This window comes from Macaca fascicularis, chromosome 12, assembly GCF_037993035.2.
Source record: "Macaca fascicularis isolate 582-1 chromosome 12, T2T-MFA8v1.1".
Taxonomy (NCBI): domain Eukaryota; kingdom Metazoa; phylum Chordata; class Mammalia; order Primates; family Cercopithecidae; genus Macaca; species Macaca fascicularis.
The window spans coordinates 22,191,517-22,479,874 of NC_088386.1; the positions used below are offsets into that span (position 1 = coordinate 22,191,517).

The 288,358-nt window shown below is 41.7% G+C and overlaps 2 long non-coding RNA genes and 1 pseudogene across 2 annotated transcripts; all 3 read left to right on the forward strand.

Moving 5' to 3' along the window:
* The first annotated feature begins 8,693 nt into the window (after positions 1–8,693).
* On the forward strand, positions 8,694–63,917 carry LOC135966420 (uncharacterized). The gene is made up of 3 exons (XR_010579743.1): positions 8,694–8,842; positions 43,301–43,505; positions 63,587–63,917. It is a non-coding gene; the product is annotated as an uncharacterized lncRNA (long non-coding RNA).
* Positions 63,918–81,890: 17,973 nt separating this feature from the next.
* LOC135966524 (uncharacterized) lies at positions 81,891–182,727 on the forward strand. Its single transcript, XR_010579858.1, has 4 exons — positions 81,891–81,995; positions 104,075–104,130; positions 160,441–160,503; positions 182,301–182,727. It is a non-coding gene; the product is annotated as an uncharacterized lncRNA (long non-coding RNA).
* A 20,767-nt stretch (positions 182,728–203,494) lies between these two features.
* Positions 203,495–206,673, forward strand: LOC102125361 (structural maintenance of chromosomes protein 4-like; annotated as a pseudogene).
* The last annotated feature ends 81,685 nt before the right edge of the window (positions 206,674–288,358 follow it).

Below are 288,358 nucleotides of genomic sequence, written 5' to 3' on the forward strand. Positions count from 1 at the left end.
TGTGGTGATGCTGGGGTATTGGTATTTTTAAAGGCTCCCCAGGCCAGGCGCAGTGGCTCATGCCTGTAATCCTAGCACTTTGGGAGGCCAAGGCGGGTGGATTACCTGAGGTCAGGAGTTCGATACCAGCCTGGCCAATATGGTAAAACCCCATCTCTATTAAAAAAGTACAAAAAAAAAAAAATTAGTTGGGTGTGGTGGTGGGCACCTGTAATCCCAGCCACTCAGGAGGCTGAGGCAGGAGAATCACTTGAACCCAGGAGGCGGTGGTTGCAGTAAGCCGAGATCGCGCCATCACACTCCAACCTGAGTGACAGAGTGAGACTCCATTTCAAAAAATAAAAGCCTCCCCAAAAGTTCCTTGAGAGACTGAATGATGCAGCCATGATTGTGACAACCATGATAACATTTTGAAAAGGTAATCTGGGCTTACATGGAATAATAATTCTAATTTATCTTGAAATACATATTCTGTGAAATAAACAAGGAAATTCGTTCTCCAAGAACTTTTTATTTTGTTTTGTAGTCTCATCCCTCAAATTGCAGAATAATAAAAATACCTGCCCTCCCCACCTAACTCATCAACATCTTCACCTGTATAAACAAATGAACACATGTGTACCTATGAGATCAGTATGTACAACAGAAAGTTTTGTTGCTGTTGCTGCTAGAGAATTGCATTTACGATGGCTATCAATTTTTAACGATGGAGAGTTGCAAGTACGTTGATTGGTAAATTAAACTTGGCCACACATTATTTGAAGCTCCTTTCCTGAAGGGCTGGAGGCCGTTTCCACACTCCTGGAAGTTGGGCTGGGCTCGTGACTTGCTTTGACCAATAGAGTGTGATGAAAGTGATCTGTGACTTCAGAGCTCAGGCTTTAAGGGACTTTGCAGCCTCCATTCTCGTGTTCTTGGAACCCAGCTGCCATGTGTTGAAGCTGCACTATCTTGCTGGAGTGGCCAGAGAGGAGAAGCAAGTTGCTCTCATGGACAGCCCAGCTGTCAGACTCATGAGCAGGGCTGTCTGGGACCGGCCAGTCACCAGCTGACTTGCCAACTGAGATCTGCCAACAGATTGCAAATGCAAAGTCGGCCTGACTGACACCATATGGGGAGGAGATGGGCTGTCTCAGCTGAGCCCAGTCCAAATTATTGACCCCCAAAATTGTGAGCAAATAAATAATAGTCATTTTAAACCACTCCATTTCAAGGGTGGTTTGTTACATAGCAAAAGATCGCTGATACACCTTGCCTGTCTTTTAGGCATTTCTTTAATCATGGGGAAACTTTCAGAAAGTTGAGCAAATACTCATTCATTACTTTCTGGGAGGCCCAGAAGTTAGTGCAATATTTCAAAAGGAATACTTACTGTTTGGATCTATTTATGCTTTGAATAATGGATAGGCATCTGAAGGAGGGAAGGGAGGTGCTGAGGTCTGGGGAGGATTTAGGAATCTCTGGATGGAATTGGATAGTGTTGGCTGAGTGTGGTGGCTCATGCCTGTAATCCCAGCACCTTGGGAGGCCAAGGTGGGAGGGTCCTTTGAGGCCAGGAGTTTAAGACCAGCCTGGGCAACATAGTGAGACCCCGTCTCTATAAATTTTTCTTTTAAAAATTGCTGGGTGTGGTGGCACATGCCTGTAGTTCCAGTGACTCGGAAGGCTGAGGTGGGAAGATTGCTTGAGCCCAGGAGTTCAAAGCTGCAGTGAGCCATGATCACACCACTTCACTCCAGTCTGGGTGATACAGAAAGACCCTGTCTTTTTTTTTTTTTTTTTTTTTAAAGGAAGAATTAGATAGTGCTGTTTAGTCCATTTGGATGACTATAATAAAATACCCTCAGCTGAGTGGCTTATAAACAACACAAATTTATTTCTGATAGTTCTGGAGGCTGGAATGGCCAAGATCAAGACACCAGTGGATGCTGTATCTGGTGAGGGTCAACTTTATGGTTCATAGATGGTGTCTTCTCACTGTGTCCTCATATGGCAGAAAGAGCAAGGGATCGCGCTAAGGCCTCTTCCAAGGGCACTAATCCCATTCACGAAGACTCTTCATGGCCTAATCTCCTCCTAAAGTTCCCATTTACTATTACCATCAATTTGGGAGTCAGGATTTCAATATATAAATTTTAAGGGTACTCAAACATTCAGACATTAGCAAGTAGGATGTTTTTAGCTATAAATAGCAAAATAAACAAGCAAAAGATTTTTGGAAAAAATATGGACACATCTTGCTTAAGAAGTTGGGAAGTAAGTGAATACAGGGTTAGTATAGTAGCTAAAGTTTCTGGGCTGCAACCCTTTTTTGGCCTTCCCACCTCTAGTGAGTCAATGTTTTTTCTCATGGTCTCAAGATGACAGTTGCAGCTCCAACTTGCCTTACAATGACATTCCACCTTCCTAAAGGGGAAAGTGGTGGGAAAGAAGGTTCTACTTCCATGTGGCTCTATTTATAAGAGAAGAAAATTTTTCTAGGAGTTTCTTAGTAGTCTTTTGCTCATGCTTCATTGACCAAAGTGAGATTACTTGGCCACCCTACTGCAAAGGAGGCTGGGAAAGTAGCCATGTGCTCTTTCCAGTCCCTGTTGTGAGAGATGGGCTCTGCCTTAAGCAAAAAAAGGGTAAAGATGGCTGTTAAAAAGCTACACACAGAGGCAGAGCTGGCCTTTGCCCTCTTCCAGAGGACAGGTGCAGAGAGGCGTGAGTGCCTTAGGGTCCCAAGGTCGTGTGGTCAAGCCAGGGGTCTATTTGGGTTGCTTAACAAACATGATATACAGAACACATAAATATGTCCCCAAATTATCCAAGATCTTAGATCTGTGGAAAGTGACTTAAAAAGGCGAAATATTTCAATGTTCTGATGAGACATCAAGACAGATATTTCACAGCCATTTGCCTTTTGTATGAAGTGCTTATGCTGAAGTTACTCTAACCATAACACAGAAACTTTTTGCTGTTATAGTGAATAGACATTGCGCGTTTGCAGAGCCGGCTGACTACATTAGCAGAATGGAAGGTGGTTGTGATGGTCTGAGTGGAAAATTCCCTTAATCCATTGTGTCTTGGTGGCGGGAAGTCAGAGACAAAGGAGCTTTCTCTGTGGATGTTTTAGGAGGTTGAGTCAAAACCAAGATGGTGGCCAAAGTAATTTCTACACCTTAAAGGGTTAGAGAGGAACATAATTCTCTGCATCTTTCAAAGTAATGCCTGCTTCATGCTACCTGTTAATGGAGTTGAGAGCGGATTTGAAGCCTGAGGGAGGCAGGTAATTGTTGCATTCCTCATTTCGATCAGACCCGCTTTAGGCTACCAGGGTGGTAGTGGTCTCCCAGGCTGGCTTGAGACTCGATCTTTTCAAACCAACTCTTCTAATTTGCTTCAGACTATTTCTCTGTTCTTTTAAAAAGTAAGTTGGTAAAGCTTCACAAATCACCTATTAAATTTGAGTTGTTTTGTTTTTTACCTAAGGTAATTTGTTGACTTTTTTCTTTCCTTCTCCTTGTTTTTGCACGGTGGGGAGGTGTGGGGGTGGAGTCTCACTCTGTAGCCCAAGCTGGAGTGCAGTGGTGCGATCTTGCCTCACTGCAACCTCTGCCTCCCGGGTTCAAGCGATTCTCGTGCCTCAGCCTCCTGAGTAGCTGGGATCACAAGCACTAATCTTTTGGATTTACTTGACTCTTTGGACTCTTCTTGACTGCTTTGTATGTGACACTCAGTATCTGGAATTGTTCTAATGGTTTCCCCAGATAGCATGTAGCTAAGGATCCAAATGTCCAGTCCTGTGAGACATTAGCAGCTCACTGAAGTCTGACTGGGAGCTGAAACCTTAACTAGTTTGACCATGCAGTGGCCAATTCAATAGTTTGCTTTAAAAAAAAAAATTCCTTCTTCTTAAAATTTAAGAGATATGGACTAGTTAGAAAGTAAAATATAAATAATTTATAATTGTTATCAGAGATAACTCTCCTTTCCATTTTGGTGAATATCCTAATCTTTGTGGGGGAAATAGTATATGTATATACTATACATATATATGCATAAATATTATATATGTATAATTTCCCCTCAAAAAAATATATGGAAATTTATTATATATACAGTATTTAAAAATGGAATCACATTGAACATACTGTTCTATAATGAATTTTTTATTTCATTTTTTATTTAACGATATCTCATGAACTTTTCCCATGAACATTTTTTCTTGTGAATGTTTATTCCCTAACAAGATTTTTAAATTTATTATGCCATCATGTATTTAATTAATCTTTCATTTTTAGACATTTACATTGCTTTCACTTTTTCTATTATAAGCAATGCTATGATATAAATAGCCATGGGGCTAAATATTCAAATAATCATATTTTAGAGTACATTCTTTACAGTGGAGTCAATTGTTTGCTAATAAACTGCCTCCTGGTACTGACCCAGAAGTGCTATGGGGTGGCATGTGTAGGGTTGTGGCCAGGTACCAGTGGTTTCGGGGCATTTGTTATAGGGTATGCAATGGAGATGCTGGGCACAGGGAGACCACATGAACTCTTCCAATGAGGTCAGTTTGAGAAACTCAACACTTGACAAATAGGGGTTATGTATGTCTCTAAAGCAAATTCTGCCAAATTAATTTCTGTTCAGTGACACAGACCCACTTGGCCTTGGCTTTGGACTGCAGTGACCAGCAGAACAAAGTTATATGGGGTCAAGTATACATTCCCCTCCCCATCCCCAATAGTCTCAAATGCTTGGTTGAAGGAGAAAGAAGAAATTGTGATGGAGCAAGAGCTGGAAGATTTACCGCTCTAAAGATGACTGGGTGATATGGTTTGGCCCTGTGTCCCCACCCAAATCTCATCTTGAATTGTACTCCCATAATTCCCCCATGTTGTGGGAGGGAGCCGGTAGCAGTTAATTGAACCATGGGGGCAGTTTCCCCCATACTGTTCTTATGGTAGTGAATAGTCTCACGAGATCTAATGGTTTGATATGAGGAAACACACTTCGCTTGGTTCTCATTCTCTTCTCTTGTCTGCCACCATGTGAGACGTTCGTTTCACCTTCCACCATGATTGTCAGGTCTCCCCAGCCATGTGGAACTGTGAGTCCAATTAAACCTCTTTCTTTTGTAAATTGCCCAGTCTCAGGTATGTCTTTATCAGCAACATGAAAACAGACTAATACACTGGGTCACATTTTTGCTTACAAGTCTGGCCTCTGTTTTGTGATTTCAGGATTATAATCTAGGATCCATGAATTTAAGAAGTCAGTAACTGATAAAATAAAATAGAAACTCAGCCAAGGTGGTGGTGAATTCTGGTCCTAATTATTACTTTGCTGAAATGTTTATCTTTTGTACCTTCCCAACTTTAACCACTGTTTGCTTTTTTGTGCCCCTTTCTCTGTCATATGTTCTAATATAATATATAATTTTGCTGGATAAACACTAGGGGCATTTGATAGAAATGGATAAAATTAAGTTAATAATTAGCCTAGTTCTCTGACTACAAGTATGGGTGTGGGAGTTAATAGTAACTTTTAAATTTCTCTTTATACTTTTTCAAATCATATATATGTATTTGAAATGTGCACTCCCTCCACCCCTCCTTCTCCTTTTTTTTTTTTTTTTTTTTTGAGCTCTCAGGAGGATTTAAGGTGATGTGAGGTAATGACAGGCTTGAAAACTCCCAAACCAAACCGGCCTGCTGTGGGTCCCACTTTGCTGTCTTCTGGTTGGAGGGTCTTGGGTTAGTTATTTAATTCCTCTAATCTTCAGCTTCTTTATCTTAAAATAAGTATTTCATTAGTTTCTTTAATATGTGAAACGGACTCTGGTTAATTTAAGCAAGAAAAAGATTTACAGGAATGATACTGGGAAGCTCATGAAATGGAAGAAAGAGCTGAAGAATGGAATCTTTGTAAGGGCTGAGTCAGGGATTCTATCCAGGGAGAGCAGACTACAAATGTCCTAGGCCCTGACCTGTCTCCAGCCCCTGGAGGAGGAACCTCATTGGCTGGCATTGAGTCAGCACATCCTCCTCTGTCCTCTCCTCTCCCTAGAGGGGTGTTACTGGGCAGTTTGATTGGCAGTTCCACTAGAGTCACATGAAATACAGAAAGGACACTTACTTAACACCAAGGAGACTATTATCAGAGGAAGGCATATACGAAACTCAGAATAACACCTCAGAGCTCTTAGGAAGATCTGGATACTACACCTAAGGTACCTTAACAAACAACAGCTATTGTGGTCATTATTTCTATCAGAAGTTAAGCCCAAGGTTACCCATTAGGTTAGTATGAGAGTAAGAAGAGAAATGAAGTGTTTTTTTTTTTTTTTTTTTCTTTTGAGGTCAGTGCATTCTCTTCACACAACATTTTACTAAGAAGTAGATTGTGCCCCTTCTCAGGCAGACTGAATCAGAATCTCTTTGGAGAGGGTCCCGGGACTCCCCCTCTTTAACAAGGAACCCAGGCGAACTTTGTGCACACTAGTTTTGAGACCCAGAGCCGTTACTGAGTAGGTGGGAGAATTTGACTACCTGCTGAGATAGCATTTTCAAAGGTGAGATTTTTCTCTACCACTGTAGTTACAGAGAGCCTGTGTTTTGCTTGAAGGAGTAAAACAACCTAATCAGACAGATTGGTCTATAAGCTGTGATTCACAACACTGGCTGCACATGAGAATCACCTGGGGGGCATTGACAACATACTGGTACCTGGGATCCATCATGAAGAGCCCCAGTGTGACTGTTTCCCACCAGCAACCAGATGTTTTCAATGTGCTCCCAGGGTGGGAACTATGGAGAGACGCTTTTCAAGACAGTCGGGAAGCCCAGTGGCCTTGCCCTTCTGGGAAATGACTAAGGATGCTGTGGTTTCAAAGCATGTGCACGTCAATGACCTTGTTTGATCCTAGGGCAGATGGGGGCATGTAGTGATCTCCTGCTCCTGATTTTACAGATGCAGAAACTGACTGCTCCGAAAGATTCATTGACGGCAGAGCCGAGAAAAGACAGTGTGAGAACCGTTCTTCCAGCCTGAGGCTCATATTTCCGTCCTCTTCCCTCTCAGAGACTGGGGGAGCATCCATATTTTCCAAACTTTCTTTCCATTACAGGTTCAAGGAAACCTAAACATGAGCCCCTACACCCCTCACCAGAGAGCTTATGTGAGAATTCTTACTCTTCAGGGCCTTCAGCCACTTTCTGGGAGGTCTTCTAAGTCATTTCTGTCCCTCATGCGTTGATTTAGCCACCAGTGTCCTGAGTGTTGTGCCTTCCGGGAATAAAGGGAGTGAGGGCAGCAAGTGTAACGACACTGTCCCTGCCAGCATCCTGCCGGCTGGGCTCATCTTCTGAAGGAACATTCCCGAAGGAGCTGTGAACTCTGCTGCAAACGGAGCCTGCCTTAGAGTTCTCTTCCTTCCACGCAACATCAGACCAAGCGCTAAGCACAGTCAATATTCCATGATTAGACACAGTGAGAATCTTCTCACCCTCTGACCTCTCCCGCATCTGCCTTCTCGTGACCACCTTTTAAAGCTTATTTTTTCATTAAAAAACTAATATATAGTCACCAAAGGACACACAGAAGTACAGAAAATGAGAAATAGGAAAAAACCACGTGATTATAAGTATTTATTACAAACACTATGTATCTACTAAACTTATCTTCTGTTATCTGTATAACAGTCAGCCCTTCACATGAGGAGCTTCAGAGCCTGAGTTCTTACCCCGCTCCACCTTCCCTTCCATAGCCACCAGGAAAGCACAAGGCCCTGCTAAGGCGTGAGGTACTTCCTTCCGGACTTCTTTCCTGTTTTCCACCTGTGCAAACTGTTTGGGTGAGGGAAAAAGGACAAGATGGAGGAAGGTGAACAAGAAGGCACAATCCATGTTGCTTCCTGGTTCTTCCTCACCAACTTTCCCGCGCCCGGGAATGCTGGGATGATGCAGATCAACCGAGCATGTGCCAGGTGACGCCAATCCGAAGAGATCGAAACTTACCCGGCCACGCCTATGGAGACGTCCCTATCATGCCCTTATCCCGCCCACTGCCCCCCCCTTCCAGTACCAGTGCATAAAAGTCCGCCGTTGGCGGGAACTGGCATGACTTCTTTGGCCCCCGCATTCGTGGACTGGAAAACCTCACCCCAGAGTGCCGGCGCGACTTCCCTGGCCCTTTCCCGCAGACCAGTGAACCTGGCTCAAGAGCGCGTGCATATTTGCAAATAAAAGGGCTGCCACTTTCTTCGCTCGTTTTGGCCTTCATTGATATTTAGTCTTTGCGTCTATTAATAATAGTAATAGAGAAAACACAAACCTCTTGTTCCCTGAAGGAGGGAAGCATTGGATATTTCTGGGTCTTTGCTCTGCTAGGCTTGGCATGAAGAGTAATTCCCCGTTCTGCCCATTGGCTCTGCTATCAAGGCACAGCCCAAAGATAACCTCTCTGTTATGGGCTGAATTATGTCTCCTCCAAAATTTAGGTGTTGGAACTTAATGGTCAATATGATGATATTGAGAGGTGGGGTCTTTAAGCGGTAATTAGGCCAGGTTGGGGGGGGGGGGGTCTTTAAGCTGTAATTAGACCAGGTGGGGGTGTTTAAGAGGTAATTAGGTCATGATGACTTCTCTCCTCGTGAATGGGATTAGGTGCCCTTATAAAAGGGCATGGTGGAGGGAGCTGGTCCTTTTTGTCCGTCTTCTGACATGTAAGGAAGTAGCATTCCTCTGGAGGACGCAGCATTCAAGCTGCCATCTTGGAAGCAGAGACTGGATCCTTACCAGTCAAGCAACGTTCCAGGGCCTTGATCTTGGACTTCCCAGCCTTCATAACTGTAAGAAAACAAATTTCTGTTCTTTATAAGTGTCTCTGTCTTAGATATTTTGTCATAATGGCATAATTGGACTAAGATAGGGCCTTTGAAGAGTTAAGTTAAAATAATGCTGTTAGGTTGGGTGCTAATACAATCTGACCGGTGTCCTTTTAAGAAGAGGAAATTTGGACACACACACATATCAGGGATGTGCCTGCACAGATGATAGGCTATGTGAGAACACACCAAGAAGGTGTTATCAGCAAACCAAGGAGAGAGGTCTCAGAAGAAACCAAACCTACTGACACCTTGACTTCGGACTTCTAAACCTCCAGAAGTCTCAGAAAATAAACGTCTGTTGTTTAAGCCGCCGAGTCTGTCATGGCAGCCTGGGCAAACTGATACACCCTCTGGATGCTTCTAACACCGGCCCTGCTCCTGTGCAGAGGTGATACCTTTTCCTTGGTGCACTCAGCTTGTCCCCTTTATTTCACAGTTTTCCCATTTGTCACCCCCTCTTTGTAATAAGCTCTTTGAGGGCCAGGCCTGACTCATTTCTGCATTCTCAGCATCTATCACAGCACTGAGTGTATGCCACACTTGGGAAAACATATTTGAATGAGTGAGGGAATGAATGAATGAGCAACAGACTGCTTTAAGCTCTTGCCTGGTATCCTGGCTCCTACAAGGGGTGCAACAGCTGCTTGTGGGTAGGTGGACTCATGCATGTGGCAGACGTTCAGGGAAGCATTCAGGGACTCCAGACATGGAGAGAGGTCGGGCAGATGGGCAGGACGCAGGGATGATGGTCCAGCTCCCCACCCACCGCACCCCCTCCTGCTGACTCACATGCCTTGGAGCAGTCCTGTGCTTCACAGCCTGCCAGCCTAGCCCCCGGCTCCCAGCCCTCCCTTCTGCCTCCACCAACCACTTAATCACATGCAGAAGATGTAAATTCCCTGAGGCCCTGTTGTGTGGTCCTCTCTTCAAAGGCTGTCTCCCACCCCACTTTCTGGAAGTCCCTTTGGAGGGTCTGACAGACGGTCTTCCTTTCCCACCCCTCCAGCTGGACAGGCTCAGGGAACAGAAGGAGTTTTCTGGGAACAGACTGGGGAGGAGGAGCCAGGAACATTGACAAAGGCACAAGTTGGGGCTTTCTGTGCTCTGAGCTTGCTGTCCAAGCAGGGATCTTTGCTGCCCCCGTAGTGGTCCACGGGCAACAGTGAAAGCAAAGAGATTGCTCATGGTGTAGTGTTTGCCTGGCCCACCCTGGGATTCAGGCCTGTTGGTGGACAGCCTCTTTGAATAGGAAACCCTCTGAAGGAAACAGTTCTAAGTGAGAAAGAAGCCAGGCAAACAAGCCTGGCCCAGGATCAAAGCTATGGGCCTTAGAGGGTGGGCTCAGCTTGAAGACAGGCTGCATCTATCTACTGGGTCAATGCCATGAGCAGGGCTGCAGGGACCAGGCCAGGCTTAGCATGATACAGGGAGAGGGCAGCATCCCCTACTTCCAGAATCTGGCCCTTGGGCACACTGGGGGCTCCTGCAGCGCTGAGAGGTCTCAAACTGCAGTGGCAGGATGTGTTGGCTGGCAGAGCCGGATGTGCTCCAGGGAAGGCGGGAGGTTGCCTGGGAGCCAGGACCGACTTCTCCAGCAGGCACAGTGTCTGGAGCCCATGACACTTGTGGGGCCCATAATAATGCCTCACTTTCTTTCAAAATCAGGAAGGAAACCAAACCTACAACCTGAACTTTTAAGGCACAGAATGTCTCATATCATTCTATTTATATGAAATATCCAAGTTAGGCAAATGCAAAGAGACAAAGTAGCTTAATGTCTGCCAGGTGCTGGGAGAAGAGAGGTGTGAGGAGTGACTCCTAAGAGGCTCAGGGTATCTTTCTGGAGGGATGAAAATGTCTGGAATTTGTGGTGAGGGTTGCACAACCTTGTGAATACACTAAAACCCCAGAATTGCACACTTCAAAAGGGTCAATTTTGTGTGGTGTGTCTTTTCTCAGTAAAGCTGTTACTTGTGAAAGACGAGATTCATGGACAGAGGAAAACAGAGCAACAGTACAATATGCAATCTTTAGCCCAATGAACAAGAAATGTATTTAAACGAACACAAAGATGAGATGGTTAGACAAAATTAAAACTGGGAAAAAGTGTTCATCTGGTGTACAAACTGTTGGTGGCTCTCTGGAATGCTCAGCTAAAGGGAATTTAAGTCTCCATGAGTCTTTTTTAGACTCAAAAAGAACAAGCTGTGTGATCAATTAGTGATGCCTGCCCTGGGCACAGGAGAGGAAGGAGGAGGTACAGGTGGCAAGTATTTGCCATCCTTGACTGGATGATCTCTGTGGTCCCTCCCCCAAATCAAGCTCCCTCATCTGAGTCACTCTGACATGGAGCGGGTGGGGAGATGTGGGCCGCAGGGAGTGGGGTTAGAAGAGGAGGGAGGATGGAATAAGGCAGAGGCCTTTTTATATCCGACAGATGAGACAGAGAACTCTCCTTGGAGAAGAGGCAGCGGAGCCAGCTATTTAGAACAACCCTTCCTGGCGCAGACACTCATTAAAATACGTGCATCGCTAGCACGCTTCTTTTTCCAGTGGGGCTTAGCAATTAAGATCCTCCGTCGCTTCTCAGTGTGTAAAGAGACTCGCTCTGGGCAGCAAAGAAAAATACATTTGTCATTGGAATGACAGCCACAACTGCCAAAGCCATTTTTATTGGTGGCAGTGGAGCTGGCCTTATGCCTTCTGGGAAAAATAATGAATATTAGAGGTTCTGTTTACAAATATGCACCTTTCACTCGTTTCTCTCATGGCTCAGCAATTTTTCAACAGGACAGGTTTCCTGGAAACACTACACGGCCAAAAGATGATAAAATGTGGTATCCAGAGAGATGCCTGGGGCTCTGTTTAACTGGGTAATTGGGTGTAGACTTGGAAAGGTCAACCTCCCGCAGCCAAATTGCCCCAGGTGTTGTTCTAGAAGGAGACTCTGGTTAAGTAATCAGGTCTAAAGGTGTTCCTCCTTTCACCTGCTTCCCAAGGAGCCACCTTTTACAAACCCCCTACCAACCTTAATTCAAGCAAATCTTGAGCTCACTTATCTGCACAAACCTTTCCAGAAAGAGCCCAATGTATGAGAATCATTTCCCCCATCCCTTTGCTGTTTGAAACTCAAACTGCTTTCTCTCCCGGACTCACTAATATAGTTAAACCCTCAAACTGCTAATGAGATCAAAGTGATCAGCTGTCAGTTCCCAAGTGAAATTGATCAGCAATTGTCTCAGGCTAAGGAAAGAAAATGCTTCCCATGACAGCCTGCAGACTTCTCTGATCCTATTTGTGCTCCTTTTTATCATCTATGAAATTTATTTTAGGGGCTCTTGCCCCTACAGGATTATCTGTAGAGCCTCATGGCAGGTGCTGTCCACATGTCCACTTTAGAAAGCCCAGAGCAACTATTATCAAAAACTGAGCTCAGGGATGAAGGCACAACATTCAGAGTTTGTTGCAGCTGTGATTTGTTTAAGAACTAAATACTCCTGGCTAGGTGCAGTAGCTCACACCTGTAATTCCAGCACTTTGGGAGGCTGAGGCAGGCGGATCATTTGAGGTAGGCAGATCACCTGAGGTCAGGAGTTTCAGACTAGCCTGGCCAACATGTTGAAACCCCATCTCTATAAAAATACAAAAATTAGCTGGGTGTGGTGGCATGTACATGTAGTCCCTGCTTCTCAGGAGACTGAGGCAGGAGAATCACTTGAATCTTTTTTTTTTTTTTTGAGACAGTCTCATTCTGTCACCCAAGCTAGAGTGCAGCAGTAGCACTATCTTGGCTAACTGCAAACTTAGCCTCCCGATTCAAGTGATCCTCGTGCCTCAGCCTCCCAAGTAGCTGGGATTACAGGTATGTGCCATCACACCTGGCTAATTTTTGTATTTTTACTAGAGATGGGTTTTCACCATCTTGGCCAAGCTGGTCTCGAACTCCTGGTCTCAAGTGATCCACCTGCTTGGGTCTCCCGAAGTGCTGGGATTACAGGTGTGAGCCATGGGGCCCAGCCAAAACTAACCATTTTAAAGCATGCAATTTAATGGCATTTAGTTCATTCAGAATGTTGCTCAGCCATCATCTCTCTAGTTCCAAAACATTTTCCTCACTTCCAAAAAAGATCTTGTCCCCATGAAATAGTCACTCCACATTCCTTTCATTCCTTTCACTGAGCATCAGGTTTCCAAGGTTCATCCACATTTCAGAACTTTATTCCTTTTTGAACTAAACAATACTCCATGGTAAGGACCTACCACATTTTGTTTATCCATCCATCTGGTGATGGACATTAGACTGTCCACTTTTTAGCTGGTAGAAGGAATGCTCCTGTGAACATTTGTGTAGAAGTTTCTATCTGGACATTTTTCATTTTTCTTGGACAGATACCTAGGGGTGGAATTTCTGAGTCCTATGGTGACTCTAAGTTTAACTTTTTGAGAAACTGCTGCTATTTTCCAAAGGGGCTTCACCATTTTCCATTGTCACCAGCAGTATATGAGGGTTTGACATCCACATCCTCTCAACGCTTATTGTCTGTCTTTTTATTGCAGCCATCTTAGTGGGTGCGAAGTGGCAGTCCTCTCATTTTAAGAATGAATAAGCTGAGGGCAGAGAGGAGCTGTGACCTGTTTAGCATCATGTGTCAGAGTTAGGCTCTGTAACTCCCAATGTGATGCATGTTCCCATCAGAACAGGCATCCTTTCTCAACATTAAGAGAGGAGCAAAGGCAGAGCAGTAAGTGAGGCTGCAGTGAAGCCAGGCTTCCCTCACCAGCTATTATGATAGAACTCGAGCGCTCACCATGAGTGGAGGGCAGCAGCAGTGGGCCTCGCAGGAGGGGGTTCCCACCACCCCGGGGGCAGTCTGGCTGGGGTTTTCCCAGGCCCTTGCAGGCCTCACTTTACTTTCTAAACTTTCCTTTGATGGCAGAGAGCTTCAGCAGTGACATAAATTGACTTTACCTACACGTGATTGAGAACATATTCAAAGCTAGTCATAGTTTTACACATTGGAGGTAAAATAAGACAGGAGGTAAATATGATGGGGCTGAAATTCAACATACAAACGTATAGTCTCAATATGATTCTGTCAAGTGTTGACAACAGAGTAGAGGTAGGGCACAAAGGGAGCACAGATAAGGGGCTCCAACCCAGTCTGGAAAAGGGGAGCAGGAGCTGAAGGTTGAAGGCCTTAGAGTGATGGTGGGAAACGTAGCAGGCCTACTGTGCAGACAGGTGGGTGAGGTATACAAGCAACTTCTCAGGGAAGGGAGGCAATGGCTTGAAAGTCAAGTAGCAAGTCTAACAGCCCAAGGCTGCGGTGCCTTGGTGGGTCTCGACAGAGCTTTGCACAGCTGAAAAAGCATTCCCAGCAGTGGGCCTATCAGCTTCGTTTGTCCCGGGCCTAAAAGCAACCCAGCACATAGAATGCAAGCTGAGGATTTTTGGACAAGTGCTGAGAGGTGGAGTGAGAAAGGCGAGCATGGACTAGCTGAGAAAATAACCCTCACAGCCACAAATCAAGCTCTGTGCTTGAATGTGTACTTTTTGGAAAGTATGAGGTATCAGGCTGGCTTTGTTGGTAACTCCTCCCCCACATGCAGCATGACTATTTTTCAGTTATGAAGGAAATATTATATCCCAAACAGCCCTACCAATAAAGCCTATTTTGATTCATCTTTTCCATCTTGGTTTGCATAACGCACCTTTTTTTTTTTTTTTTTTTAACATCAGTGTGGTTTCTGCCCAGGTAGGCCTCAGCAAATGTGTGAAATAGCTGAGGTTTCCTCAGACCATGTAAAGCTACTGTAACTCCACCTCCTCCTGATAGACTGGAGAGTGATATATACAGGTGTAATGTGCCCTAGGTGCTGTTACTGTAAAGTTGAATACATTTCTAATTTTAGACTTTGGTTTTAAACTCTTGACTCTTGCCAGTTGTGTTTCCAGTGCTTTGTGCTGGTAGAGATATCTACCGAGTTCACTTTGAGGGTCTTTTATATGAAAATACAAGAGATCTGTTGACTAGTGACCGTGGCATGCAAACATGAATGTTTGCAGTAAATTTCAGCTGATATTCAAAGTTATAATTTCTAGTGTAAGAATTCTGGCAGGCTCTAGAATTTATACCTAGGAACATGTAGGAATGGTAATTTTTGAGTCATAAGAGGGTGAGAGAGTAGGAACCTGTCTAAAGCTTTTAACATAAATTGGTTAGATTATATATTACCGATTGATGAAGAAATATTTCTTCAGACATTTAGTCACATTTTAAATAAGTGAGGAGATGGTAATTGTTCATATCACAGAATGTTATCATTTTTAAAAATTGGGATTGCTAGGTGGGTGCCCCAGGTCTCTAAACTAGTGGTCCCTAACCATTTTGGCACCAGGGACCAGTATCATGGAAGAAAGTTTTTCCACAGACCCGGCAGTAGCAGGGGATAGTTTCAGGATGATTACATCTAGGGTGCTCTTTCTCTTTTTTTTTTTTTTTTTTTGAAACAGGGTCTTACTCTGTCACCCAGGCTGGAGTGCAGCCAATCTCGAGATTACACCAACCTCAGCTCACTGCAACCTCTGCTTCCCAGGTTCAAGCCATTCTTCCACCTCAGCCTCCCACATAGCTGGGACCACAGGCATGCACCACCATGCCCAGCGAATTTTTGTATTTTTAGTAGAGACGGGGTTTCACCCCGTTGGCCAGGTTGGTCTCAAACTCCTGACCTCAAGTGTTCCTCCTGCCATGGCCTCCCAAAGTGCTGGGATTATAGGCGTGAGCCACTGTGCCTGGCCTGTGTAAATGAAATAATTATACAACTCACTATAAGTGGGAGCCCTGAGCTTGTTTTCTTGCAACTAGATGGTCCTATCTAGGGGTGATGGGAGACAATGACAGATCATCAGGCCTTAGACTCTCATGAGGAAGGTACAACCTAGATCCCTCGCGTGTGCAGCTTTGAGCTCCTATGAGACTCTAATGCTGCCAGTGATCTGACAGGAGGCAGGGCTCAGGCAGTGATGCTCGCTCACTGGCCATTCACCTCCTCCTGTGTGGCCTGGTTCCTAACAGGTCACGAACTGGTACTGATTTGTGGCCTGGGGTTTGAAAACCCCTGCTCTAAACCATCCATAGCACCACAGTTGTGGAAGAAGAAACGTTCTTTCTCCTTTAGAGAGTGAATATGGCTTTCTTCTGGATTGGAAGTAAGGTCTACTCTCTAGCCCATTAGAATATGGACATACAGTATGAACCCTGTCTTCCTCTTTTTTCTTCCACGGTTTGTGGAAGGGTTCTAGAGAGGGCACAGGCATCTTCGTTTCTCTCTTATTGGTGCTGAGTCCTGGGCAGCATCTGGCAAAACCCGGAGGGAGGGCTGAGAGAAGCCTGAGGGATATGGTAGGTCAGGAAGAATTTCCAGGGCTGCACTTTTGGGGGACTCCTGGAGTGAGGGTGAGAAGTGAGGGAGTTTTGGAATTTGATGTCTCACCTTCCCTTCTTCCTTCTCTCTCTCCATCCATTTCTTCCCTCAACAACTTTTTAAACAAGCACCTACTACATGTCAGAGTCTATGCTATTAATGTGTGAAAGATGTGTGAACCAGGGTTCCCATGCTCCCAGAGCCTGTGGTGGACGCAGTGGGGGATGTGACATGTGGTCTGGGGGAGAGTATGCAGAGGATGTCTCACCCATTGATTTCAGGCCATGTGGGCGGTTTATGGGTGACGTCTTCCCAAGAGCCCTGCAGTGGCTCACACTGCTCACTTTCCTGCGATTTAGCTGGCTCCACTAATACCTGCTCGCGCTGCCAAATTCAGCTGGAACATCACTTCCTGACACCAGATATAGACTGCAGTACTCCTAATGCCCTGTTTGTCTCTGCCTCCTGCTTCCAGGTGGAGACGTCCTTGAAGCCTGAGACCATGGTTTACTCAGCGGGTATTCCACTGCTCAGGACAAAGAAGATGCTCAGCAGTGGTGCTTGAGTGAATGAATGAATGAACCTCAGGACTTGTATTTTGTTTCTCAAGCACTACTTGTTGAGGTCATCTTCTTCCCTGCCTACAGGCTCCTGAGCTACCACACAGCCACCTAATTTAGCCAGGGGCACTATGGAGAGGGCCTGGAAACCTGGTTACACGAGTGTCTGGCCTATTAGTTCTCTAAGGCTGCTGTACCAAGTTATCACAAACTTAGTGGCTTAAAGCAGCACAAATGTATTATCTTATAATGCTGGAGGTCAGATGGAGGACACAGGGTTTGAGCTAGCAGGGATGCATTCTTCAGACTCTAGGGGAGAACCTGTTTCCATGACTTTTCTAGTTTCTTAGGGCCACCCACATTCCTTGCTCCCAGCCATTTCTTCCTGTTGCTTCTACCAGCAACAATGGCTTGAGTCCTTCTTATACCATCATCTCTCTAGTTTTCTGTCTTCTGCATGCCTTTTCCACTTATAAAGACCCTGTGATTCCATTGGGACTACTAATCCAGGATAATCTCCTATGTCAAGGTCATCTAAGCAACCTCAACTCCATCTGCAACTTTAATTCTCCTTTGCCGTGTAACCTGTCATGTTCACAGATTCTGGGGAGTAGGTCATGGACATCTTTGGAGAAGTCCATTGTTCTGCTTACCACTGCATGTGATACATTTCAAATCCCAGATAGGGAATCTCTTGGTTACCTTCCCATAATTCTTTTCCATTCCTGTGAATAACTGAGAGTTAACTGCTGTAAGACTTGCCATTCAAGTCAAAGACCAGTGTTTGATCCAGAAAGAACCAGGTAGGTGCTGTGGGTGAGCACCTTCCTCGACAAATGGGGGTGAAAGTAAATGAGTCATGTAAGGTGCTGGCTTCTCTTTGGTTCTGAATCATGACTACAAAGATGTACTTGACCACAGATGAACCAATCCTGGGGTCGAGATGACTGTTAATAACCTTGTGCCAGGAGCTGTTTTGCATATATCATCTCAATCACCACTATCACTACTATCACTACAGGTTAAGTATTATTGTCCCCATGGTTCAGGTAAGGAAACTGAAGTTGAGCCAAATTAAGTCACTTGTTCCAGGTCATGCGATAAGTGGCACAGCTGAGTTTAGAGCGGGGGCTTATCTGATTTCACTCAATTTATGGTCAGCTCCATGAATCCATTTCTCTTAAAAGTCCTCCTGAGGCCAGGTGTGGTGGCTCATGCCTATAATCCCAGCGCTTTGGGAGACTGAGGTGTGTGAATCACCTGAGGTCAGGAGTTTAAGATCAGCCCGGCCAACATGGTGAAACCCTGTCTCTACTAAAAATACAAAATTAGCCCGGTGTGGTTAATTTTTGCTCAAACCACTGTGCTCAAACCCTGTGTCCTCCATCTGACCTCCAGCATTATAAGATTACATGCCTGTAATCCCAGCTACTTGGGAGACTGAGGCAGGAGAATCACTTGAACCCAGGAGGTGGAGGTTGCAGTGAGCTGAGACTGTGCCACTACACTCTAGGCTGGGTGACAGAGTGAGCCTCCATCTGAGGGGAGAGGCTGTGCACTGGAATTACCTGGTAGGCTTTTAAATAATACCAATGACCTGCTGCAAATCAGTTGCAACTGAATCTCTGGGGGTGGGGCTTGGTTGTCTGCATTTTTTGTTAGTTTCCCTAATTATTGTAAACTGTGGTTGAGGTTAAGAGGTGCTGCCTTAGGAAATACTGTGTTCCCTTCAGAACCAGCTTTGTAAGAGCACTTTGTGCTCATAACCTCGGAGTCCCCAGAACTGCCCCCACCGTGTTCTGTGGCTAGGGAGGAAAAGTCCAGCCAGCTGGTTTCTCTCACTCTTTTGCGACTGCGTGGCCCCCTCCACACTTCTTGGCAGACTTCTTGCTGAAGTTCTGTGGGAGCCTCTCCAACTGCCCTTCACCACTTTCTTGACTTAGCCGCTGCAGGTGGGTGCCTTTGCCTGGGTGTCTCGGTCTCCCTAAGTGAACAGGGAAGCAGAGAAACAGCTCCACAGAGTGCAGGAATAATATGTTGCACTTCAGAGGATAAAAGTACTTGATTTCCACTCTCTTCCTCCCCTTCCCCTCATTGATTTTATGTTGAAATGAGTTCTCAGTACCAGCAGAAAATACTAGTTTGCAAAGACAGTGATTTAAGTGTCTCTCCAGACTTCTTGTTGGTTTAGTAAATCCACATAACACTTTAGAGTAGAAATAACTTGAATGCTTGCCCAGAATGGCAGACATGTGCTATTGGCAGAAAGAGCAGTCAACTGGGGTAGAGGGAAGCGGAGGTTTAGCCGTGTTTCTGTGACAAGTTTGCTGTATGGAGTCAGGAAGGTAATTAAAACCTCTATGCCTTCCACAGAAAACAGACTCCAGGAGTGTGGTGGGGGACGTTAGGGGATTCCTTACCTTTCTAGACCACGTGTGTTTTAACATATTAAAAGTTCTTATTGGTGAAATACTTCAAGAATAGAGATTAGAGGAAATAATATAATGCCTATATATCCATTGCAAAATTTAGATATTGGTTATTACCTTGCCAAATTCATTTTAGATTTCTTTTAAAAAAGAGAAAAATACATTGATGCTTACCAACCTACTGTCCCTTTCTTTTTCTTTTTTCCCCTCCTTCCTCCAACATGACCATTTACTTGACCTTGATATGTTATTCTCATGCAAGCTTTTCTGTTTTTGCTACTTGTTTGTGTATCCACAGATGATCATACTTTAATTTTGTATTTTCAGATTAACCATACATTTTTTCTTCTGTTTCTGATTTGAAAATGTTTTTCTATCCCAAATTCAAAAAAGATATTTTCCCATGTTGTATTTTAAAGAGGTTTCAGTTTTGCTTCTCATATTGAAGTCTTTAACCCATTCAGAATAAATACTTGTAGAGGATTGCTGGATGCCAGGAATTGGAGGCTGTGGTTGTATCACTGCACTCCTGCTTGGGCAACAGAGTGAGACCCTGTCTCTAATAAATACATAAAATCGAATCCATATTTGTAAAGTTGTGCAGGAGGAACAATTTTTTTTTTTGAGACGGAGTCTCGCTCTGTCATCCAGGCTGAAGGGCAGTGCCGCAATCTCGGTTCACTGCAAGCTCCGCCTCCATGATTCACGCCATTCTCCTGCCTCAGCCTCCCGAGAGAGCTGGGACTACAGGTGCCGACCACCACGCCTGGCTAACGTTTTGTATTTTTAGTAGAGACGGGTTTCACCGTGTTAGCCAGGATACTCTCGATCTCCTGACCGCATGATCCACCCTCCTCGGCCTCCCAAAGTGCTGGGATTACAGGTGTGAACCACCGAGCCCGGCCAGGAGGAACAATTTTTTCCCCATTATTTCAATAGTTCATTCTTCCTCTACTGATTTGTAACATCACCTCTATTCCATGTCTGGTTTTTGTATAAGTATATCTTTTTTATGCTCTGAATTCAGTTCTATTGGTCTAAGTGTCTATTCCTACAACAATACCACATGAATTTAATTACTGTGACCTCATAAGTTTTTCAATTAATTTTAAATTGAGGTATAATTTGCATACCATAAAATTCACCCCATTAGAGTGTAAAATTCGGTATATTTGCAAAGCTGTACAACCATCATCACTATTTAATTGCAGCACATTTTTATCACCCCCAAAAGAAACCCTGTACCCATACCAGTCACTCCTCCTTCCGCCTCCCCCTAGCTTCTGGCAACCACTAATCTACTTTCTGTCTCTATGTACCTGCCAATTCTAGTCATTTCATGTGAATGGAATCATACAATATATGGTCTTTTGTGTTTAGCCTCTTAGCATTTTTCAAGTTTCATCCATGTTGTAGATTATATCAATACTATATTCTATTTTATGACTATATCATATTCCATTATATAGATATATGCCACATTTTATCTATTCATCATTGATGGGCATTTGGATTGTCTCTACTTTTTGGCTATTACCAATAAGCCACTATGTACATTCCTGTATCAGTATTAGTGTAAACACATGTTTTTATTTCTTTAGGATATATACCTGGGAGTACAATTACTGGATCAAATGGCAACTCTATGTTCAGCATTTTGAGAAAACATCAAACTATTTTTCAAGGTGGCCTACTGATAATGTATGAGGGTTCCACTTTCTCTGCATCCTTACCAATACTTGTCCGTGTTTTTCATTATAGTATCCTAGTGGATGTAAAGTCATATTGCATTGTGGTTTTGACTTGTATTCCCTCCTGACTAATGATGTTGGGTGTCTTTTCATGTGCTTCTTGTCCATTTGCATACCTTCTTTGGAGGATGGCTATTTAAATCCCTTGTCTCATTGTATGTTTTGATGGTTCATACATATGGTTCCTTCCTTTTCTTCAAAATAGTTTTGGCTGCTTCTGATCCTTCACTCTTTCATATAAAATTTATGAATGAACTTATCTCACACAAAAATTCATTGGGATTTACAATGGAACCTGAGTGTGTAATTATTTTGGGAAAGTTAATTTCTGCAAATGTCTGTAAACATGGTAAATATTGTTGGTTTCCCGTTTTAGTACCAGCTCTGGAATGCCTACCACCAAATTATTACATGAGAGGGAAAGAGACTAATAGTTTAAACAAACATGGTTATATGGGTCTCTGTTATACTCAGTGAAATCCATATCCCAAATAATAATACATTATCTATTTATTTAAATTCATTAAATACACTCTTCAATTAAAAATTATTTTGTCCATAAAGACTTTCACATCATTTGTTAGATGTATTTTTATGTTCTTTACATTTTTTGTTGTGATTGTTACATGTATCTTTTTCAAAACCACATGCTCTCTGTGATAATATATAAGGACATTATTAACTTTGTATACCAGCAACTCTACTAAATTTTCTCATGACTTCTATCAGTTTGTCTATAGATGTTTTTGACGTTTTTGTGTTGATTAGCGTATCTGGGGATTCTGACCTTTTTTCTCTTTCAATTCTTATATCTTAAAATGTCTTTTTCGTGCCTTTCTGCATTGACTAACATTGACAATACAAGCTTCTATAGAAGTAATGATAGCTGGCATCTATATATTTTTTCTTATTTTAAAGAACAAAACGATTTTCTCACCATTGATTGTTAAGTTTGCTGTTTTGTTTGTTTGAGATGGAGTCTCATTCTGTCTCCCAGGCTGGAGTGCAGTGGTGCAATCTCGGCTTACTGCAACCTCCACCTCCTGGGTTCAAGCGATTCTCCTGCCTCAACCTCCCAAGTAACTGGGACTATAGGCATGCACCACCATGCCTAGCTAATTTTTGTATTTTTAGTAGAGATGGAGCTTCACTATATAGGCCAGGGTGACCTCAAACTCCTGACCTCGTGATCCACCTACCTCAGCCTCCCAAAGTGCTGGGATTGCAGGTGTGAGCCACCACATCTGGCTTTGTTTTCGATAGGTATGCTTCATCTGTTAAAAATCTCTTTCTATTAATTTTCTGGAGGTGACATTAGTAAGATGGTGAAATAGGAGGTCCCTGGCTCTAGTCCCCTTCACAGAAATGGCCATTAGCAACTAAATATCTAAAGGAAATATTAACAGAACTGAAAGGAAAAGCAGCAATACAATAATAGCAGAAGATGTTAATATTCCACTCTCATCAATAGATAAATCATCCAGACAGAAAATCAGTAAGCAAACAGCAGACTTGATCAACACTGTAGACCAAATGGACACATCAGACATATACATAACATATCAGCAACAGCAGCAGTACAGACCATCTTCTCAAGCACATATGGAACATTCTGCAGAATATATTATATGTTAGGTAACTGAACAAGCCTTAAATTCAAGAAGTATGTATATTTTTCAACCATAATGGTCTGAAAATATAAATCAACCACAGAAGGAAAGCTGAAAAATTCACAAATACATAGAAATTAAACAACACACTCCTGAACAATGGGTCAAATAATAAAGGGGAAAGTTTTAAAAAATATTGAGATAAAGTAAATGGAAACACAATAAACCAAATATCATGAGATGCAGTTATAAAGCAGTTCTAAAGAGACTGTTTATAGCAATAAGTGCCTACATGAAGAAAAAGACCTAAAATAACCTAACTTTACATCTCAGGAATCAGAACAAGAACAAACTAAGCCCAAAGTTGGCAAGAAGGAAATAATAAAGATCAAAGCAGAAATAAGTGAAATAGGAACTAGAAAACAATTTAAAAAATGAAACCAAGATTTGGATTTTTTAAAAAAGATAAACAAATTGACAAACCTTTAGCTAGATTAACCATGAAAAAGAAGTCTCAAGTTGTAAATGCAAAAGAAGATAGTACAACTGATATTACAACAATACGGAGGGTCTATTAATAGTTATATACCAACAAATTGGATAATCTAGAAAAACAGATAAATTCCTAGAAACATGTAATCTACCAAGACTGAATCATGAAAAATAAAAAATATAGACACCAATAACAAGTAAGGATATTGAATCAGTAATCAAAAATCTATCAACAAAGAAAAGTCCAGGACCACATGGCTTCATGGACAAATTCTGTCAAACACTTAAGAATTAATGCCAACCCTTCTTAAACTCTTTAAAAAAATTGAAGTGGAAGGCACACTTCTAAACTCATTCTATGAGAACAGTATTACCTTAAGACAAAAGCCAAAGAAGGACACCAGAACATTACAGGCAAACATCCTTGATAAAGAAAAGGATGTAAAAAATCTTCAACAAAATATTAGCAAATCAAATTCAATGGCACATTAAAGGGATAATACCATGATCAAGTGGAATTTATTCCTGGTATGCAAGGATGTTGTAACACATATGAATCAATAAATGTGATATACCACATTCACAGAATGAAGAATAAAAATCATGATCCCCTCAATAGATGCAGAAAAAGTATTCAACACCTTTTCACCATATAAACTGTCTGTAAATTGGGTATAGATAGAATGTACTTCAGCATAACAAAGGCCATATATAACAAGTCTACAGCTAATATTAAAAGGTGAAAAGCCGAAAAGTTCTCTCCTAAGATCAGGAACCAAAAGGTTCTTCCTCTCATTTATATTCAACATAGTAGTGGAAGCCCTGGTCAGAGCAATTAGGCAAGAAAAGGATATGAAAGAAATTCAAAACAGAAAAAAAGTAAAAGTGCCTGTTTGCTGATGACATGATCTTATAAATATTAACCGTAAAAGAACTAATAAATCAGTAAATTTGTAGGTTGTAAAATCAACATATATTAAACCAGTCGCATTTCTATACACTAACAATTAATGATCTGAGTAAGAAATTAAGAAAACAATCCCATTTATAATAGCATCAAAACTAACAAAATACTTAGGATTAAATTTAACCAAGTCAGTGAAAGATCTGTACATTAGAAATTATATGACATTGATGAAAGAAATTGAAAAAAACCACAAATGGAAAGATATCCTATGTTCATCAATTAGAAGAATTAATATTGTTAAAATGTCCATACTAGCTAAAGTGATTTATAGATTCAATGCAAACCCTATCAAAATTCCAATAACATCTTCTACAGAAACAGAAAAAAAAAAAAATCCTAAAATTTGTGTGGAACTACAAAAGACCTTAAATAGCCAAAGCAGTCTTAAGAGAGAAGAACAAAGCTGGAGGCATTGCACTTCCTAATCTCAAGCTGTATTATAAAACAATAGTAATCAAAACAGTACGGCAGTGGCATAAAAACAGACAGAGGCCAGTGGAAAAGAAGAGAGAGTCCAGAAATAAACTCAAACATATATAGTCTAACATTTGACAAGGGTGCTAATAATACATGATAGGGAAAGGGCCGTCTCTTCAATAAGTGGTATTGGGAAAACTGGATGGAATTGGACCTCTGTCTTATACCACTTACATAAAGTAACTCAGAATGAATTACACATTAAATGTAATACTTAGTAAAACTCCTAGGAGAAAACAGGAAAAAAGCTTCTTGACATTGGGATTGGGCTTGGCAAAGATTTTTTTTTTTTTTTTTTTTTTTAATACAACACTAAAAGCACAGGCAACAAAAATGAAAACAAAGAAGTGGGACTACGGGAAACTAAAGTGTCTGGATAGCAACAAACCAATGGAAAACACAAAAGCAAAAAACCAACAAAATGAAAGGTAACATATAAGAGAAAATATAAGGAAACCATATATCTGGAAAGAGGTCAACATACTAAATATGTAAGAAGCCCACACAACTCAATAGCAAGGAAACCAAATAATCCAATTAAAAACTTAACAAAATACCTAAATAAATAAACGTATTTCCAACGAAGACATACAAATAACCAGCAGGTATCTGAAAAGGTGCTCACCATCACTAATCAACAGAGAAATGCAAAGCAAAACCACCATGAGATATCACCTCATACCTTCTAAGATGGCTATTATCAAAAAGATAAGTGTTTGTGAGAATGAGGAGAAAGGGAACCGCTTGTGCACTGTTGGTGGGCATCCAAATTGATTCAGCCATTATGGAAAATGGTATGGAAGTTCCTCGAGAAATTAAAAATAGAACTACCATACAATCTAGCAATTCCACTTTTGGATATACATCCAAAGGAAACAAAATAAGACCTCTCAAAAAGATACCTGTACTCCCATGTTTATTAGTTACAGTAATCAAGACATAGAAACAATCTAACTATCCATGAATGGATGAACAGATAAAGAGAATATGGTACATGTACAATGCAATATTCAGCCTTAAAGAGGGAAATTCTTCCGTTTGTGACAACATGCATGAGCTTGACGGCATTACTGTAAGTGAAATAAGACAAAGGCAGATACTGCATGATTAGACTTACATGTGGAATCTAAAAAGATTGAACTCATAGAAACAGACTGGTAGTTGTCAGGGGGTAGAGAAAGGGGAGAAGGAAATGGGGAGATGTCTGACAAAAGATACAAACTTTCAGTTATACGATGAAAAAATTCTGGGGATCTAAGGCGTAGCATGATGACTATGGTTAATAATACTATAGTGTATACTTAAAAGTTGCTGAGAGATCTTAAGTGTTTTCACTATATACAAAAATGTAACTATGTGAAGTAATGGATGTGTTAACTTGATTGTGATCATTTCACAATGTATACTTATATCAAAACATCATAATGTACTTCTTAAATATATACAATTTTATTCGTGAAGTATACCTCAGTAACGCTGGAAAGAAAAATTCAAGAATGAGAGTTTAATTTCATCAAATGCTTTTTTTTTGCTTCTATATATTTTTCTTTAAAAATGTATTATTGTACAGATTATATGAATAGATTTCCTAACAATAAACCTTTCTAGGATAAAACCTACAGTCAGGATTTTTTGGCACATTGCTTAACTTCTTTTGTGAATAGTTTATGAAGTTTTTGTGTGTTCCTGTGTTTCTGAGATTGGCCTACGGTTTTTGATTTTTATGCCATCCTGTCTGGTTTTGGTATCAAGGATATATTGCTCTCATAAAATGAGTGGGGAGCATTTCCTCTTTTTCTGTTCTTTGAAGCAATTTGAATGACATTGAAAATATGTATTTTTTATGTTTCTTAAAATGTACCCATGGAATAATTTGTTTGGGTTTTTTGATTAGTATATTTGTGTGTGTGTGTGTGCACGTGAGCCTCTCTGCTTGTATGTGAATACATTTTAAAGTACTGTTTCACTTCCTTTACTGATGATAGTTCCGTCTAAATTTCATACATATTCTTGGATAGTTTTGATAACATTTTTCTAGAATATTGTACCTTTTCTGGAATGTTGTACTTTCAATCTAAATGTTCAAATGTTTATGGTATTGTTATTCATAGTATCGTCCTATGATTTCTGAAAATCTCCACTGCATTTGAAGTTAGGTTCTTTCTTATATTTCTTCATTGGTGGTGGTGTGTGTGTATAATTTTTAAATCGATCTTAATCAATCTTTGTCAGAAGTTTGTCAAATTTACTTCGCTTTTTTCCAAATAAATGCTTTTGGTTTTATTGACATTTTCTGTTTCTCTTTTATTATTAATTTCTCTACTCATCTTTATAATTTTGTCTGTTCATTTTTTGATGGGTGGGGGGTTTACTTTGTTCTTCTTTTCTCAACTTTTTGAGTTGGATACTTAGGTCACTAATTCTCGGACTTTCTTCAGTTATATACACATTCTATACAATTTCCTCTAAGTGATGCCTATGCTCTATTACCTGAAGTTTGACATATGCTATTTTTATTTTCAATGCAAATTATTTTCTAATAATCATTAAAATGTATTTATTGACTCCTAAATTATTTCCAAACACATGGGAGTCTGGAGGGTTACCTTTTTTGTTGTAGATGTTAATTTTTATTGCATTATGATCAACATGGTTATGTGATATTTGTTGTTTGACATTTGTTAAGTTGACTGAATTGTAATACTGCGTATTCTCTAATTCTTAGGTACAGGGATTTTGATATATCTATTAGATCAACCGTGTTAATCATGGTCGTCTATAGGCTGTCTGTTATTGTATTTTCCTACAGCTTTCTTTTTATTTATTAGATACTTAATTATTTTAACCATTACCAAGTTTCAGTTTGTAATTCTATTACCTCAAGTTGTTGAGAGTCTAATCTTGCATTTATAGTGTATTCTACCTTTTGTCTATGGTAGATTTCTCCTAGATTTCACTGGCCTAGGACAAATTTTTATACTAATCTCTCAATGAGGAGTTCCTAGAAAAGGTGAGTAAATTTGAGCCTCATGTCTTCTGGGGATTTCTGATTCCCAAGGGAGACATTTTTGCTCATCTAGAACACAGGCAGAGACAGATTAAGATTTCTTGTTTATCTGTGCTGACAGATTTTGTTCTGGTCTGTCTTTTCTGAGAGAGTATCAATTTTTGAGAGTTCCAACTTGAGGATTCTCAATTCCAACTCTCCTCCTTGCATTGGGCCCAATGTCTTGTCTCTTACACTTTTAAAAGTCAAGTCGTCATATTACTTCCCTTCTGGTAATTATATTATCAACTCCTAAGTTGCCACTCTGGCCTTATGCTTCTCTTTGGCACCCGGAAATTTCTACTTTCTTTTTCTTGTGAGCCTAATTATATATTTAAAATATTTTTAAAATTATATTTTGTCAAGAATTCTTGGTTTTGGGAGCAAGAACTTTCGCAGTTGTCGTTGGTTGTCATCTTAGTGTTCCATATTTCAGGAACTGGAATTCATCCTTAGAGTCTTTTCATTGTGAAAGAGAAATGTTTCAGGACATCACAAGGCAAACACCTGTCAAAATGTTTCTACTGTTCATTTTCTACTGAATTCAACATCTCAACAGTATTTAGATGGGTGCTTCATTGCTGTCAACCAGACTGAGCCAGAATTGTTCCTGGGTTGGTGCTTGGGAGAAGACCCCGATGGGGGCTAGCAGCCTATAGGGGGTCCACTGGAGGGAAACTGAGCTGTGGTTCTCATACATGGAAGAGACATAATTTCTTCTTCTTCCTTCTTCCTTCTTCTTCTTCCTTCTTCCTTCTTCTTCTTCCTCTTCCTCTTCTTCTTACTCCTCCTCCTCCTCCTCCTTCGAGTTTCGCTCTTGTCACCCAGGCTGGAGTGCCATGGCACGGTCTAGGTTCACAGTAACCTCTGCCTCCTGGGTTCAAGAGACTCTCCTGCCTCAGCCTCCTGAGTAACTGGGATTAAAGGCGCCTGCCACCATGCCTTGCTATTTTTGTAATTTTAGTAGAGATGCAGCTTCACCATGTTGGCCAGGCTGGTCTTGAACTCCTGACCTCAGGTGATTCACCTGCCTTGGCCTCCCGAAGTGCTGGGATTACAGGCATGAGCCATTGTGCCTGGCCTATCACCTTCTTAAAACCTCTTTCCCTGGGCAAAAATAGCAGGCCCATGGTGAAATTTACTTGGATTTTTTTTTTTTTTTCCTGGAGAAGTCCTCTTTGATTTCTGCTTATGGGGAGACCCTGTTATAAGATTTTTCTTTGCTTATTCCAGAAACAAAGGACTCTCCCTGATCAAAAGAAAAAACAAGCAGAATTTCCAAATGGAGCGCCTCCAGGAGAGGATTTTTCTATGTTATTCATTCTCCCTCTGTGCAAATACACAGATATATTATGGGGAAATATACAGAGGCCTTAGTAGGCGTTCCTTTCTTAAGAAAAATGGTCACATTGATTAAAACTCTATTCCCATATAAAGGAGCAATTATTACACAGCAATGCCAGGAGGTGCAGGCCCCATTTCTTTGTGACCTGCCCATAGTAGCCAGGAGTAATAATGCAGCCAGAAGAACTATAATTTCAGTGTCTTCTAAGTGCCAAGCCATGGTGCTGGGAATACAGAGATAGAGGAATCTTGTGGTCTTTACCCTGGAGGAGCTCACAGGCAAGTGGTGTGTAGAAGCCACTAGAGAATTAGGAATGATAATAATCTGTAAAAGAATGTTGAGGAATTGAACTTCATCACAATTAAAAACTTTTATTCTTTAAAATACACTGCTAAGAGAATAAAAAGACAAACCACAGACTGGGAGAAAATATTTGTAAACTACATATCTCATAAAGGACTTGGGTCAAAAATATATAAAGAACACTCAAAACTTAATAAAAAACAAATACCCAATTAAAAAATAGGCAAAAGATTTGAAGAGTCATTTCACCAAAAAAGATACATAGATGGCTAATAAGCACATAAAAAGATGTTCAACATTTATCACTAGGAAAATGCAACTTAAAACCACTATAAAATATCACCACCAATCTATTTGAATGGCTAAAATTAAAAAGATCGATCATATCAAGAGTTCGCTAGGATGTGGAGAAACTGCAGCCCTCATGCATTGTTGGTGGCAATGTAAAGAGGAAGAATCACTTTGTAAAACAGTTTGGCAGTTTCTTAAAAAATTAAGCATGCTCGTATCATATATCCACCCATTTCACTCCTAGATATGTGCCCAAGAGAAAAGGAAATGTATAACCACAAAGAGACTTGTACATGAATATTCATAGATGCTTTATTTGTAATAGCTGCAAACTGGAGACAGCCCAAATGTCCACCAACAGGAGAATGAATAAACCAAATGGGGCCCATCCATACACCAGAATACCCCACTTGACAATAAAAAAGGATTGAACTATTGACACACACACAGATGGGTGAATGTCAAAATAATTATGCTGAATATGAAAGAAGACAGACCAAAAGAGTACGTGCTACATGACTTCATTAAATACAAATCTACAAAATCCAACCTAATCTAGAATGAGGGAAAGCAGATGAGATATATGGGGATGTCATTGAGGGAGGTGAGGGGAAGCATTACAAAGAGTCATACATAAACTTTCAGGGGGATGGATTGTTGACTATCTTGATTGTGGTGATGGTTTCATGGGTGTCTACCTATGTGAAAACTTAGCAAATTGTTCAGTTAAAGCATGGGCAGTTTGCTGCGGGCCAATGATACTTCAAGAAGACTGCTTAAAAATAGGGTGATAGCGCGTTAGAAAAGGCATGTTCAAACTGCCATCAGTAGACAGTACATGGGAGTGTCTCTTGACTCAAACTAACCAGGGGTCAGGGAGTGGGGAGGACAGATCTGAGATTTGAAATTTGAATGCAGGTTATTCAAGGAAAAAGAGTGAGGAAGGGTAGGAGGGGTGGAGGTCTCTCCTTGCTGGGGCCATAACAAATGCCAAGGTCCAAGCGTGTCAGAGTGTGGTGTGTTCAGAGACCTGCCAGTGGCATGGTAAGGTGGAAACATGGGATACTCATGAGCAGGAGAGAAGAGAAGAGGGAAGGAGAAGAGAGAAGAGGGGAGAGGCAGGAAATGACTCTCTCAGATCTCTTTCCATCTTTGGGTTTATGAAATTCTCATTATATGTCACTTACTTGTGTCACCAACTTGTCCAGGCATGCCCAGCCCTGCATACAAAATGAGATCAGAACTCCATTTATGTACAAATGACAACGCTACCACTCTCTCACTCCCTTCCTGCCCACAGTATCTCCTAGTTATTTGGCAAAATCCCTGAATGGGGCCTCATATGTTCAGGAAACAGTTTGCCGTGTTCTTTTCTTCCTTCTCAGTTCGTGCTTTTTGCTGTCTACTGCCCGAGCAGCTGATTGACAGAGCTGCAATGATTTTCCTGTTCAAAGTGCTCACTGGGAGTACTCCAGGGTTCATGCCAAGCTGCATGAAATGCCGGCTGTGCCCAAAGCTTCCAGTTTCAGGTACCAGAGCATGGAGACAATCTTGTCACAGATCTGCATTGTATTAGGCTAGCTAAGCCAGAATTATCCTTTGGAGAATTCCCTTTTCTCTGTAGGTCCAGGATAGCATTGCTCACAAGAGCTATTTTGCATGAGATTTGTAACACGGGAGTAAAGCAGCCGTAGTGTGTTTTCACTCTGCTGATCAGTGCAGGCATCCTGGCAGCCTGCCCACGTTTGTCACTGATCAGCTGTCTGGTTGGGGTGACTCTCACCAATCTCCTGCTTCTTCGAGTCCTTGGCCAGGTGTGTGTGCAGCTTTGTGGTGAAGGGGCTGGCATCCTGTAGCTCTGCCAGGCAACGCATGGAGGCTGGAGGTAATAGACAGATGCAAGTCCCACTTCATCCTTGTGGGCTTCAGTTTGTCCTTGCTCTTGTCGACAGCCAGCTTTCCTTTGTGACTGCCAATCCAGCTGACCTACAGCAACTTCAAGGTCAACACTAGATGCATAGGGACCAGGCTGCACACAAGAGTCTCACCTCCCGCAGTATAATAAATCCCTTATTTTATATCACTCACAGTGGTTCCTCTTCTCTGAACCCTGACTGATTCAGGTCTCCCGCTCACCTTTGTGCCACCTGGACCTAGGAGCAGCTCTGTTTCCCTAAAACATTTGTAAAAGCTTCTCATGAAAGCCAAGTCTCCGAAGTCTGACAACCACCCTTCCACACAGAGACTTAAACCCCGGGGCTGGTCGTGGGGAGGTGCCAGGACAAACCTTGCAATTTACTCACTTTTCCCAACACCACCCCGACCAAATGCCTTCCTCCTTTTTCAGTTAATAAAAACAAAAGCTCGCTGCACTTCCACGGGTGTGAACAGATGTTCTGTGTGGGAGTGAGTGCTGGTCCCCACCAGCTGCCTCAGGGCCCTGCTGCCCCCACAGCCCCCAGTGCCCTCCGAGACGTGATTAACTCCTCCCTGAGTCTTTGATTCTTCCGTTCAAAGAGTTCTGGCAACTTGACCCTTTGCTCATATGTCTTTGTTTTCACTCATTTCCTTTCCCTGCTGCTTTGCCAGGACTCTGGGATGGATTGCAAGGCCTTGGTGAGGATCTGTCTGACTGGAGGAGTGCACAGCGACAGACAGGAATATTGTGGCCTTTGTCTGCCATGCAATCCCATATCTGGTAAATGTGATTTACAAGGCCCACAGAAAATGAGAAAGTGCTTTTTATTATTGTTTTAGGACGAGATCTTTGCTCTGCCACCCAGGCTGGAGTGCAGTGGCATGATCATAGCTCACTACAGCCTCAACCTCCTGGACTCAAGCAATCCTCCTGCCTCAGCCTTCTGAGTAGCTAGGACTACAGGTGTGCCACTACTACATCTGGCCAAAAAAAAAAAAAAAAAAAAAAAAAAAAAAAAAAAAAAATTTAAATGAAGGGTCTCACTCTGTTGCCTAAGCTGGTGCTGATCTTGAACTCTTGGCCTCAAGCCATCTTCCTGGCTGAGCCTCCCAAAACATTGGGATTACAGGCATGAGAGCCACAAAGCCCAACAGGATGAACTAGTAATAGAGGACTTAAGTGTGAATCTGCCTGTATGAGTCTCTCAGACTGTGGTAAATCTCTTGCTGTCCCTTCTCTGTAAAGAAGAGCCTGGAGAGTTTCAAGATTTCCCGCCTACTGCTCCCATGGGACTTTCTGAATATGGTGAGAAAGTGTCCTGAGGTCTGAAAAGCAGTGTTCCCTAGTGCAGCTGTTTCTAAACCTCATCGGAACCCCCTCAGTTGGGTTACTATTCCTACACATTTGTTAGAAACCAACACCACTTTCTAGTTCTGCCACCTCCTTTCCAAAATTTTAAATCAGTAGGTGAAGGTGACATGGCATCTGTACTTCAAAAACCAAAATAAGACTGTGGGCGATTCTGTTGATCAGATGAATGTAGAAACAACTGGTCTAGTGAACAGTAGATGAAGAAAAGGACCTTACAAAGTTTAGGGGTTCTGTCTATAAGGCCAAGGAAAATAGAAGCAATTATTCAGATAATCTCAGCACAAAACCACAGTTTCATTGGAATTGCGGGAATCATGAGTAACTCTTTCTGAGATATTTGGGTGGAAAGTGTGTGGATGGAGCCCAAATCTTATGTATTTAAATTCAGATCAAGCCTCTAGGAAAGATGACAGTAGTGGGAGATTGAGCAGAGAGGGAGAATGGCATTTTCTGAATTGTCATTGCGCCACCATACCTTCTGGATGTGTTGGCAGCCCCTTCATTTCACAGATGCTTATTGCTAGTAAGTACTCTTGTAGCACACAAACTGAGTCACCACAATTGACATGGGAAAATGATGCTTGCTATTTATTTATAATACAACATGTTTTGACTAATGATTACAGAATATATTTTGAGACAACTTTCCACTTTGCTTAGGATATAAAATTTTTAATGCATCTTTCAATGGATATCTATTTTTAGGTCACCATTAGTTGCCTTGTACTAAGATGTCCACATATTCACAGATATATGGGGAGGCCCACAGATTTATTATTCTGCTCCATTGTCTTGTTGGTACCATATGACCAGTTAGCCTCATGTTTCCTAATTTGAGTGTGGGAAATGTCTTTAGAGACTAAATGGAATGCATGTAATCTTGTTTAGGGTCATTGTTCCTGGGTCTGAGTTTACTAGATGGAGAATTTCTTCAATGCCAGGTTTCCCAGGAGGAAAATGAGCCTATTTTAGTTCCATCAAATGCATCAGTTCACTGCTCTGGGTATCATCTGAAGAGCAAGGGGAGTTTGGGGGCCAGTATTGCATTTCATGTGAATTCTGGCTGAGTGCTGCCATCTTGTGGCTGGGCAAACCCTAAAGGCTACCAGTGACCTTGGAGCAACCTTACAAAAAGAAACCAGACATCGAGAACCCGTGTTCTCTACCTGCTTGGAAGAAAAAAAATTGACCATGAATCCCTAATAACAGTGCCATCCCTCCTTTCCTAGCTCTTGAATAAATAACTGCTCTCTTATTAAGACAGAGTCCTCTCTGTTTCTTTAAAGAGAAATAAATCCATTCTTGTTCTGGTTTTAGTAATTTTTGGACCAGCCTTTAGATAATCTTTTGAGCCAAGTTTTGAGAAGTTTGGAGAGGTAAGGCCTTAAAAATATGTATAGTATCCAAGGCCAGGAAAGAGGCAGAAAGTGGAGGCAGGTACTTCTGCCTCTGGGGCAGTGGCTTTCTAAGTGAGGTGTGCCAGCAGCATCCGCATCACCTGGAAACTTGTTAAAAATGCACGTTCTTGGCTCCCAGCCAGACCTGCTGAGTCAGAAACTCTAGAGGTGGAGCCCAGAAATATGTATTTTAAGATGATTCAGATGCACATTCAAGTTAGCAAACCCCTGTCTTGGGGGATAGAAGCCAACCCCAGGCAAATGTGAAGCGAAGACGCCAAGGTCCATTCTGTGCTCCATTATACTCATTGCTATTCTGTTCCCTTTTCCTGTGTTAGGAACTCAGTAAACCATACGTATTTACTGTATGAATACTATTGGTAAGCCACTGTATGGGGTGACATGGGGGGTTGGTCTGAGGAAGGGCCTGAGAATTTGCATTTCTAACAGTTTCTCAGGTGATGCTCCTGCTGCTGCTCCAGGAACCGTGTTTTGGGAACCCAGTGTTAGAGATAAGAGCAGCAGGCCCAGATGCCCATGTGGTTTTCAGATGGAGAGTGCAGTTCAGGCTTTTTGGGGGAATCCACGTGGCTATGAGCCTGCTTCTCAACCCTGCCTGCCTCCTACCAAGGGCACTGGGAGACATGTTTGTTTGAAGTGAACTCTAGTCCATTATAAAGAGATTAAAATCACATGCTGTGATTTTACCACCCAAAGATTAGGCAATTCAAAAGCCGGAGCAGACATGTGATGATTAAAAGGCCTTGCAGAAAATTGTCAATAGCTTTGGAGATTTCATCCGTACATTAAAAGACCCGTTTCGTGTTCTATTGGATCAATATGGCCTGAATGTTAGCACATTCACTTCTTGTTCAATTTGCCATTTAAAAGTTTGGTTAGTCCAATGACTCTAAACAATTCCAATGCAAAGAATAAATAAGCAGAACAGCAAATCAAATGATTTGTGGACACAATTATGTAGTAAGAACTCCAGAGCTGGAAGCAGAACTCTAATCATAGATTAGAATACAAATGTTTGCTTGTACATCATATGCAGGCCCTACTATCTGCTGAATATAAATGGCTCCCTGATGGAACTTCTAGCCTGCGTCGGGTGGGAAGGTGAGAGCTGGGTTTTGCTTTGCAAAATCTTAAGTCTCACCGAGAGAATCAGGGAGGCAGACAATTGTAGTGGCAAATACTCAAAGCTTTGGAGTCAGGAAGTTATTTATTCTCTGGCTCTTGTTTTTATTATGTATTTTTTTTTTTTTTTTTTTGAGACACGGTCTTGCTGTGTCACCCATGCTAGAGTGAGTGGTGTGATCACAGCTCACTGCAGCCTTGACTTCCCGGGCTCCAGTAATCCTCCCACCCCAGCCTCCCAAGTAGCTGGGACTGCAAATGCACACCACCACATCTGGCTAATTTTTGTATTTTTTTTGTAAAGATGAGGTTTTGCCATGTTTCCCAGGCTGATCTCGAACTCCTGGCCTCAAGTGATCCGCCTGCCTCGGCCCCTCAAAGTGCTGGTGTTACAGGCATGAGCCGCTGTGCCCAGCCTGGATCTCATTTTTTAAAATCTGTAAATCTGGGACAATGCAACCTACTGCATGGGGTGGTTTTAGGGGTCAAGTGAAAATGGCAGGCAAGGCACAGAGTAGATGCTCGATATATAGCAGTTTTTTGTTGTTGTTGTTTGTTTGTTTGTTTTTGAGATGGAGTTTTGCTCTTGTTGCCCAGGTTGGAGTGCAGTGGCATGATCTCGGCTCACCACAGCCTCTGCATCCCAGGTTCAAGCGATTCTCCTGCCTCAGCCTCCCGAGTAGCTGGGATTATAAGCATGCACCACCATGCATGGCTAATTTTTGCATTTTTAGTAAAGACAGGGTTTCTCCATATTGGTCAGGCTGGTCTCGAACTCCTGACCTCAGGTAATCCTCCCGTCTCGGCCTCCCAAAGTGCTGTGATTACGGGCATGAGCTACCGTGTCTGCCCCCCTGTGGCAGCTATTCTTAAGCCTCCAGCTTCAGAGGGCTGGGGCCAGGAGAGGTTAAGAGGTGAACATCCATATTTACAGCCTTCATGTTTGGGGCCTTCTTCTCCCTCCTAAGGTTGTTCTGTGTTAAAATGCAAGTACATGCGCCCCTGATGGGGTGACTCCCAGGCTATAACATTTTTACTGCAGAATTGACAGATTTGGCTGAAATAAGATGTGCTTGAATTGTAAAGGATGCCCCATATTTGGGGTAGGTGGTGCGCTAGTCACAGTCAATGTGCTTGTCAGATGCATCCCCCTAGAAAACCAGCTGAGTTTGGTGTGAAGATAATTGGGAGGAGGAGAGTTTGGGCTCAGGGAGGAAAGGCCTGGTGGGGGGCCTGCTGTGGATGGGAAAGCAAGAAAGAAGGGGCGTGGAGAAAAGTAGGGAGGCAGGTGTGAGGGTGCTAGAGGCTGAATTTGTTACTTCCTGAAGTTGGGTCCCTCTGGGTGAAATGCCTTTCAGTGACCAGGGGCCACTGTCCCACCATGTGGCTCCATTGCTCAAGCAGCATCCAGTGGAATAAGTGAGAATCTGGGAGCAGAAAAAAATCATCCAGCAGCCATGTGATGAGTATGTAGGGGAGAGTTGAGGCTATGTGGTCAGCTTCAGTCTCGAGTTAGAATCAGATCTGTGACTTCAGGCAGAGTGGCCTTGAGCTGGTTATGCAACTAATTTGTGACTTAGGCCTTCTGGTAAACTGGGCTTCATAATATACTTGTCTCACAGGGCTGGTGTGAGGATCGGCAGGAGTCATGTGAGCACTTCGCAGAGTCCAGCAAGCACTAAAATAGCAACTAGTGTCATGACAAAGCGTTACGCTCTGGATGCCCTTGACTGGGCTTTTAGCTGTGTGACCTGCAAAGTCACCTGCTCTTTCTGAGACTCAGTTGCTTCAACCCTTTAAACACAGAAACAAGCACAGCAGACCACAGGGCAGGTATGGATCTGAATGGGTACAGACAAAGTCATTCATTGCAGGACCGAGTAGGAGGCAGGGTGCTAGGATTGGTGGGTTTAGGGAGGTCTGGGAGGGCACTGGACCTCAAGAGAAGTTTGTTTGGAAAGAAATGGGTCTTCCGTTTTGACTGAGAGGAAATGGGGAGGGGATGTGGTGCAGCATCAAAGGCAGGGTCTGCTGATGAAACTTGGTGGTGGTGTTTCTCAAACAGAAATAGGCCATTCTCACCCTCTGTGACACTCAGACTTCAGAGTTTCGGCCTGGGTGGTGTTTGCACCTGTCGCTGATGACCTCACTTGACTTTGAGTTAAGCTGCCCAGGCAGCCACAGCAACTGTGCCCTGGAAGGCAGCCCCGCCATCAGACAGACCTGTTTTTCACATATTCCTGATTTTCATGTAGTAGTTCACTGAACATTTACTGCACACCTACTATATGCTAGGGGAGAGGGATTCAGCAGTGAATAAAACAGTGGCAGGTCTTGTTCTCAAAGACTTTTCAGTCTTGCCGGAGATAGAGGCAATAGAGAAATAATAGCCTACGTGCATGTATAATTAAGATTTTTGCTGTGAAGTTAAAGTTCAGAATGCTATGAGATTGTACAATGGGGCAAAACCTAATTTAGATTGGGAGACCAGCAGGATAAATGAAACGGGAATGGAGTTCAGATGAGAGACGAAATAACACCGGACTGAAGTGGAGACATGCTTTCTTTTTTCCTCAAATACCTCCCTTCACATGCAGGCATAGACCACTGGAAAAGTAGTTGCCCTGCTTCCTGATATTCCTGTCCTCTAAATACACACACTTGGTGCATCCCCTCCATTCATTTCCACCCCCGTCAATCATTCTTGCCTGTATAAATTTCAACTTTAGGCACAGCCCTGGCCTCACTTCTTCTATAAATCCTGCTTCACTCTTTGGTTCTCCAAGTTCTCGCTTCCTTTAGGCTTTTTTTTTTTTTTTCAGGGTGGTCTGGACTGCTCTTTCAACCTGATTCCATTTGCCCATGTGGCATGTTGTTTTGTTAATCCCATGGCCATATGTACGCTGGCATGTCTATAGTACATTTGTGCAAACGGATGACACGTATTTCCTCAACCAGAATACTGAGGAGGTCATGCAAATGAGCCATGATAGATCTTATCCTTCAGCCTGCCTCCCTTGAATGAGTTAAAACTGAGACACAGAGAAGTTAAAGGGGTCCTGGATGAGAGTCTCGGATTATGATCATGTCTTGTGATTTTATCCTTATATCTCTTCAGGGCATTTGTTCCAGAGTCAGAATGCAATAGGTGTTTTCTCTTTGTTTATTCCTCGAGTTGGTCCATGTTCTTCCATTACTCATTTCAAGCAGTAGCTGTAGCGTCTGGTATTATTTAGCTCCTTTGTGTGACTTGATTATCTTATCTGTCAAATGGGTATAGTAATTCAAATTAACAAGCATTTATTCAATACTTACTGTATGTCAAGGACTTTGCAAAGCTTTGGTGGTGGGGGTGGGTGCTGCTATAAGCCTGTTAAGATAGATCTGTGCTCTTGCCTTAAGGAAACACACAGTGGTAGAACTTGGTAAAGGAATAATTACACCACAGCAAAAACGTCTATAATAAAGGAATATGCAACATATGGGAACACGGAACAGAGTATTGCCTGGGATAAGTGGAAAAGCTCATTAACACCTTCTCTACTTACCTTAAGTTTGCATTATGAGATTCTAATGAGATCTTGCAGTGAAAGTGTGATGAAAAATGGAAAGGATTGTGCATGAAAACTACTAACCAAATGGATGGCATTGTGATATGGGAGACTTTGGAGAGAGGTGAAAGAAGAAAGTGGTGGCTGCGACAAGAGGGTTGGACAGCATCTGTTCTGATGAACCAGTAAGTTTTACACAGATAAAATTCAGATGCATGGCTATAGACCATTTGAGCTACTGCTGCCCCAGCTTTAAGACTTTGGCCACAGGAATTACATTACATTAACATAGGTGAAATCTCTGTGACCTGGAGTATTTGTCACCAGTATCCTCCCATTGGAAGAAGATGATTGGGAAGACTGGAGTTAGATGAGTGGATGGAATTCTAGTGGGAGTGGGCCTTTGGAATGGGAAGCCCGTAGCTGTGACCATCTTGTCAGAACTAGGAGCCCTGACGGGCTGGTGAGAGTCACATTTCTCCCCTTGTCTCCTGCGCCTGTAATCATGGAGATCTGAATAGTGTGTTGTTTTGAAATAAGTGGTTTGCAAACATGAGCAGCTGTCATAATAATGAAAGCACAACATTCAGAAAATTACTCTTCGGTTAGGATTGACAATAGTTTGGGTCAAAGGACATTGCCCAAAGCAAAATAATTATGTGTGGTGCAAGTCTGACATCATCCCGGGAGGCATTCTTTAAAAACCAAAAACAAAAAACCCATTTGTGTACCTCCCTTGACTCTTGGTTCTGCCCCATCTCCAGAGCCACATCCAACCTGGCCCTGAGAGTAGGAGAGAAAAGTGACAACAGGGCACTCTCTGCTGGTGAGGCAGACCCACTACAGCTCATTGCCGGAGTCGCTGCCTCCGAGCGAGTAAATCTCAGGACATCTATAAGAACTGTTTTTCACGTCCCAAGATGTGGAGGGACATCTTCTGCTTGTTGAGAAAACATTCTGAGGAGCTTGCTGGGCTCTGTGGCAATAAAACAGGCAAGTACCGTGTAGCCTTCCATAAATGGCTCATTATTGGAGTGAAAATGAAGCAAGAATAGCCCCAGTGTAAATCACTGTGACAAACGAATAACTAAACCAGCACGAAGGCTCTCTGTCTTATACAACTGTCTCTCCTCCTCCTCTGCTTCCTCCACTTAGCTAACATTAACCAGCAAGGGGTATTCTTTCTTTGAAGTTGAATCTATGTTACACTTTGGAAACAGCAGTAATTGTGGTACCCCCAAACCATTAGTGGGGTCTCCTCTTTGTGGCTCTGTGAGCCTTCAGGAAGTATAGATGGAAAGAGGAAGGCTAGAAAGGACATAATTCAAATAACCTGTTGTCCTCTCACCCTAGGAGGGATGCCTTTGCTACTGACCAATACACAGATGTTGCAGTGGCTGTTAGCATTAAGTCCCTATGCGACAAAGGGCTGTGATCTGAGTCCATGACTAGAACTGTCCTCTGCTCAATTTTATGGCAGTACTGCATGATACCTTAACTGTAATAAAAATGAAGGGAGGTCCACACGAACAAGAACACCTCACTGCTGCCTGGATTTATTTATCTTTGATTAAAGCCGACTTGAGATACTCAAAGGCAGCTGGAGATGGCTCCATTGGAAATTCAGCAGGACAGAATTTCCTAGCCTGTGCCTGGACATCCTTGCTTACCTATAGGATCATCTTGGGCCAATCATTTGCCTATGTCATGATGCAAAATACCAGGTTAGAAAATGGAGTATCTGGCACCCCCCATTTTGCAAATAACAGGAGCAGGCCTGTGATTACTACAGAAGTTCAAAGCAATGAGTACTGGATGGATCACAGGTTGAGACTGTGGTGGGAGGGTTTTGCATGCGTGTGCTTTAGCTACTAGATTCTTTTCACCTAGTGATTCCCTCAAAACCATTCTCTGGTTATGGCAAAGAATGTATAGTGGCCAATAGTGCATTACTCTCACATAAGGTCTGCTGCCACCACCCCTATATCCTTTGAGCAACTTTGGGTGAGCTGGAGAGAAGGACAGGGAAGAAGGAATAGAACTATTTCTGATGGTGGAGTCTCTCTGCAGGAAAAACATGCTCAGGCAGTTCCTGGGCCCCAGAGGATGCAGAATCTGGCACCACCTTACTTTAAGCAGAGCGTACAGTATATTTTTCTTCATAGATAGCCTGTAAAACTCAGCCACTAGCCTTATTTTGCTCAGGGCTAGTGACTCATTTGGGGCAGTGAAATGGGAGTGAATCTCACGGACAGATGGTGACCTCGTGTTCGGAGGACACCCTAGAGGGAATCAATCAGACCAGCATTTTTCACTTTTTTTTTTTTTTTTGCAACTAATCCAATGCATGTATTTTGAACATTTAAGTAAATTGCATAGTGCACACTTTTAACTAAAACATGCAAACCCAATGTCAGTAGTTATCACATCATCACAAGCAACTTTTGTAACCAATTCAGTCTTCCTTTCTTTCTTTCTTTCTTTCCTTCTTTCTTTCTTTTCTTTCTTTCTTTTCTTTTTCTTTCTTTCTTCCTTCCTTCCTTCCCCCCTTCCCTCCTTCCTTCTCTTCCCTTCTCTTTCCTTCTTTCTCTTTCTTCCTTTCCTTCCTTCCCTCCCTCCTTCCCTCCCTCCCTTCCTTCCTTTCTTCCTTCCTCTCTTTCTCTCTCTTTCCCTCTTTCAGAGTCTCGCTACGTTGCCCAGTCTGGAGTAAAGTGGCACAATCTCAGCTCACTGCAACCTCCACCTCCTGGGTTCAAGTGATTCTCATGCCTCAGCCTCCTGAGTAGCTGTGACTACAGGCGTGTGGCACTACACCTGGCTAATTTTTGTATTTTTGGTAGAGATGGGGTTTTGCCATGTTGGCCAAGCTGGTCTGGAACTCCTGGCCTCAAGTGATCTGCCCACCTTGGCCTCCCAAAGTGCTGGGATTACAGGTACGAGCTACTGCGTCTGGCCCAACCTGATTTTTAATATTTTAATGTTCAGATAGCTCCTGCCCAATAGATACTGCAAATCAACATGTGAGAATACTTGTTTATAACTTAAAGATTTCCTGAAACCATCAACGGGAAACTTAAGGACATGACCTGTCAGGAGCATACTGATCCTCAAGGGGATTTTCCCACTGCTCAAGTGATTCTCCTGCCTTGGCCTCCCACAGTGCTGGGATTACAGGGGTGAGTCACTACACCTGGCCCCAATTGCTCTTTTGAGGAACATTCTATCACCATCAAGAATTTTCCCCATAAATCCTCAGGAAAATCACTTATTGAAAATGTTCCTTGGTCAGTGCCCATCTCTTGGTCAATGTCCATGAATGGGTGGGGGACTTGGGCAGGTTACATTGACCAAGTTGGCATATGCATAACCTGTCCTAGATACTTGATTATGTCTAGGCATTAGACCACTAGGTAAAGTTGCTAGGCTGCTCCAAATGACACAGCTACCTTTGGCTCTCCCATAGAGATCTCCCTGTTGTGTCGGTTACTCATGTTGAGAGTTCTGAATGCTGCCATTCAGCGGGGCACCTGGTCTACACCCAGACTAACTCATGGGACTTATTCGATGGAGAACTGTAAAATTGTCTGCTATGATCAGCAATCAAAGTTGTTTTTCTGATGTCAAAATTTTAAGTCAACAGAACATTCAAAATTGCTCCTCTAAGTTTGTAAGAGACTAGGTCCAGAATGAGAGTCCAGGGCTGAATGTACAGGTGATCTGACACCAACTCATCTAAGAAAGCCCAAGGTTTCAGCTCTGAAGGGTGAAGCACAGATTTGTCACCTCGCCAAACCTCTGCTCTTACTTGGACATATCATTGGTTCATTTAACAAATAAGTGTTGTTGGTGGTGGGCAACTGTAATCCCAGCTACTTGGGAGGCTGAGGCAGGAGAATCACTTGAACCTGGGAGGCGGAGGTTGCAGTGAGCTGAGATTGCACCACTGCATTCCAGCCTGGTGACAGGTAAGACTCTGTCTCAGAATGAATGAATAAATAAATAAATGTTGAGCACCTACTACATGTCAGACAGTGGGAATGCAAGAGTTATTTATCTTCTCAGATATTTTGTTTTAAATGTTTATTAAAGTAATGGAGGTAGTCCAGAAGAACTTGGGATGGGAAGCTGCAGTCTCTTGCCTTGTCAGTACCCCTCCCTAGCCCCTGCTTCAACCTGTTTATGATTTAATTCTTCTGGTGGTTATCTCCGTACAATATGTTCTATTTCTTGGTTTATGAATGTTAGATAGTATTTTTAACTCCCACTATGAAAAATGAGAATTTAACCCATTTATACTATGTTCACCTAACCTCACCTCTCTTCTCTCTCCTTTCCTTCAGTCTTTGATGATGATGATTGAATCAGAATGTTGAATATGCACCCCTCCCCCAGACTGCCATCACTGGAAGCTGCAAAGTTGAAAACAACAGGTGGCAGTGACAGATATCCTCACATTCTAAAGAGAGGCGCCAGACTCTCTACATGCAGGACTTGCTAAAAGAACATCCCCGTGGAATCCAGCCCATTACCACTTCCACGTGATAGGTGAGAGAAGGGACGAGTTGGGGAGAGATGGGAGAGTAAGAATTTCTTTTGGAGTGGGAGTTATTGGGTTCTTCCTACCTACCTTAAACCAAGAGAGAAGGGTCTTTAAGATTGCCTCTCAGGAAAATGGTGGTCTTTGCCAGAAGGAGATTGGCGCATGTTTCTCCTTTAGGTACCACATCCCTGGGATGTCTTTTTCATGAATGATGCTTGTGGTTTTCTCTGAGGTCTTGGATTCTGGATCTATGATTCCTATTTCACCTTTCTTTTGTAAGATGACAACTGATTTAGACTCCTTGCCTGAGATGTACACAGTAACCTGATTTCTCATCCATAATATGGAACCATAGCTGCCAGTACATGTATCACGTCCCCTGACGACCTTTGCTTTATAAGTTTAGGTAGGCTATGCCAGATCTCTGGGGATGAGGGGTACCAGGCTTTTCCTCAACCCCAATAACTCATTCTCAAATTCTTCTCCAATCAAAATGATATCCCCTTTTCCTCTGTCACTCCCTCACCCTTACTAAGCCATGCTTACTAGTCTCTCCACTGTTGATTCTTTCCCCAGTCCAAGGAAGGCCAAGAACATTTTCTCTCTGGTTCCAATTTGATCAGTAGTTGGTAGTGGGTGCCATAACATTATGAAGAATTAGATTTTTATAGGGGACACACTATGGCTATTCCCCACATCCACTCCAGTCCAGATGGATGAGTCTATCATCTCCTTCCTTGGGGCAGTGACTAACTGAGAAAAGGGCAACCAACCTGACTCTGAACACTGAGTTGTGAGGAGAAGCCTGCTGGTGGTTTCTGGGAAAGGTCAGTTTTCTCCTCTAGGTAGGGAAAGATGATCTCTCTGGACTTTGTCGTCCTGGATATGATTTCTGCTGTAGCCATCTTTCAGTCAGGTTAAAGATGAAGCCAATTTTGAGGATGAAACAAGAGACAGATGGAGAGAAACTAGGCCCTTGATGACTTAATTTAGCCCCCAAATCAACAAACCCTAAAGTTCACTCTTCTTCTGACCTTCCTAAATTCCTGTTACGTGAGACAATGCATTTCCATATTGTTTAACCCAGTTTGAGTCAAGGTTTCTGTTATGTGCAGCTGAAGTCAAACTAACGGATATAATTTCCCAAGTCATGTCTGGAATTGGTGTGAAAGGGTGCTATGATCCATTAGCTATGTCTGTCAAAGGTGGGGATTTCAACCTTTGCCAGCCTGTGCTCTTTAGCTCCTTATTTGCATCTTGCACAGGGGTTCTTTACGGGGTTTGTTTTGCTTTCATTACTACCCAGATTAGTACTTTTAATGTGCAGACAGTGGTTATAACATAAAATACCCTTATTTGTATGTCTCAGTCTGTGCTTCAGTTTCCTGAGCTGCCCAACCCATTCTGCACCTCATTTCTTCTGTTCTTTTTTACTCCCCTGGTTACTAAAGTGTTGTTTATTCCATTCTTATGACTTTCTCACTTGCCTGATGTTGAGATTTAAAAATTCACCTGGAGACAGATCAGGAACACAGCACACTGCAGCCTGCTTGAAGCATCACCCATCAGATGGGTGGTGCTGACGATATCTTATATGAGGCTGATCTGGCTGCTGTACCTGTGACCCCATCAATTGCTAGGGCTGAGCTGGCTGATCCAAAGGGCTAGCATCTCCTTCATCTGATCCTCACTGAGCTGTGGACAACCCTCTAAAAGCTGAATGCTCTGTTAAAAAGGATGCCCTTCCCAGACTGAAAGAGCTGTTCTTCAAAGGTATTCAGGTGCTATGCTGATGATGTGAAGAAACACAGCTTTTGGCTCTTCTGCTGACATTGTTCTGTGAGCTTTTCTTAATTTCTGGAGTGCTGAATGCATTATCTAGGTCTATAAACAAGAATAATAAAAGGAAACAATGGGGCTGCCATTTCCCAGCTCTCATCTTTTGTTTTTTTTTTAACTTGGAAACAAGCCGCAGGGTCTGAAATCCAGTGTTCCTTGTAAATTCTGCTGAGAATAAAAATGGACAGTGCACACAGGTGTGGCTTGTGGAAGAGTTCATGGAACCCTCAGCAGTAGACTTTTTTTTCTGTTTGCTAATTGACTAAAAAATATGTATGTATTGCAAAGCTCATGTATTGATCAAGAGAAGAGTGAAAAGGATAGCTTCTCTAATTAAAACCGATCGGAGCTGTGAAAGTTTAATTAATTGGATGCATGTCACTTCATTTCCATGTTATGTTGTGCACAGTGCTCTGTTTTCATAATTACCGCGTTGTGTCGGGGTGGCGGGTGTCTCTCTAATTAACAGTCTGAGGGAAACGTGATGTATGGTCCTGCTGAGCAGACAGAGTGGGTGGAAAGAGAAGACCCAGCCAGAATCCACCGACTCTGTCCCTGTGGCCTGATTCTCAACCATTTCCATCACCCTTTGTTCAGTAAATGAGGTTGTGGTGGATCTTCCCAGAGACTGCTGTTTGTTTGTTTCTCAGGTTTCTCCATCAGGAGACAGGGAGGCTGGATGACACTTTCAGGGATTGAAAGGTGAAATTCCCAGTGGTTGAGAACCATTCCAACAGCTTTCTTTTACAACCCCCAATATTCACTGCGTTCACTCCTCACTTGGCAACCAACACTTGCCCACCTAGCCACAACAGACCTTTACTGAGTGTCTGCTCCGTGCAATGTATGGTGATGGGTGGGCTGACTTTGAGTTCAGATTGCAGTTCCTTACTAGACATGCAGCCTTGGGAAACTTTCCTGAGTTCTTTGTGCCCCAGTCTTCTAATTTTTAACATAGGAATACTAAGACCTTCCTAGTAAAGATGCTGGGCAAATTACATGAAATAACAAATAGTGTGCTTAGTGCACAGTTTTATCACCCTGGATTTATTAAATAATCCTTTCATTTCCCTGTGTAGTTATTTAAAAAAAAATACTGAGTTGAATGATCCTATTGTAGACTGTAACTCCTAACTGGCCTCACTTCCGTGACCACCCTCTTAAATCCATACTCCACTTTGGAAATAGGATTCTTTTTTCTAAAATGAAAATTGATTATATGAATGCCTCGGTGAGGCACTTGCCTGGATGATGTTTCACCTCTGTAGCACGGGAATTCTACCCCCTGCACCAGCTGGCCCCTGTGGCCACACCTCCACTAGCCCTTCTTTTCACAGCCTTCCCAGAGCTGCCCAAACCCACAAATCTCCCTCACACCTGAGCATAACATGCATTTCTCTCTTCTGCCCAGAAGACACCTTTTCTCCTAAAAGCAAAAGTCCCACAAATTATTTTCATATTCAGCTCAAATACCTTTTCAATGAAATTATCTGTGCTCCTGCCCTATCCCCTCCACCCCGCTTCCCCTGCCCCAGCACTGTTTTCTTGTTTGGAGTCTCTTCCTGTCTAGACAGGAAGTTCCTATAGGCAGGGACAGGAAGTCTTTATAGGTAGGGCTGTGTCTCTGTTGTTTTTGGGTCTCAGTGCCTGGCAAGCATATGGGATGAAGCAGCCTTTTAATAAATGATTGTTGAATGATGGATAGAAAGAACAAAAGTTGTCTTCATATGGAACTCCTATTAAATATCTGACTTCCCACAAGACTTTTGGCTCCATACGGGCAGGAAACACATCTGTCTTGTTCCGTATTGTCATGTCCCTGTTTGCCCGGTACATAGTAGGTACTCCGTAAAGAAAACTGGCACATCATGTGGTCTGTATGCTTTATAGGTTTGTTGTGAGGGCAAATTGATAATGAATATAAAAGGTTTAAAGTTTAAAAAGGTTGGAAAAATACTGTAAGGTTGTTTAATAGAACAATAATGTCAACAAAAAGAGTCAAGCCCTGTAAAATATTTGAAGATATTTATTCTGAGCCAAATGTGAGTTACTATGGCCCATGACACAGCCCTCAGGGGACTCCAAGAATATGTGCCCAAGGTGGTCACGGGGCAGCTTGGTTTTATACATTTTAGGGAAACATGAGACATCAATCAAATACATTTAAGATACACATTGGAGCCCTGCGCAGTGGCTCACGCCTGTAATCCCAGCACTTTGGGAGGCCCAGGCGGGCGGATCACAAGGTCAGGAGATCAAGACCAGCCTGGCTAACACGGTGAGACTCCGTCTTTACTAAAAATACAAAAAATTAGCCGGGTGAGGTGGTCGGTGCTGGTAGTCCCAGCTACTTAGGAGGTTGAGGCAGGAGAATGGCATATATGTGTGTGTGTATATATATATATATATATGTATATATATATCTCCACACATTGGTTCAGTCCAGAAAGGCAGGACAAGGTCGGGGGGATGCTTCTAGGTTATAGGTAGATTTAAAAATTTGCTTTCAGCAATTGGCTGAAAAAGTTCTTATCAGTAGAAAGGAATGTCTGGGTTATAAGGGATTGTGGAGACCAAAGTTGTATCATGCAAATGAAGCCTCCAGGTAGCAGGCTTCAGAGAGAAAAGATAACAAATATTTCTTATAAGACTTGAGGTCTCTGTTGATGTTTACTGCTAGTCAACTTTTCCTGAATTCCAAAAGGGAGGAGGGCATAATGAGGTGTGTCTGACTCTCCCTTCCTGTCATGGCCTGAACCAGTGAAACAGTCTTTCAGGTTAACTTGAGAGTGCCCAGACCAAGAGGAAGGAGTCTATTCAGATGACTATGGGGCTGGGTGGGGGTTGCTTAGAATTTTATTTTTGGTTTACAATAATTGCTAATGACATTTGGAAGGCGTGCTCTTTCTGTTTTGGAGTAGATCTCCTGAGTGTCAGTGACCTCTGAGTCCTTTTGCATGTTGTCATTACAACTGGGTGTGGTGTCTCTCCATAGAGAGGCTGCCCTCATAACCTTCAGAGAGGAATTCGGAAGCCTTTGTCAGCAATACTGCAACTGAGTCTCAACCTGTCCCTTTTTAAAAATTCGAGAACTCTCTGGATTTCCTAATATACTATTCTCCTACCTCAGTGACATGCACAATAAATAATGCATTCTGGAAATTTTAGAAAATCATTTTATTTCCAGACACTTGTCTGGAGTCAATCAATATTTATACTTATTCAAGGTTTTTTTTTAATTATTAAGAAAAGTTTTTTTTTTCTTCCTATGCTTGTTTGACCTTGTGTCAAATAACATCTTTTCTCCAGTGTAAAACCTCCAAAACAATGCCCAGCCATGAAGATTGTCAGCCACACCCCTTCTCACTAATGAGGAACTGCTGAGGGAAATAAGCCCTGATCCCATGTTTCATTTTGACTAGCTCTTCACACTTGACTCTAGTTCAGGAAATTGGACTACGGACTAGTCCAATTCCAGTGCAATTCTATCAGCAACATTTTTAGTACTGGGAGTGGGAGTTTATAAAAACCCAAGATGATTAAAAATAAGTTTGGCTTGAAATAACTAACTTGTTTCAGTGACCCCCTTTCTCCACACCAAAATTTAATATTAATTAAAACAATTCAGACCCTGCACCATTGGGTCTGAATGACACCAGGATACATCCCAGGTGTATCTTGATTCTGACAGAAAAGCACTGAAGGCTGACCTTGAGTTTGTCTGGGTGTGGAGTGTGGGGGTGAAGGCCCTGGAGTGTGAAGGTCTGGGTTCTAGGCTGCTTCTGCTGTTGGTTGGCCCTGTGACAGCGGCAGTCACTCAATTTTTCCGTGTTTCCGTTTCCTTGTCAGTCAAATGAAGATCCTGGCTCTGTAATTCTGGGTCGGTCTGCAGACAGCTAGTCCACAAGGATAATGACTGTATTCCTCCTTGTACCAGCACTGTGCTGGGTGCCAAGGACGTAACAATGAAGGAGACTCGCTGCCCCCAAGGTTCCAATGCAAGACATGTGTGTGCTTGGCTCTCAGTCTCCAAGCAGGGTGTGCTACAGTGATGGGTTTGGGGCCTAGGTCACCAGGTCAACCTTTACCTCCACACTGCATGAGTTTCCCTTTGCCTGGGCTCTTTCCCGTCAACTGACCTTACCCCAATGCAGATTGTAGGAGAACTTCTGAAAGCATTGGCTCTTGAAAGGTGAGGAAGCAAGCAGAGCTTAGCTCTCCGTCCTCCCTGAGAGGCCTTGACACTCCTTTTCTGCCTGGGACAGTGTTGGTTCCCTAGGGGCCACATGGGGAGGAAGTGGAAGCCAGTGCCTCAAAGAGCCCAGGCAATGTGGGCCTCCTCAAGTTATGGAACTAAGATAATGTGCTGTGCCCACTTAGAAAAGCAGCTTTTCTTGCTGAAAAAAAAAAAAAAATTCTGCTTTGCCTAATTAAAAATAAGTTTGGGTTGAAATAACTAATTTGATAGTTAGGTTAGTTAGTTAGCTGCTTCCTAACAGCAGTTAGGAAGTCCTCAAAGCACATTGGAGGAACAAAAAGTACAGGGGGTTGGGGGCAGAGAGGCTGGGAGGCCACATTCAGACACCGTCTATTACCCTAAGATAGTGGTTTTCAAATGTTATTGAGCACCAGGGCTTGTTCAAACAAAAACTAATTGTTTCTGATGCGATAGGTCCGGGCATAGCCTGAGAATGTGCCTTTCCCAGCTGATGCTGATTCTGCTTTGTGAATAGCTGTGCTAAGGGGAGCGGCTTGAAGGGATTGTGATCTTAATGTGTGAAATATTGTAACAACTAACATTTTCCATGGAATATTAATAAGCCATGACAAAAACCGTGGGTATGTATTGACTACAATAGAAAATTCTATGCCAGTGAGACTTTAGAATGGTGTTTGCCAAGTGTGATTTGCAAACCACCTTCATCAGAGTCACAGAGGGCCTTGCTACTCAAAATGTGGTTCCCAGACCAGCAACATGGACGTCAGCTGCATGTGTTAGAAATGCAGAATCTCAGGCCCCACTCCACACCTACTGTACCAGAACAGTGATTTTAACAAGATTTCTGTGTGGTTTCTAAGTTACAGGTTGAGAAGCATTGCTCCAGCGGTTTTTCAGATGTGTTTCCAGAAGTGGGTGTCTTTCAGGTTTGGGTTGGGGAGGTGAAATATATGATTGTTATAATCCAGAATCATTGCACACTAGCTCAGCCTAGATGTTAGCCTGGGTGTGACCCTGGGTGGGCAATGGCTCAAGCCTTCATAGAGCATCCATTCCTGGAAACAAATCCTACAGGAAGGTAGGGTGTTTCAATGTGCGTGTCATCTATTTTGACTGTATTTTTGAAGACCGATATGCAGTTGTTCTTCCTTAGCTTCTATGTGGCAGATAAAGCTTGTCATTTCTGGGAATAAGAGATCATGGCTAAAGTGGAGGAACAGGAAGAGGAGGAAGCACTCCATTCCAGGCTGCTTCTGCCATTGGTTGGTCCTGTGATACGGGAAGTCTCAATTTTTACATGTTTCAGTTTCTTTGTCAGTCAAATGGCTCTGTGAATTCTGGGTCAGCTAGTCCATATGAATAATGACTGTATTCCTCCATTATGTACAGCCTAATCAGAATTCTGTGTCTCATATTTCTTAGGGTATTGGGGGTGAATGAAATAAAAAAATGGCAGGGTCTTTGTGCACAAAACATCACTAATAGTATTTTTCCAGATGGTTTTATTTAAAACATTTAAACATTTAAAAGTGGTTTTATTGAGATAAATTCAAATACTACACAATTCATTGTTTAAAGTGTAGAGTTCAATTGTATTTACTATCTTCACAAAGTTGTGCAACCATCACCACAATCTAAGCTTGGAACATTTTTATCACCCTTGCCCCCTCAAAAAAAAAAAAAAAAAAAAAAAAAAAAAAAAAAAAAAAAAAAAAAAAAACCCTACCCACCATCACTCTCCTCCAACCAGCCCTGGGCAGTCACTGGTCTACTTTCTGTCTTTATAGATTTGCCTGTTCTGGATATTTCATATAAATAGAATCACACAATGTGGCCTTTTGTGACTGACTTCTTTCACTTAACGTACTATTTTCAAAGTTCATCCATGTTGTAGCCTGTATCAGTACTTCATTTTTTAAATGTGTGCTTTTTGATTCACCATCACTTGGTTCTTCTCTTTCATCATGATTCGTTCTTAGGCTCTTCCCTGTGGTAGTAAGAGATGCCTATAGCAGGTGCAGATCTTGCATTTTTTCAGCTTCATCTCTCATGGAAGAGCATGAAAATTCCTTATTCTAAAGTCTCGTTGTGACTTGTTAGGCCTGATCATGTCATATGTTCAACCCTGGACCAATCTCTGTAGCCAAATCTCCTAGAGTGGAGATTTGATGCACTGGTTGACCTGGATGTATTGTTTTTTGTTTTTTTTTTAAAATTATACTTTAAGTTCTAGGGTATATGTGCATAACGTGCAGGTCTGTTACATATGTATACTTGTGCCATGTTGGTGTGCTACACCCATCAACTCGTCAGCACCCATCAACTCGTCATTTACATCAGGTATAACTCCCAGAGCAATCCCTCCCCCATCCCCCCTCACCGTGATAGGCCCCAGTGTGTGATATTCCCCTTCCCGAGTCCAGGTGATCTCATTGTTCATTTCCCACCTATGAGTGAGAACATGCGGTGTTTGGGTTTCTGTTCTTGCAATAGTTTGCTGAGAATGATGGTTTCCAGCTGCATCCATGTCCCTACAAAGGACACAAACTCATCCTTTTTTATGGCTGTATAGTATTCCATGGTGTATATGTGCCACATTTTCTTAATCCAGTCTGTCACTGATGGACATTTGGGTTGCTTCCAAGTCTTTGCTATTGTGAATAGTGCCGCAATAAACATACATGTGCATGTGTCTTTATAGCAGCATGATTTATAATCCTTTGGGTATATACCCAATAATGGGATGGCTGGGTCATATGGTACTTCTAGTTCTAGATCCTTGAGGAATCACCATACTGTTTTCCATAATGGTTGACCTAGTTTACAATCCCACCAACAGTGTAAAAGTGTTCCTATTTCTCCACATCCTCTCCAGCACCTGTTGTTTCCTGACTTTTTAATGATCGCCATTCTAACTGGTGTGAGATGGTATCTCATTGTGGTTTTGATTTGCATTTCTCTGATGGCCAGTGATGATGAGCATTTTTTCATGTGTCTGTTGGCTGTATGAATGTCCTCTTTTGAGAAATGTCTATTCATATCCTTTGCCCACTTTTTGATGGAGTTGTTTGTTTTTTTCTTATAAATTTGTTTGAGTTCTTTGTAGGTTCTGGATATTAGCCCTTTGATGAGTAGATTGCAAAAATTTTCTCCCATTCTGTAGGTTGCCTGTTCACTCTGATGGTAGTTTCTTTTGCTGTGCAGAAGCTCTTTAGTTTAATTAGATCTCATTTGTGAATTTTGGCTTTTGTTGCCATTGCTTTTGGTGTTTTAGACATGAAGTCCTTGCCCATGCCTATGTCCTGAATGGTATTACCTAGGTTTTCTTCTAGGATTTTTATGGTATTAGGTCTAACATTTAAGTCTCTAATCCATCTTGAATTAATTTTCGTATAAAGAGTAAGGAAAGGATCCAGTTTAAGCTTTCTACTTATGGCTAGCCAATTATCCCAGCACCATTTATTAAATAGGGAATCCTTTCCCCATTTCTTGTTTTTCTCAGGTTTATCAAAGATCAGATGGCTGTAGATGTGTGGTATTATTTCTGAGGACTCTGTTCTGTTCCATTGCTCTATATCTCTGTTTTGGTACCAGTACCATGCTGTTTTGGTTACTGTAGCCTTGTAGTATAGTTTGAAGTCAGGAAGCGTGATGCCTCCAGCTTTGTTCTTTTGGCTTAGGATTTTCTTGGAGATGCAGGCTCTTTTTTGGTTCCATATGAACTTTAAAGCAGTTTTTTCCAATTCTGTGAAGAAACTCATTGGTAGCTTGATGGGGATGGCATTGAATCTATAAATTACCTTGGGCAGTATGGCCATTTTCACGATATTGATTCTTCCTATCCATGAGCATGGTATGTTCTTCCATTTGTTTATGTCCTCTTTTATTTCACTGAGCAGTGGTTTGTAGTTCTCCTTGAAGAGGTCCTTTACATCCCTTGTAAGTTGGATTCCTAGGTATTTTATTCTCTTTGAAGCAATTGTGAATGGAAGTTCATTCATGATTTGGCTCTCTGTTTGTCTGTTACTGGTGTATAAGAATGCTTGTGATTTTTGCACATTAATTTTGTATCCTGAGACTTTGCTGAAGTTGCTTATCAGCTTAAGGAGATTTTTGGCTGAGACAATGGGGTTTTCTAAATATACAATCATGTCATCTGCAAAGAGGGACAATTTGACTTCTTCTTTTCCTAACTGAATACCCTTTATTTCTTTCTCTTGCTTGATTGCCCTAGCCAGAACTTCCAACACTATGTTGAATAAGAGTGGTGAGAGAGGGCATCCCTGTCTTGTGCCAGTTTTCAAAGGGAATTTTTCCAGTTTTTGCCCATTCAGTATGATATTGGCTGTGGGTTTGTCATAAATAGCTCTTATTATTTTGAGATCCGTTCCATCAATACTGAATTTATTGAGGGTTTTTAGCATGAAGGGCTGTTGAATTTTGTCAAAGGCCTTTTCTGCATCTATTGAGATAATCATGTGGTTTTTGTCTTTGGTTATGTTTATATGCTGGATTACGTTTATTGATTTGCGAATGTTGAACCAGCCTTGCATCCCAGGGATGAAGCCAACTTGATCATGGTGGATAAGCTTTTTGATGTGCTGCTGGATCCGGTTTGCCAGTATTTTATTGAGGATTTTTTCATTGATGTTCATCAGGGATATTGGTCTAAAATTCTCTTTTTTTGTTGTGTCTCTGCCAGGCTTTGGTATCAGGATGATGTTGGCCTCATAAAATGAGTGAGGGAGGATTCCCTCTTTCTCTATTGATTGGAATAGTTTCAGAAGGAATGGTACCATCTCCTCCTTGTACCTCTGGTAGAATTCAGCTGTGAATCCATCTGGTCCTGGACTTTTTTTGGTTGGTAGGCTATTAATTATTGCCTCAATTTCAGAGCCTGCTATTGGTCTATTCAGGGCTTCAGCTTCTTCCTGGTTTAGTCTTGGGAGAGTGTAAGTGTCCAGGAAATTATCCATTTCTTCTAGATTTTCTAGTTTATTTGCGTAGAGGTGTTTATAGTATTCTCTGATGGTAGTTTGTATTTCTGTGGGGTCGGTGGTGATATCCCCTTTATCATTTTTTTATTGTGTCTATTTGATTCTTCTCTCTTTTCTTCTTTATTAGTCTTGCTAGCGGGCTATCAATTTTGTTGATCTTTTCAAAAAACCAGCTCCTGGATTCATTGATTTTTTGTGTCTCTATCTCCTTCAGTTCTGCTCTGATCTTAGTTATTTCTTGCCTTCTGCTAGCTTTTGAATGTGTTTGCTCTTGCTTCTCTATTTCTTTTAATTGTGATGTTAGAGTGTCAATTTTAGATCTTTCCAGCTTTCTCTTGTGGGCATTTAGTTCTATAAATTTCCCTCTACACACTGCTTTAATTGTGTCCCAGAGATTCTGGTATGTTGTATCTTTGTTCTCATTGGTTTCAAAGAACATCTTTATTTCTGCCTTCATTTCGTTATGTACCCAGTAGTCATTCAGGAGCAGGTTATTCAGTTTCCATGTAGTTGAGCGGTTTTGATTGAGTTTCTTAGTCCTGAGTTCTAGTTTGATTGCACTGTGGTCTGAGAGACAGTTTGTTATAATTTCTGTTCTTGTACATTTGCTGAGGAGTGCTTTACTTCCAATTATGTGTTCAATTTTAGAATAAGTGTGATGTGGTGCTGAGAAGAATGTCTATTCTGTTGATTTGGGGTGGAGAGTTCTATAGATGTCTATTAGGTCTGCTTGCTGCAGAGATGAGTTCAATTCCTGGATATCCTTGTTAACTTTCTGTCTCGTTGATCTGTCTAATGTTGACAGTGGGGTGTTGAAGTTTCCCATTATTATTGTATGGGAGTCTAAGTCTCTCTGTAAGTCTCTAAGGACTTGCTTTATGAATCTGGGTGCTCCTGTATTGGGTGCATATATATTTAGGATAGTTAGCTCTTCCCGTTGAATTGATCCCTTTACCATTATGTAATGGCCTTCTTTGTCTCTTTTGATCTTTGATGGTTTGAAGTCTTTTATCAGAGACTAGTATGGCAACCCCTGCTTTTTTTTGTTCTCCATTTGCTTGGTAGATCTTCCTCCATCCCTTTATTTTGAGCCTATGTATGTCTCTGCATGTGAGATGGGTCTCCTGAATACAGCAGACTGATGGGTCTTGACTCTTTATCCAGTTTGCCAGTCTGTGTCTTCTAATTGGACCATTTAGTCCATTTCCATTTAAGGTTAATATTGTTATGTGTGAACTTGATCCTGCCATTATGATATTAACTGGTTATTCTGCTCATTAGTTGATGCAGTTTCTTCCTAGCCTCGATGGTCTTTACATTTTGGCATGTTTTTGCAATGGCTGGTACTGATTGTTCCTTTCCATGTTTAGTGCTTCCTTCAGGGTCTCTTGTAAGGCAGGCCTGGTGGTGACAAAATCTCTAAGCATTTGCTTATCTGTAAAGGATTTTATTTCTCCTTCACTTATGAAACTTAGTTTGGCTGGATATGAAATTCTGGGTTGAAAATTATTTTCTTTAAGAATGTTGAATATTGGCCCCCACTCTCTTCTGGCTTGTAGAGTTTCTGCCGAGAGATCTGCTGTTAGTCTGATGGGCTTCCCTTTGTGGGTAACCCGACCTTTCTCTCTGGCTGCCCTTAAGATTTTTTCCTTCATTTCAACTTTGGTGAATCTGGCAATTATGTGTCTTGGAGTTGCTCTTCTCGAGGAGTATCTTTGTGGCATTCTCTGTATTTCCTGAATTTGAATATTGGCCTGCCCTTCTAGGTTGGGGAAGTTCTCCTGGATGATATCCTGAAGAATGTTTTCCAACTTGGTTCCATTTTCCCCCTCACTTTCAGGCACCCCAATCAGACGTAGATTTGGTCTTTTTACATAATCCCATACTTCTTGCAGGCTTTGTTCATTTCTTTTTCTTCTTTTTTGTTTAGGTTTCTCTTCTCACTTCATTTCATTCATTTGATCCTCAATCACTGATACTCTTTCTTCCAGTTGATCGAGTCGGTTACTGAAGCTTTTGCATTTGTCACGTATTTCTCGTGTCATGGTTTTCATCTCTGTCTGTTCGTTTATGGCCTTCTCTGCATTAATTATTCTGGTTATCAATTCTTCCACTCTTTTTTCAAGATTTTTAGTTTCTTTGTGCTGGGTACATAATTCCTCCTTTATCTCTGAGAAGTTTGATGGACTGAAGCCTTCTTCTCTCATCTCGTCAAAGTCATTCTCCGTCCAGCTTTGATCTGTTGCTGGCGATGAGCTGCGTTCCTTTGGAGGGGGAGATGCGCTCTTATTTTTTGAATTTCCAGCTTTTCTGCCCTGCTTTTTCCCCATCTTTGTGTCTCCCAGTTAGGCTACTTGGGGATCAGGGACCCACTTGAGGAGGCAGTCTGTCTGTTGTCAGATCTCAAACTCCATGCTGGGAGAAGCACTACTCTCTTAAAAGCTGTTAGACAGGGACGTTTAAGTCTGCAGAAGTTTCTGCTGCCTTTTGTTCAGCTATGCCCTGCCCCTAGAATTGAAGTCTACAGAGGCAGACAGGCCTCCTTGAGCTGCGGTGGGCTTCACCCAGTTTGAGTTTCCTGGCTGCTTTGTTTACCTACTCAAGTCTCAGCAATGGCAGATGAATGGGACACTCCAAACCAGGCGTGGGGTATAATCTCCTGGTGTGCCGTTTGCTAAGGCCTTTGGAAAAACACAATATTAGGGTGGGAGTGTCCCAATTTTCTTTTCTTTTCTTTTTTTTTTTTTTTTTTGAGACTGAGTCTCGCTGTGTCACCCAGGCTGGAGTGCTGTGGCCGGATCTCAGCTCACTGCAAGCTCCGCCTCCCGGGTTCACGCCATTCTCCTGCCTCAGCCTCCCGAGTAGCTGGGACCACAGGCGCCTGCCACTGCGCCCGGCTAGTTTTTTTTGTATTTTTTTTTTTAGTAGAGACGGGGTTTCACCGTGTTAGCCAGGATGGTCTCGATCTCCTGACCTTGTGATCCGCCCGTCTGGGCCTCCCAAAGTGCTCGGATTACAGGCTTGAGCCACCGCGCCCGGCTGAGTGTCCCAATTTTCTAGGTACCATCTGTCACAGCTTCCCTTTGCCAGGAAAGGGAATTCCCCAACCCCTTGCGCTTCCGGGTGAGGTGATGCCCCACCCTGCTCTGTGGGATTCACCCACTATCTGACAAGCCCCAGTGAGATGAACCTGGTATCTCAGTTGAAAACGCAGAAATCCCCCATCTTCTGCATCCCTCACGCTGCGAGCTGCAGACTGAAGCTGTTCCTATTCGGCCATCTTGGAACCTCTCCATATTATACCATTATTTATATTAGAAAAAAACTGACCTTGAAAAGTATCTATTATAGGATTGGTCAAATAAATTTCAGCATATCAGCATATCCTTAGGATGGAATAATATGCAACCACCAAAAATTATAAAGAATTTAAGTATGCTGGCAAATGATACAAAATATAATTTGATACTGATATTATATTAACAGTATATTTGGTATATAATATCATTTAAATTGTATCAACCATGCTTTATTGAAAGTACTAGAAATTCACACTCCAATACAATAATAGTATTATCTTGGGTGGTAGGATAATTGGTGTCTGAATTCTTTTTCTTATATTTTATTCTGTATTTCCTGGTTTTTCTGTGAGGATGCTGTCATTGTGTCTAATCTACAGGGTAAGACCCAGAAGAGCAAGAAATAGAGTTCTCCTTTTATAATCAGGAGAAAAGTTAATAAAAAAATTCCTCAGCAGTGAATTCTGCATGAATCGAGTTAGACTCTTATCTCCAGAGCTGTGCGAAGAGGCAAGGGAATGAGAGTTTATGGGTTGCATTGATTTTGCACTTCTTTTTATTTTTTGCTTGTAACCTGTAACCCATTCAGGGTTACACTTGAGTTGAATCCTCTTAGGATGTGTGAGTGGGAGGTACAAATACAAATCAAAGACTGGGACAATTGGAAGAAGGCCTGTCAGAAGCACGTTTAGGAAGGGGGCCTTAGGACTGATAATTCCCCTGGGTAGACTCAGTGGGAGTGAAGGGCCAGGCTTGTCTTTCAGATCTGGAGAGTGTTGTCAACTGTTGCCAGTTGGGCAATTGAACTTAAATCACTGCTGAGGACAAGGGAGCTGAGAGCTTTTTCTGAGGCCATGATATGCAGCCTCCATCTTTGGAAGACCAGGTTCCTCAAATATGAGTCCTAGCAAAAGAATGAACTTGGGGAAACACATCTCCTTTCCCTGCCCTCTCTCAAGGAATGCTTAGGGCTTCTTTTTGAGATCCCATCAGCTCTCTCTGCCCTGCCACTGTTCGGGCTTCATATGGACCTGACAGCTTTAGTGGCATCCCCAGACTATGTGTCCCATACCTACTCAAACCTCCATGACCTGGGTCCTTCTCTTTCAGTAGCTCCCATCTCTGCCAATCTAGAAAAGTAGGCACATACACTGTATTCCTTCCCCAAATAACGCTTGAATTTGCATTGAAGTTTTGGCCCAAAGTACAATGATAGGCGAGAGGGACCTCACAGTCCCCTAGAGCCCTTTTCCAGGTTCTGCACTGTTGTCCCTGGCTGTGCATGTGTTTTGTAGCCTCTTGGAAGAAGGGTGCATGCACTTGCTAGAGAAGCTAATCTCCTTCTGGGATTCCTGGCCATTCTCCTGGATAATCCATCTTTCATCACTTCTGGAGAACTATTTATTCATCTATCTTTTTATCTTTGACTTTTTAGAGTGGGTGATACTTTTGAGTAGGTGCAACTTCAAAGATGACAAAGCATGGAGAGCAAACATCTCTGGCGCATTCCTGTTCCCCTCTGCTAGGTTCACTCCTCCCTGTTGGAGAGGACGAAGGCAGAGCCAGCTCTTCCAGATGGCCACCCGATGGTCCCAACCCCGTTTATTGAACAGTCCATTTTTCTCTGCTGATTTGAGAGGATGTCATAATGTTCCATATATATTTGGATCTTCTTCTGGGATTTGTATTCTCTTCCACTGTCTGTCTATTTACATGTCAACATCACTGAGAACTGAGGGCAGGCAGCAGCTATTTAAGCCTAGAGAGAGGTGCACAGCTTTTCTCTTTCTCACCTTGTTCTAGACTTTAGTTTCCTTCTCCTTTTAGACTCAGTGCTGGTACCACACTAATATTCTTACAGTGACATTTGGGGTAGACAGTATGATTCCCATTTTATGGATAAAGAAAATGAGGAACAGAGAGGTTTATGTGACTTGCTTAAGGCCAAATAGCTACTAGGTAGAAAAGCAGGGGCTACAATCCCAGGCAGTATATCCCCAAGACAGATATCTAACTACCATGCTCTACCCTTTTTCATAATGGTCTTTATGAATATAATTAACATTAATAGCTACTGTTGATTGACAGCTATCTGCTAGGCATCATGTTGAGTGCTTTGCATATAGTGTCTTATTAAACTTACTTTCCATAATAACCCTACAAGGTAGATATGATCAGATTTATTACAAGTGAGAAACTGAGGCTCAGGGGTTACCCAAATTGCTAAAGATCACTTGATGTGTGGCTCCTGGGCTCATGCTCTTTACAATGATGCTTTACAGACTCTCCATTTTCATGATTAGGTATTCCTCCTTATTTCATTGATGTCACTTTCTTTATCAGCCACAGTCCTCAAGCCTTGTCTAAAGGTACAGAGTCAGGGATGGACAGGGTGTAGGGCACCTCATAGTACTCTCTTCTCTGAGCTCCTGAGGCAGTCCCACTCTTCTAACACTTTTTTGCTTTCTTAGGCTATGAGAGTCCCTCAAACAACAATATGTAAATTCACAGTGCCGGGTCTTTGTCTTTTAAGGCAATTAATACATGTGTTGATATTGAGATAGCTGACGGGGAGGTCTGCATTAGTGAAAAAAAAATGGAGGATCCTAACACTCAAACAGGGACGCTCCGACTTGATGGTGAGGGCACTGGGGAGCTAAAGAAGATTCTTGAGCTGAGAAATAAGACACCAAAATGGTGTTTAAGGAAAAGTAGTTATGGTTTATATGCTTTCTGTATAATCCTTTCCAAAGAAAGATAAGAACCAGGACTACTAAATACAATTAATACTGTCTGTAAAGGCTTTCATCTCTGGGAGCACTTTGTCCAGCTGCTTTAAACACCTTTTCATCTGAAAGTCCCAATACCTCATTATTTTTCTCTGTAGATTATGGGTCTCTATGTCCTAAGAGTCAAGGAGGACAGAGAAATACTTTAACCTTTAGCTTACCCTCTTTATTACAAAGACTGGGAAGAGCCATAGGCAGAACACAGGACCCCTCAGGCAACAAGCTTCCTCACGGTAGGGCTCCTGCCTCATCTCCTGGGCCACCGCCTTTCACCTTTCTGCATTTTGCCGTCTACCCTCCATCCCAACTGAACATTTCACTTCCCAAATGACCATGCTCTATTTTGCCCCTGGGCAGTTCCCTGGAACATTTCCCCTCCTGTTTAACTCCTTAAGTCTTGGCTAGGATTCTGCCTCCTTGAGGCAGCCTGCCTTAGCCCTCTAAGTGGGTGCTCCTTCCATGACATCTGGCTGCTCTCTGTAATCTCACTGTCATTCCTGCTGGTTCTGTGATGATCTGATACTTCGCTTCTTCCCCTTTACTCTGATCTCCTAATGGAAAAGGCCCATGTCTCAGTTGTCGCTGGGCCTAGCACATAGCAGCTGTCCAGAAAATGCTGGCACATGAATAATGAAGGAACATTGCCATGGACCAGCTGTCTCCATCTGTTGCACCAATTGATTAGATGGTGGCTGTTGGCTCCTTGAGTCTCCTCTTTGTCGTCACAACAGGAAAACATTTGCTCCCAAGTCAGAGGCACAGCAACGCTTTCCTTCCCAGGAAGACCTTTCTTTATGGATCCCTGACTCATGCCTCCCAGGTCCTTGAGTCTCCCTTTTCCCCCACACCACTGGCTGTGCCCTTCATAAGCTCCTTCCCTTGAACCAATAAATGAGAAAGCCATGCTTCCATTTGCCATGTGACTTCTGAAGTTACCAGGCTGCACCCCCACCTCCCCACTTTACACCTCTTTCCTGAGCCTCTCTCTTCTGAGATGCCCGCTGCTCCACCAACTTCCCACAGCCTCACTTCTCTTCCTCCTCCTAAGACTTTACTCCTTCTTTTGGTTAACTACTTCCTTCCTTTGATTTCTATGATCACTGGGCATTTGGTTTTCCTCCCCTTCTATTTTCTCCTCAAGCTGGTACTTGTCCACCCACTTCTTAAATACAGATTTTTCCAAGTTTGTGTTTTTAACCCCATGTTCCTCTCACTAGGAGCACATTCCCTCTCCAGGGAGTCCCTCACAAGGCCTCAAAGTGGCTATTGTCTCAGAGTGGCTGAAGACTTAGCAAATGCTGGTAGGTTTTCTGGGAGTTCAAACATAGGAGGTATTCCCAGGCATCAGCTCAGCCTATGCCCCCAAGATCAGGATCTTCTCATTCCTTGGGGTGATAGATGGGGTCTCAGGTGTCTCTCAGGGCATCTGGAGTGGGGTCCACGGACATGCCCCTCAGTCCTGTTCTGAGCCCATCTACCACTTGCCCTATTTCCTGGACATCCACATAGGAAGGCGGCTGTAGGACCACCACTGCCCACCGAAGATGAGGGCCCAGAAAGCGGCTGGAGGAGCCAGAGTTGCAGGTGTCCAGAGAGCAGGGTAGATTGTGCAAGGTGTGGGTCACTCAGGGTGTCCTGGTGGGCATTAACTCCAAGTGTCTTCACATGCCCTGGATAACTATTTTTGTAGCTTCTATACCTTTCAGTGGCATCCAAGCCAGCTCTGTGTAGGCTGACTATCCTAATAATTCATGTACATTTTGCAAATGTACATGTTATTATGTTGAAGTACTTGGCATGAAAAATTTGATTGAATTTGAAATCTGTTTACACTACCACAAAAATGTCAATATTCCTTATTTGTCAATGAAAGAAAAGAGTTATGGGATCATTTCGATATAATTTCAGTGTAGATTTTTAAAGGTTGTAAAAATGATTTAAAAATTTGTATTACCTGCTTGTGTGAATAAAGTTTCTTGTTGAGGGAGACCACCAAGAATTTAAAGGGACAGCCATGAAGAAGTATTGGTCAAAGATTACATGAAACCATTTCCAACCTGTGTCCCCCAGGAGAATGAGCACCTTACCCCTTGCAGAGAGGTTGTGCAAAGTATGTTCATGGACACAAATTCGAGTTTATCTACTTCAATATTTGAAAATATTTTATTTGGAAATTGTATATAAATTCAAAATGTAATAACATTCTGAAACTTTTATATTTACTTGTCTTATAATGATATAAAGTATAATGGTTTTTTTTTTTCCACCAAACTCTAAATTTCCTTCAGCTTACCCCAGGGTATGATACCAATGCTATTTTTTTTTTTCCTGTATGCCACAATATAAAAAAATGTTTGGAAGTTTTTAAAAACAGCTTTATTGAGGTATCATTTACACTGTGCAGTTCACTCATTTTAAGTGTACAGTTCAATGATTTCGAGTACATTTATTGAGTTGTACAGCCATTGCCATCTAGTCTTAGAATGTTTTCCAATAAAACAGGAAGCATGTTTTAAAGAAGATGAGAAAGGATGAGAAGGCCTTCCCGGGAGGGCAGAGCTTTGGGTCCCAAGCAGCCAAAGGGCGAGTATGAAGGTGCTGAAATCCCAAGAGTGGGATTAGTGCCCTCAGCCCAGGAAGACCAGGGAATAGGCTATTGCTCAGAGAAGCGGTTTGTGGCTTAGCACAAATATCACCTCCTCCAGGGAGGCTTTTCCAACTCAGACAGCAGCCTACTCCTTCCTTTGCAGGGCCCCAGTGTCCCCCTCTTCCGCCATGGCAATTTTAGGTGGATTCTCGGTTTGTGGATTGCTGTTCCCACTAGACTATGAGTTCCCTCTTGTGTGTCCCCAGCACTTAGCTTATCTCTGGTAGAGGGCAGGGCCTCAAGCAATGTGAACCCAATGAAGAAATGATTTCCAGCCCTGGATCCTCCTCTCCAAGGTTGCTGAAGCCGACCAGAGGCACACATGGAGATTCCCAAGCAAGTCACAAGGACAGGAGCAGAAACAGACTCCCTCAGCATGGCTGACAGAGAGTGTGCAGGGGCAGGCGTGGGAGCCCTGAGCTCCTGTGCGGCGCTGCTTCTGTTCATCTGTGCCTCTGTACCATCACTGCTCCGCTCTGCCATTCCACGCCTCTGAAGGGGGTCTGCCAGATCATCTGCTGCTTCATAGTTGCCTTCCCACTAGAAAATCCCATGATTCCAATGGCGCGTCCCCCAGTGTCTAGTGGAGCTTCCTGCATTTGAAAGGACAATTTCCATGGTGTATATGTGCCACATTTTCTTAATCCAATCTGTCACCGATGGACCTTTGGGTTGATTCCAAGTCTTTGCTATTGTGAATAGTGCTGCAATAAACATACGTGTGCATGTGTCTTTATAGCAGCATAATTTATAATCCTATGCAGCCATCAAAAAGGATGAGTTTGCGTCCTTTGTAGGGACATGGATGCAGCTGGAAACCATCATTCTTAGCAAACTATCACAAGAACAGAAAACCAAACACCGCATGTTCTCACTCATAGGTGGGAACTGAACAATGAGATCACTTGGACTCAGGAAGGGGAACATAACACACAGGGGCCTATCATGGGGAGGGGGGAGGGGGGAGGGATTGCATTGGGAGTTATACCTGATGTAAATGATGAGTTGATGGGTGCAGCACACCAACATGGCACAAGTATACATATGTAACAAACCTGCACGTTATGCACATGTACCCTACAACTTAAAGTATAATAATAATAAATAAATAAATAAATAAAAAAAAGGACAATTTCCAGGAAACAAGGGAGGCAACTATAGGGGCTCTAGCCCTCGGCTCTGCTGAGGACTTGGTGTCATAGCATTTGCCCAGCCTGCTGCAGCTACCCCCAGACACGAGGGAAGGCAGCAAGCAAATTGCCTTCACAACCTCAAGAAGCAGGTATATTGGCATGACAGCTTCTTTGGTTGAAGAAAAAAAATGAAGAGGTTTAAAGCAAGCACATCAAGCTGTTTTTGAGTGCACTTAACGGCTGCCCAGACGTGCAAGCCCCTTTTAAAAGCAGAGTGACTTCACTAATAATAGAGCTCCGTTATTCTTTATTGCTGACTCTCAACTCTGCTCTGTATTTCCCCTTGGTGTTCTGCTCACTAACCCGTTTATCCTCTCTTAGAAACCTACACTTAAAGGCAACATAAAATACAGCATGACACCAAGGGAAAGCTTTCTGGTGGTGGCTTGAGCTAGCAAAATTGTGGCGGTGACAGAATCCTCTCCAGGCAATTTTGTTTCCAGGGGCCTCAAGTAGGTGTTGGGATTGGGAATGGGTGTTGCTTCTTGGTGCCCGCTTGAAGGGCCCTTTGGGCTCCAGTGCTGAGCAGGAGGACAGCCCAAGGGGAGACAGTGACTCTCCCATTCCGTGGTTCTTTCAGGACCAGTCTGGGCACCCAGGGACAGATCAGACCCGCCTGCGGTTTTCCTGTCTAATCACGTTATTAATTAACATAACAAATCTTCGCAGCTGGTGGCTGCTGTTTGTGTCTCATCCCCCCTCCTCCCCCTTGCACACTAATTAGTGCAAAAGCGGGGAGCAAATCTTCAAGCACTGATTCGCCTTTGTAGTAATGATTATTTTGGGAACAACCCAACCCCCTCTAAGCAGATACACTCCCCCCACGCCCTCAATTTGAACCACATGCTCTCCTCCTCATAGATTTTTGGCTTTGCTAGTTTGGGAAGGGGAACCCAATTATTGAAGAGAATAATACCACATTTGTCTTGTCTGGTTTTAAAAGACAAAAGGGATTGTGAGCTGAGAAGGGGAGAGAATACCTGGAGAGGGTGTGACTCATTTAAAGGTGTTGGTTCATCTCTTTTCAAAATGCCCCTTGAAGGTGGAAGCCTCGCCTAGCCAAGTGTCCGGCGGATGCCTCGCCCTGTATGAAGTGGTTCATGGCTCAGACCGCGCTCAGCCTTGTGGTGCATCTCACCCTCCCTGGGCCTCTACTGGTCTGCCACACAGCAGGGACTGATGAGCCTTTGTGTGACTGGAATCGTGCCTCCAGCAGCCTGGAGGGGGATCTGAGGATGGAGGGGTGGAGGGACCAGTGGCCCAGGTCACCCAGGGTCAGAGGCAGACGTTTTGAACTTGTGTCTCTGGGTATTTGCTCTAGCTCCTGCCCATAGACCTTGCTGCCTTTGTGGCCAATTGGTGCCCTAGTAAACAATAGGCGAATGAGTCCCAGTGGGAGCACTGGCCTTCTGCTCACCGGGCAGTATTTTAAAGACTCAATCTTGCACACTGTGTTTGAGGGGGCTTTGTCTGTTGGGCCTTTTTTCCTCCCTAGCATCTACGGAGGACAATCTCCTTCATTTTTCCTTACTCTCACTCCCTCATTCCCTCTCCCAAACACAAATTCTCATGACTTTCATCACCTCACTTTCTCCCCATCTTTTCTCACACTGTTCTCTCCAGTGTCAGGGAGCGTGAGGATCTGGGCTCTGCGTGGAAGCTTGCAGTTATCAATGAACAATGTTTGGGTGGGAGGTGAGGTGTGCTATGAGATGTCTACCATCCCCATCTTAAAAAAAATATTTCAACTGTGATAAAACACACAGAATATTAATCTACCGTCGTAACCATGTACGCACCTTAGTAGTGTTAAGTATATTCACACTGTTATATGCAGTCAGTCTCCAGAACTCTTTTCATCTTGCATAAATGAGACTCCACACCCAGTCAACAACACCTCGCCATGCCTCTGTCTCCCCAGGCCCTGGTAAACACTATTTTACTTTCTGTTTCTGAGTTTGACCATTTTAGGTATTTCATATAAGTGGAATCATATAGTATTTGTCTTTTTGTGACTGGCTTATTTCACTTAGCATAATGTCCTCAAGGTTCACGCATGTTGTGGCATGTGTCAGAATTTCTGTTCTTTTTAAAGCTGTCCGTATATATCACGTTTCGTTTTTCCTTTCATCCATTAATGAATGCTTGGGTTGCTTTCACATTTCGAGTATTGTGAATTCTGTTGTGAACACGGGTGTACAAATATCTGATCCTTTTTGTTTTTTGAGACAGTCTCACTCTATCACCCCGGCTGGAGTTTGCTGGTGCAATCATGGCTCACGGCAGCCTCAGTCTCCTGGGCTCAAGGGAACCTTCCACTTCAGGTCCCCTATGTAGCTGGGACTACAGACCTGCGCCACCACACCTGGCTAATATTTTGGAATTTTTTTTCTTTTATGGAAACGGGTTTGCCATCTTGCCCAGGCTGGTCTTGAACTCCTGGGCTCGAACTCCTGGGCTCAAGCGACCTGCCCACCTTGGCCTCTTCCCAAAGTGCTGGGATTATGGGTGTGAGCCATTGTGCCCCCGGCTCTGATTCTTTTTTAAAGAAAAATTTCCAACCATTGAGTGATCTAACCCAGTGGTTTTCAACTCTGGATACAATAGAACCACCTGAAGAGCTTTTAAAAAATATTGTTCCCTGAACCACCATCCTAATTAAATCTAAGTGACTAGAGGTAGAGTCCATTGATCTAACACATTGCCTTCTAAACACGCTGCAGCTCAAGAATCATAGGGGCTTTTAAAGGCTACAGATTCTCTGGAGATTGTGATTTAGTCAGTCAGGGATGGGGCCCAGAAATCTGTACTTTTAAAACAGAGCCTTAGGATATTCTCATGACTGGGCATTTTAGAAGTTACTATTGAAATCATCAATTAAAGGCCATCCTAACCTCCAGAAAGCCTTTATCCCTGGATCACAAACTGCTTTAAGCTGTTCTATAATTACCTTATTATGTATCTTGGTCTTATATCCACCTGGATGGTAAATTCATAAAACTGTAGAATTTTTGGAACTCAAAGGGGCCTTAGAGACCAGATAATCTGTTTGGCCAAAGCCATACATTAGTCAGTTTCAGGGCTGGGTTGAGAAGCAGTTCAAGATTCCCTCCATTCAACTAAAATTTAAGATTTTGTTTTCCCACAGTGCCAAGGCAGGCTAGCACTTTACTTTTAAGAAAGACAGTGTGACTTCCATTGCTCTGGTGAAAGACTCGATGCTTATAACGTCTGCTACTCTGAGAAACCCCTGTCAATCAATGATTGGCACGGTGTTCATGAAAATGTGAGAGATCTGAAGAGTTGACTGAATGACAAAATTATCTAAGAGGCTGGAAATTTTCAGCATAAACTGGGCTGACCACAGCACTTGTTACAGATAACTGACTTGACATTTAGGCAAGGTTCAAATACACATCAGCTATGAGACTCTAGATCAGTAAGTGACTTAACAGTTAAGTTGGCAAAATGCATGTAAGCGTACTTCTTTCATTGGGTGATGAATTATAAGAGCTTGCATTAATTGAACATTGACTGTACACCAGGTACTACACTAAATGGATTACATGGATTGTTTGACAGGGCTCTGAGGAAACTACAGCTTGGAAATGTTAAATGACTCCTCCAGGGTGACCTAGCTAGCAAGAGGCAAGGCGCACATTCAAAGTCACTCTGTCTGATTCCTCAGCCCATTCTCTTAATCACTGTGTTATTTAGAGATGATGAAAAAAGATAAGGTAAGCAAAATGTTCAGCATAGTGTTAGTTCATTACAGAAGCTCAGAGGATTGCAATCATCATCATTGTCATAGCAATAGTAACTAACCCTTACATAGCTCTTATTATGTGCCAGGCACTGTTTTAAGCACTTCACACATATTTATTTGCAAAATAACCCTAGGAGTTAGTACTCTTTTTACAGATTTCATAGATGAGGAAACTGAGGCACAAAAAGATTAATTCAAAGTTATAAAGCTAGTAAATGGCAGAGCTGGGATTTGTCCTGGGAAGTCTGGCTCCAAACTTAGTACCATTAACCAGTATACTCTCCTGCTTTCCACATGGTAAATGATAAATTTTAATAATTATAATGATTACTGATAAGGCTATCAGTTTCTTTCAACACAGTATGGATGATATTGCTCTATATATTTTCCTTGTAGGTGTGCTATTAAGATACAAATAAATATGATAATCGATTCGAGTGTCCTTTTGATATCTCCCCTTTCTGCCCTCTCAAAATTCTTACATGGTTCAATTTAATACTAATTCACAGCATCTGATTTCTTAGTCATTTTGGAAGTGACTTCTGGGGAAGGGATGTTCATAGGGTCATTACATATCTCTAAGATGGAAGAAAGCTTTGGGATTCTCTAGGACAAAGGTCTCTACAGGATGTACAAGGTTACAGATAAAAGTTGGGGAAGAAAATGTTAGCATAAAGTAAATGAAACGAAGGGCCACTGTGACCTTCCTGTTACTAATCCTGTGGATACCTCCAAGTCATTATCATAGTGACTCCTTGGCTCCAGCTATCTCAGCTGACCCTCCCTTCTTGAAGCATTCACCTCCCTTAACTGAGTGAGGTCACACTCTCATGGCCTTTTCCCCCTCTATCTCTGGCCATTCCTTTGCAGGTTTCCTATTCTGCACTACATTAAAAATTTCAGAAAGATGAATAAATGCATGGGCATGGTACCTTCATGTGCTGTATGCATCAGAAGGTCACTGAGGCAAGGATGGAGGTTCTAGAATATGGACAAAGCTGCCTCCTTGTTCTGTTTTCCTTCAGCATATTTATATATGCTAATTGGGCTGAACTGTGTCCCACAGACAGATATGGTAAAGTCCTAACACCCAGTACCTCGGATCTTATTTGGAAATAAGGTCGTTACAGATGCAATTGTTAAGACAAGGCCATAATAGTGTAGGGTAGGCTCTTAATACAATAGGACTAGTATCATCATAAAAAGAGAAGAGCCATAAACACAGAGACACACAGAAGACAGCAACAAGGTGATGGAGGCAGAGATTGGAGTGATGCACCAACAAGACAAGGATCCCTCAAGCTGAGGTTGGCTCAACAAACGTTGGTGTCAAGGATTGCTTGCAACCAACAGAAGTTAGAAGAGTCAATGAAAGATTCTCCCCTGCAGGTTTGTTGGGGAGCATGGCCCTGCCAGCACCTTGATTTCAGACTGCCAGCCTCCAGACTGTGAGAAAATGAATTTCTCTTGTTTTAAGCCACCCGGTTTGTACTCAATGATGGCCACCTCAGGAAACAAATATATATGCCTACTTAGGTAGGTTTGTGAATTCTGTTTCCCTGTTTGGATGAAACTGTCCCTCACAAAATGGACTTTCTGCAAAGACAGCACAATCTGAAGCTAATGACTCTAATATGAGTTCAAGTGAATATGAAGGATGTGGCAGCCTTGACCCCTCCACCAGCCCTCGTCATGAGGGAGAAATGAATACAGTTCTATCAAACCAGATAAGAAGTCAGCCAAAGATGTCTTGAAACTATCAAGATATTTGATCTACAGATTGTCACTTAATGTTATCAGGATAAGTCAATCTTGACCCAGTTCATATTGTGCCTTGAGGTATTAGCTGATGATAGTATCCAGCCATCACAATCAACAGGACATTTCATATTGCTATTTCACCTTTATCTCATCCTTTTAAATATTTTATTTTTCTGCTTTTTAATAATATATGCAGTTTCTTCATTAAAGTATATCTTTATGGCTTATAAATATATGGATAAATAAATGCATAGATACTGGCAATATGTGTTCTTTTAAAAAAATGGAGTTCATGATCAAAGTTAGAGACCCCAATTCTAGTCAATATTCATCTCCTTTTATGCATAAGGAAACAGGTCTAGGGTGGTTATGTGAATCAGAATCCATTACCAAAGTTAGAACTTGAACTTGGTCCTTCTGACTCCAGGCCCTGGTTCAAGCCTCTATGCCACTCCCTCCCTCAAAGATGTAGCGAGATGCACACTGTGTCCCATTTTAACATCCTGGGACTTTGAATGGCTTTGAGCAAGATGCTCCTCTTCAGCACGCCTTCTGGAGAACAGAGATGTTCTAGCAGCTCAGGCAAATGTGGGATTGAATTCTGGGTCTGCCATCCACTAGCTGTGTGACATGGGGCAAGTAACTTAACTTCTCTGATCTTCACTTTTCTCAAACATAAAATATGAATAATTATATTATAGGGTCGCTCTATAAGGAATAATTATATTATCAAAGTGAATACTATGTGTTCCTTAAGGTATAGTTGCAATAGTAATAGTGGATATTACTGTTATGATTATGAAGATGCAGGAGATACAGTTCTGTCTCATTTGAAGGAGATTCCTGGGGACTGATGGGTGCCCCATGTCTAGATGGGAATGGTTTGCCCGGTTGACCAGGTGGCACAGAGGTGGCATGGTGCCATATGTGGCACCCAGCTCAGGACCCCAGAGGTTGCCTCTGTGAGCCCATGCAGAATCCCATCCTTTCTTAAATCAGAGAGAGAAGGTTTCAGGCTTAGATTTATTGTGTAAATGACAGAATCTAGCCAGCAATTGAAAACATCATGTTTTCAATTTATTGATTGATGCTTATCTTCTCTTTATGACAAGTAATTGTCACAACAATTTTCTATTGGTGCTAATGATATAACATTTTTCTTCAAAATTAACTTCTAAGGTAAAAAAGGAGTCAATTGAATAAAAACGTTACATTCATCATAGTCCAGTCAATATATGACTATGGAGGAAAATCATGGGCTACTGGTACATAAGGGAGAAAAGTTTAGAAAGCAGGGTCTAGCCTGGTTAACTCAGTGGTCTTCAAATGATTTGCTTGAATACTCCCAAAATATTTTTATAAACTGCAAATCTCTTGCCTATCTGAAAGTTGACGCAAAGTTTTTATAGTAAGTTTCTAAGTTTTCAAAAGATATAATTTCTCTCCCTTCACAAATAGCAAGTCTACAGAAAAGTTGAAAGAATAGTGCAATGACTACTCATATACTCTTCATCTATCGCCAACAATTGTTAACATTTTGCATCCTTGCCCTATCTCTCTGTTGTTTTTTTTCCATGTGATAGAACATTTGAAAGTCAGTTGCAGATATTCTGACATTGATTCCTAATACTTTAGTGTGCATTTCCTATGAATAGGACATTCTCCTATCCTAAGACAGTATCTTTATCACATCTGAAAAATGAACATAATACAAAGCATGTAACCTCTGACATAGCTTAAATACTGACATTTTAAAAATAAATTTCTTACCTTATGCTTTTAAATTTAGCCAATGAAATCTAAATACCATAAGGCTTTGATGCCCATCACTATCTATTTATAAATATATAAGTAAGTTCTTCTTTAGCATTTGAAGATTTTACATCTTTACTTTCTTTCCTTGAATTTACATATCCTGCTGACTCCACAAAATCTTATCCTACTATATAATTCTTTATGCTTGAAAGTTTTTTATTGATCATCCTAGCATGTTCTTCTAAATAAAAAGCATTGATTAAAAAAAATTGCATTCTTTTTCATATGCTGTGATCACTAAGCTCTATTAAAATTATTTTTGAATGGGTTATTTTTATAATTAGTATACAAATACACTCTGAGTATATTGTTGATTATAACATCACAGTAACATTGCAATTTTGATATTAGTCATAAAATGTAAAAAAAAGTTTTGGAAATATATCTCCTAAATGACATGATTGGGGATTTAACAAATAGTTACTTTATTTATGGATGAATATTACTTATTGCTTGAAAGAGATAGGGTGCAGCATCAATTGTATTCCTGTTTTTATAGAAATAAAAATCCATACATACTATTTATTTTGTAATAAAATCATGGTATCCATTACAAATTTTGTAATAAAATCCTGGTATCCATTACAAAATAAATAGTAATAGTAGGAGTTTATTATTTGTGTATATGCATTTTAAATTCCTTCATGGTTATATGCCAACAATCATATAGTGCTATATCATAAAAATTATTTTAATAATTTTAAAAATCTACCATTTGACAACTCAGGTCCTTCAGTTTTATGAAAAGCAATGAATTGAAAATAACCCACGTTGCAAAAGATTTGTTATCTAGTTGTCATACTTATTCACTCTCTTAATTTTTAAAACTTATGCTGGAAAGTGTCAATCCACATTAAATTATAATACTTAATTTTTCATTTAAAGGCATCTTTAACCTGATACATTGGTAAGTGATTGAGAAAATAAAAATATCAATCATTGCAAAATATCTTTGCCAATACAATATTTTTCTCAAATGCAAAAACTTTCAGTGTATTTATAAACTATGGAATTGAAGCTTTTAATTTATGGAAAATATTTACCATGTCAAACCCATCAGCCAAAGTTAGCTGTTTAGTGCCGGAAAGCTTCTGACTTCCGGTCCAGATCAAGTATGTATCTCTGTGGTGACCCTCTTGCTTCTGGTTCTGACTCTCACAAACAAAGAGCTAAGTGGGACGTGGAGCCTCACTTGGTGCTTGTAGCTCTGGTGAAGTAAGGCCTGGGCCACTTTTTTGGCTTTGCTTAGGTCTCTGCAGCCCTAATTTATTTGACGCAAGTTGGGGCTAGACTAGGAGAGGACACAAAGTAAAAGTTCTTGAGTATCTGAATTCAGAACTTTCAAACATGACTGAAATGCCTTGTCTTTAACCCCCCAGTTTGTCTTTAACAGAGTATGTTTAACACCAAGAAAGACAGGCAGCCTCACTGAGTGCCTGGCCTGGACACTGACATTCCCACTTTTCCCTGGTCTGGAAAGACCTGGACTCATGACCCCTGGACAAAGCCCCATGGGAAGAGACAGGCGGGTGGGAGGGTAGGCATTTACTGTAAAGCGAGACCAGCGGTTGGTGGAAGTAGGGAACAGGAGGTACCTGCAGACCAGCAAGAGGCCACAGGAGGGGAGGGTCTGTGTTAGGGACAGTGGGGATGTTTGTGGGAAATCTGGAATTTGATTTCCCTGTCATCATCCATGGCTGCAGATCCTTGGTGAGGTGTCTAGTTCTCCTGGGATGCACTTGTCCCAGATGAAGCCTGCGGGACTAGCGAACTACTGTGCTGGAGTCTGGATTGAGGATGAAGTTGGGGAATGGGCACCAGTGAATGTCCCTGCTGGTCCTGGGTGCCCTGGGCTGTGGCCTGCTGACTTAGCTCTGGCCGGCCCTGGAAGCCCTCGGACTCCGTCCTCCACTTGAGAAGTTTCCACACAGCCTGAGGATGGTGGGGGAGCTCCAGGCTGATCTGGCTGATTCTTTCCTGGTGACCAAAAAAGGTACTTTGTCTATTCAGGCAAAGCATCCAACTCTTCTATTTTCTTGGGAAATGGTCTAGCAAACCATTAACATTTGATCAATTCAAACCATCATGCCATACATGATAAATATACACAATTTATATTTATCAATTAAAAAAGATTCTAATCATATATATTCATATTTGATATCAGAAAAGTCTATTGTATTTCAGTTCTGAGTTGATGAATATGGAAATTAGTTGAAATAAGTAAAAGAAGGGAGATTGTTCAGTAATTAGAAAGTCAAAAACAAATCCCAAACCATTTGATTGAAACTTGGCCAGTGTCGTGTGAGGGTAGAGTGGATCTCACCAAATACATACTGAGGAACCGCTTGCGTTTCTTCCCTCTGAGAATGAGACTTTCTATGATATTTGGGAAACTGCTGGTGTGCAATAATCTGTTCTGAACCTTCCTGAATCAGCTCATCAATTAATTGCTTAGCTTTCTAGGCTAGGTAAAACCTGAGCAATCTGTTCCTAAATCTCAGCTTTTCAGAGTCACGCAGGGGAAGAGGGGAAACTCTTTTGATGTGTCTCCTCCTCCCCCGCCTCTCCATTCTAGGCATTTTTGGGTAGTTGGGGTCACAGAGAGCTCATAAAGCTATCTTGTTTAAATACTTTGCTCGGTTTGAATGGCATGAAGTGCTCATTATCCAATTCAAACACTTTTTCTCATATATAAAAATGAATGGATTTCACTGCTCTTCCCAAAATGCCAATTTCAGGTTTATTTTTAATAGAAATTAAAGCAACATGTCACATGGCAATGATTGGCTGGGCTAAGTAGTGGCTGTGCTCTTGAGATGGTGGCATGAGCTCTCTAGTTTGCCATAGAACTCACGTCACCCTTGAGTTTTCCTGCGCATTCCCTGTAGGAATTTGGTTTTGTGACCTCTAGATGGAGGCTTATAGAGGTAGTTTATTAATTTCCCCAGTAAACATTAATTGAACACCTAAGATGGCTAGCCATCCATGCAAAAATCCCTGTCTACATAGAGCTTAATTCTAATGTGGAAAGACAGACAATAAATAAGCAAATTATAGAATATGTTAGAAGTTGATCCATTGAGAAAATAAAGCAGAGAAGAAGACAGCAAGTGTGCATAGGGGGCAATTTTAAAATAGGAAGGGCAGACTGGGCACGGTGGCTCATGTCTGTAATCCCAGCACTTTGGGAGGCTGAGGTGGGTGGATCACTTGACGTCAGGAGTTTGAGACCAGCCTGGCCAACATTGTGAAACCCCATCTCTACTAAAAATACAAAAATTGGCTGAGCGTGGTGGTGTGTGCCTGTAGTCCCAGCAACTTGTGAGGCAGAAGCATGAGAATCCCTTAAACCCAGGAAGCAGAGGTTGCAGTGAGCTGAGATTGCGCCACTGTACTCCAGCCTGGGTGACAGAGCGAGACTCTGTCTCAAAAATAGGAAGTGCAGGGAAAGGCTCACCATAAAATTTAAATCAAGATTTGGAAGAGGTGAAGGAACTGTCATGCAGATATGGGAAGAGCATTCTAGAGGGAACAGTAAGTGCTAAGGCCCTGAGGCCATGGGAAGTTAGGGCAGTAGGGCAGCTGTAGAAAGAGTGATGGCTGGGGTGACAGATGCTGCTCTGTGTTCCAGATGAGCCAGTAGCCCACTCTGAGCCTTACCTTCTTCACATGAAAATGTGGGCTTGAGCAAGATTTCCAAGATTCTATTCTCTCTGACATTTGGTGATGGTAGGGCAAAGCCCTTCTCTTAGGGAAAGCGGGAAGCTGTTTGCCAGTGGGAATGTGCTTACGGAATTAAAGAGTCTTTTATTATTTCTCTTAGAATCTGTAAAAGTTGGCTTTGGACTCCTCTAATAAGGGAGAGCCAGGCTAGGGTTTGGCAGCTGAAATGCACATGCTTATGCTCTTCGAGGGCTGAATTTCCGATGTACCTGGGGCACAGATAGGTTGGAAATGAATGGAATCAGCAGAAGCGATTGCTATCATTTTTTATTACTGTTCAGTGTTTGATTTCTGCTGTAGCCCTGGCAGATGACAACAGATTGCTGGGCACGAACAAGAGAAGATTATTTTCTATCTGATCATTCTTTGTGTGTATTTGGGGTGACCGAAGGTTTTTAATATTGAAAAGTCAAACAGCCTGGACTGTTTCACCCACCATCAGCTTAGCCTATTATTTACAGTCCCATTCCTTTAACTTTCCAGTTCTTGGGGAAAAAAAAAATCAACTATCAACAGTTTGGACAGATAATGTGGGAAGATGAAAGCTGGTGATAAATACACATCTTCCATTGCTCTTAGATATTTTCTGGAGTCTTGGGTTGACATACAGTCTCCTATTTGTGCCTTACATGGGTGAGCCCCATGAGAAAGGTTGATGGAAATGGCGAGTATTCTTTAACCATGTCATGCCAAAGGTTTGGATGCAGCAAGGGACAAAGTGCCTGGAAGAATTATTTCTGCATCTGGAGAGTTCTTTAAAATATACAGATAATTACTTTGAGATTTCTATAATTTAACCACAAGTGTTAAAAATATATTTCTGAGGATTGATTGGATGTTAAGGACCCGGTGTTTACATCTGGGAGGTAGGTCAGGGACAGGGTTGGTGACAAGGAAGAAAGGGACATTAAGACTGTGAATGGTCTGGGATTTTACCCCACTTGCCAGCTGACCAGTTAACCTGCCACAGTTTCATGGATGCTGGTGGACTCCTGGGTCAGAGACAAAAAACTTTACTACATTCCACATTAGCAGAAACCGGAATATCAACATTTGTACCAGGGCAATGTGGAGAAGGCCAGGTAATGCCTGTGCATGCGGTGAATTGTGTTACAGAGGTACCCTGAGCTCAGGGAATCCAAATCTTTCCTAACAGGCAGTGAGCATGGCTGGGCTTAACTCCAGAGGCAGATGTCATCTTTATGACATGGGCGATAAACAACCTTGCCCTTTGCTCTGGAGGGAGGCACAATTTCTGTCATCCAAGGCTGTGCTCTATACAAACATCCTGGGAAAGACAGTCTCCAGCAAAGGCAGTCAGACACATGGAGAATTGTTTTCCAAGAGGGACTTAGAAATATTTTGGCCATAAAGATGCAATTAACTCCCTCCCTGCCAGCTCCCTTAGGTGAGTTTACCCTTTGGATCATGGTAGCTTTTTTTCTTGAACTTCCAAGGAAATCCAGGGAGACATATTTCTATCCGAACTCAAGGCACAGTTCAAACCCTTCCTGGGGGCAAAGGCTGAGAAGAAATGTGAAAGCTCTGTCCGCTTCATGACCTGTATATCTCTTTTACTTCGCTGCTCATTGAAAGGTAGTTGAACATTCTGGCTATTAGAAATGCTAATTTCACATCATCTCTAACCTCGAAGACACTGCAAGTTGTTGCCTGGGTCAGTCCTTCTTGATTGGGACGGACTTTACATTTTGGGCAGCTAAGGTTTGGAAGAATTAAGTGTCTTCCTCAAAGTCATTCAGTAAAGACCTAGTGGAACCATGATTCCAAGTCAGGTCCACGGAAATGGAAAATTTCCTGTCATTTTCCTCAAAACCAGAGTTTTGACTAGGGAATGTTTTCAGACAGGATCAACCAAGAAAAGTTGAGGGGAAAATAAGATGAAAGATGGGTGATGGTCCTCAGAATATCTTTCTTTAGCAGTTGTCCAGAAAGCAGTGTGTGAAAGAGATTGCCAGTTGCCTACCCAGTATCCATGTTCTCTCTCTCTCTCTTTTTTTTTTTTTTTTTAGGATAAGGTCCCTGTATATTTGAGTATGGCAATTTGTTGAACTTTTATTTAATTTTTAATTTTAAAATTTCTAATCTTTAAAGATTTTAATTTGTTTTTAATTGAAAAATAAAATTTGTATATATTTATCATGTAAAATGGTTTTGAAATATGTGTCCATCATGGAATGGCTAAATCAAGCTAATTAACCTATGTATTGTCTCATGTACTTATCTTTTTGTGGTGAGAACATTTAAAATCTCTCTTTGCATTTTTCAAGATACCCTGCTTAAAAAAGCAAACATATTTGTTAGCTTTCCTTGAGGTTGGGGTGGTCAATGAGGTGTGAGTGGAAGTCATTTCCAGCAAAGTTCCTTCAAGGGGACTCACCTGGCTGGCAGGAGACCCATTCATTCCTTTTCCCCTCTCCCTCCTCCCTGCCTGGAACATGGCTAGGATAATGAGTCCCAGCGACAGTCCTGGGATGGTGAGGAGACCTCATGGATGGAATCTGAGTGGAAGACGGTGGAGCAGGAAGTGAGAAGAAGCCTGGGTCATTGCTAACACCACAGGGCACCACACCAGGCCTGGAGAACCCGCTTTTGGGTTTCTTCTGTGTGAGTGAAAAATGATGCCTTTTTTTTTTTTTTTGCCACTGTATCTTTCAGGAGCAGATGAATGTTAATTTTTAACAGACAGTGGATGCTTACTGATATCTAACTGTGATCCCTGAATGTTCATTGTATCCAGTCAAGTTTCTTAGTTGCAAGTAATAGAAACTTTGGCAGCCTTTAGCAAAAAACGGACTAATAAACTTCTAAGAAGGTTTACAGGGTCAAAAAATGGAAGTGGTGGCTGAAGAACTTGGAGCAGGTGGGCACCAGATTGTTCCAGAACATCTTTTAGTGGGTTCTGCTCATTGTTCTCTCCAGGGCTCCATAGGAATCAATGGATCCTAATTTCTTGTCTGTCCTTGTGTCACTGTCAAGATTCAACATCTCAGGGAAGCAAGTATTCTACTGGCTGAGCCAAGGTCACAGGACAGCCCTGTATCAAGCTGCTGAGAGGAAGGACAGAGCTGAAGGAGCCTCATGGAGGACAGCCCTGTATCAAGCTGGTGAGAGGAAGGACAAAGCTGAAGGAGCCTCATGGGGCCCCTCCAGCTTCCACTCTGGGAGGGCAGGCACGTGGTTTTATTGTCCCACAAAGACTGCGCACAGTGAGGGCCAAGGTGACTCCCTACAAGGAAATCAGAGCATGGTTGGGAAGTGACACCACTGAGCACGTCCCACCATTAAACAAGATTCAGTGTAGCAGGTTTGGCGCTTTCTGTGATGAGGTGAATTGGTCAAGATAAAAGGCAAAGATTTTTTACACCATGAAGGCTTCAGGGATGAGCAGTGTCTTACAGACCTGATAATAGCAGTGCCTTTGAGGAGGACAAATGCTTCATGCAAAATAATTCTTTTAATCTTCTCCAGTTGATGTAGATGTAAGCAATATTTCATGGTAAAAATACTAACACATCTATTTCCTTGGTTGCCTCTTTTTCTTCCTCTAACTGGCTGCAGTTTCTAATTCACACTCATGAACCTGCCTGCAACAACTACAGGTCTTCATGGATCTCCCTAAGTGGGGGCAAACAGTCTTGTTCCTCTGTGTTGGGAAACTAGAACTCCGGAAAGATCAAGTGCTGTCCCCAGGGCCACAGGGTATGAGGGTGGGCTGGGGAGGTAAAAGCGAATTACAGAGTCTGTGGCTAAGGTGGCTGTAGGTCGTCAGTTAAGTGCTGGCTGCCAAGGAGAGCTGGCCTCAGTGTGAAGAGGCTCATGAGTAGAGAAATGAATGTGATTCTCTAGCCTCAGAAAGTCTAGGTTGTCATGAAATATTAGTGAAATATGTCAAGGAATGTAAAAACTTGGAAACTTAGACCCTTAGGGGCCCCACCAGACCTCAGTTTCTTGTTGCAGCTGTCTCAAATGCAGCACCGGGATGGGTATCGACAGGAAAGCAAAGGCCGAAGTCTCTATCCTGCTGAAAACTCTTCACCGGCTTCCCAGAGTCAGCAGAATAAAACCCAGTCTCCTCATTCCGGCCAATGAGATTTAAAAATTTTTTTTGAGACGGAGTCTCGCTCTGTCACCCAGGCTGGAGTGCAGTGACATGATCTCGGTTCACTGCAACCTCTGCCTCAGAGGTTCAAGCGATTCTCCTGCTTCAGCCTCCCGAGTAGCTGAGATTATAGGCACATTCCACCACGCCCTGCTAATTATTTGAATTTTTAGTAGAGACGGAGTTTCACTGTTTTAGCTAGGATGGTCTCGATCTCCAGACCTTGTGATCTGCCCGCCTCGGTCTTCCAAAGTGCTGGGATTACAGGCATGAGCCACCACGCCCGGCCCCAATGAGATCATTCATGACCTGTTGCCTTCCCATGTGCTCTCCTCTTTCCCTCTGACTTCCTTGCTGCTGCAGCCACTTTGGCCTTCGTTCCGTTTCTGCAAGCTTGTCCCCGCCTCTTTGTATTTGCTGCCAGGGAACGCTCTGCCCCAGAACCCTGTCTGGCTGACTCCTCCTTGCCATTCTGGTCTCAGTTGAGATGTTGCCTCCCCTAAGCGGGCTCTACTTCCTGGTTTCCATTCTTGGCTCTACCATGGGCTGACTGTGCCATATTAGCCAGTCCTTAACTGCTCTGTGCCTCATTTTGCTCAGCTGTAAATGGGAATCATGTTAGCCTTGTTATATGGTTACTGTGTTCTGGTTTGCTTCTGTTATAGTACTAATCACTGTTTGAAATTATTTTATTCGCTGATTTATTGTCTGTCTCCTCTAGGCTATTAGCAGGTTGAGTAATTGGATCTACATAGAACCCAAAGTTTATTCATTAGGCAGGCAATGATGGAGCAAACCCTTACAAATGCATCTTCATATGTCATCCTGGACCCTGGATTTCCCACCTGAGTGGTGAAGGAGTGGGCCACACCAGTGGTTCTGTGGATCAGAATCACCCTGGGACCTGTTAAAACTAAAGGTACCAAATAGAATTGCCAGATGATCCAGCAATCCCACTTCTAGGTACACATACAAAAGAATTGAAGCAGGACCTCAAAGAGATATTTACACATCCATGTTCATAGGGGAAAAAAAAGCTGAGAGGCAGAAATAACCCAAGGGTCCATCGACAGATGAATAAACAAAATGTGGTATGTAACCAGGTAACTATTGTTCAACCATAAAAATGAAGGAAATCCTGTCTCATGCTACAACACGGATGAGCTTTGAGGACATTATACGAAGTGAAATAAGCCAGTCACACAAAGACAATATTGTATGATATATGAGGTACCTAGAACAGTCAAATTCATAGAAACCGAAAGTGGAATGGTGATAACCAGGGGCCTGGAGAAGGTGGAAGGGGAGGAGTTGTTTAAAAGATAGTTTCAGTTTTGCAGGAAGAAAAAGTATTGGAGATCTATTTCATGATGATGTGAATATACTTAACGCTACTGAACTGTATGCTTGAAAATAGTTAAGATGGTAAATTACAATAAAGGTAGATTAAGTTAAAAAAATAAAGATGCGGCACCTAGATTCTGAGTAAATAGATTGGAGTGAGTGGGACATTGACATTTGCAAAACCTCCCAGGGAGATTCTGACACTGCTTAACGTTTAAGAAGCTCTTGGCCGGGCGCGCGGTGACTCATGCCTGCAATCCCAGCATTTTAGGAGGCCGAGGTGGGCGGATCACTTGAGGTCAGGAGATCACTTGAGGTCAGGAGTTCAGCCTGGCCAACATGATGAAACCCCGTCTCTACTAAAAATACAAAAATTAGCCGGGCGTGGTGGCACGTGCCTGTAATCCCAGCTAGAAGGGAGGCTGAGGCAGGAAAATTGCTTGAACCCGGGAAGTGGAAGTTGAAATGAGCCGAGATCCCGCCATTGCACTCCAGCCTCGGCGAAAAGAGCGAAACTCCGCCTCAAAGAAAAAGGAAAGAAAGAAACTCTTAGTTAATACTAGAGTTGACCCCAAAGTTAAAGGTGAGTCTGTGGTTTGGATTTGGGGCATTTAAAACTTGCATCACCCCTGACATAAAAAGCCTTAATTATACGGAGAAAAAAAAGTTCCCCAAATCCTCACGGGCTAATTTTGCCGGATGAATCCACTTCTCACCTGCATTCACGCCTCTTGCCGTCTTTCTGGGGCGCAGAGATTAGGTGGGCAGAGAGCACTGGAGCCAGCCCACCGGCGGTTTTACTCCTGGTGTCCACAAGGTGGCAGGCCAGGCACTTGGATTTGCGCAGCTGAGGGCGTGCGTAGCCGAGGGCGTGCGTAGCCCGCGGCCGGAAGTGCCCGGGCAGATCGCAGACGGGACCGTGCGCTTGCTTTTGCTTTTGTATGATTTGGGGGCTGGTACCTGGGCTAGAGCTGAAGCTGGTAGGTCAATTTCCTGGGAGCAGGGGTGCGTCTGTTCTCAGAGAAGGGTTTGAGCCGATTCCCACGTACGCCCTGGCGGCCATAAGAGCGTCTCAGAGGGACGCAGGACCTCCAGCGTGTGCACGAGTGTTCAGGGATAATGTGAACAAGCTGTTCTGGTTTTTTGTTGTTGTTGGAGGGCAATGTTTTGGTGATAGTTTTAAATAGTAAAAGGTAAAAGGTAGAATAGATGTTTTGTGTGGTTTGAAAACTCCTAAGTGGAGGGCAGAGGACTCCAGTTAACATGCACTTGCTGTTGGATATTTTATGGGCATTTAAAATATATAGACTTGCTGACCCACTTCAGGGCTTGACCCAGCAAGGGGGCTCAGTCCATAACGGTAAATAAGTCAGCGAGTGTCCTGGTGACACGTTGGGATGAAAAGTGGAGGGGGAAGTTTTATATGCTTTTAATATGCTGTTTTTTCCTACCTCAAGCTAGGACAGTGGTTTCCCATGGGTACAAAATGCTTGCACGTGGTTCAGGGCTCCTGAAGACTGGGAGGAGAAAAATGATACACGAGGAGGCAGCCCAAAGAGCAGAGGTTTGGGGTTAGATGGGCGCGGGCTGCACCTCCAGCTCAGCCTCCCACCAGCTGTGGGATTTGAGACTGGTCCCTCACCCTGGCTGAGCCTGAGTTCACTCCTCTGCGATGGGGGTGAGAATGCGGGGGTGGGGTGAGGAGTAAAGGAAATGCAGTTCGTCTGTTCCCTCATTGAGCACACGCAGCTTCACCGCCTATGTGCCAGGCACAAGAAGGATGCTAAGGCAATCAGGCATGGTGATGCCTCCCGGGCAGATATGCTGAGGGGTGTTTTCAGTTCAGCAAGAGAGACAACGGTCTGCATGGGGTGCCCCGGGGTGGGGACTGGCGGGGGAGGCAGCAGGACAAAGGCAGGGAGGGTTAGAGGGTGTGGATGTTCAGGGAAGGAGTGGAGAGAAACACAGATCAAGCGGAGGTAGCAGATCGGAGACCAGGGGATTTGGAGTGTACACTGTTTGCATCATAAATAGAATTATTTACCATGATTTTAAAAAATGCAGAGCTTTCCCTTGGAATTCCAGGTATTCAGCTCCTCTGGAAAAAAATAGACTTGGCTACACCGAATCAAAATTTCCACATCAAACAATGGTCTGAAACAATGTCGTGGTTGCCTTCTTTCTACAGCGTGTAGGCCGCAGTCCCCACCACACCCTATTGCACAACCAACTCTACCTGCTTCCCTTGTTGACTTGTAGTCCTTTCTTCTGTGCAACCTCTGCTATAGGCTGTCTAGAGCAGCTGCACACAGTGGGTCCTTGATACCTGTTGTTTCCCTTCGCTTCTTGAGGGCCCAGATGGCCTCACAGGTTGCTTAGAAGAATAAAGGAGCCACAGGTGTAGTCAGGATTCCATTTACTGGGTCTTCTCTTTCACTTCGGGGGTATTTTCACCTTTGCAGTGAACTTCTGGCCACAGCTAGGTGTTTGGTGAATGTCAGGGAGGCTTGCTGAACTTACAGTCTGCAGGGCCTTTTCTGTCAGCCATGCTTGGCTCACTTGAGAGAACCACATGCAAATCCCTCTCCAAAGCACCATTTCCCCACAAATAATAGAGGACTATTGTTGAGAGGACGGAGACCCTGTGGTTCTGTAATACTAGCATTTTCATGAAGGAAAATCACAGCCCCACCCTGAGCACAGCTGAGAACATGGAACCTATGACTGAGACATTCTGGTTAAAATAGAGCATTATCCCATAAGATGGGTCTGCCTGTGGGAGTCTTTGGAAAACCAGGTGAGAGGGGTTTGCAGGTCCTGCTGGAAATGAGTCCGTAAAAAAACATCCTTCCGTCCAAGGATGATTAAACTCAATCATGAGGCTCTTAGGAAGCCCTAGCCTCACCTTCCTAGTGGGAGGTAAAAGTGGATAATTCACTGTCACAAAAGAAAGCGAGGAGTGAGAATGGGGTGAGGGCGGTAAAGTAGAAGAGGGAGGGAGGAAAGATGGCTTCATTGTGGAGTCCAGGCTCACTGGAAGAGTCAGGGGGAATAGCTACAATCAAGGGGTCCTTCTCTGGGCTTGAGGGTGGTGCCATTTGTAGGGGACAGTGGGTTGATGTGGTTGTGCCATTGAATGTGAACTGCACCCCAAGTCAGAAACCAAGAGATGGGGAGACAGCTGCTGGCAGATGAGGCTGGGACCAAAGGACTTGGGGGAGACCAGCAAGCCCTTCATTCTCAGTGTGGGAGGCAGGGGCTGCCCCTCCTCTTACACTTAACTACCCTTTCTTCCCCGTTACATTAAAAGATATTTTTGTTTGGCAATTTATTAAATCTCAGAAGTATAGAGAATAGTGTTTCCTGCATATTAGAATCACTTGGGGATCTTTAAAAAATTCCAAAGCAGAGTCACTTTCCCAGACCATGTAAATCACTATCTCTGTGGGTGGAACGCAGGTATCAGTGTCTTTGACACTCCCTGGCTGGTTTTGATGCACAGACAAGTGTAGGAAGCACTGGCGTTCCTGCCTGTTCCTGTCACCCAGCCTCCCCCATAACCAACATGTGGCCAGTCTCGCTGATGCCGCAGCTTTTGTGTCCTAGGTCCCTAATTTTCCCACTGCCCACCTTCCTTCCCAGATTCTTCAGAAACAATACCAGGCTTCATGCTACCTCATTCTTACATGCTTCAATATATAAAAGCTTTTTAAAAAGTGTAAAACAACCTTATCACTCCCCGCTCCACAAAATTAACAGTATTCCTTAGGATCATCTAATATTCTGCCTGTGATGCTCAGTGTAGCTTTGGAGACATTTATTCCTCTCCTTTACCTTTGATTTTAATTTGATTCTGAAGGGATAAAGTTTCCCCCTTATTTGGGGGGTAGTGGTGTTGGTGAAAGGGACTGGCTCACCCCTGATAACCTGCCTCTTTTCCTTAGGGTGCCTGAGGGTTCCAATCCCTTCAGGGACAGCCCTGCCCACATTGTTGAGGACAGTCATTCAGGCACAAGAGGCTCGTACAGTCATTCGGCAATCATTGATTGGGAGCCTCTATATATTCAGACACTGTGTTAGGTCCTGGGGGATTGAGTCTGTCTTTGTCATCATTCTGTTTAGCACACTGTAGGGACTCAAGAAGTATTTAGTTCAGTGATAAAAGTATATGTTTTTGTTACCATGATGGTCAGCAGCCAATCCATTGCTGATGTATTGAGTCTGGGTATGCAATGCCACTTTATAAATCACATATACACAGAACTTCTACATCGTACCTCTTTACCTCTGGAACTTCTACATTGTACCTCTTTACCTGGGAACCTATGAACATTTTTTTCTATTAAGTAATTTTCACAACAACTTCATATGTGGTTCCCAAATGAGATGAAACAGCATGGCAGAGTTAAATCATCGTAGCAGGGAGTGAGGGCAGCCTGAGTGGTTGAAATGCAAACACGTTGTCTAAGCCTTATTCCAGCCACGAGGTTTCAGTCGTCTCTTTCTATCAAATCCTTTCAAAGGAGTGCTAACATGCAACAGAAATTGGTTGGTTTGAAGCTGACCTTCTTGTATTTCTTTTACCCAGCTTCTAAGTGTAACACTTAGAAACAGCAATAAAATGTCCAGGAGGCAACCAATGTAACCAAGGGAGAAAGTGGGATCTCACTGACCCACACGTTTTTCTTTTAGACTGTATTTTTCTGCTTAACACACTACTATGTTTATTATTTAAAAATTCGAAAAATATGGAAGGAAGATTTGAGGAACTGAAAATCACCCATATGTTATCATTCAGCGATAACTACCATTGTCTGCCAGAGATAATTGACTGGGTGCATTTCTTTCTAGTCTTTCTTTTTTCCTGTGCCTAAATATGGACTGTGTACTCTGATTTAATTAGAGTTAGTGTTAATTTATTTAAATATTAGAACTTTATGCTTTCATTAGCAATTTTTGTTTTGTTTTCTTTTTTTTTTCTCTCATTATAATCTTGTAAAGAATGTAAGGAAAGTATTATTCTAATTTTACAAAAGAGAAATCAAAGCCCATAAAGAAGTGGTTTTTCATCAATGGCCCAGAACTCCTCACTCTTTTTTTTTTTTTTTTTGAGGTGGAGTGTCACTCTGTCGCCCAGGCTGGAGTGCAGTCGTGCCATCTTGGCTCACCACAACCTCTGCCTCCTGGGTTCAAGTAATTCTTCCGCCTCAGCCTCCCGAGTAGCTGGGACTACAGGTGTGTGCCACCATGCCTGGCTAATTTTTTTGTATTTTTAGTAGAGACGGGGTTTCACCATGTTGGCCAGGCTGGTCTTGAACTCCTGACCTCAGGTGATCCACCCGCCTTGACCTCCCAAAATGCTGGGATTACAGGTGTGAGCCACCGCCAACTCCTCACTTTTATTTTATTTTATTTTATTTTTTTTTGAGACGGAGTCTCACGCTGTTGCCCAGGCTGGAGTGCAGTGGCGCGATCTCGGCTCACTGCAAGCGCCGCCTCCCGGGTTCCCGCCATTCTCCTGCCTCAGCCTCCTGAGTAGCTGGGACTACAGGCGCCCGCCACCGCGCCCGGCTAATTTTTTTTTTTTTTTTTGTATTTTTAGTAGAGACGGGGTTTCACTGTGGTCTCGATCACCTGACCTTGTGATCCGCCCGCCTCGGCCTCCCAAAGTGCTGGGATTACAGGCTTGAGCCACCGCGCCCGGCCAAAAACAACTCCTCACTTTTAATCCAAAGGTCTTTTATCTTCTCTACCCCCTTCCTGCCTCCACATTTAGACTGTTCTAGAAGGTATCTGACTTAAACCTTCTGGAGATGGGAAGAGAAATAACAGTAGGTCCCACTTCCATAAATAATCCTAAGGATTTCCCCACTGATGGTTCATGCCTCTTGTATCCAAGACGAAGCAGGTTTAGAGAACACATCTGACTGGACTGTATATTTGCTGGGCAGAAATGAATACAGCACATTGCGGTGATTGTTGGTTTGGATTCTCTAAACCATTTTTTTCCAGCAATATAACCGGGAGTTGACTTGAGTGGAATAGGAGGGGAAAAGGAGTTCAGAACTAATATTTTAGATGGATGGTATGTAAGTCTCCATTCTTTTATTTTTTTAATATACTATTTTGTAGAGCTATTTTAGGTTCACAGCAAAATTGAGCAGAAATTAGAGATTTTCCATATACCTCCTGCCCCATACATGCATAGCCTCCCCCATTGTCAACATTCCCTACCAGAGTGGCACACGTTACAACTGATGAACTGACATTGGCAAGTCATTATCACACAAAGTCGGTAATTCACCTTAAGACTCACTCCTGGTTTTGTACATTTTATGAGTTTGGACGAATTTATAATGACAGGTATCCACCATTATGGAATCATACATAAAATTTTTCTGCCCTGAAAATCCTCTGTGTTCTGCTTATTCATTCCTCTTTCTCCCTTTAATTCCTGACAACTACTGGTCTTTTTTTTTACTGTCTCCATAGTTTTATCTTTCCCAGAATGTCGTATAGTTGGAATGATTCAGTATGTAGCCTTTTAAGACCGGCTTCTTTCACTCAGTAATAATATGCATAAAAGTTCCCCCTATTCTTTTCAAGGCTTTATAGCCCATTTCATTTTAGTACCAAATAATATTTCATTGTCTAGATATACCACTGTGTATCCATTCCCCCATTGAGGACATCTTGGTTGTTTCCAGGTTTTGGCAATTATGAATAAAACTGTTATACACATTTATGTACAGGTTTTATATGAGCATAAATTTCAACTCCTTTGGGTAAATACTAAGCACAATTGCAGAATTTTATGTTAAGGGTATATTTAGTTTTGTAAGAAACTGCTAAACTGTCTTCCAAAGTGACTACTATTTTACATTCCCACCTAGTAATGAATGAGAGTTTCTGTTGCTTCACATCCTCGCCAGCATTTGGTGTTGTCAGTGTTTTGGATTGAGGCCATTCTAATAGGTGTGTTGTGGTATTTTATTATTGTCTTAGTTTACATTTCCCTGATAAAAAATGATGGGTAACATCTTTTCATATGTTTATCTGTAATCTGTGTCTCTTCTTTGGTGAGGTATCTGGTTAGGTCTTTGGGCCATTTAAAAAATTAGGTTGTTTTGCTTTCTTATTGTTGAGTTTTAAGAGTTCTTTGTATATTTTGGATATTAGTCCTTTATGAGACATGTCTTTGACAGATATTTTCTCCCAGTCTGTGGCTCTTCTTACTCTCTTGATGGTGACTTTCACAGAGCAGAAAATTTGAATTTTATTGAAATCCAGCTTATCAGCCCTTTCTTTCATGGATTGTTCCTTTGATGTTGTATCTAAAAAGTCTTTGCCAAACCCAGGTAATCTCGATTTTCTCCTATGTCATCTTCTGAGAGTTTTACAGTTTTGCATTTTAGATTTAGTTCTTTGATCTATTCGAGTTAGTTTTTGTGAAGGTTGTAACGTCGGTGTCTAAATTCTTTTTTTTTTTTTCATGCGGGTGTCAGTTTTTCTATAACCATTTGTTGAAAATATTATCTTTTCTCCATGTGTTGTCTTTTATTTTGCCATAAACCAGTGACTGTATTTATGTAGGTCTATATCGGAGCTGTCTATTCTGTTCCACTTATCTATTTATTTATTTATTTATTTTTTGGCCCATACTACACTGTTTTGATTACTGTAGCTTTGGTCATCAAGTTCACTTGTTTTAGTTTACTTTTACTACTGTAATTCTTGAAGCTGAGTAGTGTCATTCCTCCAACTTTGATCTTCTTCAGTATTATTTTGACTATTTTGGATCTTTTCTCTTTTTGTGTAAACTTTAGAATTAGTACCAAATAATATTTCATTGTCTAGATATACCACTGTGTATCCATTCCCCCACTGAAGGATATCTTGGTTTAGTTGCTTCCAGGTTTTGGCAATTATGAATAAAACTGTTATATACATCTATGTGCAGGTTTTTGTATGAGCATCACTTTCAACTCCTTTGGGTAAATACCAAGCACAACTGTGGAATTGTGGAATTGTTAATATCTTCAAAATAGTCTGCTGAGATTTTGATTGAGATTTCCTTGAATCTATAGATCAGTTGAAAATAATTGATATTTTGATAATATTGAGTCTTTCTATCCATGTCCATGAACATGGAATAGCTCTCCATTTACTTAATTCTTTGATGTCTTCATCAGAGTTTTGTAGTTTTCCTCATATAGATCTTGTATATATTTTGCTAGATTTGTACCTAAGTATTTCATATTTTTGTGTGCTAATGTAAATGTATTGTTTTAAATTCCACTTGTTCATTGCTGGTATATAGGAAAGTGATTAACCTTTGTATATTAACCTTGTATCGTGCAACCTTGCCATAATTGCTTATTAGTTTCAGGTTTTTTGTCAATCCTTTCAGATTTTTCTACATAGACAATTATGTCATCTGCATACAACAACATTTTATTTCTTTCTCATTCTTTAAGCCTTTCATTTCCATTGATTGTCTTATTGCATCAGCTAGGACTTTCAGAATAATATTGAAAAGCAGTGATGAGGGGGAGCATTTTTGCCTTGTTCCCAATCTTATTAGCAAAGCTTCAAGTTTCTTATATCCATTTTTTCAACAGATATTTATTGAGTGCTGTGTCAGGGAGAGCCAGAGAGACAGAACCAATTCATATATATATATAGCATATATATATGAATTAGGGCTCACCCTAATGACCACATATATGAGAAGGGATTTATTAGGGGAATTAGTTCATGTGATTATGAGACTCAGAAGTTCCATGATAGGCTTTCTGCAAGCTAGAGACTTGAGGAAGTTGGTGGCATGACTCAGTCCAAGTTCCGAAGCCTCAGAACCTGGGAAGCCAATAGTTTAACTCTCAGCATAAGGCCAAAGGTTTGTGAACCTGGACTTGGGGCAGGGGAGTGGGAAAATTGCTGCTATTGGAAGTCCTAGAGTCTAAAGGCTGGACGACCTAAAGTTCTGATGTCAAAGGACAGGAGAAAGAAGGGTGTCCCAACCCTGAGCCGGGGGTGGGGGGTGGGTGTGGGCAGGAGGGCAGGGAGACAGAGAGAGGGGGAGAGCACAAATTCACCTTTTCTCTGCCTTTTTGTTCCATCCAGGCCCCCAGCCAATTGGATGGTACCCACCATGTTGAGGGTGGATCTTCTGTACTCAGTCTACCAACTTACACGCCAGTCTTCTCAGGAAACACCCTCATTGTCATGCCCAGAAATAATACTTTACTAGTTACCTAGATATCTCTTAATCTAGTTGAGTTGACACCTAAAATTAACCATTACAAGTGTCAATTCTGTCCCAGGCATTATTTTACATGCTGGGAAGACCACAGTAATCCAACCCTACAAAAGTCCCCATGCTCCTGGGCTTATATTCTGTTGGAGTCGCAAAGTTAGTAAAAGGAAATGTGGCATGTATTAGGTTGCCATGGCTGAAATAATAAAGTACTACAGGCTGTGGCTTAAGCAACAGACATGTATTGTCTCACAGTACTGGAGGCTTGAAGTCCAAGATCAAGGTGTCAGCAGGAATGGTGTCTTCTGAGGCCTCTCTCCTTGGCTTGTAGATGGCCATCTTCTCCTTATGTCTTCACATGGTCATCCCTTTGTTCATGTCTGCGCCCAAGTTTTTTCTTCTTATAAGGACACCAGTCATATTGAATTAGGGCTCACCCTAATGACCATTTTCACTTAATTACCTCTTTAAAGACCCTATCTCTAAATACAGTCATATTCTGAGGTACTTAGGGGTTAGGACTTCAACACATGAATTTTGGGAGGGACACAACTCAGTCATGACATGGCATAAATTAAAAGATAGTTTTGATGCATAATGATTAACCATATTTAAAGCATAAAAGTTTTTGTATTGATTTTTCAAGTTGGGAAACAGTTGCTTGTCCACTGACAATTGTGTATGGCCCATGAGGGCTTGGTAGGAAGACTGGCCTTGGCCCCCAGAATGGTATAGGGTTGTGTATGGAGTAGCTTTTTTCTCATGAAACTTCCCAGGCCACATAGTGATTGAATCTATGGCCCGGACTTGGTTAATATGCTAGTCTAAGCATTGTATTTTAGATGTTTAGATGGGACTGTTTAGGCTATATTAAGTCCAGAATATATATATATATATGCCATATATATATAATATATATGGCCTAGCTTGCCAGAAATCAGTAAATTTATTTTCATAAACAGCTCAGGGAAGAACTGCAACCATACCACAGGAGTGCATTAAAGCCATTTTTTTTCCCCTTGTAATCACCTCCTATTTTCCTAATGGTATTGGAGTGTGTGTGATTCCTGCTGTTTTATATATTTTTCTTGCCATGTGGCTCATTGGTTTCTTTTTTTGTTTATGCTTTTGTGGTCTTACTGAACAAATGACTTTCTGTGACATAATGAGTTTCTGGGCCTTGACATACTGAGCATAAATCCACCAAATCTGCAACTCCTTGCTGTGGAAGATTCCACTTGGCTTCTGAAATAAGATGAAGGTGCTGAAATAGTTGGTTAAGTACATAGGAGAAAGTCTCATGGTCCTCTGGAGGCTTTAACACAACAGATGCCTGGACTGACTTGTGGTGCGTGAACTTGGTCCATCTATCAAGTAGGAAAAACCATCCGTCTGCCAATCTAACAACAGGGGCTTCTTTCAGGGGAACTGAGAGACTAATTTGTTAGTGAAGGGCTTTTCAGGGCACTGAGTAATGAACAGGGGAGTATCAGTGAAGCACTACATGGGGTTGCAAAGGCTGTGTCAGTTTTTTGCCAGAGGAGCTAGTTGAAAAATGAAGGATTTAGATAAATCAGGGGAAGCAGGTGGGTTGATTTTTTTTTTTTTTTTTTTTTGAGACGGAGTCTCGCTCTGTCGCCCAGGCTGGAGTGCAGTAGCCGGATCTCAGCTCACTGCAAGCTCCGCCTTCCGGGTTTACGCCATTCTCCTGCCTCAGCCTCCTGAGTAGCTGGGACTACAGGCGCCCGCCACCTTGCCCGGCTGTTTTTTTGTATTTTTAGTAGAGACAGGGTTTCACCATGTTAGCCAGGATGGTCTCGATCTCCTGACCTTGTGATCCGCCCGTCTCGGCCTCCCAAAGTGCTGGGATTACAGGCTTGAGCCACCGCGCCCCGCCTTGGTGGGTTGATTTTAGAGGTAAGGTTAGGAAGAGAAGTTTCCTTTTGTGATTTCTGTTTTCTTTTTGTTGTCTTGAAAGTCTTTATTGGAACTTTGTCTCTATTCATTGATTGATTCCCTCATTTCTGTATTTATTCATTTATTGAACATCTGTTAGATACCAGCAACTGAGCTAATAGGTAGGCCCTTCTTCCAAAAAGCCTGTGTTAGTCCATGACTTCTGGAAGCAGACACCAAGACAGGGCTAAGTGTGCAAACATTTTATTAGTGGAACTGCTTCACCCTCTTAGGCACTCAGGCTAGACACCCTAAACATTTTCTTCTTACCTCTCTTTTTCCCTCAAAAATCCATGCTCTCCCCTCAGTGAACCACAAGCTGCTATCATTCTGTGTCTTCCCAATTTATCCTTTCTATTCCCATGAACACTCCAAGTTCAAGGTTTTCTTGTCTCTTGCCTGGATGATGTTACAAATGGCTTTATAACTGGTTTCTCCACCTCTAATAGCTTGTCTCTTAGGTTCACCCTCCACAACTGGGGTTATCTTTCTCACCTACAGCAACAGTCATGCCTCTACCCTGTTGGAGTCTTATCAGTGACTTCCCACTGGCTATAGTTTGGATTCCTTGGCTTGGAGGTTGCATCATTCCCCAGCTGGCCCCATCTGCATCTTCCACCACACCTCTTCACAAACTATGCTGTCGTCAGTTGGAGCATGATGGCCTTTTGCATCTTCATGCCTTGGATCATGTGATTTCTTTAACCTGTCAATCTCTTCCCTGCCTTCCTTGCCCTTCAAAATACTGTGTTACCCAACAGGCTTCAGTTCAAGGTCCACCACTGTTGTGAAATCTTGGTATGTAGTCAGTATAAATTGTGATTCTTTACTGTAAATCATAGCTTTTCTTTATATACTGCTGTACAGTTGGTGTTCACATTTTCTAGACTGCAAGCTGTTGAGTACATCAATCGCCACCTTTTATTTGTCTTTGTGTGTAGCCTCGCGATTAGCATAATTCTTCTCATGTATGCATTGCTCAGTGAGGGTTTACTGGGTGAAGGGACTACCATCCTACCATCAGACAACTCCATTTCTCCCCTGGGAGGCCCCACCATCCACCTTAAGCACAGCATTTTCGAAACTGAACTCCTGAGTTCTGCCCACCTCAAAATAGTCTCCCCTCCCCAGCTCCCTAGTTCTGTCAGCTGCTACTGAGTCACTGCAGCCCAAAGGCTCAGTCATCCTTAATTTGTCTCTCCTTTCCACCATAACACTTGTTAATTCCAAGGCCTTGCACATTTCACCTAAGATGTGATAAATATGTGGCCCTTTCTTTCTGATGAGCCTTGCCCTTATCATTTCATCTCAGCTTTTATTTTATTGATTGATTGATTGAGATAGAGTCTGGCTCTGTCACCTGGCTGGAGTACAGTAGCTCAATCTTGGCTTACTGCAACCTCCGCCTCCCTGGTTCAAGTGATTCTCCTGCCTCAGCCTCCTGAGTAGGTGGGACTACCGGCGTGCGCCACCATGCCCAGCATATTTTTGTATTTTTAGTAGAGACAGGGTTTCACCATGTTGGCTAGTATGGTCTCCATCTCTTGACCTTGTGATCTTCCCGCCTCAGCCTCCCAAAGTGCTGAGATTACAGGTGTGAGCCACCGCGCCTGGCTCATCTCAGCTTTTCTTAGTAGTGTTTTAAGTAGTTTCACCTGGTTCCGTTTCATAGCCATGGTTTAGAGTAGGTGTATGCTGAACCAGTCTAGAGCAAAGAACATAGAACAGGCCGGGTGCGGTGGCTCAAGCCTGTAATCCCAGCACTTTGGGAGGCTGAGACGGGCGGATCACGAGGTCAGGAGATCGAGACCATCCTGGCTAACAAGGTGAAACCCCGTCTCTACTAAAAAATACAAAAAACTAGCCAGGCGAGGTGGCGGGCGCCTGTAGTCCCAGCTACTTGGCAGGCTGAGGCAGGAGAATGGTGTAAACCCGGGAGGCGGAGCTTGCAGTGAGCTGAGATCCAGCCACTGCACTCCAGCCCGGGCGACAGAGCAAGACTCTGTCTCAAAAAAAAAAAAAAAAAAAAAAAAAAGGAGAACATAGAACAGAGCTCTCTGAGGACCAAGAACCATGTCTACAATTCAGTGAGCATGGTAGGGCCTCATTATCAAAAAATGGTTTTTATAACTTTATTTCCATGAAAACAATACATGTCCACTTTAGATAATTTACAAAACACCAATAGGAAAAAAGAAGAATACAAAAATGACATACAATTTAAGCTCTATACATTTTGGTATATCCCCCACACCCTTTCTTCCATAGCATGTATGTGCATGTCTGTGATGTATGTGTGTGTGTGCACCTGTGAATGTACATGTGCTACCGTGGGTTGCATCTGGCTTCAAGTGACAGAGAAACCAACTACAGTGTCTTAAGCAAATAGAAGTTAATTTTTCTCAACTAACAAGAGATCTGAAGAGAGTGAGAGTTGGCAGGTTTAGTGGTTCATCACGTCAATGCTGAATTCTCTGCAGTTCCCTTGCCATTTGCTCAAGAGCTGAAGATGGGGGCTGAAGTTCTAGCCGTGGTAGCTGCATCAACTTCAAGAGGAAGGCAGAAAGACAGCATCTGCAGACTTGTCTCTCTTCCATTGATCAGAACTCTGTCATAGGACCAGTCCTAGCTGCAAGTGAGGCTGTGAAATGAACATTTAGCTTTTACACCTTTACTGTACAGCGGACAAGAGGCCTGAAATTGGTGCTGGCTCTATTGAACTACAATATCTGCCACATGGACAATGCTGCATTTGATACCCTTCTTGCTAAATATTTATGTATAGTCTGGATTTGTAGAATTATCACAGGATAAATTCTAGACATGATTCTTTATTTATTTATTTATTTATTATTTTTTGAGACAGAGTCTCACTGTTGCCCTGGCTGGAATGCAGTGGCACCATTTCAGCTCACTGCAATCTCCGCCTCCTGGGTTCAAGCGATTCTCCTACCTCAGCCTCCCAAGTATCTGAAATCACAGGTGCCCACCATCACGCCTGGCTGATTTTTGTATTTTTAGTAGAGAGGGATTTCACCATATTGGCCGAGCTAGTCTTGAATTCCTGACTTCAAGTGACCCACCTATCTCAGCTTTCCAAAGTGCTGGGATTAGAGGCGTGAGCCACTGCACCCAGCCCTAGACATGAATTTGTGGGTCAAAAGATGTATAACATTAAAAAAAAAAGCTTTAAAGAATTACTTTTGAACTGTGTTGATAGCAATAGTGAATCATGGTTTTTATTGAATGTCCAACAAACTTGACTTTGTGGATATAATCAAATATAACTTCATTGTTATTTCTCACTGCCTTTTTAAATTTCACTGGGTATGCTGGGGTGGGGAGTAAATTTCTCTTGCCTATGATAAAAATTTGGGCAGGTCTGTGGCTTTTCTGCTCACTCTTAGGCAGCAAACCAATAGTTATACTAATTGCAACCACAATTCAGAAAGTAGAATCTCCAGACCTCAACAGTAATCAAATCTCTGAATATAATTAGCATGAGATTTTGTGCCTCCTGCGGCTGGACCCCCACTGTGGCTGACCCTTTGCAAGAGCAGAGCCATGTCCTTCTTGCTTCTCTGCTCTTGTCTCTATACTGGATAACTGCTGTTCCCAATCACTGGAGGGGGAGGAGAGGGAGGAGGCACAGCAAATCTCCTTGCTGAACTGCCATCTTTGTCACACTCCCAGGCCTGGCAGATATTTTGAGCTGACTCTCACTCCCACGGATGTGAAGATGGGGGCTGCAGTTCTAGCCATTGCAGCTGCATCAACTTTGAAAAGTTATTTTGTTGATTCATTGAGACAGAGTCTCGCTCTGTCGCCAAGCTGGAGTGTAGTACCTTGATCTCAGCTCACTGTAACGTCCGCCTCCCTGGTTCAAGTGATTCTCCTGCCTCAGCCTCCTGAGTAGCTGGGACTATTGGCATGCACCACCACACCGGGCTAATTTTTGTGTTTTTAGTATAGACAGGGTTTCACCATGTTGGCCAGGCTGGTCTTGAACTCCTGACCTGGAGTTTTCTGGAAACCCCTCTGCCTGGGAAGCCCACTGACACTCCCTTGATGCAAGCTGTGCAATTCCTTCCCGCTATGCTGCCCTCTTTCCTGTTCTCTGAAATTCCTCCACACAGCATCTCACACTCTCCACACACTCCTGGGCAGCCTTCGGGCAGGATTTAAAATGGCTCCAGGCTAGCTTTCCCTCAGGGTCTGCATCCTGTCCCGGTAAACCCTGGAGGTTCAGGCCAAGCCCAGCTGTGTGCTCTCTCTGGTTGCCACATGCCAAATGCAGCGGCTGCCTGCTCAGTTTTCTGTCCAGGGCACAGTGTTTCCTCACTACAGGGATGCTCTTCATGGTCTTTGAATCGATCAACAGAAGCACCTTCTCCAAAAAGCAAGTCCTGCTGCCTCTGCATGGAAGGGTTAGGGTGGGACTCCCAGCATCGTGATAGTTCTCTTCCAAGCAATTGCTTCACACATTTCCCCCTTCTCCTCTCTCAAAATTTTATATTCCCAAAGCAAGTAAAGGGTAAGGGTAAGGGGCTCAAGAGTTACAAAACTGGTTCTCAACCATTTCCTGTAAATTCTGTATTGGAGGCTGCTCCATACTCACTTTGCTATCAGATATCTATGATATTGGCATTTTGGTTGGAGCAAGCAGGAGGAATTTCAGAGTAGCGTCTTCTTCCAGTGGAATGCAAGGCTGTAGAGATGAGGACCCCCTCCTAGAGATGGAATGCTTGTGTCCACCCAAGCTCATGTGTTGAAACCTAGTCCTCAATGGGATGGTGTTAAGTGGTGAGGCTGGTAGGAGGTGTTTAGGTCATAAGTGCAGAGCCCTCATGAATGCAATGACTGCCCTTATCAAAGAGACCCAAAGTGTTCCCTTGTCCACCACATGGGGACACAATAAGAAGACAGTCATCCAGAAACGGGCATGGTCTTTCGCCAGACACTGAATCTGGTGGTGCCTTGAACTTGGACTTCTCAGCCTCTAGAACTGTAAGAAATAAATGTTTGTTGTTCATAAGGCACCCAACCTTTTTTTTTTTTTTTTCTTTTTTTTTTTTTTTTTGAGCTGGAGTCTTCCTCTGTCACCCAGACTGACGTGTAGTGGCACAATCTCGGCTCACTGCAAGCTCTGCCTCCTGGGTTCACGCCATTCTCCTGCCTCAGCCTCCCGAGTAGCTGGGACTACTGTGCCGGCCACCACGCCCGGCTAATTTTTTTTGTATTTTTAGTGGAGACGAGGTTTCACCGTGTTAACCAGGATGGTCTCGATCTCCTGACCTTGTGATCCGCCTGCCTCGGTCTACCAAAGTGCTGGGATTACAGGTGTGAGCCGCCGCACTGGCGCACCCATTCTTTTGGTATTCTATTATAGCAGCCTGAACGAAGCAAGATAACTGCCCCGCCCCCCGGCTCCCTTCAAGGCTTCTCTAAAGCTCAGACCAAAAAGGTTCCCACTCTCCCTGGAATCGAAAAAATAAAAAGCCAGCAATTGTCCTGGCGTAATAAGTATGTGTAATGATTTACATAATCCAAATGGCCGTGAGAACTGGAAACCAGCTCGTACAAGAGGTTAGGCAAATCCTTGCTAAGGAGGATAATGCTGCAAACTGTCATTGTCTATTTAAACGTCACGGGAAGTGCCTTATGGAAGAGGCAGCTGGAATTACTATGTTCTTTCAGGGAATGGAGCGTGATGGCTTCTCACACGTATGGTTGTCCAAATGCAAATACAGTGGCTGTCTGCATAGCCTGGTGTTGGAGGGTGTGCTGAAAGCCCAGGAGTGGATTTCTGCATCATAAAGGAAGGTGTGATTTGGCCAGATCAGTGGCCCTGCCTTATGGCAGTTCAGCAGCTCCTGCCAAGTTTCTACTGTTGAGTTTGGGGAGCTTGCTCCACCTTGGACAGAATGCTGCCTGCAGGACTCTGACGGGCTTTCTGCCAGAAACCTGGAGCAAGGGGCTGCCGTTGGGCTAGAGGGCTGAAGTGGTCTCTCTGCATGCGAGCGCATATCCTGTTCCCTTCCCAGGAATCCTGATGTGTTCTCCCTCTATCCACACAGCCTAACCATTTTCCAGGTCTTCGGCTCAATTCCCCCTCCTCCATTAAGCCCTCCTTGATCACTGCCTGGAAGCCCTCTCCCCTTGAGGTCACACAGCAGCATTGCTACTTCCTTTCGTTGTTGCTGTGGCCCTTGAGTAAGGGCATCTCTGCTGTTACCTTATGCGCCTTCTGGGAGGAGCTGAAGGTACCCATGTGATAGGTAAGAGCCCTGGGGGCCTCTGATCAGAAATCAATTGGAAGCTGGGCCCTCTGCTGTGGGATTCAGTTTGTTAGATATTTGAGCCCTACCCAGCTTGAAGTTTACAGATTGATTCTTTCTTTCATTCTCTCTCTCTCTCTTTCATTCTCTCTCTCTCTCTTTCATTCTCTCTCTCTCTCTTTCTTTCTTTCTTCTTTTAACCTGCAGCAGGTGTTAACTGAGCACAAACTGTGTGCTGGGCTCAGGGATAGGCCCTGAGACACATTAGGAAGAATGATAGTACTTGTTCCTCCAAGAACCCAGTGTTGAGGGAATCCTGCAAGATGTATGTGAAATGAAGTAGAGAATTTCATCCATTCCATTCTAGGGGGCACTTTCTGGCAAGATGAGAATTCAGAGGCTTGCACTGGGCTGTCCTTCCCTAAGAGGTGAGGCCAGGAAATTCTCTCATCAGAAGCAAGGGTGCTGGAGCAGAGAGGCTAGTGTGCATGGGAGAGAATAGTATAGCAGGGAGGGAGGATCAGAGAAGGAGAGATTTTTGGCAGGTGCTGTGGGTGGGAAGCTTTGAGGAGAGGAACAGATATCCAAAGAGGATTTTTATGAGGGTTTTCTGTGGATTGTGTGGTATAATCCCCAGTTTCCCCAGGCAGTGTCCTTTAAGGAAAATGTGGTAGATTTGGGGACTTGCAAGTCCAGGCTGGGCTCAGAGAGCTTCACAGTGGTGACGGGTGGTGAGGTTGATCAGATGACCCTGGGCTGCTCACCTCTGTGCTGGTTTCTGTATTGCAGCCTGTATTTCCAGTATTACCCTTTGGTTAAAATGTGCTTTTAGCAAAATTTATGCATCCTCAATGATTTTATTTCACGATTTAATCTTTTTAATATGTTCCATTAGCTAATATTATTTACTTTTGCCTTTTTATCTGTAGTTTTTATTGTATTATTTGTCTTTTATGATGTGATCTTAGTGTTTATTTTATCTTGGCTCTCTTACAGCTCTAACATTTTAAGTGCACTGTTCAACTCATCAAATTTATTTTCCAGCATTTTTTGATTTTATTGGTTTTCATTCCAGCGTGTTTTAAGCTAATGTTTACTTACAGCTTTTTACTTTTTACTCCTTTTCAAAACTGTTTTTATCCTTTTAGCTTATTTCATCTTGTTACGTCACAGAGAGCTGTGCTGATGTCTTGCCTCTTGGTCCTACCTATTTATTCTTCCACAGTCCCTGGCAAAGCAGGTGGCCCTAAATCTTGACAGAGAGAGTGACTGAATGCATGATTCATTCATGTTGAGTCAGTCACTGAGTTCTGGCCATTTCACCTTCTGAGCATTTTAGCTCCGTCCCTTCATCCGCTCTGCCACTGGGTTGGTACAGGCACCACCATTCCTCACCTGTGGCCCTGCTGAGGCCCCCTAATGGCTCCTATCTTCTGTCTTCTTTCTCCCAATTTAGTCTCCATCCTGCAGCACAGTGATAGTTTTTAAATGTGGAAAAAATACCCAAATACTCTCCCATTCGTTTTTGGCTACTAAATTAGGATATTTAACATTGAAAAAAAAAGTATGAATTGAATAGAACTTCTTCAGTTCTTTTTTTAAAAATAATTCATGCGATTAAAAATACATCTACTATGAAAAATTTAAACTTACACAAAAATAGAGTGAATAATATCATGAACCCTCACATACCCATCACTTGTCTTCATTATCAACAGTTCATCATTTTTAAAAAATCAGTCTCCCTTTTGGTTTTTATATTTTGCCTGAGTAGCATGTTTTTATATTTTGCAATACCCAGACATCATGTCATTTCAGTGCCATCGTTCTTAAACACAAACCTGAACTTGGCACTGGCCTGCCTAAAACCTCTCAATGTCCCTCCAAAGCCACCAGATCAGGTATCAACACCATCGCCTGCACCTACCAACCCTGGCTTCACAGCAGCCTGGTCTACCTCTTCTTATGTCTCCCACACCCAGGCCACGGAACCTTTGCTTCTCAAACTGCCATCCCCTCTCTGTCTGCAGCCTTTGCGCTTGTGGATATCTTTGCCTGGAGTGTCCTATCTCTCCCATCCCTTTCCACCCCTGTGCATTTAGATCTGGGCATCGAGGCCCTGGGCTCAGGGGAGCCACCCTGACACCCCTTCTCTGACTCCTCTCCCTCCTTCCTAGTCCCCCTATAACACCCTGGACTCTCCTGCCATAGAACTTATTATGCTTTTGCAGTTATTTGTTTACATATTTATTTCCCATCTAGGCTCTGAACTCCGTGAGGGCAGGATGTTCATTTCTCCCCAACTTTTAATTATGGGAAATAATAAATGGAGGGGCAGCTGATAGTATCCTCAGGGTTGTTCTGGCTGCCGGGGATTGGGATGCTCCAGTTTCGCTTTGTTACTCATTCACTGCGCATCTAACCATTCATTGTCATTCACATATCACCATTCACTGTGCCAAGCTCGGACAAGTTTGGTGAGAAGGGAGGGTGAGCCTGATGCATCCTTGGGTATGCATCCCTGCTTTCCTGCCAGGTAGGGGACTTTCTGAGGCGTGAGAGGCCTCTGCAGACCCCAGTATGTGGGGCTTCCCTGCGCCAGTGCCTTGTCCTGGAACCTGGGAATTGGGGTGCATGGGTGGGGTCTGCACATGCAGGAGGTGACGGGCAGAGACACAGCCTGGCTCTTCCTACAAGATGTTCAGGGCTGGCCTCTGGAAGTCAGTCGGCAAGTCTGACAAATAGCTCGTGGGTCTCTGTGGAATTGCTTTTTGTTAGAGGCATAATCGTTGGACCACTTTGCTGTTTTAGCCTTTGTGTAAGAACAGAGCATGTTCCTTCAGCGGGGCTGCATCTTATCCATTCGCCCTGCACATATTTATATCTGGATGGATTCGGCGAGGCCAGTAAATGGTCTCTCTGCTTTTCCAAGATGGGGCAGATTTTTACACCCACATATAATCTCTTTTCTGAGAATATTGTCCGAAAACTAGGTCATCTATTATAAAGAAAATTAGACAGTAATTAAATTTAGCTGGAAGTTACAGTATTGGTGGTTTCATTTTAGAGAGAGTGTGCTTCCCTAATTACTTTATTGCTACAGTTACACTGGTTGGTTTTTATTTTTGGGGGGGTCATGGGGTGGTGTTGGCAAAGGTTGTATTTAGTGAGTTAGATGATGAATTCTGGACTTGAATTTTTAGTTGGCAGAGTCCCACGTCCACGGGCAAGTTTTCTTTGCTCTGTGCCCTTTTCAGGTCTGCCTGTCAGAAGTCAGCTCTACTCCCTGTGCAGTCATTCAGCTCAGCCTCCTCGGGATATCTTTTGACAAGAGAGCCATATAGACGAGACTAGGCTAGCGAGAGGCAGCTGATTTCAGTGGGTTTTCCTGTATGCGGTTCCTGGTTCCAGCTGGATGGGACCTAAATGATCTCACACTGTATCCCTCCCTTCTCGTTTTCCGATTAGAAAGGGCACAAAGACAGAAGCCCGGCAGAAGGTCAACTTGCTAGTGGAGCGTCAGAGGTCCTGGGAGAGCCCAGGTCAGATGATGCCCCCTTCAGTGACCTGTCATTTGCCACGTCTGATGGGTGGCCCTGAGGTCAGGGAAGCTGGGAAGAGTTGGCCCCAGCTGGGATTTGGCGTCATCATGCCCACAGGACATGCTGAGTGACAGGACAACCTTGGAACCAGGCTAGCAGGCCCTTGGTACGTGGGTTACATGACCTCTTCACTTTCTCTTAGTGCTGAGATTCACATAGATCACCTGACCCCAGAAAGCAGGCCCAAAGTGCTCATGGCTCACCACTTGCTCTCCTCCTTGCCCCTCACCGTGAATGTCTTTGACATGAGGCTAGCTGCCTCTCCCTCCTTCTGCTTAAACATTCCAGAGAATCATCCAAGTAAAGACCATTAAAGTTCCCAGAGGTGACCATTCACCGTCTCCTGTAGCTTCTTCGCTGGGTACTATTATCGTTAGTGTTGGTGAGGAAAGCCTACCATGAAACTTGTTGCTATGTTCCTTAAAAAAAAAAAAAAAAAAAGTAATTTATTTCTTCTGAAAGCCCACAAGTATGATCCAGTGTACTGCTTCCTAATAAGTACTTTTCATGCTGGCTAACTCTTTCTTAATTAGGTGGTGCAGGAAGTAAGCAGCCAACCTGGTGAAGCTGTGCTTGTGTCTTTGTGTGGATGTCACCTGTTCACTGAAGCTGGAGGCTGGCTTTGGATTGAATCCTTGCCCAGCAAGGAGGACACCAGGGCTGTGCCTCAAAGTCCCATCTCGGTGTGGTTCATGTGAGGTCCTTGTAAAGCTCACAGTTTAGGAGAAAATAATAAACAGCGGAATAAGAGCTCAGCTCAGGAGATTTCTTAAAGAGCAAAGAAGGATCCCACAGAGCACATTTTAGCTGGTTAATAAGGAAGCTAGGTACAAAAGGTCCGTATATAACCTGTTCCCACACTATATCAATATATAATTACCACATATTTTCCAATCTGCTCCTGGGAAATGTGGCAGGTAAAATAGATTGAGAAGAAAATAATGGTGCTTGCTGCACAATTTACTAGATTGATATCTGTTAATAGTTGAGCAGGCTCCTTGTAGGATGAATAGAAAGCCCCGAATGCTCCAGTTCAGTCGAAACAAAGTGACTGTTTAAGCTCTTTGTTCTTTTAAATAGCTGGTGTGCACTCGCCTGCATAGGGAGAGCAGAGCATGTACATTTATTAAGACTTCCCTGTCTTAGGGGTGGCAGGTCTTGCTAGACTTGATCAGGCTACGGGAAGCCCTGTGTGCTGTGTGGAAAATGACCCCCTTTCCATTCCCCGCCCTGCCCTCCCACCCCAGGGACAGGAAATGGAGACTTTCCCCATTGGGCCGGTGGATGGAGGCCTTGGCAGGGATCTGTGGCGCTCGAATTAGTCTTGCAGGTTAACTACGACCAGACCAAAACAGTTTGGAATCTCCATTTTGCCCCCCTCTTTCTTCTTCTTTCTTATTAAGGAATACAAACAAGAATATTTGGAAAGCCGAACTGCAGCCCTCTAGATCCCTACTACTTTTTTTTTGTTTGCGTATTACCTTTTGGTTTTTGTTCTTATGAAAATAATAATATAAAGATATGTTTTTATACTTACAGTTAATGTACACATGATTTTTGGAATTCTAATCTCTTTCTGCCAGATAATGTATCAAATTTCCCCAATGTTTTACCCAGATTTTACACTAGTAATTTTAAATTAAGACAGCCTAACATTTCATCATGACCGGAGGTCCCCAACTCCTGGGCCACGAACGGGTACAGGTCTGTGGCCTGTTAGGAACTAGGCCATACAGCAGGAGGTGAGCAGCAGATGAGTGAAAGAAGCGTCATCTGTATTTACAGCCACTCCCTATTGCTCACATTAGTGCCTGAGCTCCGCCTCTTTTCAGATCACTGATGGCATGAGATTCTCATAGGAACATAAACCTTATTGTGAACTGTGCATATGAAGGATCTAGGTTGCATGCTCCTTATAAGAATCTAATGCCTGATGATCTGTCACTGTCTCCCATCACCCCTAGATGTGACCATCTAGATGGAGGAAAACAAGCTCAGGGCTGTCGTTGACTACATGATGGTGAGTTGTATAATTATTTCATTATATATTACAATGTAATAATAATAGAAATAAAGTGTACAATAAATGCAGTGTGCTTGAATCATCCCAAACCATCACCCCCACCCCCAGTCCATGGAAAAACTGTCTTCCATGAAACTGGTCTCTGGTGCCAAAAAGGTTGGGGCCACTAATCATGATGATATATAAGAATTTAGCCAGGTGCGATGGCTCATGCCTGTAATCCCAGCACTTTGGGAGGCCAAGGTAGGTGGATCACCTGAGGTCAGGAGTTCGAGACCAGCCTGGCCAACATGGTAACACCTCATCTCTACCAAAAATAAAAAAATTAGTCAGTGGTGGTGGGCGCCTGTAATCCCAGCTACTTGGGAGGCTGAGGCAGGAGAATTGCTTGAACCCAGGAGGCAGAGGTTGCAGTGGGCCGAGATCGTGCCACTGCACTCCAACCTGGGTGACAAAAGCGAAACTCCATCTCAAAAAAAAAAAAAAAAAAAAAGAATTTAAATAAAGACGTTTCCATGAGATGCCCAGCGTAGTGACTGTCATTTATTTATTAATTCCTTTGTTTAATAATTCACTGGATAAACATTTTCCTAAACATCCATTCTGTGCTAGGCATTGGGGAGAAGGAGGTACATAAGGCATGGTCTTTGCCTTTTTGTTTGTTTGTTTTTTTGTTTTTGAGATGGAGTTTCACTTTTTTGCCCAGGCTGGAGTGCAGTGGTGTGATCTCAGCTCACTGCAACCTCCACACCCCCATCCGCCTCCCACCCACCCACACCCCCGATTCAAGCAATTCTCCTGCCTTAGCCTCCTGAGTAGCTGGGATTTTAAACACCCACCACCATGCCTGGCTAATTTTTGTATTTTTAGTAGAGACAGGGTTTTGCCATGATGTCCAGGCTGGTTTTGAACTCCTGACCCCAGGTGATCCACCTGCCTCAGCCTCCCAAAAGGCTAGGATTACAGGCATGAGCCAATGCACCTGGCCTGGTCCTTGCCTTTAAAGAGTTCTCTGGCTAGTGACACACAAGCATAGGATGGCCATCCCGGCAGGTATGCTAGAGGACAGCACTGTGTGCTCTCAGGCTGCAGGTCAGTGGTTTAAAGGGTGGAGGAATGATCTCACTTGAAGTAATTAGCGAAGGTCTTGGGGGCTGTGTTTGAGCTGGGCTTTGGTAGGTAAGTGAGATTCAGCAGATACAGGTGGGGGCAGCAAGAGAGGAAAACATGAAACAGCATGGCTCACTCTGACTTGGGTGACTAGCTGCAATGTTGTCTGGACTGGGACACTCTTGAGGGGAAAGGGCAGTGCCAATAATAACACAGGACTCTGGGTGTATACTGAGCCTGCTCCTGGCAAGTAGGCTTTGTGGATATTCTTAGTGGAATCCTCCTGCCAGAACCACCGGTGTATTAGAGCCTGGGGGTGGGTGGGAGTGTCAGAGAAACCTGGAGAATCTGCATTTTAACAAGCATACCAGGTGATTCTGAGGCAGACAGTTCATGGACTATATGTGTCTCTGTGTGAACACACACACACACACACACACACACACACAGTGTTAAATTAGAAGCTCATTTAAGTTTACTTTTAAAACTTTTCACTGTGAAAATCTTTCAAAAGACATAAAAAGAGAGCAGAATCAAGACCCCATAACTGCTCATCCAGCTTCAGCAATTAGCAACACATTTTCCTAATCTTGTTCATCTGCTTATCCTGGTACTCTTTTTTTTTAAATGCTAGACTATTTTAAAGCAATTTTTAGACATGATTTTACCCATATCCAGTATAGACTGTGTTTTTTTTTTTTTTTCTTTGAGACAGAGTTTTGCTCTGTCTCTGTCGCCCAGGCTGGAGTGCAGTGGTGCGACCTCGGCTCACTGCATCCTCCACCTCAGGTTAAAGTGGGTCTCCTGAGTAGCTGGGATTACAGGCGCATGCCACCATGCCCAGCTAATTTTTGTGTTTTTAGTAGAGATGGGCTTTCACCATGTTGGCCAGGCTGGTCTCGAACTCCTGACCTCAAGTGATCTGCCTGCCTCGGCTTCCCAAAGTGCTGGAATTACAGATGTCAATATAGACTTTTTTTTTTTTTTTTTTTTTTTTTTAACATAATCACTATTTATCACACCTAACAAAATTAACAGTGATTCTTCAAACCCTCCAATTCCCCATCATTGTTCAAATTCCCCTAATTGTCTCAAATGTCTCTTTGGGGTTGGTTTTTTAAGATCTGAAAAATATGCACACGCTGAATTTGGTTGTTAAAGTTCTTAAGTCTCTTTTAAGAAACTTTTTCTCCCCTGTGCTGTTTATTGAAGAAATGGATCATGTGTCCTGTACTGTTTCACGGATCCCACTGGTCTGATCTTTCTTGTTTAGGTTATTAGCTCTATTTTGGAGGATTCTCTGGTGGCTTTGGGTAGTCCCTTGCACAGGCTCCTAACTATCATGAGCGAGGACATCAGCCAGGTGGTGAACATGATTCTAAGAAAACAAATGGTTTTTTTTTTTTTTTTTTTTTGAGACGGAGTCTCGCTCTGTCGCCCAGGCGGGAGTGCAGTGGCCGGATCTCAGCTCACTGCAAGCTCCGCCTCCCGGGTTTACGCCATTCTCCTGCCTCAGCCTCCCGAGTAACTGGGATTACAGGCGCCCGCCACCTCACCCGGCTAGTTTTTTGTATTTTTTTTAGTAGAGACGGGGTTTCACCGTGTTCGCCAGGATGGTCTCGATCTCCTGACCTCGTGATCCACCCGCCTCGGCCTCCCAAAGTGCTGGGATTACAGGCTTGAGCCACCGTGCCCGGCCAACAAATGGTTTTAATAAGTGACAGTCATGCTACAGATTCAGTGATGTGAAAGAGGGTTCTTGCTTTCAAGGAGTGAGAAATCTAACCGGGGCAGCAAAAGTGCAGTCAAAAATTCTGGATGCTGAGTCTTACACACCCAGGTGGGGAGCAGGTGGGTATCTGGGAATGTATATCATTTTTCCACCTTTATATGCTTTTTACTGTTTGATTCTGTCATGACTTTTTAAACCATGATAAATATGTAAACAATTCAGAGCTGAATAATTGCAGTGTTGACAATTTGCCTCTAGCCTCTTTTAATCTCAACTTTGGGAGGTCATCAATATCAATAACTTGGTGTATATCTGTCCACATCCTTGATCTGAATCTTGTAAGCAGAGAGGGCCTTCTCCAGGTGGCCAAGGCAGCCAAGGGCCTTTCTTGGGAGGAGGTTTCTAGGTAAGGAGGATTCCCTTCCCCCTGGAGCACTGGGGACCCCCTGAAGGATGAGCTAGAGAGAAGCGTGCTTGGATTTATGCTAGGACTTACATGGCCACAGCGTGGTCCAGGGAGACAAAGAGCCCAGGATCCAGGCTGACAGCTGTGGGAATGGAGAGAGGGACACACATGGCAAAGGGGGTTAGGAGTATCTTTTTCTCAGAGATACTGTCTTCCCCACTATGAGGAAAATGGCATTTGCTGGCCTCCACTTCCACTTCACCCACTACTAACCAAGTGTGTCCATTATGTTTGCTCATGCAGCCCTCAGATGGGCTGGCAGCAGCTGCTTACAAGCATGGCTCTCAGCAGGGTTCTGCAGTGGAGGCTGAACCCAGCAGGATGCATGGCCATGAACTCCTGACTAATGAGCACGGGAGGGGAGCAGCAGCCTGTGTGTGCTCTTCCTGCCTAGATACCATGAAGAGTGATGGCTGGGAGGACCCAGGTTCCTTGGGATGCTGCAAGAGCTGTGAATAGCAGCACTGGGGATAAAAGCATAAGCTTTGGAGTTGGAAATAATCTGAATTCAAACCCTGGCTTTACCAACTATGTGATCCTGAACGTGACTAAACTCTCCTGATCTCCAGGTTTTGCATCTGTGAAGTGAGATTGGTGAGACCTGCCTTATTGGGCCCCTGGGATAATGAAATGAGAGTATACACACAAAGCACTTGGCATGGTAGATGGCACATGGTGAGCGAGGTGGTTCTTGTTATATTGAGACATTAATTTATGCAGTCCTCCCAAAGTGGTGAAACAGGATGGCTCTGGGGCAAGTCTGCTGAGTTGTTGAAGGCAAGTGGGCAGCTAGGCATGGTTCCTGACTAATGCTACCCCTCTGAGCTTCTTTATCATGTTGTGGCCATCCTTTCTTACCGCCCAGGCTGGCTGTGGCTCTGCGTTTTACTTTCTGCCCCTGCCGTGCAATCTTTGATGTGTGCTTTAATGAGATTTCACCCAGGCAGGGCCTGGCTGAGAGGTTTGCATTTCATATTTGTCTGCCTGTCAATCCATCAGGCCCCAGAGCGATGGGCACCCACCATGTCTCATGTAGCCCTGGGCTTGCTATGATCCATGCCTCGGTGCCCAAAGGGACACTGTATTTATAGCATCATGTCTGTTTGTCTCCTGCCTTAACCTTGAAGTGGTGGCTTTAACTGATTTTTGTTAACCCTGCCTGGGGAACAAACTGCCGATTCTTACCATTCCTTTCTCCTCCTGTTCCATTTCTCTGCAAATGAAGCCTCTTTATCTCTAGGGAAGAACTTTATCATCTCCATTCACTCAAACCCTGATTGGAAACACTGCCTGTGGGGGTGGCAGGCTATCTGGAAGTAGAATATGCCAGAGATTCCTGGGTCTGTTTTTCCTGAAGCAGTTGCTTGTGTGTGGAATTGAGGAGAGGAGGAAATGCTAAATAGCCATCTTTTTCCTTGGGGTGGTGTGGTGTCAGCTTTGTTAATATTAAATCATTTTGATGCAGCTTCTTGCTTGGCATTTTTTGGAGTTCAGCATCTCTTTCTGGTTCCAGAATTCTGGATATTAAATTAGGCCCCTTGTTGGCCTTGCCCACTTAGATGCAAAGGTTTTCTGGGACAATGTTTGGAGGCTAGAATGTAGCCAAAGGGGTAGCAGGAGAGCGTGGACAGCACATTCTCTGGCTGCCCCTTTCTTATAATTACTTTTAAAACGTATTGACGTGATGGTTGTTAAGACTATGTTGAAAACATCTTTAGGAGCCGCGTGAAATAAGCAATTGAAACATCCGTGGGAAGATGGGCAGATGAAGAAAGAAGGAAGCCTCTGGGGCACAGTATATTGAAGTGCTGGTTTTCTCCACCAACGCAGGATGCAGGCATGGCTCACGCGCTCTCCCCACAGGTTTGTGCGTACCTGTTTTTGACAGTGGTCTTTATCCATGTGCTTTTGTAAGCATTAGGACACAGTAAGCTTTTCTTTTGTATTTTCTTTAACAGCAACTTGACTTACACCTGACATTTTGTATTATCCTCATGTGCTAGAGAGTATACATTCAATAGAGAAGGAGGGTGGGCACAGGAGGTGGGAGGGGTGGGAGATACAGCTTTCAGTATTGATTGTATTCTGTGGTGATCTATGCATATGGGCCACCAAGCTTTGGGATAATTTGTTAACTAATACAATGTCTATTGATTAAGAAGAGGGTATTCAGTGTCAGCCACACACTATGATCAGAAAAAGAAACCTCTAACCCCAGCCCAAGACAATGACACTAATTTCCTCCTCTTGCCAGGTGAGCCTTCCCTTGGCCGTGGGTGGTGGTAGTTGTAGTCAATCAGTCAGGATAGGGTAGGTTATGCTGTGGTAACAAACAATTTCCAAATTTCTGTGCCTTAAAATAACGAAGGTTTATTCCTTGTACTTGTTCACACTATGTGCCTTTTGCAGGTCACAGGAGTAGCTCTGCTTTTACTGGAATTACTCAGGGCCCCAAGCTGACTGAGCAGCCACCACCTAGAAAGTTGCTGATATAGGCGCAAAAAGCCAAACTCTGTAAACTATTTAATGAGGTTTATTCTGAGCCATTGTGAGTGATCATGACCTGGGGTACAATCTCAAGAGGTCCTGAGAAAATGTGCCTGTTGTGGTCAGGTTACAGCTTGGTTTTATACATTTTAGCGAGACAGAAGTTACAGGCAATGACATAAGTCAATACATGTAAGGTATAGATAGGTTTGGCCCAGAAAGGTGAGACATCTCAAAGCAGGGTAGGTCATAGGTAGATTTAAAGGATTTTTGATTGGCAATTGATTGAAAGAGTTAAGATTTGCCTAAGCAGTTGAAATCAGTAGAAAGAAATGCTTAAGATAAGGAGGCAGGGTATGGAAGTCAAGGTTTTTGTTATGCAGACAAAGCCCCTAAGTAGCAGACTTCCAGAGAGAATAGATGGTAAATATCTCTCTTCAGACCTTACAAGGTGTCAGACTCTTAGTTAAATCCTTCCTGGATCCAGAAAAGACCTAGAAAAAGGAGGAGATTCCCCACAGATGCAAATTTCTCCCACAAGAGATGGTTTTGCAGGGCTACTTCAAAATATGTTAAAGAAATATATTTGGGGATAAAATATTTTTATTGTTTTCGAGGCTTGCTCTCATGTGATGCTATACCAGAGTCAGGTTGAAATATGGTATATTTTATTGCTATACGGAGTCTGTTTTGTCAGTCTTAGGATCTCTATTTTAACCTTAATGCTGTCAGTAGTGCCAAACTCCAAAAGGAGGGAGTATGCTGAGGTGTGTCTGACTTTCCTTTTTGCCGTGGGCAGGAATTCAGTCTTTCAGGTTTCTCTTGGTCCAGAGAGGGTCCATTCAGTCAGTTGGGGGACTCAGACTTTTATTTTTGGCTTACATTGGTCAGTGTACCAAAGGGAAGAGTTCTGGAGGGACTTGCACTGGTAACTAAATGTTTCAGCTTAGAGGTGAAGGGGATCTGAATATGCTACCCCCAAATGGCTACTTTGGCATAAGAATTATTTCGATCTGAAGGCAATTAAGAAATAGCAGACAAAGGAGGAACCCTCTCTCCTCCACCCTTTCTTTCTAAAAGCAGGACATACATTTTCCTTTGTGAAGGTGTTCCCCCTCCTCTCTCCCATACCAGGAAAAGGGGAACAATCTTAAATCACCAGAGATTTACCAACTCTTATCACTGGAGACTCACCAATGACTCTGCATAACCAACATTACTAACATAACCTTATCTTCCATTAGTTTCTTCCATATATTTATTTTCACACAATTTATAACCCCTAGAAGCCCAGACCCTTTTTCCTCTCTCTTGTCACTGTTTGAAAATTTATTGCCCTTTGTTAACATGGTATATAAGCTCCCAAGCCTTTCTTTCTTTTCTGTAAAGCTCCTGTGAGCATACGAAATAAAATGTTTCTCTTGTTAACCTGCCTTTTGTCAGTTTAATTTCCAGGCTCCAGGCACTGAATGTAAGAGAACAGAGAAAAAGTTTTTTCCCTCTCCTACAGAAGTGACATCATGTCATTGACTAGAACGAGTCACATGGCCACACCTTATGCCCAGAAATTAGACAGAAATATGTGTCAAACAGTATTCATGACTACCCCAGAGGACATTTGTTGCTCTTTTTTGTCCACTGATTGTAACCACCCAATGGATTCACCTTTCCCACTGCTTAGAGCTAACTTATCAAGATAAGAATTGCAATAGAGAAAGAGTAATTCCTGCAGAGCTGCCTGTGCGGGAGACTGGAGTTTTATTATTACTCAAATCAGTCTCCCTTAGCATTCGATGATTAGAGTTTTTAAGGGTAATTTAGTGGATGAAGGGGGTCAGCCAGTGAGTCAGGAGTGCTGATTGGTTGGGTTGGAGATGAAATCATAGGCAGTTGGTGCTGTCTTGCACTAAGTCAGTTGCTGGGGGGGGCCACAAGATCAGATGAGCCAGTTTATCTGGGTGGTGCCACCTGATCCATCAAGTGCCCAGTCTGCAAAATATCTCAAGCACTGGTTTTAGGTTTTACAAAGAGTGACATTATCCCCAGGAGCAATGTGGGGAGGGTCAGAATCTTGTAGCCTCCAGCTGCGTGACTCCAAAAGCATAATTTCTAATCTTTTGGCTAATTTGTTAGTCCATCAAAGGCAGTCTAGTCCCCAGGCAAGAAGGGGGTTTGTTTTGGTAATTTACGGTCTTTGTTTTAAACTATAAACTACAAAGTAAGTTCCTCCCAAAGTTAGTTTGGCCTATGCCCAGGAATGAATGAGGACAGCTTGAAGGTTAGAAGCAAGATGGAGTTGGTTAGGTCAAATCTCTTTCACTGTCTCAGTTATATTAATAATTTTGCAATGGTGGTTTCATGATAATGCAATAGCAATCACATTTTATTAAGTATTTATTATATGTCAAGCACTATGTCAACCACTTGATATAAATTGTCTTGTTTATCTTCCCAACAGCCCCATGAAGTAGATACTATTACCATTTTCCCTATTTTACCAAAGGGGAAACTGAGGCACACAGAGGCTAAGTAACTTAAGGTCAGACAGCAAATGGTAGAAACTGGATTCAAACTCTAGCATGTATATTCAGAGTACCAACTTCCTACCACCGCAATTTGCTGCCTCTCTAACCTGAGCTGGAGCCATTAGAACCATTAAAGATATTCTAAAAATACTGAACCTCAAGAGAAACATGGTTCAGCATCTTGGTATCTTCTCTCCTGGGAACTCCTTAGTTTCTAGCAAATTTGCTGAATTTCTACCCAGAGGTCTTTAGCTTCAAATATCAAGTGGTAAGGGGAGTATGGTGGGTGCTGGGATGGCAATTCTCAAGTCCAAAGAACATTTCATTTTGACAAAATGAAACAACAATAGCATATAACATTTATTAAAGGCTTGCAATATGTTAGACATTGTAAGTCTCCATTACATTTATTTAATCCTCATTACACTCCAGTCAGTATAGGTACTATTTCTATGCCCATTTTACAGATGAGGTAACTGAGGCACAGAGAGGTTAGGTAAGTGGGATAAGTTCACATGAATGGTAAGCAGAGGGATCAGCACACCTTTTGGAAAGGTAGGAGATTAAAGAATGGTTGGATTTTATTTTCTTGCCAACCCCTTACCACAGTATCAAATGATTTTTAGGAAGAGTATCAACCCTTTCATTGGATTGTGTTTCTTAATCTTCTAATTTAGAACTAGAGGCAGCAGCAAAATGGAAAAGGGGAAATGTGGAGACATGAAGAGAAATGGCCACTGAAAACTCAAAGTGGTGCTTCATAGGGGACACCTACCTTAGTGTTTAGAGATGGAGTGTTTGCATTTGGCATATCAGTTGTCAATGAGTGCTTAACAACCTGAAAATGTGTTCTCTTAGGTATCTTAAGTGGCTCCCATCCTGTCTCATTTACTTTACTTTGCCATACCTGTTAAGAAAGGGCATACTTGGCAGTGCTCACTCACAACAGCCTCGCTGTCCAGTTTTCCTAAATTCTGATTTGAAGGCTTTGGAATCAATGAGGTTGTTTGTTTATTGAAACAGTTTCAAAATTAAACAAAACTTCCAAGTACATTACAAATAACTTTTCTTTTCCCGAACCACTTGAGAGTAAATTGCTGAACAACATCCTATGGCTCTTGAAGGCAGTATGCTTTTAAAAAGATAAATACAAATATTCTCCTTCATCAGTGTCTCTCAAATGGTCTCTGAATCAACAGCATTGGTGTTCCCTGATAACTTTTCAGAGACACACATTTTTGGGTCTCACTGCAGACTTCCTGAATCAGAAACTCAGATATAGGGTCCAGCAATCTGCATCTTTTAACAAGGCCTCTAGGTGATCCTGATGAACACTCATTTTGTAGAGTGTCTCATATTATCTCAATAGAACAATCAAAATCAGGAAATTAATACCGAGGCATTACTGCCTCTACTCCTCACAATGCATTTACATTCTGCCAATTTCCCCAGTTTTCACGTCCTTCATAGCAAAAGGATGACAGCCGGAGTTTCCCATTGCATTTGTTTTGTCCTTTCAAAACCCTTTAGCTTGAAACAGTTCTTTAATCTTTTCTAGGTTTTTATAACCTTGACATCTTTGAAGGTGACGGGACAGTGATTTTGTAGCATGTCCCTCAATTTGCCTTTGTCTCATGTTTCCTCATGATCAGATTCAGGTGATGCACTTCTAGCAGAAATATCATGAGTGTGATGCTGAGATCTTCTCATTGTATCCCATCAGGTGGTGGATGATTTCAATTTCATGTCTCATTTCTCATGATGTTTACTTTGGTAACTTGATGAAGGTTAAGCCCATCAGGCTTCTCCACTGTGCAGCTGATATTTTCATTCTGTAATTAACAAGTATTTTGTGGTGAGAAATGTTGAGATTATGTAAATATACTCCTTATTAAACCTTCCATTTATTTATTTGTTGTTTGTCCATCCCTCCATTCATTTGTTTATTTGGGCATGGGACTCATGGATTTCTGTTTTATTAAATGGGTTGTAATCCATTACTATCATTATCCCTATGTTCAAACTGTCTCAGATTGGGGTAGTGGAAGCCCTTTCAAGCTTGTTTCTGTGTCCTTTTCACGTGTCCTCATTTGCTGAGCCCTCCCTTGCCTTCTGGTGCAAAAAGATATTCCAGGATCATGTTACATTTTCTCTGCCCCAGCCCTAGAATCAGCTATTTCCTAAGGAGCCCTAGTTTCATTTTGTTTCTTTTCTTTTGTTTTAGTGGCAGATGATATTTCGAAATCAAGATCTGGGCACTAGATGTTCTCATTGCTACTGGGGTGTTACTGCTTCCAGACCCACTCAGTGGACAGAGCTAGAGACTATATGTATGTGCGTGTACATACACATGCAAACACACTTATATCTATATTTGCTTCAATATCTAGCTATACATATTAAAGACTATGAGTTCACACTGCTATCTCCAATTCCAGTCTAATACCACAGAGTTTATTCTAGTTTTCTCTGTTTCTGTATTTGTAGCTTTCTGCCGTGATGGTAAGAGAGATGATTCCCAATCTCTTTACTATGTTATATATTTGATCAGCCTCCCAATCTACACCAGTCTTCCCTCACCATGGCCACTCCACTCTGCATAGACACCCTCCTCTCTTCCTGCTGGGTTCCGACACTGTGCCACACCTGCCACTGCTCTGGACTGCACAGATGTCCCTCGTCCCACGTGTGTGTCTTCTGATGCTCTGGCCCTCTGCCTGGCTGTTCTATTCACTCCACTTGGGCTCTGACACCCCACACTGGACCTCTTTCCTACATAGATATCATTCTTACCCTGCCCAGACTCTGACGGTATGGGCTGGGCTGCCCCTCACATATACCCAAGATCTTCCTCCTCATGCAGCTAGGGCTCTGATTCTCTGCACCACCACCCTCCTGGCTGCACTAAGTCTCCAGAATCAGAGGCTGGGCTGGGCTGGGCTGGGTTGGGCTGCCACCCCTTCTCCTTCTCCTTCTCCTTCCTCACTGCACCTGGGCTCTACAAAGCATCCTGCTATTCTCCGCTCTTTCCCCTCCTCACACCCCCACACACTCATGGGGATGCTGTCTGCACCCTGGGAAGGCTACAACACTTCACTCTGGGGCTTTGCAAATTTCTCTTCCATCTGGGGCTTTTGGAGTGAATTCTTCAGGTCAGAATGGAAAGGGGGAAAAGGGGAAGAGAAAGAGGAAAATACAGGAAGGCTTCAATATACTTTTAAAATGGTCTTCTTTATCCACAGTACCAGAAGAATTTAATTTTAGCATTTGTTTAGGAAGGCTATAAAGTCACTCACATTTTAACTCAAAGCTTATGAACCTTATACTCTCCTAAAATGATAATTTCATATCTACAGAGAGAGATATATAGATATAGATACATGTCAGGTTCCTAGAGACATTCCAAGTGTTTTTATATGCTTACAGCTAATATGGTAGGGTAGAAGCATTTTTCTTTCTTCCTTTCTTTCTTTTTATTTTTTTATTTTTTTTGAGATAGGGTCTGGCTCTGTTGCCCTGACTGGAGGGTAGTGGTGTGACCACGACTGACTGCCGCCTTGGCCTCCCAGGGTTAAGCGATCCTCCAACCTCAGCCTTCCGAGTAGGTGGGTTTACATGCACATGCCACCATGCTGGACTGCTTTGTAAAATTTTTTTGTAAAGACAAGGTCTCACTATGTTGCCCAGTCTGCTCTCAAACTCCTGAGCTCAAGTGATCCTCCTACCTCAGCCTCCCAAAGTATTAGGATTACAGATATGAGCCACCACACCTGGTATGAGAATTCTTGAATTTCAAATCTGCACAGTGTTGCAATTCTTGTTTTTGTTGTTCGTGTCACAGTTGGATTATATCTGTGTGTTTCTCTTCCTCACTAGACTCATTAATGTCTCCGATGCATGTCCTGAGAGTTTTTCCCATTCCCAGCACTCTGATCTGTGGGCTTGCACTTCAGAAACAGCAACTAAGAGGCTAAGATGCAAAGAAGGAAGCTGCTTGTAAAACTGTTAGATGAAAGAGTCAGATAAAAAGTTTGAAAGCAGGCTTTCAAAATGAATTTTCCTGTTTCCATAAACTACATCAGTCTGAATTGGGGAAGGAGAGGCACCTTTGAAGGAAGGAGTAGGGAAGAAAGAGTTGGAAACCCTCTGGGTTGGGCTGGTGGCTGGGAATGATGACAGACTTTCTGGGAAGAGTATCAGGGAATCATGTGTAGGTCACTTAGCTGTCCTGCTTATTGCTGTCACCAACAGCCAGTGGTCAGCCTGTTAGCCATGAGTGTCTGGGTTGAAGTAACACTGTCAAGGCTATGGAGAGCCCATCCAGCCTTTTTCCCTGTCCCAATCATAACTTGTGGATACAGATTGGGGAAAAGATAACCCCTGATGGGCTGAGATGATGGTCTGAAGGGAAAGCTTGCCCTTGATAAAGATGGGGCTAAGCGGGGACTGGATAGAACCAGTGGGCAATTGCCACTTGGGCCAGTAGAGTGATGAATGTGCAGTTCCTATTACGTTATTGTTATTATAGTAGATGTATATGGAAATTAAAATATTAGCATAGCACTCTCCTGTGTTAGTCTGTTTTTTTGTGTCACTATAAACAAATATCAAGCTAGGTGCGGTAGCTCACAACTGTAATCCCAGCATTTTGGGAGGCTGAGGCAGGAGGATTGCTTGAGGTTAAGAGTTCAAGAGCATCCTGGGAAACATAGCAAGGCCCTATCTCTACAAAAAAATAAAAAATTAGCTGGGCGAAATAGTGCATGCCTGTAGTCTCAGCTACTTGGAGGGCTGAGGTGGGAAGATTACTTGAGCCCAGGTGTTGTAAGGCTGCGGTGAGCTATGACCATGCCATTGCACTCTGGCCCAGGCAACAGAGTGAGATCCTGTCTCAAAAACCAAAACAAAAAAATACCTGAGACCGAGTAATTCATTAAAAAAAAAAAAAAAAAAAAAAGAGGTTTAATTGGTTCACAGTTCTGCAGGCTGGACAAGCATGGTCCTGGCATCTGCTTGGCTTCTAGCGAGGCCTCAGAAACTTTCACTTATGGCCAAAGGTAGAGCAGAAGCAGATTCATCACATGATGAGAGCAAGAGAGAGAGGGGGAGTGCTACACACTTTTAAACAACCGCTTCTCCCATGGACTAACAGAGTGAGAACTCACTTATCACCAACGGGAATGATGCTAAGCCATTCGTGAGGGGTCCACTGCCATGATCCAATTATCTCACACCAGGCCCCACCTACAACACTGGGATTCACATTTCAACATAAGATTTGGAGGGGACATATATTCAAACCACATCATTTTGCCCCTGGCACCCAAAATCTCATTGCGAAGTACAACTATCCCTTCTCAATAGTCCCCTGAAGTCTTAACTCATTCGAGCATCAAGTCCAAAGTCCAAAAGTTCCAACTGAGACTCATCTTCTTCCACCTATGGGCCTGTAAAATCAAAATAAGTTATTTACTCCCAAGATACAATGATGGTATAGGCATTGAGTAAACAGTTCCATTCCAAAAGGGAGAACCCAGTCAAGAGAAAGGGGTAATAGGCCCCATGCAAATCTGGAATCCAGTGGAGTGGTCATTTAATCTTAAAGCTCCAAAATATTCCTTGAATTTATGTCCTGTATCCAGGGCACACTGGTCCAAGGGGTGGGATCCCAAGGCCTTGGGCAGCTCCACCTCTGTGGCTTTGCAGGTGCAGCTCATGTAGCTGTTCTCATGGGTTGAAGTTGAGTGTCTGTGCCTTTTCCAGGCTCAGGACACAAACTGCCAGTGGCTCTACCATTCTGAGGTCTGAAGGGCAGCAGCTCCTTTTCCCATAGCTCCACTAGGCAGTGCTCCAGTGGGGACTCTCGGTGGGGCTCCAACCTCACATTTCCTTTCAACACTACCCTAGTAGTTTCTCTGTGGGGGCTCTGCCTGGGTATCCAGGCTTTCTCATACATCCTTTTGAATCTGGGGAGGTGCCAAACCTTCTTCACTCATGCATATTGGGTGTCTGCAGGCTTAACACTAGTGGAAACCACAAAGACTTATGGGAGACTGCACTCTCTAAAGCAGCAGCTGGAGCTGTACCTGGGGCTCTTTGAGCCATGGCTGGAGCTGAAGTGGATAGGATGTGGATGGCAGTATCCCAAGGCTGTGCAGGGTAGTACAGCCTGGACCCGGCCCCTGAAACCATTGTTTCCTCCTAGGCCTCTGAACTGTGATGGAAAGGGCTGCCTCAAAGATCTCTGAAATGCCTTGGAGGCCTTTTCCCCACTGTCTTGAATATTAGCACTTGGCTCTCTTTTAGTAATGCTAACTCTCTAGCAAGTGGTTGCTCTGCTGCCTGCCTCAATTCTTTCTCTGTCACAGGGCCAGGCTGCAAATTTTCCACTTTTATCCTGTTTCTGTTTTAAATATAAATTTCAACTTCAGGTCATTCCTTTGCTCCTGCATCTGATCATAGGCTGTTAGAAGCAGCCAGGCAACATCTTGAATGCTTTGCTGCTTAGAAATTTCTTCCATCAGATACCCAAGGCCATTACTCTTAAGTTCAAATTTCCACAAAGCCCTAGGACGTGGACATAATGCAGCCAAACTCTTTGCTAGGGCATACGTGGGTGACCTTTGCTCCAGTTCCAAATAAGTTTCTCATTTCCATCTGAGACCTCATCAGCTTGATTTTCACTGTCCATATCTCAATCAGCATTTTGGCCACAACAATTTGACCAATCTGTAAGAAGTTCCAGACTTTCACTCATCTTCCTGTCTTCTTATCAATTTTTTGAGACTGAGTCTCTCTGTATCGACCAGACTGGAGTGCAGTGGCATGATGTCAGCTCACAGCAACCTCTGCATCCCAGATTCAAGTGATTCTCATGCCTTGGACTCCCGAATAGCTGAGATTACCAGTGCCTGCCACTACGCCTGGCTAATTTTTATATTTTTAGTAGAGATGAGGTTTCACAGTGTTGGCCAGGCTGGTCTTGAACTCCTCACTTCAGGTGATCCACCCACCTTGGCCTCCTCCACCATGCCGGGACCTTCCTGTCTTCTTCTGAGCCCTCCAAACTCTTCCAACTTCTGCCTGTTACCCAATTTCAAAGGTGCTTCCACATTTTCAGGTATCTTTATAGCAATGCACTATTCCTTGGTACCAATTTTCTGTGTTAGCACATTTTTGTGTTGCTATAAAGAAATATCTGAGACTAGGTAATTTATAAATAAAAGAGGTTTAATTGGTTCACAGTTCTGCAGCCTGTACAAGCATGGCACTGGCATCTACCTGGCTTCTGGGGTGGCCTCAGGGAGCTTTTACTTATGGTGAAACATGAAACAGGAGCATGCATATCACACGGCAAGAGTGGAAGCAAGAGAGAGGGGAGAGGTGCTACATACATTTAGATAACTAGATCTTGCATGAACTAACTGAGTGAGAACTCATCACCAAGGAGATGGCACTAAGCCATTCATGAGGGATTTGCCTTCAGGGTCCACCTCCCACTGGACCCCACCTCTGACCCTGGATATTACATTTCCACATGAGATTCATAGGGATCAAACATCCAAGCCATACCATCCCCTAACCCAGTTCTGTTAGCACCCTGAAAACATAAATCTAAATAAGTATTTACCTCAATTTCTCAATTTTTTGACCTAAATTGTACTAAATTGTTGACATCTTACTAAAAGGAGGATGTAATTCACTTCCATTGCCTTAAAAAAAAAATCCAATCCCTCTTCTTTTCTCCTTATTGTGATTTATTAAAATTTTAAATCTATACTTTGTAAGATGAGAAATTTAGTGCCTTAACCCTTTCTACTGTATCTCCTTCCTCTACGTCTCAGCTGGCCAACCATACCAATACATTTTTATTGATAAGATTTATAACGTTTGCATCATGTTACATTTTAATTTAGTATAATTAAAATTCAGCAGCATTATAATATTTAATACAGGACTAGTGAGCATTATTAGACCCTTAGAAAATACTATGTAATATGCCACTAAACTTGGGCCATTCAGAGGAAGATACTCCAAGCTTCAGGGTCAACTGGATTTTTTTCAAAATCATGCCTTTTTTTTTTTTGCTTTCTATTTGGAATATAATGTTCTAGGAATATGCATTGCCTTACTGAAAGTTTATGATTACCTTCCTTTTTTGTTTCTTGTTGCCTGAAAGAACATATGCTGTCTTCATCATATGCCTAAGCTCATTCAGCTTTTTAAAGCAAACCACTTATTGAGATACATAATGTCTTTATGGGCCTGCTCCACAGCTCTCAGCCTGGGGTTTTAAAAAATTGTATTTTTAGTTGATTATACTGTTTCTAGAATCCTGTATCTTTTTCTTTTTTTTTTTTTTTTTTTTTTTTGAGACGGAGTCTCACGCTGTTGCCCAGGCTGGAGTGCAGTGGCGCGATCTCGGCTCACTGCAAGCTCCGCCTCCCGGGTTCCCGCCATTCTCCTGCCTCAGCCTCCTGAGTAGCTGGGACTACAGGCGCCCGCCACCGCCTCCCGGGTTCCCGCCATTCTCCTGCCTCAGCCTCCTGAGTAGCTGGGACTACAGGCGCCCGCCACCGCGCCCGGCTAATTTTTTTTGTATTTTTAGTAGAGACGGGGTTTCACTGTGGTCTCGATCTGCTGACCTTGTGATCCGCCCGCCTCGGCCTCCCAAAGTGCTGGGATTACAGGCTTGAGTCACCGCGCCCGGCCTCAGAATCCTGTATCTTTTTCTGTAATAATTATCTTTTCCTCTACTTTGTTTTAGTGGGGTATAGTCTCAATTTTTTCAGAAAATGTTTATAGAAGGTAAACTTTTTGAGGTAATGCTCGTCTGAAAATGTCTTATGTAGCTCTTGCACTTGATTGATAGTTTGGCTCAGTGTAGACTCCTACATTCAAAATCATTTTTTTTTTTTGAACTTTGAAAGCACTGTTTCATTGTTTTCTAGTATTCCAAATCGCAATAATAAATTGTCAGTTTGTAAATTTTAATCTATTCATTGCAGGTAACTTGTTTTTCCCCTAATTCTAGATCTTGTTTTTAGATTTAGCGTTCTTAAGTATTAGGTAGGCTGTTGTATTAGTCTGTTCTCATGCTGCTAATAAAGACATACCCAAGACTGGGTAATTTATAAGGGAAAGGGGTTTAATTGACTCACAGTTCTGCAGGCCTGGGGAGGCCTCAGGAAACTTACAATCATAGCAGAAGGGGAAGCAAACACATCCTTCTTCACATGGTGGCAGCAAGGAAAAATGCAGAGTGAAGGGGGAAAAGCCCCTTATAAAACCATCAGATCTCCTGCCAACTCACTCACTGTCACAAGAACAGCATGGGGGGACTGCCCCCATGATCTAATCACCTCCCATGAGGTCCCTCCTCCAACACATGGGGATTACAATTAGGATTACAATTGAAGATGAGATTTGGGTGGGAACACAACCAAACCATATCAGCTGTGATTACTTGCATTTTGGAAAATCTTCGATTATTTCTGTGATTTATTTGTGACTTCCATAGTCTCAAACTTTTAGTGGAAGTTCCTTTCCAGAACTTCCACTGGATATATATGGCCCTTTTGAATTGATCTTTTTTATGTTCTCTTTTCTTTTTTTTTAAGCTTTTGACTTTTCACTTTTCAATATAGTAATTTTTAAAATGTTTTGTCCAGTCATTTTACTGAATATTTCAACTATCATATTTTTAAATTCCATTAATTCTGTTCTTATATTATTCCATTTTCGGAAATATAATCTTATCATCTGGAACAATATATTCTCTAATGTTAATTATACTTTTTTTTTTTTTTTGAGACAGGGTCTCAGGTGTAGTGGTGAGATCATAGCTCACTCTCAACTCCTGGGCTTAAGGGATCCTTCCACCCCAGCTTCCCAAGTATATATAGCTATAACTATAGGTGTGTACCATCATGCCCAACTAATTTTTTAATGTTTTTTTTTTTAGGGATGGGATCTCACTACGTTGCACAGGCTGGCCTCAAACTCCTGGCCTTAAGCAGTCCTCCCAAAGTGCTGGATTACAGGCATGTGTCTTCTACGCCTGGCCTAATTATACATTTTTAATCCTTTAAAACATTTCCTTGCATTAATAGGTCTTTCAGGTTAATTTTTATATTATTTTGTCTTTCTTATGGTCTGTCTGTTTTTTCCCAAATGTCTGGTAATCCTTGGCTATACATTTATATTTATGATAGATTGTTGCTTAATGGATAGTTGGGTAGATTTCCTCAGTACAGAACTGAATGAGAGCTGAGAACACATCTGTTTATGTGGTTGGGTCTTATCTACTAGAAGTCTTCATATTAGGATGTACAAATAGGACTCTGAAAGCAGGCAAACCCTTTTCTTTGACCCCTGATGGTCTCACCTCTAGGCTGCCAGCCCCTACACAAGACCCTGAGCCTGCACAATTTGGGTTGCTTAGTTTCTTCAGAGAGTATTTCTGTGACTTTAGCCTATGAACAAATGCCATCTGTACAGTTCTTCAATCAATGACTTCAATTCCTGAATTCCTGTCCCTTGTCTCACTTCTGTTCTGCATTGCTGCTGACTTGGAAAAGTTCATCCAAGAAGAAAGGCTGCCTGCTCCGCTGCAGCCTTCCTTAGTGGATGCATCAGGCAGGGCATTTCTGCAAGTTCATCCAATTTGACTTCTTCCATCTTTCAGAAACTTAGGACCTTTGGTCTATTGGTATCCCTCCCTCCAAGTCTTAGGACTTGGAGGAATATATTCTTTTTCTTACTGCCACTACAATCTGTTTTAGGACTAGGGGCAAAAACTTGTATTCAGCCTAAGATTTTGATGAAGACAGGAGATTTACTTATTTAATTTTACAGTTGGCTGGAGTATCTCTTTAAATTTTTTAGTTTTGTGGAGGTTCTATTTTATAGAACCCTATGTATCTAAGAATGTCTTTCTGTTGTTTTCATATCAGCAAAAATTCTTAGTTGTGTATAAAATTCTTAGCTCAAAATAACTCTCAAAATTCAGGACATGTCTCTCCATAGCCTATTTCAGTAGAGAATTTGAGGCCAGCCAGATGTTTTCCTTCCAGGCAACATCCTTTGTCCCCTTCACCCTTTGTTTCTGCTAAGAAATATGTTAGATTTAATTTAAGTATTTTTAAATTTCCATTTTTATTTTAGATTCATGGAGTACATGTGCAGGTTTGTTACAAAGATATATTGCATGATGCTGAGGTTTTGGGCTTCTAATGATCCCGTAACCCAGATAATGAACATGGCACCCAATATATGTAAGATTTTTTAACCTCATTTAACTGTTCAAACATTTTAGCATGTAAAAATGAGGTGTGGGTCTTTCTTAAAGTTATTTTTCCTGGAATGCAATTGTGTTCACCTGCAAAACTTGGCATGCGGTAGGCACTCATTAATAGCAAGTAGATAAATAAATAAATTAATTATTTCAATTTGAAATCTCAGTTTCCATTTTTTAGGAATGTCTTCTTATTTGTTTATTTATTTATTTTGAAACAGAGTCTTGCTCTGTCATTTAGGCTGGTGTGCAGTGGCACAATCATAGCTTGCTGCAGCCTTGAACTGGCCTCAAGTGAAGTGATCCTTTGACCTCAGCCTCCTGAATAGTTAGGACTACAGGTGGGCACCACCACATCTGGATAATTTTTATTTTAGATGAGGTCTCACTATGTTGGCTAGGCTGGTTTTGAACTGCTGGCCTCAAGTGATTCTGCCTCAGCCTCCCAAAACCCTGGGATCACAGGCATAAGCCATGTGGCCCAGCCTTTATTATGTTTTTGATATTTCTTGTTTTTCAGTTATTCTGGTTTCTTTCCTATAAGCTGTTATAATTCTTGGTTTGTTCTCTTAGTCATTGATTTGATTTTATACAATGTGCTTCTGTTATTCATTGCCTCTGTTGTAGGTTTAAATCCTCCTATTGCATTATAGTGCCCTTGCCACCTTTCCTCAAGTTATCATTTTCATCTTATTCTGTTATTCTTACATCTCAATCTTTCTTCTTACGGCTTTTTGTTCTGTTCCACAAAGGCTGTGTCTCTAGACATTCGAATTAGAATGCCAATTTTAATAATTTTCTTCTAGTTTTAGTAGTTGCCTTAGTTTGTGCTGATGTAACAAATATCACAGACTGGGTAATTTGTAAGTAATAGAAACAGTGCTGGATACTTGATATCCAAGATCAAGATGCCAGCAGATTCAGTGTCTGGTCAGGGCTCTTTCTGCTTCCAGTATGTCACCTTGTTGCTGGATCCTCCAGAGGAGGGGAGCACTGTGTCCTCACATGGCAGAAGGGACAGAAAAGCAAAAAAGGGCCTACCTACTTCCCTCCAGCCCTTTTACAAGATCATTAATCCCATTCATGAGGTCTTCATTCTCATGACTTAATCGCCTCTTAAATGTCCCACCTCTTAATACTGTCATATTGGCAATTAAGTTTCAACGCATGAATTTTGTGGGGATGCTCAGATCATAGCAGTAGTAAATCATCTTCAGAGGTGTTTAGTTTTTCTCCAGGTGTTACTTTTTCTTGTTCTGTAGTAATTGTTCCTAAATACCATTTCTTACCCTTCTGCTTTCTCACCTTCAAACAAAGAGGGATCTATGCAGAGTCAGTTTTTATCTGCAGAGAGCTCTGACCTCAGCTTCGTAGTCTGCCTACTTTGGTATGGATCACATCTCCTTCTCAGTGGGGTTTGGGTATGCACAGCCCCTACACCCAATCCGGGTATATCAGGGCTTCCTCTATTACACTTCTCTTGGCTGGATTGGGATTCTAGCTTTCCTTCTCTGCTTGAACTAGTAGTCCCCTGAGTGCATTTGCACTGGGTTTCTACTTTTCTTTATTCTATCCTCAATGTTTCAGTTGAGGGGACTTCATCTCCTAGAATTTAATATGCTACCTCACCACCTTGAATTCCTCTGTCTTCTCCCTAGCTGTTATTTGGGAGTTACTTGAGTCATTTGAGCCTTAAGTGTTCAGTCATCTGTATGAACATTAATTTAATTTGTACACTCATGTTTATAGCAGTATTATTCATAAAAGTTGGGAGCAACCTATATGTTCATGAATGAATTAACAGATAAAGTGTGGTATATACATAAAATGGAATATCAGTCAGCCTTGAGAAGGAAGGAAATTCTCACATATGCTGTAAGATGCATGAGCCTTAAGGACATCATTATGCTAAATGAAGTAAGCCAGGCACAAAAGGACAAATACTGAATGATTCCACTTACGTGATAGACCTATAGTAGACAAATTCATGGAGGTAGGAAGTAGAATGGTGGTTGACAGGGGCTGGAGGTGGGGATTAAGGAGTTATTATTTCTAATAAAATTGAGATAGAGGAAACCCAGTGTAGCTATTATTGACTGGTACTATTGTTTCTGGGATGTACTGTGGAGAGATACAGGTGAAATACAGGGCACACACCTGGCACTGGAGAATCTTTTGTGTACTTGGGAAAACAGGATATACATGTTTAGAATAAATCAGACCTAACTATGCACCTGTGGCAGGTGCCTAACCTCCCCAAATCTGCATTTCCTCACCCATAAAATGTGTATACTATAGTGGGTACGGGGGCTAGGATCAATACCTTTGTTGGGGAGTTGCAGTAAAAATAATGTATAGGTAAAATAGCTGTATTTGGCACACAGTAGGCACTCAACTATTGTTATTTTCCTTTCCCTTAAAAAGTGAGATTAAACAATGAGAAAAGCTAGAACTTAAACCAAACATTTCAGTAAGACTAGAGCATACTACTCTTTCTCCTAAAAGGCAAATGTTCCGAAATGAAGGAGGCAGAACTAACATCATCTATGAGTGCATTTTACTATGGATTCTTGCCTGTGTGGGCAGGTTGATGATTGTCTCTAAATATGTGAGAATACTAATATGTTACACAAGTGTGGGTTGTAATGCTTATTTGATTAATTCTGTCAACCTATGCTTTAAATGTACAAAGTACCTGTTATCTAAGCTTACATTTACCAAGCATGCATTTACACATGCGCATGCACGTGCGGGCACACACAACACACACAATTTTTCTGCTTTGATGATTCAAAGGCTCATATAAAATCATTTTTAAATAATTTGATGAGGCATAAACTACTGCAGTCTTTTTGGGTATGAATTTATAAGGAGCAGGGAATTTAATAATGATTCTAATTCTTATGCTTCATCAAGACCCTTTCCTTGGGTTGGATGTCCTTTCACAGATTTCCATATTATCCTGTGTATATATCTATTATTTCACCAGGTTGTATTTAAGTCCTTATGAGTCTGTTTCTCTCCATGGATTGTGAACTCCTTGAGAGCAGGACTGTCTTATGCATTTCTATATCTATACCATCCTGTACGACACCTGATTATAGTAGGTGATCAGTAAATGTTTGTTGAGTTAAATTGAGCCTTGGCATATTTTACTTGGCAAATTCTTGATGTTAACTTTCTTCCCTTTCTCCCGATATTAAAGAGAATTATCATTACGCTATACAAATCGAGCTAAAACCTTAAGTTGGATACCAATGACTATAAATCAAATGACTCAAGTAACCTTGGGGTATAAGAATATTTTTTCTTAGTTAGAAATGTTATTGAGACTGTTCCAAATATCATTCATGTTGATGATACTTTTTTTCCTCTCAGCCTCTCTGAAAAAGCAATTGAATACAGACAGCTCCAACTTATAATGGTTTGACTTATGATTTTTTGACTTTATGATGATGTGAAAACAATATACATTCAGTAGAAACCATACTTCAGTACAGTATTCAATAATTACGTAAGATATCTAACAGTTCATTATAAAGTGGGCTTTCTGTTAGATGATTTTGTCCAACTGTAGACTCACGTGTTTTGAGCATGTTTAAGGGAGGCTAGGCTAAGGTATAATGTTTGGCAGGTTAGGGGTACTAAATGCATTTTCTACGTATGATATTTTCAACTTATGATGGTTTTTTCAGGTTGTAACCACATCATAAGTTGAGGAGCATCTGTATATGGATTTATTGTGTTTCCAGAAGATCAATTTCAAAGCTTCAGGATCATGACGTGGCATAGTCTACCTTGTGAGACCACATTAGATAAGGTCTTTTAGGCTTTTCTGTAATAATATCCCACAGGATAATGTGCCAGGCTAGAAGCACCTCATCCTCAATTCTACTTACTTCTTACCAGTTTTGTGGAGAGATCTAGAGTCCTGACACTGAAGAAAGCTCAGAATGTTGTGATTCCTCCTTTTCTGTTACTCCCCTTGCAGAATAGGAGATCTTGACAAGGAGGGGCATGAGATAATGTTTGGTGACAGAATTATGAGGACTAATGTCTAGATGGCTGATTTTTCACAAAGGAGCTGAGACTGGAAAAAGTCATCAATGAGAAGGCATGTTTTTTTCATTTCTTGTTTTCAACACTAAGCAAATACTAAACCTGCAAAATTGAACAACAACAACAAAAATCTTAACAAAATCAAAAACGTCTCCCCACCCCAAGCAACCTATGTTTTAAATTCATAAAAGTGAGATGTACTGGGTTTTGGTATTGGCAAAGAAATAACTTGTTTCATCAACATCTGTAGCAAGGAGGGCAAGCAAAATAGAATCCACCTTGGTAGTGTCTGGTAGATGTGTTAGAGGAATTTACTACTAAATTGTAGGTAGGAACTTTCATAAATCCCAACCTGCCAGCCTTTTGACCCCCAAATTGACTAAATGGATTCAACTCAGAGAAATGAGGCAATTTCTTCTGAGAATGCAATTTAGGGAGGTAGCCAGTACAATCCTGGAGACAAGGGTTATTTACTGCATGCCATTGCACAAACAATGAAATCACAATTGATCAAGGGGGGAAAATTCTATCAACAACTCAAATAAAGATGCAGGAAAGGGTAAGGGTTAGATAGCGAGAGGAAATAATCCATCTTTGCTGGAGAACACTGGGATTTAATAAATGACAAAATAAAAATTCCAGACTGTTGTCTGGTCTTAGCAAACAGCACACCAGGAGATTATATGCAGTGCCTAGCATGGTAGGTCCTACGCCCATGGAGCCTTGCTCACTGCTAGCACAGCAGTCAGAGATTGAAGTGCCCAGCAGCAGCCTGGCAGGGGGAGGGGCATCTGCCATTGCTAAGACTTGAATAGGTAAACAAAGCAGTCAGGGAAGCTCAAACTGGGTGGAGCCCACCGCAGCTCAGCAAGGCCTGCTGCCTCTGTTGACTCCACCACTGGGGGCAGGGCATAGCTGAACAAAAGGCAGGAGAAACTTCTGCAGACTTAAACGTCCCTGTCTGACAGCTCTGAAGAGAGCAGTGCTTCTCCCAGCATGGCATTTGAGCTAAGAGAACGGACAGACTGCCTCCTCAAGTGGGTCCCTGACCCTGTGTAGCCTAACTGGGAGACACCTCCCAGTAGGGACTTAATGACACCTCATGCAGGCAGATGCCCCTCTGGGATGAAGCTTCCAGGGGAAGGATTAGGTAGCAATATTTGCTGTTCTGCAATATTTACTGTTCTGCAGCCTCCGCTGGTGATACCAAGGCAAACAGGATCTGGAGTGGACCTTCAGCAAACTCCAACAGACCTGCAGCTGAGAGATCTGACTGTTAGAAGGAAAACTAACAAACAGAAAGGAATAGCATCAACATCAACAAAAAGGACATCCACACCAAAACCCCTTCAGTAGGTCACCAACATCAAAGACCAAAGGTAGATAAAACCACAAAGATGGGGAGAAACCAGAGCAGAAAAGCTGAAAATTCTAAAAACCAGAGCATCTTTTCTCCTCCAAAGGATTCCATCTCCTCACCAGCAATGGAACAAAGCTGGAAGGAGGATGACTTTGACTTTGCAAGAGCAAACAAATTCAAAAGCTAGCAGAAGGCAAGAAATAACTAAGATGAGAGCAGAACTGAAGGAGATAGAGACACACAAAAAAACCCTTTAAAAAATCAATGAATCCAGGAGCTGGTTTTTTGAAAAGATAAACAAAATTGATAGACTGTTAGTAGGCTTCAGAAGGTCAGTAATAACAAACTTCTCTGAGCTAAAGGAGGATAGTCGAACCCATTGCAAGAAAGCTAAAAACCTTGAAAAGAGATAAGACAAATGGCTAACTAGAATAAACAGTGTAGAGAAGATCTTAAATGACTGGATGGAGCTGAAAACCATGGCACGAGAACTATGAGATGCATGCACAAGCTTTAGTAGCTGATTTGATGAAGTGGAAGAAAGGATATCAATGATTGAAGATCAAATTAATGAAATAAAGCAAGAAGGAAAGTTTGGAGAAAAAAGAGTAAAAAGAAATGAACAAAGCCTCCAGGAAATATGGGACTACATGAAAAGACAAATCTACGTTTGATTGGTGTACCTGAAGGTGATGGGGAGAATGGAACCAAATGAGAAAACACTCTTCAGGAGATTATCCAGGAGAACTTCCCCAACCCTAGTGAGGGAGGCCAACATTCAAATTCAGGAAAGACAGAGAACACTACAAAGATACTCCTTGAGAATAGCAACCCCAAGACATATAATGTCAAATTCACCAAGGTTGAAATGAAGAAAAAAATGTAAAGGGCAGCCAGAGAGAAAGGTTGAGTTACCCACAAAGAGAAGCACATCAGACTAACAGCAGATCTCTTGGCAGAAGCTCTACAAGCCAGAAGAGAGGGGGGCCAATATTCAACATTCTTAAAGAAAAGAATTTTCAACCCAGAATTTCATATCCAGCCAAACTAAGCTTCATACATGAAGGAGAAACAACATCCTTTACAGACAAGCTAATGCTGAGAGATTTTGTCACCACCAGGTCTGTCTTACAAGAGCTCCTGAGGGAAGCACTAAACATGGAAAGGAACAACCAGTACCAGCTACTGCAAAAACATGCCAAATTGTAAAGACCATCGATGCTAGGAAGAAACTGCATCAACTAACGGGCAAAATAACCAGCTAGCATCATAATGACAGGATCAAATTCACATATAACCATATTAACCTTAAATGTAAATGGGCTAAATGCCCCAATTAAAAGACACAGACTGGCAAATTGAATAAAGCATCAAGACCCATCAGTGTGCTGTATTCAGGAGACCCATCTCATGTTCAGAGACACACATAGGCTCAAAATAAAGGGATGGAGGAAGATCTACCAAGCAAATGGAAAGCAAAAAAAAGGGGTTGCAATCCTAGTCTCTGATAAAACAGACTTTAACAATGATCAAGAGACAAAGATGGCCATTACATAATGGTAAAGGGATCAATTCAACAAGAAGAGCTAACTATCCTTCATATATATGCATGCAATACAGGAGCACCCAGATTCATAAAGCAAGTCCTTAGAGACCTACGAAGAGAATTAGACTCCTACACAATAATAATGGGAGACTGTTAAAACCCCATTGTCAATATTAGATCAATGAGGCAGAAGGTTAACAAGGATATCCAGGACTTGAATTCAGCTACAGACCAAGCAGACCTAATAGACATCTACAGAACTCTCCACTCCAAATCAACAGAATATACATTCTCAGCACTACTTTGCACTTATTCCAAAATTAACCACATAGTTGGAAGGAAAACACTCCTCCGCAAATGTAAAAGAACAGAAATCACAACAAACTCTCAGACCACAATGCAATCAAATTAGAACTCAGGATTAAGAAACTCACTCAAAACCGCACAACTACATGGAAACTGAACAACCTGCTCCTGAATGATTACTGGGTAAATAACAAAATGAAGGCAAAAATAAAGATGTTCTTTGAAACCAATGAGAACAAAGACACAACATACCAGAATCTCTGGGACACATTTAAAGCAGCGTATAGAGGGAAATTTATAGCACTAAATGCCCACAAGAGAAATCAGGAAAGATCTAAAATTGACACCCTAACATCACAATTAAAAGAACTAGAGAAGCAAGAGCAAACAAATTCAAAAGCTAGCAGAAGGCAAGAGATAACTAAGATCAGAGCAGAACTGAAGGAGTTAGAGACACAAAAAAACCCTTTAAAAAATCAGTGAATCAAGGAGCTGGTTTTTTGAAAAGATAAAATTGATAGACCGTTAGCAAGACTAATAAAGAAGAAAAGAGAGAAGAATCAAATAGACACAATAAAAAATGATAAAGGGAATATCACCACCGATCCCACAGAAATACAGACTACCATCAGATAATACTCTAAACACCTCTACACAAATAAACTAGAAAATCTAGAAGAAATGGATAAATTCCTGGACACATACACCCTCCCAAGACTAAACCAGGAAGAAGTTGAATCTCTGAATAGACCAATAACAGGCTCTGAAATGGAGGCAATAATCAATAGCTTACCAACCAAAAAAAGTCCAGGACCAGTCAGATTCACAGCTGAATTCTGCCAGAGGTACAAAGAGGAGCTGGCACCATTCCTTCTGAAACCATCCCAATCAATACAAAAAGAGGGAATCCTCCCTAACTTATTTTTGAGGTCAGCATCATCCTGATACCAAAGCCTGGCAGAGACACAACAACAAAAAAAAGAATTTTAGACCAATATCCCTGATGAACATCGAAGCAGAAATCCTCAATAAATTACTGGGAAACCGAATCCAGCAGCACATCAAAAAGCTTTTCCACCACAATCAAGTCAGCTTCATCCCTGGGATGCAAGGCTGGTTCAACATACTCAAATCAATGAATGTAATCCATCACATAAACAGTACCAATGACAAAAACCACGTGATTATCTCAGTAGATGCAGAAAAGGCCTTCAACAAAATTCAACAGCCCTTCGTGCTAAAAACTCAATAAACTAGGTGTTGATGGAACATATCTCAAAATATTAAGAGCTATTTATGACAGACCCACAGCCAATATCATACTGAATGGGCAAAAACTGGAAGCATTCCCCTTGAAAACTGGCACAAGACAGGGATGCCCTCTCTCACCACTCCTATTCAACATAGTGTTGGAAGTTCTGGCCAGGGCAATCAGGCAAGAGAAAGAAATAAAGGGTATTCAGTTAGGAAAAGAGGAAGTCATATTGTCCCTGTTTGCAGATGATATGACTGTATATTTACAAAACCCCATCATCTCAGCCCAAAATCTCCTTAAGCTGATAAGCAACTTCAGCAAAGTCTCAGGATACAAAATCAATGTACAAAAATCACAAGCATTCCTATACATCAATAACAGCCAAATCATGAGTGAACTCCCATTCACAATTGCTACAAAGAGAATAAAATACCTAGGAATCCAAATTGCAAGGGATGTGAAGGGATGTGAAGGACCTCTTCAAGGAGAACTACAAACCACTGCTCAATGAAATAAAAGAGGACACAAACAAATAGAAGAACATTCCATGCTCATGGGTAGGAAGAACCAATATCATGAAAATGGCCATACTGACCAAGGTAATTTGTAGATTCAATGCCATCCCCATCAAGCTACCAATGATGTTCTTCACAGAATTGGAAAAAAGTACTTTGAAGTTCATATGGAACCAAAAAGGAGCCTGCATTGCCAAGACAATCCTAAGCAAAAAGAAGAAAGCTGGAGGCATCATGCTACCTGACTTCAAACTACACTACAAGGCTACAGTAACCAAAACAGCATGGTACTGGTACCAAAACAGATATATAGACAAATGGAACAGAACAGAGGCCTCAGAAATAACACCACGTATCTACAACCATCTGATCTTTGACAAACCTGACAAAAACAAGAAATGGGGAAAGGATTCCCTATTTAATAAATGATACTGGGAAAACTGGCTAGCCATATGTAGCAAGCTGAAACTGGATCCCTTCCTTATACCTTATACAAAAATTAATTCAAGATGGATTAAAGACTTAAATGTTAGACTTGAAACCATAAAAACCCTAGAAGAAAACCTAGGCAATACCATTCAGGACACAGACATGGGCAAGGACTTCATAACTAAAACGCCAATAACAATGGCAACAAAAGCCAAAATTGACAAATGGGATCTAATTAAACTAAAGAGCTTCTGCACAGCAAAAGAAACTACCATTAGAGTGAACAGGCAGCCTACAGAATGGGAGAAAAATTTTGCAATCTATCTATCTGACAAATGGCTAATATCCAGAGTCTACAAAGAACTTAAACAAATTTGTAAGAAAAAATAAAACAACCCCATCAAAAAATGGGCAAAGGAGATGAACAGACACTTCTCAAAAGAAGACATTTATGCAGCCCAGAGACATACGAAAAAATGCTCATCATCACTGGCCATCAGAGAAATGCAAATCAAAACCACAATGAGATACCATCTCATACCAGTTAGAATGGCGATCATTAAAAAGTCAGGAAACAACAGGTGCTGGAGAGGATGTGAAGAAATAGGAACACTTTTACACTGTTGGTGGGAGTGTAAACTAGTTCAACCATTGTGGAAGACAGTGTGGTGATTCCTCAAGGCTCTAGAACTAGAAATACCATTTGAACCAGCCATTCCATTACTGGGCATATACCCAAGGGATTATAAATCACGCTGCTATAAAGACACATGCACACGTATGTTTATTGCGGCACTATTCACAATAGCAAAGACTTGAAACCAACCCAAATATCCATCAATGATAGACTGGACTAAGAAAATATGGCACATATACACCATGGAATACTATGCAGCCATAAAAAAGGATGAGTTCATGTCCTTTGCAGGGATATGGATGGAGCTGGAAACCATCATTCTGAGCAAACTATCACAAGGACAGAAAACCAAACACTGCATGTTCTCACTCACAGGTGGGAGTTGAACAATGAGAACACTTGGACACAGGATGGGGAACATCACACACCAGGGCCTGTCATGGAGTGGGGGCTGGAGGAGGGATAGCGTTAGGAGAAATACCTAATTTAATGACGAGTTAGTGGGTGCAGCACACCAATGTGGCACATGTATACCTATGTAACAAACCTGCATGTTGTGCACATGTACCCTAGAACTTAAAATATGATAAAAAAATTCCAGAGTGTTGTCATATAGGTGGCGTAGGGTCAACAGTGAGGTATCCCTAGAGCTTTTTAAAACAAGCTAGAAAAAGCAACCATACATTGATGAGATCAGATATCTTCAGACAGATCTTAAAAAAACAAAGCCCCAAATCGGAAGAGTGGGGTATGGGTGTAGCCTGAAAGGTGGGTTAATATGGGCAAAGACTGCTCTCAAAAGAGAGACTATTGCCATGAGTTTAGAGAGAGGGTATCCAAGGATTTAGAATTCGTTGGTTTATACATGCTGTGCAAATAGAGACAGAACATCTAGGGAATTTTAGCTATCCAGGCCTTTTAGAAAAGTATGCTCTGTTTTGGGAAAGGCTTTATGAGGCTTCATCATGACCTTGGCTGCCTGCGGTGGCTGGTGCCTGAGACATTTATGTCTGGGAAGGCCTCATTCATCTCACCCTGTCAATTATCCAACCAGGATTTACTAATTATTTCCCATGTGTTATTACGATTATAGCGTTCCCTCCCTCCAACTGAAGACTTTCAACTTGACTGCTGTTCTCAATGTAAGCTTTAAGACATTAAGCATACTTTTTTTGAATGTTTAGATTTTGTAGTGTAGTTTCTTCTAAAACACTTCAAGAAGTATTCCCACACATCGTTACCTCCATAAAAACAATTTTTAATGATTCATTTGTTTATTATTTTACAAACATATATCAAGTAACTGTTGAGGGGTCAGACTATATTAGACAATAGGGATATAGAGACAAAACACAGAGGAGGTCACGATCCAGTTTGGGAGGTGGATATTTACAGTAGAGTTTGAGAAATGTTCTGATAGAATAGAGCAGAGGGTACAGTGAGGAGGGAAATTTAGCTGAGATTCCTCTGGGAAGGGTGTTTTCAGAAAAGGTGATCTCTCAGCTAGGTTTAGAGGATTAAGTAGGAGTTAGGTGAAGATGGGATGGAAGGATATATAGAGGGAACCACTCACATTAATTGAATCAGTAATCACTGAACATCTGGTGTACACCAGCCACTCTTCCAAGCACTGGACATACAGTATCTGCCTTCACGAAGTTTATGTTCTAGTTAAAGGGTGAAGATGGGTAGACAACAATGAGTATCAAAATAAATAACTGATAAAATTTAGTTAAAAGTGGTGGTTTTTAAAAATTTGTGTATATATTTTATATATTTAGGAGTACAAGGGTAGGTTTCTTATATGCATATATTGCATGGTAGTGAAGTCAGGGCTTTTAGTGTACTCATCACCCAAATAGTGAGTATTATATCCAATAGATAATTTTTTAACTCTCACTCCATTCCCACCCTCCCACATTTTGTACCCTCCAATGTCTATGATTCTACTTTGTATGTCCACGTGTACCTATTGTTTAGCTCCCATTTACAAATGAGAACATGTAGTATTTGACTTTCTGTTCCTGAGTTAATTTACTGAAGATAATGGCCTTCAGTTGCATCCATGTTGCTGTAAAAGGTGTGATTTTATTTATCCTTTTTTTTATGGCTCAGTAGCATTTGTATATATACATACACACACTATATATGTAGTATAATATGTATATACTGTATATACTGTAATATATAGTGATATAGATACACATAGTATACACATAGTATGTATGTGTGTATATATATCACTATATATTACAGTATATACATATATATCACTTTTTAAAAGATTTTATGTTATAAATAGTGATATAGTAGTTTAGTGATGGTGTTTATATGTATATGTATACAAGTTATAATTTGACAAGAATAATTTGACCTCTTTTCCAATTTGGATGCCTTTTATTTTTTTCCCTTGCCTGATTGCTCTGGTGAGTACTTCCATTACTACGTGAAATAAGAGTGTTTAAAGTGGGCATTTTTGTCTTATTCCAGTTTTTGGAGTAAATGCTTTTAACTTTTTGACTCTTGGTTTGTCACATATGGCCTTTATTATGCCTAGTTTGTTGAGAATTTTTATTGTGAAGGGGTGCTGAATTTTATCAAATACTTTTTCTGCATCTATTGGGATGATCTTATGGTTTTCGTCCTTAATTCTGTTTATGTGATGTATTGTGTTTACTGATTTGCATATGTTGAGTCATCCTTGCATCTTGGGATAAATTCTGATTGTGGTGTATTATATTTTTGATGTGCTGTTGGATTCAATTTGCTAGTATTTTTTGAATATTTTTTGTGTGTGTTCATCAGAGATATTAGTCTGTTGTGTGTTTGTGTGTGTGTGTGTGTGTCCTTGTCTGGTTTTGGCATCAGGGTGATATTGGTCTCATAGAATAAGTTAAAGGAAATTCCATCCTTCTTGATTTTTTTGAAATAGTTTCAGGAGAATTGGTATTAGTTCTTTGTATATTTGGTAGAATTTGGCTGTGAATTCATCTGGTCCAGGGCTTTTTTTTTTCCCTCCCTTTAAATTGGAAGATTTTTTTTTTATTGCTGATACAGTCTCACTACTCATGTGTTCCATGTGTGGATGAAAAGAATGTATACCCTGCAGTTATTGCATAGAATGTTCTGTAAATGTCTGTTAAGTCCATTTGGTCTAAAAGTCCAATTTAGGTCCAATGTTTCTTTGTTCATTTTCTGTATCAATGATCTGTCTAGTGAGTGGAATGTTAACCGCCCATCACACACTATTGTTACACAGCTGTCTATCTTCTTTTTTTAGGTCTAGTAATATTTATTTTGTGTGCTCCAATTTGGGTGCTCCAATGTTGGATGCATATATATTTAGGTTTTGTTATATCCTTTTATTGAATTGCATCCTTTATCATTATATAATGACCTTGTTTATCTTTTTTTCCTTTTTTTGATTAAAAGTCTTTCTTACCTGATATAGGTATCTGACTTTGATTTAAAGTCTGTCTTATCTGCTCACTTTTGGTTTCTGTCCATGTGAAATATCTTTCTCCATTCCTTTACTTTCAGTCTATAAATGTCTTTAAGGGTAAGTTGAATTTCTTGTAGGTTGCATATAGTTGGATCATGTTTTTTAATCCTTTCTGCCCATCTGTATATTTTAAGTGGACCACAGAATCTGTTTATACTTAAAGTTAATACTGATATGTAAAGCTTTGTTCCTGTCTTCATATTGATTGTTTTCAAGTTGCTTTATAAATTCTTTTTTTCTTTTTCAGTGTCTTTTTGTCTTTGTGGTTTGATGAAATTCTGTTGTATTGCCATTGGATTCCTTCCTCTTCCCCCTTTGTATCATGTTTTATATAAACTGTGAGTTTTATAATTCCAGGATTTCATGATGGTGAATATCAACTTTTTGTTTCCATGTTTAAGACTGCTTTGAGCATTTCCTCTAGGGACAGTCAATGATGACTAATTCCCTTAGCATTTGCTTGTCTGGGAAGAACTTTATTCCTCCTTTGTTTATGAAGCTTATTCTGACAAGCTACAAAATTTTTTGCTGACAGTTTTTCTTTCAGCACTTTGAAAATTCCACCTCATTCTCTACTTGCCTGTAAGGTTTCTGCTGAAAAGTTCACTGCTAGTCTGATGGGGTTTCCTTTATAGGTGACTAGACACTTTTCTCTGGCTAATTTTAAAATTCTTCCTTTTACTTTGACTTTAGATATTCTGAACATTCTGTCTTCCCCCTCAGAAATACTAATAATTGTACGTCCAGTTACTTTATGTAGTCTCAAACATTTCACAGGTTTTAAAAATTCTTTTCAGTTCTTTTGCCTTTAGTTTTGTCTGACTGGATTATTTCAGAATTCAAGTTCTGAGATCCTTTCTTCTGCTTGACCTTGTCTATTATCGAAGTTTATCAATGTATTTTGCATTTCCTTCAATGAATTCTTTAGTTCCAGAATTTCCTCTTGGTGTCTTTAAAAACTTGTCTTATCTCCTAGATACATTTCTCATACATATATTGGATTTATTTTCTGATTTCTTCATATTTGTTTTGAGATTTCTCTTGAATCTCATTGAGGTTCATTAAAATCAATATTTTGAGCTTTTTATCTGGCATTTCAAGGAATTCTTTTTGATAGAGGTCTATTGTTGGAAAATTGTGGTCCTTTGGTGGTGTCATGTTTCCCTGCTTTTTCATGTTTCCTCTGTCCTTCTGTTGATTTCTGCACATCTGATGTAGCACTTGCTTATTCCAATTTTTTGAAATTGCTTTTGTAGGGGATAATTTTTTCCTAAGTAAGTATATGTGTGTTGATGTTACTGGAAGTTGTGATGGATTGGTTGGGATAATCTCCAATCCCATAGCCACCCATAGCAGGGTGGTTGGTATTGTCCTAAGTGTGCTTAGGAGAGCTGATTGTCCCTGTTCCTCCATAAGCTGGATGGTGGCTGCAGCCACATCATCTCAAAGTTGGCCTGAATGTGGGGCATAGCCCAGTGTTAAACTCTCAAAATGGTGCCAGCTGTGGGCTTGTGGTCAGAGAGGGCAGGGTCCCTCTCAGGTGAGCAGCATGGTCAAGAAGCTGTGGGGAGTGCAGTCAGCATGAGTCTCAGTTTCACAGCAGCCCACAACAGGGCATTGGGTATTATCCTAGGTATGCATAGGAGAGCCTGGCTTCCCTGTCTCTCCTCTACAGGGAGGCAGCCACAACCATGTCAAGTCAAACTTGGCCCACAGGTAGGACGTAACCCAGCATTACACTCACAAATGGTGCATGGGGCCTGTGACCAGGGAGGATGTGACTCCTCCCAGGCAGGCAGCATCGCATGGGCCAGGAGCTGTGGGGACTGTGGTTCATTTGTGACTCAGTATCAACAGCAACCCATTGCAGAGCCATGGATATTGTCCTAGATGTGTATAGAATAGCCTGGTTTCCCTGTTGTTCCTTGAGTGGATGGCAGCTGCAGCCATGTCAGATCAGTCTGAGTCTGAAGGTGTATTACAGCCCGGTGTTAAACTCTCAAAATGGCACCTTGGTCCTGGGACTAGAGAGGGAAAGGCCCCCCTCAGGGAAGTTGTGTGGACAGGAAACTGTGAGGAGTGCAGCCTGTTCACATCTCAGTCTAAACAGCAGCCTATTGCAGAGCCATGGGTCTCACCTTAGATATGATATGCATAGGATAGCCTGGTTTCCCTGTTTCTCCTTGGCTGGGTAGTTGCTGCAGCTGTGTTAGCTCAACCTCAGGCTGGGGATAGGACACAGCCCAGTGTTAAACTCACAAAATGGTGCCTTGGGCCTAGAAACAGAGAAGGTGGTGGTCCTTCCAGGCAAGCAGTGTGGGCAAGAAGCTATGGGGAGTATGGTCTGCTCTTGTCTCAGTCTCAGCATCAGCCCACAGAAGGGTGGCAGGGGCCCTCCCAGGGGCATGTGGGAGGGTCTGGTCTCCCCTCCCCATCCTTGGGACAGCACAGTGGTAGCAGCCATGTCTGTAGATCCCCAGTATCAAGGCTCTCAAAATGGCTGCCAGCCGAGCCTTCTCCAGGCTCAGATGCCTGTGAGATTTTGTCTAGGTTCTCATTCTGGAGCAACATCTCTGCAAACTTTAGGCAGCTCCGTATGTCAGGCCCAAAGCCTAATGGGCTGAAGGTTTCTTTGGTAGCCAAGATTGTAAAAGCCCATTTTGGAACCCTGGGGTTTTCTCTTTTACTGTTTCCCTGCATCCAGAAGGCTTCCTTGGCTTTCAGTTGGTTCCTGGCTGGGTGAGCTGCCTTGAACCCTCTTACTTACTTCTGTGCTTTCCATCTCTTCTCTGGTGAATCCCAACATTCTCTCCCACATGATCTGTTCAGAATCTGAGTTTCTACTTACTATTCTAGCTCTTCTCTACAGAGAAGGCATACACTACCTTCATTTAGTCAGCCCTCTTGATCCCTCTCTCCTGTAATGATTAATTTTATGTGTCAGTTTGGGCTAAGGGTGCCCATGTAGCTGGTAATTATTTCTAGGCGTGTCTGAGAGGGTGTTTCTGGAATAGATTATGATTTAAATGGGTAGACTGAGTAAAGCAGACGGCTCTTACCAATGTGGATGGGCATTATCCAACGACTGAGCACCCTGATGGAACAAAAGGTAGAAGAAGAACAAGTTGTCTCTTTCTCTCCTTGAGCTGGGACACTCATCTTCTCCTGATCTCAGGCATCAGAGATCTTTATTCTTAGGCCTTTGGACTCTGGGACTTACACCAGTGGTGCCCCTGGTTCTCACGCTTTGGGCTTAGACTGAATGACACCACCAGCTTTTGTTGCCCCATTATCTGAGCCCTTATTATAATCCCATCATTATAATCCTCATTGCCATCTCCAACTTGCAGATGGCAGAGCATGGAACTTCTTGGCTTCTGTAATAGTGTGAGACAATTCCCAGAACAAACCTTAAATATATGTATTTCATATTTGTTCTGTTTCCCTGGAGAACCCCAACGAATACCAAGGTACTAAGAAGAAAATGAAATGTGATACAGGACAGAGAATGACTAGGAGAAGTGTCAGGGAAGGAGCTGGCACTTTAGCTAGAAAGAATGGGAAAAGTTCCTCTGAGATGACCAAAGGATGAAAAGAAGGCTTGCAGGAAGAGTATTCTAGGCAAGTGAGCCAAAATTGCATGTTTAGAAGGGGCAAGGAGAAAGACAGTGGAGGGGATTGGGGATACAGGGGAGGGGAGACTAGTAGATGAGGTCAAAGAGGGAGCTCTGGTACTGGCTGACTTTGTGGGTCATGGTCAGAGCTAGGATTTTACTCTAAAGTCAATGGGAAACTTTGGAAGTTTTAATCAGAGGAGTGGTAAGATTGGATTCATCCTTTAAAAAGATCACTCTGGTTGGCATATGGCAAAAAAGGGTGTTGGGAGTAAGAATGGAAGCAGAGTAAGTAAGTAAGTGAGTAAGTAAGTTGGCAGGCCCTGCTGGGGTCCAGGCCAGATATAACGATGGCTTGGACCAGAATTTGAGCGCTGGAGGAGGAGAGATGTAGTCAGAATTCAGGATGTATGTTGGAGGCAGATTCATTTTGTATGGGGAGTAAATAAAGACAGTGATCAAAGATGAACCCCTGGGTGTTTGGCAGAAGTAAAAAGGCAAAAGCAGAAAGTAATAGGGACCAGCAAAGAGTTGATTTAGGGTACTGAATACAACATTAACTTTGGAATCAGAAAATTTGTTTTATTCCTGACTGTGTCACTTCCCAGCTGTGTGTCCCTTGGACAAGGGACTTACGTTCTCTGGGTGCTGGTGTCTTCAGGGTGACAGTATTTATGTCTTCCCTAGATTGTTGTGAGGGTTCAATAAGCTAATATATGTCAGCTGTAATTGTATCTGGCATGTAGTAAGTACCTAATAAAAGGTAGCTCTTATTATGGGTTCAAAACTGTGCTGTGTTGTGTCCTCACAAAAGGCTTGTACATTAAAATATAAATATAAACATCATATCCAGGTTCTTCTGTCTTCACATATATAAGTGGTTTGGTTAGAGCTCAGTGAAGGAGAAATCAGCTCTCTAGGACTGCTGATTATTTATTATAAACATTCTTTCTCTTTGTGCAGTTGAATATTCCCCCTTTCTGCTCTTCTCAATCTTGCCAATATTTATTTCTTTGAATGATAATGATTGGTCTCATCAGGAATTAAAATATTTATTGTGCATTGAACACTCATAGGTGGGTTCTTTTTATTAGCTGGGAATAGGAGACCCGTGCTGAGTACATCCTAGCACTCCTGATGTTAAGGCTAATTTACAAAGGAAAAATAGTCACCTTTTCTCTTTTTACTCCTGGTTAAGAAGCAGCTTACGAAGGCAGTGAGGAAGGGTGAGAGGATTAAGTGATTAATAACTGAATGGGAGGGGCCTGCTATTGGGCTGCTGGCAGGCTCTGAAAATGTTGCTCTCCGGATAGCGGAAGCCAAGCACTGAGTGCTTGCTGTGCCTGTGCAGCATGTAAAGCGATAGGCACGAGGTTGAAGAGATTGACTATAGACTTGAAGGAGTTGGGTAGAGCTGGAGTTGGGCAGGCATGGCATAGGGCAGAGACTGACATACAAAGGGCAAAACACAAGGGGATTATAATGAGGGCTCAGATAATGGGGCAACAAAAGCTATGGGGGCACAGAAGAGAGAGTAATTCATTTCAACCTGTTGATCTTAGAAGCTTCTTGAAGGAGGTAGCATTTGAGCAAGGCATATAGGCCAGTGGCACTTTGAGCTGTGCGTCTGGTCTGAGCACAGGCATGAAATGTTTTTTATTCTTCTTTCAGCCCTCAACATGGTACCTGACACACAGTGAGCTTTCAGAAAACACGAACTGACTAAATTACTATGAAAGGTGTGTATGTGGAACCACAGGTAGTCAGGCAGGTCTGGGATGTGGTGAGAAGGAGTATTTTGCTGTCCTTAACTTTGTATTTTGATTTCACCTCCTTGTGTGTGTATGTGTTTTTTTTTTCATTGTGGTAAAATATGTATAACATAAAATCTGTGCTTTTAGGCATTTTAAAGTGTACAATTCCATACCATTAATTAAATTCACAGTGTTGCGCAACCATCAGCACTGTTTCAGAAACTTTTTATTACCCTAAACGAAAATTCTGTAACTGTGAAGCAGTGACTCTGCATTCTCCCCTACCTCTTAGCCTCTGGCAACCTCTCATCTACTTTCTGTGGCTCTGAATTTGGCTATTCTAGGTATTTCATGCAAGTGAAGTCATACTGTATTTTCTTCACCACCTCCTATTTTTATTATTAACCTGGAAATATCAGAGAGTTTTGAGGCATTTTCTGCTTTAGCATGGCTTCAGGCTTTATGCAGGTCATGTTGAGTATACTGTCTTGTGACTGATTTCACAAAGTAAAAATCTCTTACAAAATGTTCAGCCTCACTTTTTGCATAGTCATGGGTGTGCTCATCTCTCTCTCTTTAGACTGCGGGCTCTGGGCAGCCAGTCAGGTACTTCATTTTCCTTTCTTTTTTTTTTTTTGGATGTTACATATCTCTCTTAATGATGACAGTGTAAATAAATATAAAATAATACAAATTAACTGAATTTGATACACAAGGTATAATCAAAGAAAAGATAAAAGTGATGGAGAGTAATGTGTGTTTATAGTAGAATGATTTATAATCCTCTGGATGTTATATACCCAGTAATGGGATTGCTGGGCCAAATGGTATTTCTGGTTCTAGATCCTTGAGGAATCACCACACTGTCTTCCACAATGGTTGAACTAATTTATACTCCCACCAACACCGTAAAAGGGTTCCCATTTCTCCACAGCCTCACCAGCATCTATTGTTTCCTGACTTTTTAATAATTGCCATTCTGACTGGCGTGAGATGGTATCTCACTGTGGTTTGGTTTGCATTTCTCTGATGATCAGTGATGATGAGCTTTTTTAAAATATGTTTGTTGTCCACATAAATGTCTTCTTTTGAGAAGTTTCTGTTTATATCCCTCACCCACTTTTTGGTGGGGTTGTTTTTTTCCTGTAAATTTGTTTAAGTTCCTTATAGATTCTGGATATTAGAACTTTGTCAGATGAGTAGATTGCAAAAATTTTCTACCATTCTGTAGGTTGCCTGTTTACTCTGATGCTAGTTTCTTTTGCTGAGCAGAAGCTCTTTTGTTTATGGCAGCACTATTCACAACAGCAAAGATTTGGAACCAACCCAAATGCCCATCAACGATAGACTGGATAAAAAAAATGTAGCACGTATACACCATGGAATACTACGCAGCCATAAAAAGAATGAGATCATGTCCTTTGAAGGGACATGGATGAAACTGAAAGCCATCATTCTCAGCAAACTAACACAGGAACAGAAAACCAAACACCGCATGCTCTCACTCACTCATAAGTGGGAGCTGAACAACGAGAACACATGGACACAGTGGGGAATAACACACATCAGGGCCTGTTGAGGGGTGGGGGGGGCAAGGGGAGGGAAAGCACTAGGACAAACACTCAGTGCATGCAGGGCTTACAACCTAGATGACAGGTTGATAGGTGCAGCAAACCACCATGGCACATGCACACCTATGCAACAAACCTGTACATTGTGCACATGTATCCCAGAATCCAAAGTAAAATTTAAAAAAACTTAAAGAAAATTAGAGGTAAAAAAAAAATTCTTCCCTTTGGGAAGGATTTTTAGCTCCCAAATTACGAAATGAACTACCAAAGATTATGCATTTATTTTAGCTTTATAAATATGTTACTAGTTTGACCTCCATTGCAATTCTAGAGTAAGCTAACAGTGTTTTAATTACAATAGTGATTTTGTAGTATATTTTAATAAAACTGGAGTGTTTCATAAATTTCCCAATTATGACATTTTGAGGCAGTATTTAATTGACACTTTATTAAATTGGAGGATTACACAATTAGAGCTCATTTTTTGTTGATTCTGAAAATTTATTTTTAAATAAATATTTTTATTTCTGCATCAGCATTATTCATTTTATTACAAAGACTAACATATTTTTGCATGCAAGATAAGCTTTACTTTATTTCCCACTGAAATATCCTATTATTCCAATTTTATTTAATAAATGGTAATTTTTTCAGTACTATTATATACCAAGTTCTGTATACCAACATATATATAATTTGTAGACTCTTGATTCTTTTTTTGTTTTGTTTTGTTTTAACTTTAAGTTCTAGGGTACATGTGCACAACCTGCAGGTTTACCACACAGGTATACATGTGCCATGCTGGCCTGCTGCACCCATTAACTCCTCATTTACATTAGGTATTTCTCCCAGTGCTATCACTCCCACAGCCCCCCACTCCCTGACAGGCCCCTGTGCCTGATGCTCCCTGCCCTGTGTCCTTGTGCTCCCGCCCTTCAACTCCCACCCATGAGTGAGAACACATGGTGTTTGTTTCTGGGAACACACAGGTCTGGGAAGTCCCATGCACTCAGTCATGTTTGCTGAATAGAAGCATGAGTCAATGCAGGAAACAAAAAAAGAAAAAACCTTTTGCAAGAGAATGTTTAACAGTGGGGACTGAGAAGGACTGGTATTCAGACCAAAGATACAAGAGTTTTAAGAAAGAAAAGAGGAAGCACACAAGAACATATCTAGAGCCCAGAATGACACAAAACTCATCTAAGCAGTGAGATAACAAGGTAGTAAGAAAAGCCCTTAGTAGGCCGGGCGCGGTGGCTCACGCCTGTAATCCCAGCACTTTGGGAGGCCAAGGCGGGCGGATCATGAGATCAGCAGATCGAGACCATCCTGGCTAACATGGTGAGACCCCGTTTCCACTAAAAATACAAAAAAAAAAAAAAAAAAAAAAAAAAAAAAAAATTAGCCAGGTGTGGTGGCGGGTGCCTTAGTCCCAGCCACTCGGGAGGCTGAGGCAGGAGAATGGCATGAACCCGGGAGGCGGAGCTTGCAGTGAGCCGAGATCGCGTCACTGCACTCCAGCCTGGGTAATAGAGCGAGACTTTGTCTCAAAAAAAAAAAAAAAAAAAAAAAAAGGGAGGGAGGGAGGGAGGGAGGGAGGGAGGGAAAGAAAGAAAAAAGCCCTTAACAGTATCTTACAAGGCAGGAGGACATTGACAGGTGAGACCAGTGAGGATAAACGTTAATGGTGTGACTGATTGGAGTAACAGCTACCTTTCAATAAGTCTGCTATTAAACCTTCCATAGGGTATCTGTTTTCTTCGTGGCAGTCTTGTGATGTGCCATTAATCCATCTTTCAAGTGACAAAGTTGAATTTTACAGATACTGAGTTACCTGCTCTAACTCATAAACTCTAGTCAGTAACTGAGTTGGGATTAGAATCAAAGTCTGTCTGGCTCCAAGGCCCAGGTTTTTTTTTCCACTATGAGAAAAGCTGTCTCTCACATTTGGAGTGTGGACTGGGGGAGAGACTGAGAAAATGACTGTCCAAGAATGAGATTAGTAAAGCATCGTAGATGAGTTTCTTGAAGACATTGGTCCAAAGTGCACCACAGGGCCCCGAGAAATACTGGATACTGCAGTGAAGGAGATTAGGGAAAATAAAACAAGTCTTATTCTGCTCACAGCAAAGCTAGGAGAAAAATGATCGTGAGTGCAATGCTAGTATAAACACTGGAAGGGTGAGGACTTATAATAGCACCCACCCCTGCATGTTCCTTGTCATCATGTAGTGCAGAAGCAACACATCTTATTAAAAATAGTTCTGAAGTCCATGGTAGAGCAGCCACTTCTCTTCCTTTTAGCTCACGCAGGCTAACACATGCAAAAGAAAACTCGTCAATTTTTTACAAAATGCACAGCAGGCATTTACCCTCAGATGCTTTAAAAACAGAGATATTTGTACTTACAGGCTATTAGTTGCTATAGAGTAATGTCTGCTAGGACTGTTTTTTCCATCAGAGGAATCAAATTTCTTGTGCTATCAGCTTCCCGCTATATCATTTTTAAAGGCGAGTCATAAAATGTTTTTTCTCTACTGTGGCAGCAAGGGGGAAACTTTATTAGGGAAAAAGTAATGCTGTTGGAAAGAGTCCTGTAAACTCAAAATCTGTTTAGGGCACTTAATTTTGGGCTTTAGAGGGCAATTGCATCTTTATTTGCAAATAAACATGCAGCTCTTCAATGCACATGTCAGGCAGAAAGAATGTTCTTATGGGTGTTTGGGCTGTGCTGATTTCATGGCATGGTGGAAAATTTGGGGATGAGAAGGTGGGTTGGTAGGATCAATCAAATAAGGACTTCTGTTTGTTGCTCATTTTGTGACTGGAGTGGGTGTGGAAGGTCAGGGTGTCTGAGAATGAATGTGGCTTGATGTTTCCCTCTTTCCTATCCCTTGACTTCATTTCCAATGAGTAACAACTAGTCTGGTTGTTACTCATTGTTATTCAATGATTAGTAGCGACTGATTTTGACTTGCTGTTTGCCCCACCATGAAAATAACCACAAAAATACCCTAAGCATTATAAAAACAATATACATTCATCACAGAAAACTTGGAAAATATAGAAAAGCAGAGAGAAGAAAGAGAACAATTAATCATCATCTTTTTCTTACCACTCAGAAAAAGTAAATGGATTATCTGTTGATGTTTTTGCCTATTAAAAACATAGTTACAATCATATTGTATATACAAAATTACATGTACTGAGTTAAGCATCTATTTTTGTTCTTGTGATCCATGTGCTTTGCAGAAAACTTGAAAAATGTAAAAAGAAAAAATAATTACATAGAATTTAACCATCCAGAGATAAATGCTGTTGTTCTATTTTAATGTATCATCATATAGTTTTTTCTATGCATTTAAAAATGTATTTGTTTCAAAGTTTAAAATATAGTAAATGCAGGGACATTTGTAACTGTGAGTTCGATGATGGGATAGGGTTTGAAGGAGATGATATTTTCCATAGACTAGTTTTTATTTAGTTTTCACCAATTAAAAAGAGACAACTCTGAGACTTAGGTCATTCAATATGAATTTTAAAGTTGCAGAAAATCATTACTTGAGTTCTTTGAGAGTGAAAATGGTTATTATATTGCTCTATGTAGCTCTGCTTTTATGGAAGAAGAAAGAAAAATATTTTAGTAATTCTCCCAGCACAGCATCTTAACCATGTAGAGAGTTTAGCTATTATTAGAGCAAGTGCTGGAATAGAGTAATATAGGTCATTTTAAGTGGCACTCAAACATGGCAAAAGCTTTTATTTGAACTCTGGGATCAAGAACAGAATTCAAGAATGGATGTTTTCTGGAATTGATAAGGGAGAAAAAGCAGCCAAGAGTAGCACTGCTAGGCCAAGCTTCCCTGGGATGTGAAATCCATCTGAGGACATGGAATCCAACAGACATTCTTAAGTTTGTGGCCCAAACAGAGTAAGGGAAGTGATTTTATTCCATAACTGACATATTTTTGAGCTCTTAAATATGAGTCTTCTTTTGGTTCCTACAGTACATTGTTGGTGACTTCTTTTTCCACCATAGAATGTTTGGTAGCCTATTTCACTTTTGCCTTGGGAAGCAAGTTTGCTGGGTATAAAATTCTTGGCCTAAAACCTCCCCCTTTGAAATAGTAATTGTAAAATAGTTTTAAAACCTAGAATTCTAATATTAATGTTAATAGTAAAACACCTAAGTTTAAGGTTTATTTGCTTTTTTTTACTTTTAGAATATATACCCCTAAGAAGGTACAGTCATAGTTTTGTACTCAAAGAAATTTTAAATACTGATTTTCTCTGTGTGGTTACCAATTTTATATGCAATTAGACTCATTTGTTTCCGATTGTGTGTGATTTTAAGGCCTATTTTTACATAAAATCTTTTAAATTATTTACTCCTTTTTCATATGAGGTAAACATTACCTCTATTTGATAGATGAGAAGAAAGAGAGGTTGAGTAATTTTACATAGGCTTGTGAGCACTAGCATCAGGACCAGTGCTCATGGCGTCTACTGCTGAGAAGGTGAGTATTCAATTCCATTATCTCTCTCTGAAATCCACCTAAGGGATGGTAGATGGTTTTTATCTGCTGGCATCCAGTGCTGTTTCTTTGGCAAGGAAACAAGACCTCATATTTTCTATGGAAAATTTAGGCTTATTTTTTATTTAATTTTTAAATATGTAAAATATGTACATGCTTCAAAAATCAAAATTGTATACAAAAATATATTTTACAGCAGTTTCTATTCCTTTCTTTTTCACCTTATAATCACCACTCTCTGTAAACAACCATTAGTCAATATTTATGTTTCTTTAAAAAATAAGCAAAATTGTGTGTGTGTGTTTGTGTACTCATTCCCCCATTTTTCTTATAAAAAGGTGCCAAGCTCTAATGTTTTATACTTTGATTTTTTTTTTTTTTTTTGCTTAACAATGCATTCTAGAGTATATATTACTCCATATTTATTCGTAGAGATCTTGATTCTGCTATATGGTTACATGGTTCCCTATGGTATATCACAGGCTACTTAACAGCCCTCTATGGAGAGACATTTGGGTTTCCAGACTTTGGCTCTGACAAATGCCACAGCCGTAAGTAACCTTGTGCATAGGTAGTTATTTTTAGGCTCTTTGCCATTGTATTTTTGCTCGCGTGGTTTCTGTCCCGTGGAGAAGCCCATGGTCAGATGTTCTCATTCTAGTTCTACTTGCTTTATAGTATAAGTAAATTCATTTTGGATACATGGTGTTAGGTTGATGCCAGTTTAGACATCAGTATTTTGTCTTTTTTTGTCATAAGCACAAGCTGTTCTTTCCTTTCATATATTCTTGAAAGTTTGTACAAGGGTTGAATGTGGAAAGCCAGACAATAGACTTATTTGATATAAAAGAGGTAGGAGTTCCATTCCCAGAGAGCTAAAAGGGTGATGAAACCGCTAATTACACCTCTGTTTTTTAAACACAATCATTTATGATTTATTGTCAGCATTTGGTACATGTTCTTTAATTGTGTTCTGTTCCTTCACAATTAATTGAACATGCAGTTGACCTGTCTGAGTCTAGTAAGAATCTGATTAAGGTGAAAGATTCTCTGTCGTTAGGCTGCTTAAGCGATTTGTGTCTTTGTCTCAATTGTGTTAAGTTTATATGACCTGTACTTCTTATCCCTGGTATCAGCACTTTCATTTTTCTGTTTTTGACTCATTTTTATAAAACAATTTGACAAAATACAATAAACAAAAACAATTGCATAAACATTGCTAGACTGAAGTAAACAATGGATCCTCAGGTAACACCACTATGTGATAGCTTGAATTGATTATTTCTAGGCAGTTGCATGACAATCAGAATTTAGCATACACAGAGAGGTTTGGAGTGATAATATCTAGTGTTTGGAATGTACAGACTGTTTGGAAGGCAAAGTAATGAAAGCTGAGCAGCCTCTGTACTTTGTGAGAAGTTGGGAGAGTTTGCATGGGCAGCTGCTATGTCAATGCCATTTAAAATTGAACAATAAAAATGCTGAGAAAAATGTGTAGGCAGCCTTCAAATTATGACCTAATAGGAACACAAATTGCATTACAAAGTTGGTTATTTGATAGACAGTTCTAATTCTTGCCCTCACTTCTATTTTACCCTTTCCTTCCATCCCCACCTACCCCCAAGTTTTACTTGAATCCTGAGAGGTCTCTGAGAAGGGAAACACTGAGGGCAGGAGCCAATTAAAAAATGCATGAATGAGAGGTGCTTTTGTTCTTGGCTTTGTCCAGGTCCTACTCACTGAGTTTTTATAAGGCAAGTGATTTTACCACTGCATCTTGGGGGTGAATCATGGCTTATCAATGGCATTGAAATATACATACCAACTCTGGACAGTGCTTGAAGAAATAATTTGACTGGCTTTAGAAAGCCTGCAAGGGATGGCAGGACACCCCTGCTGACTTCATGGGGAAGAAATGTGTGGCCTGGAGCAGGGTGCCAGTAAACGCAGGACGAATCAGCGAGCTTCAGGGTGTGCATAAGATGAAACTGCAAGCCAGGGTCAAGTCATGAGTCCGAGACTGAAAAACATTAAACGAAGTCAAAAGAAAGATTTTGGAAGAGGCCAAGAACAAACCCTGAGGGGTGGAGGTGGGATCAAAATGGGATGCTGAAGAAGAGAGGGTGATACCAAACCAAAAGTTTTAAACAGGATAAGAACCAGAATGAACTGTCGTTAACATCGGAGTTCCTGGGGGGTGTGGCTTAGAGACTGAGAGCCAGCTGTGCAACCTGCATGCCTCTTTTCCAAAAGGCACACACATAAGGAAAGGGTTAGTTAAATAGAAAAGCAAGGAGAGAAAAACTGGATGTATAGGATGAATGTCCAGGGAATTAAAGCATTGGAATAATGACTATGATGAGGGTTTTTGTGTCATGCGCGTCCGTGTGAAGAGACCACCGAACAGGCTTTGTGTGAGCAATAAAGCTTTTTAGTCACCTGGGTGCAGGCAGGCTGAGCCCGAAAAGAGAGTCAGTGATGGGAGATAAGGGTGGGGCCGTTTTATAGGATTTGGGTAGGTAAAGGAAAATTCCAGTCAAAGGGGGGGTTGTTCTCTGGCGGGCAGGAGCGGGAGTCACAAGGTACTCAGTGGGGGAGCTTTTTTGAGCCAGCATGTGCCAGGAAAAGGATTTTCACAAGCTAATGTCATCGCTTAAGGCAAGGACCGGCCATTTTCACTTCTTTTGTGGTGGAATGTCATCAGTTAAGGCGGGGCAGGGCATTTTCACTTCTTTTGTGATTCTTTGGTTACTTCAGGTCATCTGGGCCTATATGTGCAAGTCACAAGGGATGCCGTGGCTTGGCTTGGGCTCAGAGGCCTGACATTTTGGAAGATTGGTTTTCAGACTGTTTCATGGAGCAGCTTTGGTGGATGGGGAGTTTGCCTTCAGAGTTCCCTGCCGATAGGAAGGGAGAGGGTGGGAGAGGAGAGATGACTTGCAAGGGAAGGGAAGGGATGGGAGGCTGCTGCTTCACAGTCCCACTTGACCACAATAGTTCTCCTTTTACATATTGGTGGGGGGAGCTGTGTAAGATTTCATTTGAAAGAAAGGTTCTGCTGTGTATTAGTTTCCTGTGGCTACTCTAACAAATTGCCATAAGGTTGGTGTCAATCGCAGAAATGACAGAAACTTATTCTTTTATAGTCCTGAAGATAGGACGTCTGCAACCACAGGGTGCCCAGGATCACACTCCTGTGGGAGGCTTTAGGGGAGAACCCATTCCTGGCCTCTTCCAGCTCCTGGTGGCTGTCCACATTCCTTGGCTTGTGTCTGCCTCTCTCTGCTCCATCTTCATGTCATCTTTTTCTCTGTAGAGGTGTCTAATGCCCCCTGCCTGTCTTTTGTAAGGATACTTGTGGTGGTGTGTAGCGTTTACAGGGATAATCCAGAATCATCTTTTTATCTCTAAATCCTCAATTCAGGTACATCTACAAAAGATTTCCAAGTAAGGTGACATTCACACATGGCAGGGATTAGAATGTAGACATATCCCTTTTGGGCTCACCATTCAGCCCACTACATGCTGTTAAAAAAGGTCTGAAACTTAAAATCTTAAATGGTGAACCTGAAAGAATTGATTAAAGAAAAAACAGAAAAAGCCTCAACCTTTTGGAGGGGAAGGAAGAGAAATACAATTATGCTGCCATGTGATGTTTGAATATGTAGATAAAACAGGAAGGGAAAGTGGTGTAAGCTGCACAAAAGGAGTAGAATGCATATTCATCCGGGACTGAACGTGATGGTAGCTCCCTTGAGGACCGTTGGCTTCATTACAGCTCATCAGTAAAGGGTTAGTTTACTCAATTTCAGTCACTCAGTCTCTTTGTATCTTGACACTGAACACTGAGGTTTTTGAAGAATGATAGGGTAAGGGCTTACCCGTTGTGGTGTGGTTCTCTAACAAAACCTAGGTGTATGAAAACTGTCAAAGGAGTAGTTAGAGATGAGCTACCCCCATGTCCATGTAACTAGTGCATAATGTAAGCATAGCATATATAATAAAGGTGTATGTGAGATAGCCAATGAGGTTCTGATTTTATTTTCCATTTCCTCCTCAGGAAGGAAGAATTGGGAATCTTTAGGCATGTCTAAGGAAATGGTCTTTGTTTTGTCCATTTTCTCTACTGAATAGTTACCATTTTTTCTTTTGTAAATTAGTAATTTGTGGGGAGAGATTTTGAACCCAAATAAATATCCTATTCCTTATTACATTTTCCTTCCTAGATTTAGCATTCATTAATGATTTTTTTTGCCTCAATTTGTGCTTTGATGGTTGTAAAATAGTTTTACTAATTCTATCATTCCCTCTATATTTATTACTCAACATTCTATTACAAGGAAGCATCTTTCCTTCTTTCATGTTTACTTATTTATTTAATTTCTTTAGTATCTGTATAGACTCCTAGATTCTTTTTTTATTTGATAAGTTATGGCCCATTACTGTTATTTCTTTTTGTTATTTGAATCGTCCCAAAGTTAGCCAGTAAGAATTCCTTAAAGCTGGCCGTCATGTCCGTTTAATATGTCCCTATTGTTCTTGAGCAGATCCTTACTTTTTGGTACAGTAAGATGTTCCATGATTGTCTTGTACCTTCCCTGCCACACCCTGGAGTCAGTCTTTCCACCAAGAAGCCTGATCCCTTTAGGGGACAATCCCTTTAGGGGATCCCTAGGTAACCCTTGGTTACCTTGTCTAGTAACCAAGGTCTGGACAAGATCTTTTTTAAAATTTTTCCATCACATGGATACTGTCTAAAAAACAATTAAAAAAATTTTTTTTGAGATGGAGTCTCACTCTGTCTCCCAGACTGGAGTGCAGTGGTGTGATCTTGGCTCACTGAAACCTCCTAGGTTCAAGGAATTCTCTCTCCTACATCAGCCGCCCCAGTAGCCGGGATTACAGGCATGCACCACCATGCCTGGATTTTTGTATTTTTAGTAGAGACAGGGTTTCGCCATGTTGGTCAGGCTGGTCTCAAACTCCTGGACCTCAGATGATCCACCCACCTCGGCCTCCCAAAGTGCTGGGATTATAGGCATGAGCCACTGCGCCTGGCCTAAAATTAAGAAAAAATATAGGTGGTCTGAGTTTAGAAGCGGACCCTGAGCCAAGAATTAAAGGGGAAGCTATTGATGGGAGGAGCATGGGCGCTGCTAGGTGAGGAGAGAGTGAGATAGGAAGGGTGCTAACAGGCTGGTTCCACAGGGGACACTTTGGAAAATGGTGTAAAACACAGACCTCAAAACCATCCTTGTCAGGAATGAGAAAGCTGGGATATTTTTCCCCCTCACCTGTCAGTTGTAGGTCCAGGGCTGCTGTTTGTGGGTAGGGGAGTCCAGAGAAGAGGGGTAAATGGGGGTGGGAAGGTGCATTCACTCCCAGGCCCCTCTAGTCTGGATCATGGCGGGAGTCAGGTGGGCTTGCACAGACATGGTAAGGGGGTTGGAGGGTGTGAGCACTGACAATATTGGCTACAAGTGATGACACCACCAGAAAAGGGTGGTGAAGCTGAGTGAGAAAACAAAAGAAGCTTGGGTCGTCTGAAGGAAGGTGCGCCGAGGGGCCTGGGGCTTCCTGACTTGGGTGGTACATTTTAGACCTTCAGGTCTTTCTGTACAAAAGCCACTCTGGCTTGGTTGTTACTACTCTGTCCTTCCTTCCATAGAAACTTCCCACATGCTTGACCTCCTTCAGTATTGGCTGCTTTCTTTGATCTCTGTTTGTACTGCTGGGCAAGGAACTTTAAAAAGGACTGGTGGTGGGATTGTGGGGGTGTGGAGGGATCGCTCATATTGGCTGGAGAACAGGAGGGAAGGAGAGTAGGAGCCATCCTTGGTTTCTCATCTTCTTTCTCACCTCACATCCAACACTTTAGCAAGTCCAATATCTACATCCCAAGTCTGGCCACCTCTTACCACCCTCATTGTTCCACACTAGCTAGGATTGCCAGGATCTTCCCTGTGGATCATTGCCATGGCCTCCCACCTGGTCTCAGTCTCCCCCCATGGCCCCTGTTCTTCACATAGCAGTTGGAGTGTGGATGTGCCCTGCTCACAACTAATAGTGCCCGAGGAGGTTCCAAGTCCTTCCTGTGGCAGACAAGCCCCATGCAACCTGCCATCTGGCTTGGCTGCCTCTCCGATCCCCTCCCCCAGAACTCTTTCCCTCCTTTCTTCTCCTCGTTGATTCTGGAACATGCCAGCTTATTGCCCATCCCAGGCTTTGTGTTGCTATTCCCGCTGCTTGGAGTGCTTTTCTATCAGAGTCACATGATTCCCTCCTGCCCTCCTCTCCCTCCCTCCCTCCCTCCCTCCCTCCCTCCCTCCTTCCCTCCTTCTCTCCCTCCCTCCTTCTCTCCCTCCCTCCTTCTCTCCCTCCCTCTCTAATTCCCTCCCTCCCTCCTACTTTATCCCTCCTCCCTCCTTCTCCCTTTTCAGGGCTTGACTCCAACACCACCACCTTCCCAAACTATTCCTTTCACCACTCACCATCCATTCACCACTCTATTCCTCTACTCTGCTTTATTTACTTTCAAAACCCCATGGAAATAAACGAAGACCACCCAAATGAGAATAAGCAAAGGATGCTTACTCAGAGCTTGCCATAGCAAGGCAGCAGCCACCATCACTTCTGTTGGGCCGAGACTCGCAGGCAGGCAGAGGGTGGGAAAGCTTGAAAGTAGAGAAAAGGGAAGGTCTCAGGTGCACCCTGAGTGGAGGTTGTTGGTGTGGAAAAGCTGTAGTCAGCTCACTAGAAGCATAGCATCCCATGTGATTGAGTGAGGGGTGCATATTTGACTTCCTCCTGCATTCTGGCATGTTAAAAATTGGTCAATTCGGAGGTGATGGTTTTTCAACAAAACAAAGATGCCAATGTCTACAGGAGGTAGGCAGGTAAAAGGGTGAGCCAGCCTGGTGGGGTGGGACCATAGCAATGAAGATTCTTTGTTTTGTTGAAAAACCATCACCTCCGAATTGACCAATTTTTAACATGCCAGAATGCAGGCCTCCTTTACTTCACTTTCAGAGGAAGCTGGCACCCTGGAGTTTCATGTAAATGCTTCTAATATTTAAATGTTAGCCACTCATAAAACACTATGCTATGTACTGGTATGAGGAAGGGAGAGGGAAAGTAATGTGTCAGTAGATTGCATTCAGCCCTTGGGTGGCCAGGCTTGGACTTTGTTCTAGGCTGTTTCCTCAGATACTCTCTGGAAGTCTCTTTGAGTTTCCCTTCTTTCTACTTTCCTTGACCTTCCCCTGCATCAAGGCTGGACATTTGAGAAGAGGAAAGCTGGTGTGAGCCCCCAAGCTCCAGCCACTAGATATTGCACACTGGGTCTTAGCATACCCATTTCCTTTCCAATCATTTTCTTCACTAGGAGTCATCTGTAGATTTGAGGAGGGTGATTGCGGGAGGCCGTTTTGGCATCGAGCTGATTGTAAGTGAAGCTGCAGGAGCCAAATCCCTGATTAGAATTGAGATTCTGAAGCCAGATGAATTAATAATGAGGTGATGGGGAGAAGGAGAGACTCTGTGACAGCTCTCTTGTTTATGTTAAGAGAAGTTTTAGTTGTTTTCACTTGCAAAAAGATTATTTCTCTAAACTTTAAATCACTGATGATGCCTAGAGCAATTAAGCTCATCTTCCCAGAGTATGACCCTTCAGGAAAATCATCTTCCTGAGCACCATATTCATTATAGGTTGCATAGGATCGAAAGGTAAGACTTCTGGGTAATGCAAATTATAAAATGAGAGAGGAAAGCGCAGAGACTTATTGCATGTCATCAGAGGTATCGCTTAAGAGCCCAACAAAAATGATACTCAAAATGAATTTTTCCCCTCTAATTACAGAAAAACACCAAAATGCAAACCATATAGGTTTGTAATATTTAAAAAGCTATTATATTAGGCTAAATCTAAGCATAACAAAACAGCTATCCACTGTTGTTAGAAGTGAGAGCTAAATCATAGTTTTAAGTTGTAGTTGTAAGGTTAGCATTTTGCCAAATTTTGTGGTGGTAGCAAACCCCATACTTATTTGAAGTTGCTTGAATTTTTATTCCCCCAGCCCTGATTGAGCTAATTAGAACCCACTGGGAATTACATGGGTAATGGCAGGAATTGTGGAAGTATAAATATGCAATGCAATTAGCTCCTGCTCTTTTTCTGTGTGATGCAATCTTGGCACTTATGGGCTTGCAAAAGGCCTGGAACAATAGGAACCATTGATACTCAAGCTGCTAGGGGAGTCCATAATTATGATATAATAACTTGCCAGCCTCTTGCATGCACGGAGGTAGAATGTAATATGAGTAAATAAAACCCAGCAATTTTCTCCATTCGTAATTCTTTATATCAATAGCATATTTTCTCTATTCTCTCTCCTATTTTTTTCCCCTAAGGAAGATAGAAACTTATTTGTGTGAGCATTTTATATACTATTGAAAGACTTCATCTCCATGGGAATAAATTTGGTTTGCAATCAGTTAATTGAAAGTTTTTCTCAGTGTTATTACGAATTGAAGAAAGCTATTCTGCAATGCCCTCTGCCTATCACATGCAGATTTCTTTGACTTTGCTTTCTACTGTTGTGTAAGTTCATGCCAGGAGAGACTTGAATTTTGTGATGTATTCCTTAATTTGTTAGGACTGTACCCAGGCTGGGCCAACTTCATGGGCACGTGACTTGTGTTGTTTCACTCTTAAAGTTTCATTTAAAACTAACATTATACAATATAAAGATGTACAATAAAATCTTAATTTCAATATTTAACTTTTTTTTTTTTTTTTACTTAGAATGACATTAAATAGCAAATAAAAGATCCCATGACAAGTCAAGAGAGAGACCACAGAACAAAGGAAAAAGATTTATATTTTAGTACCTTTAGTGTATTTGTCCATGTTCATAATGCTATGAAGAAATATCTGAGACTGGGTAATTTATAAAGAGAAAGAGGTTTAATGCACTCACAGTTAACATGGCTGGGGAGGCCTCATAATCGTGGTGGAAGGTGAATGAGGAACAAAAGCACATCTTACATGGCAGCAGGCAAGAGGGTGTGTGCAGGGAAACTACCCTTTATAAAACCATCAGATCTCATGAGACTTATTCACTATCATGAGAATGGCATGGGAAAACCCACTTCCATGATTTAATTACTTCCCATTGGGTCCCTCCCACAACACAGGGGACTATGGAGCTATAATTCAAGATGAGATTCGGGTGGGGACACAGCCAAACTATCATGCAGCATTACTTTTTCCTGCTTTTTGAACAAGGGGCCCCAAATTTGCATTTTTCGCCAGGTCCCATAAGTTATGTAGCTCGCTCGGTACCTAGGTACAGATAGGTGGAGTTCAGAAATTGAGGCATTCATTCAGCAACATTGACTGAATACCTGCTCTGTATATCCATAGTGCCGGGTGTAGAAGATGCAAAATATGAAGGAGCTTCTCGGTTGCCAGAGACATACCTGCAACATAAGAGTCAGTTCTTAAAGATGCTGGGTCTTTGGGAGTCAAGGCCCAAATGAGGGAGAAGGAGTGAATTCCCAGTTGTGCCTGGTGTTGGGAGGAGTCTAGAAAGAATGCAGACTCAGAATACATCCGAATATTTGAACTTGTAGACATTTTATTATTTTTTAAATTATTTTTTGTCATTTTTTTGGTGAGAACATGTGAAAATCTCTTTTGGTAATATTTAAGTATAAAATACATGGTTATTAACTGTAGTCACCGTGTTGTACAATAGATCTCTAAGACACTTTAGAAACTCTTTGTTAAGATGTAACCAAATAATTAGAAGTAACATTTCAGAGACTCAAGCCTTTCTTGTCCTTTACTCTATCCTCATAGGTTCATGAGGAATGTCCACCAATTATCTTTATCCAGATCTGAGATAGTGACTATATTCTGCTGGTAAATATCAAAACTAGGGTTGAAGCCCCTGTCATCTGATTTCAAATGTTATTCCATTCCATTCCTATTTTCTATTCCACCTCAATCCTCAATTTGACAACTGTTAATTACTGATACTAAGAAGTTAGAAAATGATATAATATTTTATAGAATATCTTGCTTTTTACTTCATAGCAAAACTTATGTAAGAGTTCTCTTACAGAGAAAATTCTAGCTGGGCTTGGTGGCTCATATCTGTAATCCCAGCACTTTGGGAGGCCAAGGAGGGCAGATTGCTTGAGTCCAGAGTTCAAGATCAGCCTGGGCAAAATGGTGAAACCCCTCCTCTACAAAAAGTCCAAAAACTAGGTGGGTGTTGTGGGTCGTGCTTGTAGTCCCAGTTACTACAGAGGCTGAGGTGGGAGAATCACCTGAGCCCAGGAAATGGAGACTGCCATGAGCCATGATTGCACCACTGGACTCCAGCCTGGACAATACAGTGAGACCCTGTCTCTCACATAAACAAAATAAATAAATGAAAGAAAAATTCTATTAGTGTGCTTAAATAATAATTTGTTTTAGAAAAACCAACTTCTCCCTAACCACTACCACCCTGACTGAGGAATGGCTGGGATCTGGAGCCAGCCTTGTGGTGTGGAAAGAGCACAGGCTTTGCAGTCAGGCCTGGGTGGAATCTGAATCTGACTTTGAAGAGCCATATAGCCTAGTGACCATCATTTGCCTCCTTGGGCCTCAATTTCCTCATCTGTAAAATGGGGGCAGCAAGGACTGCCTCACGGTGATATCAGAGGAAGGCTTAGTGAAATGAGGTTGTAGCATACCCAACAGCTACTGGGTCCTCAGGGAATACTGTTTCCTTCTTTTAAGAGACAAAACATCTTTTCCATCTTTTCTATAATTCTCTTAAAGTTGTTATCATGTGCAATTGCTTATTTTATTGGGTATTTTATCTGTTTTATACCTAAAAATTTTATGTTACTTTAAACTTTCTATTAATCTATTGATACAGAGAGACCAAGATGATTCTTCAATTTCAGTATTTTCTTCTGTGTTCTCTTTCCATCCCAACAGAGAAGTCCCAGGATACTAAAAATTTGGGAGGAGATATCAGAGTCATAGAGTTGAATAATTTTACAATTGAAAGGCACTTTGAAGATCATCATAATAGCTTACATATAGAAAGGGCTTTACTCTGGGTCAGGCACTGTCCTGGCACTTTCCATGTACCTTCTATTAACTCTCGGGTGGAGTCTTTGAGGGAAGTCTGTTATTGTCTCCCATGTCACAGATAAGGAAACTGAGGGACAGAATTAAGTTATCCAAGGTCACCTTGGCTGGCCCAGAGACCACACCCTGATCACTATGCTAAACTGCCTTAATTATGCTGCGTTCCACATTTTTTGTATTTTACAGATGATAAGCTGTGGCTGCAAAGAATAACTGACTTCCCAAGGTCATCTAGGTGCTTAAATGCAGGTTTAGGACTGGAATCCCAGGATCTTGACTGCCCAGTGCAAAGCTCTTTCTACTACCCCTAGAATTACTGGCAGGACAGGCTCATGAGAGGGTCAAACTGGGAACCATCTGAGCTAGATAATATTTCTATTCCTGTGTCTCTCATTAAAGATGCATGATTTTTGTAATTCTTTCCTTTAACAGTAATTGCTATGTTTTGTCTTTCAGGAACCTGGACAGGAGGATATAAGCCAGTATATCTGCCTGTTGAGCCTACAGTTAAAAATAATTGTAAGAGAACATGGTGATGCTTCAGATGCTGTAAGGTGGTGGGACATTTTCAAATCATATCTTTTCACATTATTCAGTTCTAGTATAGAGGAAAAACCTGTGGATGGAATGGAAAGAGAGTAGGAAAAGACAAGCCAAATGTTGTCCACTAGTTTCCTTCATGAAAAATGCCTGATCAAAGTTTGAGGCCAATGAAATTTGGATCTAGAGGTTCACCAAAATTATTTGACTACGCTCTCACTTTCCCAAAGGGAATTTGGTATGTACATGAGATTAGTAAACCAGGTTCATAACCTATCATGTAGTCCGAGAATGAAGAGAAAGCAAGGAGGCCAGCTGTAAGGGGCGATGCTGTTGTGGTTGGGGAGCAGAACATTTCGTCTGAGCTTCCCAGCTGCCAAATGAGAGGGAGGCATTTTCATTTATCAGAAGGGAAGGAGCATAGGAACAGTGATTAGGTGAGACAAAATTTATTTGAATGAAATTCAAAAGGCAATTTCTTCCCAAAGTAGCAGAACAGAATTTACATTAATCAGGGTTCTCAAGAGAAACAGAATCAATCAATCAATCAATCAATCAATCTATCTATCTATCTACCTACCTATCTAATCTGTCTATCTACCAAATCTATCTAATCTAACCTATGAATCTATCTAATCTAATCTGTCTATATCTATCAAATCTATTTAATCTCTCTGTCTAATCTATCTAATCCTATTGGTGTACACACACACACACACACACGCACAAATGTAAGGACACATCATTCCTTATAATCTCTTTTGGTCTCTCTATCTTTAAATAGATATTTACATTTAGATATAAAATTAGATTGATTATAAGAAATTGGCTCATGTGATTATGGAGTCTGAGAAATTCCAAGACCTGCAGCAGCAAGCTGGAGACCCAGGAGAACTGATGGTGTGGTTCCAGTCCAAATTCACAGACTGAGAAGGAGGAGAGCTGAAGGTGTATGTTTTAGTCTGAATCTCAGTCTGAAGGCTTCTGCCTTCTGATGTCCCAGCTCAAAGACAGTGAGGCAGAGAGAGCAGATTCTTTCTTACTCAGTCTTTTCATTCTATTCAGGCCTTCAACAGATTGGATGAGGCGTGCCCAGCTGGGAGGGCAATCTGCTTTACTCAGTCTACCAATCAAATGATAAGCTCATAAAAAACACCCTCACAGACACACCTAGAATCATGTTTAACCAAATATAGGAGCACCCTGTGGTCCAGTCAAGTTAACACATAAAATTAACCATCACAATCCCCTTCTTTTTCAAACATAACCTTAATTCACTACACAGATAAGAATCAGGATTCTGTCCTAGTATCAACCTCTGTAGTATCAAGAGTTCAAGTTGATAATTTACTTATTGTAAACAGCCAATGAGGGAAAATGAGACTTTTGGTGAATACAGAAATATGGAATCTGGGGTTATGGAGGGCAGTTGCAATCTTACATCAGCCTTCTGCCTTGTGACTTGATTGCATGATACAGAAGTCTCACAGACAAGTAGCTATGAAATGTAACTTTTTATGTGTGGCTTGCCTTGATATAGCAGAATATGTTTCCATTAAACTCATTTGGAAGATGAAAAGAGGAACAGTAGGGAATGTTTGTTTCAAGGTTAAAGAAGTGATGATATGGGCTCATGTTTACTTATAAGTGTCATAAAAAAGCACTGAGGACTTAAAACAAGCTGTAGAGAAACTCTACGTTGTCACTTGTCATCATGCAGCTCTCTCAGTTGGATCTAGATTTGAAGAGATGAGCCCGGCTGGCGTGGCGCTTGAGTGATAGACATGTGGACTGCAGCGGTCATATCATTCCTCTGATGTGGTTTTCTGTCCACAGGGTTGGAATTTTTCAAAAAGTGCAATGTAAAACAATACTTTCTGGTTAGTGACATAGTTGCTATTATTACTAGCTAACAGTTTACTACTATTCCTTACATGTGCTGGACACTTTCTTGAGTGGTGGACACCTTCTCTCACTCACTCTCACACACACACATCCACACACCTACACATACACCTACACACACACACAAATATAGATGCTCTTTATTCCACAGTGGGGTCATGTCCTGATAAACCCATCATAAGTCAAAAATATCACAAGTCAAAATGCATTTAATGCCTTGATAAAACCAATAGCTTTAAAAATTGTTAAGTTGAACCATTCATGTCCAGATGCTCCTCAACTTATGATCGGTCACATCCTCCTTGTAAACTTGAAAAATCTTAAGTCAAATCATTGTAAGTTGGGGACAAACTCTATGTAACAGTAGGACCTCAAATGTTATTTTGCTCAATGTTGTTTCATCATAACGTCGATGAGAAAAAAGAATCAATTCCTGCTGGGCCACTGTCTGTGTGGAGTCAGCACATTCTCCCCATGTCTGTGTGGGTTTTCTCTGGGGACTCCAATTACTTCTCATATCCCTGAGCTGTGCACATGGGGTGAACTGGTGTGTCTGCATGGTCCCAGTGTGTCCAGAATTGGTGGGTTGTTGGTCTCACTGACTTCAAGAATGAAGCTGTGGACCCTCACAGTGAGTGTTATAGTTCTCAAAGATGGTGTGTCCAGAGTTTGTTCCTTCAGATGTTCAGATGTGTCTGGAGCTTATTCCTTCTGGTGGGTTCATGGTCTCGCTGTCAGGAGTAAAGCTGCAGACCTTCATGGTGAGTGGTACAGCTTTTAAAGGCAGCGTATATGGAGTTGTTCATTCTTCCCGGTGGGTTCGTGGTCTCGTTGGCTTCAGGAGTGAAGCTGCAGACCTGCCCGGTGAGTGTTACAGCTCATAAAGGCAGCACGGACCTAAAGAGTGAGCAGCAGCAAGATTTATTGCAAAGAGCAAAACAACAAAGCTTCCACAGCGTGGAAGGTGACCCGGCAGGTTTGCTGGGGCAGCCTGCTTTTATTCCCTTATCTGACCCCACCCACATCCTGCTGATTGGTCCATTTTACAGAGAGCTGATTGGTCCGTTTTGACAGAGTGCTGATTGGTGCATTTACAATTCTTGAGCTAGACACAGAGTGCCAGACAGAAAAGTTCTCCAAGTCTCCACTAGGTTAGCTAGACAGGGAGTTAGCTAGATACAGAGTACCGATTGGTGTATTTACAAACCTTGAGCCAGACACAGAGTACTGATTGGTGTATTTACAAACCCTGAGCTAGACACAGAGTGCTGACTGATGTATTTAGGATCCCCTAGCTAGACATAAAAGTTCTCCAAGTCCCCACCAGATTAGCTAGATACAGAGTGCTGATTGGTACACATACAATCCTCCCGCTAGATATAAAAGTTCTTCAAGTCCCCACCAGACTCAGGAGCCCAGCCAGCTTCACCCAGTGGATCCCGCGGACGGGCTGTAGCGGAGCAGCCAGCCAGTCCCCAGCTGTGCACCGGCACTCCTCAGCCCTTTGGTCAATGGGACCAGGGCCACGGAGCAGGGAGCGGAGCTCGTGGGAGGCTCTGGCCTCTGGAGCCCCCCGCAGAGGGGAGCTCAGACATGGCGGGGTGCAGGTCCCAAGCCCTGCCCCGCAGGGAGGCAGCTAAGACCCGGCAAGAATTTGAGTGCAGCACTGGTGGGCCAGCACTGCTGGGGGACCCCGGGCAACCTCCACAGCTGCTGGCCTGGGTGCTAAGCCCCTCACTGCCCTGGGCCTGGTGCACCGGGCGGCTCTGTGTGCGGGGCCCATGAGCCCGCACTAGCGGGAACTCGCACTGGCCCACGAGTGCCTCCACGCAAGCAGAGGGAGGCAGCTCCGGCCTCAGCCAGCCAGAGAGGGGCTCCCATGGTGCTGTGGCGGGCTGAAGGGATCCTCAAGTGCCGCCAGAGTGGACGCCGAGGGCGAGGAGGCACTGAGTGAGGGCTGCTAGCACGTTGTCACCTCTCACCAGCGTGAGTGAATGTGGGTGTGTGAGAGTGCACCCTGTGATGGAACCGTGTCCTGTCTAGGGCTGCTTCCCACCTGGCACCCTGAGCTGCTGTGATAGGCTCCAGCCATCCTTGGCCCTGAGCTGGAATAAAAGGGTAAACAATTATCTTACTTATTTTTACCAATCTTTCTTAAGTGTATATACAGCTCCCATTTATTTCAATGTTTAATATTAGAAGTGTTTTGGTCTTCATTCGGAAGTTTGGTGAGGTTTTCGTTCCTGGAAATATGCCATAGGAACTAAACTCTTGTTTACATCAATTAGCTTGCGGTAAAATTGGTAAAGTTGCAGTTGCCAAAACCTACAGATGACCTTAAGAGAGGACTTAATGTATATTCATTTGCTAGGGCTGCTTAATGTGCACCAGAATACCACACACCCGGTGCGTGTAACAACAGAAACTTACTTTCTCACAGTCCTGGAGGCTGGAAGTCTGAGATCAGGGTGTCAGCAGGCTTGGTTTCTTGTGAGGGCCGTGGAGAAAGGATCTGTTCTAGTCTTCTCTCCTTGGTTTGTGGATGGCTATCTTCTCCCTGAGTCTTCACGTTGTCTTCCCTCTGTACGTATCTGTGTCCGGATTTTCTCTTCTTATAAGGACACCAATTGTATTGAATTAGGGCCCATGCTAATCACTTCATTTTAACTTGATGACCTCTGCGAAGACCTTATCTCCAAATAAGGTCACCTTCTGAGGTACTGGGATTTAGAATGTTAATATATGAATTTTGGGAGAACATAATTTAACCCGTAAGTACATATATGGTTATATATGTGTGTGTATATGTGTGTATTTGTGTGTATACATGTGTTTAGTATATATACATATACATATACATGTCATAGGCATGTATACACACACAAACTCAATCCTCAAAACAAGCATTTGAGGTAGGTACCGTAATTATTTGCCTTTCAAATACGAGAAAAATGAGGCACAAAAAGGTTAAAGAACTTGGGCAGTGCCTCACAGCTACAAAGTTCTGGAGCTAAGATCTGAACCCTGGAAACTGGCTCCTAAGATTATGACAAGGTTCACAGAACAGTGAGCTTTCCTAGCAGCACATGGTAAGACATCAATAGAATGCAAAGGGTGAAAAATCAGGGATTTATTCTACTGAGTTTAGAGCATCTAGTTTTCCAAATATGTTGCAGCACTTCAGAAGCAAGATGTGGCTTGGAAAATCTCATCTGCTTGGGGTACTTACTAGAATTCAGTTATGGCCTGACCCAAGCAGTAGCCCACAGGGCATCTGCACTGACCTTCTGTCTTGCTAGCCTGGGCTGCCAGATATCTGTGCACTCAGGATCAGCTGGCTGTCCTGTACATGCCCAACCCTACGTATTTCTGAAAATAAATAAAAGCAATGAGGAGTCATTGTTGACCCAAAGTGTAAAGACCCCATTTGGGACATGGTGACTGAGGTCATGGGGTAAGAGAAGTGTGGCCTTCGCCTGGTCCAGGTATAGGATCATAGACAGAGGTTCATGTTCTCTCCTTCTACCAGTGGGTGACTCTTCCTTCAGAATACCATCAGGATGGCAGGAAAGAAAGTGCAAGCCACTAGAGATATGACACTTTAGGCTACAGTCTGCTCCCCAATTGTCTTTCTAACCTTGGAGATGCTATGTGACCTCACTGTGTTTCAGTTTCCTTATAGTGATAACTTGTGACTAGGTCATTTGTCTGTTGAAGAGTCTTTGTTGAGGGCCATCCATGTGGTGGGCGTTGCAGGGCACACAAATCTAAAACACAGAGTGTCTGATGGTTAAGAGCATGGTCTTGGAGTCAGCCTTTGTAAGTTCAAATCTCAACATGGAAACTGATAAGCTTCCACCTTGGCAAGTTGCTACATTTATCTGTGTCTCAGTTGCCTCATCTGTAAAACAGAAATCCTAATAGTAACAACCTCATAGGGTTGTTATGAGGATTTAACAAGTTAATGTTTGTAAAGATTTACAGCCACGATTGGCACAAACATGCTAAGTGTTTATTAAATAACAATCTCTGGCTTTAAATAATTTACCCTGTTGTTAGGTTGAAAAGACGTATACTGATGGAGGGAGACAAAATTGCTAAACCGAGACCATAATGTTCTAGGAAAGAGCATGAAGTGGCGGTCTGGAAGAGTCATGGGGACTCATAGAACAGAGAGAAAAAGCTATTGGGTGTTCACTGTGTGCCAGGCACCGAACTAAGGACTGTGCATGCATTTTCTCTTAATCTTCAAACAATCTTTGATTGGATAATGGCCAATATTGTCTTCCCCATTTTACAACTCAGAAAACATGTCTTCCCCATTTTACAACTCAGAAAACAGACTTCAGAGAGGTCAGGCATGTCATTCAACGTTCTGAGTGGCAAAGCTGGGATTTAGGAGGAGGGGGTGGGTTAGGTGGCAGCTGAGTGCCCCAGGTTGTGGGCAGGCACCTGTTGGCCAGACACTAATGGCTGGACTGTGGGTCTGGACATGCTCCTGCATTTTAAAGAGTCCTGAACCAGATGCTCACATTGCCCCCTTTTGAAACCCCCTTTAGACCGAGGGGTCCTCAGCAGGTCTCACTGTGTTGCTACTGGGATTGTGCTCACTGCCGCAGCAATAATCCAGTGTCAGTATTTTATGCAGTGATTTGATTAGACTTTGTTCCTGAGGCTTTAAAAGAAGAGCACATTTTTAACATAAATAAGTCAGTGTTTTGGCTTGGTGATATTAACCACACTTGATGCAGATGAGGCTTTCCTTGAAGATTGAAAGAATGATGCTCCATGCTCATGAATTTCTGAAGTCAGTTACATTTTCATTAATTGGTTTTGCTTCCCCTTCTTTTGGCCTTCTCTTAACATAGAAAATAAAATCTGGGGTTAGGCTTCTCTCACTGATGGATGGCACCCAGGGGCAATACAAGCACTTTTCATTCATCTACTTTGTTTTTCCAGAAGTCTCTAAGCAGCCATTACATAAGTCTAAGGGACCCAAGGTCAACTTTTATTTGTGGGACAGATTCTTTACGTTTGTTTATTTCACCAGAAAATCTAACCCAGAGGTAATGTTTCAGGATATTGACCTTTAAACACGATGCTTCTTTTCCATGCCTAACAATAAAAACTACCCGTACAATTATTATCATTATTATTTTTTGAGACGGAGTTTTGTTCCTGTTGCCCGGACTGGAGTGCAGTGGCATGATTTCGGCTCACTGCAACCTCCACCTCTGGGGTTCAAAGGATTCTCCTGCCTCAGCCTCCCAACTAGCTGGAATTATAGGCACCTGCCACCATGCTTGGCTAATTTTTGTATTTTTAGTAGAGATGGGGTTTCACCATGTTGGCCAGGCTGGTCTTGAACTCCTGACCTCAGGCGATCCACCTGCCTCGGCCTCCCAAAGTGCTGGGATTACAGGCGTGAGCCACCATGCCTGGCCACCCCTAAAATTAAGCAGTTACTGAATGTTTAACATATTCCAGGGACCCTATTAAGGAGTTCTCACGTATAATCTCACTTAATTCTTCCAGTAACCCTGTGAGCTAGATGGTGTGTTAATCTCTATTCAGCAGATGAGGAGACTGTGGTTTAAGGAAGTTAGGTACCGGGCATAGAGTCACAGGGCCAGTGGCTTGTTGAAATGAAATTCCAACCCCATCCTTCTGCCTTAGGAATCAAATTCCTAAATCTGTAAATGCAGCTCTAGCAGCAAGTGGGGCTTACCTTCTGGAACAATTCATGTAACACAATGTTGTATGTTTGGGGTTCCAAAGCAAAGGAGGTGGGCCCATCTCAGCTCAGAGGCTTTGGAACATCCACCACAATGCCCAGAACCAGCACCAAGGCACAGTGGTGTATCACATGACCTGACTGGCCAAATGGCCAGCAAACGAAGCTGGGAGCTTTTAGTACATCACAGCTGGAGGAATCACCTGAAACCATCAGTTCTTACGCACACTGCCTTCCCGCTCGGCTACCTTTCCCAGGTGTGAGTTGACTCCAGTGGAGTGGTGGTCACCTGGTCCCTCTTTGTCTGGGCTTTCCCTGTTTTAGTGCCGCATGTCTCACTCCCTAGGAAACTCCTCAGTTCTCTGCAAACTGGGAATATTTCTTACTTTTCCTTTAAGAGAGAGTTCAAAATCACTAGTCTGGGGGTCTACCTCTTGTTATCAATCCAACCTCCTGCTTTTCCTTGTTGCACACTGTGTCAATACTGACCAGCTGGCTAGAGCTGCTCACTGAGAAGACTCCCACTTTGATCAAACTCTAGCCAGGCTCCTCTGAGCCCCCTTCTCAACCAGGTCTCAACCTTGGTCTATAAAGACTTGATAGACACTAACAGAGTTTCTGACAGGTCAAGGCTGCATCCCTAGGGTGACCCCATTCCCCCTTAAACATCCTGCCTGAGAAAACTCAAGGCTGCCAAAAGAATTTATGTTTGTTCTAGCCAACACCCAAAGATATGGCCCCTGTCTCCCAGCCTCTGTGGGAGGCTAGGAGACTAATTCTGATAGTGCCAGTTAGCACACCCAGATGGGTTTCACATGGGCTTAGCTCCTGTTCCCCCTTTTTGTAATTTTTAACTTCCCTGACTCTGCTGAGTCCCTGCTCAAACCCCTCCCTATTCCTTCCTGCTCCCTTCATAACTCCCAGTCACCTCTGTATAAATTAAGTTGCGTTCCATTCATGCTGTACTTTTTCCTATTGGAATAATATATTACTGATTAAAATCTGTCCTTACTACTCCCACCAGTGTCCAGCTTTACATTCTTCCAGTGTTGCCCCCAGTGCCTGCCTCCATTGTCCCCACAACATGCACATAGGATCCGGCTTGTAAGGTCCTGCTTCATCCCCATGGGTCTGCAGTGCGTGCTCCACCTCTGTTCAACCAGTTCCAGCTCTTGATGGCCTTTCTTTGACTTCCTGTGGCATTTGTGTTTGGCATGTCTCTCTGGGAAAAAAAGATACGCCATGTCATATTGCTTTCTCTGCAGACATTCTATTTCTGCACCTAGTTTTGGTCTCTTGAGGGCAAGAACAATGTCTTGTGGCTCTTTGTATATCCAAGGCCTCAAGAAGGCTTGAACAACAGCAACCAAACTGTGTGTTGTCAGTGATGACTTATAGCAGGTGACTATCCAGTTCTTGCGTTACCTACCTTCCTTTAGAAAACAAGGACTCTGTTTTTTAAGAACTGTCAGCCCACAGGAAGAGACATACAGATACACACACACACACACAAAATCACAGGAGAGATATTATATATATATATATTATATATATATATCTTATATGTGTATGTTATGTGTATGTATAAGTGTGTATACATATATATGTATATATACGTGTGTGTGTGTGTATATATATACACACACACACATATATATATAATGGGACTTTAGAAGGGTGATCCTATATGCATGTTGAGGCATGGGGGTGATGGAGGCAGGCATTGGAGGCAACACATGCAGTATATAAAGCTGGACACAGGTGATAGTGGACAGATTTTAGTGGGTGGTTAGCATAATGAAGTAGCTAAGAGCACAGTCTTTGGAGTTACATTGGCCTGGAATTTCATCTTTTTAAAAAAATCATAGATGAGTTTACTTCCCTTCTCTGAGCCTCATTTCACCAGCTGTAAAATGAGTATATCACATTCTTCAGTGAGTGATGGTAGTTGTGAGGATTAAATGTCACGATAGTACATGCCACATGGGAAATGCCAGTAAATGGAATCAGTGTAAAACATTCACCTAACCACACAAAACATAACTGGGATAGATAGTTACAAACATGTGAGATTTGAAGGAAGAAAAGGAAAGGAAAGGGAAGGGAAAGGGGTGAAACAGAAGCTGGAGCAATTAAAGTCTCTAGAACTTAGGTCAGGGGATCTGGAAAGACTTGGAAGATTAGGTTAGAAAAGGAAAAGGAAAATTGTCTTTAATTTATTGGGCTTCTATTTTGTGCACTAGGTATTTTGCATACTGCGCTTCTTTTGCATATTGCGCTTCATTGAATTCTCAGAACAATGCTGTAAGATATGGTATTCATCCCGTAACTTACAGATGTTGACACTTTTGTGTGGTCACAGAGTTAATAAGAGGCAGAGCTGAGAAGGACCCAAGCCTCTCTCATTCCAGAGGCCTGTTTTCCTCATTTGGCTAACTTCCCTCCTTCACCCAATTAGGAGTGTGCCGGTACATTAAAAACTTTGAGCTTTCTTTTCAGCTCCAAAACAATTGCTCTATCTTCTCTGATTAAAAAATCTGAATGGGGCTGGGTTAAGACACTGGCTTCTCCCTGGAAGCCCCTCTAACCTGCTTTGAATATATTGGCTTGTACAAATAAAAGATATGTTTGACTGTAAGGAACAGAAATCCCACTTAAAGTCATTTAAACAATGAGGAAATTTACTTTTCCTTGTAATGGAAGAAAGGAGTTAGGGAAGCTTCCAGACACAGTACCTTAATCCCCTCGACTATGGCTTTGTTTCTCTGCCAGTCTTTGAATTCCCCCATAGGCTTTATGCAAATATGGGCTTTGTCCTAAAGGGGGCTGCCCTCAGGATTTCAAGAGGACTTCTATTAACAAACAGCTGGGACAAGTGGCTGCTTCAGTCTATGTGAGTGAAAGAAAGATCTCTCCCTCACTCATGGACCAAATATTCCTTTTCTTCAGTCTGATTGGGCCAGTTTGTTTGTAAGTCCAATCCTGGACCAATAGCAATCAACAAGGGTAGTGCTCTGTACTAATTGGCTCAAGCCAGAGTACCTAAACCAATCAGGGGAAAAAAGGATAGGATTATTGTGATAGGCGGATGCTAGTCAGGACTCGTATCTGTAGTCAGGACTGGTACATAGACTAGTGTGAAGAGAAGCAAAATTCTAAATACGTCACATCTAGTACAGTATGGACATGACCAATCAGAATGAGTACTCGCCTTTAACAACCAGTGTAAGTCTGTTGTGAATTAGCTGATTATCAATCCTGAATATTTAATCACAGTGTGAGTTTTCATAAGGAGGAAGAAGGAAGAATGAATCCTGGATAGGCATCCAACAGTGCCTGCTAAGTCTTCTACGTGTCTACCTGAGTGTTAGGCTTAATGGAAAGCTAAGATAATCCCCAATGTCAGTTTTCTAGTCTGACAGCTCAGTGTCTTTGGCCACAGTGATTAGGCAATCTTTATTTGTAACTTGCCCTTTAAGTTGGTCTCATCTGAAAGGTGAGCCTACATTTCACCTGACCCACTCAACACCAACTCCCTCCTATGTATAGGGATGTCATAGCAAGTTAATTCAAGTTACATCTCCGTTGACGGCCAGGGCAAAACACATAGGCCAAGCAAGTAAACCTAGGCTTTGCCTAGAGTGATCTCCCACGCCAAGTAAAAGTTTTAAGAAGTCCCTAACCTGTCTTTTCTTTGGTTTACTCAGTCCTTACAAATTCTAATTGGGAGCATAGGCAGCTTAAGCCGGTGGAAGGTCTGATTACAGAGGCTTTTGAGAGATGTGCAGCATCACTTTCAAATGCAGGCAATAACCCAAATTAGATTATAGAGGGATATCTTGTAAAGCCCCTAATATTTGTAGATAGGCATGATTAATTATGGGCTTATCAATTATTTGCGCTTAGTTCTTTGCTTTGAAAGTGTTTATGGTGGCTTAATACTAGTGTGTTCTGCCAACTACTTTAACCTTTCCCCAGAAATCTTGTTTGCATTAATGATTCGGACTATCAATGCCAAGTCTGAAATAATAGGGTTTTGGCCTATTCCTGATTTTGCAAGGAAGACTGAAATCTTATGTGTTCATCAAGTCAATCTTTCATTGGACACACAAAAGACTGGTCTTTGAGTGCTATTGTTTGGGAAGTCACCTGGAAAGGTGAGGCTTTTTTTTTTTTTTTTTGATATAATTAGTTTTGAAGGGGAAAAGTCAAAATTTGATCTTTAAGATATATATTTTTATTTTTCAATTAAGAAGTATAATTTATACATTTATGATGTACAGTATGATGTTTTGATATATATATATATACATCTTGGAAAGGCTAAATTAAGCTACTTAATATATGCATTACTTCACGTGTTTATTTTGTGTGTTGAGAACGCTTATGTACTCTCAGCAATTTTTTTTTTTTTGAGACGGAGTCTCGCTCTGTCGCCCAGGCTGGAGTGCAGTGGCCGGATCTCAGCTCACTGCAAGCTCTGCCTCCCGGGTTTATGCCATTCTCCTGCCTCAGCCTCCCGAGTGGCTGGGACTACAGGTGCCCACCACCTCGCCCGGCTGGTTTTTTGTATTTTTTAGTAGAGATGGGGTTTCACCGGGTTAGCCAGGATGGTCTCGATCTCCTGACCTCGTGATCCGCCCATCTCAGCCTCCCAAAGTGCTGGGATTACAGGCTTGAGCCACCGCGCCCGGCCAACTCTCAGCAATTTTTAAGTACATGCACAACATATTGTTATTAACCGTAGTCATGATGTATGATAGATCTCTTGAATTTATTTGTCTTGTATAACTAAAATTTTGGGTCTTTGACCAATATCTCTCCAATCCTCCCAACCCCCAGCCTCTGGTAACCTCCATTTTACTGTTTCCTTGAGTTTAACTCTTTCACATGCCATGTGAGTGATATCATGCAGTACTCGCCTTTCTGTGTCTGGCTTATTTCACTTAACCTAATGTTCTTCGTGTTTATTTATGCTATTCCAAATGACAGGATTTCCTTTGTTTTTAAAGGCTGAATGGTATCTTATTGTGTGTATATACCACATCATCTTTGTCCATTTGTCCACTGATGGACACTGGTTGGTTCCGTACCTTGGCTAACATGAATAGTGCTATAATAAACATGGGAGTACAGATATCTCTTTAACATTTCACCTGACCCACTCAACACCAACATACTGATTTCATATCCTTTGGATGTATACCCAGTAGTGGGCTTGCTGGATCATATGTTAGTTCTATTTTTAATTATTTTGAGAAACCTTCATACCATTTTCCATAATGGCTGTATTAATTTATATTCCCACTAATGGCATCAGCATACAAAGGTTTCCTCTTCCCTACAGACTTCCCAACACTTATCTTTTGTCTTTTTAACAATAGCCATTCTAACAGGTGTGAGGTAATAGTTCATTTTGGTTTTATTTTGCATTTTCCTGGTGATTAGTGATAGTAAACATTTTTTCATATACTTATTGACCACTTGTATATCCTCTTTTCAGAAATGTCTACTCAGGTCCTTTGCCCATTTTAAAATCAGGTTATTTGTTTTCTTACTGTTGAGTTGTTTGAATGCCTTAGATATTTTTATTTTTACTCCCTTATCAGCTGTGTGGTTTGCAAATATTCTCTCCCATTCTGTAGGTTGTCTCTTCCCTCTGTTTATTATTTCCTTTGCTGTGTGGAAGGTTTTTAGTTTGATGTCATTCCATTTGTCTATTTTTGCTTTTGTTGCCTGTGCTTTTGTGGTCATATCCAAAAAAATCTTTGCCCAGCTGTGTCGTGGAGCTTTATACCCTTGTCTCTGAGATACATTAAATGAACACACAGAGGAGCAGTTTGCACAATCTGAATGTAAACAGTGAAATCAGTCAGGAGAAAAGTATCCTCAGGACTGGCAGTGTGGCCAAGTGGGAGGAGTGCTGAAATACATGGAAACCTGAGTTCTGTTCCTTGTTTCGCACTCGTTAGCCATGTGACCTTGAACAAGTCACATAGCTTTTCTGGGCTTTAGCCCAGTCTCAGTGTTCTCACTAGACCAGCAGTGGCAAACATACATGCCCACAGGAACAATACAGAAAATACATGTGAATAAAGAGGCCTGGGAAGGAAACACAACAATGAAACAGCCAACAAAACCCCAGCTTTAATATGAGGCTAAGGGGCTATAGGGAATGGTGGGGTCTGTGGCAGAGCACAGCTCATTCACAGGGGGTATTCCACTGAAGCTGAACACAACCTCTATGTGGCCAGATCTGATTTTTCTTTTAAAGAGAAGCCAAAAAATCCAGATTTTATGTGAAATGTATTATTTGTTAAATATTGGGTGAAACAATAAACCCTATAAACTCTGTGAACAAAATGACATGTTTTTCCTGGGCTGAATTCAGCTTGGGGTTGCTAATTTGCAACCTCTAGACAAGACGAACTGAGAAATACGTTTTAGGTATGGAATGCTGTGGCTCTGTGAGTTTAAGGCGAATGTCTCCTTGAAGTCACGCCATCTCAGAGTTGGAAGAGGTCTTAGCAGGTGTCTGATTTGTCTCTCAGACACCTCTCACACTATCCCTGACATTTGTTATTTAACATCTGGTAGCTGTTCCACAGGATGGACTTTTCTGCTGGAGGAATGGACTCTGCTGCAGGAAGCTCTTTCTTGTATTGAGAAGAAACCCTTTGGCCAATGTCTTCTCTTATTGATCATAATTCTGTTGTCTGGAGTAATACAGAATACATCTTTGGTCTCTTGGGGCTTTAGATGTGGACAAGCCTGCTCCTGTTCCCCCACACAAGCCCAAGGGCACTTCTCTGGGGATAGTCAGGACTCAGAAAGGTCTTAGAACCCAGAACCTTGGATGAGCTACAGAAAGTTTCCTAAATGAGAATTCAAACAAAACCCCTTCTACTGTTACTTCATGCCATGGGGGAATACAACTTTGGGTTATTTCTGATGGAGTCAAATTTCCCTCCCTTGGGGGAAAGGGGAGGAAGCTGGGCAGTATGGATGGCAGATCCACAGCTAGCCTCTTGGGAGGCATGAGGGAAGCTGGGCTGGACATGCCCCCTTCTGAGGGTCACCACTGGTGGATCTTTGTTCTCTAGGACAAGTCAAAATGGGGGAGTCTTTTTGTCTCAGAAGGGTAGCACTGGGACTGTGTCCACCTCTCACCTCAAGTGTAACCTTAGAACATTTCTGCCTCGCACAGGACAGAGCCTGGAATCACTTTCTCGTACTCAGTGTCTTCCTATGCTCTTGCATACAATAGCAGAGATGAGGGTTTTTCCAGCTGGAGGGAGGTGGGTGAAGTTTCTGCCACCTGTGACTGCACACGTGTAGTTCAGGGACTGCACGGGAGCCAGTGTCCAGACAGTGGAAGCAGACTCTTTCAGAGAAGTGGAGGGGCTCAGCTTCTGTTCAGAGCTGTTCTGTGGGGGGTGAAATACTTCTTTCTAAATGTGACTCTGCATTATAGTGGAGTCTTCATGACATATTACGGGGATAATCTTTCAGATGCTTTGTGATTCGACCCATAAGGCCAGAACAGGGAAATTAACTAGGTGTAATAAATAATATAGAATCTGGTGAATATTTAGGTTCTGGTAATGATGATAAATCAGGTTTGAAATGTTCCTTGAGGAGATTGTGAGATTCTGAGAAATGAAGCCAGGAAGATTGATTAGAACCTATTGCTGCTCAGAAAATCTACTGCAAAAAATACAGGGAGGTATTGCTAGGCTAATAGGAAAGGTGAATACAATCCACCTTGGCCTCTAAAAACCAAATGGGTGTAATCAACAAATGTCATTGCACTTACGGGCTAATGCATAGGAGAGCAAAAGACCCCTCAAAGCACCGGAGAGTTTGATCTGAAATACAAAGAAAACACATCAGGCTTTCAGTATGGTCATAATTACAACGAAGCCTCATTTATTTACTTATTAATTTGTTTGTTCATTTATTTATCTGTCTGATTTCAAGGAATGACCCCTATTGAAGAAATAAAGATTATGTTCTTAAGAGTTTGTGTCACTAAAATCTGTTCTTAGGGGCCACATACAGTAGGTACTTAAATAATGTCATTTGGTTCATTGTAATTTTGTTATAACATTGATGAGAAAAAAGAACAATTCTAGGCGGAGTCACTGTGTGGAGTTGGCATGCTTTCCCCATGTCTGCATGGGTTTTCTCTGGGGACCCCAGTTTCCTCTCACATCACAAAGCTGTGCATCCCCAAGCTACATGATACCGGCGTGAGTGCGTGTGGGTGTGTGTGAGTGCGTCTTGGGATGGAACACGGTCCTGCCCAGGGCTGGTTTCTGCCTGACATCCTGAGCTGCTGGGATAGGCTCCAACCACCCATAACTCTGAACTGGAGCAAGTGGGTCCATCATTATCTTACCTGTTTTTATTAATCTATCTTTAAGTATATATAGTTCTCATTTATTTCAGTGTTTAATATGAGAAGTGTTTTGGTCTTTGGAAGTTTGGTAATATTTTTGTGACCAGAAATATGCCATAGGATCTTAACTGTTGTGTAATGTTAATTCACCTACGGGAAAATTGGTTTCTTTAAACACTGTTTTGCTTAAAGTCGTAGTTTCCAAGAACCTAGAGACGATGGTCAGTGAGAACTTTACTGTACTTGTTTCTCAGCATCTGGTGTGAAGATTCATATCTTACATTTGATACTGAAGCTGTACTGAGTGGGGGGATTATGTTAAATGCTTTAGTGATAAATCATCCCTTTCCTTGCAAATCTGTCCAACTTGATTGATGAACTTAACAGTAATGTAAAATATCAAAGCTTTTGGAAATTATCTGGGAAGGGAGTAGCCCTAATTGTGTGGTATTAAAAAAAGAGGCAGAAAAGCCTTGAGCATTTGTGAGTAGAGGAGGAAGCATAAAGAATGAAAATGTGGGGAGAAAGCTGTAGTTAATTGTCAGCGGACCAGGGGTAAATTTGTGATACAACAGAGAGAAGATAGGCTTTAGGCTCAGATTGACCTGAGTCCACAGTGAGCTGTGTGACTCTGGGCAAATTATTTGACTCCTCTGAGCCTCAATTTCTGCCTGGGCAAAATTCTTGTATCTTGGGACAATTGAAGGAGATTATGTATGTCAGTGCCTTGTGCTGAGTATGACACATGTCGGCCCCTTTCTCCCCACCTGGTGGCCTTCTAAATCTCCACATTCACCTCTGTGATGGTTAATTTTATGTGCCAATTTGGCTGGTTTATGGGATTCCTAGACATTTAGTTAAATATTATTTTCTGTGTGCCTGTGAGGCTGTTTGGATGATTAACATTTAAATCAGTGTGATCAAGTAAAGCAGATTGCCCTTCCTAATGTGGTGGCCTCCTCCATCAGTTGAAGGCCTGAATAGACTAAAAAGATGGACCCTGCCCCACGTCAAAGAATTCTTCCTGCTTGACAGCCTTCAAACTGGGACGTCGGCTTTTTTCCTGCCTTTAGACTCAAACCAAAACATCTCTTCCTGGGTCTGGAGTACTGGCCTTTGGGCTAGGATAAAACCATTGACTCTCTGGTGTCTCCGGCTTGCTGCCTCACCCTGCAGATCTTGGCATTTGTCAGTCTTCATAATTATGTGGGCCAATTCTTTATAGTAAATTTTTTCTCTCTCTTTCTATATATATATATATATGAGATTTATAAGTATATCATATTTATAAATACACACATATATAAGTGCATCCTATTGGTTCTGTTTCCCTGGAGAACTCCAATACAACCTTGTTCAGTCCCTTAAACATAATGAGCTTTATTATTTGTTGGTTAATACACAGAGCCTGGGAGCCAGAGAGCATACTCCAAAATCTAGATGACGGGCAGGCAACCTTACACTGCTGTCTGAGCTCTTCATCTGGAACCTAGGGCCTTTTGTGGGAGCTCGGTGGAGCAGCATGCTGCAGGGAAGATGTACAGTGCAAGACAGATTCTTCAGTCTTCTCCCACACATGTGCACACACGGCACCGCATGCCAGGCAGAGCTGGGTTTGTGTGTGTTCCAGCATCTTCCCTTTTTTCTTTCCCCCTCCCAAAGTGAAGAGAGCTGATGGTGGCAAACCAGGTTCCAAATTAAAAACGAGAGACTTAAGAAGTGTTTCTTTCTTCCTCCTTTTCTTAATGTGAAGTATGAATTAGAAATGCCAATTTTGTGTAAATTATCTGATTAAACACGACATCCGTGCGCTCAATGGTTAGACTTGCCAAGAAACGCAAGGCAAGCTGGTAATGGTTTTCCTAATTTACTCGAGGATAAATAATGCAGGAAGCTCATCAGATAGGTCTGCAGATAGATTTGAATGAATTAGATCCTCAGTGCTTTGGAAGTGGTGATGAAGGAGGAAAAATATTGCTACGAAACTGGTTTAACTGCTAGAGAAATTTGGAACTGCAAAAAGCCACGTTAAAAATCACATCACAGATTTGTCTTCAGCCAAAAAAGGAAGTGGAGAGTTAAAGAAAAACTTCTCTCTCAGACTTGGTTCTATTAATCAGCTTCCATACTGGGCAGTCTGTTTAAAGTTTGGCCCATTAAGGTTATTGTGCGCTAATGAGACCCTTCCCCAATGGGCCATCCTGGTGTGTGGCTGCACTGTTTGACAGGAAGTAGATTATCATAAGAAGGAGTCTCGTAGATGAACAGTGGTATGTCACCGCAAGAGTTTCTAAAAATATGCCTGCTGTCTTCAATTGGCTGCAAATTACCAGCGATTGAAGGCATCAGGGGTATTTTATGACAGATAAATATGCAGTTAAGACGCCTGCTATTCCTGAAAGGGGATGGAATGGACAACTAACCTTTGGAATGTGTTTTGTTCTCAAACATTTCCCTGACTGAATCACCAGATTGCAGCCCTGAAATCTTTCTACTGGTTACTTCTTTAAGGTGTAAAGGGGTAAAACCATGATCACCCATGAAAGTCTGAGAACAAATTCATTGATTAGCTCTGTCATCAGATGGGTCCTGAGGGAATGGCATGAATGTGAGACCATCACAGTATCTCATTATCTTCCCTCTCTTCTCCATTCCTTTCTTTTCTCCCTCCCTCCCTTCCTCCTTTTTTCCTTTCCTTCTGCAAATATGAGTCAAACAATGTTCTAGGCTCTAATACAGCAGTGAACACCACAGAAAAAACCACTGCCCTTGTGTTACGGTGCTTGCCATTCTGTGTGTGTGTGTGTGTAGGGGAAGACAGACACCAAAACAAATACATATTTTTTGTTTATGTACACATAATTGTATATGTACATGCCAGATTTTTTTTTTTGCCATTTAAAAGCTTATTCTGTGATCAATCAGATATTAGAAGACTAAACTGAGGCATTTAAGGCCCCAGAGATTTTTCCAGAACTCCCCACTACCTCAAAGAGTGGTAAAAGGGCACAACTACAAATTATCTGTTGTTTGTTCTCCAAATTTATTGCCCTGGGAGACCTCTGAGGAGGAAAGTAAGATGGCAGGCTGGGGGACATGAGACAGTTGTTATTTCAAATTCTGAAAAACTCCTGAAGAACTGAAGGACCCCCTAAAGGACAAATAGGTCTTTAATGGCAAAAACCTTCTAAGGTTTAGTTCAGGGCAGGTTGGTCCTGGAGGCCACTTGAGGCTCAGAGTCACCTTTATTTGGGTCATTGGTTCTCAAGGTATCTAGGGTAAGGTCTGCTCACCTGCCTGTCACCTAGAGGGTTAAATACCTGTTGCTGTGGAAATTTGAGTCACCTGGTGTCTTTATTTCATGTTGCTGTGTAATAAATTTCCACAAACTTAGCAGCTTTAAACAACACACATCTGTTATCACAGTGTTCGTGGATGAGGAGCCTGGGTGCAACTCGGCTGGGTCCTCTGCTTAGTTCCTTACAAGACTGTGACTAATGATAGGCTGCCTGGTCTGCATTCTCTTCTAATTGTTAGGCTGTGGAAGGATCCCCTTCCAAGTTCACTCAGGTTGCTGACGGAATTCGTGTCCTTGTGATTGTCCAGTGAGGGTCATGACTTTTTGCTAGCTGAATGCGGGAAGCTGCCGCAGCTACCAAAGACTGCCTGCGGTTCCTAGAGGCTGCCTGTAGCTCCTGACACATGGGCTTTTCCAACATGGCCTTTTAATTCATCAAACCAGCGAGGAGGATCTCTTGAGCAAGGGTCTTCTAGTAAATGGAGTCTTATATACCATAATCTAATCACAGGAAGGAGACTCTATCACCTTTACCCTATTCCATTGGCTAGAAGCGAGTCCCAGGTCCCACCCGGGAGTTATACCAAAGTGTGAATACTAGAAAGGGGGTCTGCTTTGTTTGTCATAAATGCAAGTTCCTGGGCTCACTCTGGACTGACTCAATCAGCATTTCTGGGGTGGGGCCCAGGAACTTGCATTTACTCAACTCCCCAAGTGCTTTCTTGTGCACATTTTGGTTGGAGAAGTTGAGGGAAAACATGGACTTGGGATAGCTTGAAATTCCACTAAGCAATGTGGGATACCTGGTGTTCCTTCCTGCTAGTTCTTCTGAGGGGCCCCCAAGCCAGTCATAGTGCTGACCGGAGGCCATGTGGGGATGGATCTGTGAAGCCATCTTGACAGATAGCTCAGCATCTGAGGGATGGGAGTGCATTCACAGCTCATCTGTGTGGAGTCACTTCAATGCTTGGTGGCCGTTTAAAAACACAGCCTGTCCGAGAATGTGGTCTCTAAATTCCATATCCCTGGGCATTTAAAAACCTGTACATGAATATGTTTATAGCAGCCTTATTCATGATAGTTGAAACTGAAAACAAATGCCCTTCAGTAGTAAGGAGTTAAACTATGACACATCCATAGCATAGAACACTGCTCAGCAATAAACATGAACTATCAATACACCAATAAACTATTGATATACACAGCAACTTGGACAAATAGCTAGGAAAGCATTCTGAGAAAACACAGCCAATCCTGAGAAGTTACTGTATGACTCCACTTACACAACGTTTAGAAATGACAAATGTTAGAAATGGAAGACAGGTTTAGTGGTTGCCAGAGGTTAGCAACTAAGTGGAAGGGGTGGTGAGAGAGAGATGGGTGAGGTCATAAAAGGGCAATGCCAGGAATTCTTGGTGTTGGAACTGAACTGTCCATTACTATGATTGTGGACATGTGAACCTACACGGGTGGCAAAATTGTATAGAACTTAAAATCTGCACACAGATGGGTACAAATGAACTGGGAAATCTGCAAAAGATTGGCACATTGTGTGAACGTCAGTATCCCGGTTGTGATAGTACAGTAGAGTTTTGCAAAATGTTACCATTGGGGGAAACTGAGAAAAGTATACAAGGGGTCTTTCTGTATTGTTTCTTACAACTGAATGTGAATCTATAGTTATCTCAAAAAAATTTTAGTGAAAAAAAGTAGGGCCTGGACTTGCCCTTATTTTTGCTGGCCCTTGCCCATCTGGAGTAGGTATTTGTTAAAATTTACCTTTTCTTTCTTCCTCCACAACCCCCTCCCCCGCCGGGGGGAGGAGTTCTCAGCTTTAGATCAGTTGCTCTCCTTTTTCTACAGGAATTGTTCTCTTCAGGTGACTGCCATTCTTGGGTGAGAGCTTTGGAAAACTCAGAAATCTGAGAAACGAAATTTCTTGAGTTGGGGGTAAGTGGGACCTTGCCTCTTCTTATCCCAGGGCCATAGCCTGCAGCTTCAAAAAATCGAGAGGAAAAAAACGTGACTCCAAAGGCACACTCCTTGCATAGCTTTCTCTCAGTCTCCACTGAAGAATTAGTATGTTGTACCCATCTCAAGATAGACTCACTTCTATAGCCTTATTCCACCATGTGATGACAAGGTTAGTGGCATAGTTATCCGTCTCCCTAGTTACATCAGGAAATTGTGGATTGGCCATCTGTCCCATTCCTCTCTGTACCCCTTAGCACAATGGTGTTCAATAAATGTCTGTTGAATGAATGAATGTTGAACCTGACTTCACTACTGTTCAGTTCCACTGAAGGGAGGAGAGGGGCAGACACAGTGGTTTTTCAGGAGACATGCTATGTGGCTATTCTTGTCAAGATTTATTTCTCAAGGCTGGAATCAGTGTCAACATGATAATTGTTTTTTTTCCCCTTTGATTTGCATTTCAGGAGTAAGTTCCTGCTGAGCAATTCTAAAGGAATGGTTAAGGGGAATTTGGGGCCAGAGACTTGAAGAGGAGAGCTTTCTTAGCCTTTGGAGTCGTGGCAAGCTGTCCCTTCTGATTTCTGAATATTTGGAAAAGAGTCCTGTAAGAAAAGTTGAAGTAAAGGATTGGGCCCTGTGTGTCTGACAGCCTCACCATTCTCCCCAGGCCGACTGTCTCCACCCCTCCTCTGAGCTGTTTCCAGGGGATTGACTCATCCAAGATATTTTGCAAATTCTTCCTGATTGATAGGTTGAAGCTGCACCCTATCTTCTCAGCATCTCTGTAGGGCCAGCACTGCATGCAACAAATTGCTTCATTCCTTCAAAATTTTGAAAGTTTCACTTCATGAATTCTTGAATAAAACGTCTTCAGTCAAGTGAAGAATAACAGCAGAAGTATCAACCGGCCTGTTGTCAAGGAAAGAGGGTTGGGTTGGGTCCCCAAGGATGCATCCTCCAAACATCAAAGTTTAGGTCTCTGGCCCAATCACCCTAATATCTTATCTGTGAGCACTAGCCTACCCAGGCAGTTGCACTATTTTATTTTATTTTTAATTTAATTTAATTTAATTTGCCTCAGTGGGACAGTTATTCTCCAGCTGGCAGCTTCATGTGATTAGAAGTGGAGAGGCAGGAGGACTTGCCCCTCATTACTCCCCTGGTGTTTGGGTAAAATGACATTTCTCCTCCCTCCTCACTGTGCTTCTCCTTGCATTGCTCCAGGGTGCAGGCCTGCGGGTTTCCTTACCTCGATGGCCATTAGGACCAGTGGTACCCTGGGCAGTCTGATTGGTCATAGGGAGCAAACTCTAGTGTGACAGGTTCCCGTGCATGGGGGAATGTACTTGTTCACCTTCTGGATTTATGTAGATGAGGTCCTTAATGGAGAATATGCAGTGTTATTGTAGGACAGTGATAATAATGGTGCCTCTAAGTGAAGTGTTAGGAACCCAAGTACCAGATACCCACAGTGAGCACTAGCTGGACTGTAGATCCCAGTGGGGTGGGAGAAGGAAAGGAGGCTGCCTAGAGTTGCTGTGGGAGATCTGTAAGGAAACATTGTAGGTCAAATGAGCACTATGTGAGACATATGTGTGTAAGTCATGTAAAATCCTAGCATCCAGAATAATGGGGATGGGAATTTCAGGACTTGGCAGTCTCTTTTGAAAATGCCAAAGGGTGGATGTGGGGTGGGTGGCAAGCATATCTGGTCGGAAAATCTTTCTCTTTGCTCTCTGTAAATTCCCCCAAGCTTTCTCTGACACTTTGCCTGGAGATAATCTCTCTCCACCAGTCTCTGCTGACGAGCTTATTACTGTGTGTATCAACTCAGCCTCTCTCACTTCTTTGGGCTGAGTCAGCTCGGCCGCCCACTGCTTAGTCCTGACTAGGAATTTGCCAGAGGAGAGCGCAGGGCTGGACCAGCCGGTTATAGTCTTTGCTCTCTAGAGGGTCCACGGTTTGGGGATGTAAGAGAAGAGGAGGAAAGATTGAACCCCGTATAATTTAAAATATTTTCTTTTATCCCTGATACATGCTTGGCTGTATCTCAAGTGTGTGTAGAGTACTGTTCTGATTAACATAATAGAAAGCTATTTAGAGGGTCACTGAATTTATAGAAACTTTTCATGATTTACATTTTTCTAATCAATAGGTGTTGAAAGGACAAGCACTATCAAGGAGGAGTGTGTGAAATTTTTAGGTATTATTGTAACAGTTTTCTGTTCTTAAAGGAGATGGGGAATGTAGGTTGAAAGCTGCCACTTTTATTTTTTTGGAATAATTTTCGGAAGTGTTTCTTGTGCTTTTAAAAATGTTTTGAACTTTAGCTTTTTTTTTCTGACTTAGTGAAACCAATTTGAGGGTAAATAATATCACTCTGTGATATCCTTGTAACATGAGAGGAGTGATTAATGAAAATAAAGTCCCTAATGAAATAGTGGCTCTAGGCAATGATTGTCAATGGCCACCAAAAACACTGGGTGAAAGTTCGTGTGAGAGACTTTTTTTTTTTTTTTGAGACGGAGTCTCCCTGTGTCGCCCAGGCTGGAGTGCAGTGGCGCGATCTCAGCTCACTGCAAGCTCCGCCTCCCAGGTTCACGCCATTCTCCTTTCTCAGCTTCCCGAGTAGCTGGGACTACAGGCGCCTGCCACCGGGCCCGGCTAATTTTTTGTGTTTTTAGTAGAGACGAGGTTTCACCGTGTTAGCCAGAATGGTCTCAATCTCCTGACCTCGTGATCCACCCGCCTCAGCCTCCCAAAGTGCTGGGATTACAGGCGTGAGCCACTGAGCCCGGCCCATGTGAGAGACTTTTAATGAATGGACTAGGCTGGCATCATCTGAACCTACCACTGATTATCTCTAAAAGTTAGACAATTAGACATTCTGTGCCTTCTAGGCACAGACCCAGAATTGGGTCAGACCCAATTCTGACCCAATAGGAAGTCACAGCATTATCTATGTCATCTTGTGACTAAAAATATTGAACCTAGATATAATTAAGTTTCTAGATCCAGCTACCAGTTATATGGGAGGCAGAGGAAAGGGGAGCATGTTGGATGGCACTCCAAGGATGCATTCAGCCACTGGGCAAATGACTATTCAAATAATAAAGGGCATGGGGAAGAATGGGAGAGAAAACTTTTGGATAAATAGAGACTTAAAAGGCTAACAAAACAAATGCTATGTGTGGACTTTGTTTGGATCCTGATTTGAACCAATTAATTATAAAAATATATTTCTGAGATGATGAAAGATTAAGACAAGTTAGTAGATGATAGTAAGAAGTTCCTATTAATTTTATTAGATAATATTGTAGTGATGTTGAAAAGAAAAAAGTTCCAATTACTTAAAGATACTTACTGATATATTTATAGGTAAAATAATAAAAGTTCTAGGATTGGCTTTGAAATACAATAACAAAAAAAGGTGGTGTAGAGATGAAATCAAAATAGCAGGACTAGCCAAACATGGTGGCTCACACCTGTAATCCCAGCACTTTGGGAAACCAAGGTGGGCAGATCACTTGAGGTCAGGAGTTTGAGACCAGCCTGGCCAACATAGTGAAATCCTGTCTCTACTAAAAATATAAAAATTAGCCAGGAGTTGTGGTGGGCACCTGTAATCTCAGCTACTCAAGAGGCTGAGGCAGGAGAATCACTTGAGCCTGGGAGACAGAGGTTGCAGTGAGCAGACATTATGGCACTGTATTCCTGTCTGGGCGAAAGGATGAGACTCAGTCTCAAACAAAAACAAAATAGCAGGATTGTTCATAATTATTGCAGCTGGGGATAAGCACCTGAGGGTTTATATCCTATTTTTTTTCTATTCGGTGACACATGCTGAAAGTCTAATTGAAACAAGTTCTAGTTTTTATTTATAGGTCTCAGAGAAATGAAGCAGAGGACATACGTCATAGAATCGGCTAGGCCTCTTATCGATGCTTTTGTTTTTCTTTAAGAATTATGTTTTGAAGGTGTCTATAAGATTAGAAGATGAGAATGCTATAGACACAGGCTTTGGCTATCTCAGGTGAGGGGAGCAAGGGTCCTGAGAAGGTGGTGGTAATGGTCAGATGGCCAAGTGCAGGAGGGCCAGTGCTAATTTAATCGAGGATAGTTGGGGGCACATTTCTTTCTAATATATTTCCTTTTTCTGCTAAACCTGAGGCTGGGCACTATGTCTCAGTTACTGACCTATCCTTAGCCCTTGCCGGAGTGGTAGTGAAAATTTTAGGCACTTAATGGCAATATTGACTTGATAAATAATTAAATTTTAATGAATTGGCATCAACTTTTTGTATGAGTGATGTAGCTAAGGTTTTAACAAATGGTTAATGCAGTGAGTAGGCTGTTCTGAACAAATCCTTAGTCTTGAGCAAACGGCCACTATTAGATGTGGAGAACATTATGCCAGATAAATATGTCATTTTCATTATGGTTAGGCACGGGGCTGTTTTTAGATGGAGTCACGGGGCTGTTTTTAGACGGAGTCACTGTACCTGCTTTTCAGCCTCATGAATTCCCATTATGATCTCCCTGGTTATAACAAACACACATAATGCTAAAGATACTACTTTCTTAGGGACAGCGTTACAGCATGGAGACACAAGATTACTTGTAAACGAGGAGACAAAAGGAGCTTCAGTAAAATTACTTCCTATCAAGTGTAATAAACATGTACAATAAGTTATTAAGTACCTTTAAGGCAGCTCCCATTAATGATCCATCGAGACAACTAAATGAGATTTTAAGTAAAATAGAGAAAGAGAATACAGATGAATGTAAAGAAAAGAGGAGAATGGAAAATGAAGAAAACAAAGAGAAGCAGATATGATGGAAATTGCCCTGCCATCCTGAAGCAAGAGTGAAAGCAAATCTAATGAGTTTCTCTGCTTTCAGTTTTAAAAATAAGACACATTTCTCAAATATGAAATGTGGTCCATTATCTGTCAATGGTGTACTGAGTTGTCTTCAGGCAGCAAATATGTGCCATAAAATAAACTGCAAACTCCCCACTCCCTCCTTTTGAGGGGTGGCACAAATGTAGCCTGTTTGGAAAATTGGTTATTGATGACAGTTTTTATAGTATAACTGGAGAAATTCATTGACAGATGTGATGTGATGTGTGTGTGTGTGTGTGTGTCTGTGTGTACGTTACAGTTCATAGATTTTATGATGAACACTTTTAACATCTCTGAAACCAAGGTGTGTGTTAGCAGGGTTTAATTAGTAGCATTTTTTTTCTTGATGAATTACAAAATTATGTAGAATATTATAATCAGCCACATCTTATATTGTAAATTTGATCTTGATGAATTATAAAATTGTGTAGAATATTATAATCAGCCATGTCTTCAATTATAAATTTGATTTATTTGAGGGGGGAGAAGGAAGAGTATAGAAGAAATGGGAGAAAATGGGATGTCCTATGTAATGACATAATTTAGAAAAACTTTTTAAAAACTTTAATTCCTACTTTTGTTTGTATGACTATTTAGGGATAAAAGTTCCATTTGCTTATATTCCTTAGATGGATCCATGAAAATTGTTCAGTTCCTCCTTCTGAATGGTCCTTCACTTTTTTCTCTTACATTTTCTTTGCTTCTTATATACTTGTAATTTTGGCTTGCCAAGCTTCACATTCACAACTTTCCAAAAGGTGTTTATGACTTAGATCAACCATTGATTTGAGAATTAGCTGTGACAAGATATAAGGACAGCACCCAGATCTGTACCATAAGGTGGAACACAGATGCCCCTTAATATCTTCATGAATACCACTTCAGCTACACCCAAACTCGCGTATGTGTGGCCTACAAGCTGTGCTTCTGCTTCCATTTCTCACAACTGATTTTGGGTTTTCAGGGTACTTACTCATGCTAGATGCCACACAGCTGCAAAGTTCAGTTCAGCAGCTATGAGAAAAAGGGACCTTGGCTCTGCCCCACCAGAGTGAATAGCTTTTAACCCTTTAGAGCAATTCCTTTTGTTCCTTTGCAGCTGTAGGTCTTTTAGATTTCCACTGAGAGCTGGAGACATTAACTATCATGGGCTTGGTTGGCAAGTCATCAGTCACACGGAGAGGAAGTGAAGTTGGAAACCCCAATGCCTGCCACCGTCAGGTCAGGAGGCTTGAATATTGAGCTGTGATGTAGGCCCAGGTTTTGTGAGACAATGAGTCTCAGATGAACAGGTGATAAACCATAGCAGGGACTGGCTCAGCAATGTGGAACTGCCAGAGGGTCTAGGGGAGAGGCCAAAGGCATCTATTTGGATACTGGTTGCTGAAAATCACATGAATTTGGACAATAGATAAAGAAAGCAGTATCAGTCTCTGGCTGTATGTATCACCCAAACAACTGGCAAAAATTCAGTGAAAAATATTCATTGAGGCAGTTGAACAAAATCAGTGTATGCAAGGCTTAAGAGTTCTGGGCATACACTCATTGCAGACAGTGGATGCTTTCTAAAGCATCTAGTTTAGAAATCTAGCGATATTCATTTGTGTTCTATGCAAATGTCCTTTATACATCCATATAGTTACTGTTTCATCAGACCCAATCATTCCTCTCCAGAAACCAAACAAAATGTCACCTCCCCCTTGGAGAGATTTAGTCATTGACAGAAACATAATTTCACTTATCCAGCATGAGAAATGTTGACACTGACAAGAAGATAGTACCTTTTACCTTCAAAACTGTTTTATAGGAAACCATTTAAGCTAAAATAGCTTTTTCTTCCATTTTCTCCATTTTATCAGCAATGGCAATGATTACTCCCTTTGCTGTTCCAGTGGCCCTGCCATGTCAACCCACAGTCACAGTGCCTGAGACTGATCTGATTGATCTCTGGTTTAAAATGAAGATTAAACACACATGGGCCAGGTCTTAGGGTTGGGGCATCTGTGAGGATCTTGGGCAAAGGTTTAGTATCCTGACAAGGTTAGCTTTGTAGCTGTGAGGGGATGCTCATGCGAGGGAAACATGAAAGCTCAGTGCACTGACAGCCCCCAGACTGGGGCTGCGTCTGTATCAACACTGCGTTGAACAAAGTCACTGCAAGGAGAAGAGCTGTCCCGGGTCCTGAAAAAGGACTCACAAGAGAGCAGGAAAAAGTCAAGGAGAGTAGCAACAAAGCAGGCCATATGTCTGTGTCCCCGCCTAGAGGCAGATACCTTTGTGGTTAGGAGGGCACCTTGGGAGTCCTGTTGCCTATCTTTAAATCCCAGTGCACTATACCACACTTCCTGGGCTCTGGGAACATTGGTGAGCCTCTAACTCTTTTCGAGCATCACCTGTAAAATGAGGATAATAATGATTCCTACTTCACCCGGGGCTTTGATGATAATGCACGTACATCATTTAGCTCAGTTCCTGTCACATAGTAAGTGCTCAATAAATGTTACACTAGCTTTTTATCCCTTCATCAATCATATTGGCCTTTCTCATCAGTCTGTGAACTCTGCTGGAACGAGCATTCTATCTTATTCATCATTTTACTCTTGCATCTTCCTTCACCTCTTCACAACCTTAGAACAGCCTCAAGGCAGTCTCTCTCCTTGCTTCCATAACATGGCTGTCTCCTGGTTCATCTCAGACCTCACTGGCTATTCCTTCCCGGTTTTCTTTGCTGCATTTTTCCTCCACTAGATCTCTAAATGTCAGCTTTTTCCTTGGACTTCTCCTCCCCCTTTACTCACTCTCCAAATTCTAAAATAAGTATTTTCTGAGCTGAAATCTTCTCTGGATCCCAGACTCACATAGCTTAATTTTTACGAGACACCTCTGCTCAGATGCCTCTCAGAGCAAGTTGAATTTCAGAAACTATGGGTTCAAAATCAAAATTATTTTTCCTTTTCTTCCCTTATCAAATCATCTCAGTACCTGGCTCCACTATCTGCCTAATTTCTGAAGCAGAAACCTAGTAGTCTGCTTCTTGTTCTCTCCCCATAGCTAATCTATTAGCAAATCCTTGTGGTTCAGTCTCCAAGGACCTCAGAGCCAGCAACTTCCCTCCACCTCTCTGCCACCACTCGAATCCAGGCTGTCTTCATCTCTCTCTCGGAATGTGCAGGAGCTCTCTAACTGTCCTTTCTGTCTCTACCCATGACTTGTGACAGTCCACTTTCCATGTGCAGACAGAGAAATCTTTAAGATAGCAATCAAATTACATCCTTACCTTGATGAAATTCATTATGATTTTCCATTGCATATAGCGTAATGCCCACGGTCCCCAAAAGGGCCTACAAAGGCCCACAGGCTCTGGCCCTGCCTATTTCTCAAGCATCCTGGCACTTGCTTCTTCCCCTCACTCCCCATTCTCCAGTCTGGTGAGCCTTCTTTACACTGGTTTCATGTCTGGAATCTTTTCATGGTCCTGCTGCTTGGAAGCCTTTTCTCCCAGCTGCCATGGCTGCTGCTCTGGCTCTCCAGATCTTGTCTTGAACGTTGTCTTCTAGTGTGGCCCACCCTTCTCCTAGTGTGTTCTGTTCCAGCCTCCTGTTGATTGCCTTCACAACACATTCCACAATTTGCAATTTGTAATTCTTTTATTTAATTGGCTTGTGTCTCTTTCTCCCAGTGAGACCCACTGAGGTATATCTGGTGCCTAGCATAATGCCTAGCACACAGTAGGACTCCACAAATCCTTGGCAATTGAGTGACTCCAACAAAGTGCTTTGGAGAGGTGCTTCGAATGAATGAGCGAAGTTAGTGATATCTAAAAGTGTGTGGTTCTTTTTGGGTGATTGCGTTGTTATCAAGAGATAAAAGTGTCAAGCCTAAGGGAGGCACATGGTTTAAAGGAAAGACTGGAGGCTTGGGGGGTATAGCTTGAGTCTGACTCTTATTAGCTGTGTGAACTTGGGAGTGTTTCTTCACCAGTCCCAGCTTTAATTTTCTTATCTGTAAAATGGGGATTAAACATATGTACATTAGAGAGCATCATGAGTATTAAATGAGATAATATATGTAAATCCTCTGGCACAGAGCTGGCACACGGAGGTACTTGATACCTGGGCATTTCATTCCTTCTACCAAATAAAAACTCCATGGAGTTTCAGGCATCAGTGAACTGGGAAGAAAGGTACTTTTGGAGGAGAGAGGCTGTCTGGGTGCCAGCTCTCTCCCAAGCCTCATCCTCTGCTCTTGCCCCCCAGTCACATTGTATCAGGAATCTCAGATAAGTACAGGAAGCACATTTTGCCAGCAGTGAAGATTGCCAGTCATTGTAGGACACATGGGCCAGATAATTGCCCTGGTTACTCCTTCCTTGAAGTTGCAAATTTCAAATGTAAGGTTCTCAGATCCTTCAGTTTGGAATATGATTATATTTTGGGATGAAGCCCAGCATCATTTTTTTTTCCTATTTTTTTTTCCAGCTCAGTTTTACAATACCCTCCAACTCCCACCTCCATTGTTTGAAAAGCCTGCTCAGATGAATGCGAGGAGGCCTCTAAGAGCTCCTAACCATGTTTCACTAAGTGGCTCTATCCGCTATTGTTTCCATGTCTCCTTTTAAAGATGTCCCCTTTGTCCAAAAATCTGCTCCTTGCTCTTCACCTTGTTCCTTGAGCAGGTAGAGAGAATTTTATTTTATCTTTCTGCTCTGTGGTCTTTTTTGATCGATAGTTGGTGGTGTGGATGCTTGGGTGCCCCGTGCCACATCCCTGGGTCTACCTGTGATTTCAACTGCAGATGTAAAAGATGCTTTTAGACCCTCCTTGCTCTCTCTGCTTCTAGGCCTCAGGGGCTTCTCCAATGCGCAAGTGAGTAGCTCACCTCCAGCAAGTGCATTCTGAAAGTACAGGGATTACTCTCAACCAGTGGGGGATTGGAGCAGTGACCCTGGGTCTTGGTGACTAATTGGATTTTGCATTGAGGGAGATGGAGGAATCTGAGGTGACTGCCAGGTTGTTGAGACTAAGGAGACCAGCAGAGTTACAGGGATGGTGCAGACTGTCAAAATAGAGGGTACAGGAGTGACGTCAGGTGGAGATGAATGACCTCAGGGCAGGGATCATATTTTATCTCTGTATTCCCAGCACCTAGCATAGTGCCAGCACTTGTGTTCACAAAAGGTTTGCTGAAAGGGCCAACCCATTTCTTCATGTGCTGTCCCTTTCGTGAAAGCTGTTCTGTTGATATTGGGAAGCCAGGTGTGGCTACCCGTGCACCTTAATACTGTCCTCAAGATAGTGATAGATTTTTTTCTCTTTTAGTATTGGTTCTGTTGTTGCACAGAGCATCAGCATCAGATTCATAAAACTGCTATTTCCTTGTAATTTGTCAGGCCACTTTGGAAGTCATTTGCTTTGGGGGAAGATTAATCTTCTGGAATATCAGTATTGCGTGGTATTTCAATAAGCATCCTAAGTGGCTCAGCACATGTAAATTGTTTAGCACTTATATATCACTTATATTCTCCAGGAGCTCAACATTAGTTAATTCTCATGATACTTAAGAGATAAGTGTCATTTCAAGTCATGATTTGTATATCTTCAAGTTTATAAGTGTTCTCCGCTGCTTTTTTATTCAGTACTTGTTTCATTTTCTATCACCAAGACTTTAATTTTGTTTACTGCTCTCTTTGTGGACTTGGAACATATAAAGACTTTTGTTCAACAAAATGTGCAACAGCTCAAAGAGACCTACAGGGTCCTTTGTCCACGTTCCTCAGAATTAGAGGTTTGTAACAGGGAGATACGGCAGCAAGGGATAAACAAGGACGTTGCTTCATGAATGGTAGAGTTGTCCTAAGTTCTAGCTGTTTCTACACTTGGGAGGTTATCCAGGAGGCTTCACAAAAACATCCACCACCAAACCTTCCCACCACCATTCCAGCCCCTCAAGTGGCAAGAGTGTGAGCATTAGCTTGGGAATGGGTGCCAGCATGCTGCCCTGGAAGATGCCTGAGTGAGTAACGGGGTGCACACCAAGGAGCAGGGCACCCTGATGGAGCATGTATCTCTGGCGCCAGCCACAGGGACCCTTCATTGCCCACTGAGGGTCTGTATACTGAGAGGCCAAGAGGCAGCTGAAAGCTGCCAGAGAAGGCTGTGCACCATCCAGCAGGCAGCACCAACACTAGATCAACCCAGATATAGAACAGGGAGGGTTATTCCCCGTGCTGGGTCTGGCAGTGGCTATGGCTGGCATGGACCCTTCTGGCATGGACCAGAACAGATGTGGACTCCTACCATGGGAGCTGAGCAGACAGATACTGCCCCCACCCTAATACCCTGATCTTATGAAAGAATCCCCTTGGACCTGCTTGCCTTTCAGGGACGGGGAAGTTTGAGGGTGAACCCTGAATTTAAGTGACTATGCCCCCAAAGAAAGTCTTAAATTAGAAAGGACCAAGTTACCTCATACTGAAGGGTTAAAAGTTTTCCACTGTCAGCAGAAATGAAGGCTCGAGAGCTAAGCTGAGATTGGTGATAGATAAATTTTTAAAAATCAATTTTGCAAATTTTATAGACTCTCATGACTATCAAACATTCCATCACTTATTTTATTATCTCTTTCAGCAAATGAGGAAATTGAGGCTTAGAAGTATTGAATCACTCATGCAAAGACACCTGGCTAATAAATGGTGGCAGCGTTTTCAAAGCCAAGTCTAGCCTTTGCTCTCAACCCTTACCCGAATGAATTATATATGCTTCCTAAGCTTTTCCACCAAATGCATACCCCTCTCTCAGCTGGAAGCTGAGGTGGGTGGGCGGGGCTGGGTAGAGGTTACACTGGACACTGCAGGGAACTTGGAATTTCTTTGGGTGTTTTTTTTTTTTTTCTTCTAAATAATCATGTTTGATACGAAGAAATCATGCATTTTATATTCTGCTACATATTATTTTGTATTTTCTCTACTTTTAAAATGTTTTCAATTATGTAACATTTAAATAAATGAGCCATTTTAATCTTTTGGCACCTACCATCCCTCAGCAAACCTGGCAATCCCGGCAAACCCTCCAGGGCACACACATCCCAATTTGAGAGCCAGTGGGTGGCAAAAGTCTTGGGGACATAAAATACATTTATTTATTTTTTAAAAAAGAACTAAAGCAAAATAGAAAACATTTTTAATACTGTATGAGGAAACAAGGAAATAAAGCACACACACGTGTGTGTGTGTGTGTGTGTGTGTGTGTGAGAGAGAGAGAGAGAGAGAGGGGGAGAGAGAGAGAGAGAGAGAGAGAGATGGGGTTGGTGGAGTGGGGAGAGAGAGATTGACTGGCCCAGTAGGGTGCTAATGAAGCCTGAGGCTATTGGCTTTATGCCCATGGCCTGTGGGACTGATTAATTTTGTAGATTAGAGCAGAGACTGACATTTTTTGATCATGTGGCTCATCCATGACCATAGACCCCTCTCCTGGCCAATCTGTGAAGGGAGCAGGCCTTTGACTTGGCTTGGTGAGAGCGATTGTCCTCAAGACAGCAAGAGCCAGAGAATGGATCCTTCAGTGGCTGTGGACCCCAGCTTTGTCTGCAAATGTGTTCTGGGCTCTAGGAACCTCTCACTGCTTTTCTATGTCTCTAGCATTACATTTATAGTCACCAAGCAACCTTATGATTCCTTGTTTTCTAGAAGGGAGTATCATAGGCATTGGTCACAAATATTCCCATTGTTGTGAAAATTATACTTCTTCACCTGTGAGTTGGTAAATTAGCATCCTTGTGTAGCAACCATCTCTTGTGAATTTTCTTGGCAAACTTCTCAGAGCTAGAGCACACTTGGGTGAACAGAAGAAGACAGGTTTTACATCTGCAAAGCTGAGGTACAGCCCTTGGGATCTCTATTAGTCTGAGGCTGGGTCTGAGCAGCCAATAGCCCATCTCACCTCCTTCCGTGCTGTCTCTTCTGCTGGGGACCAATCTTATACTTAGGGGTTGTGAATGCACTTAAAAGTGTTCAATCTCTTTAGTAAGTAGAAGAATGCAGATAGGAAAATGACATGGCATTCATTTGCTTAGCAAATCGGCAAAATCATAATAATCCCCAGAGTTGGGAAGCATAGAGAAAACTGCCCTTTCAAGCTGCCAGTGAGAAAGTAAATTGGTGCACTTTCACTTTTTCTCAAAATAGTAAAAAGATTTTAAAATGCCCATGCCTTTTGATTCACCAATCCTATGTCCAGGACTGAATCCTAAGGAAATAGATCACAAGAATTGCTTGTAACAGTGAAAAAATTGTGTCTACCCTATTGCACCTGCCTTCCGGTAGGGGAGTGGTGAAGTAGATCATGGTTTGTATACATGATGGAATGTGTCACACCACTAATGTAATCTGGTTGCAGCACATGCACAGACATGGGCAGATGCTCCTGATCCAGTTGAGTGAAAACATACTGAATGACATAAATATGGTATTTCATTCTTAATATTTGAGAATGTATGTGGGTATATGTATATGTCCATATATGTATGCTTATATGTATGTGCCCATGCCCATCAACAATGGCTATCTCTGAGCGGTGGGATGGTGACTGCCTCCAACAGAAAGCCAACTGAGCAGTTGGCCTTACCCTTGTGACATCAGAATACTCTTGGTGTTATTGCATTTAGACTTCCTAAGTCTGACCACCATCCCTGTGTTAATGATCTCCTGTTTCTGGACTTTTAGACCTCGGTAGTCTTTTGGTCATTCCTCTCAACTGCTGCCTTCTCTGTGTTCCTGGCTCTTCCACCTCTGCCCTACAGAACCCCATTTCTCCCCCACCAACCCCAGCCAAGCTCCTCATGCTTCTGGGGTGTAATTCTTCAGTAGTCCATTAATGCTGTTCTTCAGTTTCTGGCAGTTGTTCTTTGCCAAGCCTAGTGCCTTTGGGACTCGACTTCTTTGCCCTTTCCTGGCCCATGTAGTCAGCTTGCTGCTGTAGCTCCTGCAGCACCCGCAGAGAGGCCACACCATCTGTCTAGCTTTTGCTCATCCCTGATGTGTTTCTTCTGTCTCCCAATTTTATCTCCACTGCCCCCAGGCCTTTGCCTGCTCACATGGCAGGGCCTGCCACTCATTCCTGGAGAACGTCCAGGGCAGTGGGGTTGAGTGGCAGTGAGCTCGCCTTCCATGTGGGAGGACTGGCTGCGATCCAGGCAGCTTTGCTGATGACCCTGCCCTGCCATTCTTTATTAAGCAGGACTTGTGCCTGGCATGGATGACATTGTCTTTCCACAGAGAACTAGGCTTAACATGTGCTTGGAAAATGGCTTCAGTGGTGGCTAGAACAGTGGGATTTAGAAAAAAGAAAGTTTCAGAAACCAACGGTAATTCAATGCTGTACTTTGAAGTCAGTATCCAAACTCTCTCTCTTTCTCATTTAGGATCTCTGTAGTTTTTCCAGACAGCCATGAGATATTATTGGAAAGAAGGTGCCAGAATCACTGATACTCTTATGTAGGTATACCTGAGTTTTCATACTGATTCTATTACATATTATCTGAAAATCATGGGCTAGTCATTTAGCCTTTATGGTCTTCAGTTTCTTCACTTGATAAAAGGAGGCTTACTACTACTAATAGTGACAATGGCTATTTATTGTGTATTTACTATAAGCCAACTACCATGCAAAACCCTCAAATTTAATCCTCCTGAAAATGATATGGTAGATACTGTTAATTTCCATTTTATAGATTGGGAAAAGGAAATTTTAAGGATGTTATATATTCAAATCCACACTGTTTATAAGGCGTGGAGCCAGTAACTGAACCCAGTCAGCCAACTATGCCCCTATGCTTGAAGTCCACACTATTTATTTCTCCCAGTGAACTGGCGTAGGTGAAGCACCTCCTTCAATGTCTCTCACATACTAAATGCTCAAAACTGCCTCTCCTAGGGGCATCCTGGGTCAAGCTTTGGAGTCAGGGGCTCTTCTCTTCATGGACATTTCAGGGCTTTACAACTAAAACCCAGAAGCAGGCTGGCTGCCTGTCTCATATCTGAGGCTGTAGGCTGAATCTTTCATTCCCTTTGTGACAGTGAAGAATGAAACTCTAATTTATGATCTCCCACTCTCTTTATGGAGCCTCTGTTCCTATACCTCATCAATCATTGTCACTTTGAATTTTGCAGTGTCTTACAAAATCAACCTATGTTGATCCACCCATTGGTTTAAAGCTTCTGCAATGAAGATCTGTGTCTATTTTGTCTATCTGAAATGGGCTTCATACCACATAGAATCTCCAACAACAAACCCTCAATAACAGCAATGAGGACAACAACAATCACATCAGCCACCACCACCATGATTAATGTTATCCCAGATCCCACCTGTATTAATCTGTTTTCACCCTGTTATAAAGAACTTACTAAAACTGGGTGATTTATAAGGAAACAAGATTTAATTGACTCACAGTTCTGTATGGCAGGGGAGGCCTCAGGAAACTTACAATCATGGCAGAAGGTAAAGGGGAAGCAAGGCGTGTCTTACATGGTGGCAGGAGAGAGAGCATGAAGTGGGAAGTGCCACACCCTTGCAAACAATCAGATCACATGAGAACTCACTATCACAAGAACAGCAAAGGGGAAGTCCATCCCCATGATTCAGTCATATCCCACCAGGCCCCTTCTCCAACACATAGGGATTACAGTTTGAGATAAGATTTGGGTGAAGACACAGAGCTAAACCGTATCACCACCATACCGGGTACCCACTGTTAAGTGCACTATGTGCTGAACTCAGAGGTCTCAAATTAGAATTCCTGCTGGCCTAGGCAGGAGCATAAATGAAGAGTCAGGCAAGGTGGACTACAGTGAACCAGAGCCTGTGGCCTCACCAAGGAGGAGGCTGTTACTTAGCTATGGTTGAATGTTGCCATGCTAGACTGCAATCTCAGTTTTGTCAGATCTTTACGTCTCTCAAAAGAAATTCTAAATATGGATTGTTATGTGCAATTTTCCAATGTAAAAATATTGGCAAGGAGTTCACATTAAAAAAAATCCTTATCTGTGGGATGCATACCACTTTCTTTTACAGCCTCTCATCTAACTCTTGTAGGTCACTGAGTGAACATCATACAATGATCACAGCATAAGCCATGATCATGGATAGTGGATGTAATCAATGGTTTTATGTCCTAGAGGTCTCTAAAGGGCTATTGCAAGGCCACTGCCACTTTAAGGGGCAGCCCAGGACTCCAAAGGGGACATCAATGTGACTATACTAATTACAGTGGCTTGTATGCCAATCCCAGGCTCCCATCCTGGCTTCCACACTTTTTTTTGTTGTTGTTGGCTTTAACACTCTTTGCTCTCTACTTGGCCTGATCTCCTACCAGCTGACCACAAGTTTGGCCTGGTTCTCCTTTTGGCTCTGGTGCGCTCCGTCTTCTTCTTTGAAAGGAACTGAGCTGCCCACCTACACTGAAGCTCTGCTAGAGGTAAAGCTTTCCTCACCTGGGCTTCTCTCTTGATACCTGTGCTGTTCCTCCTACAGGGCCAGCTTTCCATCTATTCTACTGGGAGTCTTGGAAGTAGAAGCCAACACATAGATCCTAGCCATGGAGTACAGTCTCTATGAGTTTCTGTCATCCTGAAAAATTCATATGTTGGGGTCCCAATCCCCCAGTGCCTCAAAATATAACTGTATTTGAATATAGACTCTCATTAAAGAGGTGATTACATTAAAATGAGGTCATTAGGTCTAATACAATGTGACTGGTGTCGTTATTAAGAGGAGGAGATTAGGACACAGACACACACAGAAGAAAGCACATGTGAGGACACGGTGAGAAGGTGGCCATCTGCAGACAAGGAGGGAGGCCTCAGAAGGAACCGATCCTAAGGACAGCTTGATTCCAGACTTCTAGCTTCCAGAACCCTGAGGAAAGTTCTGCTGGCACTTTGTTATGGCAGCCCTAGCAAACTAATGCAGACCCTGAGCAAACATGTCAGCCAAGTGTTTCTTTGTTCCCCATGGTCATCGCTACATGCAGCCTGACCTCACCACTACAGTGACCCATGTCACGCACTTCACCATTTGGTCTGGAATGGGAGTGTGGGCACAGATAACTCCTGGTCTGCTTGGGCTCCTACCCTGGAACTGAGGTGAACACAGTGGGATTGTTAGGTATTAGAGACCTGTATTACCAGGGAGAGTTTATGACAGTGGAGTTAAAGGGAGAATCCAAGCTTAGTCAAGAGGGGAGGCAAGGTTATGTTCTGATGGAAAAGTCTCACCAGAAGCCTGTGGGGTCAGGGGGGATTTAGACTCTGGTTTACAGATAGGTTGGAGTAGGTGGTTTAGGATCAAAGCTGTGAAAAATGAGAGGATATTAGGGCCCTATTTTTGTATCAACTTAAAGGGACTGGGTAAGGCCAACTTAAAAAAAAAAATCTCTGGTCTGTGAGATTTGATTATATCATCTTGGTTGATTTTCTGTCAGATGAAACCTGTGTATTGAAGTGTCCGGTATGAAGAACATTTGTAGCTTCTCAACATCTTCCCACATCTTCATCTTATTATTTTTCATTGAATCTGGAACTCTTACACATATCGACCAGCGCTGCAGTAAGCAAAGCAAAAACATATTAGTTGATACTTGTGAAATTCATATTTTCCAGGAAAAGAAAAAAACCACTGTGACATATTATTTTTTTAACATCAGAATTTCCAACAAATAAAGGCCTTCTTCCTGGCAAAGCTATGGAAGTCACTAAAGGCTGCTAGCCTGTGGCCACGTGGCACAATTAGCAGACGATGGCTCCTTGGCTTTGCCAAGTTTGACAGAAGTGGTGTCCTGTGATGTGTGAGGTCTGCCCTGCTGGGCAGCTTCCCCATTGATCTCGTCTTGGCTCCAAGAACTGGAGGAACTGGGAGGGATGGAATCTCAGCCTTACAGAGCCTGCAAGTGTCAGGTTTGCATTTCCAGCAGCTGACAATTCTTGTTTTTGACAAGTTAAACAGTCTTCTTGGTGTATTGGTGGTTCACTGCAAATCATTAATGCAAGTTTGTTTGGAATAGAAAGTTCACAACATTGATTTGTTGAAATGAGGTAAGAGAAATGCCAGATTGTCAGATGGGTGAGTCTCTTTAGGGCCAGCAAAAATGGTGACCCTGGGCTCAAGAAAGGGAGACTATTGAACTATGCTAGGTGGAACCTTTTTTCCCCCCATTCAAAGGCAATCAGTGGCAGCTGAATCTGGACCAGCACACTCCTTCACTGAGACTTCAATTATTCATTCCTCCAACATTTATTGGCCACCTACTATGTGACAGGGACTATTCTAGATGCTGGGAACATAGCAATGAATAATTAACATGGTCATTTTTCTTGTGGCTCTTTCATTCTGGTTGTGGGAAGGCAATAGACATATGATATATACCATAAAGAACATTAAATAGGTTAATGAGTTAGAGAAGGTGGTGGAGGGCTGTCTTTAGGGCTGGTTAGGAAAGGACATTATTCCAAGGAGGTGACATTGAAGCTGAGACCTGAATCATGAGGAAGAAGCAGCCCATGAAGGAAAAGAGCAACTAGTGCCAATGGAAGAGCAGCGCAAACACCCTGAAACTTGCCATGGTTGTGTTTGGGGAAAGAGCTGTGTGCCTAGAGCAATGTGAGCAAAGGATGGAGTGGAAGGAGCTGAGGTCACTAGAAAGTCTGCTCAGGTGGCACATTATAGGTAAGGTAAGAAATTTAGATTTTATTCTAATTGCCTCTTTCAACTAACACCGATAAGGCACTGGGTTTAGAAAAGCAGTGTTCATCATAATCTCATGGAGCCAGACGAATGTCCTTGTTGGTCACATGTCCCAGGTGTACATCAGGTTCACACCAGAGAGTGGTCAAATCAGTGTGCACACCCAGGCCTGTCTGCCTCTAAAATGGGTGCCTTTCTGGCCCCTCTCTGACTTCCTTCCTACCTGATACTGAAGGCAGGGGTTATGCATTACAAGGGACATAGTTGTAGAGCTCCCCTGGAGCCCACTACCTGTGACCACATTAACACTCTGAGACTCAGCATCTTTATCACACAGAAAGGCCTCAGCTGAAAATGAAGCCCTTGTCTGGACATTACATGGGAGGAAAGATTTTATAGCCCAGGGGTAACAAGGGTGAGAGAGGATGTATTAGTTAGGGTTCTCCAGAGAAACAGAACCAATAGGGTATCTCTATCTCTATCTCCACCTCCACTGCCTCTACCACCGCCTCTGCCTCTGCCTCTGCCTCTGCCTCTGCCTCTGCCTCCGCCTCCGCCTCCGCTCTGCCACCGCCTCTGCCTCCGCCTCTGCCTCCGCCTCCACCTGGCTATGGAGATTCATTACAGGAACTGGCTCACATGTTTATGGAGGCCAAGAAGTCCCATGATCTGCCATCTGCAAGCTGGAGAACCAGAAAAGTCAGTGATGTAATTCAGTGTGAATTCAAATGCCTGGGGACCAGGAGCCAGTGGTGTAATTTCCATTCTGCGACTAATGGTCCCAAACCCAGGAGATCTGACATCTGAAGCAGGAGAAGATGGATGTCCCAGCTCAAGAAGGGAGAGGGAGGGTTCACCTTTCCTCTGTTTTTTGTTTGTTTGTTTGTTTTTGTTTTGTTTTGTTTTGTTTTTCCTATCTGAGCCCCCTCAGTGGATTAGATGACAACTGCCCACATTAGTGGGCACACAATCTGCCCACATTGGGTAGATCTTTTTCAGTCTACAAATTCAAGCATTATTCTCTTCCAGAAATATCCTCACAGACACACCCAGATGTGTTGCATCAGCCATGTGGGTATCCCTTAGCCCAGTCAAGTTGACACAGAAATTTACACCACAGTGAATTTCATCATAGTTCCAAAATAACTGAAGTGCATTTTATGAGGAATAGTAAATCCTACCTATTTTCACTGGGGACAGAACAAGACAGTAGGTTCTTTTTAAGTAGAAGTTCTTGACAGATGTCCTTAGACCTCTCAGGGATCCAGAAAGGCAGTTGTTGGGTCCATAAGCTATTTTTCACATTTCAAAAATGTCTAATGTCTAATGGAGCCACTTCAGCAGATTGGCAGAATCTATCTACTAAAGGTGAATATGCACATATCCCAGGGCTCAGCAATTCCTCTACTAGGTATGGGTACTAGATACAGAAATACTTACATATATTCCCCAAAAGATATGAACCAAAATGTTCAAAGCAGTGCACTTGGAAATGGACAACACAGGGAAATTATCCAAATGCCCATCAACAGTAGAACTGATAAATTGTAGTATACTTATATAGTAGAATATGAGCTAAGCACTGAGAATGAATAATCTTTAACTATGTGTAACATAGATCTTAGTGATGGTGAGCGAAAGTAGCTAGACATAAAGAATGTATACTGTAAGAATAATTTACACAAAGTCCCGAGACTGGGAAATCTATACTGTTGGAAATCAGGATGGGATTATCCTTATGGGAGCATGGTGTGTAGTGACCAACAGGGAAGTTGAGGGTGCTGGTAATCCAAGGTGCTGATGATGGTCTGTTTCTTGATCTGGGTGCTGGTTATGTGGGTATATTTGGTTTGTGAGGACGAATTGAGCAATACGTTTTCTGGTATGTGTGCTTTCTGTAGTATATTACGTAACACTTCAAGTAAAGTTTTAAAAATGTGGAAAATTTAAAAATGGGAATTATACTATGGCTATTGGCGATTTTTACTGTAAACGCAGTTGAATGTAATTATTCATAATACATGATGGGAGAGGAAGGTAATTGTTGCTGGAAAAACTGTTTGTAATGCTTTTAAAATGTGGGCTTAACCCAGGGCAGAGAATTATGAAAAATGTCCTTGGGGAACACACTTGTAAAAAAGTTTCAGGGCCGGTAGGCTAAACTTTTAAAGCAAATTGTCTGCCTAGTAGTGTGTTTGTTACCAAAGGTGTCCAGAGACATTTTGTGGCATTTTCATGAAAGATATAAGAGAATGTTATCATTCCAGGATGACTTAGATTTAGGCCTTGCAAGACACAGGGAGGTGAGTTAATGCTTGCTTCCTGTGGACATTTTTAGATTGACTTGTTATGAGTTTCCTGTTCAGTGAAAATGAGGTGAGAGGCCCTAGTTAACCTGGTCTTTTCCCCTTTGCTCCATCCAGAGAACTGCAGGTGGCCAGCTGTATTTTCCAAGGCTCAGATGTCACCTCCAGTCAATCAATAAACTAGGAAGACGTCAGAAAAGAGGAAGAATGGTTTGCTTGATTGAAAGTGAGTTTGTCATGGTATCAATGAGACAAAGTGCTTATGCTCTTCTAGTACTAGGCTTTACTCTCCTCTTGGCAACCAGACAACCTTCCACCATCTCCTAGCCACCTTTTGCCACCATCTTCCGGCCACCAGCCAATCCAGTCTCCTACCTGCTGTGTGCATCAGTTGGGGGGAGTCAGGGAGTCCTCATCACTAATCTAATTCATCTCAATTTTTACAGAAACTTTGCCAGAGCAGGGTTTGCTGCAGTTGGTGGTAAGGAAGTGAGAAACTGCTACCACTTATTACTTTGCTCTACTGAATTAGTTCATGAATTAGTTCAGGTAATGACTTCAATCTGGGTGCCTGGAGGAGCTGAGGGTCAGCTGTCTCACCTGGAAGGACTTGGCAACCCAGGTTCTAGACAGCAGGGGGAGGGGCCAGCAGCTAGAAGAAAGCTCTCTTCAGCAGGAGTTGTGTGACAGTGAAAACGGCTCATCAAGAGCCATGGCCTTGGACCCCAAGACTCAGCCAGAGATGCAAGGTGGTGAGATGCCCTACCCAGCAGCCATTCTTATTCTTCCTCTTGAGTGTCCACTTCTCCTCTTGGCCCAGGGGGTAAATCTTGATTAATTTAAGCCAAACTTAGGAGTCCAGTTCTTCTTGCCAATGACTGATTTAAGGAGGAGATTTTATCCCAAATCTAGCCAAGTAGAAGAGAGGGGAAATACACTGGGGGGTGTCTGGTAAATATTTCTTCTTTGTCATGCCTTGATGTGACTCCTGAAATGCTTGCAGCCATGCTGTGACTAAGAAGGCAGCAGGCCTGGAGATAAGCCAATGTGTTTAGGTTGCTGAGGGGAAGATGGTAAGGGCCTGGATCCCTCAGGCCACTAGAGAGCCTTTGCAGTAAGTAATACCAGACTGAATTTCCATTATGGGAGCTAATACATTTTTTTAATCGTTTATTTAAGCCAGTTGAATTTGAGTATTTTGTTACTTGCAGCCCAAACCTCCCTAATTAATCTGAAGCTTCAGCCCAACTTTTTCCCATCTACCTATACATATTGTCAATTTCCAGCTAGAAAATTTTACTTGGATGTGTCCTGTAAGGCATTATTTTTCAGCCTAAAAACATTTAAAATTTAACTACTTGTCTTTTCCTCAAATATACCTCTCAAATTTTTACTAGAAATAATTAGAAATCTTTGACTTATCCTACTTGCAGTTAGTTAATGCGCCCTACACATACACAAAATTATACAATTTGATTTTAACAAGCATAAAAAAATTTAAATCTTTTATGAATGCTCTTTGTATGGCAGGCCCTGTGCTAGGAGCTTTTTTGTAGATTTATATAAACTATTGCAAATTCTTTTTTTTTTTTTTTTTTTTTTTTTTTTTTGAGACGGAGTCTCACGCTGTTGCCCAGGCTGGAGTGCAGTGGCGCGATCTCGGCTCACTGCAAGCTCCGCCTCCCGGGTTCCCGCCATTCTCCCGCCTCAGCCTCCTGAGTAGCTGGGACTACAGGCACCCGCCACCGCGCCCGGCTAATTTTTTGTATTTTTAGTAGAGACGGGGTTTCACTGTGGTCTCGATCTCCTGACCTTGTGATCCGCCCGCCTCGGCCTCCCAAAGTGCTGGGATTACAGGCTTGAGCCACCGCGCCCGGCTATATAAACTATTGCAAATTCTTAAAACAATATGGCAGAATAGATAATTTTATCCCCATTATATATCTTAGGAAAATAAAGCTAGAGCTGTTAGGTAGCTTGCCCAAAGTCACACAGCTTGTCTTAGCTGAAAGGAGACTGGAACATAATACAGACATTCCCCCTTTGGGTGTTCCTCTTGTCTGGCCACCACTTCCTGCAGACCTGTCTTGCATCTATATTTCCATTTCCTCTCCCACTATCGCTTTTCAGGTTTAGTCCTAAGTGTTCAGTGCCTGGACTATTGCAGTGGAAAAACCTTCTGGACTCTCTTGCCTCAAACCTTAGCTGCACGTTACTGCTGTACTGACTTCCCCAAGATACAGCTCATTCCACTTTCCCACGTTAACATCTTCCGTGATTTATTATCATCTGTAGCAGCAGTAACAGTGGCAGGCAAGTAATATAAATATGTGAAGTCTGTTGAAGACACTAGGCTCTAAACTGCTTATGTGGGGACAAAATGCCTTTGGAACACTGGGCAATTTAAGTAATAAAGCATAAATTGGCTACCAGTTTGTAACCAAGTGCCCTGAAGACAAAATTCATTATTTTTCTCACAGCATTCAAGGGCATCTAAAACTGAATCCCAAACTAATATCTCCCTCTTATGTCTTAGTCACCACCCCTCTGAAGGCTCTCATTTAGATACAAGGCTAAGTCCCTCCATTCTCCATATGGACTTGACCGCTATGCTCTTTCTCATGCCTTTGTCCCGGGAATTTGTCCATTCATTCCTACCTACTCTTCGATGGTCACAACCCAGCTCCAGTCCCTCTTCCTTGACAAAGTATTCCTGGGATCTCATAGAAGGGACTCTCAGGTGTGCAAGAGGCTTGCAAAGCCTGCCGGCCAGGCTCCTAGGTGATCCTTGCTGGGCATTTGCTGGGCCTGAGTTTGAATACTTAGGTCACTACTCCCTAAGACAGCTTCTGCCACTACTGGGCTTCACTGGCTGTTCAAAGACCTGTGTCAGTTGAGCCAAATGTTATCACCCTAGTGTCTGCCTTTTGAGGTCAGGTATGACAAGCCTACTTTTACCTTTAAAATATTGAAAGAGCAATTGTATGTCTTCCATCTGTTCAGAATCCTCCATGTTCAAAACTCTTGAAAGGGATAGTTTTAGACAGACATATGAAGAGCTTCAGAAACAAATCAATGAATTTATGGCAGGTTTTTATGTAGTACTGAATACATTAAAGGAGAATTACCAAGTGCTTGCTTTGGGAGGGGATGCCAAACTGGAGCTTGTAGGAACCTCAGTCCTTTCTCTGAAGGAATCATGTTCAGTGTTTGACTACTTATGAAAAGTTGGAAGAACATCTTCAGCCTTTCAGGAAGAGAGAAAATGCTTCGTTCATTGGCTTTGTTTTTATTTATTTGTTTGTTTATTTCTTATTTTATTTGAAACAGTCTCGCTCTGTGGCCCAGGTTGGAGTGCAATGGCGCAATCTTGGCTCACTGCAACCTCTGCCTCCTGGGTTCAAGCAATTCTCCTGCCTTAGCCTCCTGAGTAGCTGGGATTACAGGCACCTACCATGCCTGGCTAATTTTTGTATTTTTAGTAGAGATGGGGTTTCACCATGTTGGCCAAACTGGTCTCAACCTCCTGACCTCAAGTGATCCGCCTGCCTTGGCCTCCCAGAGTGCTGGGATTACAGGTGTGAGCCATCATCCTCAGCCTTGGCTTTAGTATTAGCTCTTCCCCTCTACAAACCCACTCCCTTTTACTTCAGGGACAAGGTTGATGCAGCCCTTGATTTAAAAAATGTGTCCACTGTTGTATTTTATAAATAGGAACAAACAGAAATACCCAGTTCATAATAATTTCTCTCTTGAAATATTAATATGTTTGAGATTTCAGATAGACTAAGTGGAATTTACAAAATCTATAATATAACAAAAAGTGTTCCAGTAAACCCAGAAGAAACTGCATCTAAAGGACTTTGTTGTACTTGTTTATTCTTCAAATAGAATTGGCATAGATTTGGTATATTGTATTACTCATTTCCTATTTGTAAGGGATTATGAGTTATATAGAATACACATTTTTAAACTGGGAAGAAACCCTTTAGATCTCTCTCATATCTTGCCTGTATTCTACATGAGGATCAGATGCAGTGTTTGACTGTCCAAGTGCATTCTAAAGCCCTCTAAAGAAGCATTTGACTTTGAGTAATGAACAGGTGATCAGACCAAAGGGGACAAAAGTGGACAGAAACACAAAAGTGGTATGGATTAACTGTTCAGGAGCCATACTTTGAAAACTCTTCCCTGCACAACGATTGTGTGTGTGTGTGTGTGTGTGTGTGTGTGCGCGCACACCTGTGTATGTGTATGAGGTGTTGGTATGGGGTGCAGTTGGGGACTTGAGAGTGGGGTAGAGATTTTTCTGAAACTTCTGTCTGAGGGAACTGGAAAACTGTTTTCCTGATAGCATATTTAATCTAAATTTGTTAGGAAGCAGCCACACTGAATTTTGGTATATTCATCCATCCCTCTACTGAATTTCCACAGCACTAATCGTCTGCGGCACTTACTTGTCAGTAACCTCCCTCCTTGTAATGCTGTGAGCTTGTGTGTCATTGCAGGCCACCTCACTGGGCTTCCCATGGCTGTCCATCATTTGCCCAGGTAGAAGCCAAACCCTTCAGAGGGAGGGGCTATGGTCCTGGCCCAAGTGTCCCTCATAAGTCTTCACAGAGCGACAACAGAGCATAGGTGTCCATAAGCATTTGTTGTCAGACCCACAGAGAACAGAAAGAACCCTAAATACAATGGAAGAATTACCAGGTGGGCTCCTCAAGTTAAATCAGGCTATTACCAATGTCATCACATCTCAGCGTTCAGGGGCTTTAAAGACCATCTGTTTGAAAAGTCTCCCTCCCATTTAACCAAAAAATGTTTCCCTATGGCTTCTACCAGTTAGTCTGCAAAGAACAAAGATTTTTATTTCTTATACAGCCATTATATTTCGTCTCATACATGTAACATGGGTAATGAGTACGTGTGAATATGTGTGAGCACATGGGCATGTGTGTGTGCCTGGTGGGCACATTCTCTTACCTGTAGTAAACAGTTGTAATAATGGACCATGCCAATCAGAAGGTCTACAAGTAATAAAAATTTTTACAATATAAATGTACTGTACAATTCATACATTTGAAAGAAGACTATGAAAAAGAAGTAAATGTGATTTTGCATTTAGTTAAGGTGAGGTTTAGTTGTGATTTTTATTTGCATTTTCTCTTTCTCATATCTACTGGTATAAACTAAAATTATAGGCTTTTAAGTAAAACTTTTTAAAATCTCAAAAGTAATCTCACTGTTATCCTGCATTGATGATGGTATGTGGAACCCTGGCAAAGATTATTATAGCAGACGGAATTCTGGCAGAAGAAGGTTCTATTCTTTGGAGACCCCATCCCAGGAAGGGCCTCAGGCCAGGCAGTAATTTCTATTTCCTGTCTCTTGTCTTCACCTTCTGGGGATTCCCACACAATCCAGTGCCCCATCTGGACACCAAGATCCATAAGGATAGTTTATTGCCAGGTCCCTGCTGAGCTAGAAACATTCTTCAGACAGTGCTCAATCCTCCAAAAGACATCCAGAGTGCGCATTTCAGCCTTGATTTCTGCATCAGATGTGAGCTGGGGCAGGAAAGGCTGTGAATTAAAAAGGAGCTATAACTTGCTCGTCAGTGATAAGGAAGAGGAGGGCCTACTTCCCCATTCATTGACCATTAATTAAAAAGAGTAAGTTTATTTTTTTAAAATACTTTCTTATGTACTCTTAATTTTACAAAAATGAGCATGCAGTCATATTCATTTATTCACTCTTCTGCCAAGCATCTATTGAAATATTTACAGTGAGCTAGGTGCTGTGCTAGGGTAAACAATGGGTAAAAAGTGCTTGCCCATGAGGAGCTTATCATCTCTTGGAGCAGTGTATTTTACTGAGTAACTACTATGTGCCTGGCATTGCACCAAGTGTTTTACTGACACGATCTCATTTAATCCTCATCATAATTTCATAGCATAGTAGTAATCATCCCCATTTAATAGATGAAGATTTTGAGGCTCAGAGAATATAAGCAACTTTACTAAAAGCTATTAAGTAGCAGGGACAGGGTTGGAACCTGTGGTAAATAGTTTTTTCCAGTCACCCATGTTTAATGACCCTTCCCTGTTTTATTGACTTTGGGTGTGGGTCTGTGGCCAACTTTGACCAGTGAGAGGAGAGTGGAGGGGTTGCCTTTTCTGAACAGAAGCTTGAAGATCAGTACGTAGTTTGCCTTGTTCTCCGCCATGATGACAATTCCAGGTAGAGGCTGCCCAGGTAACCTGAGTCCCAGAGTGAAGAACACATAGAGTACAGCAGCAGCCCACCCATGGCGGGCATGCAGAGGGTGTGAAAAATCAACTGTTGCTGTTGTAAGTCAGTGAAACTCTGGGATTATATTTTCTGCAGCCTGGCTGTCCGACCGGTGCAGAACCTTTAAGTCATTATACCAGAGTGCCTTATTTTACATTATTTCTATAATTAGAAGTGAAAAAAAAAAAAAAACCAGTTGAAATTGGAAAAAACATTAATCTGGGCCAGATTTTTTGTTCTAAAAATGTTTATATGAATGATGATTTTTTTCTTCTGCCTTATCTGCCACCCTTCCTCCACTGTTAAAATCTTCTGTATCCATGAGGATGACTATCTACAGGACTCATCCTGCCCCTTGCTGTCTTAATGCCTTAGTGGATACCTCTTCCTGCAGTACTTATAGCTGAATTCAATTCCACAAGCACTTATTGAGCATCTTTTGAAATGTCTATTATCCCGCTTCTTCGAAGTACCAAGCTCCTACCCGCTCCGTGCAGACATCCCGATGTCCCCATACCTATATGATCTCTCTCACTCTCCCCTAGACTCTAATACCATTATTTGCCACACACTATATGTTCCCTTAAACTATTTATTATCATTTTTGATTGGAATAAAATTCCAATAAGACAAAATTCACCATTTTAAAGTGGACAATTCAGTGATTTTTAGATATTTACAATGTTGTGCAACCATTACCACTATTTAATGCCCCAAACTTTTCACTACCCACAAATAAACTTCATATCTATGAAGTAAGCACTCCCTATTCCTTCCTCTCTGCAACCCTTGGCATCCACTAATCTTTTTTTTTTCCTCTGGATTTCTCTCTTCTGGACATTTCACGTAAATAGAATTGTGCAGTATGTTGACTTTTGCATCTAGTTTCTTTTACTTACCATATTTTCAAAGTTTGTCCAGTTGTGGCATATATCAGTATGTCACTTCCTTTTATGGTTGAGTAACATTCTGTTATTTAGATATACCACAATTTGTTTATCCATTTGTCAACTGATGAACAATTTGGATTGTTTCCATATTTAGCTTTTGTGAATAGTGCTGTTGTGGGTGTGCAAGTTTTTGTGTGGATATATGTTCTCATTTCTCCTGAGGATATACCTAGGAGTAGAATCGTTGGGTCATATGGTAACTTCATCTATGGTAACTTTATCTTTTTAAGTTTCCTTTTTTGTTTGTTTGTTTTCTCTAAGACACTGTGAGCTCCTAGCAGAAAGTTTTCCAACTCTGTCTGTGCTGCCACAGTACACACATTCATTCCTTTGACAAATGTGAGTCAAGGGCCTATTTTTTGCCTGGTACTCCTCTGGGCATTTCTGCCAAATTGATTTTCATAGAATCCTAGCCTGTGATCTGAGAGGTCATTTGGTCCCTTTTCCCATCCAGTAGAAGAATCCTATATCCAAATCCTCTGGTCTTTGTATCAACTTTCATCCTCAAACCATAGAGCTTAGCTCCTTAAATGTAATTTCAGTTGCATTTCATGACTACAGAAACAACATATACTTATTGTGGAAAACTTCAAAGTACAAGAACATGTTAAAGAAACAAAAATTATCTATAATTCTATAACCTACCCCTAACATATTGCTAAATTTCCTTTCAGACTTTTTGTCAGTCCAATAATGTGTTTCACGTAATTGGGATCATCCTGTATTAATCAGATACCTCTTGTGCATGGCTTCAAACCCTCTCATCATCACCCCATATTATGAAGGCTTCTACCAGTTTCCCACAGGCATCAGCCAACAGCACCTCACCTTGGGGAAGACCATTGTACCTCTTGCTTCTCTGACCTAATGGTGTCAATGTGATGTGTCTAAGGGATCTGCTCAACATGTGCAATCTAAACCTTTGACCAAAGAGAAGTGACCTTTTGTTCCTTGGGCATCTCAGAAAGAGATGGAACAATCAGTTTCTCCCAATAGTGGTCAGTGGTGTGATTCATCTTTCGATTTTCTCTCTCCTTCTCTGTTCAGTCCTCCTATTCCTCCACTCTTACTTCCTGGAATCATCATCCCGAATAAACGACCCACGCCTCAAACTTTGTTGCAGATGTTACTTTGCGGGGAAACACAGGCTAAAGTATTGTATATGCAATTTCAGACACAGATTTAAACATTATGCCATGAGTTTAGAATATACGCACAAACACATATGTATGTATGTATACATATGTATTTATAAATTTAAATAGTATGTGAATTGCTGTATAAATGTATATAAATTTATATTCCTGTATATGTAAATTCAGATATATATTTAAATACTTTTTATATATAATACATGGGCATTCATCCCTCTTCCCTTCTATGATTTCCTGTATCAGAGATGCTGGAAGCCTAGGACGCCATTTCCCAGAATCCTTTGCCAGCAGGTTTCTAATTTAGACTGCTACTCATAAATGAATGGATGGCAGAAAGAAGCAGAAGGTAGTATTGTTTCTCTAGCACTGATTGGCGAGTGTTGGGCTTTACATATGGTGAATGTGAATTTTTTTGCAGTGGCTTCTTAGATTCACATGCAGTTGTAAGGAATAATATAGAGAAATATTGTATACATTTTACATAGTTCCCCACAACAGTAATATTTTGCAAAATAGTCATATGGTATCACAACTGAGGTGCTGACATTGATACAATTCACTTATCCCATTCAGAATTCCTTGGTTTTACTTGTACTTGTGTGTGTGTGTGTGTGTGTGTGTGTGTGTGTGTGTTTAGTTATATACAATTTATTCACATTTTTACTGGGATATAATTCACAAAATATAAAATTCACCAATTCAGAGTTCAATAGCTTTTAGTATATTCACAGAATTATCCAGCTTTTACTACTATCTAACTCTAGAACGTCTTCATTACCTCAAAGGGGAAACCCTACCCATAGCAGTCACTCTCTATTCCTCCCTCTAGCCCTAGGCAACCAGTAATCTACTTTCTTTCTCTAAGGATTTGCGTATTGTGAACATTTCATATAAACTGAATGATATAATATGTGGTCTTTTGCAATTGGTTTCTTTCCCTTAGTATAATGTTTTCAAGGTTCATCCATGTTGTAGCAAGTATCAGTACCTCATTCTTCTTAATTGTAGATAATATTTTATGGTATGGACACTTTATCCATTCGTTGGATGATGACATTTGGGTTATTTTCTCTTTGGTAGTGTTATAGATATGCTGCTATAAAAACTGTGGAAACTTGATGTGAAAGTTTTTGTGTGGATATATGTTTTCATTTCACTTCTGTGTATACCCATGAGTGCAATTGTTGGTCTGTGTTAACATTAAATAACCTTTAAACTGTTTTCCAGAGTGGTAGCACCATTTTACATTTTTACTAGCAATGTTTGAGGGTTCCAGTTTTTCTACAACCTGGCCAAAATTTGTAATCGTCTGTCTTTTTGATAGTTCTGTACAATTTTATCAAATGTATAGGTTAATGTGTCCACCACCATAGTCAATATACTGAACAGCTTCATCAACACAAGGATCCCTCGTGTTGCCCTTTTAAAACTGCACCCACCTCCCTTCCACATCCTCCCAACCCCCTACCAACTCCAGGAACCACTAATTTTTCTCCATTTCTAAAATTTTGTCATTTCAAAAATGGAATCACAGGTAGTAATCAAAGGCTACTTAGTATATAAATAGACTAATAAAGGCTACTTAGTATATAAATAGACTAATACATTAAGTAACCTTTGGGGATTGACTTTTTTCAAATGATTGATACACACAACATGAATGATGTCCTGTGGATATACCACAATTTGTTAAATTGTTTAAGCGTTTATTCATTGAAGGACATCTGGACTGTCTCTAGTTTTTGGCTATTACAAATAAGGCTGCTATAAACACTTATGTGCAGGTTTTTGTGTGAACATAAGTCTAAATTTCTCCAGCATAAATGCCTGAGAATGCAGTTATTCAGTGGTTGGATGGCTATCGAAGGTTTAGTTTATAAAAATTGTGAAACTATTTTTCATTTTCCACTCCGGCCAGCTGGGTATGAGAACTCCAGTTTCTCTGCATCCTCATCAGCATTCTTTTGTTGTCACTCTGTTGTTTATTTTTTAATCTTTGCTTATTGTATCTTTATGCAAACTTTCAAAAATTTACCTTTTTTAAAAAGTCCTCTTTTTTTTTTTTATTTATAGCAGTGATCTTCGTGTTATGGTTAGGAAAGTCTTTTTCACTATCATAAAAACTATTTCTTATATTTTCTTCTGGTATTTTTATAGAGAGGCAACGCAAGATGGAGTAGGTCAGAATGGTTGGAGTCTGTCTGCAGTGAGATCTGCTTTGTTTAAGTCTTGGCTCCATCACTTGCTACTGTGCTCACTTTTAGTTGACATGTATCTCTATACTTTCCCTGTATATCTCCTCTCCTGATATCTCCTCTCCTTCAACTGTTTCTTAGGTAATGCTTTTTCATCCTGGTCAATCTCTGCTGGAAATTCTCCAGTATGACAATGTCTATCTCAACTTGACATACCCAGATCTGAGCACTCCACTCCAGATAAATTTTGACAGTGCAGAGAAAGTGGATCTTACCGTGCACAGTTCTGCACACTATTAATGTTAGCAAAGATTGCAGTGACTTTTGGAGGTGACCATGTTAACTCCCTGGCCATTAGGAAACTTCTGAAAGCAAAACATCATCATTTTCACATGAACTGCTATTAAAGTAAGTCTCTTCCATCTCACATTTCTGCAGGCAATTTGATGATTTCTGCAGGCAATTTGATGATTTTTATCTGTTCCTTCAGTAGTTCTTTTGATTAATGTGTAGTGGCCCTATTTGTTCCTAATAATGCTTTTCACCTTAAAGTCTATTTTGTCTTATAAAAATGTTGCCATATTAGAATTTTTTTTTGCTAAGGTATTTCCTGAATATCTTTTGCCTTTATTTTCTATTTTCGGTATTATTTTGTTTTAGGGGTGTCTCATATATAGTATATAGCTTGATTTTTTAAAAAATCTTATTTGATACTCTGAATGTGAATAGGTGAGTTTATTTATATTTGTTGAAAACCTAATATAATTGGACTCACTTATGCCATCTATTTTGTACTTTTATTCAGCTTTCCTGTTTTCTGTTTTTTTTTTTTTTTTTTTTTTTTAAGTTCCTATTCTGTTTTCTTCTGGTTGAGGTTATAGATTGTTTCCAGTTGTTAAGTACTTATCTTTAACAATTTTAACATTCCTTCATAACTTTTTTAAAGCCTATATTTATTTAATATCTTTGTCCTATTCCATACTGTATTTCTTCTGTTCTTTTTTTTAACCTTAAGACAGATCTTTATATTTTTCTAATTAAAATTAATCTCATTAGTTTCAATTCATCCTGATGGCCTGTTGAGTGATCAAGAGGTCCTGATCCAGTCCTGAGGGATTCTCCTCCTGTTTTTTGCCATCCTAACTTTTATTTTGCCTGAGTCTATCCAAGTAATTAATTAAAAAAAATATGTATTAGCGCTAGGTTCAGGATCCTTTGTTTTCTATTTAGGAACTCCATGCCTTGGGGCTGGAGGGTGGAGAGTCAAACATAAAAATCTACTTTTCTAAACTGCTTGAATTGTTTCTGACTATGACCAGTTTTCTTTTTCTTGACTATTACAGACAATTTCATCACTTTCCCCCGAAAGTTCCTATCACTTCCACTCCATTATTCAAGCCAGGCTGTTGATTAAAATTAATTGAGGTAAAGCCGCTCCCGTGGGGGCTTCCTCAGTCTTCTGAGTGATGAAATTGTCAACAATGCGAGGCAGGAATCCATCAGATTCTCATCAAGTGAGACTGCCGGCCGATGTGTAGCTAAGAGTCCTGTAGCTGTGATGGGGTGGGGGTGGGGAGAGTAAGAGGACACAAAAAGACACTTGCACGTGGCATGGCATGGTAGACGAGTGACAACTGGGAGGCAGTAAACCTGGGCTCTCGCATCATACTTTAGGAGTTGAAAACGCCACACATTTGAACACATTCAGATGCTAGACCATTATTTAGTTACCTTGGAGATTTTCCCTCAGTCTGTCACCCACACACTTCTTAACCCCTTGCAAGCTGTTTTATTTTCTTGCTTCTATCAAAACTATTTTTTCCTTCTTGCTTCTATCGAAACTGTTTTCTGTTCTAATTCTAGGAACCTGTCTTTTCTATTCGGCACCACAGACCCTCTGCTTTCTTAATGAAATTATTTCCTTTTTCCATTTCTCTGTTGCTACCTTCTCATGTTGCCCCCCCTACCCTCTTTCTTTGCTGATGTCACTTGTTCCTTCCCCTTTTCCTTGAATGTGTGTCCCACTCCACCCCAGGCACAGCCACAACTTCCTGCTGGGTGTCTTCTTTCTGCTCTTTAAAACTTAACGTGCCCTGCATTGAATTCTTTACATTGTTCCTAAGAGGAGTTCATCCTTGATTTCATTCTTTCTGTTAATGGAACATCATTTCCCCAGGGACACTGGCTCAAGGTCCTCCTGAGTCCTAGAATGGAGTGCTGAGCTATCTCCAATCATACTGCAGTTTAATAAGTATGTACTGAGTACATTTGACGGTGCTGGGTTATGGGCTTTTTCATTGAAGAGCTCATTGTCTAGAGGATTAGAATGAGAATACCACATAGCCAGGGCTGCAGCAAATAGGTACACAAGTTCTGGTAGCCCAGAGTAGGGAGGGAGGGAAAGATGATGAATATTCATGAAAGACCTGCTAGGTGCCAGTTTTTGTGCTAGGCTCTCCATATATATCATCTCAGTGGAAGCTTATGACCCTCTGAGGTAGATATTACAGCCAAAGAAAGGCAGCTCAGTGGGGTCAAGGTCGAATGACTGCATAATAAATGCTGGAACCAGGATTCAAAGTTGAATCTGTTATTTTTCCAGAGCACTACATTGCACCCTAGGCTGTTACAAAAGAGGGTACATGTGTGTTAATCATTTAAGGATGAACTTTTCTTGGTAGTTAATACACAGAAGAGAATTCCTGGCACAGGGAATAGCATATAAAAAAGCATAAAGATTATGTATTGGAGTTTTAAGTAGAAAGAAGGAACAAAAGAGAAGGAGGAAGTCTAGGGAGAAAGATGCTTTCTCTTTCTAAAGTTTTTCTGAGGCTTTAGACATGTTGAGTTCCAGGCATTTATAGGCTACCCACATTGTCAGTTCAGTGAATAGTTGGAAATACGAGTTTGAGAAAGTGATAGGTCCCACAGAAGGAGAGAAAATACTTGGAAATCATACATCCAACAAGGGGTTAATACCTAAAATGTATAAGGAACGCAAACCAATAGCAAGAAAACAAATAACCCAGTTAAAAAAAATGGGCAAAGGACCTGAACAGACATTTCTCAAAAGCAAACACACAAATGGCCAACAAGTACATGAAAAGGGCTCATCATCAGTAATCATTAAGGAAATTCTAATGAAAATCACAATGAGAGATCACCTCACACCTGTTAGAGTATCTTCTATTAAATGAAACGAAAGATAATAAATGTTGGACAGGATTCAGAGAAAAGGGGACCATACCTTGTTGGTGGGAATGTAAATCAGTACAACCGTAATGAAAAATGTTATGGAGGTTCCACACAAAACTAAAAAGAGAATTGCTATATGACTCAGTGATCCCACTTCTGGATATATATCCAAAGGAACTGAAATCAATATGTTGAAGGGATATTTCTACTCCCCTGTTTATTGCAGCATTATTTACCAAGGTATGGAAGCAACCTAAGCATCTATCAGTGGATGAATCTATAAAGAAAATGTTATGTATATACAAAATGGAATGCTAGTTAGCCTTGAAAAGGGGGAAATTCTGTCATTTTTTTACAACATGGATGAATCTGGAGAACATGATGTTAAGTGAAATAAATCAGGCATAGAAAGATAAATGCAGCATGATCTCCCTTACATGTAGAATCGAATAAAGTTGAACTCATAGAAGTAAAGAGTAGAACAATGGTTACCAGGGGCAAGGAGGGCAAAAGGAGTTGTTGATCAAAGGGTACAAGGTTTCAGGTAGAGGAATATGTTTTGAGATCTGCTGCACAGCAGGGTGACGATAGTCAATAATAATGTTTTACAAATTTCAAAATAAGGGGGCAAATTTCAAATGTCACATCATAAAAATGAAAGGTAAATGAGGAGACACATAGGTTAACCAGCTTGATGTAATCATGCCGCATTGTAGACATGTATCAAAACATCACATTTTAGCCTATAAATTTATACAACTATGATTTGTTAACTAAAAAGGTAGGAAACTAGAAATTTAAATCTACGTGTTTTCAGTGTCAATGTAAGGTAGGGGTTGGAGTTGTGGAGGCGGTAAAATTATCTAGGTAGACTGTATTGTGCCAAAAAAGAAAAAGAAAAAGAAAAAAGAATGAGCAAGGCGTTACCAAGAACCAGGAGATTGAGACGGAGCTTCCAGAGAGAGGGAAGCAGGAGACAGCTGATGAAAACCAGAGAAGAATTTCAGTCAAGAAGGTCAAGATCAACAACAGGGTTTCCAAAGAGATAATTTGGGGTCAGGACTAAAAATGACAATTGAATCAGGCAAACTAGGAGGTCACTGGAGAATTTGTTGAGAACAGTTTTAAGTTAGAGGTGAGGAATGGAATGCAAGTTTCAAGGGAGATGTGCCAGGGGGTACAGAGCAGGAAAAAAATGTCTTCTCCCATTTTCAAGGCCAGCTCAAATATAATCTTATCTATGAAATTTCTCCCCATGTCTCTCTTTTTCTCTGTGTTCCCAGGTCATTCTTATCTCCATTGTATCCCTTGCCACCATCCAATCTGTGTTTGTGATTTGGGTACAGTTTCTAGGACTGGATTGCAAGCTTCATGAGGTGTGAGATCCTTTGCTCACGACACTAACCTTGGTACTTGGTGGGTGTTCACGTAGTACCTTGGAAACCATAGGCATTCACAAAATAGTTGCTGCATTGAAGTATTCAGACACCAGCATTACAAAAAGTAACAAAAAAATTCTTGTAATAATTCCAACGAGGTTTACTTTTTTTTTTTTTTTTTTTTGAAGGGAAGGAGTTATGCTGAGTGAAAGAAACCTGAGTAATTCTTCTGTTGAGGTAAATGGGATGTGCATTCTGAAGATAGATAACTCAGTCAACAGTTCTTTCAGAACTGTAAGCATTTTGTCTACATGAAACCAAACAATTGGTATGAAATTTTTGTCAAAGCTGACATTTTCTTCAATTTGTTAAACTTTGTTCAACCAGTTGCAATTTTTAAATGAACTTATCTGGGAGTTTTGACTTTGTCTAGAAATGAGCTTTTAGGGTTTCTGAGCAAACTGTGTTCTGGATAGTTTTGGAGTAGTGAAATGAAGAGAAAAAAAAGCATGCTAAATAATATTAGCCAAAAAGAGGAACAGCAGTGCTGGGCAGCATTCTAGAAAGAGCACTGGACTAAAAGGTAGGATATATCTGACTTCTGCTCCTAACCCTGCTCCTAACAAGCAGGGTTACCTCACTTAATGACTTTGTGTTTTGGTCTCCATATCTGTAAAACAAGGTAGAGAGACAGGATGTTTCTAAGATCCCCATTCCTGTTTTAACATCTTATGAATCTAAGAAAAACCCTTCTACAGTCGTAGTCTACAAAATATTTACACCCTCATGATCTCTACTTTCTGACATCCATTTGGCAGTGAACATGGAATTACTGAAGGAGGAAAGCACAAAATTGGCTCCTTTCCTCCCTCCTCTTCTCCTTAATCCTGACTTGCTGCCATTACAGAAAACTAAATGCAACTTGATGGCCCCGGCTTGATTATTGAACTGTAAGTTCTGCAGAGAAAGGAACCATGTCTAATCTCCTCTGTGTATCACACCAGAACCATGGTTCCGTATCCTACACACGCTGTTTGCTTAACTGACCATTTGAGAGCTTGGCTGTGTTGAATCTGTGTAGTGACCGCTGAAGGTGAATTGCTCAGCTTGGTAGGTAATTTATGATTCCTATTTATTGCTATTGATCTTAATTATGTGCTGTATTTCTATAAATATTCTACATAGACCCAGAAACTTCAAAAGCACATGCATATATATATATGCGTGTGTGTGTATGTGTGTGTGTATATGTGTGTGTGTATATGTGTGTGTGTGTGTATATATATATATATTTAAAGATTAAAAATGAAAACCAGCAGAAAGCAAGAGAAACTCTAGCAGTGGCCTCTTTGTTACATTTTCTGTCACAAACCAAGTGACAACTTCCTCTGTTCTAGCTTCCTGAGTAATTTCTCAGCTGAGCTCTGGAGGTAAGGTAAGAGTGGGTGGATGGTAAGGCCTTCTTATCTGATGTGACAAGACTGGTAGTTGTTTTAAAGATTGGTTAAAGGGGGAATCTGAATAAATGGTGCATACATAGCTCACCATTTGATTTGAGTATAAAATTCTGTGAATGTGTACCCCTTTTCCAACCTTTTGATATAAAGTCAAAGTCTTTTTCCGTGGGATGGGAGGGATTTGGGAGGATTCAATACTCTTGCATACGCATTGCCTACAGCACCCAGTTTCTATCTCTTGAGATGCAAGAAAAGCTTAGACCTTTGTAAAGCAATCTGACTGTAGAACCCTTCTAGATGTGTATGGTCATTTCCCCGGTCTTTTACAAATCTTTTACCCTCACCCAATTAAACGCGCTTGGGAATCTTTCCAAAGCATTTCACATAATTATCATATAATTAAATACCTTTTTTTCACTCACATTTCATCTGCTTAGATAATATTTAGCTGTATAATTTCAACAGCATGTAACACTGTTAACAACAAGCTAAGGAATATTCAACATGCTCTTGATAGGTGTGAAGGCTTCTCAAAGTGGCCTCATAGTCACATGCCTGGATGGTGCCACAAGCATCAGACCTGCATTCTGTAGAGGAAATTGAGGCTTCTGGATCATCTGACAATTTGGTTATTAGAAAGCCCTTACAAGCGCATCTTCTGTAACTTTGAAATATCTCTTCAGCCAAAAATCCAGAGGCATTCTTTTTAATTTTTTTACCTTTATTGAGGTATAATTAAAAATTGTATGTTTTAAGGTGTACAACATGATGTTTTGTTATACAAATACATTGTGAAATGTTTACCACAATCAAGCTAATTAACATATCGTCATAGTACCTTTTTTGGTGATGTACTTTCTTATTAGGATGTACCCTCTTAGCAAACGTCGAATCTACAGTACAGTATTGTTAACTACAGTCACTGTGCTGAGGTCCTCGATAAGCTTCCTCTATGATGAGTTTATACGTGACACCTGTCCTTAAACTATGACTGGTCCACCCCTTCTCAGACGCAATAACAAACGATTTCCATAGCTTATTTTCTCCTAAGACAGAAGAATGGCTATCTCATTGTTGTGTTCGCTAGTTTACTTATTTAGGAAAGCATTTAACCAATACTAGAAATCAAAACCTATTTCTATCTGGGTCTCATTGATTCATCTACATTTTCTCTGATTCATTGTATCTTTGAAACCAAATCTAAAACTCAAGATCTAACCTAATGAGAGTAGTGTTACTTCTAGTATGAAATAGTCATTGCAATATTCAGTGAAAAATGCCTTCTTCTTTCTGTATTTCTCTTGAAGGTGCTTTCCTCTTCCTGTATTTCTCTTGAAGGTGATCACAAAAAAGACATTAGGAAGTCCTCTGACTTAGGGGGAATTCCAGTCAGGCCTGAGGTTAGGGTCTGCTGAAGAATGTTAGGCCAGGAAAACTGATTTTTATTTCTTTTGTCTCATAATCCACACGAGTAGTTCCTCTTACACCTGTTGAGGATGCAGGCTTGCAGCTAAAGCCTACAGACACTCTGGGCAGCCATGTGGATGGCAAAGGAAGCCATTTTACACTTTCTTGTGCCCTCTCCCATCATGGGCAGCATCACCAGTGGCTGCACATTCCTGTAGGGACTTGGGGATCGTATTTCCATATGGGTGTCTGTTGTGTTCCTTCATTTTTGTGACATTTTATTAAATTTCCCTGTTTGCCATGAAATGTACTTTACATCTTTTTGTTATGTTTTCCCCATGAGCATACAAGTCCATAACTTTTTCTAGATATATTCACAGTGTCCACAACAGTATCTGCACATAGAGGTTATTCAATAAATAGCTGTTGAATGAATATGTTCTCTAACTGTGTCTATTGTATATTTCTATCAGCCACCTGGTAGACAACAGACAAGATGCCAGTCACTGGATCAGAAAGGGGTAGGTGAGGTCTATGATAATGGCAAAGCAGGGCCTCGGTGCCATAGGACCTGTGACGCTGGACAGGCCATCAAAGGAGGCTTGGCAAGGATTCTGTCACCAGAATCAAGACTTAGGGTTTGATTCTAAATCCCCCAGATGAACACAAACCAAGTGACAACTTCCTCTGTTCTAGCTTCCTGAGTAATTTCTCAGTTGAGACGAAGGCTTCAAATGGTGTAATGGACCACAGTCTCTATATTAGCGTCATTAACCCCAGACTAAGAAGAGGTGTGTCGCTGGCCAAAAATTGTATCTACACAGTAGAGCTTTTTCTCCTTAACCTTCTTGGCCAATGTAATGCTTATGCATTGATTGAAATCAGGCATCCTTGGTCCTTATTGGGCTGAGTGACAATTCAGTTGTTAAATAACTGGTGGGCTAATAGTTGTTAATTAAATCTCTTTATGAAGAACATTTTAAAAATTACCTCAATATCCCTTCTGCTTGCTTTTGAAAACCGAGTGCTTAATAGCAAAGAGAAAAAAATATTGTTTCCATAGGAGTCCCAGAATATTGGCAGAAGAGAGCAGGCTGCCTCCAAAGAACTAATTTCAGACACATACACAGGTCAGCTTGTGATGGTGGAATATCCTTTTGTTTATAACATTAAATAGAATTTTCCTGGGCTTTTGCTGTGCATAAATATTTGCTGCAACATTGCAGTGCAGCACAGCCCCCTCCCCATTCTTACCCCATGGGTAAGGGGCCTTTGGGCCAAGGCACAAGTCTCCTGGCTGTTGAGAGCCGCACCCCTATCAATTAGGTCTGGATTTATTAAACTCTGTTACTAGAAATTATGTATCACAGCGACATTAAGGCCATATATAGTGAGCCCTGTCCTATATTTCCTAACCTCACTTCTGTGCCTGCACCTCTGTCTCCCCAGAATTTTTGTGTTTCTCTGCATTTCCAAATCACCTGTAAAGTGCCCATTTCTCTTTCCCAGCTGCTCTCTTGTGTTATTTATTACACGCCCCAGGAGGAAATGTTCATTCAAAGCAGAAAGAGGAGATTATGTTAGAGAAAAGAGAGATTTGGCAGTGCTCTTTGGAGTTGAAACCTGTGACATTAAAAAGAAAAGAAAAAAATCCCGTGCTGAGCAAAGGCTGTAGCTGAAGGTGAGGTGTGATCCAGGGACTTCAGGAATTGGTTATTTTTCTGTGAAAGAATTGTTTAAGGATAGACAATTTAAAAAATGTCATTACCACACTCTTCTCATCAGGGCTAAAATAATTTAGTGAATTATCTTTTAAGGAATATGACAAAGGAAGTAGATAGTTGGGGTAAATGAAAGCTTTCTGCTTGATCTTGTTCAATCAATAAAAACTCCAGGGGTCCCTGTTCAATGAAAAAATTCAAAAGACCCCTGGCATTCCCACAAGCAGAATTCTGCTTTCTGAAATCTTAACATAAATTCTGTAGCAACTGATGGATTTGTTTGCTCAAGAATACTCGCATTCAGTGTGAAATCTGTTTTTAACAGAACCTTGGAACATGTGCCCAGAACATAAGTGGATAAATCACTTGTTTCTAGAAATATTAATGATTCTAGTAACAGTTACATTGTTAGAACTAATATTCTACCTTCAAATTCTGGGTGGCTGCTTCCCATAGACTTGCTATTTCACTTTGAAAGTCTGCAACTTTCTTTTTTTTTTTTTTGAGACGGAGTCTCACTCTGTCGCCCAGGCTGGAGTGCAGTGGCCGGATCTCAGCTCACTGCAAGCTCCGCCTCCCGGGTTCACGCCATTCTCCTGCCTCAGCCTCCCGAGTAGCTGGGACTACAGGCGCCCGCCGCCTCGCCGGGCTAGTTTTTTGTATTTTTTAGTAGAGACGGGGTTTCACCGGGTTAGCCAGGATGGTCTCGATCTCCTGACCTCGTGATCCGCCCGTCTCGGCCTCCCAAAGTGCTGGGATTACAGGCTTGAGCCACCGCGCCCGGCCGAAAGTCTGCAACTTTCTAAAACTATGTAGGTCTAAAACTATGGTCTAAACTATGTAGGTCTATGACCAATGGAGAAGTTTCTAAAGTTCTTTGTCAACTCATTTCTAGGTCTAAATGAACTAAAAACATGTCCTGTTTTCAGGACATTAAATCTGATGTTCAGTATTGTAACCTCTATTCATCCACCCCTCAGCCCTGAAATTTCCCGGTATGTGGCCCTGACACCAACATAGATCCTCAAACCAGTAACTTCTGAGTCTACCTGGCCTCCTCTCTCTCCCTTATTCTGCACATCCAGTCCATGACAGACACCAATGGGTTCTGCGTCCTAAATATTGCTTGAATCTGTTTTCTTTTTCCCATCCACCTAGTGCAGGCTATTACTCTCTTTCCTGGATTACTGCAAGAGCCCTCAGTGTCCTTGCTCCTGATCTTGCCCCCATTTGCCCCACAGCCCGTCCTTTCCTGCCTTTTTCTTGGCAGATGTAGTTATTTCTGCTGGAGACATTTTCGCATTCCCATCCCACTTCAGTTATCCAATTCCTACTCCATTTAAAATTCAGCTTGGATTTCATTACCTAAGTTGAGTCTTTCCTGATCGCTCTGTCTACATTGGAATATCTTTCTTTAAGCCCTTATACAACACTGCACTTTATAGTAGCACAAATCTCACTTCTAATTGGTGGTTCTATGTTTGTTGGGTTACAGGCTCCCTGAGGGCAGGGATGGGGTCTGTCTCATTCACAAGACCTGAAATACAACAATTGCTCAGTAAATAGTTGTTGCATACAAGAGGAATCTTAGAAATGATTGATCATCCTTCTATAAATGTATTTTGCATGTACAAGAGGCCAATTGACAAAGCAAAATGGAAGGTGGAGGCATTATCTAGTCATAGGGATATGAAGGTAGTTCTGATCAATGCTAATTTGACTCCCTAACTGAAGTACAATTGGTCTCCAGATTTTTTTTTTTTTTTTAAGTGTGACATCTGCATCCTGGGTGAGTAAGTTTGATTTTAATTTGCCATCCTGTGCCAATTATTTTGTGGTCATTTGTGTTCAGAAGGAAATAGAAATGTAGTCATCTTCCATGTTGTGCTACTTTTTTTCTTGTTTTCAGTATTTTTCAGAGCCTGTGTCTTCTCTATTTCTATGATCTTTCAAACAAATACATACACGCTTTCAAGGATATTTTGTGGGATGGGAATGGGTTAGAGACATGTGTCATGTATTATTTTGGTACTTAATCTCCTAAAAGCATGTCTTGGTAACATGTTGAAATTTATAACCGTCCCAGGTCAGAGTTGCTTTCAGAAATACTGCTGAGTAAAAAGTTCTGAGTAAAAAGTTATAAGTAAAAGATGAAAAAGTTGGCTGACATGCCACATGTTACAGTTTAGGATCACTCTTGGGGACTTGCTGTGGGCTGAATCTCAACCCCTGTGCTTATGAAACTTTGCTGCCATGAATATGACGAAGTGAGAAATGGTGCTGCACTCATGGGGTTTACTTCAGCAAGATGGACACTGTTTCATTACACAAAATATCACGGATTTTGGCATGTCCAGATTAGCACCAGTTCAACTTTCTAAGCTGCTACTTGGCATTTTCAAGGAATTATTGTTTTGGTTTGGTAGAAACTTTGACATCATTCTTGCCAAAGGCAACATCTCCTTGGGTTTGTCACGAAAGGCACATGCAGCTTTTGCCTGTAGAAAGACAGACGGAGACTTCAAATGGTTGTGTGAAAATGGTGCTCGTCATGTTCCTGGAAGACTTCAGTATTTTCACTGATTAGCAGCAGGGGCGAGCAACATCATCAGCATGTCTGAATATCTTAATAATGATTTTAATTTACTCTTTGGAGTTTAGAATGATTTTGGGGAAAAATTTTTCAGCGTAGTTACAGTTTTAGTATTTGATTTGGGGAAATAGTTTATATTTTTATATTTGCTTTTCCTGGAAGTACCCTTTAAATTAAGACTTGCTGAATCACCCTTTAACAAATTATCACACTTTTCAAAAACACTTTTAATGTAAAGTACATTAGTCATCTGTTTTTTTTCCTATATATCTAGTAAACTCTTAGTAATTTAAACATTGACTTTCCAGTTTATGGTCCTTCCTTCCTTCCTTCCTTCCTTCCTTCCTTCCTTCCTTCCTTCCTTCCTCCCTCCCTCCCTCCCTCCCTCCCTCCCTCCCTCCCTCCCTCCCTCCCTCCCTCCCTCCCTCCCTCCTTCCTTCCTTCCTTCCTTCCTTCCTTCCTTCCTTCCTTCCTTCCTTCCTTCCTTCCTTCCTTCCTTCCTTTCTTCCTTCCTTCCTTCCTTCCATTTGTTCCTCCACTGAAGGAGGAATTGAGCTATAGGATCCATCATTCAATCAACAAATGCTGATCACATGTTTGTGCCCAGTGCAGTCCCTGCTTAATGAAAACTTGCTGTTCTTCTTAGAAAGTGCTATCCATGAAAAAGTTGTGATCCATCCAGGGCGGTTTGTTATCAGGTTCTGATTTGGTGGTCTAGACTATGTGAGAAGGGTAGGAGGTGGGTGAAACCTAGAAGGAAAAAGCGTTAGGTTTTTCCTAATGCGTAGGCTGAGGAGAGGTTGTATCTTAGTTGTAAAGACTTTGGAGGATGAAGAAGAGTTAGACAGAAATAAGATAGAGAAGAGAACATCATAGATCTTCAAGGGATCTTTTTTTTTTCAGCTGGGATGTGTTATGAGCAAACAGGAGAAGTGACTTTGGGAGATAGTGTGGACTGGATTACAAAGGGCTTTGATTGTTGGAAAGTACCTGATATAAGAGGATTTTTGACTCTGTGTGGCAGGCAATGAGAAGGCATTGCTGATTTTGACCCAATTCCTGAAATTCAGAGGAATTAGCATGATTTTTTTTTTTGTAAGCAGCTTTGGCTAAAGCCTTGACACAGAAAACTGAATGAAAGTTTAAAATTAAGTTTTGGGAGATTTATCAGTTAACTTTAAGCAATGTTAATCCATCTAGTTTTCAGAGATGACAGAGAATTAGCTTCATGTCATTTTCCTCCTTTTTATTTTGCCCCTTTGTATGTTCATTGATGGAAGATTTGCATTTGAAAAGTTTTATTATACATTCCAGTAGGAAAATTGTACATTGTTGATAAATGTATCTTTTATAATCCTTGCTGTTATTGGAACACTGCTAATTTTATTAACACTTTCTCAAAGGAAAAATAAAAGTGAAATAAATGCCTGTGCAACCCCTTCATTATCTTGTCTGCCCTTGCCTCACTTGCTTTGCTGAAATTCTAATGGGAGAAAAAGGGGGCTGCCCAGTAATTTTCTCTTCCTATGACAGTTCAACCCTCCTCCAGTTCACTGTTGTAATGAAAATTGACAGCTTTTGAGAAAAGCAGTAACCATTTTTAGGAGAGCACCTGCTACATGGACCATAAACAGCACAAGCACCTCTCCAGCCCAAATATGATGCCATTCTTTAAATGCATTAGAGAAAACCCTGTTAGATTCTCAGAGGTCAGTCAGTCTAAGCACAGGGAGATGGGCTGAACATTCTATCCCAAACGCCTTATCATCCATAATGGTGCTCACAGTGATCAGAAGTTTGCAGATTAAGGGCAATAATGTCCCAAGGTCATTATCATTTCTCTTTGGACTTTTCAGCAAGAAGTTAGGGCACTAGGTGACCTAATAGAATTAACATCAAAGACTATTAGGTTTTCACTCAGTTTTTTGGTTTCTTTTTATAGAATGTTCCATTCAGCAGTAGTTAAAACAACATCAAATTGATTTGCCTTGAAGGATGAATAAAGTGTGACTTTATTGTCACAAGCATAGTATTCTAACTATACCAGTTCAATGTTGAAGTTTGAAGGGGCAATCTTAGGTCCCTTTTTATTGCAGCAATGGGACCTTTGCTCAGAATCTGATAGCAGTTCTCCTTTGGGGATTTCTCTGAGACAGTCAATAAAACACATAAAATAATCACGCTGTTTTCTCTTAAACTTTAAATGATTATCACCCAACAGTTTCACCTACAGTGTTTACCAGTTTTGCTCTGTGTGACTTCTGGCTGTCCCCTAAGTAAGCTCTGCTCTGAAAGCACAAGGCTCTGTTATTATTGAAGATAATCAAGAATGTACTCAAGGCTAGAATGGAAATTTCAAAAGTGGGTCCCTAGGGCATTTTCATAAATGGTAACATCATTGGAACAATGTCATATTTCAAGATGACAAATTTAAACAAGAAAATATGCAACTAAGTGTATACATTATTGATATAGTAATCAACAGCATAGGATTTGGAGCCAGGTAAACTGTGTTTAAATTCTGGTTCTGCTACCTTGGAGAAGTAATTAGCTATGAGAGTTTCAGATTCTGCAGGGGAAAATGGGTATTGAAATATCTATTTTGGGTTGGGCGCAGTGGCTCACTCCTGTAATTCCAGCACTTTGGGAGGCCGAGGTGGGTGGATCACCTGATGTCAGGAGTTTGAGACCAGCCTTGCCAACATGGTGAAACCCTGTCTCTACTAAAAATACAGAAATTAGCTGGGCGTGGTGGCAGGTGCCTGTAATCCCAGCTACTTGGGAGGCTGAGGCAGGAGAATCGCTTGAAACCAGGAGGTGGTAGTTGCAGTGAGCCTTGACTTACTTCCCATTCCCGAAAACTTTATGGCTTGCTCATCAAAAGAGACAGGTTGCTTTCTATCTCTTAGATGGTAAATATGGTTAATGTGCTGAGCAGTGTTGCACCCACTCTTGGCACTTTATTAGGAACAAGAGTTATTTAGTGACTCTTCCTAAATAAGGGTTAACTGGAGTTAAACTACATGAAATCTATGTACATATGTGTATAGCTGCATACCTATTTATATATTCATCCATCCATTCATCCCTACCTCGCATGGCAAGGGCCCAATAAATGGTAGTTATTGTTACTAATGCAAAAAGAGTCATTGTGATCCTTCCTTTTATTTATGATCTAAACTTCTTGGGTGGCTCCATTGGTTGCTCTTCTTTTTTCCTCCCTCTCCTCTTCTCTCTTCTTATCCCTTCATAAGTCGGCCTTCTCACCGTTGTCATCATTTCCCTCTCTCTCTCTCTTTTTTTTTTTTTTTCGGTTAATCTCTTATAAATCCCTTCTCTCTTACAAATGAAGACCTGGCCTGCTTCCCTAGCACGGAGAGGGAATGAGGATGAGCAGTGTGTGGACTCCACTTGGGCTTTATCACTTTCATGCTGAGCTGGACATTTACTCAGTCTCCTTGGTAAACAGGGGCAAGTCTGAGTATTCTCTGCCCGCTTTTGGTCTTCTATAGAGGGACTGCTCCTCTGAGGGGAGGTGTACAGCCTCCTTCTGCTCCTGTCCCAGCTCCTCTCTCTCAAGCACTTTCCTTTCCACCAAGAATGAGGGAAAATACACCAATCCTGCTGAAATTAGACAGTTTCCTCTCCTATTTCTGGTGTTAATGAAGTATCATGACTGTGGTTGTCAACTTGGGTGCTTAGACATCCTAGAGAGAAAAATCAGGATTTCCCTGAGGAAGGGACAGGTGGGTTGAAAAAAGCACATTCACTATTATGATACTACTTTAAGACTAAGTCAAAACAAAATAAAATGAAACACTGATTTTCTTAAATAAAACTGCAAAAAACAAAACAAAACAAAACAAAAACAAAAACAAAAAAACCTCTGAAGATAGACTTTATCTTTGGAGCAATAGAGATTATCAGTAGGAGGGTCTAGTATTCAATTTTTTTTGTTTTGTTTTTTGAGGAGGAACTGCATAGAGAATATTCACCAAACAGAGAATACATTTTTAAAAAGTACAAACACTGATGAGAAACACTGTTTATGGAGTTGGCAAAACAGTCATCACAACCCAAGCAAGACAGCCTGACCTGGAGGCTCCTAGGAGACCTGTTTCTGTGTTTACTGAGAAGCTGGTCTCAGAGAAGCCAGCTGAGATTCACATGCCCATTGTATTTGTTTGGGGCATTTTAATTTGATGTTTACCTGCCCATTACAGAAAATTCACATGAAGTCTCAATCATAATAAGCACCACTTTTTTACTTCAATAAGTAGAATTAACAACCCCTGTGTGAACTGGAGATATGAAATTGATGATAACCTTCCTTGGGTTTTTCTATTATTTGCCCCAATGTAATTGGCTATTTCATCATACTTTAGGAAAAGTGAAACTGCTGGCTAAACTCATAACCATAAAACCCTCTAGTTTCACTCAAGTGAATCTCCCAATATTGATACTTTGTATATTCAGCTTTGAATATTACATCTTACCTACATAATAACATATAATCAATTGTTTATTTTTATCAAAAGGCAGACAAATATTTGGTACAGGCATAAACTCTAGAAGACACCAGCTTTTGATTGTAACTCTTCTGACTGACCTTGTAAGCTACCCTTTGCTTGAAATATCTTGCCTTATGGGGAGTAATCATGAAGAAAGCATGGTGTAACAGAAACAACATTGAATGTAAACAAGCATGGGTTCGAACCTCAGCTCTGACACACAATAGCTGGGTGAACCTAGATGATATATTTAAATTTTTTGAGCTTCAGTTTTCTTAGTTATTAAATGAGCCTCAGTTTCCTTATCTATTAACTACCTTCTCTATAGATATGTTGTGAAGGTTGAAGACATGCTTGAAGAGCATCTAGCATGCCTGGTACAAAGCATGATTCAGAAGCTCATTTTTATTTTTATGCACGTTGGCTGACTTCTCCAGCTTGAAGTTTAACTGAATACTATATATACATTCTTACACTGATCCCTCTCTCACATGTCCTAAAACCTTTGCCTGTTGATGTGCATAGTCTAACTCTTGCCTGTGTTTACACACAAATCAGTTTTACACATTCATATAATTATGTGCAAATACACACAAACCCACTCAATTTAGGGTTAGACCGATTCTGCTTTTAGCGCCTACTAATAAGACATGTGCACAAGGGGATGGGGGGGGGATCACAGAGCTTGATGCCACTTTGTACTCAACCCATTGATGCTGATGCTATGATGCCCAGGAAAGGGAAGCTGAGAGCTGGTTGCAGGCAGAGACTTTGGCCCTGTACTGGTGTCTGCTCCAGCAGATGCAAATGCATTCTAACTGAATTCCAGCTTTTTGGAGTCTCTGACACTGCAGAAAGCCCTACCCTTTGGACCACAAAGTGGTTGGCATGATATAAAGACAGAGAGGCTGATCTGATGCCAGGCAGAGCTGGGCTGAGAGCTCTTGAACTTCATCAAGTTCTGCTGTGTGTTTTGCACATCTCTTAGTGTGTAAACTTAATGGGTGCAGCACACCAACATGGCACTTGTATACATATGTAACAAAACTGCACGTTGTGCACATGTACCCTAGAACTTAAAAGTATAATAATAATAAAAAAATAGTGTGTAAGCTTGTTAGGGGTAGGGCCCATGTCTTCTTTCCCTTCTATCTCCCTGGGAGTTTTTTTTTTTACTCAGGGGAAACGTGTTGACCAGAAGAGGAGGGAGGAGCTGTGGTCTTGTAAGATGGGCAGTTATTGAGTACCACCTGACTGTCAGATGCTGACTCTTTAGCTGATTAGCCATCTGGACTCCTCTTGCTGAGACAGACCTGTCCTTTTTCTGGGCCTTGGTGAGAAAAGCCCTTCCAAGGTCAGGTAGGAGAAGGGAGAAGAGGGAGATGCCAATTACAATTGTCCCTGTTAATGATACAGGCGTAAGATTTGGTGAGGTGGCTGGTAAACCTTGTGTTAAAGGTGATGTGTAAGAATTATCTAGTGATTATTTTCACAATGTAAAAACATCTATACTATTGTTTTGATTCTGTAAATAATATATACTCGTTTTAAAACTACTTGTACAATACCAGGAAGTGTAAGGAGAAAAGGAGAAAACACCTGAAATGCCAACATTCTGGGGTTACTGTCGTTAACATTTGGTGACCTATTTTTTTATATAACTTTTTATGCATGTGGATCTAGAAATATCTAATTTCATGTAAATTATTACTGTTTATCAGATTCATAGGCATGGTTTTTTTTGTGTGTCATTGTATTAAGAGTGGTGTGTATACACTGTTCTACATCTTGCTTTTCTCAGTTAACATTCTGGAAATTTCTTCATGTTAACCAGTATGGATCTAACTCACGGTTTTTCAACTTCAGCACTATAGGCTCTTTGGGTGGGATAATGGCTTCATTACTTGAGAGTGCACAGGGGCTGTCCCTGGGCCATCCTCTGTATTGTCTACAGGGGCTGTTCTGTGCATAGTCAAATGTTTAGCAGTACCACTGCTGTCCTCTACTTAAGCAGTCCCCAACGTTTTTGGCACCAGGGACTGGTTTCGTGGAAGACAGTTTTTCCACAGATGTGGATGGGGGAGGGGATGGTTTCAGGATGAAACTATTTCACCTCAGATCATTAGGCATTAGATTCTCATAAGGAACATGCAACCTGGATCCCTCACATGCACAGTTTACAACAGGGTTTGTGCTCCTATGAGAATCTAATGCTACGGCTGATCTGACAGGAGGCAGAGCTCAGGTGGTAAAGCTCACCAGCTGCTCACCTGCTGTGCGGCCATGTTGCTAACAGGCCATTGACCAGTCCACAGCCTGGGGGTTGAGAACCCCTGTTCTACTTATTAGCATACAGTCACCCATCACACCTGGTTGTGGCAACCAAAAATGTTTATAGACATTGCCAAATATTCCCTGGGGGACAAAAATTGTCCCTGTTTGAGAGCCACTGATCTGATTTGTTTTTCGGTAGCTGTATACCATTCCACAGTATGATCTGCCACTTTTAATTCAATAGTTCCTTTCCTAGTGATCATTCAACTTACAGTATCTTTTTTTACTGTCAAATTGATGATTTCAATGGGGGCTGCCCTTGGTCCATGGTTATCATTTAGGAAGATGAACATTTTGCAAAGACAAAACTCAGGCTGGATCTTTCTAAATACAACGCTGCTGTGATTGGGCTTCTTTCACTTTATTCCTGGGTGAGCCCTCAGAGTGACCACAGGCCAGTGAAACTGATGGCAGGGCCTGTGTAGCACTGGGGAGTCCTGTTCCATTTATCATGGGTTCAAGCAGGTGCTCTTCAGCCCCAAATGGTGGTGGCCAGGTAAGAATGCAGGACCTGTGTTAGCAAATAACCTAATTTTCAAGAGAAGCAGAAAATCCATATTTTTATGTAAAAAGTTCTCCCAATTTTTCACGGTTGAAAATGAATGAATTCTTTAGGACAACACATGTAGATGAAACAAAACAGATCTGCTGCCCAAATCTGGCCCAGTGATGGCCAGTCTGCAATCTCTAATATAGGTATTTATTATTGAATGTGATTTTCACTTTCCTGGGGTTCATTCAGTTCTTTGAATGACTAATTGTGAGACACTTGTGTAACTTTTTGGTGGTGAGCATTGTGCTTTCATGCACTTTGTCTATAGCAATGTTTGCCTCTCCCCAGAATCCCCATCCTCTCTGAGAGAGAGCTCGTGCTCCTCTAGTCTGCATTGTCTCCGTATCTGACACTGCTTACATAGCCAGGGTGTTGGGGGCTGTTGGCTTACATGTTTTCAGGAGAATCAGAGTCAGTACTGTGTGATGCCTCAGAGTCTTGCATCTTTGATCCTCAGGACTTTACAGTGCCTAAGGTAGCTCTGTGGGAGGAAGTATTTACTGGAACTTCGTGGCTTTCGGCAGCATGGAAGTTATGTGCCTGTTTGGAATCTGCTGTTCATTTAGAGAGCTTGTTGCTAATTTATTACCTGGTTTCTTTCCCAGGCAAAATGTTAGAACCAGAAGGGACATTGCAGATCTTTGAATCCTACCCTTTCACTTTGCAACTGGGGAAATTGAGGCTCAGGGAGAGGAAGGAACTTAGCCAAGGCTCCACAGTTGGACCCAAGGCAGGGGTAGCACTTCTGGCCCCTTCCTCCCTTTCCAGCATGTCTGTGCTGCCACCTCTGAGTGGGTGGCTTGGGTAGAAATCTTCTTTTTCTGCTTTGAATTTTCAGCTAAGTTGTCTGGATGTCCATGTTCCTATGACTTATTTTTGGGAGGGGACACTTATGTGCTATGCATTTATTTCAGTTTTTGCAGAGCTAATTACCTCCCCAAGTGTTTGAAGACAACAGTCTTATTCTTTTAAGGCAATGTTTTAAAGATAATGATTTTGTCCTGGGAATAGATTGGAGAAAGATTTTGTCCTCTAATCTAGCATGAAGAGTAGATTATATCAGATTTTCAGATGCTGCTTCTAATAAATTAAATTTGGAGCTGATGAAGATTTTGAAGACACAGAAACATGTGGTAACTAGCAAGCTTTAAGTGGAATTGGATCGATGGGAAGCTTGTCCTTTCAGTAGGAAATGTGTTATACCACAGTTTCTATGGACTCAACTTGCTGGCTGTCTGTACCCACAGCTGCCCACAGCTCTAGCTGCTGGAGAAGGCAGTCTGAGCGGAATGCCATGTGTTGGAACAGGCATTTATCCCGGTGCCAACTCTGCTGCCAGGATGCTGTCAGCACAGTCTAAGAAATGCTTCAGGGACTGCCCACCAGCTTGACACCTGGGTTGGCCAAGGTCAGAACCCTCAGGAATTTGACTGCTTGTTGGCGATTACAACAGCAGAAGTGATGGCACAAGAAGAGACATGCTGCTCCAACAGGGGCAAAGTGTGTCCCACTAGGAGCCTCAAGAGTCCCCTAATCCCTTAACTTCTATGAGCCTCAATAGTCTTTTCTGCAGCACAGGAACAAAAGTAAATTGCCTTTTTAACCTCTTAGAGATAATATTAAGGTGAGTTTTGTAAATACCATACCCTCGTATGTGTGCACATTTGTGTGTCTTGTGGGTTGAATTGTGTCTCTCCAAAATTCACATGCTGAAGTCTTAATCCCTAGTATCCCCCCAGTGACCTTATTTGGAAATAGGGTTATTGTATATGTAATTTTTTTTTTTTTTTTTTTTTTTGAGACGGAGTCTCGCTCTGTCGCCCAGGCTGGAGTGCAGTGGCCGGATCTCGGCTCACTGCAAGCTCCGCCTCCCGGGTTTACGCCATTCTCCCGCCTCAGCCTCCCGAGTAGCTGGGACTACAGGCGCTCGCCACCTCGCCCGGCTAGTTTTTTGTACTTTTTAGTAGAGACGGGGTTTCACTGTGTTAGCCAGGATGGTCTCGATCTCCTGACCTCGTGATCCGCCCGTCTCGGCCTCCCAAAGTGCTGGGATTACAGGCGTGAGCCACCGCGCCCGGCCCTGTATATGTAATTTTTTTTTTTTTTTTTTTTTTTTTTTTTTTTTTTTTGAGACGGAGTCTTGCTCTGTCGCCGAGATTGGAGTGCAGTGGCCGGATCTCGGCTCACTGCAAGCTCCGCCTCCCGGGTTTACGCCATTCTCCTGCCTCAGCCTCCCGAGTAGCTGGGACTACAGGCACCCGCCTCCTCGCCCGGCTATTTTTTTGTATTTTTTTTACTAGAGACGGGGTTTCACCGGGTTAGCCAGGATGGTCTCGATTTCCTGACCTCGTGATCCGCCCGTCTTGGCCTCCCAAAGTGCTGGGATTACAGGCTTGAGCCACCGCGCCCGGCCTGTAATTGTTAAGATTAGGTGATACTGGAGTAGGGTGGTCCCTAATCCAATATGACTGGTGTCCTTCTACGAAGGAGAAATGTATACACACACACACAAACACACACACACAAACACACACACACACACACACGGAGAACACAGTGTGAAGACTGAAGGTATGCTGCCACAAGCCTAAGAACGCCCAGAAGCTAGGAGCGAGACCTGGAGCAGAGCCTTCCCTATACCTTCAGAGGGAGCATGGCCCTGCTGACACCTTGGTCATCTAGCCTCCAGAACTATGAGACAGTAAATTTCTGTTGTCTTAGCAAATGAACACAGTATAAAGTATATCGTATAAATATAGACATACATTCACATGTAAAAATATTTAAGTGTCAGTAGCAACCTCAGCCAACATCTTGGGCCAATACAAGGCTGGTCATGGTAGAGTGTGAAGTTAATTGATTCACAATAGCAGGCTGGGCTGATGATGAAGCTTAGGTAGATGGATGTGCAGATTGAACAGTAAGATCCCTGAAAGCAGAGACTGTATGGGTAGTACTGTCCTTGACATTTTATCCTGAGCGTGTAGGACAACATCTAGCTCATGGCTGCTCTTATTTGTTGAGTGGATTAAATGTTACGATCTCTGCGATTATTATTACTTCAAAAAGGAGCCCTGAACTCATTAAGCAGTCACTCCTCATTCCCTCCAGGCACTGGCAACAGTGAATGTATATTCTGTCTCTGTGGACTTGCCTATTCTGGACTTTTTATATTAATAGGATCATATAATATGTGGCCTTTTGTGGCTTGCTTCTTTCAATTATCATAGTGTTTTCAAGATTTATCCACACTGTAGCATGAGTAAGTGATTCATTCTGTTTTTAGTGCTGAGTAATATTCTGTTTTATGAATAAACCACATTTTGTTTATCCATTCATCAGTTCATGAACATTTGGGTTGTTCCCAATTTGTGGTTATTTATAAATAATGCTACTATGAACATTCATGTGCAAGTTTTTTGTGAATATTTATGTACAAGTATTCTCTTGGGTATATGCCTAGGAGTAGAATTGCTGAGTAACTCTGTGTTTAATTTTTTAAAGAAGTGTTAAACAATTTTCCACAGTGTGTGCACCATTTTACATTCTCACCAGCAAAGCAGGAGGACTCAAACTTCATTTTTCTCCACTTTTCTGCCCACATTTGTTATTTTCTGTTTTTATTTATTTGTTTTTTTAAATAGCTGTTCTAGAGGATCTGAAGTATCTACTTGTGGTTTTGTTGTGCGTTTCCTAAAGGATTAGTGATATTAAGCAGTTTTTCATGTGTTTATTGGTCATTTGAATATCTTCTTTGAAGGAATGTCGATTTAAGTCCTTTGCCCATTTTTGAATTATTTTTAGTTGTGGGAGTTCTTATATATTCTGGATCTTAATCTCTTATCAGATATATGATTTGCAAACATTTTCTCCCATTCCATGGGTTTTTAAACTTTTTTGACAGTGTGTTTTGATGCACAAAGTTTCTGATTTTTACGAAGTCCAATTTATTTGTTTGTTTCCTTATGCTTTTTGTGTCATATTTAAGAAACTGTTGTGTAATCTGATATCACACAGACTTACATCTCTGTTTTCTTCTAAGAGTTTTATAATTTTAGCTCTTACATTTAGGACTTTGATTTATTTTGAATTAATTTCTGTGTGTAGTGTGAAGTAGGTGTCCAAATCCATTTTTTTTTTTTTGCATGTGGCTATTTGTTCCTGCACCATTTATTGGAAGACTATTCTTTCTCCATTGAATAATCTTGGCCCTCTTGTCAAAATCAGCTGACGGTAGACACGTTACTTTATTTCTCAACTCTCTCATATACATATATACATATATGTGTGTATTCCATATATATGTGTGTATTCCATATTTATACACACACGTGTGTATATATGAGAGAGTTCAGATATATACATATATGCACACAAACATATGTACATACGTATATATTCTTATGCCAGCATTTTGATCACTATAGCCTTGTTGTAAGTTTTGAAATCAGGAAGTTTGTATCCCCCAGCTTTTTTTCAATATTGTTTTGGCCAATGAGGCTTTCTTAACCATCAGGGACAGCTAGGATTTAGTCAAGTATCTGCGTTTGGCAAATTGATTGCAAGATAACTGTCCCCACTCCCCAATGTACCTCTTCCCAGAATTGAAGACATCTCTGCCCGTGATAATAGCTCTAACCTAAAAGAGAATCTGGCCATACCAGGACAATGGAGCTGTTGGTGATTGAAGTAGCTAGTCACTTTCAGTGTTTTCCTTGGCTTTGTGTCAAGTCACCTTGAAATTCGAATATATATCATCTCACTTTATTCTTCAAACGTGTACCTGAAGCAGGTGGGGCAAATGTGCTTATGCCCATTGTATAGGTGGGAAAAGTGAGTGCCAGACTCCAAAGACTTGTTCAGATTACGAAGCTAATTCATAGCATAACAACTACTAGGCATCTCTCAGCACTGTGTACGTTTTATTTTTGAAAAATATGTTTTAAAAATAATTACATGAACGGTACATGTTAACTATTATATAAGTAATTATTACAGATAAGAAGGAGAAAAACAAAAGAAGAGAAGATATTTTAGTCTGTTTTTTGTTGCTTTTAACAGAATACCTGAAACTGGGTAATTTATAAAGAGAAGGAATTTCTTACAGTTGTGGAGGCTGAGAAGTTAGAGTCAAGGGGCCATATCTGGTGAAAGCTTTCCTGCTCATGGGGGCCCTGCAGGGTACTGAGGTGGCACATGTGATGGGGCTTTCAAGGGGCTGTGTGTGCTAGCTCAGGTCTCTTTTCTTCTTATAAAGTCACTGGTCCCATTCCAATGATAAGCCATTCAGCTGTCTACCAGTTTATCCATGAATGGATTGACCCATTTATGAGGTCAGAACCCCCGTAACCCAATCTCCTCCTAAAGGCCCCACCTCTCAATACTGCCACAGTGGGGATCAAGTTTCAACGTGAGGTTAGAGGGGACAAATATTCAAACCACAGCAGAAGGAGAAGGAGGCGTGGAAGCAGAAGCAGCAACAGAAGGCAAATAAGAAGGAAAAGAGTTACTCATGATACCATTACTCAGAGAAGAGCCACAGACTGTGGGATTACCCACTGGACCATGAGCAGGGGGGTGCCAGTAAATGTTTAGCAACTGGCTCTCCAGAAAAGTCATGTCCTGATGTGATCCAGTTGCTGTTGTGTAAATACTTTCACCATGGCTGATTCCAAGCTACCAACCTGGCATCAATGAATGTAGATTTGGGAGATGACATAGTTGGCTGTCAGGAGCCAGTGCCAGCACACCACTGAAGGGGATCCTAGTTCGTTGCTGCTCAAAGTAGAGTCCATGGACCATCAACATTGCCATCACTTGAAAGCTTCTTAGAAATCCAGACTCTCAGGCTTTACCCTGGCTTAAGGAATTGGAATCTGCGTTTAAACAAGATCCTCAGATGATTCCTGTGCATATTGAAGCTTGAGCAGAACTGCATGTCCAATACAGTAGTTGTTAGCCACATGCATCTGTTGTATATAATACATACCAGATTTTGAAGACTTAGCATGAAAAAAGAAGGTAAAATATCTAAAATTTTTGTATTGACTACATGTTAATAAATATGGTAATACACAACATAAACATATGTTATTAAAATTAGTTTACTTCTTTTTACTTTTTAAAACTGTGGCTACTAGAAAACTTAAAACTGCTGTGTGGCACACATTCTATTTCTGCTAGAGAGCATGACGCCAGAGCATGGGATCCCTAGAGCTCTGATTGCTTTGTGTGTCCCCAGGCCCACCTTTTTCTAAACCGCAACTTAAGTTGACCCGAGCATTTCTAATAAGGTAATTAGTTGCCCGTGACCATACTGCTAGGAAGGGCAAAAACCACATCCCTCTTCTTTTTACTACTGCTCGTGTGCCCCACTGTGAACTCAGAAGATATTAATAAGCTGAAATGAATAATTACGTCTCTGCCATTGAAATCCTTGAGAATATTCAACTTCCAGAGTGAAGGAGGATTCTGGAAATGAGGAACACCCTGCATACCTCTTCCTGCCGCTGTTGTTATCCAGGAGGACTCCCAGGCAATGGTGTATTGGGCTGAGCGTTATTTCTAGGGCTTTCAATGATCTCTCGGGGACTCATCTCTGCGACAAAGGAAGAGTCACTAAATAACTCTTGTTCCTAATAAAGTGCCCGAGAGTGGGTGCAACACTGCTCAGCACATTAACCATATTTACCGTCTAAGAGATAGAAAGCAACCTGTCTCTTTTGATGAGGAAGCCATAAAGATTTAGGGAATGGGAAGTAAATCAAGGCTTCCGTTTGTCTTGTAAAAATGCACTGCCTTGTGCTGCATCTCACCCTTCACTCACACGGGTGTATTTTTATTCCTCTGCATAAATAAAACATGATTTGTAGTCACCCTCTTGACTTGCTCCTGGCACCGGGTTCAACAACCAAAAAATTAAAGATGGCATTGCGTTTCTGATGAGCCCTGAGCATTAGTATGAAATACTTAAAATACGTGTAAGATGAAAACAGCTTTAAGCTGGGAAGGGGCAAAAAAAGAAAAAAGAAAGATAAATCTTCTCCCTCAGTCCCTGTGACAGTGCATACAAAATGCCTGGTGCAGTCTTAGGTACAAAATAAGACCACAAAACAGGCTGCTTCACCTTTTCTTTCCATGTGTTAGCAGCAAGAGTGCTATGAAGATAAGAATAGATAAATAAGTGAGCATTCAAATTCAGTAAAAACAACCAGCTTTGAAAATTGTTTCACAAGATCAGTGGCAAGTGCTAAACTGTGTCCTACAGTCATATGAATACGTGGATATTTGGAGATACAACATTTTGTTGGTTGATTTTCATTGCCATTTTCTTCATTTTGACCCCGAGTGTTTCAGGCAAAAGCTGCTTTGTTGGCTAGTAAGTCTGGGAGCTCCTTTTTGCTTTTCCTGAACTTTAATTTTAGAGCTGATATGGAGAGAAAATTGAGGACCACGTACCTTGTAGAGATTGTGGAGGGGGTCCCGTGGTGGGAAGGTGCAGAGGGATAGATGTCTGGATCATACAGACCCATGAAGCTGGACTGGGGCTTGGGGACAGAGGATAAATAAGAGAACTATGGAAAGTGTGTCAAAAGTTGCCAACTTTGAGCTGCAGAAAAGTGTTCAAAATGGATTATCCCATCCTGCAGCCCTTGAATCAAATATTGGGAGCTGAGATGTGGTATCTATGGGTGTCTGGTAATTGGGGAAGGAAAGACAGAGGAAAGCTGTTCAGGTGAATGCCAGACTCCAGCAGGCCCACTCTTCTAGGAGGGCTTGTGCATCACTAGTGTGTGTTTTCCTGGACAGCTTTTTAAGCCCCTGGGATGTGTTTGGTAGAGAATGTTTTCTATCTAGTTTATCTGACTTATTTATTTATTTATGTTTTTACTTTTAGGTTTTATCTGAGGAGTAACATTCTCTTTAGGACATGTTCCCTTTTATAGATTTTAAAATATAAATTTTCTGCTAACAGAATTTAAAGAGGTCATTATCTTTATGTCAGAATTTTATATAAAGCTTCAACATTGAGAATAGCAGGGAATAAATAAAAAAGGGCAGTGGACATGGTCCACAACACATGAAGACAACATGGAAGACTATAGAGACTCCAGCACCTCCTCTACCAGCCTATACTAAAAAAAAAAAAAAAGCCTTGGGATCGGAAAGGATGTGAGTTGTGGGTTGTAGATCTAGGAGAGGCTTTTGCCCTCTACTATCCTGAGGTATTTTCTTCCAAGCCAACAGAGAGCACTGTTTTTAGAGATTTTGGTGGGTGCCTGCCAGAAGGGAAGATTAGTCCCTTCCTCCCCTTCAAGCTGTGTTTGTGGAGCAGCAGAATCCATGGCACTGCTTGGAGCCACCTTTGGATCAGAGTAGGGTATGATGAGAAAGGCTTCTGCCTCTTGACATCTGTCTTGGGAGTTTGGGGGCATGTGAGAACCAAACCATGTCTCCTGATTACCTGGAGAACCCTGAAGTCTAGAGGTTGCCTGGAGTAGCCCGAAGGCAAGATGAGGAGAGAGGGCAGTCATGGGGCAGCCTGCACATTGCATTTGACTTAGCAGGGATGATTGAGTTTTCTGTGGGCCAAGTGCTTATTGCAGAAAGTACTGAATTAGATCTTCTTATTGTACCCTGACAGACTATGGGACCAGGATAAGGTATTATGGACATGCCATCTGGGATAGGAATGAGGGCTGGAGGGAGGTGTTTGAGGGGTCAGCCAGAGTGTATCACCATGTGAAGGAACAGTTAAGGGGCTCTGCAAGAACTTACTCCTGCAATCCACCAGAAAGCCAGCAATGAAACATCTCTACCTAATGGGTACATTGGTGGCCAGCCCATAGTGAACCAAAACAATGAGTATGGTTAAGTGAAATGCTTGTTTCCTATCCTCCACTTCCCTTCCCTCCTCCCTGGTGAAAGTCAGAAAAGGAAGAGAGAAGGAATAGAGGAAGAGGAAAAAAGACAGGCCATATCCTCCTCCCCACTTCTGGTCTTGAACCAAGGGTTGAGCCTAAGAAAGAGGCCAGTTGGAAGCATTGAATTGCATGTGAAATTCAAGTTTTGATTTACACTGACCTGTACTTTCCAAAACCAAAAAGGGAATCTAGAATGGGACTTATTCTTATATATCTGAAACTGCCTGAAAATCTACTGGATCTGTTCAAACTGAACTATCATCAAGAGTTGATTTGTCAGATCAGGGAGAAGGCAGTGACTGGGGAGAAAAATAAAACGTCTTCATGCTCGAACTCCACTGGGACTGTTCAGAATGTCCAATAAAGCAAGTATACCTGTTAAGATAGTTCTTTCTGATGTTTTTATGCCATGGCAAAATGGAAAATCGAATTCTACTTGTAAGGAATATTGAAGCAAATAGATAAGCATATTCACCCCTAGAGATTGTAGAGGTGGCTGATGGAGGGTCTTTTTTTAAAAATAGAAATGGGGTTTTGTCATGTTGCCCAGGCTGGTCTCAAGCTGCTGTACTCAAGTGATCCACTCTCCTTGGCCTTCCAAAGTCATGGGGTTATGGGCATGAGCCACCACGCTCAGTAATGCTGAGGGTCATTAGCTCTCTTCTCCCCTAGGTCGTACGTCAAGGACTGATGACTATGGCCCATGGATTGTGACATTATTTTACAGTGTGTGAATTCAGAGTGTCCAGGGAGAATTGTCCATCTTACTTTATGGGAGATAGCATAATTTTTACTCTTCATATACAATCTCTTAATAATGTCATGCATTATTGAAATCCCTAGGTTTAAAGTCTCATCTGCATAGCAGCAAGTAGAAGCAGCAAATAATTGTGGAACAAATATTGGTTTGGGAGACAAAGTTTCAACATTGTCAATAGCCAGGTGTTTACCTTGGGCAGGACTCTTAATCTATCTGGGCTCTTTGTTTTTTTTTTTCTTAATTATCAGTTGAGGGGATTGGAGAGCAAGCATTTAATAAATGGCAGTCATCACCACTGCTACCACTGTCATCACCATTATACAAGACTGAGTTGCCAGGGAAGGAGCAATAAAGCATCTGGTTCAATTAGTTTACCAAACTTTGATTGAATGCCTGCTACATATGAGACACAAAAGGCAATATGAAACTCTCCCAAAGCAAGTAAATGGAGTGTTTTATGCTCTAAGACCCCAGAACTCTCCAAAATCCTCAGCATCCTCTAGGACAAATGATGAGTGGTCAAATGTCTCCCTGTGGCCCCTGTGGCCTCTGCAGCAGTACATTCTGACCACATATTGGGTAGTTACTGGATGGGAGCAATTCCCTGGCATTGCCTGTCCTATTCCTCAGAGCTCCACTCCTCTGGTTTCTACAAGGATCCAAAGTAGGCAATATGTCTAACAAAGGGCTCACCTTCATCTGATGCCTGAAATATTAAAAGTGGATTTGGGCTATCCATGGCATATCAGTACTGTGTTTGGTCAAATATCAAATTTTAGCTGCTATTTGCCCAAAGGTCTAGGCATTATTATCTGGGAGGAGGGTGGTGTGTATGTCTGGTAGGCATGGGGATCACTTTGTGGGTATTCACTTTTCTCAGACAAGGAACTCATCAGGAAGCTGGGTAGAATTCTTTCTTGTGAAAAAAATTAATGAACATCAAGCAATTTGTTAATTTGCCTCTTTCCTTCTCCCACACCATTTGGATTTAGGTTCTTCTGAAAGCAGAGCCTTGAGACTAGGCCTTGGGGGCAGGTGGTTTATTTGAGAGGTGATCCTAGGAAGTGGAGTGAGGGAAGGAACTTTGAGAGTGACTTAGGGAAAGAGAAAAGTCAGTGTAAGGGTGCATTATCAAGCTCATTGCTAAAAGAAAGGGGAGCTTGATTCCACCAGATTCTTTTTAGTCTTTTTTTTTTTTTCAGCTGCATTTGACACTTTTAATAGCTCCCTCTTTTCGGAAACTCTTTACTGCCTTGCTCCTTGTGACCCTGCACTCCTGGTTCTCCTTGAACTTCTTTGCTTTATTCTCATCACTTTTCTGGGTTTCTCTTTCTCAGCTTACCCACTCAGAGACTCCAGGTCCTACTTTCAGTCCACTACTCTTCTTTAATCCATCTTCCTGAATCATCATCTGTGCTCCCAGATTCAACTGCTTGCTATGAAATGATGATTCCTAAATCTGTACCTGAGGCCCTATATCTACTTTGAGATTCAAGATCATACCTTCAACTGCCTGTGAGACATCTCCACCCAAACCCGTGAGCACCCCAGCTGGGCATTTCTAAAACCAAATTCATCTTCCTTACCCCTAAACCTACTCTATTTTTTTCTAGATCATGTAGTAGTACTACCCTTTACTTTCTTGAACCAAGCTAAAAACTTGCAAGCCAACCCCAACTTCTCTCTCTCACCTTTGAAAGTTTAAATGATTTGAGTTCCACATCTAAGAAGTGTATAGGATTAAATGGCATCTGTTCTTATAATACTTTATTACTTACTCCTCATTATGTATAGATATTTGTTGAAATGCATGTTAATGCATAAACATTTGTAGGCCACCATAAGTTCTTCTTAGAATAAGCATACATTTCTGGCACCTTTGTCACATCTCTCAGTCCACATCTGATTTCAGCACTAACACGAGTGGACAGCTCTCAGTAACAGTGACCCACCTCAAGAAGGACATGCTTTCAGCCCTAGCGTCTTCTCCAAAGCCCTGGGAACTTGCCACGCTGGTGCAACTCAAGAAAGTGCAGGGGAGGCAATGTTCCTGGGGGATAACCATCAAACAGAAAAGGAAGCTGGTGAATAGACTCCAGTCTCCCACCTTGGATGATTCTGTTGCAGTCTGGATATCCACCTGTGCTCCATTATCACATCCCATTTCTGTCTCCTGTGTTCCAGTTCAGTCTTGCTCATTTGTCTCTATTGCTTTGAGATAGTCTTTTGCTTTGGGGTCCAGTTTGGCAGAGGAGAGCAAGGCGTAGGAATAATTCATTCCCAAAAGCACAAGTTGCAGAGGCCCCAGACATAAGTGCCTCCAGGACAGGCTGGTCCCAGGAGTGGGCTAGGCAGGCAAGAGGGAGAGAGCCTATCAAAAACAATCTAGAAGGGCCACTATCTGCGTGAACTGATTATAGGTAGATGGGAGCTCAGACCCAGTGTTGCTGGCTTTGATTTTTTTCTTAAAGAGACTTCTGTGAGAGTTTTTAATATACAAAGTTAGTTCTAAAATTTGTTAAAATAACGTGTGAGCTTTAAAATCCATGTATGTGGGCAAAATCTGGCCAAGGGGCAAACAACTTACTATCTTTGACTTGTAGAGTGTTTCCTGTGCCAGGCACTGGGCTGTGGGAAACATCAAAATGAGTGAGAAGCATTACTTTGTCCTCTCTGACATCATCTTGTTCAGAAGGGGTATCCTTGTCCTGAAGGGACTCATGGTGGAGCAATGAAACCTGTAAATTCCAACTCTATAACAAGCAGGATAAAAGTAATACATTCTGGAAAAGAGTCCAGAAATGCTGTGGGTGCCCCAACAGGAAGAGATTTTTATGAAGACATTTTTCGTTATATGATATTAACATGAAATATTGATTCTACCTTAAGTAAATAATGGACTTCAAAATATCCAGGGGAAGCTATTTATTCTGTTGTTTGTGGGGTCTATGGTATGTGACTGGCTTAACAGTGAGACCACTTTAATAATGAGATCTTTTGGTACTTCACTAAATAAATCCTTTTGAGGAAAGAATTTATACTTTACTGATTTCTGCTTTGGAGTGTTACAGTGACATGCCTGTGTAAATAATGAAATAAGATTTTACAAGATCACTCCTTCTAGGCAGGATCACTAATGAGAGAGGTAATCTCTTAAGATGTATGCACATGCTCTGGGCCCAACCATTCCAGGACTCCCCATATATGGAGCTTGGTAAGTAATGGCAGAGACAGACCTGAAGAGGCCCCAGGTCAGGGGATTGGCAGTCCACTGTCTGGGGCTTTGATTGGGGGCAGGAGAAAGGCCAGAAGTCAGCAGAACACAGGCGTCAGGGTCAGGGATGATTATATCATCCCTTGTGCCCTCATGGAACTGGGCGCCCACCCCTTTAAAGGCTCTTCACATGCTGTATTGCACCTTACACACCTTCCCTCCAGCAAGCTTTAGCATCTTGGAGCTGGGCCAAGTTGTCACATAGTAGTGCCCATCAGATGGCTAGTATAAAGAGACATATTGAATTTCAGTTGAATGAATGAATCGAATGATAAATTGAATAAAATAAATTGATAAAATGAGTGATAAATTGAATAAAAACCTAGTCAGGTGTATGGCATCAGGGAGATTCAGCAAGAGGTGGTTGTACTGGCAGATGAGTGGAGCAAGGTGATAGGCAGTTTGGAGCTGGCAATGTGTGGAGGTCTGAGTCTGTGGACCAGAAAGTGAAGTGAAAGACAGGCTTCTGCTTGGGGACCTCTGGATGGGTTATCAAGGCAGAAACTTAGGCATGAGGAACCACAACAGGAATTCAGTTAATAGGTCGAAGGAACAGAGCACAGCTGTAGGGCAGCAGATAGCAACTGGTAAGAATGAATGCTCTGGCATCAGGGAATTCAAGTTCAAATCTTGGTTTGACCTTTTTTCCTAGCTACACGATTGGGCAATTGATCTCTCTGTATTTCAGTGTTCACATCTCTTAAATGGGGATGTTATTGTAATGAAGATCAAATGAAATGTAGTGTGTGAAGTACTTAGCACAATGACTGGCAGATAATTATTAATGAAAATACAGATAGGACTGGATTAGTAACAGGATGCTGGCGCTGAGCCTTCTAAGCAGGGACCAGGAGCTGCAGAGTCAGCCTCTGGTGTTTTGCAAACCATATATACTCTCAGCCCACTTCAACCATTGTGTTTCAGGGAAGAGAACGCATATTATATTTTAGAAGCTTTCTAGGAGACTCTTAATATCTTCCTTACCAAGCCTTCTCCCTAATGCACTTAGATTTTTATTTTTTTAAATCATCCACACAAAACCAGTGTAGGTTGCAGCATCTTGTTAAAGGATTTTCCCAGAGGTGAAGTTAAAGTAGCCCCAGACTATTGGGAATAAAATGATATAGGGATAGGCAGGGCTGATGCATCCATGAGGCCCACAATACTTTTATGGGCCCACAAAATGTTTTGATTCCTCTTAAAATGAGAAGAGTGGGGTGGAGCAAGATGGCCGAATAGGAACAGCTCCAGTCTCCAGCTCCCAGCACGAGCGACACAAAAAGCGGGTGATTTCTGCATTTTCAACTGAGGTACTGGGTTCATCTCACTAGGGATTGCCGGACAATCGGTGCTGGTCAGCTGCTGCAGCCCGACCAGCCAGAGCTGAAGCAGGGCGAGGCATCGCCTCACCTGGGAAGCGCAAGGGGGAAGGGAATCCCTTTTCCTAGCCAGGGGAACTGAGACACACAACACCAGGAAAATCTGGTAACTCCCACCCCAATACTGCATTTTACCAAGGGTCTTAGCAAACGGGCACACCAGGAGACTATATCCCACACCTGGCCAGGAGGGTCCCACGCCCAGGGAGCCTCCCTCATTGCTAGCACAGCAGTCTGCCATCTAACTACAAGGCAGCAGCAAGGCTGGGGGAGGGGCGCCCGCCATTGCTAAGGCTTAAGTAGGTAGACAAAGCTGCTGGGAAGCTCAAACTGGGTGGGGCTCACAGCAGCTCAAGGAGGCCTGCCAGTCTCTGTAGACTCCACCTCTGGGGACAGGGCAGAGCTGAACAACAACAACAACAACAAAAGCAGCAGAAACCTCTGCAGATGCAAACGACTCTGTCTGACAGCTTTGAAGAGAGCAGTGGATCTCCCAACACGGAGGTTGGGATCTGAGAATGGACACACTGTCTGCTCAAGTGGGTCCCTGACCCCTGAGTAGCCTAACTGGGAGACATCCCCCACTAGGGGCAGACTGACATCCCACACCTCACACAGTGGAGTACACCCCTGAGAGGAAGCTTCCAAAGCAAGAATCAGACAGGTACACTTGCTGTTTGGCAATATTCTATCTTCTGCAGCCTCTGCTGCTGATACCCAGGCAAACAGGGTCTGGAGTGGACCTCAAGCAATCTCCAACAGATCTACAGCTGAGGGTCCTGACTGTTAGAAGGAAAACTAACTAACAGGAAGGACACCCACACCAAAACCCCATCAGTACATCACCATCATCAAAGACCAGAGGCAGATAAAACCACAAAATGGGGAAAAAGCAGGGCAGAAAAGCTGGAAATTCAAAAAATAAGAGCGCATCTGCCCCGGCAAAGGAGCACAGCTCATCGCCAGCAACGGATCAAAGCTGGACGGAGAATGACTTTGACGAGATGAGAGAGGAAGGCTCCAGTCCATCAAATTTCTCAGAGCTAAAGGAGGAATTAGGTACCCAGCGCAAAGAAACTAAAAATCTTGAAAAAAGAGTTGAAGAATTGATAACGAGAATAACTAATGCAGAGAAGGCCATAAACGAATGGACAGAGATGAAAACCATGACATGAGAAATATGTGACGAATGCACAAGCTTCAGTAACCGACTCGATCAACTGGAAGAAAGAGTATCAGTGATTGAGGATCAAATGAATGAAATGAAGCGAGAAGAGAAATCTAAAGAAAAAATAAGAAAAAGAAATGAACAAAGCCTTCAAGAAGTATGGGATTATGTAAAAAGACCAAATCTACGTCTGATTGGGGTGCCTGAAAGTGAGGGGGAAAATGGAACCAAATTGGAAAACACTCTTCAGGATATCATCCAGGAGAACTTCCCCAACCTAGTAGGGCAGGCCAACATTCAAATTCAGGAAATACAGAGAACACCACAAAGATACTCCTCGAGGAGAGCAACTCCAAGACACATAATTGCCAGATTCACCAAAGTCGAAATGAAGGAAAAAATCTTAAGGGCAGCCAGAGAGAAAGGTCGGGTTACCCACAAAGGGAAGCCCATCAGACTAACAGCAGATCTCTCGGCAGGAACTCTACAAGCCAGAAGAGAGTGGGGGCTAATATTCAACATTCTTAAAGAAAAGAATTTTCAACCCAGAATTTCATATCCAGCCAAACTAAGTTTCATAAGGGAAGGAGAAATAAAATTCTTTACAGATAAGCAAATGCTTAGAGATTTTGTCACCACCAGGCCTGCCTTACAAGAGACCCTGAAGGAAGCACTAAACATGGGAAGGAACAACCAGTACCAGCCATTGCAAAAACATACCAAAATGTAAAGACCATCGAGGCTAGGAAGAAACTGCATCAACTAACGAGCAAAATAACCAGTTAATATCATAATGGCAGGATCAAGTTCACACATAACAATATTAACCTTAAATGTAAATGGACTAAATGCTCCAATTAAAAGACACAGGCTGGCAAACTGGATAAAGAGTCAAGACCCATCAGTCTGCTGTATTCAGGAGACCCATCTCACATGCAGAGACATACATAGGCTTAAAATAAAGGGATGGAGGAATATCTACCAAGCAAATGGAGAACCAAAAAAAGCAGGGGTTGCAATCCTAGTCTCTGATAAAACAGACTTTAAACCATCAAAGATCAATAGAGACAAAGAAGGCCATTACATAATGGTAAAGGGATCAATTCAACAGGAAGAGCTAACTATCCTAAATATATATGCACCCAATACAGGAGCACCCAGATTCATAAAGCAAGTCCTTAGAGACTTACAAAGAGACTTAGACTCCCATACAATAATAATGGGAGACTTCAACACTCCACTGTCAACATTAGACAGATCAATGAGACAGAAAGTTAACAAGGATATCCAGGAATTGAACTCATCTCTGCAGCAAGCAGACCTAATAGACATCTACAGAACTTTCCACCCCAAATCAACAGAATATACATTCTTCTCAGCACCACATCACACTTACTCCAAAATAGACCACATAATTGGAAGTAAAGCACTCCTCAGCAAATGTTCAAGAATGGAAATTATAACAAACTGTCTCTCAGACCACAGTGCAATCAAACTAGAACTCAGAACTAAGAAACTCAATCAAAACCGCTCAACTACATGGAAACGGAATAACCTGCTCCTGAAAGACTACTGGGTACATAACGAAATGAAGGCAGAAATAAAGATGTTCTTTGAAACCAATGAGAACAAAGATACAACATACCAGAATCTCTGGGACACAATTAAAGCAGTGTGTAGAGGGAAATTTATAGCACTAAATGCCCACAAGAGAAAGCTGGAAAGATCTAAAATGGACACCCTAACATCACAATTAAAAGAACTAGAGAAGCAAGAGCAAACACATTCAAAAGCTAGCAGAAGGCAAGAAGTAACTAAGATCAGAGCAGAACTGAAGGAGATAGAGACATAAAAAACCCTCCAAAAAATCAATGAATCCAGGAGTTGGTTTTTTGAAAAGATCAACAAAATTGATAGACTGCTAGGAAGACTAATAAAGAAGAAAAGAGAGAAGAATCAGATGCAGTAAAAAATGATAAAGGGGATATCACCACCGACCCCACAGAAATACAAACTACCATCAGAGAATACTATAAACACCTCTACGCAAATAAACTAGAAAACCTAGAAGAAATGGATAATTTCCTGGACACTTACACTCTCCCAAGACTAAACCAGGATGAAGCTGAATCCCTGAATAGACCAATAGCAGGCTCTGAAATTGAGGTAATAATTAATACCCTACCAACCAAAAAAAGTCCGGGACCAGATGGATTCATAGCTGAATTCTACCAGAGGTACAAGGAGGAGCTGGTACCATTCCTTCTGAAACTATTCCAATCAATAGAAAAAGAGGGAATCCTCCCTAACTCATTTTATGAGGTCAGCATCATCCTGATACCAAAGCCTGGCAGAGACACAACAAAAAAAGAGAATTTTAGACCAATATCCCTGATGAACATCGATGCAAAAATCCTCAATAAAATACTGGCAAACCGGATTCAGCAGCATATCAAAAAGCGTATCCACCATGATCAAGTGGGCTTCATCCCTGGGATGCAAGGCTGGTTCAACGTATGGAAATCAATAAACATAATCCAGCATATAAACAGAACCAAAGACAAAAACCACATGATTATCTCAATAGATGCAGAAGAGGCCTTTGACAAAATTCAACAGCCCTTCATGCTAAAAATGCTCAATAAATTCGGTATTGATGGAACGTATCTCAAAATAATAACAGCTATTTATGACAAACTCACAGCCAATATCATACTGAATGGGCAAAAACTGGAAAAATTCCCTTTGAAAACTGGCACAAGACAGGGATGCCCTCTCTCACCACTCCTATTCAACATAGTGTTGGAAGTTCTGGCTAGGGCAATCAGGCAAGAGAAAGAAATCAAGGTATTCAGTTAGGAAAAGAAGAAGTCAAATTGTCTCTGTTTGCAGATGACATGATTGTGTATTTAGAAAACCCCATCATCTCAGCGCCAAATCTCCTTAAGCTGATAAGCAACTTCAGCAAAGTCTCAGGATACAAAATTAATGTGCAAAAATCACAAGCATTCTTATACACCAGTAACAGACAAACAGAGAGCCAAATCAGGAATGAACTTCCATTCACAATTGCTTCAAAGAGAATAAAATACCTAGGAATCCAACTTACAAGGGATGTAAAGGACCTCTTCAAGGAGAACTACAAACCACTGCTCAGTGAAATAAAAGAGGACACAAACAAATGGAAGAACATACCATGCTCATGGATAAGAAGAATCAATATCGTGAAAATGGCCATACTGCCCAAGGTAATTTATAGATTCAATGCCATCCCCATCAAGCTACCAATGAATTTCTTCACAGAATTGGAAAAAACTGCTTTAAAGTTCATATGGAACCAAAAAAGAGCCCGCATCTCCAAGACAATCCTAAGTTAAAAGAACAAAGCTGGAGGATTCACGCTACCTGATTTCAAACTATACTACAAGGCTACAGTAACCAAAACAGCATGGTACTGGTACCAAAACAGAGATATAGACCAATGGAACAGAACAGAGTCCTCAGAAATAATACCACACATCTACAGCCATCTGATCTTTGACAAACCTGACAAAAACAAGAAATGGGGAAAGGATTCCCTATTTAATAAATGGTGCTGGGAAAATTGACTAGCCATAAGTAGAAAGCTGAAACTGGATCCTTTCCTTACTCCTTATACAAAAATTAATTCAAGATGGATTAGAGACTTAAATGTTAGACCTAATACCATAAAAACCCTAGAAGAAAACCTAGGTAATACCATTCAGGACATAGGCATGGGCAAGGACTTCACGTCTAAAACACCAAAAGCAATGGCAACAAAAGCCAAAATTCACAAATGAGATCTAATTAAACGAAAGAGCTTCTGCACAGCAAAAGAAACTACCATCAGAGTGAACAGGCAACCTACAGAATGGGAGAAAATTTTTGCAATCTACTCATCAGATAAAGGGCTAATATCTAGAACCTACAAAGAACTCAAACAAATTTACGAGAAAAAAACAACCCCATCAAAAAGTGGGCAAAGGATATGAACAGACATTTCTCAAAAGAAGACATTCATACTGCCAATAGACACATGAAAAAATGCTCTTCATCACTGGCCATCAGAGAAATGCAAATCAAAACCACGATGAGATACCATCTCACACCAGTTAGAATGGCAATCATTAAAAAGTCAGGAAACCACAGGTGCTGGAGAGGATGTGGAGAAATAGGAACACTTTTACACTGTTGGTGGGATTGTAAACTAGTTCAACCTTATGGAAAACAGTATGGCGATTCCTCAAGGATCTAGAAGTAGAAGTACCATATGACTCAGCCATCCCATTACTGGGTATATACCCAAAGGATTATAAATTATTCTCCTATAAAGACACATGCACACGTATGTTTATTGCGGCACTATTCACAATAGCAAAGACTTGGAATCAACCCAAATGTCCATCAGTGACAGACTGGATTAAGAAAATGTGGCACATATACACCATGGAATACTATGCAGCCATAAAAAAGGATGAGTTTGTGTCCTTTGTAGGGACATGGATGCAGCTGGAAACCATCATTCTCAGCAAACTATCACAAGAACAGAAAACCAAACACCACATGTTCTCACTCATAGGTTGGAACTGAACAATGAGATCACTTGGACTCAGGAAGAGGAACATCATACACCGGGGCCTATCATGGGGAGAGGGGAGGGGAGAGGGATTGCATTGGGAGTTATACCTGATGTAAATGACGAGTTGATGGGTGCTGATGAGTTGATGGGTACAGCATGCCAACATGGCATAAGTATACATATGTAACAAACCTGCATGTTATGCACATGTACCCTAGAACTTAAAGTATAATAAAAAAAAAATGAGAAGATAAAGGAACTTTTAGGTCAAATAAAATATTTTAATATATGATATTAATATATTAGTCTTTATACCAACAGTCATAAAAGATACTTTTTAATATTTTTAGGAAGGAAGGGGCCCACAAAAGCCAGAATGCCAAGGTCATTCACAAAAGTCACCCATAAAAGTCATAATGAGGTCCTGGGGACAGGGACCAGCCAGTTATTGCACTGGCAATTTTCTAGTATAGGTGCATGAGAAACATTTAGAAAGGTTATTAAAATTCAGTTTCCTGGGCCCTAGTCCAGAAACTCAGATACAGCCTGTTTGTAGTGGGTCCAAGAATCAGTATTTTAACAGAGGCTCAGCTCATTTTTTTTTTTTTAATTTATTTATTATTATTATACTTTAAGTTGTAGGGTACATGTGCATAACGTGCAGGTTTGTTACATATGTATACTTGTGCCATGTTGCTGTGCTGCACCCATCAACTCGTCATTTACATCAGGTATAACTCCCAATGCAATCCCTCCCCCCTCCCCCCTCCCCATGATAGGCCCCGGTGTGTGATGTTCCCCTTCCTGAGTCCGAGTGATCTCATTGTTCAGTTCCCACCTATGAGTGAGAACATGCGGTGTTTGGTTTTCTGTTCTTGTGATAGTTTGCTAAGAATGATGGATTCCAGCTGCATCCAAGTCCCTACAAAGGACTCAAACTCATCCTTTTTGATGGCTGCATAGTATTCCATGGTGTATATGTGCCACATTTTCTTAATCCAATCTGTCACTGATGGACATTTGGGTTGATTCCAAGTCTTTGCTATTGTGAATAGTGCTGCAATAAACATACGTGTGCATGTGTCGTTATAGCAGCATAATTTATAATCCTTTGGGTATATACCCAGTAATGGGATGGCTGGGTCATATGGTACATCTAGTTCTAGATCCTTGAGGAATTGCCATACTGTTTTCCATAATGGTTGAACTAGTTTACAATCCCACCAACAGTGTAAAAGTGTTCCTATTTCTCCACATCCTCTCCAGCACCTGTTGTTTCCTGACTTTTTAATGATTGCCATTCTAACTGGTGTGAGATGGTATCTCATTGTGGTTTTGATTTGCATTTCTCTGATGGCCAGTGATGATGAGCATTTTTTCATGTGTCTGTTGGCTGTATGAATGTCTTCTTTTGAGAAATGTCTGTTCATATCCTTTGCCCACTTTTTGATGGGGTTGTTTGTTTTTTTCTTATAAATTTGTTTGAGTTCTTTGTAGGTTCTGGATATTAGTCCTTTGTCAGATAAGTAGATTGCAAAAATTTTCTCCCATTCTGTAGGTTGCCTGTTCACTCTGATGGTAGTTTCTTTTGCTGTGCAGAAGCTCTTTAGTTTAATGAGATCCCATTTGTCAATTTTGGCTTTTGCTGCCGTTGCTTTTGGTGTTTTAGACATGAAGTCTTTGCCCATGCCTATGTCCTGAATGGTACTACCTAGGTTTTCCTCTAGGATTTTTATGGTATTAGGTCTAACATTTAAGTCTCTAATCCATCTTGAATTAATTTTCGTATAAGGAGTAAGGAAAGGATCCAGTTTCAGCTTTCTACTTATGGCTAGCCAATTTTCCCAGCACCATTTATTAAATAGGGAATCCTTTCCCCATTTCTTGTTTTTGTCAGGTTTGTCAAAGATCAGATGGCTGTAGATGTGTGGTATTATTTCTGAGGACTCTGTTCTGTTCCATTGGTCTATATCTCTGTTTTGGTACCAGTACCATGCTGTTTTGGTTACTGTAGCCTTGTAGTATAGTTTGAAGTCAGGTAGCGTGATGCCTCCAGCTTTGTTCTTTTGACTTAGGATTTTCTTGGAGATGCAGGCTCTTTTTTGGTTCCATATGAACTTTAAAGCAGTTTTTTCCAATTCTGTGAAGAAACTCATTGGTAGCTTGATGGGGATGGCATTGAATCTATAAATTACCTTGGGCAGTATGGCCATTTTCACGATATTGATTCTTCCTATCCATGAGCATGGTATGTTCTTCCATTTGTTTGTGTCCTCTTTTATTTCACTGAGCAGTGGTTTGTAGTTCTCCTTGAAGAGGTCCTTTACATCCCTTGTAAGTTGGATTCCTAGGTATTTTATTCTCTTTGAAGCAATTGTGAATGGAAGTTCATTCCTGATTTGGCTCTCTGTTTGTCTGTTACTGGTGTATAAGAATGCTTGTGATTTTTGCACATTAATTTTGTATCCTGAGACTTTGCTGAAGTTGCTTATCAGCTTAAGGAGATTTTTGGCTGAGACAATGGGGTTTTCTAAATATACAATCATGTCATCTGCAAACAGGGACAATTTGACTTCTTCTTTTCCTAACTGAATACCCTTGATTTCTTTCTGTTGCCTGATTGCCCTAGCCAGAACTTCCAACACTATGTTGAATAGGAGTGGTGAGAGAGGGCATCCCTGTCTTGTGCCAGTTTTCAAAGGGAATTTTTCCAGTTTTTGCCCATTCAGTATGATATTGGCTGTGGGTTTGTCATAAATAGCTCTTATTATTTTAAGGTACGTTCCATCAATGCCAAATTTATTGAGCGTTTTTAGCATGAAGGGCTGTTGAATTTTGTCAAAAGCCTTTTCTGCATCAATTGAGATAATCATGTGGTTCTTGTCTTTAGTTCTGTTTATATGCTGGATTATGTTTATTGATTTGCGAATGTTGAACCAGCCTTGCATCCCAGGGATGAAGCCCACTTGATCATGGTGGATAAGCTTTTTGATGTGTTGCTGAATCTGGTTTGCCAGTATTTTATTGAGGATTTTTGCATCGATGTTCATCAGGGATATTGGTCTAAAATTCTCTTTTTTTGTTGTGTCTCTGCCAGACTTTGGTATCAGGATGGTGTTGGCCTCATAAAATGAGTTAGGGAGGATTCTCTCTTTTTCTATTGATTGGAATAGTTTCAGAAGGAATGTTACCAACTCCTCCTTGTACCTCTGGTAGAATTCAGCTGTGAATCCATCTGGTCCTGGACTTTTTTTGGTTGGTAGGGTATTAATTGTTGCCTCAATTTCAGTGCCTGCTATTGGTCTATTCAGGGATTCAACTTCATCCTGGTTTAGTCTTGGGAGAGTGTAAGTGTCCAGGAAATTATCCATTTCTTCTAGATTTTCCAGTATATTTGTGTAGAGGTGTTTATAGTATTCTCTGATGGTAGTTTGTATTTCTGTGGGGTCGGTGGTGATATCCCGATTATCATTTTTAATTGCGTCGATTTGATTCTTCTCTCTTTTCTTCTTTATTAGTCTGGCTAGTGGGCTGTCAATTTTGTTGATCTTTTCAAAAAACCAACTCCTGGATTCATTGATTTTTTGGAGGGTTTTTTGTGTCTCTATCTCCTTCAATTCTGCTCTGATCTTAGTTATTTCTTGCCTTCTGCTAGCTTTCGAATGTGTTTGCTCTTGCTTCTCTAGTTCTTTTAATTTGGATGTTAGAGTGTCCATTTTAGATCTTTCCTGCTTTCTCTTGTGGGCATTTAGTGCTATAAATTTCCCTCTACACACTGCTTTAAATGTGTCCCAGAGATTCTGGTATGTTGTATCTTTGTTCTCATTGGTTTCAAAGAACATCTTTATTTCTGCCTTCATTTCGTTATGTACCCAGTAGTCTTTCAGGAGCAGGTTGTTCAGTTTCCATGTAGTTGAGCGGATTTGATTGAGTTTCTTAGTCCTGAGTTCTAGTTTGATTGCACTGTGGTCTGAGAGACAGTTTGTTATAATTTCTGTTCCTGTACATTTGCTGAGGAGTGCTTTACTTCCAATTACGTGGTCAATTTTGGAGTAAGTATGATGTGGTGCTGAGAAGAATGTATATTCTGTTGATTTGGGGTGGAGAGTTCTATAGATTTCTATTAGGTCTGCTTGCTGCAGAGATGAGTTCAATTCCTGGATATGCTTGTTAACTTTCTGTCTCATTGATCTGTCTAATGTTGACAGTGGAGTGTTGAAGTCTCCCATTATTATTGTATGGGAGTCTAAGTCTCTTTGTAAGTCTCTAAGGACTTGCTTTATGAATCTGGGTGCTCCTGTATTGGGTGCATATATATTTAGGATAGTTAGCTCTTCCCGTTGAATTGATCCCTTTACCATTATGTAATGGCCTCCTTTGTCTCTTTTGATCTTTGATGGTTTAAAGTCTGTTTTATCAGAGACTAGTATTGCAACTCCTGCTTTTTTTTTGTTCTCCATTTGCTTGGTAGATCTTCCTCCATCCCTTTATTTTGAGCCTATGTATGTCTCTGCATGTGAGATGGGTCTCCTGAATACAGCAGACTGATGGGTCTTGACTCTTTATCCAGTTTGCCAGCCTGTGTCTTTTAATTGGAGCATTTAGTCCATTTACATTTAAGGTTAATATTGTTATGTGTGAACTTGATCCTGCCATTATGATATTAACTGGTTATTTTGCTCGTTAGTTGATGCAGTTTCTTCCTAGCCTCGATGGTCTTTACATTTTGGTATGTTTTTGCAATGGCTGGTACCGGTTATTCCTTTCCAAGTTTAGTGCTTCCTTCAGGGTCTCTTGTAAGGCAGGCCTGGTGGTGACAAAATCTCTAAGCATTTGCTTATCTGTAAAGGAGTTTATTTCTCCTTCACTTATGAAACTTAGTTTGGCTGGATATGAAATTCTGGGTTTAAAATTCTTTTCTTTAAGAACGTTGAATATTGGCCCCCACTCTCTTCTGGCTTGTAGAGTTTCTGCTGAGAGATCTGCTGTTAGTCTGATGGGCTTCCCTTTGTGGGTAACCCGACCTTTCTCTCTGGCTGCCCTTAAGATTTTTTCCTTCATTTCAACTTTGGTGAATCTGGCAATTATGTGTCTTGGAGTTGCTCTTCTCGAGGAGTATCTTTGTGGCGTTCCCTGTATTTCCTGGATTTGAATGTTGGCCTGCCCTACTAGGTTGGGGAAGTTCTCCTGGATGATATCCTGAAGAGTGTTTTCCAACTTGGTTCCATTTTCCCCCTCACTTTCAGGCACCCCAATCAGACGTAGATTTGGTCTTTTTACATAATCCCATACTTCTTGCAGGCTTTGTTCATTTCTTTTACTTCTTTTTTCTTTTGGTTTCTCTTCTCACTTCATTTCATTCATTTGATCCTCAATCGCTGATACTCTTTCTTCCAGTTGATCGAGTCGGTTACTGAAGCTTGTGCATTTGTCATGTATTTCTCGTGTCATGGTTTTCATCTCTTTCATTTCGTTTAGGACCTTCTCTGCATTAATTACTCTAGCCATCAATTCTTCCACTTTTTTTTCAAGATTTTTAGTTTCTTTGCACTGGGTACCTAATTCCTCCTTTAGCTCTGAGAAATTTGATGGACTGAAGCCTTCTTCTCTCATCTCATCAAAGTCATTCTCCGTCCAGCTTTGATCCGTTGCTGGCGATGAGCTGTGCTCCTTTGCCGGGGGAGATGCGCTCTTATTTTTTGAATTTCCAGCTTTTCTGCCCTGCTTTTTCCCCATCTTTGTGGTTTTATCTGCCTCTGGTCTTTGATGATGGTGATGTACTGATGGGGTTTTGGTGTAGGTGTCCTTCCTGTTTGATAGTTTTCCTTCTAACAGTCAGGACCCTCAGCTGTAGGTCTGTTGGAGATTGCTTGAGGTCCACTCCAGACCCTGTTTGCCTGGGTATCAGCAGCAGAGGCTGCAGAAGATAGAATATTTCTGAACAGCGAGTGTACCTGTCTGATTCTTGCTTTGGAAGCTTCCTCTCAGGGGTGTACTCCTCCCTGTGAGGTGTGGGGTGTCAGACTGCCCCTAGTGGGGGATGTCTCCCAGTTAGGCTACTCAGGGGTCAGGGACCCACTTGAGCAGGGAGTCTGTCCCTTCTCAGATCTCAACCTCCGTGTTGGGAGACCCACTGCTCTCTTCAAAGCTGTCTGAGAGAGTCGTTTGCGTCTTCAGAGGTGTCTGCTGAGTTTGTTTAGTTTACTGTGCCCTGTCCCCAGAGGTGGAGTCTACAGAGACAGGCAGGTTTCCTTGAGCTGCTGTGAGCTCCACCCAGTTCGAGCTTCCCAGCAATGGCGGGCGCCCCTCCCCCAGCCTCGCTGCTGCCTTGCCGGTAGATCACAGACTGCTGTGCTAGCAATGAGGGAGGCTCCGTGGGTGTGGGACCCTCCCGGCCAGGTGTGGGATATGATCTCCTGGTGTGCCTTTTTGCTTAAAGTGCAGTATTGGGGTGGGAGTTATCCGATTTTCCAGGTGTTGTGTGTCTCAGTTCCCCTGGCTAGGAAAAGGGATTCCCTTCCCCCTTGCGCTTCCCAGGTGAGGCAATGCCTTGCCCTGATTCAGCTCTGGCTGGTAGGGCTGCAGCAGCTGACCAGCACCGATCGTCCGGCACTCCCCAGTGAGATGAACCCAGTACCTCAGTTGAAAATGCAGAAATCACCGGTCTTCTGTGTCGCTCGCACTGGGAGTTGGAGACTGGAGCTGCTCCTATTCGGCCATCTTGCTCCTCGCTCAGCTCATTTTGAAGCAGGCTTAAGGAGCTTTGAAAAACCTGGACCCCACTCAGCCAGTTGCTGTCACCCACCTGGCAGTGTGACAGAGGTGGTAGGAGGATAGGTGTCTGCTGTCACAGACCAATCCATTGTATGGATCAGGGTCAGCCCTGCCAAAAGTATGATCAATTCAGTGAACAAGTCAGTCTGATTCTGCAGCCCTAATAACTGCTGGATTGATCAAACTTTTCTCTTGCCATTTATATGTTAGGAGTTCATTTAAATTTGCTTGAAGAAAACACGCTTGAAGCAGCTTTTCTTTAATATGTTGTACCATTGTGAGATGTTCCTTTGCATTTAAAACCCAGTTTCAAAAGGTTATTTTACAAAATCATAACATGAAACTTCTGCATTAAACACAGGCATTACACAGGCAGCTGAGTTTGCTCCACTCGTGGCGAATAAGCAGATTTCTTTAATTAAATATGTGATTTTCTTTAAGTACAGCAGTTAGTTTGAAAGGTGATAACTAAATAAAATTTTATCCTGCAAAATTTATAGAAGAGGAGTGACATTAAAGTAACATTAACGTTGTAGGACAGACTCGGTGAAGGAGCAAATAGGCAGAAAATTGACAAATCCCTCACCTTAATGACTTGCAACTGTGCTCTGTCGGGAGCGGTGTGATTTTTATCTGCCTTTCCTTGCATTGGTGACTCTTTCCAATAACATTCAATGATCTTTTAATACTTTTGTCTTGTCTCTATTATTATTACTACATAAATGGTTGCCTTTAAAGATCTACCTCAGAGATATTGAAGGTTCGGCCACAGATCACTACAATAAAGCAAATATCATAAGAACATGCTTCACACAGATTTTTGGTTTCCCAGTGCATATAAAGTTGTATTTATACTATACTGTATTCTATTTTTCTTTTTTTTGGAGACAGAGTCTCGCTCTTGTCACCCAGGCTGGAGTTCAGTGGTGCTATCTCAACTCACTGTAACCTCTACCTCCCGGGTTCAAGCGATTCTCCTGCCTCAGCCTCCCAAGTAGCTGGGAGGCTGGGAGGTGCCCGCCACAACTCTTGGCTTTTCTTTTTTTTTTTTTTTTCTTTTTTTGTAGAGACGGGATTTCACCATGTTGGCCAGGCTGGTCTCAAACTCCTGATCTCAGCTGATCCACTCACCTCAGCCACCCAAAGTGCTGGAATTACAGGCATGGGTCACAGTGCCCGGCCTATACTGTATTCTGTTAAGTGTGCAATATCATTATGTCTAAAAAACAATGTACGTAGCTTAATTGCCTCAATTAAAGATACTTCCTTGTTTACAAGATGCTAGTGATCATCTGAGCCTTCAGCGAGTCATAACCTTTCTGCTAGGGGAGGGTCTTGCTTTGATGTTGATGGCTGCTGACTGATCAGGATGGTAGCTGCTGAAGGTTGGGGTGGCTGTGGCAGTTTCTTAAAATAAGACAACAATGAAGTTTGTGTGTTGATTGACTCTTCCTTTCATGACAGATTTCCTTGTAGCATGAGATGCTGTTTGATGGCATTTAATAAAGTTTTCAAAATTGGAGTCTGTCCTCTCAAAACCTGCTGGTACTTTATCAACTAAATTTTTATAATATTATAATTCCTTTGTTGTCATTTCAACAGTGTTTCGAGCATCTTCACTGGGAGTAGATTTCATTTCAAGACACCACTTTCTTTGCTCATCCATAAAAAGCAACTCCTCATCTATTTAAGTTTTATCATGAGATGGTAGCAATTCAGTCATATCTTCAGGCTCCACTTCTAATTATATTTCTCTTTCTATCACATCTGCAGTTAGTTCCTCCACTGAAGTCTTGAAACCCTCAAAGTCATCCATAAGGGTTGGAAGGAACTTCTTCCAAACTTCTATTAATGTTGATATTTTGACCTCCTCACATAAAGCATGTATGTCCTTAATGACATCTAGAATGGTGAGTCCTTTCCAGATATTTACAATTTATTTTGCCCAGATTTATCTGAGGAATCACTGTATATGACAGCTCTGAACTTATAGAATGTATTTCTTAAATGTAACACTTAAAAGTTGAAATTCTTCCTTGATTCATGGGCTGCAGAGTGGATCTTGTGTTAGGAGGGATGAAAACAATTTAAATCCCCTTGTACATCTCTGTCAGAGCTCTTGGCTGACCGGGTCCTAGTTTTGAAAGGAATCCTTTTCTCTGACCAGTAGGTCTCAACAGCAGGCTTAAAATATTCAGTAAACCATATTGTAAACAGATGTGCTGTCATCCAGGCTTGGTTATTTCATATACAGAGCACAGACAGAGTAGATTTAGCATTGGTTTTAACTTAAAGTCACAAGCTGCATTAACTCCTTACAAGAGAGTCAACCTGTCCTTTGAAGCTTTGAAGTTAGGTATTGACTGCTCCTCTCTAGCTACAAAAGCCCTAGATGACAACTTCTTCTGATATAAGGTTGCTCAGTCTACATTGGAAATATGTTGTTTGGTGTAGCCACCTTCTTCAATGATCTTAGCTAGATTCTATGGATAACTTACTGCAGCTTCTCCATCAGCACTTGCTGCTTCTTCTTGCACTTTTATGTTATGGAGATGGTGTCTTGACACTCATAAAACAAGCTCTGCTACCTTCAAACCTTTCTTTTGCAGCTTCTTCATCCTCACCTCTCTCAGCTTTCATAGAATTGAAGAAAGTTAGGGTCTTGCTCTGGATTAGACTTTGCCTCAGGAAATGTTGTATCTGGTTTGATTTTTCTATTCATAGTACTAAAACTATATCCACATCAGCAATAAAGCTGTTTCACTTTTTTTGTCGTTCATGTGTTCAGTGGAGTAACACTTTTAATTTCCTTCAAGAACTTTCCTTTGCATTCACAACTTGGCTATCTGATGCAAGAGGTTTAGCTTTTGGCCTATCTCAGTTTTCTACAAGCCTCCTTTTTTGACTTAAAGTGAGAGACATGCAACTCTTCCTTTCACTTGAATAATTAAGAAGACATTGTAGAGTGATTAATTGGCCTAATTTTAATATTATGTCTCAGGGAATAGAGGCCCAAAGGGGACAGAGAAAGAGAAAGAGAGAGGGAGAGACAGAGACAGAGACGGAGAAAGATAAAGGAATGGCCAGTCAATGCAGCAGTCGGAACACACATATTTATCAATTAAAGTTCACCATCTCATATAGGCATGGTCTGTGGCGACCCAAAACAATTACAAAGTAACATCAAAGGTCACTGATCACAGATCGCCGTAAGAGGTATAATAATGTGATAAGAATTTAAAATATTGAAGGAATTATCAAATTATGACACTGAGATATAAAGAGAGCAAATGCTATTGAAAAAGCGACAACAATCAACTCGCTTGATGCAGGGTTGCACAGACTTTCAATTTGTAAAAAATGAAATATCTGCAAAACACAATAAACTGAGGCACAATAAAACAAGGTATGCCTGTACTTTCCTGGTTTTGCAGAACAGTTTATCACTTTGAGACTGACCCATTTGGCATTGAAGACAGTTTCCTTGAGTTTGTTCTGAAGCCCAAATCTACCTCAGAGATTTTCTTACCCTAACAATTTTAACACCCCTTTTTTCAAAAGAATAGTTTGTAATGCCTCCTTCACCATCTTAAAATAAATGTCATCGGTAATAAAATCTACCTAGTCATATTCATTAAAAATTAGTATAATGTCTTATCTATAATAAAAAATAGAGGTAAGTAATTAATAATAAATGAGTATGTATTTCAAAATGCAAATGCTTGGGCAGAACTATATTAGAAGACATAATGAAGTTGTCAAGTGCTTACACCTTCATAAAGAATCACATTGAATGTAAAATCCTCACTGTGTTTGCTATTGGGAACTCAAATACCCAAGTGGCATTATTTTTATTCATATGGTTTTCTAAAATGATGAAGGACTGCTGGTGATGTTCCAGAAAAAGCAAAACACATTCTACCCTCAATTTCCCTAGTAATTATGCTCCTGGAAATTCAGTGTATACAACAAAATGGTGCAGAAATACCTGTGTCTCTATGTAAAATGCTTTTGTTCTAGGCTCAGATAATTGTAAGCAATATTTCACCCTCATTAATGGGAGGATTCTTCATTATGTGGGCCACCACCCTTAATCTCTGCCTACTAACTGCCAGTACAATAAAAAATCCCCACAGAGGTTTTCAAAATTCACCCCATTAAGAATAACTGGAATTTATTTATTTATTTATTTATTTATTTATTTATTTTTAAAACGGAGAACACACTATCAGCATGAAAAAAAGCAGCAGAGAGAGAGAGGGCAGGAAACTAACATTTATTGAATGCCAGGGAGCAGTTCACAAACCTAGAGCTTGAATGAGATTTTGTTCTCAGAAACAATTTTTAAAAATAGAATTTGATTGCCAATCCAAAACACAATTTTCATCATTTTTATTGCTTTATATGTACTCTGATTTACTTATTTGTGTTACCTTCCAGTTTTCTAAAGATATGTAAGTTGTTTTTATTTGAGTAGCTGAATGTCCATAGATTTTTTTACTCCTTACAACTACCCATCCACGGAAAAATTCTAAGCTCTACATTTTACAAATAAAGACATGGAGCCTCAAAAAGATGAAGTAATTTGTCCAACATTACACAACTTGTGAGTGATAGAGTCAAGATTCAAAATAATATTTATTTGAGTTGGATAAAAAAACCTATGCTGTTTCCACAACACGCTCACCATGTATACATTGCACATCTGGCTGTGAAGCTGCAGCGCTTAGGAGTTGATTTCGGACAGGTGCCCTCCATGTGCGTCTTGAGAAAGTCTTGATTTCTGACACTGATATCTGGAATGAGCAGATGGTGTTCTCTGGATGGGTGACACCAGGACCACAGGTTCTGACTGTTGCGAGGGATACCAGAAAACATTGAACTTGCGTTGCAAGCCTTTCCCGCTGAGTTTATTCACTCTTGTTTAAGCAGCCCAACAGCATCTATAAAGATTTTTCTCCACAGTGTGCTCCTGTAAATAAGTAGTTTATCAAAGAAAACCTTTCAACAAATAGCATGAAGACATGCAATATTGACAACCCCTCACTGACTGCTTATTCCTTCCAGGGATCCTGGTGAGGCAAATTCACCTCCCAGTCAACAATTGCATTTGCTGCAGGTCTGGTGACTGAAGAGGTTTTGGAGGAGTTTGAATTTGCAATTTATTTGAACAATCCTGGTCTTCTGATTCCATCCTAGGGAATAACTTCATGGAATTCAATAATGTGTTGCAGAACATGATAAACAACTCATTTCCCTGGGATTTCCTGTAATTATCTTTGGGATATAAATCTCACATGCATGAGAAGGCAAGGTTATAGGATGAACTGGACAGTATTTATTTATCCTGGCATTTTGGGGAGTACTAGCCATAAAATTCATTTATTGAGCACCTAAGCAATGTCAAGTGTTACAAGGATACTAGAGTGGCCACGTGTGCACTTTGTGCCCCTCTGTCTCTGGCGATTGCTGGCTGGACCAGTGATGGAAACCTTACCCAATTTGAATTTACTATCTGAATTTGGAATTGTGACTGTGAATGGATAGTGACTATTAATTCTTGAACTTGGAAGACATTTTGTGGTGTGTGGGAGAAAGAGCATCTTCACCCACCTGCAGGGACAGGGATAGGAAAGAATGTAGTCCAGGAGCAGAAAGGGGCAGAATGGGAGCCCGTGCAGCTCCAGAGAAGAAGGAACTGCCTGAAGCACTGCCTTGGTTCCTGAAAGTACTTTGGTTGTTGGTTTTAGTCCTACAGAAGGCCAAAATGCATACACAGACCTTAGGGTTATGTGAAATGACTGATCGTTAAAATAAATTCCCTTTTTCTGTCTAAGAAAGTCTGACCAACTTTTTACTATGTTCAAGAAAACAATTCATGATGGAAACAGCTAGATTCTTTATATAATTCATCTTGTTTAGTCTTTACAACAACCCTTTGAGGTAGGTATTCTTATTTCTGTTTTCCAGATGAACAAAAAGAGATTCAGAGCTATTAATAACTTCCCCAAGGTCAAAAAGCTAGCAAATGGACAGAGCCAAAAAGTTGAACCCACAAAAATTCTTTGCTGCATCTTTACTCTTGTTAAAAAATATCCTTATGCTTGTGTTATACTTTATAATTTCTAAAACATGTCTTATATTGTTTAATTCTCACATTGACTTAAAGAAAATGATATGTTATAGATGAGGAAATTGAGATCTGAAAAAGCTAGGTAAGCAGTTGAATTTGAACATATGTATGTGTGTGTGTGTATATATACACATACACACATATGCATATATTATATATATAATGTTGAAGGTTTAGAGTAATTCTGCAAAAGGAAAGAGCTTATTGAAATATAAATAAATATATTTATATTTATAGTATATATATGCATTTATAATATATATTATATATTATAATATATTATATATAAAATATATAAATATATAAATATATTTTATATATAATATATAAATATATCATATAATATATTAACATATTAATATAATATATATATTATATATTGTAAGTACATATAAATATATATATTAATAAGCTCTTTCCTTTTGCAGAATTACACTCTCTAAACCTCCTTCAACATTATTGAAATAGGAACCCAGTTGATTGACTGTTAGAGGGGAATGAGAAGGTCTTATTATGAAATAGTCTAGTCTTTACTACTCTCTGGTCCAAAACATGTATCACCAACATTTACAAAATAAAATCAATATAATCAGTATTTCATGCATATAAAGAAATATGTAAATAAGGTCTGTAGTTACATGTTGCATTAGTCAGCTAGGGCTGCTATTAAAACAAATCACAAAATGAGTGGCTTAAACAACAGAAATTAATTTTCTCACAGTTCTGTAGGCTAGGAAGTTCAATATGAAGGTGCCACTTATTGGATTTCTGCTGAAGGTTCTCCTCCTGGCTTGCAGACTGCCTCCTTCTTGTTTTTTCACATGTTGGAGAGAGAGAAGGTAAACTCTCTGGTTTCTCTTCTTATAAGGGCACTAATCTCATCAGACCAGGGCCCACCCTCGTTATCTCATCTAACCTTAATTACCTCCGAAAGGACTCATTTCTAAATATCATCACATTGGGGGTTAGGGCTTCAACATACCAACTTGGGTGGGATACATTCAGTCCATAACACTTATTTACAAAGGTTCTAGCAGAGTTGTGACACAGATGGGCAGATTTCCTTGTCATCTCTCTTTCAAGGCTGTTTCTCTCTCTCTCTCTCTCTCTCTCTCTCTCTCTCTCTCTCTCTCTCTCTCTGTGTGTGTGTGTGTGTGTGTGTGTGTGTGTGTGTGTGTGTGTGTATTGGGAAAGGAGGGCATCTCAGGTCCTTAGATTCCACTTCCTTCAAATTTGAGAAATCTTAGTTTCCGGTTTCCTTCATGGCCTACAATTAATTTCAAATTGCTGGATTATTGATAAAGACATTGGATTGTTAATCACCCTGACTTTTTCACCTCCCTTGTATTGTTGTTTGTTTTTGTGTTTGTTTGTTTTTGCCATTGGGAATTTCCTTAGCTCCCTGTTTTGTGAGCTCAGCAATGTTTTCAACTTTCTGTGTAGTAATTTATGCAACATCCAGCTCTTTTGGAGTGGTACATTTTTTTTTCGCGGAGCATTGAGTCGCTCTTCTTTTTTAAAAAATTTTATTCTGGTAAAGTACACGGATAATATTTACCATCTTAACCATTTTCAAGTGCACAGTTCAGTAGTATTAAGTACATTCATGTTGTTGTGCAGCCTTCAGCCCCCATTTATCTCTATAACTCTTTTCATCTTGCAAAACTGAAACTCCATACACATTAAACAGTAACTCTCCATTCCCTTCTCCCTCCAGCCCTTGACAATCCCATTCTCCTTTCTGTTTCTATGACTTCTCTGAGTACCTCATATAAGTTGGATCATACAGTATTTGTCTTCTTGTGAATGGCTTATTCCACTTAGCATAATGTCTTCAAGGTTCATACTTGTCATAGCATATGTCAAAATTTCTTTCTATTTTAAGGCTTTAAGGCTGACTGATGGGGGAGTCTTCTGTCATTTTGCTATTTGTTTTCTATATGTCTTATAACTATTTTTGTTCCACATTTCTTGTATTACTTTCTTCTTTGTTGATTTTTTGTAGTGAAACATTTTAATTCCTATCTCATTGCCCTTTGTGCATAGTCTGTAGTTATTTTTTTGTGGTTATTATGAGAATTACATTTAACATCTTAAAGTTATAACACTCTAATTTGAATTTATACCTGTTTAACTTTAATAAAATACAGAAACTTTGTTCTTTTACATCTCTATCCTTACTCTTTTTAGTTGCTGTCCAAAAATTACAATGTCTAATTGTTTGTTCAAAAACATAAACTAATACAAGTTTAGCATTCCAAATATGAAAATTCAAAATATAAAACACTCAAAACTTTGAAATTTTTTGAGTGACATGATACGCAAAGGAAATGCTCATTGGAGCATTGCAGATATCAAATTTTTAGATTTGAGAACTGGTAAGTGTAAAGCAAATATTCCAAAACCCGAGATCGGAAACACTTTTGGTTTCAAGCATTTCAGATAAGGAATAATCAACCTGTAATTTTAAAAAATGCACTAGTCTGGGCACGGTGGCTCACATGTGTAATCCCAGCACTTTGGGAGGCTGAGGTGGGCAGATTACAAGGTCAGAAGTTCGAGACCAGCCTGACCAACATGGTGAAACCCTGTCTCTACTAAAAATACAAAAATTAGCTGGGCGTGGTGGCACGCGCCTGTAATCCCAGCTACTTAGGAGCCTGAGGTAGGAGAATCATTTGAACCTGGGAGGCAGAGGTTGCAGTGAGCTGAGATCATGCCACTGCACTCCAGCCTGGGTGACAGAGCGAGAGCGAGACTCCATCTCAAAAAAAAAAAAAAAAAAAATGTACTAGTGTCTTAAATTATGTAGGAAATGTAATGTGGAGTTACAATATTACTAGCTTGTAGACTAATAACTGCTTTATAAACCTTTTTAACATTTAAATTTTTATATTTTAATCATTGCTTTGAAAATGTATTAGTGTCTTAAATTATGTAGAAATAAATTACGAATTTATTCGTTACGAATAAATTATTACGGTGGAGTTACGAATCATTATTACGGTAATACTGGATTTTATAATTGCTCATTTATTTATCTTTACTGATATCTTTATTTCCTTATATTGCTTCAAGCTATTGTCTAGTGTCCTTTCATTTCAACCTGAAGAACTCCCTTTAATACTTATTCCAGGCCAGATCCAGAGGTGAGGTGATGAACCCCCTTAGCTTTTGTTTATCTGGGGATGTCTTCATTTCTTCCTCACTTTTGAAGGGCAGTTTTGCTAGATATAGAATTCTTGGTTGACAGGTTTTTTTTTTTTTTTCTTTTACCACTTTGAATATCTTAACCCACTACCTTCTGGCCTTCAAGGTTTCTGATGTGAAATTTTCTGATAGTCTTATTGATCATCCCCTGCATGTGACAAATTGCCACTCTCTTGCTGCTTTCGAGATTCTGTTTGTCTTTCACTTTTGACAGTTTGATAATAATGTATCTAGATCTGGGTGTCTTGGAGTTAATCCTACTCCAAGATTTCATTCCATTGAGTGTCTTGGATATTTATATTCATGTGTTTCATCAAATGTGGGAAGTTTTTGGCCATTATATCTTTAAATACTCAGTCTATTTCTCTTTTTGCTTTCTAGAATTCTTATTACATGTATGTTAGTCCTCTTGATGGTGTCCCATGACTCCTTTCTGTTCAATCTTTTTCTTTCTGTTCCTCAGAGTTAATAACTCCTCTTGTTCTATCTTCAAGTTCATTGATTCTTTCTTTTGCCTCCTCATATCTACCTTTGAATCACTATAGTGAATTTTTCATTTCAGTTATTATAATTTTCTGCCCCAGAATTTCTTTTGAATTATTTTTAAGTTTTCTAATTATTGATATTCCCATTTTCTTTATACACTTTTTTCACTTTTTCCATCTTTTTTTAAGTTATTTTAATGTCTTTAAGACTGTTGTTTTAAAGTTTTTGTGTAATAAATCTGCCATTGAATGTTTTTCAGGGACTGTTTCTGCTTATTTTTTTAAAAAATCTTGAATAGATATTACTATTCTGTTTTTATGTCCATTGCTTTGTTGAAAACTGGACATTTTACATCTTGTAACTCTGAAAATTAGATTCTCCCTCTTCCTCAGGGTTTTCTTTTGTTTTTGTTTGTTTGTTTTTATTGTTATCTGCTATCTCTGTGCCAAGAATAATACAGATATAAACATAAAGTTTTCTTGGTCTTTTCTGAGCCTATACCTTTCCCTAAGCATGCATGGTTACTTTCTAATTCCCCTTGTGTATGTGACTGCTTTAAAACATCCTGGTCTTTAATATCTGGCTGCCAAAAGAAGAAAAATGAAAAGGGGAAAAATGGATGATGGACCTTTACACTTTCTGGAATTCGTTTCAGCTAGAGGAAAGGACCCTGCAATAGTTAAGTGAGGTGCAATAAGGAGAGTCCACCTGTTTGCCCCTCTGTGATCAGAACCAGCAATCAGCAGTCAGAGCACAGATCTGCAATACTTGGAGAATGGTATCTTTTTTGCCCACACTGGCTCCTGCAACCTGTGTGCTAACTGCCCCAAGAACCATAGCTCCCTGCCACAGGGCTGGAGGTGGGATATGGGTAGCTAAGGCTCTACTAAGAGCTGAAATTGATGAAAATTAACTACAATTTATAGTTCAATCCTTCTGGAAGTTGCAAGCCTTCAATAGACTTCAGAGTTCCAAAATAGTTGCATCAGGCAGATGTTGCCAGTATAATTGTAGTTTAGGTGGAGGGACAGATTCCTGGTGCTTCCTACTATGCCATTATCCCAGAATCCTTTCTCTAGTCCTTCTTCTTGTTCAAAACAGAAGTTTTGATCCTGCTCTCTAGTTAACATATGGATGAAAACCAATTGTCCTTCTTGGGTCAGAAGATCAAAGTCTGAAAGTCAGTCAAAAGGGACCTGAAAGTTTGGAGCCACAGGTTCACGTACCTGCAGCTTAAGTGCCCAAACAGGAAGCTAGACCAAGGACCTGATCAGTTTCATGTGGGTTCTTAGCAGATTCATTGTATTAGTCTGTTCTTATACTGCTAATAAAGACATACCCAAGACTGGGTAATTTATAAAGGAAAGAGGTTTAATTGACTCACAGTTCCACATGGCTGAGGAGGCCTCACAATCATGGCTGAAGGCAAATATGGAACAAAGTCATGTCTTATGTGGTAGAAGGCAAGAGAGTTTGCATAGCGGAACTCCCTTTTATAGAACCATCAGATCTCATGAGACTTATTCACTATCACTAGAACAGCATGGGAAAGACCCGCCCCCATGATTCAATTATCTCATACTGGGTCCCTCCCATGACACTTGGAAATTATGGGAGCTACAATTCAAGGTAAGATTTGGGTGGGGACACAGCAAAACCATATCATTCCGCACCTGGCCCCTCCCAAATCTCATGTCCTGACATTTCAAAACCAATCATGCCTCCCCAACAGACCCCCCAAAGTCTTAAATCATTGTAGGTTTAACTTAAAAGTCCACAGTCTAAAGTCTTAGCTAAGACAAGGCAAGTCCCTTCTGCCTATGAGCCTTTAAAATCAAAAGCAAGTTAGTTACTTTCTAGAAACAATGGGGGTGCAGGCACTGGGTAAATATACCCTTTCAAGATGGGAAAAATTAGGCAAAAGAAAGAGGTTACAGGCCTCATGCAATTCTGAAATCCAAATCTTAAAGCTCCAAAATGATCTCCTTTGACTCCATGTCTCATACCCAGGTCACACTGATACAAGAGGTAAGCTCCCACAGCCTTGGGCAGCTCCACTCCATGACTTCGCAGGGTATAGCTCGCTTCCTGGCTGCTACCATGGGCTGGCATTGAGTGTCTGTGGCTTTTCTAAGTGCATGATGCAAGCTGTTCATGGAGGATGGTAGACCTCTTCTCACAGCTCCACTAGGCAGTGCCCCAGTGGAGACTCCGTATGGGGGCTCCAACATCACATTTACCTTCTGCACTGTCCTAGAAGAGGTTCTCCATGAAGGATCTGCCCCTGAAGCACACCTCTCCCTGGACATCCAGGCATTTCCATACATGCTCTGAAATCTAGGTGGTGGTTCCCAAACCTCAATTCTTGACTTCTGTGGACCCGCAGGCCCAACACCACATGTAAGATTCCAAGGCTTGGGACTTGCACCCTCTGAAGCAATAGCCTGAGTTCCAACCCTTTTAGCCATGGCTGGGACACAGGGCACCAAGTTCCAAGACTGCACAAAGCAGCAAGGCCCAGGGTCTGGCCCATAAAACCATTTTTTTCTCCTAGGCCTCCTGGCTTGTGATGGGAGGGGCTGCTGTGAAGACCTCTGACATGCCCTGGAGACATTTTCCCCATTGTCTTGGTGATTAACATTTGGCTCCCCGTTAGTTATGCAAATTTCTGCAGCAGACTTGAATTTCTCCTTGGAAAATGGGTTTTCATTTTCTATCACATCATCAAGCTACAAGTTTTCCAAACTTTTATGCTCTGCTTCCCTTTTAAACATAAATTCCAATTTCAGACCACATCTTTGTGAATAAATAAAACTGAATGCTCTTAATAGTACCCATGTCACATCTTGAATGCTTTTCTGCTTAGAAATTTCTTCCACCAGATACCCAATATCATCTCTCTCAAGTTCAAAGTTCCATAGATCTCTACAGCAGGGGCAAAATGCCCCCAGTCTCTTTGCTAAAACATAACAAGAGTCACCTTTGCTCCAGTTCCCAACAAGTTTCTCATCTCCATCTGAGACCACCTCAACCTGGACTTTATTGTACAAATCAGTATCAGCATTTTGGTCAAAGCCATTCAACATCTCTAAGAAGTTCCTGACTTTCCTACATCTTCCTGTCTTCTGAGCCCTCTAAGTCTCTGGGAAGTTCCAGACTTTCCCACATTTTCCTGTCTTCTTCTGAGCTCTCCAAGCTGTTCCAGCCTCTGCCTGTTACCCAGTTGCAAAGTCACTTCCACATTTTCAGGTATCTTTACAGCAGCACCCCACTCTGCTGGTACCAATTTACTGTTTTAGTTTGTTCTCATGCTGCTAATAAAGACATACTTGAGACTGGGTAATTTATAAAGGAAAGGTGTTTAATGTAAGTCACATCTTACATGGTGGCAGGCAAGACAGCTTGTGAAGGGAAACTCCCTTTTATAAAACCATCAGATCTCATGAGACTTATTTACTGTCACAAGAACAGCATGGGAAAGACCCACCCCTCACCATGATTCATTTAGCTTCCACTGGGACCCTCCTATGACACATGGAAATTATGGGAGCTACAATTCAAGATGAGATTTGGCTGGGGACACAGCCAAACCATATCATTCATGAAGCAGGCTGATGTTTCAGAACCTGCCTGAAGGCAATTGGAGGCTTATTTTTCTGGAGGATTTTATAGATGTCACTGAGGTTGGTCTAAGCGCTTGTTGGTTGGCTTTCTTTGCTTAGATAGAGAGTCTCAGTTATCAATCTACTCACTTAAACCTTGATGCCAATAATCTCTAAATAAGAGCAACAGATCTCAGCAATGGCCTATGTGTGTGTTTATATAATACACCCTGAAACCCCACAAATATTCAGATTAGCCTAACTAAAATCAAACAGGTGGCTTGAGATAAAGTTAGCTTTTTTCTAATTTTTATTTTATCTTACAGGTTTTTTTAAAAAAATGGAAATATGCATTTATGGCAATCACTAAATAATTGATTGTCACCTAGTCTTCTGAGGTGGGGTAAAGTAGCAGCTGGGGCAAACTAGAACCTATAGAAGCAGGAAGCGCAGTGGGCTAGTCTGGATTTTTTTAGTAAGTAAGTTTTCTGAAAACAAGCATGACTTTAGAGGCTGCTTTGCAAGGCTAAGGTCATTCTTCTTTGAAATATACATTCTTATTTAGTAGGGTTTTCCATTACCGTTTTCTACTTCATGAAAAATAAACCAACTGCACCTTCTTGTCTACCTAATTCCCTTGAAAGTTCAATCCTGGGATCCAATAACAATCTAGCAAACTCTGGGAAAACTTCATGAGGCAGAAATTGAGGTCAGTGACTAACAAGAATAAGAGGCAATTAATTAGAAGTATAGCATGCATTTTGTAATTTTACTAAGGAAAGATTCACTATCCAGATGACTGGCTGAATTTACAGATAGTAAGAAAACTTTTAGAAGAACTGAATCAAGTGATTTAGAGTACACAATCCTAAATCCTGGATTGGTGGGAGCAATTTTTCACTCTTCTTTATTTATTAAACTCAAGTCTATTTGAAAAGAGGAGATAGTGATGGATATGGATTTGCCTTTGCTGCCAATTTCAGGCATAAAACCTTTTAAGTACCTGGTAAAGATGATAGTAAAAATAATTCTGTCTAGTGAAAAGCACGAGTGTGTTTGCAGGCACCCCACATAGTTACCTGTGGGGGTGTCTTTGAATATACATATGCATGCATGATATAGTCCCTTTCGCAGGGTCATCTTGTAGTCTCTGCTATTGCATACAAATCTCACGTTTATCTGTCACCAAGAAGATAATGGAAAATTGCTTATTCGCTGCTTACATTGCAGCACTCTGTGATTATGTGCTCCAAGTGATGTACAATGCACCTATCTTTATAGCAACAATGCAATAGCCAAAGAAAATTGTTAAAGCTTTTAGTACAGTGTACATAGCCCACCTGCACAGAGAACCCATGTAGTGTAAGAAGATCTGGAACTGCTCCGGCTTCTGTTCAGCAACCTGACTTAGAAACATTCTTTTATTGATTGATTGATTGAGACAGAGTGTTGCCCATGCTGGAGTGCAGTGATGCGATCCTAGCTTGTTGCAGCCTCAACCTCCCAGGCTCAAGCGATCTTCCCACCTCAGGCTCCCAGGTAGCTGGGACTACAGGAATGTGCCACCATGCTGAGCTAAGTTTTTTTATTTTTTATAGAGACAGGACCTCACTATGCTGCCCAGGCTGATCTCAAACTCCTGTGCTCAAGTGATGCTCCCACTCTGACCTCCCAAAGTGTTGGGATTACAGGTGTGAGACACAGAACCCAGCCAGAAACATTCTTTTTATAGACCTCCTCCATGGGCTTATCTCTGAAGGGTCACCTGACCAGTTATTGTTCCTGTTCTGCTGAATCATAGGTCTTTATCCCTTCTCCAACCTCTCCCTTACTTTATTCTGATTGTGAAACCCTCTCCTCAGAGATGGTCACTAATTCAAGGGGTTGGCAGTACAGGCACAGCAACAAGCTCTCAAAGACTTTTTAGAAACAACCTGAGAATCTTAATTTCATGGGGTACCCCTTTCCTCATTTTCTTAAAGCCTAAGCGCTACAGAATCAAGCATTTATATGTTCCATGTGTTCAAATGTAGATACCCAAATGTAAGGGAACCTGACGTTTCTACGTATCTTTGTCCTGAACTTCCAGTCTTGCAGTTTGATGAACACACTGTATTCAAGACTCTCTGCCTTTGTACATGATGCCATTCTGTCAGGAGTGCCCTCTCACCTTTTCACTTAGAAAACTATTCGTCCTATAAAATCTATTTATCATCTCCCATGTAAGGCTTTCCATGATGTTTTGGATAGATGATTACTTCCTTCTCTCAATAAATTCTGTGCCTTATTTACCTCTTACTGGAAACATCATTCTAAATTTAAAGTGTTATTTATTGTTTATAATTATTAATTAAGAGCTTGTCTTGCCTGCTAGACTGTGAGCTCCTTGGGAGGAAGGACTGCCTCCTATCTGCCTTCTACCCTCTGCTTCTATTATAGGACGTATTTGAAATGTAGTCTAGGTTCTTGAACAGAACTGAATCTCTTTACAACAGCAGATTTGTCTGTGTATCTTTGGATAATTTGATGGGCTTTACTAGCTATGAAAAGAGCTTCTCAAATCCTTAGGCTTCCACTCTTCCCATTTAAACCTCAGTCCATGACACAAATGTGAGGCAGCTCACAGTAGAGGATATATTGTTGCTTCTGACTCTCTCTAGTCTTCAAGGGAAGTGGCTTATTAATCTCATTACCATAAACTGTGAAGTAAGTAGATAGGCATTATTCATGCTTCCGGGTTGCAGTTAGAGACCATTCTCATTAATTAGGTTGCCTACAACTCAAATCCGTAGCTTTCTGGGGGCACTTTTGCCCCAGAAGGGCCATAGATAATGTCTTCCAAATATGATCCAAAGTCTAGATTATCTTCAAATGAGGTAAAATCTTCCTTTATTTGAAAAGTAACAATTAAATAGATTTATCTTTCTTCCCTTTTCCCTGGACTCCATTGCCTAAATTTCACTGTGGATCAGTTGCTGGTTGGTCAGACTCTTACAATTTATGAGCATCTTTGCGTGTTGTTGGTACTGACTTTAAAGAGCAAATGATTTCTCACCAGTAATTGAAATCCCCTAAAGGTAGTATCCTTTGCAGATTCACAGCCTGTCACATTCCTAGCCCTAGAAATGCAGTGCTTTGTTCAGCTTTAAAAGATGGTTGGGAGAGAGAACATTCTGCATTAGGAAGTTTCCAACTAAAATGACTTTTAATTAAAAGCAGGTGATTAATGTAATCATTTATCAATTGTGTTTTATATTTTCATTAGTTTTTTGGGAAGATTTTCAAATTATTAGGTACATTTCGAGAGAAATCAGCTCTTAGGGTGAAATACTGGGCAAAAAAGTCAGAAACTCGTAAATACACTGAAATTTATTTGTTCATTCATTTCTTCATTAAACAAGGGGCCTCAGCTGGCACGGTGGCTCGCACTTGTAATCCCAGCACTTTGGGAGGCTGAGATGGGAGGATTCCTTGAGCTCAAGAGTCTGAGATCACCCTGGGCAATAGAGCGAGACCTCATCTCTACTAAAAATAATACAAATTAGACAGGTGTGGTGGCACATGCCTGTAGTCTCAGCTACTCAGGTGGATAAGGTGGGAGGATCACTTGAGCCCAAAAGATCAAGGCTGCAGTGAGCTGTAATCACACCATTGCATTCTGTCCTGGGCAACAGAGTGAAACCCTGTCTCAGAAACAAACAATCAAAAAACAAGAGGCCTGAGACCCAAAGATAAATAATGAATACTACTCCCAACTAGCTCACAGTCTGGTGAGGAAGTGGGAAATTAAAGGAAAGCCAACGATGAGATCGAGGGAAGGATTGAAGAATGGTCTGGACACACAAAGAAGGAGCAGCTTACTGTATCTGGGGAGTGGAGAGAAGTAGCCAGGAAAACTTTTTAGAGCTCAGATTCACCTATGTCTTCTACTCCCAAAATCCAGTCTTCAGAGATGGTAGGTCAGTGTGTGTTCCAGGCAGTAGGAATAGTATGGATAGCAAATGCAAGAAGGCCTAGGAAGAAATAAAAGCTATCTCTGTCTTGGGAGCATAGAGCAATAGAAGCAAGGGATTGACTCATGCTGCAAAATCAGCAGGTTCTAGAAGAAGTCCTGAATGATAGCTTAGGAAAGGAAGGAGCAGATACTACAAACAGGAACCCAAACCAGAGATGGGTGGAAAAGATTCTTGGATCCAAATAGTGATTCTGGGGGAAAAGAGATCAAGAATGCAGGCTACAATGGGAGAACAGGAGGGACACATTTAAATGTGAGCTCTGAGTAACAGCTCAGCACATCAGCAGAAAGAATGGAACTTGACTCTGTATCAGGGATCTGTATGTAGTCAGGTCCCTTGAATCTCTTTGGATTTCAAGCCCTGGTCCAGTTAATACACACCTACCAATAGAGGAAGGGTGTAATGATGAAGACAGTGACTCTGCTTCCAGTTGCTATGAGAGTGCGTATCTCAGGCCCTGAGGGTCAGTACAGTGGTTTAAGTCACAGATGAGAGTGAATGAAGTAGTAGGGGTGGCAAACAGACATTCTCTGAATAGAGCCTGCTTTGAGGTTCTAATAATACTATGCAATACTTTCTCCCAAGGTTGAAGCAATTTTGCTGTTGAAATTTTTTATTCTTTGCTAGATTAACAAACTTCTTGAAATAATAAAATTATGGAGCAGTACTAGAAAAATCTTGTTGAGGGTAGACATGCCTCTGAAGAAAACTGCCCTTAGGCTGATTCTGGAGGCTGTTAATGGGATTGATTAATGTTTAAAAAATTTTTTTTATAGTTGTTTTACAGTGATGGTTGTATTGTATACTGATAGGAATTATTAAAGCCTCAAAATGTATGAATTTAATTGCTCATGAGTGAATGAAATTGAAACAGGTAAAAGCGCTAAGATAAGAGTCAACTCCCAAAATCTCCATAAAAGAAGCTTCTTTGTCCAACGTAGGTGGAGTAGCACTTGGAGCTCATTCATAAGGGTTGACACTGGATTTTTATTTAAAGAAGAATAATCTGTTGCCCCTTGCTCCTAAGCCAGGATGGAGGCCTATGCCATGTCAGCTAAAAGCCAGCAACTTTCTAAAGAGCTTGCTGATACAGAGTTCATGCCAACCAGAGAAGAGCCCTTTCAGCTTGCCTGGCCCATCCTCCACCCCAACTCACCCAGAGCGGGGGACAATAACACTTATGGAGGATAACTGCATAATTAGAACTGAGCATTTCTTTGCCATGACATGGGTTGTTTTAAGGAGAAATAAACTTAGGCATACTAACCAAATACACTATGCTATGCTATACTAATTATAAAAATAATTTGTAGTGTACCTTCCATTTGCATGTAAGATCTCATAGTATATTGTATCAAAAATTTATGAAAACACTGTATCACAATCTACGTAGTACATTAGTGTAGTGTAGTGTAGTCCTTGCCCGCAGGGAGATTATATTCTTGCAGGAGAGAGAAGCAGGAAACCACATTAAAGAACACATTTCATTCATTACTATTTATTTTGTTTCTACTCTGTACCAGGGGATGCAAAGATAAAGTGAAACCTCAAAATAGTAATTTAAAACACCAGGAGAATAAATTAATTTCTTTTGGATTTTAGAAAGGTCACCGCCTAGCTGACCACAACTCTATTTGTCTGGCATAGCGTATTTTTTCTTTTTCCTTGTTTTAATTGTATTGGAATACCTTTAGGGAAGACACATTCTCTCTTGTTTTCTCAATTACCCATTTCTGCTACATGCCTGGCTCCTGGAGGCACCTGAGTTGCACCTTTAAGTAAATGCCTAGTTCAGAGGGAAAAAAGAACACTTTGAGATGAGGCAGTAAAGACCGATATTAAGACAAATACGGGAAATCTGGGTCCTGAAGGGTGGATAAAATTTGAATAAATAAAGTATTGGGCACATGGACACAGGGAGAGGAACTACACACACCAGGACTTGTTGGGGGATGGGGGGGTGAGGGGAGGGAACTTAGAGGAGGGGTCAATAGGTGCAGCAAACCACCATGGCACATGTATCCCTATGTAACAAGCCTGCACGTTCTGCACATGGATCCTGGAACTTAAAAGAAAAAACAAAAATTAAAACAAAATTTAAAAATTTCTCCCCCTGTCTTATATGGCAAAGCATAAATAGATTTTATAGGTTTGAGTTTTACATTTAAATCTTCAATGAATTTTGAAATGAGGATTTTTTTGTTGTTGTTTTTTTTTGAGGTGGAGTCTCACTCTGTCCCCCAGGCTGGAGTTCAATGGCCTCAATTGCCCTTGTCCACTTTTTAAAAGAAAAGAAAAGCTTTAACCCATATTGAATTTTACTATTGTTCCTTTCTCCAAGGTGTGAAAAAAACAAAAACAAAAGCAAAAAACTACAGCACCAAAATGAGGGAAAATTTGAGAATGTACAACTCCTGAGAAATAATTTTGGGAAAGGAGTTTAGCTCAGAAGCACTGACGGGAGCTTGCTACAGAATCATGGCCAACACCTCCTTTCTTTGATTAATCCACTGGTCTACTGATTGATAGATAAATCTGTCTCATCTACCTTAAATGTAAAATTCAGAAATGAGATGTTTGTCATAGAGACACTTATTAAGATGGGTTGAATTTTCAAAAATAAAATCATGTTTTTGTCAGCAACCTTGATTTGGCCACTTGGTTTGGAAATGGAGACCACCTTGCTCATTGGGTTATATGGAAGACATTTTCTACAAATTAAATGAGTGACATCTGCAGCTCCAAGGTTTTAATGAAGATATATTTAAAGCACACATTCAACATGCAGCCTGGAAGTCACATGCTTTTTTGTTGTTGTTGTTGTTGTTGAGACAGTCTTGCTGTCACCCAGGCTGGAGTGCAGTGGCATGATCTCCACTCACTGCAACCTCTGCCTCCTGGGTTCAAGTGATTCTCCAGCCTCAGCCTCCCAAAGTGCTGGGATTACAGGCATGAGCCACTGTGCCTGGTCAGTCACATGCTTTTAAACTATTAAACACATGATAACCATTCTAGGTGTAAGCTTAAAAATTTATGAGAGGACATAAAGACTTTTAAAAAAGTCTTTTAGGGAGTATGCTGCAATGAAAAGCAAAATTTAAAGACCACTATCTAGTCTTCTTGGTGTAATGACAAGGCTGTGATACCTCTAGATGGAGGAGGCTGCCTCCTAGGAAGCAGTTTTGCAGACAGCCTTCAGGGAAGGGAAAATGGAGAGGAGGGCCCAGCAAGAGAGATGGGGGAGGGCAAAGGCAGAGACTAATGCCACAAAGTGCTCCAGCAGCTCCTGCTGGGGTGAGAAAGGCTGAGCTAAGAAGGCCTAGGTTCCAGGCCTGTTCTCCAAAGCCCAGAGCTTCCCTTGGGCTGCCAAGATTGCACTTCTGCCATCTCACCAAGGCCTGTGCTGTCTCAGAGAGGACCAGTAGAGGCAACAAGTTTGTGCCTTAGCAGAAACCCATCATCACAAACATATAAATAGCAAACATTCACACACAAAAAAAAAAAAAGAAAGAAAGAATGCTAACATTCTGAAGTGGTAAGGTCAGGGACATACCTGAGTGAGGACAGCAACCTTTAAAAATAGATCTGTGAAAAGACTTTGAAAACCCTTGTTAAGGACATGTATGGGGAGCCAGCTGTTCTCAGGGCACACATGCCATCCTACCTCATTTCCTTGGAGTTTCTTTTTTTTTCTTTTTTTTTCTTTGAGACAAGGTCTTGTTCTGTCACCCAAACTGGAGTGCAATGGTGTGATCTCAGCTCACTGCAACCTCCTCCTCCTGGGCTCAAGCAATTCCCCTGCCTCACTCTCCTAAGTAGCTGGGACTACAGATGCACGCCACCCTGCCCAGCTAATTTTTGCATTCTTTGTAGAGATGGGTTTTTGCAGTGTTGCCCAGGCTGGTCTTGAACTTCTGAGCTCAGGTGATCCACCCACCTCAGCCTCCCAAAGTGCTGGGATTACAAATGTGAGCCAGCGCATTCAGCCATTTCCTTGGAGTTTCTAGAGAGCCCCACTCACCCCATTCTCTTTCAGGGAACTTCTGGACAGAGTGTCACCAGGGTAGAGACAGCAATTCTAGAGAAGAAGCCGACATCCAGTATTGTCCATGCCCAAAAAGCAGCTGCTGAGCTGCTTCCATTTTTCTAATTTCTGGAGAAAAAATATTTAGACAAATCAATCTAAACACACAATGAAGAATGTTTTTGGCAGTGTTTGGTTTTTTTTTTTTTTTTTGATTTTTTATTTTCATAGAGGAAAAATAATTGGAAACATTGATACTGACTTCTACTGTGAAGTCGACCTGTGAAAATGAACTGGGACCGAGAGAGAAAGGTGTTGGATCCTAATTAGTCAGAGCACTGTGGAGGGGAGAGGCAGGGCTCAACACTGTTGGATTTCTGATTTGCTCTCTCACAGCCCCACTGTCTGCAGGCCTCAGCATGTGGAACCCATTTCTGCACCTGCTCTTGGGCTTGGCTGGCTGGTCTGGAGTGAAGGACAGAGCAGCGGCTGGAACCTTAGCCTTGAGCCAGCTGGACCATGGCTCAGTCCTGGGCTCCAATGTCACTGGGGACTTACCCTCTTAGTAATAATCGTATCTGAATTATAACAACAATAACGTCCTCTAACACATCTGTGGAGTGCTTAATATGTGACGGGCACTATGTTAAGCCTTTCACATCTTGTGTAATATCCAAACAACCCTATAAAATCAATTCTGTTATAAGGAAACTGAGGTTTAAATAATGGTCCCATGGGCAGTATGTCAGATTCTCAAACCCTCCCTCTGAAACTGTGAGCTGTGCTTCCTTGCTTTTCTTCACTGCACGGCAGGAATACTGTGGAGCACCGCTGCAGCAGAGCTGCAAGAATTCAGGGAGCCAGGGTGTGCAAAGCAGATGGCACAATGACTGCCATTTTATTGAGTTAATAAATGTTGACAATGGAAAATGCTAACCACTGATGTTCATTGCATGCTTAATACATGCCAATCGTTGTTCTACACTCTTCGTGTATTCACCCATTCATTCCTCTGCTTCTCACAGCCCCATGAAGTAGGCATCACCCTGATTCCTGTGTTTACAGATGGGGAATTCAGGTTTTGGGGTGGTTAAACAACTTACTGAAAATACAACTTACCCAAAAAACAACTTACCCAAAGCAACAGAGCTAATCAGTGAGGGGGATTTGTAGCCATGACATCTGGTTTAAGAACCCAAGCTCTGATTAAGCAACAGTAACTATTATTATCACTGTAACTGGGGCTGATACAAAAGGAAAACAAAACAAAACAAAAAAGAAATAGTCTCATCAAACTGTGCTCCCAACCTGTAATACAATTATTTATGACTGTGCTTGTTTAGCCTACAATTCTGCTGGCTCCTGTGCAGCAAGGACTGCGTCTCAACTTTGACTCCAAACTCAGCATGATAAATGCCTGTAGTACAGAAGTGAAGTCTGTTTATATGTTGGGCACTACCATAGGAGAAGGAAAAGACAATTCCATTTCTTGTGAATATAAAAACGGGATGGAGAAGGCACCTTTTAAGCAAATGGTGACCCTACAACTATGGTGCAGTAATAGAGTCACAGTCAGTGTTTCACGGGACAAGGAAGCACTTGACTCCATCCTGGTTGGGACAGAATAAAGGATGGGTTGGGGTATGGCATGCAGAAGTAGATTCCAGAGGAGGTGACTCTGGGGCTGAGATCTGAAAGATACAAAGAGTTTTGCTGCTAGGAAAGACCTTAAATATACCCAAAGTAAGCAGCATCTGGAAAAGTAGCCCAAGGAGACATGGGAAGGGACTTTGTACAAGAGCTAAAGAGTTGATACTTTATTTCCTCCTTAACAGAGATCTTCCAAAAGATTTTAAGAAGGAGCCAGATGTGATCTGATTTGCATTTCAGAGAAATCTCTCTTGTTGCTCTGTGGATGATGGATTGATCAGATGTAGTGATATTGAAGACTGGAAGCCACCTGCCTCTGCTCCACTTGTGAGAGGAAAGAATAAACTAGTGTTAGCGAATGCAACTTGTGCTTGGACATTCAACTCCCCTAGCAGACATTCAATAAACAAAGTAAAGGAGCCTGATGTGGCAAATATGGAACAAATAGCCTGGTGACTACCAGGTGTCTCCTCCCTGTCTTCTGTAGGTACGTTTAATGAAGGAGCTGCTGTCCCTTGAGCTCCAGGAAGGATGCAGGGTGATGTTACAATGTGTAAGAGCTCTATCTTCAGGGCTGTAATCTCAGTAAACTCTTGCCTGTTGGATACAAGAAAATAGTGGCTGGGAAAAACTTAAAAAGATGATATAACTCTAGGTGAAATGAGGCATTGTTCTGTTCCAATTATTTTTGTGGATGTTGAGCACCAATAAACTATTAATAAGATATAATACAAATAACTACAACGTTGTTAAGAACTTGTAGTCTAAATAATACATATCTTAAAAAGACTTGTTCCAGGTAATTGGAATATTCATTTTGCGTTGCTGAACTACTAGAAAGACCTTTTTTGTTATGTGGACATTGTGAAAGTTACTCTGGAGAGCACTAAGACATCTTCCCGTGGTCTTTGGGCCTATATAAATTTTCATATTCCTCCTCTTCCTCTCTCTCCACTGAAGAAAAGCTGGAGGGCTGCCTCTGGGTGGAATGTAAGGTGGAAAATTCCTGTGGCTGTTCCCAGCATGGAGAATTATCACTGCAAATCTCATTCACAGAATGATTAAGCTGTGGATCAAGTTAGAAGTCCAGGCTGGATGGAGGCTGAGAGAAACACAATTACAAGGATGACAAGGAGACATGGGAAGGGGCCAAGAAGGGCTAAAACAAAACCATTTTCTCCTGCCATATTTGCTGATCTGTGAATGGTACTTCACAGGGTACCCATCTACCTGGGTACCCTAACCTGAAGCATCAAGGAATCTTTCATTCTTCTCTGTATCAGTTAGGATAAACTATGTTCTTCAGCAGTAACAAGTGACTCCGAAGCCTCTGTGGCTTTCAGCAACCAACATTTATGCTATTTTACATTCATACTGATTGTCATCTGCTATTGTCTGAGTTTTTCTCCAGATTGTCTGACTCTGGAACTCAGACTGATGGAGCTATCTCTATCTGGAACATGGCTGGTCTTGTGGCAGGGGGAAAAGAGAATACGGTGATCACACACCAGATCAGAAAAACCTACTGGGAAGTGGTGCACATAACTTATGTTCATATCATATTGGCTAAAGTCTGATGTCAATGGGACAGGGGACTATAATTCTTCCCAAGGAAGGGTAGGAGGTATTTCTGTTCATACAGATGTTGCAATGGTCTGAATGTCGGTATCCCTCCAAAATCCATGTTAAAACCTAACACACAATGTGATAGTATTAAGAGGTGGGAACTTTTGGGAGGTGATTAAGTGGTGAGGGCTCCATCTTCATGAAAGGGACTAGTGCCCTTATAAAAGAGACCGAAGCAAGTACCCTAGCTCCTTTCACCATGTGAAGAGGCACGTAGAAGGTGCTATTTATGAAGAGGAACCGAACTTCACCAGACACCGATTCTGTCGGCTTCTTGATCTTGAATTTCCCAGCCTGCAGAACTGTGAGTAATAAATTTCTGTTGCTTATAAACTACCCAGTCTAAAGAATTTTATTATGGTAGCCTAAAGGAATTAAGAGAGGTGTTTTATATCTAGAGCCACAGAGAACAGTTTTCAACTTCAAGCTCTTCTATTTTCTAGGTATATAAAGTGTGCTGTTATTTCCCCATCTTACGTCTAGAATAGGCTTTATGTTTTGGGCAGAGAGGGACTTTTTAAAAATAGCACTTTGGTTATCCCTATTCTACAAGGTGTGTGCTCAGCTGAGTGAATTTGTGATTTATTGCAATCAGGGCTTTCCTTGTACTAAGACTTGGAGATGGGTGGGTGTCTTCCTTGACCCCTCCCCGTTGATACTCTCAAGTCATTTTTACTCCTCATTCAATCAATGCTCAAATTCCACTAAAGCTTGTGTTGTCAAATGTTACTACCCAATGCCCTTCCTTCTAGGTTTTGCCTATTGACAGCAGAATTGGTCCCTGTCATTCATTAAGGACTGTGGTTCCAGGCCTCTCCCTTCTTCCCTACTACTCCTGCCGTTATTGGGAACTTCAGCATCTATGCACATGATCACATTAAACATCTTGGCCTCTTGGTTCCTTTACCTCCTTACCACAAATGTTTTTCCCTCCACTCTACTTCAGGTACCCTTCCCCTGGTCTTATGTTAGAATTTGTAATCACCAAGAACTGTACCACTTCCAAAAACTCTGTTGCAAGTACCTCATCCTCTGATCACCAACCTGCCTTTTCCATCTCACTTCCTTTAAAGTATTCCAGGTAGAATAATTCTTTAACCACTCGGAGGCCTTCAATCTATTGCCCCCACTATTTTGTCACTGTTCGTCTTTCTGTGTTTCACGATATCCTCTATATTCAGCTTAGACACCTACTGCAGTTGGCCAAACTGTGAGGCTAAGGGCACAATCCACCAGACTGCTATGTCAGCCCAAAACTATTGACACCAACTGCAAGTTTGGGGGTATATTAGTGTCCTAGTGCTGCTGTAACAAAGTACCATAGACTGAGTAGTTAAACAATAGAAATTTATTTTTTATGATTCTGGAGGTTAGAAGTCTAATATCAAGGTCTTGGCAGGCTTGGTTCCTTCTGAGGGCTGTGAGGAAGAATCTCTTCATGCCTCTGCCTGAGCTTCTAGTGGTTTGCTTGCAATTTTGGCATTCCTTGACTTGCAGAAGTGTCATCCAAATCTCTGGTTTCATCTTCATATAGTGTTTACTTGTGTCTGTGTCCAAATTTCCCATTTTTATGAAGATACCAGTCATCTTGGATTAGAGCTCAAGGTGGTCACACCCTGCTCTAGTGTGACCTCACCTTAACTGAACTAATCACATCTGCGATGACCATGTTTCCAAATAAGGTTACATTCTGAAGTACTGGGAGTTAGTTCAAACTTCAACATATAAAGTTTTTGAGGTACACAATTCAACTGATAATAGAGGTGCCCAAAACTATTCTCAAGTTTGATAATTTGCTAGAAAGACTCAGAACTCACTGAAAGCTAATACACTCATGTTTTTGTTTATAATAGGGAAAGAATACATTAAAATCAGCCAAGGGATGAAACATATAGAGTACAGTCTAGGAGGATTCTGAATGCAAAGCTCAGGACATGCTACTTTCCCTATGTTGATGTGTGACAATATGCACGAAGTATTGCAACTCCAGAAGCTCATGGAAGCTTCAGTGTTTAGAGTTTCTATTGGAGCTTCACTACATAAGCATGATTGGTTGATTGTTTGTCCACACGGTTGCACTGTGGTTGTCTTTTCTGGAGTGACCAGCCGCTACTCTAAGGCTATCAGCTGTGGCCAGTCCAGCCCTGAGTTATCTTGTTTGCATAAACTATCAGGTGTGGGGTGTGGTCTCAGGAGCTCACCATCAATAACAAAGATTTTCCTATCAAAAGGGAAATGTCAGTAGAGGTTACCTTCCAGGAGCCAGGACAAAGACCCGACCTCTCTTTTGATAAGGCCAAATTCCTTATTACACAACACCCATCCTTCTTTGATTACTGCCTCCATTAAACTCATCTGATGAAACTCTTATCTGGTGAAATCTAACTCTCTTATTCAATGCCTGCACTCCAGCAGCTAAGCATTGCTGGAGAAAATCCCCAAACAAGGTAGACGAGTCACACTTTATAACCGCACATCTGAAATAAGCACTGTACTCTGCCAGACAGTCCTACAGTTCCCCAGGACAGCCTGTTTTCCTCACTGTACATAACCTGCCCCATCTATACAAGCCTCTCTGAGATGATGAATATCTTACTCTTTATTGAAAATAATGGTTATAGTAAGAGCAACTTCATATTTCCTTTGCCAAATCCATCAGTCTTTGAGCTTCTTCACTCTACATATTCTATCCATCCCATATAAGAAACTTTCACAATCTTCCGTCGGGCTCAGACTTAAAACGAAGGAGTAATCCTTGATTTCTTCATACCTCACATTCAACGTGTGAGTAAGTTGTGTCAGTGACACCTTTACAACATGTTCTGAATCTGACCACTTCTCACAGTCTCCACTGTTGAAGCCTTAATGCAGCTCTGTACCTGGAACCAGTGCAGACATTTCTTAAGCAGTTTTTGCTACCATTTTCTATACCTCTCCAGTATTTTCTCCATGCAGCAGCTAGAGTAATCTTTTCCAAGTGTGAATCATATATAATCACCATCTTCTTGCTAATTACAATAACATCCATTCTCTTTTCATGACCTGTGCAACACACTGAGATTATTTCAGTCTTGGAGACTGTGGCAAAAGATGGCTAGTTCGTTGCTCACTAAACTGTTTGTTACTCCTGGCCACGCACACTGCCTTGCTCCCCCTCACAGGTGAGTATTTAAGTGGTAGCCAATAGAGTCTGAGCAGAAATGACACACATTATTTCCAGGTCTGGTCCATAAAACTGTCCATGTGCAAGCTTAAGTTCCTTCTCCCTCTTTCTTTATTTACTACTTGAATGCAGAGGAGGATGAGGACTTAAAGATGATGAATCCACATTGTGGAAGGAGTCTCAAGTCTCTGACTGATCCTGAGGAGCAAGGCATCCCTCCCTGCACTCCTGAGGTCTGCACTGAACTGTGCTCCAGTCCAGGTGAAATGTGTACTTACACTGTGTTATGCTATTGAGATTAGGGGCTGTTTGTTACAACTGTTAACATGATCTGACTTACAAAGCTCTTGCACTTTCTCTTCCTCTTTTTTGATTTCTCTTTTCCAAGTTCTGTTTCTGGCTTCCTGCCTCTCAAGGTTTATGGTTCAGCTCAAATGTCCCCTCCCCCTCACGAGGCTTCCTCTGACATCTCTATCTAAAATAGTCCCCCGCCATAATTTTATTTTATTTAACTTTTAGGTTCAGGGGTACATGTGCAGGTTTGTTACACAGGTAAACCATGTGTCATGGGGTTGGTGTACAGATTATTTTGTCACCCATGTAATTAGCATAGTACCTGATAGGTAATTTTTGGATCCTCTCTCTTCTCTCACTCTTCACCCTCAAGTAGGGCCTAGTGTCTGTTCCCTTCTTTGTGTGCATGTGTACTCAATGCTTAGCTCCCATTTATAAGTGAGAATATGCAGTATTTGGTTTTCTGTTCCTGCATTCGTTTGCTTAGAATAATGGCCTTCAGCTTGATCCATCGTTGCAGAGGACATGATCTCATTTTTATGGCTGCATAGTATCCATATACCATATTTTCTTTTACCAGTCTGCTGTTGATGGGAACATAGGTTGATTCTGTGTCTTTGCTATTGGGAATAGTGCTGTGATGAACATATGTGTGTATGAGTCTTTGGTAGAACAATTTACATTATTTTGGGTATATACCCGATAATGGGATTGCTGAGTCAAATGGTCATTCTAAGTTCTTTGAGAAATCTC